We start from the raw sequence: 233,388 nt of genomic DNA, 5'->3' as shown, positions 1-233,388 counted from the left end.
TAAATTTTTAGACTATAATGCTAGGTCAACTTATCACTGTCCTCAAATTCTAGGTTTGCCAACCCAGCCTCTCCTAACGCAGTGTGCTCTTGAGCCCCTCCCACCAGGTTTCCAGTTGCTAAACATTTTATGTTTGCTTTTGAGTATCATCAGTATGAGTTACACTATTTATCTTTCTTTCCTTGACCACTTGTTCTAGACTAGAGTCGGGGGTGGAGGTATGTACAGTGATAGGAAAGATCGAGATAGTGGGAAATGCAGTCCTCTGTGGGAAGCCAGATTGTACAATTAATGTGGATTTTCCAGTTCCTTCAAGTAATTAAATTCTGAAGCATAATTTACCTTTTCTGAAATTTATAACTGTTGTAGTTGGCTTCACATATTTCACTATTAAATATTCTCTTCCTGTGGTGTTAATGACTTATTTGCTTAAAGCAGATGTTCTTAACCTTTTTTATGCCATAGATTTTTTTGGCAAATTGGTGAAGCCCCTATGGACCCCTTCTCAGAATAATGTTCTCAGATGCATAAAACTAAATGTGAAGGATTGCCAAAAAAAAAAAACTAATATACTAAAATATTTTCAAAATTTTGTGGTACAGGTATATATGTACTTCTATTAACACACAAAATAAGATTAAGTGCTGGTTCTAAAACTTATAATTTCAAATTATTATTTTGAAATATATGCAATAACTAATATATCTAAATGTGATTTCTATGAGTGATAAAATGACAGATACTGCTAATACTACTGTCAATTGTTTCCTATGTTCATAATTGAAGGAAATGCTACATTTCAGTTGGAAGTTAGTAAAAATAAAGACTTAATTTTTTTTTCCCATCTCTGAATCCCTGGTTTAGAGATTGTTTGATTTTATTTTGCCATTTTAAGAGTGAAATATTTTTGTTTGTTCAATTCTAAATTATTTGGGCTTATTTTACTGCCTCTTGTGTGCTTTTTATATTTGAATTGTTCCGCAACATTGAAATAGTAATCATTAATGGTTTGGATGGAAAGAAGTCAGCATCTGATTAGAAATGAAAGGTTTCAACAAAAACTCTTGATAATGTGTTAGCTCAAGATACACCACCATGCAGTCACCCACGTCTGTTAATTTTATAATGCTTAAGTAGGTAAACTTCAACAAAATTTGGATCATCTGCATTAAACAATATTATAGTGCTATCTTATAAATGTGTCTACATAGATATGTCACTAGGGCATTTGTCTACTTTTGCAAAGCTCTTTATAGCACTGTCACTTTCACCTTAAATGGATCCTCGCAACATCCCTCTAAGAGAGCAAGATGGGTTCTAACATCTCAATTTTAGAGTTGAGGAAACAGTCTCAGGAGAGGAGGCCAGCCAGGGCTCCCAGAGTTGTGTAAGGTACAGGGAAGGAGTGATAAACGCTGAGGCAGGGACTGTGCCTCGCTCCTAGGCAAGTCTGGAAGAAGATCTCTCAGGTCCTTGAGTCAATCAAATAGTGGTGCCCACTTAGTATTCTCCACCCCAGAGATGAGCCCTAGACTTAGAAGAGTCCCAGCCCTCAATCAGATCTCTCTGTAACTGTAAACAGGCCAAGGCATCTAGGACACGTTCTGCACCTCAAAGGGTGAACGTGTTCACATATGTGCACTCATGTCATCTTTACCACAATTCTCTGAGGTAAGTTTTCTTATCCCCATTCTTCAGTTGAGGAAACTGAAACTTAGAAAGGCTACAACTGGTCACTTAAATTAGATAAGCATTAATTTGGGAGAGTCAGAATGAAAACCCAGGTCTGTCTGGCTCAAGCTGAGGTTTGCTGATCTCATGTCCAGAGTTTTTCCCCTAGCCACAGCCACACTAAGATTGAGCCCTAGTCCACAGGAAATATGGGGAAGGGTAAATCTAGGGGAACAGTGGGAATCAAAAATGTGAAATGAGAATTATACCTGGTTCTGGGCAAAAAAAAATGAATTTAGAAAGGTAGAGGGAGCCCGCGGAAGTCACTCCGAGCAAGTGACAATCTATATAGAAGGAGAGAGACGTAGAACCCATGTAACGAATTATTCAAATTTAGCATAAAGAAACCCATAAATCAATAAGGAAAAGAAACCACGCATAGAAAATGGGAGATAGGAAAAAGCAATTCACCAGGGAGGAAATCTATATGACCAATATATTTTTAAAAGGCAGCCTAAAAGCATGGGGTAGAGCAGGGCTTTTCAAATTGTGCACTCAAATCTGGGGATCTTATTAAATGCAAGTTCTGATTTGGTAGGTCTGGGGTGAGACCCACCTCTAAGCAGCTCCCAGTTGATGTGATGCTTCTGCTCTGAAGACCACATTTTTGAGTAGTGAGGGCGTGGGAAGAGGTAAAGGTGTGATCTTTTTAGCCAGTCAGGCCTGTGTCCTGGCTCTGCCACTTTTCAGTTGTGAACCTTGGACAAGTAACTTAATATCTCTGTGCCTCAGTTTCCTCATCTGTAAAATGGAGACGATAATAATACCCATCTGTGGCTGGGAGGACTAAATGAGTTAATATAATGTAAAGCATGTAGTACAGCATGTGGCAAAGGTAAATGCTCAATAAGTGTTAGTGATTGGTGGTAGCAGTAGGAATTATTAGAGAAATGCAGATTAGCCACACTGAAACACCATTTTATACCTACCAGACTGGCAGATGTCAGAAAGTCTGACAATTTTCAAGGCTGGAGAGATAGAAACTCTCACAAACTGCTAATGGGCGTGCACATTGGTACAGTCACCTGGAAGAGCCTTTTGGCGATATCTGGTAAAGTTAAGGGCCCATAGAGTGTGATTCTGTGTGTGCGTGTATGTCTAGAAAGAGCAGCTGTGTGTAAAAAAATTACTGAGAGCATACACGGTGCATTCAGGAAATTGGTTGACTCTGGGAAGGGAGGAAAGGGAATACAATTGTGAGAAGACACCTTCAATTTTTCTATACTTAGTAGAAAAAAATCTGAAGCAAAAAAACCCCCTAAATTTTAACATTCATTAGCTCTGGATGGTGGATACATGATTTTTGTTACATTATTCTTCCTGCTTTTCTGTATTTTAAATTTCAAACTTATTTTTCCAGGGGAGGAAAATGGGGAAGAAGAGAAAGGTTGAAGTGAGAGAGCAGGCCTGGCAGGGTGTTAGATGTTTGGCATTGAGTGGGGAGGACAGAAAAGTCCAACTACTGGGGTACTGCCTTTCTTCAGGAATGAGTAGAAAACCGAAAGCTTAGAGAGGTTAAATAACCTATCAGGAGGTCATACAACTAGTGATGGGACTGTTTGGACTATCAGCTCCAAAGTTCCTGCTCTTTCTAGAGGTTTGCCCAGGTAAGGGTTAAGTAGGCCCCAGACAAGGCCAAGGGAGCCCAGCAGGATAGAGGTGGAGATTGTACAAGGCAGCGCAAGCCCTTTCTTCTCCAACGTATATCCTGGCTGTGACATCAGGAAGTTCAGGCCCTGAGGCACCAGGGCCTTTTCTCCATCTTGCCAGGACCCCCTGCTGCCCTTCACTCAAGGGTTCTCAGTGACAGCCTGAGCCCTGGAAAGATGCAGTGCTTCCAGCATAGTTGGATGTGGCTTTGGACCAAGAAGTCAGAGGAAGGGATATTTCACATCCGTGGAGAGTCTTTTCATAAAGAAACACTAAGAATCACAGGGGCAAGGAAGGCCAGAGATGAAGGGCACAAGTTGATCAGGAAATGGCAAATGGTTATCCGGTATGACACCGCTCTTCACTCTTACACCTATGGCAGACATCACTAGTCAATTACAAAACCTGAGTCCTGACCTCAGAATAACTTCTGAACCCCCTGTTCCAGACAACCCCTGCAATCAAATGCAAGGTGAAATCTAGTTAGCGTCTTTAGCAGATCCCATGGATGCTGTGTCCATTTCCCTCAGCCGTTTCCATTTCAGGACACATCGGCAGGGCTTGCAAGTGCCAACGATGGCATCAGTTGCCTAAGGTAGGCCAGTGGAATTAAAACTCTCTGGCAGTTCTCAGCCAATGACTGGCAAGAGCTGGCAAATAAATACTCCAATTCCCTAACCCTTGGGAATTGATTATGGGGATCCCCAAACTGAGACCCCTCCTTCATCTAGTCTAATTTTTTCATTCCCTGGACAAGGGAACTGAGGCTCAGAGAAGGGGAGTGACTTGCCCAAGCCAGAGCCAGTGGCAGGGCCCTCATGAAGACCCCATTCTCATGACCTAGGGTTTAGCCCTTGCCAGTGCTGCTGCCCCTGAGAGCCGCCCCTGCCATTCTATCCTCTCCCACCCCCTCAGACCCTCATGGACTCAGCAGTTTATATCCCAACAAAAAAGAAAAGGCTGATCACAGGTTAGACAACCCATGAGCATCAGAGATAGGCTGCAGAAGGACCCTCCCTGGAACCCCCAAGCTCATTTCCGGAGGTAGATACCTCTCCTCCTTTGGTCTGGGGCCTCCAACCAGTCCCTTAAGCTCCCAGGACCTTGGTTTCCTCAGCAGAGGGAGTAGGCTGCAGGAGAACACATAACCGGTGGGATGGGTAGAAGGGGTTAATCAGGTAAGCAACCTGCCCCACCCCTCTCCTGTCACAGGCACCATCTCTCAAAAAATTTAAATACACATGGCCATTTTTTTAAAGAAAATAATTTAAGATTATATCTGCTTTATAATTTCAGTGGAAAATGTGTGTTTACACTCTATGGACACCTCAACTTTACCAGATATTGCCAATGAGAAAGGTAGAGGGAGCCACTGCTGCTTTTCAGCCACTGGAATGTTAATTCTGGGTATTTCTGCCTGGATCTTTATGCAGATAGGCAGCCTGAGATCCTCTAGTCTCATCATTGATGTGGAGGAAAAAACATGTCTTGAAAAGCTTTTAGGTTCTAACCTCTTCCTCTCTCCTACTGTGTGACTTGAGGGACTTTTCTCACTCTGAACCTCAGGCTCTTTTTCTGTCAAGTGGGATGAGAATTCCCCCTTGGTATTCAGTTGCCTGTCAGACTGCAGAGTGGGAAAGGGCTGGGAATGAGCAGGGCCCTCCTGCCCTTTCCTCTACGTGGGCAGCCTGGGAGGGGACTGTCCACAGGGAGGGTGTGGCCAGGCAGGGCCTTCTATTCTCCCTCCTCCTGGATGCCCCTGGTGACAAAGCAGGGAAACTACCCTGCACTGGCCCCAGTGCTAGGAGACCAGCTGGTCACCGGGAGCCTGAGACATGAACAAGATCTTCCCCCAGGTAAGAGCTGCCCTGACATAGCTCCTCACCTGGAGCCAACCATGGCTCAGCAATCCTCCCACCCAGCTTGTATGGGGACCCAACAGGTGAACCAGCTACCCAGTTCAGGTGGTGGGCTCTGGGAGGGAAGCAGGAGGCCAGGGGAAGGAGCCATCGGCATGATGGGAGGGGGCGTCAGGGATAGTCTCCCTAGGTAGAAGCTGCCTGAGCTAGTTTGAAGGATAAATGTTTGCCAAGTGGGCAGTGGAGGCAAAGGCATTTCGGGTAGAGGGCAGAGTACAGGCAAAGACATGAAAATGTGAAGCAGGTGTAATGAGTTTGGGGAATTCAGCAAGCTGGAGAGTGAGGAGCGAGGGGTTCCACCTAAGACTCTTTGTGACCTTTGTGAAAAACTCTTCTGTATGGCTCCCTGAAGCTGGACCTCACCTCACCGAGGCCCACCCCTCACTGTTTTCTTGGGCAGGAGAATGTCAACGGCAATGCTGTCGCTGGGACCAAAGCCCTCCCTGGAAGGGAAGGTAAAGGATGGAGGGCCTGGGACTCGTGCTCTGTGAGCCCCCTCCTAAGGTGGGGTTCCCTGTAGCCGGGCCTTTGCTACAGAGGCACAAAGAGTGCTCCCTAAGGCTCCCACTGTCCCTCAGACGTCTGCCCCCTTTATTGATATCATTTACTCCCAACTTCCAGGCTGGCTATGCTGACAGCCATCTGGTTAAGAGGGCTGTTCATTATCTCCATGCACAAGCATTTGTATGCTGTCTACCCCATAGGCTCTGCACCACATACAGTCCATACAGGTGTCCACCTGTAACCTATAGAGGAAAGAGATCTGGAGTCAAATACCTGACCCAGTGGGTGACCTGGGCAATTCTCTTTGCCTGTAAAGGGTGAAGTAGGTGAGATCACACACTTATTTAGCACCTACTATGTGCCACTTACCATGTGACCAGGACGGTCTGAAGGAAGGAACACACATTTATTGAGCATCTACTAGGTGCCCTATCTTGGCCCACATTTGATTAATGAGGAAACAGACCCAGAGAGGTAGATACTGATAATAGCCATAAAGGATCAAGGCCCTCTTATGTTCTTGGCACTGTATGGTCTCTTTTAATCCTCAGGACAGCTCTGAGAGGGAGGTCCTGTTATGGGGCAATGACAGATGAGGCAGATGAGTTTGGGATCCCAGATCAGTAGGAGGTGGGAGAGACAAGGTTTGAATTCAAATTGGGATCCCTCTGCAAAACCCCGGTGACTTTGTTGCTCCACACTGGCGTTTGATTATTTCCAAGTTCTGGCTCATCGTGGGCATGGTTATAGAACAAATGGCCGCATTTTCCCCCATCTCCCTATGGGGCTGGGGAGAGAATTGGCACCTATGTTCTTTCTGGCTTTGAAGTACAATGTCTTCACCTGGCCGTGGGCCTCGGTTCTGGCAATTCTGTCTCCAATCTCTCTTGTGGCCCCATCTTGCCCCCACAGCCTGTGCTGCACAAATATTTGAGGAGCAATGCTTGGCTGACCAGGAGGCATTTCTTGCCTAGCCTCACGCTGTCTCCCTGGTTACCTGAGTTTACGCTATGTTTAGCGGACAACAAGGGAACCATTGACTGGGCCGTGGGGATCATCGGTTTTAGATTTATGTTGTATCTCCTACTATATCCCCTTTCCCAATGCACACCCATCCTGGGCTCCAGCCACACCAGGCCATTTGCTGTCCCCCACAGATCATCCACCAGGCCTTTACTTCTCCTATGCTGTCTACCTAGAATGCCCTCTCCTTGCACCCTCCCCTCACCTGCCTGTAGAAATCCCACCTTCCTTCAAGCACCCATGGTACCTTGCTCATGCTTTCTTAATCACACTTACTACCTGGCTCTCTGAGCTACACAGGGACAGGTCTGATTGGTAGGCAAGCAGAGTAGGCAGCTCCACAAATGTGGTTAGATTGGATGGAAATGACCCGAACTGACCTGAATAGGGGCCCTGCCCTTGTCTCCCGGATCTCTGAGTCAGTGTTCACAAAGCACCTACTGTGCCTCTCTCTGGGTTGGCCCTGGGGACACAGATTCATCAGACCTGCTCCTACCTCTTTCTCTGAGATAACTGGGGCTCAGAGGACTGGGGCTCAGCTGCGCTCACACTCTTCTTTTAACCTGTCCATACCTTGTCTTCTAAGTGCAACTGCAAACTTGCAGAAGGCAACCTGAGCTGTCACTGCTTTTGTGTCCTCTACAGAGCAAGACGCCTAGTAGGTCCTCAATAAAGCTTTCTTTTATCATTTCACAAGCAAGCCAAATTAAAGGAGCAAAGTAAGTTTAAGAAGCAGGATGTCTCCTATTATTGTTATTTCCACAGTGTTTAGGATATAGCTTGGCACCTATTAGGTTCTCAATAAACACTAACAATATCTTAAACTTTTATAGCACTTACTATGTGCCAAGCACTGTTCTAATATATTAACTGGCTTAATTGTCTCAACAACCCTAATGTAGATATTATAACCCCCATTTTCCACATGAGGAAACAGGCACAGAGAAGTAAAGTGACCTCTCACTGGGGCCCAGTCGGGAAGGGTTGGAGCTGGGATTCCAATCAGCCTCCTGAAGGGCTGCAGAATACACAATCAGTTGACAGCATGGAAAGGGCCCCAGTTTTGGTGGCAAGCAGGTGGAGATTCACATACCAGCTCTGCAAGAGGTGATCTGGACCTCGTCTTCTCTGAGCCTCAGTTTTCTCATCTATAAAGTAAAAGTTATTTTGAAAAATAAAAATAATGGCCATGAAGGGTCTGCTATAGTAATTTATCCTGTCGTAGGGGCTTAATAGTCAGTTGTCCATCTCTGCCTGCCTCCTGAGGAGACAGCCTCTTGGAAGGACAGGAAGGTGAGGGTGGTGGAGTAGAGACCTGAGACCCTCAACCCAACTGCCACTCACCAGCTACTGGACCTGGTCCAGTGATGGGCTCTTGGTGGAGTTGGGCCCACAGGTAGAACCGAGAGCATCGTGGTGGGCTTGGGAGCCCCCTCCTCCAGGGAAGCCCTTCCTGTCTCTAGACCCCCAGGTGGGGAAAGGCTTCTTGGAGGAGGAGCCAGAGGAGCAGGATCCCTGGGCCCCAGCACTGGCTACTCCATCACTGATTTCCTGATCCACACAGCAGGCTGCAGCCCACTCTGCTACTCACGCCAAGGGGCCTGCCTCTCAGCCTCCGTGCTGCTTCTGCTGATAACTCTTGCAGCCCTGATCACGCTGATCATCATCGCTGGACCCCCACCACATATGCCAGGTCAGGGTGGTCAAGAGAGGGTGGGTCAGACTTGCTGGGAGCAGGTGGGAGGAACAGAGAGATGGGGGAAACCTGATTCTGCCTGGCTTCTCCATGAAATGACTTTTGGACAGTTCCTTAGGGTATGTAAATAGATGTGAGCACACACACTGACATATACATGTCTCTGAGCCTCCATCTGCACATCTGTAGTATGAGCTATTGAGAGGACCTAGCTCTGATGACCCATCTCCTCTAGGAAGCCTCCCCTTTTCCTCAGGTTGGTTAAAAGCCTGGTCTCAGCCCTACAACCACACATTCCCTATTTCCCTAGCCTGGCTGTCCTGGGTGGTGCCATCCATCTCTGCGTCTGTCTCCACCATAAAGGACAGGAGTATGTCTGATACATCCTTTCTGACCTGGCTTCAGTAGTGAGTCCCAACACGGTCTGTCCTTGCCTTCACAGAGCTAACAGTTTGGAGAGTGACATGAACATTAAATAAGCACATTAAGGCGAGGGTAATGGGGCTCTGAGAGTCTGGAACAGGGGCTCTGACCCAGTCTAGGGGTCAGGGTGGGTACCTTGAGAAGTGAAAGGGAGTTGAGGTATGAAGCTAAGTGGGAATTGGTTAGTGGAGAGGGTGGCAGGAAAAGCATCCCAAGCACAGGGCACACCATGTGTAGAGTCCCTGGACGGGAGGAACATGAAGGGAAAGAGAAACTGCAAGAAGGCGAGGGGACATGATGGACTAGAGCAGTGGGTGGGGACAGGTGTCCAGGGCCGCAAAGGCTGCGCTGGGAAGGGAGATGACCATCCAGAGAGCCATGGGAAGGGAGTTGAGCTGGGGGTGGGGTGTCACCAATCTACCTTCCTGACAGATGGCTCTGTAGCCAGGCATGTGTTGGGGGCAAGGTGGAAGAGGGAGTAAAATCTACAGTTGTCTACGTGCCTGTGCAGGAACACAGGCACTGAAGGCGTGTGCACTGATGTGTGTACGTGTGGGTATGTGACAACATGAGTGTCTCTGAGAGTCAGTTCCCCCGACACACACGAGCCAAGGCAGTTCCTGGAGCTCAGACCTGGTTCACATATGCCCAAACACACAAGTGCAAACCCACTCCCATTTCCAACCTGTGTGCATGTGTATACATGTGCATGGCCGGTGGAGCCAGGTGACCTCCCAGCTCGCTCTGCCAATTTCTCTTTAATTGTTTGGGGCATCCCTCAGTGGGACGGAAAGGAAGACTCTCAGAAGGACATACATTTTTAGATGTCTGCCCATAATTCCTGGACTCTGGGAAGGCAGCCCCAGCCTTGGGAAAAACCCAAGTCAGCAGGCCTGGGTTATTAGCTGTGTGACTGGACCCATTCCACCTCTCTGAGAACTTCCTTTTCTCATCTATAAAATGGGGCTAATGATGATACTTCACAGGGGCTTGAGGAAACGGTAGAATAAAAATGTGAAAATGCTTTACAGACCTGAAAGTTATACCTAGATGTAAGAAATTATGGCATAACAGTCCCCAGCCAGCCCCATTATATTGCTTCTGACAACCTGTTCTGGCACTAGGCGCTCCACCAGCAAAATCCCTTCACTGACTGAGCCGTGTTCTCTGGAGCCTGCCATGAGACCGTCAATAACCTCTCTGTAAAGGAGAGAACCAAGACTTACTCTGCACATTCTATGTCCTGGGGTTATGTAAAATTTCCCAATGGTCCTATGGGGTATGTGCTACGATCCCCATTTTGCAAACAAGAAACCTGAGGTTCAGAGAGGCTGAGTCATCTGCCAAGGTCACTCAGCTGGCAAGCAGTAGAACTGGGACTTTGGCCCCCAACACCCAGCCCAGGGTTCTCCCCACTGCTCAGCCCCTCAGGCCAACTAAGGGTGGGGCTCAGGGGCAGGGACCTGGTGATGCCTTGTGAGTACCGCCCTCGACCCTCTGGGGCCTTCCCCTGCCCACTCAGGGGCCCAGGCCTGCGTGACGCTGACGAACAGGACAGGCTTTCTGTGTCATGACCGGAGGAACTGCATCTCAGCCAGCGGAGTCTGTGACGGTGTCCGCACCTGTCCCCACGGCGAGGATGAGGATGAAGCCTTGTGCCGTGAGTATCTGCTCAGTCCTGCCCCTGCCCCAAAAGGGCCTTCCAGGGCCCCCTGGTTGTTGCCTCCTGACTCCAGCTATCCCTGCGGCCAAATCGAAGCTCAACCACCCCTGAAATTACCAGGTACTTTCATGTCCTCAGGCCTTTGTTTATATGGTGCCCTCATCTAGGAATGCCTGCCCCCACCCACACACATACATACATACGTGCCCACACTAGGGAATGCCTTCACTCTGTGCATTCCGTGCCCAGAGAACCTGTATTCAAATTTCGTGGCAGAGTTACCAGGGAGCTTTCCCTGACTCCCAAACGAGGTTAAGATCTCTCCTTTGGGCTGCCACAGCCCCGGTACTTCCCTGTGTCCCAGCCCTAGTCATCTTGGTTGTCACTCTTGACTGGCACATTTGCCATGGCCATCAGGCTGTGAATTCCTCTGGGGCAGGCCTGGTCTATTTGATCTTGGGGCCACAGTGACTGGCACAGGGCATAACACACAGGGATATTTGGAATGATTTGCTGAATTAATGGTGGAATGAGTGAATGAATGAATGGGAAGATCTGATCCCAGACCTGAAAGACCTGACAGTTCTTAGGAGAGAAAAACCAGGGAACTTTCCATGTAGGAGGGAGAGAGCCTGGTGAGTTAGAGTGGGTGGGGTGGGGGAGATTTGGGGGGAATCGTGGACCCTCAAGATTAGAAAAGATCTTAAAAGTCATCTAGTCCAGGTCCAAGCTCATGCCCAAACCCCTCTATAACAAAGCCAATAGAGGCCACCCAGCCTCTACTTGCATACTCCTGAGATAAGGAGCTTGCTACAAATGATGGGAGGCAGCTGCACCCATCATTGCAAGGGTTTTTCCATAGGATTGTCTCCCTTGTTCTGAGTTTAAAGCTGCCTCCCAGTAGCATCCTTGAGTTGTTCCGGCTCTGCCCTCTCATCAACTCCATGAACCACATTTTAATCTATCTCCCATGACAGTGGACTGCACGGATTTGGAGATTGCTTTCTTGCCCCCCTTGAGTGTCCCCTTCCCCGGGCCACACTCTGAAATCCCATAGTCATCCCCCTTGTGATAGGCCTTCCTCACTCCCAGCACTTCACAGAGCACATACCAACTGCCCATGTCCCTCTCCCTGGACAGGCCCCAAAACCATTCATGACACTTCCGATCAGCTCTGGCTAGTCCAAGAAACAAAGGCTTTTCCCCTCCCAGGTGTGAGTTATACCTCTAGTGATGTGGCCCGAGTTCGTGTTAACTTTTGGTAGCCCTGTCACACTGCTGCTTAACACAGAGCCCATTTTCAAGAAAGGTGTTCTGATTCCCTCTCATAAGGTATGTGAACCCATATACTCTGAGTTCTGAGTTCTGGGACCCAAGTGCAAGACTTCACATTTATTCTTGTTATGTTCCAGTTGGTGGAGGCTTCCTGGAGGTGAAGAAACTTGAACCTGAACTTGAAGTGGATAGGTGTGGAGGAGGATATTTCTGGAGGGAGTGTTAGTTCAGGCAATGCTGTGTGGTGGGGATGAGGAAGAGCTGAATAGGGAAGGAGGAAGGGAGAGGCAACCTCTCTGGGCATCTTGCTGGAAAGGGAAAGAACACTCCTCTTTCCTTGACCCATCCTCCTCCCCAGGAAACCTTCTCCTGTGCCCTTCCTGAGATGGATGCATGGTGACCTCACGTTTGGCAACTGCTAGGGTGGCCAGGACAGTCCACCTCCAGATAACCCTGACACAGCTGTGGCCAGATGTGGACTTCCTCTTGCCTCATCTGTCCCTCTGTAGGAGATGTGCCCCAGAGCCTCCCCACTTTCCTCGTGGTCCGCTGTGGAAACCCGGGTTCCTGGATCTACTCGGACCAAAAGTGCGATGGGACCAACAACTGCGGGGACTGCTCAGATGAACTGAGTCCAGGTGGGGGTCTGGACACAGGCTGGGCTGGGGCAGGTGGCCTGGCAGTGGTCAGAGGGCAGAGGTTGACCAGGGAAGCTCCAAAGTTGCCTCACTACATCCCCTCTTTGCATCCTAGGAGGAAGTGTTCCACCCCTGCCTGGATGCCTCCAGTGGTAGGGTGCTCACTAGCACACACTATGGCTTCTTCTGGAGATTTATACTTCTGTGGTGGGGAACTTGCTTTCAAGGACACAGATGAGGAAACTGAGACTCAGAGGGTGATCATGCAAGGAATATGTACATGGCCCAAGTGGGATTTGAACTTGGGTTTCTCTCATCTCCTCTGCACCTCCCAATAACCCTGTGAAGAAAGCAGGAATCACTGGCTTCAGTTTATATGTAGGTAAACTGAGGCCAGAGAAGAGAAAGGATTTAATACAATGAATGATAAGAGAGGAGCTTGGGCGTATGCCTAGGCCTCCTTGCTCCAAGACTGGCATCCTTTCACTGCCCTGGTTTCCTTTCAATCTCTTCCCCCTATGTTTAATCAACAAACATTGTCTGAGCACTGTTAGGGGCTGGGCCTTTGCCAGGTTCTGCTAGGAGACAATCCGAAGTCAAATATATGTCCCACCCCTAGGACTCACATCATACTAATGCCAAAAGGAAGTGCTGAGGACCTGGGAAGGGTTTTGTTTTTGTTTTTGTTTTTTGTTTTGTGGGGGGAGGGGGTAAGAATCAAGGGAGACTTCCCTTGGTGTTCAAGCAGGCCTCAGAGAATGGACAAGGTTTCAATAGGCAGAGGCTGGATGTGTAGGGAAGAATGCTGGAGGTCAAAGTTACAGGGCGAAGGAGGGAAGTCTGCGAGACATCCTCAGGGAGTCCTAAGTGGGCTGGTGTGGCTGAGTCAGGGTGATGGAGGGAGGGAGGGCTGGGGAGACAATATGCATTAATATTTGAACACTGACCATGTGCCTGGCACTCTTGCTTAATAACAACCTTGAGCGGATGAGGAAATTGAGGTTCAGATGGGGTCAGAGACTTGCTTGAGGTCACACAGCCTATGAGTTGGGGTCTAGATTCTCTCTCCCACAGGGAAATAAGGAATACAGTCAACCTATGCCAGGTGGCATGGAGCTTTAGGGAGCCATGGCAGGTGTTAGAACTAGGGAGTGTCCTGGTATTTGGCACACTCCAGGACGCTGCAGCTTCTACTCCATTGGCTCTTGTCCCCCTAGTGACTGTGTGCCCACCCTGTGGCCCTGGTTGGTGGCGCTGCCCTTCAACTGTCTTCAAGTATTGTGGCTGTATCCCAAGGAGCCTCTGCCGGGACCACGTGCAACACTGCTCCGACTGGTCCGATGAGTACTCCTGTCCTGGACTCTGAGTGGGCACCCAGGCCAGAGCGAGAAGTTGGTTGGAATGGCACTGATAACCCTTCACATGAGAGTCAAATCCAAGAACATGAAGACAGGAAGGAACCTTCAAGATCATCTAGTGAGATCTATGCACTGTTGCCTCTGAATAAGAATCGCCTTTACTACTTTAAAAATGTTCGGTTTCTCCTTGAATACCTCCAGTGACAGGGAGCTCACTATCATGTTAGGCAGCTCCCAACAAGGATGAGGGAAATTGCTTCCACAATTTTAGGCCTGCCTCTGGGGCCCCACAGAGGAAAACAGCTTGTCTGCTCCATTACAGACTTACAGATCCTGACCTTATCACCCCTTGGAGAAAAGATAAGTCTGGAGCTCAAACACCAAGCCAAGGAGGTTAGCCTTTATGGATGGCACATATGTGAAGTACATGCCACTTCCTGTCCTTTTAGTACCTAAAGCAGATATTTCTGGGCTTGGCTGCAGCTTTATTATTTTTCTTATCTCAGTAATCCTAGCAGGCCCTACTGACTGATCACAGGAGATTGCACTTGATATACAGCATTCGTCATCCTGTGAGTAGGAAGCCATCTAGGAGCTGTGGATTAGAAGATTTGCAGAAAGAGTAGCCCTTCTGTTCATCCCATTCTCTACCCTACCACTTTCTGCCCTCCACCGTATCACCAGTGCCTAGCCAAACAGCCCAGGTTTCTTGTAGTAGGGATTGTATTTTGGTCCCAGAGCCTGAGTATGGATGAGCTGTTTCTCTCCATACCTTTCCAGTTTCAAAACACCCAGAGAGCCAAGGATGGATATCCCCATTAAACAAATAAGGAAATTGAGGCCCAGAGGGAGAAATGACCTGTCTAGGATCATACAGCAAAGTCACTGTTAGAAATGGGACTCCAACACAGTCTATGGTGTCCCAACCCTGAAGCCTTTCCTGCCGCCAATGTGATTATATCTTGGCTGGGGGAAGAGGGGTATGCAGAGTCCCTGTGGGGTATTTTTAAAAATAGCTTGAGGGTCAGAAAGTGTCCCACCCTTGTTCTGAGAGACTTGGAATCTGGCCCCAAAAAGGTTCCTGTTGAGGAAGATGGACATATCCCCATTGGAAATGAATAAGTCAGTTTTATATATCAGTCTCATGTGAATTTTAAACTGAAAATGGGCAACTGAGAGACAGGTGAGCTCTGGTTCATTCATCACTCACTAAACAGTCTCTTTGCACCTGCTCTGGGTCAACCTGGTGCCGGGCACCCAGGAGTGAAAAGACCTGGATCCCAGCATATGAGGAGCACAGGGTTTCACAAAGGAGGCGTCTCACACCATGGACAGATAGGTGGGACAGCAGGAATTGCTAGACTGAGGGCACCAAGGAGGGGCCTGCGAGAGCCAGGGCGCAATCATGTTTCTGAGCCGGATGACGTAAGGACCAGCCCCTGGAACAGGGTGCTTCAGCGAACCTGCCTGAGGGTTGGTCAGCCCTGGGCACTGGCAACTTCGGCTGTTTCTCTCTGACTGCAGCACAAGTGAGGAGCTGCTTGCATGCTCAGGGCATCCTGGGTTCTCATGACCAATCCAGAAGGGCCTCCTTCCCAGAGGAGGGGCACTCGGGCTGGCTCTGGAGGCCCAGGAGAAGGTCCAGTGGTACAGGTAGAGGAGAAGGGCATTCCCATCTGAGAGGCCTTGTGAACGAAGGCAAGGGGGTGTGACAGGGTACAGCTCAACCAGTCCATGCCAGTGTGATTCAAGGAGGCCAAAGCATTGGTAGGAGAAGACAGTAGGAGGTGAGTGGTGACTCACCTGGAAAGCATAGTGTGTCACACTTCATCTGAAGGACAGTGGGTGTCATCAAGGCGTGATAAGCAAGAACACTATCTGGAGATACAATGACCTTTAATTATAACACTCCAAGAAAAAGATGCCAGGGCTTGGACCAATCGGGCAGAGAAGAGGGGATGGTTAAGGGCTACTTACTGGTGGAACACCTGGGCCTTAGGGGGAGGGGTCAGGGAGGTGAAGAGGAAGGCAAAGGAGTCTGGGGGCCTGAGAAGGAGCACCTGGCCTCCTGCCCTGGGCCATACCTTCTCTAACAGGATGTCAGTCTCTGGGAGAAGAAAAGGTTGAGTTGGTTCCTGAGGAACAAGAAAAACTCCCAGAAGTTCATTTCGACATTCAAATGCCAACATGTTCCTGACGCTCAGAGCATTGGTCGTTGAAAACAAGGTCACTAGGGAGAGGCCAAAGGAACATGAGCCTGTGTTTGCCTTGGTGGATCAGGCCTTGGTGGGTCAGGCAGCAGGAGAACACCCAGTTCCCAGCAGGGGCTGGTGGTGCTGTGGTTGGGCCCTGCAGGAGAGAGGCAGGTGAACCTTGGTGGTCATTCAATCCTGGTGTTCCTCAGTGGCCTAGAGCTCTTCTCAGAAAAATGCCCAAAGACATTAGCACCACCGATTGCACCTCGTTTTACCCTGTCTTCCCAACCAAGCCCTTCCACAGGCTCTTGGGGGTACAAATGCTTCATTGCATGGGATGGAGAAACCAAGGCTGAGACCAACTTATCCAAGTCCACTGGGCATGTCAGTAGCAGGGTGAGGACTAAAAGCCAGGTTTCTTTTCTTTTTTTTAAATTTAGTTAAATGTATGGGGGTGACATTGGTTAATAATATTATTTAAGTTTCAGGTGTACAATTCTATCATATAACATCTGTATATTGCGTTGTGTGCTCAGCACCCAGTCTAGTCTCCTTCCATCACCATATATTTGAATCCCTTTACCCTCCTTATTCTCCCCCGACCCCCTTCCCTTCTGGTAACTACCATACTGTTATCTGTGTCTATGAGTTTATTTTATTTACTGCTTTTTGTTTTATATCCCGAAAATCATATGGTTCTTGTCCTTTCCGTCTCACTTATTTCACTTAGCATGATACTCTCAAGATTTATTCAGATGTCACAAGCATAAAAGCCAGGTGTTTAGGTGCACACATTAGCACTTGGTGAGCACTTACTAAGAACAAGGCTCTGTGCTAAGAGCTCCTTCTATCTACAATGCTCAGAGGAAGGTACTGCTTTTACATGAGGCTTAGACAGGTCAGGCAGCTTGCAGGGCACATGACCAATGGGATGCAGAGCCAGATGTCTGGACACTTAGTCAGGGTAGTTTGCTGTTTTATGCTATGTCTCGTGAAGTCTGGAAGCCTGATGATGCCTGAGCAGGGGTGATGAAGCCAAGTGAGAAGCACGGACAGGGCAGTCCTGGATGAGGAATGTGAAGCAGTTCCCCGTGACTGCAGTGTGAGGAAGAGCCTCAGATTCTGGGCTGCAGGAATTGAACTTAAGTCCAGGCTGCAGAGTGCTGGCAGAGGATTTGAGCAGGAGGGGCACATTGGATTACTCCTCTGAGGAGGGGCTGCAGGGAAGGTTCACCATCTCTGTACATCAGGAATAAGGACATCATGGCCAGACTATCTTGCAGGCTTATGAAGAGGAAAAAGTGAGAACAGAATGTGAATGTCACTGGGAAACAGTAAAGCTTCAAGCAGAAGAAAAGAGAGTGCCACGTGCTGTGCTAGGGGATTGAATGAATATTTAGTGAGCATTCAGTACATGCCAAGCACCATTGCAAACTTTTGTATGTCTTGTCTTTTGTAGCTCATTTTCTCTAATCCTCACAGCCTTTCTAGGAACCTGATTTGGTTATATGTGCTTTACAGAGGCATGAAGTTGCTTCCCTAAGATCACACATCTTCTAAAAGACAGAGGAGCAAACCTTGATAGGAACAAATCCAGAGCCCACCATATCTCCTCCTTAATGTATCACTCTTTCTTATCCAGGGCTCCCCAGAAAGAGCAAGTTGGAGCCCAGGCCAGGGAGTACAGCCTGTAAATAGGAGGTGGCTGATGCTGGCAGAACAGTGTTTGTTCTTTTCTTATTTATTGGTTCTTCCTTTTATAAAGAAGCAGATGCCGTAGCATTCCAAAAAGCACTCCATAAGCCAGGTCCAGAAAGACACCAGAGCCCAGGGGGACCAGCCAGGGCCCTCCGCTGGTTCACATCAGCAGAGCAAGGGACTTAATGCCACAGCCTGCAGGGAGAACTCTGGCAGCCTGTGTCAATATTTGCCATCTTCCAGCCTCCCTGGCCCCAGCTCCAAGATCAGTACTTTGATTACAACAGGTTCTTTGCTGTGCAAACACGCAAGGATAGATGGATGGAATTTAAAGTGGCTTAGCCTTTGCCCCAGGGTTTGGACTGGAAATCTGGTCTGGTTTAACCCTCTGCCATCACTGTTTGCCTGGGATTCTCTGTTCATCCTTAGACTAACCAAACTACAGACATTAGAGCTGGTGAGGCACTCAGATCCCAGCCAGGCTTTTGACAAGAGGACATAGCTTCCCAGAAAAAAGGGGACCAACCCAAAGTGGCACTGCCTGGTGGCTGTCAATGGCATTCTGAGGGCCAGCCAGCAACTCCAGGTCAAAGTAGAGCAATTTTAAATAACTTTTTAATTGAGATGTAATTTACATATAATGAAATGCATAGATCTTAAGTATACAGTTCAATGAGTTTTTAAAACAGCTTCGTTGAAATATAATTGACATACAATAAGCTACACATATTTAAAATGTATACTTTCATAAATTTTGACATATGTATATAAGCATGAAGCTATCAATCACAGTTAAGATAATGAATATATCTATCAGTCTCAAGGGTCCTATGCCCTTTATAATCCTTTGCTCTCACCCCTCCTCACTCCCATACACAGGCAACCACCAATTTATTTTCTATCACGTTAGCTCATACTTTTCTAGAATGTTATAGAAATGGAATCATGCAGTATATACTCTTTTTATTTTTTTGTCTGCCTGGCTTCTTTCACTCAGAATGATTATTATAAGATTTATCCATGTTGTAGCATGCCTAATAGTCATTCTTTTTATTGTTGAGTAGTATTCTGTTGGAGGAATATACAATAATTTGTGCATTTCGGGCTGAAGAGATGCACTCTTCACTCATCCATTTGTTAATATATTTGGGGTTATTCTCAGTTTTGGCTGTTATAAATAAAGCTGCTATAAACATTTATGTATAAATCTTTATATAGATGCATGCTTTCTTTTATTTTGGGGGAGTGGAATGGCTGGATGTGGTACGTATATATTTAACTTTTTATGAAACCCCGTTTTCCAAAGTGACTGTATCATTTTACATTCCTGCCATTAGAATATGAGACTTCCGGTGGCTCTATATGCTTGGCAACACTTGGTATGGTCAGCCTTTTTAGTTTTAGCTATTCTAACAGGTGTTGGTAGCATCTCATTGTGATTTTACTTTGCATTTACCTAATGACTAATGATGTCGAGCATCTTTTCATGTGCTTTTTTACCAACCATATATCTTCTTTAGTGAAGGGTTTGTTCAAATCTCTTGCTCATTTTATTAGATTGCTTGTTTTTCATTATGGGGTTTTGAGAGTTCTTTATATATTATGAATACATGTCTTTTATCTAATATATGATTTGTAAATATTTCTCCCAGTCTGTGGCTTATGTTTTCATTCCTTTAAGTGCCTTACAAAGAGCAGAAGTTTTTGATTTTGATGAAGTCCAATTTATCAAATTTTTTCTTTTATGAATCATGTTTTTGTATTTAAGAAATCATCGCCTAACCCAAGGTTGCAAAGATTTCATCCTATGTGTTCTTCTAGAAGGTTTATAGTTTTATAATTAGGTCTACGATTCATTTTGAGTTAATTTTTGTATTTAGTACAAGGAATTAATCAAAATTCTTTTTTGTCGTTTCTGTACATGGAATTCAATTATTTCAGGACCATTTGTTGAAAAGACAATCCTTTCTCTATTGAATTGCCTTTGCATCTTTGTTTAAAAACATCAGATATTCATTTATTTGTGGTTTATTTGTTCCATTGATTTATTTGTCTATGTTGATGTCAATACCACACAGTCTTCATTCCTGTCTCTTTATAATAAGTCTTGAAATCAGGTAATGTTAGTCCTCTTACTTTGCTCTTTTTCAAAGCTGTTTTGGCTATTCTAGGTCCTTTGTATTTACATATGAATTTTAGACTCAGTCTTCTAATTTCTGTAGAAAAGTTCTGCTGGAATTCTCATTGGGATTGCACTGAAACTACAGATCAGATTTAGGGAGAATTGCCATCTTTCCCCCATCTTTATTGAAATATAATAGACAATTGTCTTGTATTTACATTGTACAATTCAATGAGGTTTTTTTTCAATTCTAGTTGGCATACAATAATATACCAGTTTCAGTTGTACAGCATAGTGATTAGAGATCCACATAACTCACATGATCACCCCACTAAATCTAGTATATGTTTATTACATTATTAACCATCTTCCCCATGCTACTCTCTACATCTCCATGTCTATTCTGCAGCTATCCATTTGCATCTCTTAATCTCTTTGCCTTTTTTGTGCCCCCAAACCCCCTTCCATCTAGTATCTCTAAATATTCTGTTATCTATGAGTTTATTTCCACTTTTGGTGTTGTTGTTGTTGATTTTATTCATTAGATTTCACATGTATGTGAAATCAGGCAATATTTGTCTTTCTCTATCTGACCCATTTCATTCAGTGCAATACCCTCTAGGTCTATCAAGGCAATATCTTTTTTCATCCCCTTCCTTTTAGTCTATGTGTGTCTTTTAATCTGAAATGAGTCTCAGACATATATATGAGAGGTCAGCATATGTAGGGGTCTTGTTTTCAGCCACTCTATCTTTTTGTTGGAGCACTTAATTCTTTTCCATTTGAGGTACTTGTAAATAGGAATGTAGTTATTATCATTCTTTATTCCTGTTTTTGATACATGGTTTTTCTTCTTAAAGAAGTCCTTCCATCATTTCCTGTAATACTGGCTTGGTGGTGATAAATTTCTTTAGCTTACTTTTGTCTGGGAAGTTCTTTATCTGTCCCTCAACTTTAAATGATAGCTTTGCTGGATAAAGTATTCTTGGTTGTAGATCCTGTGTTTTCATCACATCGAATATTTTGTGCTAAGCTCTTCTGTCCTGCATAGTTTCTTTTGAGAAATTAGCTGCCAGTCTTGTGGGTGCTCCCTTGTAGGTAACTAACTGCTTTTCTTTTGCTGCTTTTAAGATTCTCTCTTTGTATTTAATCTTTGACATTTTAATTATGATGTGTCTTAGTGTGGGCCTCTTTGGGTTCCTGGTTTTTGGGACTCTCTGAGCTTCCTTGGGTTTTATGTCAATTTCCTTCACCAGATTAGGGAAGTTTTCCATTATTATTTCTTCAAATAGCTCTTCAACATCTTGTTTTCCTTCCCTATGACACGGATATTTTTACCTTTAAAAATGTCTCATAAGCTCCTTAAATAATTATTATAGTCTTGGCCTCTTTTTTCTTGCCATTCTGCTTGAGTGTCCTTGGCTTTCCCATCCCATATATGTCATTTGATTCTCCTCTTTATTCATTTTATTTATTCCATTTAATATACTTCTCATCTCAAATAATGTGTTCTTCATTTCTGACTGGTTCCCTTTTATAATTTCCATTTCCATTTATATGTTTTTTTAATCTCTTTGTTAAAGTTCTCACTGAATTCATCTATACGTCCCATAAGTTCATTGAGTATCTTTATAACCAGTGTTTTGAACTCTGCATCTGTTAGATTGCTTGACTCCATTATTTTTGGATCTCTGTTTTGTTCTCTCATTTCTGCTTCTTTGTCTTCCCATTTGGCTGCCTTTCTGTGTTTGTTTCTATGTACTAAGCAAAACTCTTAAAGCTCCCAGTCTTATTAGTGCAGCTTTGTGTAGTAGGTGTCCAGTGGCACAGTCCTGAGAAAGTTCAGCTGCAGGCCAGTTTTAGCCCCAGCCTGTGCCCCTCTGGGCCACCTGTTAAGATTCAGCAAGCAATCCACAGATGCTGTGCATATAGTTACCCCAAAAGGCCACATCAGAAACTGACGCCAGCTGCCCCCAGTATGAGTCTAGGCGCTGCTCAGCAAGAGGCACTGGACTAAGAGAGGACACACCTGTATGTGGCTTGGGTGGGGCCATGAGTTGGGGGAGGTGGAGTTTCAGGAAATCCTCTAGGTGTAGTGACTTCTGTTATCTAGTTTGATGACATCTCCGCTACGGCGGAGCTGTGTCCACACGCTGGGAGCGGGGAGGGCTCAACAGAGGAACAATGATGCTCCAGCACTTCTGTACAGAGCGAGTCTCGCCTCAGCCCTCACTCTAACAACTCAGTGTCCCCTTGTAAATTCCTGGTGCTCCCTGCACAGCCGAACCGGCACTGAAGCTCAGAGTGGCAGGTCTGTCACTGAGAAAGTCCACTTGCGGACATGACCCCTTTAAGAGGCGTCTGCAACTGCCGCTCCACAGCCTCTGTCCCCTCAGCTGCTCAGAACCAGGCAGCCTCACGTCCTTGCCCCGTCCCACCTTCTGCCGTTGCAGGGTGATTTCTTAGATTTCTCCCTCATTGTATGGTTTGTTCATCTAGATAGCAGGTGATTTTCCTTGCTATTTGCTCCTTTTTTTCTGTCACAACTTTGATTTGGTCACCAGAGGGATGAACAGAGCCTCTACCATCTAGACCTTTTTTTTTTCTGATCAGAACTGCCCTCTTAATGTAATCATGGGTGAGTTTTCTCACCCATGATTACATTATATCTCTCTCTTTATTTTTTTCTCTACTTTTGCTCAGTAATGTTTTGTAATTTTTGGTGTATAGGCTTGTACCTCCTTTGTCTGATTTACCCCTAAGTACTTCATATTTTTTAATAGTAACTTATATTTTTTAATTTTAATTTCTAGTGTATAAAAGTAGTTGGTTTTTATGCATCAATTATGTATCATACAACTTTGTGAAACTCATATATTAATTCTAGTAGGTTTTTAATAGATTCCATCAGATTTGCTATATAATCATTACAGTCTATGAATAAAGACAGTTTTATTTCTTTGTTTCCAATCTGGATGTCTTTTATTTCTTCTCTTGTCTTATTTCAATGGCTATTTACAATGTCGAATGGGAGTAGTGACAGTAGACACTTGCCTTACTGGCCTCATGCATTCCTGATCTGGAGGAGAAAGCAGTCTGTCTTTCATCATGAGTATGTTGTTAGCTGTAGGTTTTTTATAGATGATGTTTTATCAGGTTGGGGAAGTTTCCTTCTATTGCTAGTTTGCTGAAAGTTTATATCAGGGATGGATGTTGAATTTTGTTGTGTTTTTTTTTTTTTCAGCTATTGAGATGATCTATTTTATTTATTAATGTGGTAATTTACATGAATTGCTTTCCAAATGTTAAACTAATCTTGCTTCCCTGAGATAAATACTATTTGATCATAATGTATTATCCTTTGTATATACATTGTTAAATTTTATTTGCTAAAATTTCATTGAGAATTTTTATCTCTGTTCATGAGGGACGTTTGCCTGCACTTTTCTTTATAAAGTGATGTCTTTATGTCAAGACATCACTTTATAAAGAAAAGTGCAGGCAAATGGTGTCAGAGTAATGCAAGCCTCATGGGTTTTCCCTCCTCTTTAGTTTTCAGTAATAGTTTGTATAGAATTGGTATTATTTCTTCTTAAAATATTTGATAAAATTCATTAGTGGAGCCATCTATTCTTGGAATTTTCTTTGTGGAAATGTTTTAAACTAAAAATTCAACTTCTAGAATAGATACGAGAATATGAAAATTATGTATTTCTTTTTGAGTGAATTTTGGTAGTATCTTTTAAGAAATGTATCCATTTCTTCAAAGTTATTGCATTTATTGGCATTAAGTTATTTGTAATATTCTATTATCCTTTTAACATCTATAGAATCTTATAGATGTTATAGAGGTGATGCCACCTCTCTTACTCCTGATATTTGTAATTTGTGTCTCCACTCTTTTTTTCCTGATCAGTTTAGCTAGCTGTTTATCAATTTCACTGATGTCTTCTCTTTTTGCTCTTCGTTGATCTTGCTAGAAATATACCAGTCTGTGTGCACTTGAGAAGAATGTACTTTCTGCTGTTGTGGGATTCTATAAATCAGATCTAGTTTGTTTATAGTGTCCTTATCCTGCTGATTTTCTATCTGTTCTATGACTTATTGAGAGGGGGTATTAAAATCTCCAACTAGAATTGTGAATTTGTCTATTTTTCTTTTCAGATTTATCAGTTTTTGATTCATATATTTTGAAACTCTGCTATTAGGTGGATACATATTTAGGATTGTTATATCTTATTGATGAAGTGACCCATTTATCATTAGGAATTGATCTTTATCTCTGGTATAGTTTTTGTCTTGGAATCTGTTTAGCCACACCAGATTTTCCCATCTCTGTATGGCCATCAACTGGGTGGTTCTTCCCCTATCCTGGGGTAGTTTCCTCATCTGCATGTGCTCATCAGAACTCTGCTAAATACTTGAGGGACACTCTGTGCATCTCTGGAGCTTTTTGTGTCTACAGTTTTGTCTGCTCTACTACTCTGTCCTGTGACCTCTAGCTGTCTTGCTTTTCCAAACTCTACACTCCATTACCTCAATTTGTGGATTTTGTTAGGCTCTGTCTGTCTGGATTTCCTTCTCTGTGCTGCAGCCTAGAAACTCTCTCCAGGCAGCAAGGTGGAGCAATCGTAGGGCTCACCTTATTTGCTTCCTGTCTCTCAAGGATCACTGTCCTTCATTGCCTGATGTCCAGCATTTTAAAACTGTTGTTTGAGATGTCCTTCATATGCTTTTTGGTTACTCTAGGCAGGAAGGTGAAGATGGTCCTGTTACTCCATCTACTGCTTTCTGAATCCTTTGAGCAAAGCAGAGGGAGATACCTTCTGAGAAGTCTTCCAGCCCCATCCAGGCCTGAAGGTTTTATTTATACTTGGAGATTTGTTCTACCTCATTCTTCTATAAGGCAAGGCCCAACCATCATTATTTCATTTTATAGGCTGGGAGACTCGAGCCTCCTATTTTCTCCAGATGGGAGTGGTGGAAGTAAATGAGATTAAGGCCAGAAAAATTCTCCATCTAGCCTGCTCAATGCCATAGGCAAATACTGGACCTGAACGTCAGTCTGAGATTTACGCCCTGGCTTTCTCAGCAAGCCACACACACTGCCAAACCTAGTGTCTCATGCACTTTACTTGGAAGGTCGTTGTCATCCTCATTCTATCATCTTCATCCAGTTTCTCAGAGAGGAGTCATGGGATCTGCCACGTCAGATTCTTGGAGGTGGTGGGTGGGGTGGGGTGGGATAGAAGAGTATTGCTTGATTAAAATGCAGGTTCCTGGGGCCAACCAGCTCTCCAGAATCAGAACAGAGAGATGGGGGTTATCAGCACTTTTATTACAGACTCCCTGAGTGACCCTTGGGAACTTTTGAGAACTACTGATCCAAACCCTAAGCCAGTGATTTCCTTCCAAGAGCCACAATACTTGCTAGGCGTGCTATCCTGTTAAACTATACTATTCCTTTCTACTTCCGACCTTGTAAAAATTATATGGCATAATTAAAAAATAAAATAAAATGCATCAAAATAGTCTTTGTGACCATTTCACAAAACGCTTTGAGATGACCAGGTAAGCCTGATGGGTTAGAAATTCCCAAGCCTGGAAGGGCTTTTAAAGGGCATCTAATCCAGCCCCGACCTTATATTCGGATTATCTATGTACCAGCCTTGCCAAACAATTTTCAAGCTTCTGTGTGCACACTTCTGAAGACAAGGAGCTGAGTTTAGAAATTGCTTTTTGCTACCAAATCAAATATATTTATCTTTAATTCGTTCCGCATCCAGAAAACATATCTGTTCCCTCTGCCCCGGGAAAGCCCTTCCTCTGAAAACAGTTAACCATCTCTCCCTAAGGCCTCTCAAGCTGCACAAACCCAGATCACTGGCTATTTCTCCTGGGATCAAGGAGTTCAGTCTCTTGAACCAGCCTATATGCAGAGCTGCACAGGGCTGCCTTAGTTCATCTGTCACTAGGCTTCCTTTTGCTCCGCATGAGCCACTGTTGTGCTGGCATGGCCACTGCTTTCCTGAAGGGTAAGGACAGATGCACCTGGAGCCCTGATAACCAGAGACTACTCCCCTTCTCTACTAGTTTATTCTGGGTAGCATATAAACATTTCTAACATTAAAATAGCCTTCTATATCGGCTTCTCCTCTGGCTGCTTTCTCAACTCCAAATCAAATTGCTTGTATCTGTCTATGTCTCCCCTGCCCTCTTTGCACCAGGAGGTATGGCCGAGCACCTCCACAGTCTTAGATACTCCCCTCTCTTGGCTTCTGTAATAGTGCACTTCCTGGTTTCCTCCTTCTGCAACCATTTCTTCTCAGTTGCCTTTTCCTCTGCTTCCATTTAGATATTGTTATTCCCTAGGACTCCATCTTCAGCCATCTGCTCACCCTATTTTATCTCAGTGGTTCATAGTTGGGGGCCCGTATTTTATCCCCTTTGAGAATGTGTTGACAGCTGTGGATCCACTCCACAGGGTTTGGGGGGAACCCACATTTATTCAAACACATTTTACATACTATTCCAGGTTCTTATCCTGAAGCCCGTTCCTCCTGCCTGACTTCATTCTCATCCCCAGCTTCCTCCCAGTCTTTCTCCCAGGCCCATAGCTTTCTTGCCCCTCAGTCTACCAGATCAATAGTCTCCTGGACAGTGTCACCGGGTCGTCCCTCAGACACCACTCTACAAAGCTCAAACTGAACTCATCTGACCCCTGACCTTGTTCCTTCTCTGGCTCTCCCATCTCCATGGTAACTTCTTTCAAGCTAGAAGCCAAGCTAGAAGCCATGAAGTCATCTCTGACCACTCCTTCTCCTGCAGGGTGACACCAACTCCTTTCAGTTCCACTACTAAGCAGCAGAGCAGCAGTGTCTGTGTTCTGTGTTGTTCACTATGGATCGCAGCATCGAGCAGAGTGCCTGGCTCAGAACAGATGCTCAACAAATACATATGGAGTGACTGATGACATCTCACTGCTATCCCTCTGCTGCATCCCCATGGCCTCCCACCGGACTTCCCCTCCTGGCCACTGTCCACCTAACAGCCAGAAGTATCTTTCTAAAATACAGATTTTTCTTACCCTTGCTTTAATGTCTTGCATAGCTCCCTATGATTTTCAAGATAAGGGCCTTCCCCTAAAGCGACCCCTGCTGACTTGACTGCTCTAGCTTTATCATTCAACTCTCTAACTCCTATCAGCTCCAGCCGCTCAGAACTCCTGAGAGTGTCACATGTAGAAATGCTGCCACTCGTTTCTACACTCCTTGGAACCTGAAATGCCTAGCCCCTCTCTTTGATTTGCTAACCCATCTTCACCCTTCATTCAAGCATCATTACCTTTTACAAAGCATCTCCTGCCTCATAGCTCTTGGTTACCCATTTAGCATTCCTTCACTACGATCCCAGAGCCCCCAAAACATATCTAAGTCACACTATTGATCACACAAAGTCGTACTTGAGAATTCACTCGTCTGTTCCTTCCTTGAGGGCAGGGACTCTGTCTTATTCGCTTTACTAGAGCCTACAGTTGGTGCCCAATAATTGTTTGCCACATGAATGAAAGGATGGATAAATTAATGAGAGAGAGAGAGAGAGAGAGAGAGAGAGAGAGAGAGAGAGAGAGAGAGAGAAGAGAGAAAGGCAAGGAGAGAGAGTTATTGATTTTTATTCTAGGGATCTGTCTTTTCTTTTAGGCCTACCACTGATGGGATGAAGCTCACCCACAATTTGATGAGTACTCTGTTTTACTCAAAACTTACTGGTTTAAATGTTAATCACATCTATAAAATACTTTCACAGTAACACCTAGACTGGTGTTTGACCAAACAACTGGACACCATAGCCTAGCCAACTGGACTTCTAAAATTCACTGTAATAATAAATAAACTTATTTCCTCTGAGCCTCAGCTTCTCCATCTGTAAAATGAAGAGCTGTGATAATGTTATGATTCTATAAGAAGAACTTGACCTTCCAGAAACATTAACATACTCCTTTCTTGTCAAAACATTTTCACTTCTAGGCTTATATTATACACTCTTCTGGTTTTATCATCAACATCCACTTCCCTTTCGCTTGATCTTAAGTATGAAAAGGACCTAAGTGCAATCTCAGGCCCCTTGTCTTTTCTATCTACACTCTCCCTAGTTGATGTCATGCAGTCATAGGGACCAGATATCAGCTCTACATTGTTGAACTCCAACTTTATATCTTTAATCCTGACCACTCCCTCGAGCTCCAGACTGCTAAGTCTAATTGCCTACTTATACATCCCATCAGGCATCTCAAATTTTACTCAAAACTTACTGGTCTAAAAAGAACCCTTGATTTCTCCACCCACCCCAAACCTCTTCTCCTGCACTTTCCCATGTTAGTAAATGACACCATTAACCACTCAGCTGCTCAGAGAAAACCTTAGGAAGCAGTCATCTTGGATTTTACTCCTGTTCCTTAACTCTCTGACACCAAATGCATCAACATGACCTATCAGCTCTACCTCCAAAACAGCCCCTGAATCCAACCTCTCCTCATTGTCACTACCACTCCTCTAATGCTAGCTGCCATCATCTCTCACCTGGACTTCTTTAGTGGTTCTAATTGTGCTCCCTGCTCCACTGTTGCCCCCACTATGATGCATGTTCCACACACACACATGGGGCTCATCAAGCAGCAAGGTTTCACTGTAAAATATAAATCAGATCACATGTGATTTTTATGCTTGTTCAGGGGCTTTCTGTTACACTAAAGTAAATTTCAAATCCATGACTCACAAGACCTAGAAGAGCTGACACTTACCTCTCTTAAACCTATCTTTTACCACTTATTCACTATGTACTAGCTACCTGGCCTTCACTTTTCTTCTGTCCCTAGAACATGCCAAGTGTTTGTTGTCTCAGGTTGTTCTTTCCTTCCCAGAGACCTTCTTCATCCAGATGTTTATATGATTAGCTCCTTATCATACTTCTCAACTCAAACATCACTTCCTCAGAGATGTCTCTGTAATCCCCTAAATTAATTCTCCCTATCCCCAAATATCCCATTATTCTGTTGCACTTTCTTTAAAGTACTTAATCACTACATGAACTTAGTTTGTTCACTTACTGTCCTATTTACTTACTTGCCTGTCTCAACACCACCCTCACCCCCAAAGTAAGCTCCTTGAAGGCAAACACTATCTTTTGTCTTGTTCACTGCTGAATCCCTAGCACCTGGCATATGTTAAATGTTTAATAGGTACTTTTTCAAACTTATAGCTCACTATTCTTTGAATGAATGTATACGAAAACTTGGCCTAATGTTAGAATCTCATGTAATTCTAACAAATGAAAAAGATGCTGATTTCATAAAAATGGGTAGGGTCCAGAAATTTTCAATTTAACAAATACCCCAGGAGACTCTGGGGCAGAGGTCCACAGACCATACTTTTGAGAAACACTGACTTATTTATTCTTGAAAGCATTATGTAGGTAGGTGGCATAGTTTTAAAGAGGTAAATTGAGGTTTAATAGAATTGAGTCATGCGCCCAAAGTTCTTAAGTCAGCAAGTGAATTCTAAGAATAAGAAATGGTAATTTAAAAATAGCTAATACTCGCATGTAAGTTAAACATGCACAAATCACTTTACCTATTTTACGCCAGTCATAAATTCCTGACCTTCATCTCGCTCATTAAAACAAAGCCTAGACTTTCATAACTCCATTTGAATGACTACAATGAATCGTTCAGATCAAACAAGAAATATTTGTTTAAGGGAATCACTAGCAAAGGAAAATGAGATCCTTAAAAGAAAAAGATTAAAGAAAATGAAATCTTAAGCCTTAAAAGTAAATTGTGTTTATAAAAGAAGTAATCAGAAGTTGCTTTGAAGGAAGATTTGCCTTCCAAAATGATCAGAACAGGTGGGATGTTTGAAAAGTAATTCCAGATGCCACTTTCGGACACAGCACTGCAACACCACAGCAATGGGGGAGAGGGGTGGTGGTGGGGAGTGATCAAATTAGACTGAAGTCTGACTAACGATACATGCCAAGTTTGACAAGTAAGGCTGTTTACTTGCACTAGGAATATGGCAAGATGTTCACCCAAATGACATTTTAAAACTCAACTTTACTTCTACAAAGAAATCAATCTACATTGAATCTGCCTTTTTCATTTTATAAATTTCAGAAATCAGAGCTTTTGATGATACTGGGCAACAGGGCACCTGGCTTAGCTCTAAATAGCAAATACCAATCCAAGATCCCGCTTATTAAAATCCTGATGAAAAGCCAGAGCATTTCCAAATGTCAAACCTGTCACATCAATGTTCTTAATTTCTTAAAGTAGTCTTTCCCTTTTACTTGCCAGTAAGTTTTGCTTTAAGCTTCTTTTTAAGGACAGAATATGGTCTAGAGCAGCAGTGTCCAGAAGAAATAAAATGCAGATTACAAATGCAAGCCATGTAAGTTTTTTAGTAGCCACATTAGAAAAATAAAAACATGTGAAATTAAAATTAACCCCCCAATTACCATTTTAATGTGTAAATCAATACTTAAAAATGCAGATATCTTTCATTCATACTTTTGTACTTCGATGCCTGATATCCGGTGTGTTTTACAGCACATCTCAATTTAGCCACCTTTCAAATGTTCAATGGCTATATGTGACTAGGGGCTACATCCTGGACAGCCTTGCTACTCAAAGTGAAATCCACAAATTAGAAGCACTAGCATCATCTGGAAACTTGTTAGAAATGCTGAATCTCAACTTTTCAGACCAACTAAATCAGAATCTGTATTTTAACAAGATTTCCAGGTGGTTTTCATCCGCAATAGAGCTTGAGAAGCACTGGTCCAAGGCAAGTCATTGGTCACAGGTTCCTCATCTGTCAAATGGAAGATGATAAGCCTTACTTTTAGGACTATTGTGAAGATTCCTGGTGCTTTACTTCACATATGTAATAGCTGAGATTTTAACAAATAGTTAACTATTATTTAAAAGGCAATGTAAGAGTGTGGGCTTTAGAGGTGGACAGAAAGGAGTATAAATTCTGGTTCTGTCACTTATAAGCTTGGTGACCTTGAACAACTCACCTAACTTAGGTTAAGTGAGTTTTCTTAACTTTAAATTGGGGCTAATCCCTACCTTCCATGGTTCTTGTGAGGGCAAGGCATGGCAAATATGATGCATTCTATAATGATAACCATATACATATATATACATATATATGCGTATATACACACACACATATATATACATATGTATATATCCCATTGGTTGGGCCAAATTGGGGTAGTAGCAAATCATGCTAAGCTGCCTTGTTAGTTCGCATGGTCTTTCATTCCAAATCAAAGTGTTATTTCCTGTAGCTTCCGTCTATATTTCAAAAGCAGAACTCAAGGACAGCAAAAACGTTTATTTGAAAAAATTACTATGTATTGAAAATATACATTAGAAATTATTACATACTTCCATAGCATTCCCCTTCCCCACCACAAAAGTAGAAATATCTGCTTGCTATGCTAATGCCATAGGTAAAGTCAAACAAAAAGGAAAACATTATCAGCTGCCTTTCCTCATACGTTAGAGCTGGGGGGAAGAAAGGTCATCTTCTATCTGTCAATCAATAGGAATTTAACAAGTCCCAGTCTTCCACAGCAAGACACACATATTTCTGCTTTGAAGACTGTGAAGAGTTACCCTGTTCCTTTTCTGGTTCTTCAAAAGCTCTCTTGCTCTTCTTTGACTCCTGGCTTGAGACAGCTTCACGTTTCAACAGTGGCCCATGGCAGTCTGGGACTTGCTCTTTATAGAACTGGAGTTTCTCAGAGGAGTTCATGTGAGTGTCTGCCAGGGGGCACTTCACTGGGGTTTCTGTTCGAGTCCTTTTCCCATCTATTATGAGAGTGACAGAAGAGAAGGGTAATGAGTTTACTACACTGACATGTTAATGCCTGCCTAAGTCTAGAAAGCTGATCCAAGGGAAACGACCAAGGCCCAAACAGGGTGATGTCCGCATTAATTTTATTCCCTTCTGAGTGCCCTAGAAGGTAACGGTGGCATATGCACTAGCACAGGCTGAAGGCCTGTACTCTGCCACCTCCTGGATAAGTGACCTTGAGCAAGTGACTTGTCTTGAGGTTTGGTTTTCTCATTTTTGTAAGTATATAAACCTATTTCATAAGGGTGATATGAAGATAAATAATGTACATAAAGTGCTCAGCACAATGCTTAGCACATAGTAAAAGCTAAAAAAAATGTCATTACTATTCAAATTCTGGACTTGACTGTTTCTATGAGCCAAATTTATGGCACAACTCTCAAATGATACAAACTTATTATATATTTTTTGGTGCGCCCTGGCTTTTTATTTTGTTACCTTTATTTCTCCTTCACTTCAATTTCATCACTTAACTCCTTTGTAAAACATTGTTAAAATATACATAACATAAATTTCCCATTTTAACCCTTTTTTAGTGTATAGTTCTGTGGCACTGTTGTGCAAACATCACCATGCATCCATTTCCAGATCGTTTACATCTTGTTAAACTGAAACCCTGTACTTATTAAACAATAACTTCCTATTACCCCTTGCCAGTCCCTGGCAACCACTATGTCTTCTTAGCATAATGTCTTCAAGTTTCATCCATGTGATAGCATGTGTCAAAATTTCCTTCCCTTTTAAGGCTGAATACTACTCCATTGTATGTAGATAGTATATTTTGTTTATCTATTCATCTGCTGATGGACACTTGGGTTGCTTCTACCTTTTAGCTAAATTTAATTCCTTTTTAAACATCTGTACTGTATTCTGTGCCACTGCAAATCTCTTTTCGAACAAGATAGGACATACGGATATACATACATGCATACATACAAACAATAAGCTATTTTCTTGGTGCTGGTGCTCAAAGCTAAGAGTGAACTCACATTGTAAGCTATGTTGAGAGAACACAAGTCTTTGTGATCTAATTAAGTCAATACCATCACAATTAATTTGCCCACTGAATGAAGACAGGATTACTGCTTTAAGGGTGGAAACAACCTAAGGGCAAAAACTCCAAAGGAAAGGGAATTTCTCACAGAAGTGCTGAGCTGCCTTTCGAGGTTCCGAGGGTTCTCGTGGCTTCACAGCTTCCGAAGTCACACGCTCCCACTGCAGAACAATCTAAAACGTATTTGGAAAGATTTGAATCTGAACAAAATCTCAATCTTTTAATCTCAAATCTTCCTTATTCCCCCTATTCTCTTTCCATAAACATGAACCCCTGTGATAATCTTACTTCAGATGATTGTTGATAAGAGTACGAACCAAGTCAACCCTGGATTTTCTGTTTTACTGTAGGAGTTGGTTAAAATGCAAACATGTTGGACGTATGTATTTGCATGACTCAGGACAAATCTGTAAAGCTGACTCCCTATTTTCATGTCTATTCCAAACTAGAAATAAACTGCATATCCTTAAACTAAATACTAAAATTTAAAACCTTAGTCAAATTACTTTTACACATTCCTTGACTCACTCATGTCTTAAAATATACCAACTATAACTCAAATTCTGTGTGTATATAAAATGCCCACATTTCCATATTCTCAAGATACTTCATGATCAGCTTCCATTTTTTAAAACTGTTACAAATGTATTTTTATTATAAGCTACAACAAATTAATTTGGAAGTTTGGCTGGCTATAAACTATACATAAATAAAACAAATGGTTATTTCACACATACCATGAGTAACAAGAATTAAATTTAATATTTCTCATTATGGTACACAATTAAATGATTATCAAGAAAAACATTTTCAGGACACAGAGGCAATACAACACAGAGTTTAAGAATACAGTTCCAGAGTTAGCTCTACCACTTACTAGCCAGGGGACCCTTGGCAAGTCATTTAATTTCTGAGTCTCAATTTCTTCATTTGTAAAATGAGATAACATACGTGTAGGGTGTAGCACAGTGTCTGGCATACAGAAAGCACTCCATAAATAACAGTTGTCATCCCTTCTATGATACTTTCCTGATTATGGAAAACGGGGACACATCTGAGAGAATGCCGAGATGGATTAGCTGAATTTGGAGATGTTTGGAGATGAGGAAGAAGAAAATGAGTTAGGCTCTGGACACGTTGAATTTGAGATGCCAGGTGGAGATGTATGGACGATATTTAGGAATGGGTCTACCATGTGCGAGAAGGTGGAACCATCCCAGCAGGGACAGTTAAGGCTCTGAGTACAGTTAAGATCACCTGGAGAGTGAGTGGAGGGTCGGAGGAGAGGAGGAAATGAGGAATTAGCAAGAGCTAAAGGGAGAAGTGAGAAAGTTAGGGGAGAGCCAGGACAAAGGCCGACAGAGAAAAAGCATGAGGCAGACATGTTTTGCAGCAATGCTGCAGAAAACCCAAGGCAGGTGAAGAATGAGATTATGTGCCACCTTTAAGAGAACACCTGCAGGAGAGCAGTAGTGGCTAAAACTAGATGACAAGGGACTAAGAACTAAATAGGCAATGAGGGGTGGGAGAGATAAGAATAGAAAACAATTCAGTTGTGTTGGGAGATGAGGACATGTTAGAATAAAAGGAGCTTGAGTATGTTTATACACAGAAAGAAAAGAGCCAAGAGAGGGTGAGGCTGAAGATGTGAGTGGTGGGGCAGTTGAGAGAACTGATTAGTGAACTATCACAGAGGTAGCTGCTGATCTTAGGGAACAGAGCTGAAAAACAGCGCACCCCTCTCAAAAAAACTCGAAAGGGCTAATCACTGGAATAAAGTGGCACACCTGTTCCCCTTACATAGGAGGGAAGTAGACTATGGTTGAAGAAATGAAGAAGTCTTGAGACAGAAATGGGGAAGTAAGGAGACTCTGTTAGATGGCCTCATTTTTATGTGTCATATTCTACTTCCCTCCTATCTAAGGGGAACAGTATGTCGCCTGCTGAGAATGAGGCAGGAAGAGCATGGAGGCAGCCTGCAACAGTTTCAACAAGGAATCAACAAGATAGATAAAGCTATGCAGCCAAGTGCCATGGCCAGACTGAGGTTGCATGGTGTAAGCAGCACAGAGCCCAATCCACTTACTTTCAGGCTAGGCTGTTTGGTATTTCACCTATACCAAGCTTTGCAAGAGAGATCCTGGTTTCCATGTTTTACAGATGAAGAAACAGAGACTTAAAGTTGCCTTAAGTCATATAGCTATTGAGTTGTCAAGCCAGAATCCCAAACCTAGGTCTCTTTGACTCCATTGCCTATGGTCTTTCCACCATGACATCTGCTACCAAACTATATCAAGCCTTTGTATGACCATCCCAACCTGGCCCAAATCCACTGGCTATGTCTAGGATTCATCCAGGCTACAAACTGTGTCTGGCAATATACTATGATAATTACTTCAGTATGTGTTTTCTGGACTAACTTCAAAGTCCTTCTGTAACACTGACTCACCAGTCCCCCCACCTTCCTGTTTACTTATAGGAAGGTGATGCTATAATCAGGCATCTGGACAGGTCCACCATCATATGCATCACAGCTTAAGCCAATCAAGTGGTAATGAGGTCCTCTGACCTCAAACCCTGCTCCTTCTATTCTTTCGACACTACAACATCCTGCCATACATCCAATGGATGCTCAGTTAAATTAAATGATCCCTTTCCCCAAGAAGAGATCTAAAACAAGAGTTTGGGGAATTCTCTATGCCTCCACCAAGAAACATTGGTTTTAAGTGTTTGAAAGAGAAAGGCACCAGCTACACGCAAGCTAGCATCTACTGGTGCTGTACACTTGGTTACCTTCTGATTTCCTACTTAAGTGTGTACTTTACCAACTTAAAGGAGACCAAAAAGACAAGACATAGTCAAAGCAAAGTTCAGTCACGAAGTTGAAAATGGGAAGGCTCAGTGAGAAAAAGAGAAAAAAGATTTCTCTTTATTAAGGCTCTGACAGGTAAGAAATTTGCCCCCCAAAAGGGGAAGAGTCAGATTTGAACCCTTATCAGTGTGACTTACTTTCTCTCTAGTATACACACACTGCTAAGAAAATCTGTCCTTCTGAAACTGGGTCATGCTGCTTTTTTCACAGTAAGCCAGAATTCATTATTTTTCTGAGTCATTTCTAGGATGACATTTTCTTCTAGGTCCAATAAAGATGAGGCATGATCTAGTGACCAGAGCATGATATTTAAGGACCAGCATCTAACACCTTTTCTTAAGTAGTTGGGTCAGTTATAGACCATCAGTGTTTCTGATTTAACATGACGATGACAATTCAGCCAAGGAATACCAAGAAAATTAATGTTTGTTCTAAGTATTGAATAAGACATTTGGAATTAAAATGAAAAACCATATTAACTATAGGGGAGAAAAATCTGCAGTACCTGGTCAGCCCAGCCCTCTGTCTTGCAGTTACTGTGATCAAATTCCTTCAAAGGCACTTTGGAGTGCACAAGGCCTATGTGGGTCTGGAGCTTGTGCTTGATGGCTTTGATGTCCTAGTGAGGGAAAGACAGAAAAGGAATGCCCACACATCTGGTCAATTCGGACTTGCTTTTGGTAGGAAATAAACACCCTCATAAATAACAGCCCTTTCTCAACACCAACTAGCAGAAGAAATACATTTAATTGCGAGTGTGCAAAAATAAAAGAGCAAAAGTCTTACCTTGAGCCCTGTCCCAGAGATATCTAAGCAGTTTAGTTTTCTAAAAGAAAAGAGGTATCCGATTCCTGCATCTGTGATCTCAGGGTTACCTTGATGTCAAAAACATAGGTAGTATTCTGTTATAAAAGAACTGTTGCTAAAATGTCAACAATAAGGTCAGAAAAAAGGACAAATAATGATAAAATATAAAATACTGAGTGAGCAAACTGTTCAGAGTAAATTAGATATAGGGATCTTATCTTTATACATCTCTAATATGAAGGAGCCACGCTAGATAATCCTTAAGATCCTTTATAGCGCTAACTGTCTAGGAGTTGGGGGTTGGCAGAAAAATAAATGGACCAGGTTGTTAATTCAAAGGGTTTAATTTGCAACCATATGAAAACAGCATATAAAATCATGTATTAAAATGGTTCATCAGATTTTGTTCATAGCCATTTCACCTCCAAAGTAAAAAGATTTTAAAAATTTCAAAGGTATTTAGACACAGAAACTATTACTACTCTTACTAACCTTCATAATTTTCAGAATCCTTTCTTACATATTATCTTCTCACAACAGAGAGTACTACTACATTTAGCAGAGTCCTCAAGGCCATGAGCACAGTGCCTAGCACACTGTAGATACTCAAAAAATATTTGTTGAATGAATACACACTTCCCTGGGAGGAAGGTAAGATATTCGTTATTATCTTCATTGTACAGAAGCCAAAACCAAGGCTCTGAGAGTTTAAATAACTTGCCCAAGTTATTTAGGGTAGCTAAGTAAGAGTAGCAGAACAAAAAGTGTCCTCTGATCTCAAACCCTTCTCCTTTCATTCTTTTGACACCATACCATCCTGTCATACATTCAGTGGATGCTCAGTTAAATCATAAATGACCTCTATAAACTTTCTACCATTGGAGTCAATATCTGGTTAATCCTGAGTAAGTTATCATAATTGTTAATTCATCTGGATTTTCACCAAGCAAATGTTGATTAAAAAAGACCTAGCTCACAGACAACATGGATCAGCAACTCAAAGAATGTAAAGATGAACCAAATGTGCTTTATATATGCTATGAATATGATGAAAGGCTGCCCTGTCTGCACAGTAAGTGACAGGGATGAATCTGTATGGGTTTTTCCTACCCTAAAGAGGTGGCAGCATGCCAGAAGAGGTATCTGGCCAGGAGTCAAGAGCCTCTGGCTTTAGTCCTGCTCTCCCACTTACTTGCTGTGGCACCTAGGAAAGTACCCTCAATTTATCACCTTTAAAATGAAAGGAAGAACTAGATGATTTCTAAGGTCATTCTTCCAACATTAATAATCTATAATTTCTAATAAAACTTACAAGATAAGTCTAATAATGTTAGATTTTCAAGGCCTCTTTTCATCACTCGAACTGGTGCTGTCATTTTCCGCACCCCAGCATCAGATAAACAATTATCCTTCAGGTGGAGTTGAGTTACACTAGGGAAACAAAGTCCATAAATAAATTAAAGAGTTTGAGAAAGTCTAGGTATGAGAACATGCTTTCATAAATTTCATTAAAAAATATAAAATATCCTCTACCCCCTATTTCACACCCAATGCATTTAACAGTTAAAGATCTTTTAGTGCTATTTCAGTTACTAAGTGAAGGTTAACTTAGGGATCAGTGTTATGTAGTACTAACCTCAGAGGGCAGAGGGCACTAAAGGTATATGGTGGAATGGGGTAAATGAATTTTATTAAGGAGATAAATATATCTTGTTTAATATAAAAGCTGAATTCCTGACAAATGCAGTGTGAACACCAAAAACACTCTAAGTATATCGGGAAAGTCTGTTACAGAATTCCTATGAGAATTCTTTCAGCAAAGCAAACAATCCTCTAAGTTTAACCAACTTTATAAACCTAGATTTTCAGACTGAGTTCTAAGGTACAGTCATTAAGCTTATCCATTCAGCTAACCTCACAGAAGTGTATTAATATGTTCCACTGTTGCACACTGAACAAGAAATTTGAACTTTACTAACCTCACACAAAAGTACCTTTGCATGGGGCAGTATATAGGTGTTGCTATCCTAGACAGGCCTCAAGAAGTAGGTTAGACTCAGGTTTGTAATTTTGTTGTCCTTCTGGGTGTTTATGAAACCACAAAGGAATCCATCTGGCCTCCTCTCTGCCCACCAGTCTGAGATCAGTTGGACTATTTGTGAATGGCATAAACTGGGCGATTTCTTTAAATTATGGTTCTTGAAAAGATGTATTTGGCTGTCTTTAATAGTTCACTTTTTAAATAATTTAAAGTTCATTAATAGTTAAAACAGAAAATAATTACTCCAGAAAATTGGGTAACTTCTCATCTCTTGCTAGAATAAACTAGGACTAGACACATAAAGGGCAAAATCATTTTTCAACTCAGGTAGCTTCAAGCACTATATGTTGAAATAAAGGTTATTTAGAAAAATGAACTGACTTTCATAAGAGTTATCCAATCTACATTGCTTCTACCAAGTAAATGGAGATTAAAAATATTTTAGGAAAAAAACTAGCAAACATAGAATTGGGAAGTAATTGGTATTCTTCAAGATGATCCTGTTGGATCACCCTTTAAAAAAATGATAAAACAATTCATCTGCAACAGTGGCAGGTCAATACCTAGACAGGGCCTCATTGGTGAGATGTTCTAGAAGTTCATGCTCATCTCCAAGCTTGCAACAGGAAAGATCCAGGCAGGTCAGCTCCCGGAAAGACTTAATCTCCTCAAGTTTTTCTGAGATCACCAGATATCTGTGGGGCGTGGAGAGCAATCAACAGCTTTTCTTTTCCTTCTTTGGAACAGTACCATTTGTGGCTTTCTGCTGCAGTCCACATTCCATCAGGACAAACTACTATGGAATAAGCATACCTCACTGATTACTACATGGGCACAGGTTAAATTGTTTCATTAGTTAATGCCTTGAAAGTCATTTTACATGACAGTGGAATAAAAACTAAATAAATAAAGTATATGAGCAAAGACAAGTCACAAAGAGAAAACATCTGCTTTGTTAGCAGAAAGACTTTGGTGTTGGTGCTGGGATCTTATCACAGAATTTCCAAACTTTAGGATATTCAAAATTTTAATTAATAATTCCTTGAAGGTTGCTTTTTCTCTAATGCTCAGTATCTAGTGGTTTGAAAACTGGAAGAGGTCCAAGAACTCTAGGTTCTAATCTTCACATCCAATGACCTACCAAGAGATATTTAGCATATTTCATTTTATCTTTTCTACTCAAACCCAAGTTTGAGTGTCTGCCCACTACACTGTTACTCTGTTACCCTGCTAACTTTACTCCAAAAGTATGTGCAGTATGATTATTACGAGGACCCACTCAAATCTAGATGGTCATTAAGACAAACCTGTGAGGACCACCAATTTAATTACACAGGAACTGTTACCAGGAAGTATCAGGGAGGCCTCTGGAGAGGAAAAGGAGATCATAAAGGCATTCCACAGCCCAGGCTGTGGTTTCCACCCTGCTTTCTAGTCGTTTATCTGTTTTAGATGAGGTCAGTGAGAAAAAATGAAAAGGGGTTAGGTCTGACAGGAAACAGAGAGAAGAAGATCCTAAAAGAACAGGGAAACTGACTTGTGGCAAGCGCACACCTCTCTCATTCATTTCCTCATGGATGTCTAGAAGTTTCCACGGAGAGATGGCATTCTAGGACCAATGGGGTGAAACTTAAAAGTGTTCACATCTCTCTTCTGTCAGCAGGATCATAATTACCAAAAAAGGATGAAATAATCAGAAGGTAAGAGGAAAGTCAGATCGCTTTTCTTCCAATTTCCAAGAAAAATAAGATGTACTGAAGCTGTGGCTGGCCTGATGGCTAGGTACAGATGGCCTGGGGCACTGATACCCACTCTAAGCCGCCTGGTAACTGAGCTCAGCTGGGTACACAAATGAGCCTTATTTACTCAGATGTATTTTAATTGCACTGTAAATAAAGCTGCCGGTTTTCAATTTTACAATCAGAGTTGAAGTGGGTTAACAGGGATTTGGGGGAATTACTGGCAATCAGAGAAAGGAAAGCATACATCCTTTGATCAATTAACCAAAAGATTTTTAGTAATTCTGAAACAAGAGTTATCTGTGAAGGGCATAACAATGTATAACATGATTAACAAACATTACAAAAATCAAAGCTGAAAAAACAAAATGCAAAGCCACAGACATTACTAGATGCTTACCTAGAACATAATCAAAGTTCTAGGGTCTTGCTCAAAACTAGTCTTCCAATTTGTCCCTTAAAGAGTTCAGAATTGTATAGTGGAGAAGCAACAGAAAGATCACAGGCATATTTTACTGTCAGACCTGAGCTTGAATTCTAACAATCCTAATTACTTGTGTGATTGTGAGAAAGTTACTTAACCTCTCAGCCTCAATTTCTCCAGCTAGAAATTGGAGCTGATGATTATTTCTTTTCAGGATTATAAAGAAAATTAGAAATAATATTCTAAAATACATGGATTCCTATAGGCCCTCATTAAAAGGTAGCTATTATAATTACTTCAGTTACACAGGGTGATATTTTAAGGAAAACGTACTTGCCTCCCTGCAATCACCAGTGGGATTAAAAATCACTGGGGTTTCAACACAGGGAATACAGTTTCGTAGTGTTGGAACCCAACTGCAAAGACACTGGCTTTTCCTTCTGGCAGGCAGCTTTGACCCAACCCCAAGATAGCAAGTCTCTGAACCTAACCAATTATCTCATTTTCAATTATTTTCTCAAGTGCTTTCCTTTTGACCTGAACCCTTTTGTGCTGGAAAAACCTTTGCTGGTAAAATCTTAGCTGCTGCAGCTTCAGCCCTGGATTGCAAATGCAAACCCAAAATATCTTGCCCTCTTCCTTTTTTCCCTTGGAGATTCAAAAGAAAGGACTTTTTTTTTTTTTTTAAATCACAACTGAAAAATCTCACTCTTGTATCTGAATAAGACAGCAAAGTTTGGAATCGTTGCAATAAAACATGAGCCAAAAAAAAGTTTAAAATGCTTCTAATATTTTTTAATAAAAATAATACATCCTCCTTAGAGAAAAAAATTAAGAAAATATAAAAAATTATTTTAAAAATAAAACTTAAAAAATTAAAATTAATTTCAATCCCACTATCTAGATTACAATTCAATGAGTTTCTTTTTTTCTATATATGCAATACATAGAAAAATTTCTATTTTTTAAAAACTGGGATCATATAGTATATGTAAATTTAATTCTTATATTTTCATTTGGTATATAATGAACATTTCACCCCATCACTTTAAATGCTCTTTGGATATTATATAGTCAGCTTTCAGGTTTTCACTATTACAACTAGTACTATAATGAGCACCCTTATGTAAAAATATAATTTTTATGTTAGAAATTAGAATAGATTCCTAATAAATTGAATTAAAGGGCAAACAAATGGTATAGATGTTTTAAAGGCTCTTGATACATATTGCCAAGCTGCTTTCCAGAAATGCTTAGTTATGTGTGCATCAAACATGAATAAAAGTGCTATTTTCATCCAATTTCACCACTAGAACAGTATGCAGATACCACACATGTGTAAAAAGCATTTTCACTATCATGAGAAATATTTAAGCTGTAATAGTAGGTGGAAGAAAAAGAAAACAGAACACCAATTGTAGATTAGGGTATATTTCCAAATGTATAAAGAAATTATATTAAATTTATTAAGAAATATTAAATTAAATTACTATAAATGGTGGGACTATTAATTTTTTAACGTTATAGTTTTTTGTATTTCTCAAATAGTATGTATTGCCTTTAGGAAATAATTTTAAAACAAGATATTCCTTCTAATTCTATTTTTCATTGTTCTAATTTTTCTACAAAACAAATTAGAATAAAAAATAAAGGAGTAATGTATATTCCAAATGTGTGAGCTACAATGAAATATTGCTTGACTTTTTCTTTTAGGCAAGGTAAGTTTTTCTTTTCCATTGGCAGCAGTGCCAGGCCCAGCCGTGACTGAGGCTGCAGCACAAAGACAGAGCTTTCATAAGGTGTCTGCACAGTTCATGAGTCCATGGTTCTGTTTTTGTCTGCATCTGTTCATGCCTTTTCTTTTTAAAGTATAATATTTGGCCTCGGGAAGAATATTAATTCTATGAGCCGATTAAATAAAAATTGCTTCTTTATTTTTTTAAGTATATGAGCTTAGCTTATGTTTTCTAGAATAATTTCTCTTCTTTCATTACATGCTTTCTGTTTAGCCTTTTAAAAAAAATTTAATTTTTAAAATTAAGTTTATTACGGTAACATTGATTAATACAACTATATAATTTTCAGGTATACATTATAATTTGACATCTATATATTCTATTGTGTGACTACCACCCAAAGTCCAGTTTCTTTCAACTACCATATATTTGATCCCTTTTACCCACTTCACCCTACCTCTACCCACCTATATTTGACTCCCTTTACCCAGTCTACCTCTCTCCTCCTCCACCACCCCCTACTCTCTGGTAACCACTAGAGTTTAGCCTTGTTTTAATGATCATATTGATTGTGCATCGTAATTGTAAGCTGCCTTTCACATTTTCTAATTACAAAAAAGTTCATATAGTGGTATACTATACATATATTTAAAGAATCTACAAGCATTGATGCTAAATGATTTTCAAAATAAATGAAGCAAGCAAGGTGCTCATCAGGGTAAGCAGTGTGCTGCCATTTGTATGACAAAGGGGAAACCTATACATGCATGTATATGTACAGAATACCTCTGGAATGTTATAAAAGAAATTGATAACAGCAGTTGCCTCTAGGGAGAAGAAATAGGAGAGTAATGAGAGGGAGGCTTATGCCTTGCTTTATACTTTGTTGTGTTTGTTTTAAATTCTTTTCCATGTATATTTTTTAAGTTTTTCTTTTTAATTAGTAGATGCTTTGAAAATCATCTTCCATGATGGTGGGAAAAAATTTTAAATAGATCAATAAAAGTATATGCGTAAAGTCACAAGAAAATACATCTGCTCAGTTAGAAAACAGACCTTGGTGTTGGGACCTTATTTGAAAATTTCCAAAATTTAGGATACTTGAAATTTTAAGCACTCATTCTTTCAAGTTTCTTATTATCTAATGCTCAATATCTTACCTTGCCTAAATGAAAAAGTCTGAAAACTAGAATAGGGCTGAGAACTCTGGTTACTAGTTTTCACATCCCAAGAGCATACGAGAGCTCTCTGGCATGAAGAATCACAACTCGTCTTTTCTATTTTCTCTTACTAGAAAAGTTGGTAGAAGAGTATTTTCTACATAATAAAAGAGCTGTGGGAAGCAACTAATCTTGGTAAAGTAGTTTTAAAATAAAGCTAAGTGCTGTCTGGAAAAGGGAGAGGGCAAAAAGAGTGATTTTTCTTAAAATGGCCCATCACTTTATGTCTGGAAGTTCTAAATTGAAGAGCTAGTTAATGGGAGAAGGCCCCAAGCCCACTAAGCCCCAGAGCTTGACACAATTAGCACACCCAATAAAAAACTCAATATTCTAATCAGAACACTCACCTGTTTCGCAGACACAGGGAGCAAAGCACCAGACTTCCATAGGCCTCAGTGAATTTCTGTAAAGCCCTTAGCCCTGTACCTGGTTCTGTGAATTTCTGTCTGGCTTCAGCAGCAGAGAACAGCTTTTCAGCAATCTGCTCAGGAAAGCCAATAAGGGAATCAATGTGATCAACATTGTCGGAGATGAAGCCCAGGACCAGGCTGAAGAGGGATTTGGCAGAGTACCGAAGATTTCCCTCCCGGGTGTATGTGAAGATGAAGTGATCTGTCTTCTCTTTCTGTGTGGTATCATCTTCCCGGTTCATGCAAAGCTCTACAGAAAACCCTTTGGGAAACAGTCTGAAAGGCCTTGGCTTCTGCAGGCTATTCCTGACGCCATCCAAGGCCAGATTGACCATGTGCAGCTGCCCATTTTCTCGCACGTAGATGGGCCCTGGGTCTAGGTGGTTTTCTGAGTTGAGGTAGTAAGACATTGCCTTTGTTGTAACTGTAAAAACAAGGCACAAGGGAAGCAAATCCAATTAAAATGCCATTTGTAACATGTAACTTCATCTTGCTTTGCCCAGAGCTTTATGAGCCTACCAGGAAGGCCCTGTGGCTGGTTTGGGGAAATGAAGCTTACCAGTTGCTTGTGAATTTGGGCACTGGTAGTTGCCTCTATTGCCTTTACCTGGAATTCCCTTTTCTACCCTCCCCCTTTTCTCGTCTGTCTGGTGATCTCCTATTCATCTTTCAAAAACCAGCTCAAATCTCATTTCTAAAATTCACCTGGAGGAAGTTATCACAGAATGGGCAGAGTCATTTACAAGGAAAGGAAAGACATGGCAACACAGTTGATGTTAGTAAAGCAACTGGAAACAACCTAAGTGTCCAAAAACAGGGGTGTTACTAAATAAATTATGATATATCCATACCATGAAATGTTACAGAGCCATTAAAATTATAAAATGTTTATTGATTTGCAAGTTATAAATGAGTACGTATGAAATTTATTAGTTTTTAAAACCATGTTTATGCACAGAACAAAGACTAGAAATGAGTAACTCCCTTGTTATCTTGGCCCATTTTACACACTTTTTGGTTGCACTTGGCCCACCATTCTGCTACTGATTTGTTTCCTGGCCTGTGTTCTGCTGGTTTGAGCTCCTTGAGAAGGGACCATATTTAATTCATCCAGACTCCCTAACAAAATGCTCTGGTATGTAATAGTCCCTGAGCAGATACTTACTTGCAGGACTAAAGTTTACTCATTTCCTAAACCTTACATAGACCGCAAGCAACAGGATTTTAAAAAATCTATATCACAAGAGCTAAATAAAAGCTATTATAGCCCCTGGAAGCTTCACATCTATTAAGGTTCGATTAGGGCACTTTTAAGATAAGGCAAAGCATCAAAAACAGTTGGGTATTTATGTGATAATTTGGATGACATTTTGTGCACAAGCACTAACTGGGATAAATGTTTTCCTGAGAAACTGTGAGATTTCAAAATACACAAGAAATTGCTATGTTAAATAAAGTGAAAATATTTGATGATCATTTCTACAACAATTTAAAGGGAGGAGAGGTAAAATTTAATATAATATAGGTAAAAAAGCTGCTGTTATCTCTCAAAGACTCTGATTGACTTTTAGAGTGAACCAATTCAGCTTTTTCTGCATCAATAGAGGGCTAGGATGCAGCTCTGATGCCACTTAAAAGAGTCAGCAATCAAGTCAGTGATCAAAAATGCTGAGTCCCTGGAGATCAAACAGTTGATCCTGTTTGTGGGCATCAGTGTTTTTACACATATAACAATCCATGTTTCTCCTGAGGATAATTATGTGTGTAAAAACACATCAGAAAAGAGGGACCTGCCTAGTCTGGGAGCCTCGACCTTTTCTGCTCATTTCCTTATGCCCTACTCTAGCCATGCCATATGACCCAGGTAAGCTGGCTGTGTTCTCTTGTCCCAATGGCCTTTGCCCATTCTGCTCCTTTTGGCTGGAACACCCTCTTCTGCTTCCCTAACCTCTGCACCAGTGCATGCCTGTCTGGTTTTTCCCAGAGCACCACTGGCTCCTTCTACATAGCACTTAGCACCGTGCATTATGTCTTTCTCTCACTAATGTCCCCAGAGTTGTGAGCTCTTTGAAGGCAAGGCGCTTATTTGATTTATCTCTCTTTCCTAGACCCAACATAGTGCCTAGTACTGAGTAAGCCCTTGACAGATTATTTGCTGAATTGACTGGGACGAAGGGTGAGACCTCAAAGGGACAGACTTAGTGCTCTGAGCTTCAGGGCCTGCTGATACTGTTGCTAGGAGCCAGCGCCTCTTCCAGGCAACAGCTGCAGCACCTCCCCCACTTGCCAGATCCTTCTGCAGGTGGTAGAAGAAAAGCAGATGATGGGAGTATACTGCTACTGGTACTACCATGGGGGAAAAAAATCTACAAACCAGAAAAAAACCTCCTGCCACAGTGACAGCTCTTATAACTGATACTCTTGCCAGTATTAAGTGCCTGCTGCTCAGAAGATACCTCATTTATTCTAAGATCTTCTTCCAGTAGAAGTAAGCATCTGGTGCCTTCAACCTCACAGACTTTAATCTTGACCAGGAGATAAAGCAGATCCCCTTTGGTCTTTATCTCTATGATTGGATATTCAGAGCCCTATTCTATCTGTATATCAGAAAGTAGACATCAGGCATGGACCTAAAAAGGAATGACTTGATTTTAAAAGAAAGGTAAATTCAATGGAAGGTAACATATTACAATAGATCAGTATATTATAAACTCCCTGACAAAGAAATAGGGTCTGCCCATCTGTATTATCCCTAAACCTCACCTCCAATACTGCCTTCAACAAATTTTGGAGTAAAATGGACAAATGGATGAACGGATGACTACTTTGGGTGAAAAGCAGAAAAGTCTGATTCCACCCAGCAGAGGGCACAGCAGCTTGGGACAAGAGTAAGGACGTTAACCCAGGCTGCCCCCAATCCTGGCAGCTTCTGCTTCCAGGGATCATTTTCAAAAAAAGGCACAGTTCTGGCTATAGTTTACCTTTAAATTACTCAGCAAATGCTAATTTCCTTTCTACATGATGAAAAGAAATCCAGTATTTCCTAAAGAGTAAACCTACATCATCTGTCCAGAAGCCTCCAGGCCTCTCTACTCTTCAACTATGGCATTTGCGAAACCCACCTTGGTTCAGGGTATCCTGGTGACCTTTGATTTCTACTACTAAATATGTGCATCTTGCACTCTCTCAATAAGGAGTATCCTGAAAATTTGTAAGGTACCATAAAATGATCTAAGAATTATATTAGTGTTTAAACCTTTCAAGGTTCAGAACCGTAAAGCAAGTGAATTCCACACAAAGCTTCTGTACTTGGCTTTTGCTTGTGCCTGGCTGTTGCACATGGTGGTCTATTATAAATGGGCGCCCTCAGGAGACATACCATGGCAAAAACCTTCTGCAAACGGAAAAATTAAAATCATCAGCATCTGTAAGAATAACAATGTTCAGTGTAGATCTGCATTAGCTATATTTTATATTAGGTCAACAGAGTAACAGGCATTTTAATAGTCTTCCAGCTTCCTACAAAGAGGCAGTTTTGTAACCCATACAACATCACAAAAAATATCACAATAGTGCATGTTCTAGTATTTGGCCACCATGAATGGGCCAAAGTTACCACAAAGCATGTCATTTCATCAAATGAAGAACATATACTACATTAAAAGTTCTCTATAGCCTTTTGAATAAGAGGCAAGATAAAGAAATTGATAAACACTACAGCTTTTTATATCTTGAAGCCAGTTTACCAAACAAGAAACAGGACTATCCCAGTCAAATGGGGGGAGGGGAGGTTGGCAACAGGATTAAAATTGTGAACTGAGTCTACAGCTATCTAATTTGAAGAGAAAGAGAGGAAAACACCTAACTTTGGTAGGTAAATTAACAATCCTCTAAGAAAAATAATGATTATTCTTAATTATAGTAATGATTAGGATGATAGTGATAGTGGGTATGATAGCAACCATTTACTAAGCACCTACCAGTTGCCAAGGACTGTGTTAGGTACTGTATTAAATGATTTCATGTAATCCTCAACAATCCTATGAGGTCAGGATTGCTGTTGAACAGATGAAGAGGCTCAGAGAAGCAAAGTAACTTACTTATGGAACAGAGCTAGTAAGTGGCAGAGCCAGAATTCAATCTCAAGGCTGTATTACTCCAAAGTTCAAGCTCTTTCCACTGCATGATGTTGTCTCTTAAGAATAAAAATATGACATCAGCCTTAAGGATAAAAAAAAGATGTTAAAAATTAATCTCATCCACCTGTTTGATCCCTCTGGTATTTACTGACTCAATCCAGGGGAGACAGGAAGGAGATAAACACACACACACACCCCCCACCTCACCCCCCCACCCCCACAAAAAACAGTGAACATCTGAGGAAAGAGTTGGTGGGAACAGAGCCAGGACAGAGCTACATTGAGGCCTCACTTCTTCCCTCTGCCAGGGCAGAAATTACCCACATCCACACACCAGAAAAACTGTCAATCCACGGCCTTCATCCCAAAGCTGCAGACATCCTTGGTTTATCGGGAAATGCAAAATTCTTGAGAAAATTTCTAACATAAAAACCTGAACAGAAACTAGTTCCAAACCACCAACAATCAACTAACAATCTTACCTTCATTGTTCTGTCAACTACCATTATTTGATTTTCAACTTCTCACCATTTCTTTTTTCCTGTAACTTTCATTTCCTACCTGCCTTCTTACCCATACCCTTTTCTCTCCCAAGCTCCAGAGAGTCACACCACATCCAGCTCCCTATTTCCCCCATGAACATACCAATCTCTTCCACATCTTGACACTCATAGTTTTTCTCCCTGCTAACTCGAGAGCCGCTCACACAAAATCCAATCTCCACACCCAAAATCCTAACTCCTTCCTTCACCCACTTCCAGCTCCTATGCCCTTACCTCTCTTATGCCCTTCTAATACTTCCATGGCCCTTCTGAAATCTGGCTCCCTGTCCCCCAGACCCAATCTCACCACCATCTGCCTCCCCCTCCTTCCCCACACCATTCCACGTCCACCCACTCTAACCAGCAGGCACTCTTTCTCTGTCCTTTACCATCTATACCCTTCCTTTCACTCTGGGATTCCATCTCCTAGGACCCCAATCTCTCCATCTCTTTCCTTGTCTTCTTGTCCTCAACCTTCAAAATCCTCTTCCTTCGGGCCTTACTATGCCTAATTTCACAATCCACAGCCCCAACTTCTTTCTTCCCTACCTCCAAGACCCCACCCTTTCTCCTATTCTAATCCTAGATCCTTTCCTCCTTGTACTCCTCAAAGCCCCTTACCCAGCAGGGCAATTCTTCATCTCTCTAAATTCTCACGCATGCCCCTCCCCGAGTATACCCAAGCTAATCCTCCTCCCTTCTCCTATCCTACCCCGAACCCCAATTCCTACGTCCCCATGACCTACCCCAGCACCACGAACCTCACCCATAAACCCATCTCCCACACGCCTATATCCTCATCCTCACACCTTTCACCCAACCACACACCGCAACCCCATTCCTCCTGGTCCTCCCCTCCCCCACTCCGCCCCTCCGTCACACACTGCCCCCGCCCCCACTCGCCGCCCGGGGCTCCGTGAGCCGTCCAGCCCGCGGCCGCCACCTACCTGTGCCCCTGCCTGGGGCAGAGAGCTGCACTCCTCGGTGGCAGCTCCCTCCTTCCACGGCGCGGCTGAGGAGAGGTGAAAAACGGCTCAGCGCCCGAGGCACAAAGCTAAGGAGCGTGGGACAGAGAGAGGATGGGAGGAGGGAGGGGGGGGGCTGGAGGCGACTTACCGCCTTGGGACCGCGGGGCTGACAGGCAGGGGGGAAGGCTGGGCAAGGGAGACGCGCGTGCGCGGGACCCGGCATGAGGGGCGGGGCCGAGCCTAGAGGCGGGGCCCGGCCCTGGGCAGGCGACCTGAGGGCCAAGAGCTCGGAGCCCGGAGAGGTGGGCACTGCGCGTGCGTGTTCGCTCGGAGGTGGGTACGTGGGTCTAGCAGGCCCCAGTGATCAAGCTGCGGGAGAGTAGGCAGTGCTCTTGCCTGGGGTTAAGGCCCTTGGGCAGGCACAGCAGGGCCAAGCAAAGAGCCGGGGCGGCCTGGGGTGGGCCTCATGGGGCATGAGAACCGGAGTAGGGATGCGCGCCTGGAATCTGAGTGTCAGGGCCGGAAGGTGAGGCGGCGGCAGGGTCGGGCCAGCAGATTATGGGTGGGGCCTGGGTGCAGGAGCTGGAAGAGTCCGAAGTAGGGGTGCGCCTGGAAACTGTGGAGGCCGGGATGAGGATGAGGAGGAGAAGGGGGGGGCGGGCTGAGGGCGGCGGAAAGGAGTTTCGTCTCACTGTCCGTGTCTTTTCAACTGAGGCCCAGAGCGGCTGACGGGCGGGTTACTACGGGGGAGGGACTCATTGACTGAGGCCGGACGGAGAGGGATGGCGTGGTGAAGCGAGCGAGAGGGGGAGGGTTATGAGGGGACGTGCAACGCGGAGGCGGGAGGCGGAAAGGCGCTGAGGGGCGGCCGGTGAGCGGACCCAGATAGGGGGAAGTCTGACGCAGGTCTGTTCCCTTAGCCCTAGAGACACTAGTGCCAGCCCACAAACTTTTTTGAGTTCTGAAATAATGTTTTGACTCCCAAAAGGGAAAAACAATTGCAAACCTAAATAAATCTACGAAAGGTAACCTAACACCACAACGTAACCCATATAGTTATGCATTATATTTAATGTAGAATGTGGGTTCATTTAATATATTTTATATATTTTGAGCCGGGGTATTTAAAAAAGTATGAGTGCTTAGGATCCTTGTAGGTTTTAAGTTGGCCTTGGGCTAAGGAGAAGGGTTTTGGATGGAGGGGAAAAGGCGGTGTCAGAACTGGTTTGCCTTTTGAATGATACCAAGCATAGACCGTGGCACCGGGAGACAGGTTAGCTGTTTTCTAATTTACACGGAAGTTCCCAATGGATCTTATGGGAAAAGGTCTAAAAGTTAGCTGTTTTCTAATTTACACGGAAGTTCCCAATGGATCTTATGGGAAAAGGTCTAAAAGTACCAGAACCAAGGAGCTGCTCAGGGAGAAAGTGAACTGAGGACTAATCTGGAGAAATTTTCGGAAAGGGCCAGAAAGGCCATGTGGGAAGTGAATGGATGGCTAAGTGGCCCTGGATTTAGAGGACAGGTGAAGGCATTCCAGAGAAGTTCAGGGTCAGGGGGTGTTTAGAAATGCAAAGAATAGCACGCTAGAGTCCACCACCTTTGATAAACTGAGGCCCTGAGGAAATACATGTGTTAAAAGTAGGTCATCCCAGGATGAGAGATTATACTACATCCCAAACTCTGCATTTTGGAGTTGTGGAAGCAACATATATGCTAAGTAGTTGTTCCATGGGTTTCTTTGGGGTTAGTTTGCCTCTTTCTCATTAATTACAATAAAGGAACCTTAAAGAGCACCCAATTTCTGCCATTTCTTATCTGTTATTTAAATAATTCTACCCAACAAAGGAAATAGGAAGGATATTGATGGATATAGGAGGTATGAAATGAGTTTTATATTAAAGAATGTGTCTGCTTCTCTCAGACAACTTAAATTTGATAACATGTAAGAAAACAATATTTGAGGAATACATTCTCTTCATTATCATATGTTACAAGTCAATGGTAGATACTTTTCCCTAAAATATAACTCTTTTTTAAAGCAAACCCTCTCCCAAAGTCTCTAACCCCTACGTTACCACCCCAAAAGTAGATTACTGCATAGTTTTTCCACCTCTGCACCATTCACATTTTATGTCAGATAATTATTTGTTGAGGGGACTGTCCTGTGCATGATAGAATATTTAGCAGCATCACGAAATGCCCACTAGATGCCAATAGAATCACCCTCCTTTCCAACTTGTGACAGTCAAACTGTTTCCAGACATTGTCAGATGTCCCCTGCATGGCAAAATCACCCCTAGTCCGGTTGAGAACCACGGGACTACAAGATAAAGCATTGTCTTTAACTTGGCTTTTAAAATTCTTCATTATCTGTTTATAATATACCTTTCCTAGAATATGATTCAATCTAAACCACCAATACAGTAATCCTTTAGTTTCATTCATAGATATCACCTAGTCTTCTTGAACACTTTCAGGAATGGAAAAGATTTAAAATTTTTACTTTGCCAGAAAGTTTTTATATCTATGATGTCTTCCTGCTTAAAATGTGTATTTGTTGAGTCTAGTTCTCCCACTTACAGTTGTAAAAAAAAAAAATTCTAATTCTTTTTCCATTTGTGAACACTTGTGATATTAAAAATTGTGGTCATGTATCTCTTACCTCTCTTGAGACATTTCAGCCCCTATTCTTTCAACTTTCTCTATGTAACAGTATATAGATTATCACAAACTTTTTGCTCTCCTTTAAATAATACCAAGACTGGTAATGTCTTCCTTAAAATATACTGTTCAGAACTGAATACAGTATTCTGGATGTAGGTCACACTATTAGCACATAATGTTAGTTTCATGCTTTTCCATCCTCCTTGACTCTGAGCTTAAAAGCAAGAACCAAGTCTTAGTCACTGCCTTTATCTTAGTTTGTGGTCATGTTTGCATCACTAGCATAGTACCTGGTGCTTAGTTGGAGTTCAAAATTTCTAACTGAATGTAGTTCCTCCTTAACTCTGTTAATATCTAAGATCCATTCGTTTACCTTTGAGGTCAGATACAGTGCACTCCTGCCTTATAGTGACTTTGTAATGAACCAAACCTATACTTTTTATATATGTAGATCAATGATCAGCAAACTTTCTCTTTAAAGGTCCTGGTAATAATATTTAGGCTTTACGAGCCTTATACTCTTTGTCATAGCTACTCACTTCTGTCTATAGACAAAGGTAGCCATGGACAATGTATAAATGAATGAATGTTGGCCATATTCCAATAAAACTTCAGGGAGACTGAAGTGTGAATTGCACGTAATTTCATATAATTTTCATGTGTCACAAAATATTTTACTTTTAAAAGTATTTTAAAATAAAAGGCATTCTTAGCACATTGACTATACAAAAACAGGTGGCTGGCTAGATTTGGCTCACAGGCAGTAGTTTGCCAATCCTGATCTAGACCAATCCTAGTGTGATTGATTTTTTTATGTTTGAGGATACGCCTTGACTGTTATCTTTACTAAATATCTTATTCATTGCAGCCCATATTTCTAGCTTGCTTACGTCTTTTTGGATGCTGATTCTGTTATCTAGCATATTAGCTGACATCCCAGATTTGTGTCATCTGCAAAATTGATAAGCATACTTTTTCTATCCTTAATAAAAAAGTTGAATGAGATAAAGATATCCTTAATTAATAATAAGGTTGAGATTAAGGATAAAGGTCTTATGTAGTTAATTTTTTCCATTATCATTCTTTTAGTATAGCCATTCAGAGAGTTATAAATATCTACCTAAAGTACTGCCTGTCAGTCAACCCACATGTCTCCATCTAGTCCACAGGGTATATTGAGAAACTTTGAAGTTTTGTTGAAATATTCAGAACATGTAGTAAGTCTATCAAACAAACAAAAATGTATAGGTATGGTATAACGTTTGTGAACTTATGTAACTACTGCTTTCTGTTTTACTGTCTCATTTACCTTTTCAAGGCCTTCATTTTAGTGATGGAATTTAATAATTTTAGAAATTTGTTGAGAATTAACATCCAAGTTCATCAATGTATTTCTAGGAATTCATGATCTTTCTTCTCTTCAAACTAGGGGTTAACAATGTTCCTCCCACACCTTTATCTGGAACCAGTCCTCTGGTTCCAGTAGTATTAAAAGCAAGAAAAAAAGGCACAAATAAAAATATTAGAATATATGCCTTTTTTTTGACCAATCTTACCACAGCTTTTAACACTATCAGATTTTAAAATTACGACAAAAGTGAACTTTATGCCAATAAATATAAAAAGAAGAAATGGATAATTCTCTACAAAATATTAATTTCAAAATTGTCTCAAGAAGGTGTAGAAAACTATTGATCTTGAAATAGTAAAAAAAAAAAAAATCTATGTACAAACACTATATCAGGTTTACAGGATCATGTAACCCCTATCTTATAAAACTTGTCCCAACAGCTGGAAAAGCGGGGGAGCTCTCCAACTTCTTTATGTTGGGAGTATATATTTATTCCAAAACTAGACATGGACTGAATAACAAAGGAAATTTATTGGCCAATCTCACTTAGAAATATATTTGCAAAAATTACAAATAAAATATTAGCAAACTGAATACAACTATGGATAAAAATAATATACGTAAGTCATCATAAATAGACTTTAGGCTATAAACTGGGGATGTTGTAACATTAGAAATCTTGATTTAATTGATCACATTTTCAACCTGTAGAGAAAGGTATTCGATCATCTTAGTAAATGTTAGATGAGCATTTGATAAAACTCAATGCTTATTGTGGTTAAAAGAAAAATAGCAAACTAGAAGGGAATTTCTGTAACCCAATGAACAGTGTCTAACAGAACCTTCAGTGAACATTACATTTAAAGGTGAAATGTTAGAAATATTTCTTGTGTGATAAAGAATAAGATTTTTAAAAAGTAATGTTTTTAAAAGAGCCCCTGTACAATAGTGATAGAAACCATAAGGCATCTAAGAATAAATCTAACAAAAGAGGTGAAGATATGTTTGGAGAAAACTATAAAACAATTTAGGGACTTAAAAGAAGTCTTAAATGAAGAGATAATCCCAACCATGAATTTTATTGTTATAAATATGATATTCTCTCTAGATTAATCTATAAATGGAATTGAATTGCAATCAACATTTCAAAAAATGTTTTTTTTTCTGTAACTTAACTGTTTCTAATAAGGTACAAAGCATAGAAGTAAACAAATTTTAAAATTAAGTAGAGGAATTTACCTTACCAGATATTAATACTTATTATTCCTATCTTTTCATTTTCAGTCTATTCATATATTTAGAATGTGTCTCTTGAAAAGTGTATCTAGTTGGGTTTTTAAATTCAGTCTGATAATGTAGTGTTCAGTTTATCAACATTTAATGGAACAATTGATGTATTTGTGCTTAAAACAATCTGGTCATTTATTTTATATTTGTCTTTATTCTTTTGTTCTCTTTTTTGGCCTTCTTTCAGATTAATCAGGTATTTTTATGGTATCCCATTTTTTCTTCTCTGTTGCTGTCTTCCTATAACTCTTTGTTTTATGGTTTTTAGTAATGACTTTTTTCTAATCCTAGGATTACAACATGCAGCCTTAACATCCTTGTCTACTTTGAATTAATATATATCACTTCATGTTCAATGTAAGAACTTTACAAAAGTACTTTATAGAAAGTCTCATTTAACTTCTCGCCTTCTGTATTATTCTTGTATTTATTACTTCTACATCCATTAAATCCCTATCATTCATTGCTATTTTTTTCTTTAGTCAATAGTCTTATAATTTTTTAAAAATATTCTTTTATGTTAGCAATATATTTACTCTTTCCTGTGCTCTTCATTCTGATACAGTCAGGATTCAACCTGGAATCATTACCCTTCAGCCTACAGAACTTCCTTTAATATTTTTTTGTAGTGTGGATCTACTGGTAACAAATACTTTCAGCTTTTGTTTGCCTGAAAATATCTTTATTTTGCTTTCACTTTTGAAGGATGTTTTTGCTGGATATAGAATTCTATTTTTTATCTTTTAGCACTTTAGAGATGTCATTCCATTGTCTTTTGGCTTCCATTGTTTCTGATGAGAAGTCAATTCTGATTCTTATTGTTTGCCTTGATATTATGTGTTTTTTATTTTGACTGCCTTTCCCCCCTTCCTCTTTTCTTTAAATTGCAGCAATTCACTAAGGTGAGACTAGGTGGGATCCTCTTTGTATTTATCCAACTAAGGGTTGATGAACTTCTTGGATCTGTGAGTTTATGTCTTTTATATATTTTAGAAAAATTTCAGCCATATCTCTTTATAGTTTTCTTCTACACTATATTCTCTTTCTCCTCTCCTTCTGGGACTCCAATTACATGTATCAGAATAGTTTGATTATGTTTCACATGTATCTGATGCTCTGTTCTGTTATTTTCATTTTTTTCTCTGTGTTTCACTTTGGATCATTTTTATTGGACTATCTTTAAGTTCAATGACTCTTTCATATGCTGGTTCTAGTATGACATTAGGCCCATCTATTGAAATCTTTATTTCAGGTATGACATTTTTCAGTTCTAGATTTTCCATTTTGTGTTTCAGAGTTTCCACTTCTCTGCTAAACTTCCTTTTCTGTTCACCCATCTGTGCATCTTTTTACTAAATTCTCTAACAAATTTATAGTATTTATCTTTATCTCTGTCTGCTAATTCCAGAACCTGAGTCAACTATAGATCTGCTTCAGACGACTGTATGCTGGACATTACGTTTAAAAGAACAGACACAAAAGTATATAGTGATTTTTCCCCAGAGAGAACACACAATTTTCTTTGTTTAGGAGCTGGGATAAGGGGCAGAACACTTCAGTCCGGCTCCGAATTGTACTGGAATTGGACTGAGTTGTAGTTTTATTTAAATAGTTTCAGTTTACCTCTGATTTCTGATATTCAGGAGTGAGATCAGTTCCCTCTTTCATGAGGTCTTTGGGATGTAAGTACCTGAGGTCACAAAAATCTTTCTTTGCTTTAGTTTATACCCAGTTTGCCTGTGAAGCTCCACTTAGGGGCTGATTTTTTTTTTTTTTAAATCAGGAATGAAGCTGGATGAGGGCTAAGATGTAGCTCTACTTAGTCACACACAACAACGTGGATGCATTTCAAAAATATAATAATGAGTGAAGCCAGATACCAATGAGTATAAACTGTATGATTACATGTATATGAAGTTCAGGCAAAATGAATCTATAGTGTTAGAAATAAGGACCATGCTTACCTTTGGGAAAGAAGGTGGGGTCATGATTGAAAAGGGGCTTAAGGAGGACTTCTCAATTGCTGATAATGTTCTATTTCTTTACCTGGATAGTGGTTATCTGGATATGTCTACTTTGTGAAAATTTATTGTGCTATATACTTGTGATTTGTGTTCTTTTCTGGATGAGTGTTATAGTTCATTAACAAAGGGAGTGTGTGTGGGGGGGTAACTTTTACACATCAAAACAAAACAAAACAAAAAAAGCAAAGTTAAAAAAAAAAATCAAGCCACAGAGTAGAAGATATTTACAAAACAATATAACAAAGGATTTATATACAGAATATTCTGTTTTAAAAATACCTATAAATCAAAAACAAATGGACAAATTTTTTTTGAAAGAATAATCCAATAGAAAAATGAGCAAAGGATAAGAAAAAGCAAATAACAGAAGAAGAGGCCTGAATGGCCCATAAACATAAGAAACAGTATTCAATCTCAGTTATTATCTTGGCAATACAAATAGAAATCTTATCGAGATACCATTTCACACCAATGAGATACCAAGTAGGTGATTGTTAGAATATGAGGAAACAGAGACTCTCATACACTGCTCATGGTACTATAAATTGTTATAATTTAGAGATCAAATTGATCAATTATTGACTTGAAGATATATTGATTCTAAGTTTCTGCAATTTTTCTTCTATAAAGAAATTCTTTTATCAGAAAGACTTTCTCCCACATGTGCCTAAGATGTGCATTGCAAATCTGTTTATAATAGCAAAATTGGAAACCGACCTAAATATCCATCATTAGAGCAATGGAGAAATACCTTACAGCAGTCAAAATGAAAAAAGCAAGTAGCAAAAGGATATATACATTGCAAAAACACCTAAGTTTTCAAAGAACAGTACCTATTTTTTGGAGATATATATATGATACTTATGCATTAAATATATGATAATGGTATAAAAATATAGTCAGGAAGGATATTCATTAAGGAAGGGAATAGGGCCAGGTAAGGGCTACATATTTCTCAAAAAATTTTTTCAAATAGATATGGCAAAAATGTTAACATTTTAAAAATCTAAGCAGTGATACATAGTTGTTTAATATGTGTAATATTCTTTGTACTTTGTCATTTGTTTATTTGAAATAGTTTTTTTTTTTTTTGAAAAGTTAGACTGGGGTCAGGGTAAGAAGGGTATTGGAAGCTTTTCTCACTTTTCTGAATGTTCTTTTGATTCTTTGTAGATACAGCTTTTCCAGTCACTTTGTACCTATATATTGATTTGTGCCCACCAGATCAAGGAGGAGGGTGAGTGAGATCAGATAGAATCTTCTCTGTCTTCTTTCTGTCTTACTCACCAAGGTTCATAGTCGAACTCAATAATATCCTTTCAGAATATTACCATTAAACTTAAAATATTACCATACAACAGAAGTGTCCTTTAAGATGTAAATAATATTTGTTTGTTACTTCATTGATAAATGTATAAATAGTCACAAAGAATCTGTTTTTATGCTCCAAGTATTTTTTTAATTTCATAAATATAACTTTAAAAAATTTACCCACTAATTTATATCACCTTAACTTGTTAACTTTCTGCATAATTATTGAGAGTTTTTAATTTTAGAAGCAAAAAATGATTTCAGAGTAGTCAAGAACTTGTTTTATGGAGTAGAGTATTAGAAATACTCATATCTTACAGATTATTCCTGTGAGAGGTCAGAAGTCTACTTATGTAAATAAACATGTTAGAATCCCTCCCACTTGTTGAATAGCTTGGTTGTTAAGCTGTGTGCTAGGCAACAGGCTTTCTTCCTTTTCTCAGTTAAAGTGCAGAGAATTAATAAGTTGCTTTTGTTGTTACTGTTTTATTTGCAGGTTAAACACTTCAAGATGAGAAAAGTTGATCTCTGTTTGAGCTCTGAGGGGGCTGAAGTGATTTTAGCTACATCAAGTGATGAAAAACACCCCCCTGAAAATATGATTGATGGGTAAGAGTTATTATTCTTTCTTCTTTAACGTCTTGATATTAGGTCAGTGAACTCCTTGAGTACTGGGACTGTGTTTTATAACAATTAGCACTGTTAAACATAGTTTAATAAACATTTGGTGACATAGATAGTACCTGACAATATCCACCTTTGGCACCATTTCTGAAACTAATTCAGTTGTATATATTTAGGTTTTTGATGCTTTTCTTGATAATGCCTAAACTGACCTTTTTATACAGACAGTTTTTTTAAAAAGTGGTTTAACAGGGCAAAACTTCAAACAATAACGATGTCATTTTGTACAAGTGCACACTTTAATATCTGGTTATGGTTTTATTCCAAATTTTTCTTAGTAAATAGGAATATAAACATTGTAATTTCCTATGTATTGCCTATTTCCTTATTAATCGAAGCAATATCTTTTCTAAACCAAATGTTTCATTTCTTGTTATCCACCTGCATAGTTTGCTTCTCAGCTTCTTGATATTATTCCAGTTTCTACTCTTCACTGTGCTAGAGCTTATTCTGGATAGAGATAAATATCATTCTCAGACTTTTAAATTCCAAGAAAAAGTAATTAACGGGAGAACTCTGGCTATTTTATTACTCTCTCGAGTTCTCTTTCTTGGTATTTGTATAGTGACTAGAGTTTGACTCATAGAACCTTATAATTTTAGAGCTGGAAGGACTTAGGAGTTCATCTTATCTAAACCTTTCATTTTAGACATGTGAGAGAGGTCAAGTATTAGTTTTAACTATTGAAGGCAGAGCCAGTTGTAACAGAGATCTTGTTCTTTGTGTTCTATTGTGAAGCCCATGTATCTGGATAAATGTTAACAACTCAAACTCTTCCTTTAAACCTAATTGTTATTTCCTCTTTGATATCTGTCTCTTTTCCTCAAGTAGAATGAGTTTACCTTTTTTGTTGGAACTTCAGTAGAATTCAGTATATACCTCTATTACCTTATTTATCTCTTTATTATATAATTACTCCTCTTTAATGTTTGTCTCTTAACTGCAAATTCCTAGAAGTCAGCAACTGTGACTTATTCATCTTTAACTCCACAGTGTCTTAAAATATTTGTTGAGTAGGTCGAGATAGACCATCAAATATTAAACTCAGCTAATACTGGAGAGTAGCTGAGTATTTACACATACACATACATATATGCATAAGTTACTTTACATTTGCATAGGACTTTATAGTTTCCTAAATGTTTTGTTATTTGACCCACATTGTAAGCTTAGGGAATAAAGGCAAAAAAAAAAAAAAAAAAAGGATTTTCAACCTCAGAGGTAAAATGACTTGCTCGAAATCACACAGATAACCAATTAGCAGAATCAAAATTAACACCCATATCTTCTTACTCCTAGTTTGGGGTTCTTTGTACTACACAATGATAACTCAAACTTAAAGTTTGCATCAAAAACTTACTATCTGGTTTTTTTTTTGGTTTTTTGCCTGTTCTTAATCCTTCTTAATGTTTTACTTTCTGAAATTCAGGTAATAGTTATTTATCCCACTCTGCCTGGGAGTATTAATGTGGGAACTGGTGTGAGAATACATATACCTATAAAGATTTGTCTCAAGTTGTTTGTCAGAAATATAGATCTTTCCACATATCAGTGCATATTAATGAATGGTTAAGGATGTAATATTTTTTAGGTTAGACAAAACCCTTAATACAGAAAACCTTATGAAATAAAAGTAGTTATCTCATAACTGAATAGAGCACATCAGAGACTTTTAATTCATATACATTTCCAACAAATAGAATTAGACTTTATATGGTAGATATAAAAATTATTCTCTGCTCATACATTGGTTAATCTAAATGGAAGTAACCATAGAATTATTTAGAGAAAACAGTGCTATAAATTTGCCCCTACAGGACAGTGCTTCCAACTTTCTATTTCCCAGAAATGAGAATTAAAGAAAGTGATGATATTTTTATTTGCCCTTGACTCTACTTTTGCCATCTGGCAATTTATACATCAGTGAAAAAGGAGAAAAGAAGCTCTGCATTAGAAAAAAACAAATTAACAGAAAAATTAGAGAATTAGTCCTTTTGGGATAATGTAGAAGAATACTAGATTTACAGTTAAAATTCCTGAATAAGTGAACTATATATGTTATCTTGGGCTAAAAGTATATGCATTACTCTTTGAGCCTCAGTTTTCAGGTCTGAAAAATGGGATTAACATTACCTTCCCTGATTATCTCAGAGTTATGAAAAAATCATATGAGGTAATAGATATTAAACAGTCATTAGCTGTAAAGCCTCATTTAAAGAAAACTACTATTTTCATGACTTTATTATACCTAATAATGAGGATTGTTATATGTCATTTTTAAATCCATATGTCACTGCATACTATTTGATGTTATTATATTGGTTTTGTTCATTAAAAGCACCCGAGAAAAAACATAGGGCAATCAAAAGCCATTAAATTTATTTAAATAATATTTAAAACCATAAAAATGTAAATTTTAAAATTATGAAATATTAAGCATAGTATTAAAAACCCAGAATTGTGAGTTAGGAAACCTGCTTCTTTTTTTTTCTTTTTCTTAACATCTTTATTAACATATTATTCACATACCATACAATTCACCTATTTAAAGTGTACAATTCATTGGCTTCCAGTATATTCACAAGAATTATACAACCATCTGCACAATCAATTTTAGAACATTTGATCACCCTAAAAAGAAATTTCAGAACCTATTGAAATTACCCTGTCTCCTCCCTATCCCCACCAATCTACTTTCTGTGTCTATAGATTTGCCTATTCAGACATTTCATATACATGAAATCATACATATGTGGTCTTTTGTGACTGGCTTCTTTCACTTACATGTTTTCAAGTTTATTCATATTATAGCACATATCAGTGCTTCATTTCTTTTTATTGCCAAATAATAGTCTATTGTATGTATATAGCACATTTTATTTATCCATTTATCAGCTGATGGATATCTGGGTTATTTCTACTTTTTGGCCAGATTTCCCCAATCTTATTAAAAAATGCCAACTTACAAATCCAAGAAACTCAGCAAACCTCAACCAGGGTAAATACAAAGAGACTATATCTGCTAAAAAATAAAAATAAAGAAAAAATTTTTAAACAGCTAGAGAAAAAAATACATTAAATACAGGAGAACAGTAGTACCTGTTACAGCTGACTTTGTATCACAAACAGTGGAGTCCAGATAACAATGCAACAATATTTTTTAATGCTGGAAAAGAGAGACCCACCCCCCCAAAACCCCTGTCAGACCAGAATTCTATATCTAGCTAAAATATCCTTCAAAAATTAGGATAGAATAAAGACATTTTATTCATCACAAGTAGACCAACATCACAGGAAATGCTAAAGGAAGTACTGTAGTTGAAGTGATTATAATACTAAATGAAAATTCAAATCTACAGGAAGAAAGTTGATACATTGGAAATGGTAAATATTTGGGTAAATATAAATAAAACCTTTTTTTCTTTTAATTTTTTGGAAGACACTGCTTAATGGGAAAAAAATACATTATACAGTGGAATTTATTACATATGTAATAAGGCACAGGAGCATGAGCCTGCATGACTTGTTTGCAGAATTTTATCTGGCTCGCTATGACTACAGTGATGGGAGATGATATCGTGATGGGAGAGGAGATAGTACTTTAATGATGGGACCAGGTCATAAAATGCCATACTAATACATTTACATTTATAGGCAATAAGGGGCCACTGAAGGCTTTTCGATAAGAATGACATAAATTCTGTTTCTGTGTTTTTAGGAAATATATCTGGTAGTAGTAAAGAAGAACTATTAAAGTTGGGGAAATATTAGAGGCAGAATGAACAGTTAGAAAAGGATTGCAAGAATCCAAGGGTCATTTATTTTTTTAAATACTTATTCACTAGAATTTTGTGAATGTATAATTTTTATTTGGCTATTCCTTTCTCTTTTTCTTTAAAATTAACAATAGGAATTTAGAAACATTTTGGACCACCACAGGAATGTTCCCCCAAGAGTTCATTGTTTGTTTTCACAAACATGTGAGGATTGAAAGGCTTGTAATCCAAAGTTACTTTGGTAAGCAAATCATACATTAATTTTTATCATCTTTTAATTTCTCTATAGGCAGAGGGCACATATGTAAACTTGTGGCAAAACACTAATTTTCTTTGCATCATGGAATCCAGTTTTATTGCAGTGGGAGAGTGGAAAGTATGGGTTAACTGCCTTAAGCACAGTTAGACTCTCTGAAACTCCAAATTTGAAACCCTTCCAAAGCACATAATAATTTCCATGCAATTTACTATGTGAAAGTCTTTGGCAAAAGACCCTATTATGAACATAAAAAGCCAGCTTGCCAGAATGCCAGGTTCCTTGATATATTTATTACAGATTTATTTGGCTTGGAGTTCTCTGTCAAATTCTTTCTGAAAATATGATAACCCTGATTATTTATATTGGATAATTTTGATTTTTCTATTAATAATGAGATTTTCTGAGGGATTAGGAGGAGAGTCTCCCATTGTAACATCATTCTAATCCTGCCTTATGTTTATTTAAGGATAAAGTATATCTGACAGAATCATGGTAGGAAACAGAAAACATTTCAGATGGTTCAAATGAAGAGACTTGATTGATGGGATTACCTACAAAATTATGTTCTGGCTTAAGGGAATAAACCAAGGATGGTGAGACACCCAGAAACTGGCTACAGCAGGAAACCATTTCCACCCCTGGGCCAAGGGTAGGAAGTAGTGTTACTGGAGTTCAGCGAGAGCCAGAGCCTGTAAATAACAGCCCTGCCTGTCAGGAGCTTTAATTATGAAGGGACATAACCACTTTCAAAGACATGGCACTGAAGCAGGAAGGGAGTAGAGAAAAAACAACCTGCTCTACTTCCCCACTGCCCTCCAATTTCCTCCCAGTGTCTCCAATTGGCTAGATCAAACCAGTAGCCATTGGACAAGTGAGTCCACGTGGTGCAGTCCACAGGGGTCCTCATCCCGCCTCCACCGATCACAGAACAGAGAAGGGGATAAATCGGTCTGGTGTAGTGGGGGCTGGGTTAGGGTAATGGAGAAAAATCATTGCAGAAGGAAGATGACTGCTGTCTTGTTAAGTTTCACTTGTCATCAATTGTAGAGGCTCTGGTGTCAGACAGACCTAAAATTTAAAGTTCAGTTCTGGCACTTGCTACCTCTATATTTTTTAACACTTTACCTGACTTCTCTAAGTTGCCTGATTTCTCTAAGCCTGTTTCCTCATCAGTAAAGTAGGTTAGTAATACTATTCTCATAAGATTGTAGTCAAGAGTAAATGAATAAATATGCCTGACTCACACATAGTAGATTCTCTGTAAAGATTTATGACCAAGACTACTACTGTTATTATTATTATCTGTATAGAAAAAAAATCTTGGTGATACCAAATTCAGAAAGGCTCCACTAGCTCTATGTTGTATGCTCGCAAACACTTGTAAGATTACAGTGACACAAGACTGTATTTTACTATGGGGACTTATAGAAAAACAGAGTAAGTGAATTATTTTCAGAACATGTGTTCCTGATCCCAGTTCTTTGTGTAGTCCCACCAATGCCTGACAGTCTCAGACACAGGAAAAAAGGAATAGAGGGACAGAACATAGAATCATGTAGATACTACTTTACTTATTTTGTTTATTTACAATGTCAGTGCGAACCTTGAGGATTGAAAAGAGTACCTCTACAGAGCCAGTTGACTTTGAGCAGTGGATTGAAAGAGGTATGTGCTTGTTTCACCAGCATTTTTCTGAGCATGAGGGAGTAGAGAATTGTTCTTTAACTCTGTTTCCAATCAGTCTGCATTTTGGTGAAAACAGATGACCTGAATGATTGTTGTGACATATTTAGAGCCTAGAAAAACCCAGGTTTGCCACAAGACTGCTTCTTCACTTAGTAGTTATATAACTGTTAACATGTTACTTAATGTTTCTGAGTTTCTGAATCCTTATCTGAAAAATGGAGATGATACCTACCTTTTAAGTTTTTTGTGATCATGAAGTCTGGTGTATGGTAGACAAACAATAAATATTAGTTTCTTGTCTTTCCTTCCTGATTAATGGTACTGTTTAAGTATCAGCAGAATTAGTAGCCTCTAGTTAAACATATATTGCTTTCATGTAGCTATCTTCTTTCCTTCCCACAATGCCATGAAAATAATAGTAAAGGAATAAAAAGAAGCATAAACCTACAAGGACAAAAAAAACCCACAAGAAACCAGGAGATCAAAGCAGATGTGAGAGGTATATATTGTGGAAGAGAAAACGCAGATGGAGAAGTGATTTCTGTAGCTGAATGGAGTAGGTTATAACTTAAGTGCCGGCCAAGGAGTAAATCACTGAGAAGCAAGCCAGTTTTCCCAACAGAACCCTGGAAAAGTCTAGAATTTGAAGCAGATGGTACCATGAGAAATGTGAGTGAGACGCTGGCCAGAAGAAAAGGGTCATTAGTTGAATATCTATATACAGAGTATTTGAACCCTAGGTATCTTCTAACCCACAAAGCTAGGTGACCACTCCATTCCCCCATAAACCACTCCAAGGAATGACTTGAAACATTGAATATTGAGGCTCTTTTTACCAGGCATAATAGAGAGAGTGATTGAGACATGGAGGGAAACAGGGATTTAGGTGGAAGCTTGTGTATTGAATAGTGGGAACTCCTCCTGTGCTCTGCTGTTTATGACAGCAACCAAGATTATAGCCCCAGGTAGGAGACAGGAGGATTCATCTTTGGGGAAACTGAATGGCGCCAGAAAAAAAAAATCTATAGATGCTGACAAAGGCTAGTTCATTCCTGGTCACACTATCAAAGTCCACTGGTCAATGAGCCTGGCTCATGCATGCAGTTTTCAAATGATTTATTCATAAGTAGCAAAAGACAAAGATCATCAGACTTTTGATGAAGGCCTCAAACCCTGAATATAATCAAGTCCTTAGCTCTAATTTCCAAGCTATAGGAAATAATGGAGGATAAAAGAACAAATTAAATGAAACCATGAGGACACAAAATGACAAAATGTGGGACATTCTACAGCAGGGGTCCCCAACCCCCGGGTAGCGGATCTGTACCAGTCTGTGGCCTGTTAGGAACTGGGCCTCATAGCAGTAGGTGAGCGTTGGCGCGAGTGAGCAAAGCTTCATCTGTATTTGCAACCACTCCCCAGTGCTAGCATCACCACCTCAGACCCACTTCAGATAATCAGGTATTAGATTCTCATAGGAGCACTGGTCCCTGGTGCCAAAAATGTTGGAGACCGCTGTATCGACAGGACAACTGACCTGGTCTCTTTAATAAGTCAGTGGCATGGGGAAAAATATGTGTGTGGGAGAGAAAGCAGTTCAAGATTAAAAGAGACAAGTCTGATTTGAATAAATCAACTATGAAAATATTTTGGGGATAGTGGGAAAATTTGAGTATAGACTGGGTATTATATGATATTAAAGCATTATTTTTAATGTTAATATGATAATGGTATGATTATGTAAAAAATATACATTTCTTATTATTTAGAGATGGATAATCGAATATTTAGAGGTGAAATATCATGATGTCTTAGACTTGCTTTAAAGTACTGTAGCAAAAAAAATTAGATAAATCAAGTATGGTGAAATGTTAGTAATTATAAAATCTAGATGATGGGTATATATATGTAGGAGTTAGTTATGATCTGTCTTCTTTTATGATGTTTGAAATTTTCCAGTTTTTCATAATTAAAAACTAAGCAAATGAAATGAGTTTATTATTAACTCCTGGTGGGGGAAGAGTTGAATAAGAAAATGTAATCATAATTCATTACATATTTCAGCAGCAAATAAAATTTATATAGACAATAATGTAACCAAATAATTGATTTCAACATTGAGAGGATGGCAGGAGGGAAAAGTTGCAGGAGGAAGAGGAAGAGGATATTAGTTTAAGAGATCTAAGTTTTCATCTGCTATAATATAAAATCAGTAAAAAATTTGACAAATCAAGAAAAGGAATATAAATATAGTATAATTCCCGGAAAAACAGCTTAAAGATTTGAAAATGATATGTACTTCTAGGAAGCAGGACTGGAGGAGAAAGGAGAGATCAAGCAGAGGATTACTATTTTTCGTTACCTCAGAGAAAGGTTAGGAAACAAAGTCATACATAATCTTCCCAGAGACTTCTCTTTTTTTACTATGTGCCTTTTAAAATTATGTACACTGACTATTTTAATACAAAATAAAATTAATTTCTAAATGTCAGTATTTTTTATTACATCAATTAAATTTTTTGTGTTTCCAAAAAAATGTTTGGTATGATTAACTCATGACCAAATAAATTAATCTGTCCTAAAATAATATGAGTAAAGATTTTCTAAAGTTGGATACCAGTAAAGATCAAAGCAGGGCAACAGAATTCTGCATCATAGTAAAAATTTACTCTGAGAAACAGCTTTAGTCATTACTCAAGGAAACAGTAAGATGGCTCCTTTTAGGCCTGCAATTGCTGTTAGTAGCTTGATCCTTAAAAGGGATTTTCACATTTTATCAAGTCCTTCCTTTATATTCCTTTACTAAAATTTACATTTACATTTCCTTATGTTTATACTCACAAGAGATATTTTATAACTCATAGTTTATCTTTTGTACTTTTTTTATCAAGTATCTCTATTTTTGTATTAAATTTAAATGCCAAAACACAGGTAAATTTGGTGTAATTTTAGATTACCAGATAGCGTATTTTGCTGAACATAAATTTCAGTAGTTATCCCTCATGTACTTTGATTCCTAACTCATTTCTGTTAAATTTGTATTTTAGATCTAGTACACACAGAGGGGCAGCTTCAAAATGAAGAAATTATGGTAAGTAAATACACTTTGTAGAGATAAACATTATCTTTAGCCAGCACAATATATTTAAATTTTAAACCTGTCTCCATAGTCATAAAGTTAATACTCTCATGATATGATAGGTTCTGTACTTAGTCAACCAATAGAGAAGGTTATTTGCAATAATGTTATAATCTAAATGTAGCGTTTATAAATTAGGCTTTTATCTAACTGACAGAATGACAGGCAAGGATAAAACAATTCACTTATTTGTTTTTATTTTAATTATTTCATTCATTTATTTGGAAGTACTTTCTTTGCTTTCTTTCATTTGATTCTGTAGGCCTTTTAGAATAGTAATCAAAAAAGGTTGAGATGCCAAAATCGGATGTTAATTTAAGCATGAAAGGACAAGAGAGATTCAGATAAGGGGAACTGGAGCATAGGATCAGCAACAAATAAGCCAAAGAGAGATGAGGTGAAAAGAGAACAAGCATTTTTCGACAACATTCCATTGGGCTTTGCTTGTCAAGTGGAATGAATGCCCGTTGATGAGGAAGCTGCTGCCTCATCAGGAGTTTTTCTCTTCCTGCTAGTTTGTCAGGCTCTGGTTTTAGACAAACACAAAAACATGAAAAAAGTGAGTGTGTGTGTTTTTAGGTGGTAATATTTAATTAAAGCCTCTTGAAATGAAGGTTAAAGTGGTACTTTGTTCGTTAAATTTCATTTTTCACAACTTTCTGGGAGCTGCTATGAAATCAGTGTTTCAAAAGAGTCTGTAGGAAGTTTTTGAACCCTTTTCATTCTCTTTTCTACCAGCCAAATGTGCCCAGTGACTGGGGAGGCCAATGAGGGGGACAGAAAATAATTAGACTGAATTTTATCTTCCTACTTTTCTCCATCTTTACCAATTGGTTATGATTAGTACGTCTCTGCTGAGTATTTTGTTTCAGGACTTACTGTGGATCAGGGAGGCTCCCAGCATTATAGAACATTTAGAAAATAGTAAGAGGGAATGGGAGGCTGAAAATTCCCTATATTTTTATCATCCTGTCACAACAGCTTTTACTATACCTACTTTTTTCCAGTTGTCAACCATATATATCACATATAGTTATAATGGTAATATGTCAATAATTTTGTATCATTTTTAAACAATTATAATTATAATTTTAAGTTTAAATGTATGCAAATAGGCAAATGCTAACTAATTTCCTTTTTCCTCCCTTTGTCATTATACTACAAGGGACATCTTTACCTTTTTAATTATTTAATAAGATTAAATTTCAAGGAATGGAATTACTAGGTTCAAGGGTATAAACATATTTATAGCTTTTAAAATATATTGCCAAATTGCCTTACAGAAAAATTATATAAATCTAAAAGTGTAGTAATGTTTCAGGGTATATTCTGAGGCATCATTAACCAAAGGAAATCTCTTATTATGAAAAATACTTTAAAAAGACACTTTGAAAAAATTGGTCACAAATGTCATTTTTAGCTCCACATGCAATTTTTCATCAAAGCATGGCTGATATTCAGCTGATACACACTAGAACAACTATACTGTTATATGTAGCTGGCTTCTCTTCTGAATATGATCTTATATATTGTTATAATTAGAATTTTACTTTTGCATCATTGAACCCTTTCTTTTGCTAACTGCTTGTTTAACAGTTAATTAGAATTGCTAAGAGCGTCCATATTGATTTTCCCCTACAGGCACAGGATGATGGCCATGCCACTTACTTGAGATTCATTATTACATCAGCCTTTGATCATTTTGCATCTGTTTATAGCATTTCTGCAGAGGGAATAGCAGTCTCACATCATTCTTAATGATTATAACAAAATGCTCTTGCATGATTTTTAATAATATATTTATTTAAAAATGAAATTGTCATTGACATACTTTATTAAAGGGATTTATATCAATCTGTTTCAGTTTTTATTATTTTTTGTTAACATTTTGTGCAAAAGAGTTTGGTATTATCAGTCAGCAGTGATGGCTATCATGAAGAATATAAAAAAGTTCTTGCTTCAGTATATATCTTAATCAAAGAGGTTACTGTACGTGAAAACTTAACTGATAACGCATTGTGTTCTCATAGCATCTAACATGGTGCCCTTCAGATCTCAGTGCATTAATTTTTTAACTTATTTATTGATCGATGCAAAGGGCTAAGTGAGCAGTATAGATAGTAAACAATGTACAAGTTCAGAAAAGAGAAAGTACTTATGGGGAGGTTTCACCAAGATCATGGAACTTGAGCTGGCCCTGTGGGACAAATCATTATATGTATGTGTGTGTGTATGTATTTATCATGTTATTTTGTCTTGATTTGAAAACCGCAAAGAAGAGTTAGGAAACACAATTCTACTGTCCAGAGACAACCATTTGATATTTGATTTTTAAAAATATTTTGGGGAGGTAAAGAACAGGATGGAAGGATTGAGGGGAAGTAAGACTTCCCTAAATATACTTTATTATATAGCTTGACTTTGTAAACATAAATAACTAATATAGCCAAAAATTAAAAAAGCAATTCAAAAATTTGAAAACAAATAGACGTGCATAAACCTAACTTTATCACAAGTTGATGAAAGCACAAGAAAGAATTGACATCAGAACATAATATTTTGTCTGTTGCCTATACTAGTTTCTCAGGGTTGCTGTAATAAAGTACCACAAACTTGGTGGCTTAAGCAGTAGAAATTTATTCTCACAGTTCTAGAGGCTAGAAATCAGAAATCAAGATATTGGCAGGATTTGTTCCTACTGGAAACTCTGAGGGAGAATCTGTTCCATGTCTTTCTCTTAGCTTTTGGTATTGCTAGCAATCTTTGGCATTCCTTGGCTATGGCACCATAGATCCAATCTCTGCTTCTGTCATCACATTGCATTCACATCCTTTCCTCTATGCATATCTCTTTCTGTATGTCTTTTTATATGCTTATAAGGATATCAATTATATTGAATTAAGAGCCTACCTGACTCCAGAATGACTCATGTTAACTAATTACAACTGCAATGACCCTATTTCTAAGTAAGGTCACGTTCATAGGTACTGGGAGTTAGGACCTAAACCTATCTTTTTGAAGACACAATTCGACCCACAACACATTCTTACTGAAATATATTTGCGATAGTTAATTTTATATATCATATCAAGTAGGCCACAGCGCCCAGATGTTTGCATAAACATTCTGGATGTTTCTCTGCAGGTATTTTTGGATGAGATTAACACTTAAATGGGAGGACTTTGAGTAAAGCAGATTGTTTTCCATAAGGTGGTGGGCCTCACCTAACCAAGTTGAAAACCTTAATGGAACAAAGACTGATCTTCCCTGGGCAACAAGGAATTCTGCCACCAGCTGGCTTTTGGACTTGCAACATTGGCTCATCCTTGGGTCTCCAAGTCAGTGGCATGGAAAATGTTAATTAAGGAAGGGGGCCTGCTCTAGATCCAAAGAGATATGAGTCCCAATAACCACATGCCATGTGTGGATTGTATATGGTTGCTGATTTGGGAAAACGAACTGAAAAGAGACTTTTTTCCTTCTATTTATTTATTTATTTGCTTAAAATTTTTTTCCAGTTACGGTTAACATACAATATTCAATTAGTTTCAGGTGTAAAACAGTGAGTAGACATGTATGTAACTTATGATCACCCCAATAAGTCTAGTACCCATCTGACACCATACATGGTTATTACAGTATTATTGACTATATTCCTTATGCTGTACTTTACATCCCCATGACTGTTTTTATAACTGGCAATTTGTAAGTCTTAATCCCCTTTTTTCGCCCTTTTGCCAAACCCCCTCCCATTTGGGAACCATCAGTTTGTTCTCTGTATCTATGAGTTTGTTTCTGTTTTGTTTATTTTGTTTTTTAGATTTCACGTATAAGTGAAATAATGTGGTATTTGCCTTTCTCTGTCTGACTTACGTCACTTAGCATAATACCTCTGAGTCCAGCCATGTTGTCACATGTAGCAAGATGTCATTCTTTTTTATGGCTGATTAATATTCCATTGTATGTAAATACCACCTCTTCTTTATCCATTCATCTATCAATAGACGCTTAGGTTGTTTCCATATCTTGGCTATTGTAAATAATGCTTCAGTGAACATAGCGATCATATGTCTTTCTGAATTAGTGTTTTGGATTTCTTCAGATAAATATCCAGAAGTAGAATTGCTGGATCATGTGGTAATTCTAATTTTAATTTTTTGGGGAAACTTTATATTGTTTTCCATAGTGGTTGCAGCAGTTTACACTCCCACCAATCTTCACCAACACATGTTGTTTGTTGATTTATTGATGATAGCTATTCTGACAGGAGCGAGGTGATATCTCATTGTATTTTAATTTGTATTTGTCTGATGATTAGTGATATTGAGCACCTTTTATATGTCCATTGGCTATCTGTATGTCCTCTTTGGAGAAATCTATTTAGTTCCTCTGCCCATCATTTAATTGGATTTTTTTTTTTTTGGTGTTGTGTGAGTTCCTTATATATTTCGGATATTAACCCCTTATTGGATGTATCATTGGTATATCTTCTCCCATTCAGCAGGTTATCTTCTCGTTTTTGATGGTTTCCTTTGCTGTGGAAAAACTCTTTAGTTTGGTATAGACCCATTTGTTTATTTTTTCTTTTGTTTCCCTTGCCCGAGGAAACATATCCAAAACTATATGAAGGGCGAAGAGATTTCCAGAAGGGAATTACTCCAAGTTAGGAGCAGTTTTAAGGTTCTTGATACTTCCTGATAAATTGCTCATTAAGATTTGTTGCTCAAATTTACTCTTAGAAAGATAGCTCTTAGATAACTAGAGAGTAGGAAAGGTATTCTAGGAGCAGCATTGGTGTGATCAGATGTGAAGGTGAGTACTCTTTCATAAAACATATTTGGGGAATAATGAATATATAAGTCAGACTAGAGCAAAGAATAGACTAAAACCATACATTATAGCCAGATCACAGATAGCCTTTAATGCTTTCAGCTATTTTCCCATAACACTGAAGCCATTTAAGGTTTTCGAGAAGGAAAGTGACTTAGAGCAATTGAGTTCATGTTCAATACAATGAAATACTGATGATTTTCTTTGGCCAACTTCCTAAACTGAAATGTCAATAATTCTTTGCCTAAGAAACACTGCGTTGAGGCTTACAGATTGCTGGAAGGGATCTCCAGAGGTCATCTGATTGATCTCTTTGGCACAGGCCTAGTAAATTATCTGCAAATCTTTTTCTGTGGATGCAGAGAACAAGTTCGTATAGTACTTGTAATACCACTTTATGATACTTGAAAACAGCATCCTTTAACCTTCATTTTCCTAGTCCTTAAAAACTCACTTTGCCTTATAAAACTACTCCAAGTTTCAAGCAATAGATATAATAATAATATGTGGTTTTATCCTTTGTTTTTTCACTGCTCAACCCCATCATATTTTTTAAGTCTTATTTGTCCCCAATCCTCTATCCCCCATTTGGCCTTTTCTCCACTCTTCACTAACTCCTGACTGCCATGGTGCTGTGTATGCTATGTGATTTAGACCTTTGGGTTTCTCGTTTCCTCTTCTAGGAGGGCTCTTTCTCTAGGTATATTCCTGTACAGCTAGCTGCTTCTTTTACTTCAGATCCTTACTCAAAATCCCCTTCTCGGCGAGACCTTGCATGGCCTCTGTATCTAAAATTATAATCTCTCTCTTCCCTCTCCACCGGCCCCCCACCTCAACCCCTCCTAGCCCTGCCCACGGGATCAGGCAACAAGGTAGCCACTCATGCCCTATGTTTCAGGGTTCTTGTACCTTACTCCTCTTTTCCCAGTACCATTAAAATAAAATTTAGATTTTTTTCCTTTAATGATATCCTGAGTGCGCTAAGAAAGATGAGGGCAGTGCAGCCTCCTTTCAAGGGTGAATATCTTGAGTAGGGGGCTCAATTGATTGAATTGCCTCCACTCCCATACCCTTTTAGGGATATCCCTGCTTCTCACTATCTATTTGTTTCTTATTTATTGTGTAGATCATGTTTATTGTCTCTCTCCCTCACTAGAATGTAAGTTCCACAGGGCAGGGAGTTTTGCTGCTTTTGCTTCTGACTGTATTCTCAGGGCTTAGAACAATGCCTGGCACATAGTAGATTTTCAATAAATATTTGTTGACTGAATAAGTGAATATTTTGTCGAAGGAAAAAAGTGTTAGTTGAAGCAAATATGGCAATTCATTTATTTGCCTGTCTGTGTCTCTTTATACTTGAGGAGTTTTTAATAAAGCTAGCTAATAATGTGTGTATTTTTGTATCACTTACTGTGGGCCAGTGCCTATCACAGCGCCTTGCATAAAGTTAAACAACTAATCAGTATTTATTTAGAGAGGTGGATTAAAAAAGTAAAAATCTAATAACTTTTTAACTATGTACTCAAGCAAAGCAAAGAAATATACAAATAAAAATCATTATGTCTATCATCATTAGTACAGAATTTTAAGAAAAAGATTACGATTGTGAATCCTTTCTCAAGAATGTCCCGTTGTGCAGGGCATCCTTTGGGGACTTCACTTTCTAGGCGATGATCCAACAGCTCTTTGTTGCTTGACCCTGATAGCATGTCTTCTAAAAAATAGCATGTGGTAAAATATATCAAAGTTTTAAACAGGCGTATATGCCTTTGACACAGATATTTTGTTTCTAGGAATCTTGTCTAATGAAATAATCAGATAAGTGCAAATGGACAAAGATTTATAGCAATGCTGTTTATAAGACGGGAAACTGGAAACGATTATACATCCATACATTAGGAAGTATGATATATACAGTCATCATATATCATACTTTATAATGGTATACAAAACATAAATATAGATGAATACTTCTGGTTAAAGATAATGGAGTAAAGGGATTTTTACTCCGTCTTCTTTCTCAAAAGTCATTATTCACACAAAACTATAAAAAGAAAAAAACTTTTTCAAGGAAATAGTTATAGTCTCTAACTGGGAAGCCTCCTTGCTAAGTACTGTGAAATGAGGATTTGGTGGAGGAGGAAGCTGAGAACCGATTCACTTTCTCAGAGCTAGAGACTTTCTTAAAACATGTCACAGTTATGAAAGGCTTATCAAACAATCTCTTGCTTAGATTGAAGTGATCTCTGTCTGCAGGTGGCTTCAAGAGATTGGCGCATGCTCCCATAGGGCTCAGGTTAGTAACAAAATTGCGGAGGAGATGGAGCTGGAAAAACCAGGGTAGACACACCAGAGGAGACTGCTGGAGGTTAAACATAGTGAAAGAAAGTATCTTAGATAGCTTGGGCTGCCATAACAAAAGACCATAGGCTGAGTGGCTTAAACAACAGATATTTATTTTTTCATAGATCTCGAAGCTGACAGTCCAAGATCAGAATGCCAGCAGGATTGGTTTCTGGTGAGACCTGTCTTCCTGGCTCGTAAGTAGCCACTCAGCATGTGCTCACATGACCTCTTATTTGTGCATATGGGAAGGGAAAAAGCATGTGCACTCTGGTGTCTCTTCTTAAAAGGACACTGATCCAGTTGTATCAGGGCCCTAGCCTTATGACCTCCTTGAACTTTAATTATGTCCTAAGCACATCAGGGCTTAGGGCTTCCATATATGAATTTGGAGGGGGTTGGGTACAATTCATTTCATAGCAGGTGGTGAGAAGGCAGCCAAAGCAGAAAGAGTGAGATTGAAGGGGATTTCTAGGAACCCCATTGCAAAGGAAGTAATAAACTTAATAAGAGGGCATTCAAAACAACTAACCTAAATGAAAGTCTCAGATTGCCCCAGCTTACTTCTCATCCTTCTATAGTATGTTTCAGGAAATAACAAGCCCCATTAAAAAAAGAATAATCAGAAAAGATACAGAAAGGGACTGCTTAAGTCAAGTTCTCTAGAAACAGCCTGACACAGAAATTCTTGTAGGAGTGATTTTATTGAGGGAGTGCTCTCAGGAAGCAGGATAGGGCAGGGGAGAAGGTAAGTTAAAGATATGGCTTCAGCTGAAGTTTAGTCTCAGCCTGACCTCACAGAGAATTCTAGAGCATGAGTGTTACCAGAGAGGAATATTCCCTGACCTTGAGGCAAGGACCAAGCCTCTGTACTCCCCAAATCCATCATTTGTTGGCTGTGGGTCACGCTCACGGGAACATAAACTCTCAGGCATTTCTGGGTAAGGTAGCTCCTGTCATTTAGGGCAATTTTCAGAGAAGGGGATTCTGTGAGCTATTAGCAGTCAACATAGCAGCTGGCAAATGGATACATTGACTTGGTAAAGGGGGTCTGGACAGAGCACCAACAGCAGTGATTCTCAAAGTATGGTCTCTGGAATAGCAGTATCAGCCTCATCTGAGAACTTGTTACAAATGCAAATTCCCTAGCCCAACCCCAGGTCTGTTGAATCAGAAACTCTGGGAATAGGACCCATGAATCTTTGTTTTAATAAGCCCTCTGGGTGATTTTGATGCATGCCAAAGTTTGAGAACCACTACACTATAGAGAATTATGACTAGGAATTACAATAAGGATGCGGGGAGAAAATAAAAACAAGGCAGGTACAGAACATTTGTTGTAAGAGAAATTACACAAAGAATACATCGAGAATTGAGACACCCGTATTAATTGCTCAAAAAGGCAGAGCTCGAAAGAGAGATACAAGGATTTAAAGAAAAAATTATAAGACACAGAAGATGAAAAGTTAGCTGGCAGAACTAAGAAAATAAACGGAAGAGAAAAGTGAAACTTTCAGAGGTAAAAGTACATAAGAACCAAGAGGATGATGATGGGAATTGTAGTCAGTGTTCATTTAGGAAAACTGTAATCAATTTAGATATATATTCAAAGCAGTGAGAGAAATAATGCAAGGAATTTGTTACAAAGCGTTGAAAAGGCTGGGAAAACAAACAGGAGATGGGAATGTAACCCAGAGCTAGAGCCCATGATCCACACTCAGCATTGACCCTTGGAGGCACCATTGCTGCCTCTGAACAGAAGCTACCCCATCACCATGGCTAATGATACCAAAGCTGCTACAGTGCACAGTCACCTGTGATCGCTACAGCCAGTACTGGAAAAAATAGCTTTTCCCTTCCATCCACTTTGTAATCTCCCACTGTGCTTCCCATTGGTGGAACCTAACAAGAAAGCGCTGACAGAAGATTCTGGAAAATTCAGTTTTCAGGCTTCCAGCTGCCTGAAATCCAGAGGAGAGTATGGAAGAGTGGGAATAGGTGAGAACCAACAAACTATATCGGGTACAATAATAAACCCAATTTAAGGAGAATCAGGATCAGAGGAGAAACCTTGAGAAAAATCACAAAATGGAATAGAAACAAAGATTAAAAATAGTTATAGAGAAGATAATAGTTATGGAATTAAAAAGGATTCAACATACCCATAATTATTGTTCCCAAGTAAGAAAATAGGACAAAATACAACAGAAAAGATATTCGAGGCAACAGAAGAAAATGTCCCTGAAATTAAAAACAAAATCTAAATCTTAGGATCAAAAGAGGATATTAGTATTTGCCTTAATCCATTTGGGCTACTGTAGACTGGGTGACTTATAGACAACAGAAATTTATTTCTTACAGTTCTGAAGGCTGGAAGTCCAAGATCAGGGTGCCAGCAAGGTCAAGGGAGGGCCTTCTTCTGGGCTGCAGACGTCTATCCTCACGTGGTGGAAGGGGGCATGCTAGCTCTCTGGGTCCTCTTTTATAAGAGCATTAATTGTGCTCATTAGGACTGTGCCCTCATGACCTAATCTCTTGCCAAAGGCCCCACTTCCTAATACTATCATGGTGAGCTTTAGGATTTAGCATATGAATTTGGGGGGTGGGGGAACACAAGCATTCAGACCATAGCATTAGTCCAGGAAATTTTTATATAAAACACTGGAATGTGTCTTGGTGAAGTTACTGAACTTCAAGTATAAAGAAAGAATCTGATAGATTTCGAGGCAGAATAAATGCAAGTGCCAGGAGAAATAAATTAAGCCGGCCTCAGACTTCTCTCTTTACTGCTAGATAACAGTGGAGCAGTGTCCACAAATCTCTGAGGTAAAGAGATTGAAAGATAATAATCTGAAGCCCAGGCAAGTGTCCTGCAGGGGTAAAGACTACAGATTGGCATTAGTAAGCATGTGAGACTTCATGGAACACAGGATCCATGTGCCCTTCTTGAAAAACTACTTGAGACTTGTAATGATGTAATCTATATGACTTGTTAGGTATCCTGGAATCCTTCCTCAAGCAAACACCCAACAACACTGGATAAAATACTTTAATACACCTTTTTAAATTAATGGCTGAGCTTGCCAGAAATGAAATATGTCGCCTATGGCCAGGAACAAATTGAGAGCCTGACTCGAGGGAGGCGAATAGCATTAAAAGCAGATCATTTCTGGGGGCATCTGCTAATTCCTGATAGTTGGAGCTTTGGTTTCCTAGGCCTCCTGCCAGGCACACAAGGCAATGTCTTTCATCTGCCAGAATGGGTTGTAGGCTCCTTGCCCCACATAAAGCTAGGTACTGCAAGGGGCATCACCCTCAAAGAACAAGTGAACTGGGGGAAAAAACCTCTCATCTAAAGCAGACAGACATGTTGTGATGAAATATTTCTTTCAAATTGATGTTGACTGCAAACTGTACTCAGAGCTGGACAGGACATATTAACAAGCTTCTTTCACTTACCAATAGTTTATAATGTTAGCTAAGCAGAATGGGTTCATTCTTGCTATCCAGACCCAGAAAGGTCACCTTCAAAGAGAAAAGTCTTTCTCCATCATGAATTAGAATTGAGCCCCAACTTCCTGCAGTCCCTTGCACATGTTCTTTTTTCCACCTTTGCCAATGTAGTTTTCTCCACTTAAATTCCCTTCTCCCTCCCCATGTTCTCCATGTTCTCATCCCAAATTATGGAATTTCTGGGCATCCTTGAAGAGCAAGCCCAAAGGCCACCACCTCCATAAAGCTTTCCCAGATCCACCCAGCTCAGAGGGATTGCTCTTTCCTCTGTAGTCACTGAACATTTAGTCTCTCCCTCAGCTCTAACCCATCATATTCCCATTTGAATTATGGTCATCGCAGCGTACATTTGGGCTCCCACGAGGTTAAACTGCTGAAGGACAATAGCTGGACCTTGTCCATCTTTGCATCACTCAGCACCCAGAAAAGAATCTGCTTAATTAAAGCCTGATGCATTAAATTGAAGAGAATTGAACTGGAACACTTGAGGTCTATTTTATTCTGAAAACACAGTTCCACCTGCTATTATTTGTTAGAAACTGGGAGGTTTCTGTGCATTTATAGACATCAATTGGAGGAGTCAGAAGTGATTCAGATGAGCGTGGTCTTATAAGCTCTCTCCTTTTGTGGAACTTTGGCAGGACAGTGCTCAACTGTGTTTTAGTTCCATCATTTTCACAACTGTTCATTCTCAGTATACCTTCGCAGACTCATGCTGGTATTGGTCAGTTTCTTTGGCAGGATAAAGAATTTTTATTGTGTCCCTACTGTCTTGTCTTCTTTCCATCTCCCACCCCCTAAAAAGGGAGCCCAAAGAGGTAGTTGGGGAACAATAATAATAATACTAATAATTGTCAATACTTCCATGGTATTTTTTCTAAGCCAGGCACAGTTTCTGAGTGCTTTACTCATGAATCCTCTTGATGGGGTTGGCACTATTGATACCCCTACTTTATAGTTCATGATATCAAAGCAGCTTAACCAAAGTCACATAGCTGGCAAGTAGAGCCAGGACTCTAGCCTTAAAGTTAGAGATGGGGTTTGAATCTCAGCTTGTTACTTATTAATTCTGAGACCCTCCAGAAGTTAGTTAATGCTGAGTCTTGATTTCCTCGTCTGTAAAATGGGGATAATAATCTCTTCTTTGAGATGTATAGAGTTTAAATGAGATAACCCATCTGAAAGTGCCTGTGTCTGATAGATGACTAATGGTAGCTATTTTTAAAAAAGGATAAAATAGCATAGTAATAATAACATTGTAGCAACTATGGCAAAGCCCAGGAGAATGTTTTCATGTAGAAAAGTGCTTCCCAAGTCCATTCTTTTATGTCATACAGTGAAGGTACTTTGATTCCAATGTGAAAAATTCTCTAGCAGGAGTTCATGTATTTGACATGTAACACTTAGAGACTGAGTGTTCTTTCCATCAAATGAAGCCCTTCCAGCATATGGTAATTTTGCTGATCAGATTACTGTACATTGGGGTGTAATAAAAGATAGAACAGGCTGATGCAGATTGGAAAAGAAAATGTAAAGATCACACTGAAGCCATCCCTAATAGGCTGATATATTTTAATCATTCTGTATTAACTTGCTGCATCTTAAAATATATTTTTTTTCAAATCAAGTCACAGCTGTGTGTACTTTAAGCTGTGGCCGTCATAAACAAATATGAAAAGAAACAGAGTTAAAACAGATGAATAGCAATGATATCCATTAGGCTGATATAACTAAATACAAATGACCATTAGGAGACTTGCAAAAAAGTCAGAGAAACAATTTCAGATATGAGCTCTTATATAACTGATGACAGCTTTGCTTGTGCCTGTTGTCTAGTTTGATCAAGGATATAAAGTATTTGGGAAGCCAATCCTCCAAGTGACTCTGTTGATAAGTAAAGAAAGTGGAAGATTCCAGGGTACAGAGAGCTAGATTTCTATGAAATATATTTAATGATCGTGAAGTGAGTCTCCTCCTTTTCTACGGTAGAAGTGGAGGTGTTACCATGGAAACTCACCCCTCATTACCATCACCACTGACTGGTTTCAGTCTTTTGTCAAGGAAAGGATTACCATCTTTACTGTCTCCTCCCATCCCTACTCTCTCCTTTTCCATTTCCTCCTTCCTCTCTAAACATCTGGAGTTCTCCCTATGCTCCTTCCTCTCTAAACATCTGGAGTTCTCCCTATGCTATTGGTTCTAAAAACCAATTTAGTATCTTAAATCATCAATTCCATAAATGGAAAATTTGGTAAAATGCTTTAACCTGATATGAAGGATGCCATATCTCACCACTTGGTATTAGAGTGACAGGAGAAGTACGCCTGTGGAATGCGACTGCTCTCACACTCTGAGACATCGCGCAGGGTAAGTGCACGAGGCCTCCACAGCGGAGGCAGTGTGGAGTTGTCCATTCTTTAACACTCAGCTCACTTGCTGCTTCATTTTCTGATTATAACAATTATTTGCTTAGATCGGAAAAAGCTGAGCTAGTGATTCGACTGTGGACACAGATCAAGAAGTAAAAGCCAGCTAGGTTGTGGGGAGAGCCAGGCCTTGAGAAGTCTTCCTGTTGGTCACCTAGAACTGGGAGATCTGTCCAGATTAACTGTGGAGCTTTTCCAGAACAGCATGAACTTCCTCTGGATGATAGTTCCAAGGGCCAGGTTTACCCTGCAAAAGAAACGAATCAGCATTCCCAGATTTCTGACTTGCAGGAGACCTGGCCTAGTGATATCTCTGTGGGAGTGATCAGGGTGGTATAGTCAGTGGTAGATGCAACCATGAGGTAGGTGAGATCACCCAGGGACAGTGTATGGGATGGCACCAACATTTAGTGGGAAGACTGGACAGAGAAGTAGGAAAACCAGAGGGGGTAAAGTTAAGAGAGTTCAAAAAGAGAAAGGGGTCTATACAAATAAGCTTTCTTTCCATAATCAGAACTTCAAACTGGCCTTATCTTCGCCCCTCGCATCAAGTACTTTCCATTCCACATCAGAACCACCTCTGCCTCTCTGTTGACACTGCCCTAGTTCAGCTATCTTTATCTCCTACTTGGGCAGCTACTGCGCCTCCCGACAATCCCCAGTCCTCTGCTCCCTTGCTTCCTCCAGTCCATTCTTCACCCAGTAGCCAGTGATCTTTCCAAAATAAGGATCTGATCGTGCGTCTACCCTGCTCAAAACTCTACAACGGCTCTCCTTTGCCCGAAGATGAAGGCCAGATCCTTGTAGCCCAATGCCCGCAATTGTCCATTCACGCCCTGCCCTCGCTTGCCTCAGTGCCTTTGCCCACCCTCTTCCCAATATTTGCGATAATTTTCACTCACCATGCAAGCAATTGTCACTTCCTCTGAAAAGCCTACCTTCCTCCAGGGGTTGGAAAACTAACAGTCTGAAAGCTAAATCTGTTCTGATGCCTCCATACCATTTTGTTTACCTATTTTTTTTAGGGGGGGTGGTCCACAAATTCGAAAATATTTACTTCCGGGCCCTTTACAGGAAAGGTTTTCTGACCCCTGCTCTGAAGTCTCATAGCACTTGGGTCCTAGACTGTGAAGTAAAATTTGGACCATTGTTAATTCATTTTTTGGGTTTCTAGTACTTGCACAGGGCCTAACCCAGGGTAGGGACTCAGTGCCCAGTTTGCCTCACTCATGCCATCTTGTCATCTTAGAGCCATTTCTCAGAGGATGGGAAAGGAATGACCTGAATCCTTGCACGGTGACTCTTGGTACCCTGGGGATTCATCTGCATGTTGTTGCTTATTTCCCCGGCATACATAGGGCTAGCTTAATGTGTGGGCAAAGGAGCATCCACATAAATGGACATCGTGTACTCTCCAAGACTGGAAATCCCTTCATCATCTATAAAACTTAGTTTCTGCCTTCTTGGGGAGCCAATAGTGTCAAAGGGGTCAGAGGTTGTGATTATGTCCCTCGTGCTGGCCAGGCTGGAAGCCATGAGAGGAAGGCTGGACTCAATTCCTGCCTTGAATTCCTGTTTCAGCATTTCCAGCTCTGAACTGCAAGGTTTGTTCTCTTCTGGCCTCCTGCAACCCCTCCAGGTTCAGGCCTGCTTCAGACATTAGCTGCTTTAGACCCTCCCACTCCTGATTCATCCCATCCAGAGGATTTAGAATCAAAATCGGAACCTTGTTCAGTGTGACCTTGGGCAAAGTCAATTGCCCTCTCTGAGCATTATTTATAAAATAGGAACAACATTCTTCAATGCTCAGCTTTAAACTAAACCAGGGCTGGGCCAGTCTTCTGGGTTCAGAAAGCAGCCAGGAGGCTGCAGCTCCAGTCTAAATGTTAGGGACATTTCCTGTACATTATTTCGTCCCCTATGACATGGGGGTCAACATCTCCATTTTGCAGAAGAAGAAACTGAAGCTCCAAGAGAGGAAGACTTGCTCATGGTCATATGGCTGGTAAATGGCTAGGCAATGATTTGAATCCAGACCAGCCTGATACAAAGCCCTCTCTTCGCCCTTTGCCCTCTCTGGAACCCTGGCCCATAGGGAGGCTGGTTACCACCTTGTAGAGGATCCTGCCCTCCTGGAGCACATAGAGCCTCTCAGGCAGTGCCGCGTAGAGGTGGCTGCTCTGGTTCTTCATTGTGTCCACCACCACAGGGCACTGGGGGCTTCTGTCCAGCAGCATACGGGCTGCCTGCAGGCGTTCCTGGAGGTTCCGGTGGTTCCTGATTTTCACGTTGTTCTTAAAAGCCCAGCCATCTGCAAGAGGAAGGCCAGGCACTGGACTTTGAAACCATGGCATATACTTCCTACAGACTAAATACCACCTCCCCCTCCTTTTAACTGTAGGCCCCAGATAGAGGAGCCCTTGGTCATAATTTGGCCCAGTTTCCTACTATGGGTAAATGCATGAGATTACGTAGGAATTAGTGGTTAATCCAGAACTGAAGCCTGCAGCTCCTGACTCCTAGACCTTGGCTCTTCAGTGTAAGACAGACCAAAAAACCAGTGCTCCTCAAACTGTAATGGGCAAATGAATCACTCAGGGGCCTCGTTAAAGGAAGATTCTGATTCAGTCTGTCTAGGGTGGCACTGAGTCTAGCTAGTTCTCAGGATGCCAAGGCTGCTGGTGCCTGGACCACACTTAGGCAAGGGTCTCGAGAAATAGTTCTCGTAAGTGTGTGCTGCCCAGACCAGCAGTGTCAGCATCACCTGAGAGTTTGTTAATAATGCAAATTCTCAGGCCCCACCATAGACTGACCAGGAATGGGGCCCACCAATCTATTTGAACAGCCTTCTAGATGATTCTAACACATACCGACATTTAAGAACTTCTGCTCGAGTCTAAACAATTTCCCTCTTCTAATTATTTTCCACCAGAGTGTTCTTTCCAAAATGCAAATCTGACCATGTCACTCTCCTGTTTAGATATTTCAATGGCTCCCTATTATCCTCAGGATAAATCCCAAGCTCCTCAGTGTGGCCTACCAGGTCCTTAGTAAACTGGCCCATCTCTCCAGCCTTCCTCCAGATTTTTGCTCCAGATAGGTGGGTGTAATACTTGAGGTTCTTTGACCCACTCACCCTCAAGCTGTCTCTCACTTCTGCCCTTTTCATCACAGCTCCTGCCTTTAGCTGCAGTGTGAATAGAGCAGGACCTTCTCTTTCCTTGTTTGGATACTATGACTTCCGCTGCTGCAGCTGACGTATTAGCTGTACTGGCAGGCTCATGGTCAGGCACTCAGAGTGAACTTAGAGCTGAGTACAACTGCTAGCCTGGCAATCACTCTTATTTTCATCCCCTCCTAAGTAGTCCTCCTGCCACCTAATCTTACTACTGTCTAACTCATCATCCAGAAATCTCTGAGAATGATTCCTAACGTAAAATTTGATGATATTTTTTCTCTGCTTAAAAACCACAGGACCAGCTCCTTAGCACAGCATTTAATGATACCTGTCATCTCTCCTGACCTACCTTTCCAGTCACGGCTGCCAGTCTTTCCACATTAGCCAAAGTGGACTCCTCCTCAAAAGACTCTGATACCTCTCTGCTCCTTCTCATCATCTCTTCCACGTGTGAAATCCAACCTGTCCTTTTAAGGCTCAACTCTAATGCAAGGCTTCTTAATGTTAGTACTATTGACATTTCGGGCCAGATAATTCTTTGTTGTGGTGGGCTATCCTGTGTGTTATAGGATGTTGAGCTGCATCTCTAGCCTGTACTCACTATATGTCAGAAGCATCCCCTCTTTCAGTTTGTGACAACTAAAAATGTTTCCAGACATTGCTAAACATCCCCTGGAGCGGCAGTCCCCAACCTTTTGGCACCAAGGACCAGTGCTCCTATGAGAATCTAATGCCTGATGATATGAGGTGGAGCTGAGGCAGTGATGCTAGGGAAGGGGCTGCAAATACAGGTGAAGCTTCACTTGCTCGCCCACTGCTCACCTCCTGCTGCGTGGCCTAGTTTCGAACAGACCACGGACTGTACTAGTCCGCAGTCTGGCAGTTGGGGACCCCTGCCCTGGAGGACAAACCACCTCAGTTGAAAACCACTGCTCTAAGACCATTTCTTCCAGGAAGCCTTCCCTGACCCACTCAGCTGTGCCCTATTGGGCAAGCATTTCATATCTCTTTAAATTCTCAGTTTACCCATCTGTTAAATGGGGTTAATAGAACCTATATTGCTGAGGCTTAAATGAGTCAACTTGGAATTCCCTATGCTCTGCTTGGTTAATAGAAGCTGCTAAAAAAATATTGGTTTATTTTGCCTGACTTCTCTAAAATAATAGACATAAGGGAAAGAACCCAGTTTTTATTCTGCACCACAGGTTTTTTTTCCTACTTTGCTCTAGAGATCCCCACCACCCCCACCACCTCTGTGCCAAAAACTAAAAACAAAACAAAAACAAAAAAACCCAAAAAAACTCTGTTCAAGGCTGCTTAACTTTAAATGGAAGGGGATTTTCCACTGGCCCCATTTGCCAAGGTGCCCTTCTGCCTACTTACAGGAGGTGGCACTCATTAGCTAATGGGCCAACAGGTTGAGAAAAATAACCATAAAAACCATAAGACCCCCAAAGGAGCCTAAATCTCAGGCCCATTTGTAGCCCTACTGGCTTTGCCCTTCTACTTGCCCTATTTCTGGGGAGCCTGGAACCCAGATAATGTGGTCACGGGTTCCTTTGGAAGGTAAATGGCCTGTGTTTATTGCCTCCCATGGTAATATAAGTTGCTTAAGTCCATCAGCAGAATTGGCTCCACATCCACAGTACTTCAGAGTCCTCTGCTCAGTAGTTGCTCTTCCCCCAAGAAAAAACACTTAAGTATTTATTACCTGCCCGAAGACTTCAAAACTTTGTAAATGACAGTAACATCAGCTTATATTTATATCATGGTTAGGCAGTCAGTCTTGTCCACCCACTAACTCACTGGAGCTTCACAGCAGCCTCCTATTGGAGACTGGGCAGAGGCTCTCATCCCCATCCTGCAGCTGAGAATGTGGAGGCCCAGAGAGGAGTTGCGTCCCAACATCAACTGTGAGTTCCTTAGAGGCAGGAACTATGTGTATTTTTCATCTCTATATCACCAGGCACAGCATAGGACTAGACACATAGCAGGTACTCATTAAATATTGCAGAATGAGCAATTCTGTGAGGTCAGTGTTGTCATCCCATTTTAGTGGCGCAGAAGTAGGTATGGAAGGTAAGTTGCCCCAGGTTGTGTGGCCAGCATGTGATGGAGCTGGGACTCACACTCAGGTCTGAAACTCCAGAGTCTGTTCCTCCCACCACAACTCATGGTTCCCCGTAAATTATCTCAGCAAACGTGGTGTGTGAGAAGAAGGAAGCCAACTGATTTGGGCCATAGATTTTAGACCTCCTTGGATTGGTAGACACTGGCTCTGTGCACTTTAATTCTGGGATTCAGGCCATACCCACTTTTGTCTGATTGACAGAAATGAGTACCCTGGGGAAGGAGGTGGAGAGGAGAAAGAAATGCCTGAACTAGGAGTGGCAAAGCACGGAGGCAAGAAATTAGTCTGTCAGGACAGACAGGAAGCCTTTCCTCAGTGGATGAGGTGGACAGCCCTGGGTTGTGGAAAGGATTAAACCTGCTGATTCCAGGAGAAATGGGTCAGGACCAGAAACAATTTCTATGATAATCTGATCCCTCTTGTCACAGTTTATAACTTATTCTTTTGGAGATTAAAGCTGGATCTTCTAGGACCTTGTTGCTCCAAGTGTGGTCCCTGAATCAGCAGTCTCAGCATCACCTGGGGAGCTGGTTAGACATGCAGAATCTCAGGCCCCTTTGCAGCCCTACTGAGCCATAATCTGCATCTTAGTAAGATCCCAAGGTGTCTTGAGCACACAGTAAAATTTGAGAAATGCTGTTCCAGGACAGTTCAACGAGCTTTGGCCGAGCTTCAGTTGTCAGCTCTAATGACATCAAGGTATCGTCTCTTCTTAGCCATGGAGACCACAGACACTTGTAGATACCCAAGTTATCTCTTTAACTGATGGCTCTGCCCTCCCAAAGGAGTATTTGATGAAGAAGTACATCATGCTTGCCTTTGCTCTCCTGTTACCTATGCTGTTTAAATGTTATTATGGAAATTTTTAAATATACATAAAAGGAGAGAGAACAGTATAATGAACCTCTGTGTACCTTTACCCCATGCTAATATTTTAAGTTGCCCCAAATTCTTAATGAGGCCAGAAGGTGCCAATTAAATCAAGACAGTATTAGTTGAAAGCAGTTCTCAAACCTTTGGGTGGATATAAATCAAAATGGAATAGCCTGGTGTGGGGCCCTGGAAGATGCATTTTCAACAAGCAGCCTAGGTGGCTCTGACATCAGGGGTCCAGGGACCATACTGCAGCAAGTTTGCTGGCCAACTTTGCTGATAATTATTTAATAGCAATCTACACTTACAACACGAGGATAAGCCAGCAAAGCTATAAAATATTGGCCTAAACCACTTATTCATCCAACTTTTACTGAGCCCTGAGTCTGTGACATGAACTCTGCCAGGCGCTAGGTGACAAAGACGAGTCTTGTAGGGACATGGGTGAGTAAACAACACTCATTCTACTTGGCCACCCGAACTTCTTCCCTTCTTCAATCTCTGGGTTTGAGAGTTGAACCAAATTCATGGATTCGATCCTCATGAAAACTGGGTATATAGAAGTATATCTGACTATTTGTAAAGTTCATGGGGCTTAGACCAAGCTGAGAAGTTTTAGGGAGAGATATGTCTGCCCATTGCAAGAAAGGGCTTTCTCATTAACAGAACTGTCCAGCAAAGGAACAGCGAAGGAAACAAGATTTCCCATGAAGTAATAAAGATGGGTGACCACCTGTTAGGGGCTAAAGAAGGATTCCTGCCCCAGATAAATGCTGGCCTGGAGAAGTGGTTCTCCAAGTGTGGTCCTCAGACCAGCAACTTCAGCATCACCCAGAGCTTGTTAAAAATGCAAATTCTCAGGCTCCACTCCAAATCTCTAGGGTGGGGTTCAGCAGTCTGTTTTGAACAAGTGCTTTCAGGTGCTTTCAATGCTCACTAACACTCAGGAACCACTGACTGAGATGAACCACAATGTACCCTTGAGCTTGGAGGGTCTTAGGATAGATTTTACAAGTAGCTATATAGCAGTCATTTCACTTGGGTCATTTCAGGTCTCAGTTTCTTGTAATTGTGTTCATAGTAGCTCCTCTCCCATGCTTTCTCTATTTATCCATTCAGAATGTTCAATGATTTCCCAGCTAGACCCCATCACTCCAGGTTTTCTGCTTTGTGTGCCTGGTTGAAAGCACAGACTGAAGTTAGTGAGTGGTAGGTAAACCTAGCAGGAACTGAGAGGTGGTGGGAACTTAGTGAATAGTGGCTCCTTCTCTCTCTCTTCATATACCTCTCCCTACCCCCAACCTTGAGAGAAAAGAGAGGGCAGGAGGAGGTAGAGGCAGGGAATCTTTCTGTACCTGATGCATGTGCTTCTTCAATGTAAATGACAAGAAAATCTGCTATGGAACTAAAGTCTTCAATAAGTTTCTTGAATTGATCAAATTTCAAAAGAAATGAAGGTCAGGTACAACTTCCAAAATTCAGCACCAATGGTCTTTTGCCTGAAACAGAAATGGAACCATCAATAACCAATACTCTACACACAGCATTTCTTCTGCAAGCACCATCTGCATTCCTGCATTTAATTCTTTCTCTTTATTTCCCCTCTAAGATGGATCCAGCGCCTGACTTAGCAGAGGCTAGAGCCACTTTATTCCTCTCTAAAATGAGCAATTTTATCAGTTCTCAGTGGACCACTGGGTGGGAATCAAAAGAATAAGAAGAGTCTCTTTCATGCATTTTATAATGCAGGCACACATCCATTCTCTCATGTGATTTGGTTATTATCCTGTAAGGTAGATAATTTTTTCCCCATTTTATAGGCAAACGGGTTTATAGGCTTGCTCTAGGTCACACAGCAGGTCAATGGTGGAGTTAAAATTAACACTCTGGCTCCTAGACTCTCGATTCAATGCTCTTTCAATTCCAAGCACTCCAGTTTCCTTATCCACAAATGGACATGGTAACAATACTTACTTTATAGGATTGTAATGAGAATTACAATCTGCATTAAATAACTTAATACAGATAAGGGCTTAAAACGGTGCCTGGCCCACAGTAGGTACTCAATGACTGTAAGCTGCTGTTATTAGCTATTATTTATTTCCTGAACCATGAAGTGGGGGAGGCAGTAGAGGGGACTCCACAAAGGGGAGTGAAGGGGGGAGTAGGGCCAGCTACATAATTACTGGGCCCAGTACAAAATGAAAATGTAGGGCCTCTTGTTCAAAAAGTGGAGAAAAAAAAAATACCATTAAGTATGTTAAAATACAAAGATTTTTCTTATCTTCTTATCTTCTCTCTCTTGCCCGGGCATGGTGCTTTTAGTTGCTATTTAATGTTGTACTCCCCTGGGCACAAGGATATTCATAGGTGAATGCAGACCCTCACAGTGCCCCAGGAGCCCCATAACTCAATGTGCATGTCCATGTATGTTTGTGGCCACTGGCTACTGGCATTCCTCTCCCTCTAGCCCACCAGATCAACATACCATGCCCCAGCCAGGAGTACAGAAATTGAGCCAGACATTTCTCCCTCCCACCTGCCCACCACTCCAACTCACAGGATATTACAAACTGCAGGGACATGCTAGGTACCTTGATAGGGGAGGGAGGTGGGCAAAAGACTCCTCTTGCCAAGTCACCCCTAGTGACTTGCCAAATTGCATCATGACACTGTCATCCCAGGATGGGGATGGCTGATCTCACACTCTGCTAGGAGTTGCTGCGAGATGCTCACACCTGACCTTGACCTTTCCCATGCTCATATCCAGGCCCTATCTGGGACCAGAAGGTGGCAGCAGTCAGTGGGTGGGAGCAGGAAGGAGGCTGAATGGGCTAGGGTGCCTGGGAATGGAAGAGTGGGCTTTGAAGAACATGTCCCAGAGAGAAGCAGGGAGGCTGTGGAAGGTGGAATCCTGTAGGAGCCAAGTCTCTAAGTCCCTGGGGCATGTTCTATTGTCCCATGAGGCTTCACTTACTAAATGCAAATTCAAAGATAAAACTATTAAGAATTTCAGTACAGCTTCTACAGAGCATTAAGCCCCAAGCACAGGCCCTTCCCAACGTGGGATTCTGTGTGATTCACTGGTCCCATGCCCATGAAGCCAGCCCTGGATGGGAGCCTTTTCAAACTCTCCCAGTCTAGACTGGGGGGAACTCTAGGGAGCTGCCAGCAACCTGTGGCTACTTATGGCCAGAGCAGACATTGTTGAACCCTTACCATACATCTGTCAGAGCATGGCACATCCTGCACTGTGACATGGCTACTCATTGAGGGCAAGGCTTGTTCTTCATTCATCCTCACACCCCTGACATTGAACACAGGCTCATTCCATCTACAAGCATTTATTCAGCACTTAGAATGTACAAGGCTCTCTGCGACACATTGGGGATTCAATAGAGAGCAAGACCAGCAGATCTCTGCTTGCATGCAATTTGAGGTCTGTTTAATGGGGAAACAGGCAAAAAACAAGTAAACATAAATGAAGTAATTTCAAGTTGTGATAAGGGTTACGAAAGAAACTATAAAGGAATGACCTACTTTAGACAGGTAAGTCAAGGAAGGCCTCTGGGGAGATGCCATTTAACCTGAGAAATGAAGACTAGGAATGAGCCAGCTGGGGCAAAGAAGAAGAGAAAGGGACTCCATTCTGTGTACAGAGGCCCTGAGGAGGGACAGAGCTTGGTGTATTCACATACCTGCAAGGTCATTATGACCAGGCTGGAGGTCAATGAGAGTGGTGGTTGGAGAGGTATATATGAGCCAGAGCAGGCAGGCTCTCTTATATCATAAAGAATCTGAATTTTATTCTAGGTACAACAGGACATCATGGGGATACAAAGCAAGGATGGTGAATATTTGTTATAATTTTGGATGTCCAGCTCCTAACTCTTCTTCCTACTTGGAATTCCCTATTTTATGTACTACTGATGAGAGAGTGTGCTCAGCCTCACTCTTTGGAAGATAGAGCCAGTTCTGTTCTCTGCGTACAGCAGCCAAGGCACAGACAATGATTAAGGCTGGGCTCATTAGACTGTCCCACATAGATCTTTGATTCTGGAGTCATGGAGATGGTAGAATTAATCTACAGCTCAGTCGGGGAAGGTGGAGTCCTACAGTGGTGATGGGTTCCCATGGCAACCAAAGTAACAGCAGTATCCAAGCCTGACCGTTGATGCTAAAAGACAGTCCAGGCCCAATGCTCCAGCTGTGGTTGATACTTGGGACCCTGCGACACCTTTCTAATATGTTCCTTTGTATATGTATATATATGTGAGTAAGAAAACCAGAGTGAGTTTGTGTTGCTTGTAAGCCAGCACCCTGACTGCTACAGTAGAGCTGTATATTGAAAAATGGTCAGATTTATACAGAAGATCACTCCGGCTGCTCTGTAGTGAAAAGACTGAGCATGAGAACGGAAGTGGGGGAGAAGCAGTTGGGGACATGGGAGAAATCCACATGAGAGATACTGGGAACATGGACTAGTATATGGGCAGTGGAGAAGGGAAAAGCTGGAATTGACTGGACTTACTGATGAATAGGGAGTAGAGGGCATCTTAACTTGCTTGTGGTTTATTTGGTTAGTTATTTCTTCATCTATTTCTGTAGAAGATTTGAAGCAGCTTACACATATAATATTAAATAGATATTTAATAAAAGTCATGTCCCTTTGGGAGGCATAGAAGAGGAGGGAAATGTGGAACAGAAAAAGGCCTTAAGGTCCCTGCATTTGTTATAACTGAGGTATATTTGATTCTGAGTTTCCTGGTGGCCAAGTAAAAGGAGAAGCAATTGGTTATATATTCTTCATTTTTCAGACATGAAGAGAAAGCAGGCCAGTTGCTCTGGAGAGACAAAGTTCCTGTTGTCCTTGGCTCACAGATTTTCTTATAGGAGGCCCTAGAGGGCATTGAGTGGGCCTCAGTCGCTGTTGGTTGATTATACAACAAGTCTTCACCCATGTGACAAGGTTGCCCAGGCCTCAGCAAGGGAGGCTTAGAGGCTAGTCATGGCCAAGTGGCCGGCCACTGCACTGGCTTCCAATGACCCCAGGGAGTCACCTTTCAGATAAGAAGTCAAAAGACTTAAGGTCAGGACCATTGTTAAATATTTGCTGTCTGGAATTTGTTCTTAATTGGAAGAAAAGATTCAATACCCACCAATTAGGACCTTAGAAGAGACAGAGCCATTTGTTTATTTATGGTGTGGTCTGGTACTGAGTTTAAACTTTGTCCTTCAGTATTAAGGACAAAGTTTAAACTCAGTTTTCTACTTTCTTAGTAGCAGAGAGAGGAAGGATGGGTGCAAGAGGGTGGCAGTGTTGAGGGCTGACACCTTGCCCAGGTCCATGGTGCAGAGAACATAATTTCAAGTATATCGGGCAAGGAATGTCAAGTCCATCTCATCTATATAAATGGAAAAACAGCTCTGTATTAGTGCTGGACTCGAACCCACCATCACAACCCCTAGACCAGTAAATTAACCCGCATACCAGGCTCTCTCAGCAGAGAAAGCCTATTTATAGTTACTAGGTGACATCTCCTAAGTATGCTTGGAGAGTTTTTAGAAGATATTAAAAAAGGGCTGAAATAAATTTGGTTTCAGATTAACTTCTAGTCACCTAGAAAATAAAGCATTAGACTTGCTTTCTACCACAATACACCAGGTAATCAATATTTTGCTGTGTGTGTGTCTAAGAGCATGTGTATGTAATATGCGTGCACATGCGTGCAGAGGATAGGAGGTGGCTGAGTATTTCTCTGAGCCTCTGATGCCTTACCCAATAGCGGAAAGTGCATTGACTGAGAGTCAGAAGGCATAAATTCTAGGTCTGGCTCTATAAGAACTCACTGTGTAACTCTGAACAAGTAATTTACCTATCTGGGTCTTTGCATCTAAAAAATGCAAGAGTTGCTTTAGGGTATCCATAAAGATGACTCTTTCAGACCTTCCAGTCTGTGGCTCTAAAATTAGTTCAGATTTATACCCAAACCATACAACACAGCTTTCTAGTGGCCAAATGGGTTTCCAAAGCAGTTACAGGATGTCATTCTAATAAGCAGACTAGATGTTAACTCCTTGCTTGAAAATGTTCTTAGAACTCACCAATACCCTCAGATAAAATCTACTCTTTGGTAAGACACATAAGGCTCTGGTTCCTGATGGTGTCTCCAGCCTCATCCTTCACCTCTTCATGCTTCCCACACCCCAATTCTGCCAAACTGACCGACGCTCCCCATCTTGGACCTCTGCTGCTCTTCCCTCTGTCCTGCTCTGCTTTCACTTCCCTTTCCTCACCCACCCCAAGGCTTCACTGTCCCTAGACAATTAGCTACCATCTTTTTCTCTTGGAGGCCTTCCTCTGACCACCTCCCTACCCTACTCCACTTCTTCCAGAATCCTCTGGCTCCCTCTGTCACTACACCATCTCCCTCTCTGGGTTGGGAGATCTTCCAGGGTTGAGACCAGTCATGTTGATTTCTGTACTACAAACACCTATTATTTCAGAGGACTCTGGGTCAGTGTGATGAAGACCAACTCTATTTCACAAATAGTTTTCTTTTGTCTCTCAGCTTCCTTCTCTCTTCCTTCTTTAGTTTCAGGTGCAACAGTAGGGAACAGAGACAAAAGAACAGTCTTTAAAATGTAAACTGTCCCACTGACAATGAACAATTAAAAGAACCAAGTAAATTCAGTAAATTGACCATGAGACAGTTGGCTTTCATGGAACTGATAGCTAGATGATTGATATTCAGCAAGTCAGCCTGGTTCTATCACAGGGTTGACACATATTAGATGCACAATAAAAGTTCTATGTTATTCTCATTGCTCTTATTATCAGTGGTCACTTGGTGAATTTTGTCGAATAGAGATCATTGTGCACCCTGGTTTAAAATTATGCCTTTCAAAACACTCTTGTCTTTCCTTTTGCTTGAAACACTTTTTCCTTTTCCTTTCTCGAGGTACAAAAATCTTACTCATTCTTCAAGACCTAGTTCCAAAACTACCTCCTCCAGGAAATCTTCTAAGCCCTGCAGGCAAAATTCATACCTCTACAGCCTCCCCATCTCATGGAACTATAATAATTTGTTTATTACATCCATCTGTTCTGTGGAACCATAAACTCCTTGAGTAAAGGAGCAAGCTCTTACCTAATTCTGAGGGCCTGGCACATAGGAGGCACTCATGAATGTTTGTTGAGGTGCATTGAAAAAACAAGATGAAGAAGCCCTGATTCTGGGTCTGACTCAGTCAGTCACTGGTTCTGTTACCTTTTCCTCTTAGTTGTCTCCATTTCCCTTCAAAATGAGAGGATTGGATTAGGGCAACATTAGGGTGCTCTTTGGGACCAATATGGTGGAAAGTGGGCAGGTTGTGTGTGTGTGTGTGTGTGTGTGTGTGTGTGTGTGTGTGTGTGTGTGTGTGTGTTAGGAAAATTAGTCAGTGCTTTGTTAAAGTTTTTCCACATTTTATCTGTTTGATTTCAAGCTTCAGGTCTTCTCAGAGCTTTTTATATGTTAATGTGCATGATGAAGGAGGAGAGTATAGGGTGAGGGTTTCTCAAACTACTCTGACTGAGGGACTCTATGTAATAAAGCATATCTATGGGATGTAGGTTCCAAAGAACACACTTTGAAAAGCACCAGATTAGCCAGCTGCCTCTGGGACCTTCTCTACACCTGCTGTGTCCAGGCCCTAGGAATTCAGAAATGAATCAGACAGCCCTGTCGCAAGGCTTCTCATCGAGCAGGAAGAAAACACTTGCACATAGGCAGCCAGAGTCTTGGTAGGAAGAATCAGTGTCCGAGTTAAAGTGCAGATGGAGATCCATGAGTCCAGAAGAGAGAAAGTACCTGTCCAGCTATAGGGATCTGAGATGGCTTCACAAAGGGAGAAGCAAGAGAGCAGGACCTTGATGATGAGGGGGATTTGTACTGTTGGAGATGGAGGGGAAGAGCCAACAACTTTAGCAGAGGCAGAAAAGGAAAAGCTCAAGAGACATACAAGGCTGAACAGTTGGTCTGCAGGCAAGGACCGTGAGGGGAGGCATGCAGGTGAAATTGGGAAGAAAAGCTGGAGTCAGCCCAGGACCTTGAGCACAAAGCACAGCCCAGGGAGACCCTGAGCATTTGTCCTGAATGCAGAGGGGAACTGCCGAAGCTTGGTAAGCTGGGATGTAGATTGATCAGGGATATGCTTATGAAAGGATAATCTGGCAGCCATTCACAAACTGGGTAGGAAAAGAGGGCACAAGAGAGAGGAGGAAGTCCTGGCAGGAAGAGCAGCTGTGAGGACAAAAAAGAGAAAACTGATCCACCAGGTCTTTAAGAACTCAAATAGAGCTGGTTTCCCTGGAAGAGAGAGAGTGTGCCTGGGACATCTTCAACAAATATTTACTGAGCAACTACTATGAGTCAGCAGCGGCCATGGGAACATGATAGTGGGTTCGAGTGACAATCTCCACCTTCACAGAACTTGCAGGCTAGTGAGGGCCACAGACATTAATCAAATACGCACAAATAATTACAAACCAGGACAGGTGTAATAATAAAAGTTTCGGATGTTATGCCTACAAGAAGGGGTAACCTAGTCTGGAGGAGTTGGGGTTGGCTTGTCGCAGAAGTATCACTGAGCAGAAGTCTGAGGGATGAACCAGACTTGACCAGGTAGAGAGAGGGGTAAAGTGCATCAGGCAGAGCAACTGCGTGGTAATAGCCGTGCTGGAGTAGTTAAAGGCTAACGTGGCTGGTTTGTGGTTTGATTGCCTGTGAAGGTGCTGATGCCACTCAGAAAGACAGAATCCAGGAGAAGTCCTGGTTTCAGGAAGTGGGAAGAAGACAAGAAGCCAAAAAAGAACAGCTGGAGTAGTAGAAGAATTCAGGACTTTTCAACCCCCCTCCTCACTCCCTTCAAGCACTTCTCAAGCTATATCAGCCTCCTGACCTTGCATGAAGTCCCAAATGTTGCACCTCTGTCCTGAGAGGCAGACCACAGGGCAGTTTGGGGCCAGACCTCCTTCCTTAGTTGTGTCCTCCAGTTGCTGCCAACGGACCTTCAGGACGAACCAAAAATACTGGGTGCTGAAGAGGGTTGGGAGCCAGTTGTCAAAGGAAAAATGAGGGTTCTTCCGGTTCATGGCCACGATGTTCTGCTTGACTCTCCTGGGAAATAGGGTCAGTTGGACTTTGCCTACAGCCACATGTAGGGCCACCTGCAAGAGTACCCAGAGCCTCTTCAGCCACCGCCTTGGCCAGGGCAGCTCCATCTCAGCACAGCCAGAGCTGGCTCTGAGGCCAACGGGCAGCGAGGCCGCAGCTGGGCCACACTGGGTGGAGCTGAACAAAGGTTCAGGGTCAGAGTGACAAACCTGTGACAGGAGGAAGGTACCAGGAAAAGAGGTATTTGCCTTCCCATCAGTGAAATGGAAAATTCCAAACTAGGTGCTCAAAGATATGATCTAATTGTTATCACTTCTGATTCTTTGCCTTAACCTTTGAGAGATTCTTGGATTGGAAAACGTCAACCTTAAATTCTCTTCTGACGATTTTTAAGAACAAATACTTTTAAGAGATCACCCTTAAAGGAACTCTGTGGTCCTTTAGAAAGGCTCTGTTGCAAGTAAGTCAATTCTAATGTTAATTATTCTTTTAATAAAGTATTTTACTAAAGAAAGATGTTTTTCCCACTTACAGCTTCTAGCTGGTGGTTGAGAGTTTCTGGAGGCATTGCCCTCCCCAGAGGATTTGAGTCTGGAAATTCCCTAGGCAGAGCCAGAGCTAGAGCCATCCTTGAGGAAAACTGAGCCTGTGACTTCCCTTGGCTCTGGGAGCATGGTGTAAATACAACTTTCTCTGCTCTCAATGGGGTGGCAGTCTAGAGTGGGGAAGAAACAGGTAAACAAAAAATTACCACTCACTTTTCAAAGACTTTGAAGTCTACTGTTTGTCTTTTAAAATGTATGTAATTACTTACAAATTTTTATAATCAAATTTTGGCGGGAGCTGGGGTGGGGAATACATATATGAATTTTGTGTCCTGTTTGTCGCAGGATGGCTCTGGCCGACACAGGCAATGTGCCAGCAGCCCTTTCCAGTTCTCTCTTTACCACATGTGGCTCCAAACAATCTAAGCCCTTAACACATAGAAAAAAGGAAAAGAGGCCTTTTGAGACTCCCAAAGAAAAAAGATTAAAGTGATACCAACTGCCCATTCCTTATTTTGGACCCCTGGAGCCAGGGTGAGATGCTTCCTCAGTGCTGGCAGCCTTCTTGGAATGGATATTGCTCATGGGGTGTTGGAGACATTTTCTGGAGCATGGCTCCACTGTGTGGTTGCCAGCTTTCCTCTTCACAGAATGCCAGGGGACTCAGTCAGGATCACATGCAGCATCTAACCAAGGCTCATACCAAGGCTCCACCCCACCCCATACCTGTCCATGAGAGCAAGACTTGCTCATCGGCTTCCTTCCCCTGCTTCATTCTTCTCGCATGCTAAGTGAAGGTGGATAGGTTCTATCTTTCAGTGGTTCATTTCCCCCTCAGAGCAGTAGAGATCTGATTAGTATCATCAGATGGGCTCACTTGTTTTACCATACTTGGACAGACAAGTTAAGGAAATCTGAACACTTGAGCTCAGAGTTTTTCAACCCTGACACCATTGATATTTTAGACTAAATAATTCTTTGTTATGAGGGGATATCCTGTGCACTGTAGGATGTCTAGAAGCACCCTGGCCAGTAGCACCTCATAAGTCATGACAATCAAAAATGTCTTCAGACATTGCCAAATATCCTCTGGAAGCAAAATAGTGCCCAGTTGAGGATTGCTGTTTTAGTTAAACCAGTACAGTTATCTTTGATTCTTGTCTCATTTTGAGCCAAAAATTAATGTCATTATAACTAATATATCAATATAATGTTTGCTTCTGTTTCCAAGAGAAGAAACATATAATCTAGGTGTTATCACCTCCCCATATCACATACACACTTATCACCAGCAATGGAGTTGTTGTTGCCATCCACTGGTGAGCAGTCCAGTTCCAAAATACCACCCTGAGGGCGTTTTCTGGGGCCACTCTTGGTACCAACATGCCTTAGTGTGGGTTCCTCATATGAGTACTTTATTGGCAATTATGAATCCAAGAACTAGGAGATCAAGACAAAGATTGTAAGGCAGGTGAGGAAGGAGAGCCATTCAAGGACCCATTATCAAATTGGCCACTTCCAAAGGCATTTGGTTACTTGATCCTGCAAGATAGTTTAAAAGCTGCATGAGTATGTCTGAGGGGAAAAAAGAAGAAGCATCAATTTATCAGGTATTGACACCAATGGTCAAAGATTTGGCCCTGAAGGCATTAACCACTCCCCACACCTGCACCTCTGGGTTGTGCCTGTCTGGGTACAGAATGGTTTCAGCAGTCCTATTATCCCCATAGTACCAAGACTCAAGCAGAAGGCAAAAAAGCCTGAGGTGTGGGCTTTTTTATGAGCTTGAGGTGGAGCTCACTTAGGTTATATCTGCTGAAGCTATGGAATAAGATCAGTGTGGTGAAATAAGCAGCAGGTGAGGCCAAGAGGATCTGAAATGGGACATAAGAGGTGTTTGATACACTTTCACACCTGAATTTGTGTATCGAGATTCGTTCCTGGTACATAGTCAACCAAAGTACCCTGCACTTACCCTAAGCCTCGGCTCTCTCTTTATAAAATGAGGATAATCACCTCAAGCTTGCAGGATTATTCTGAGAATTAGAGATCCTGCATATATAAAGCCTGATAATGATGTCAGTTCAATAAATACAGTGAGTGTGTGTATAATTATAGTTAGATATAAAGTCTTTCCAGTTGACCACAAGGGCCCATTGTGCTGAGGCCAAAGTTAACGGGTTCCACTTAGTGTGAACTGTGACTTTGGCTTATGTGGCTCAAATGGCCAGAACTTGGTCATTCTACAGTTAGCCTTCACTGAGCAACTGTTATGTGCGGGACCCTAGACTGGGCGCTGGGGACCCAGAGACCAGAATCATTCCTGATCCTTGCCCTCAGACCACTCACAGGCAAAGATGGGCGAACAATAACAATTGTGGTGGGAGAGGCGAGCCCAGGGTAGTAAGGGAGAAAAGAAGTCCTGGGAGGTGAAGGCTGGCTTCTCCTAGTAGGAGGAAATGGTAACAAAATCTGGAAGGCTGTGTAGGCATTAACCGGGCAAAGACAGGAGGCTAAGCAAAACGTTTCTCGCCAGGTACACTCAGTGCCAACTCTACCATCGTCGTTTACTGGGCCCCTGCTATATTAGAACTAGCAGTCAGATGCCTGTTAAGGGGACTCTGGGGGTGAGTGAGCCAATCCTTACTGCCGTCCCCAACCAAGCCTCCTGCCCCCATCTCTCCGGCATAAGGCAAACTGCCACGGAAATGAGTGAAGGAACCAATTACCAAACTTACTGAGGTGCCTATCTTAACAGACATCATCCTGCCCTCCATCACTCATTCACAAACTCAGAGTAATTGCTTCATTCACTTCCTCACCGGTTAATTAAATTTTTAGGGCCCAAAAGAATTGTGGAGGTGGGATTGCTGACTTTTTTTCACAATCGTCCTTCGTTACGCTATTTTATATTCAATAACAAAAAAAGAGGTATAAACACGGGGGCGGGGGGGAAAACCCCACACCCTAAAGAATTCTATGCACCTGGTCGTAGCGAGGCGAGTGGAGGGGAACCCTCTCAGTGCTCCCACTTCGCCGTCAGTCTCTTTGAGAAGCTGATCTTCGCACTCTAGAGGGGATGACGGAAGGAGCAGGCTCTGGATGCCACCGCCCGCTGCGGTCTCCGGAAAGCACCGTCGCCTGGTGCCGCTGTCTTTTTAAGGAGGCGGAGCTCTGCCCGGAGGAGGTGGAGAAGTTCCGCCTCCCGGATCTCCGGCTTCCGGCAACTCGGAGGGACCAGAATCTGTGCGGAGCATCTGAGGCCCGAGCCATCCTGGGACGGGCTGGACGCCGAGACCCCAGAGGTGAGGCAGCCGGGTGTGCGGGGCTGGCCCGGAACAAAGCGGGCCTGGGATCTCCCGCCCACCAGGTCGCCGCGGCCCAGCTCCTCTACTTAAAACACTGCCTCTACTTTGTGGGCAGCTCTTTTCCCAGACTTGCCTGGTGGGCTCAGGGTGCCCCACGCTGTAGGGTCGCCATCACTCCAGCGCCTACTAATTGCTTAGCTGTGCACTAAGCTCCTTACTGTCTCATTTAATGGCCCCCAACACCGTATGAGTAGGTACCATTACGAACCCATTTTACAGATGAAGAAACTGAAGCCCCGAGGAACCCACAGTCACACAGCGAGAAGCAGCAGCATTCATTTCAGGAATGAAGCCCAGGTCTGTCTGACCCCAGAGCCTGTGACCTTAACCGCCGGCTCAGCTGAAAGGCCTTTGCTTTTTATTGTCCTCACAGCCACCTTTCTGAACCCCTAGCCTCCTTTTTCTCATCCTTTCATCTCTGGGTTGCACCTGATCCCTAACACACAGTGAGTGAGATTGGATAGAAACTTTGGACCCTGCTCCCCGCCCCCAAATTAGTTTCTTTATAAGTTTTAATATTATCTGATGCTAAATGGCTCTCTTTATGTAAACCTAGCAAACCCTACTAAAAAGGGATGCAAATACCATTTTGAACGCTGAAATAAGATTTATTCGCAGATATTTTATTTTGGCATATTTTATTAAGTTTATTCATTTTTCCCTTTTAGACCTTTGCAAATTTGATTCCTTATAATTTGGAGAAGACCCACTGGCTGAATGGCAGCTGTAGATGACTTGCAGTTTGAAGGTACATTAGTTAAGTGCCCACCTTTATCTCTATGATCAATATTTCTGCAGTCACAGCAACAGATTTTCATTGCTATACTGGAATACACATTAAAGAAGGTTATTTCAAACGTCTTGGTTAAAGAACGTTGGTCACACTCAGGTGTCTCTGTTTGTCCATACCAGCTATTCTTTTTTACCAAATAGCCCTTCAGATGGTAACATAAATTTAGTACAGCGATTACAGAAATGTTTGTAGAGTTCCTGCTTTAGTTCAACAAACATTTATTGAACATCTACTTTGTGCTTAGAACTGTACTAGATACAAGAGAAATTTTTTATACTGCTAACATAGATAAAAGTATAAAAAGATGATTGTGATGAAATATGATCAGGTTGTTTATTCACTGAATCAGTAAGTATCTCATGAGTGTGACCATGAACCAGAAGTTGTTCTATGTTATCAGTGATAGAAGAGTGAACAAACAGCCAGCTTCTTCCCTTAGGAAGCTCTCAGCCTAGTGAGGGAGATGTTTGTTAAACGGTTATGTAAATATCTTATTTAAATATTAAATAATCCACAAACGATGAAAGTGCCATAGGAAAAGTTCATAGACTTGGGATTGATGAATACTTATTTGTCTTGTAAACACTTGTGTAGCTCCTAGTATATGGCAGGCACTGTTCTAAATGCTTTACAAATATTAACTCATTTAATCCTTATGTCACCTTTATGAATTAGTTATTTTATTCTCCCTGTTTTACCAATGAGGAAACTGAGGAACAGAAAAATTAAGTAATTTGCCTTAAGATCACATAGTTATTAAGTGGGAAAGCAGAGTTTGAACCCAGGCAGCCTACTCTCACACCTGTGCTATCTCACTACTATCTGAGGAAGAGATATGAGAAATCCATTTCATCAACAAATACTGTCAGTTCCATCTTCAAACTACATCTAGTCTCTGACCACTTCTCACCACCTCTACTACTCTCCCACCATGCTCAAGGTCACAACCACGTCTTGTCTGGGTTACAGCCCTTAACCTTCCTTCTAGTCTTCCTGCTTCTTCTCTTGACTTGCTACAGTAGGTATTTTGCAGCTAGAGTTTTCCTTTAAAACCTTCCAGTGGTATCTATCTCACTTGGAGTGAAAGCCAGAGCCTGTTCTGCGCTTCAGAGGCTCTATGTGATCCAGCCCTCCACTGCCTCTGATTTAATCTCCTGCTACTCCTGCCCTTTCTGTCTCTTCTCTACCCATGCAGGCTTTGTCACTGTTCCTCCTAGACACCAAGTACCCTCACAGCTTAGGGCTTTTGTGCTATCTTCCTGCTGGGGCATTGTTACTCCAGATAGCCCTGTGGCTTGTTCTCTCACTCTGTTCAATTCTCACTTCATTAGAGAGGCCTTCCTTGGCCATCTTAGCTAGGAGTACAGTATGAGAAAGTTCAAGCATAGAGAAAAGTATATACGAAGTACCTGTGGAGGGAGAAAGTCTGCTTAATTTCTTTTTTCCTAAGTAATTGAAAGAAAGCCAACGCGCCAGAGCATAGATGGTGGGAGAGGCTATCACAAGGTGAGGTTTGAGAAGGAACAGGAGTTTAATCTCGCAGGACTTTATAAACTATGTTAATGACTCTGCTCTTTAAAAAAGAACATAGGATGCTGCGGGGTCATGGAAGGCTTTTCTTGAGAAGAGTAGTAGTATTAGATGAACAAGTGGAGTTTAGGACCCCTCAGGTGGAAGATATTGTGTCAGAAAAGGAACAGAGGCAAAACATAGCATGGGATATGCCAGGATGTAGAAGCAGAGAATATTGGTGGTAGAAATAAGAAACATACCAATCTCTCCCTCAAGGAGCAGAGATGGACAAGAATAATTAATAGAGAGCAGAATATGTGAATAGTCATCATGTGAGAGGTATACACATCCTGTGTTCCAATCAAACTATGCCATCTGCTATTTCTCAAACACAGGACACATTTAGGGTCTTTGTCATTGCATTTCTTTTGCATGAAATGCTATCCCCATCACTCTGACCATCGTTATAGCAGCTTCTCCAAGAAGCCTTTTCTAAGCCCATCAATTAGATGACTTATTGCCCTCCTTTGAATCTCTTTGTTCTTTTTACTTAAAACATGACACTCTCTGTTCTTCCTTCTGGCATGCCGTTGCCCCTGGTAAGCTATTGCTTTTTAAATGTCAATGCCCTGTCCAATCAATAAATGATAGCTATAATAATACTTATTATCTCATATCATTCTCCAAATCTCTATGTAAGATAGATATTATCTACCTTTTATATTTGAACAGGCGGAGATTCAGAGATATGGAATAATTTGCCTAAGGTCATGGAGTGTGAGAGTCTTAACTTGAAAGGACTACCTCACTGCTGAGCCTCATGCTGCTTCAACAGACAAAACACTGGAGACTGAACTTAAGTAATTGTAACATATGAGCCATCTAATTAATTTCAGTCACTTTAGTTCTCTCCATAAAACTATTTGCATAGCTGGAAGGCAGTAAGAGTGGACTCAGTTATCGAAGAGCCCCATCCTACTGCCAATTATAGGATTCATGCCATGCTTGTAATGTTATAACGGTGCCCTGCTGATACCCTGTCTTAGTCCTGCCAAGTTCTAGAGCTGCCCTGAATTGTATTCAGGAGCAACTGAATAAAGTTTGTTAGGATACCCAGAGACAGGAAGGTTCAGTCATTACTTGTGGACATGAATAGCAGAGGTTCTTTTGGAAAGTAGTTTAACAATATTGCTCAAGAGCCTTAAAAATGGTTTTCACCCTTTAACCTAGTGATTGCACTGAGAGGTCTTCATCCTAAGTCAATAACCCAAAAAGCTTTCTCTACATAGAGACTCCTCACAGTATTATTGGTACTAATGAAGAGTTGGAAACACCCCAGGCATTCAATAACAGTGGAATAATTGCGTTAACTTATGGTGTCTCTCTCCTACTCTTCCACCCTAGCTGATGGAATATTATGTAGCCACATAAATTATCATTGTAAAGACTCATATAATATGAAAATATCATTTTTATGTAATCCTAAATAGAACCGGATACAAAATTGTTTACATAGTAATATCACATCCTAAATTAGAACTTGGACATTGTAGGCATGTAGTGAATAAATGATCGTCACTGGTATGAATCTTAGAGAAAAGAGAAATATACCAAAAATTAATAGTGGTTACCCCAAGAGTGATTTTTATTCTGCGGCTCCTACTTTCATATTTGTCCCCATATTTTCTACAGTGATTACATAGGGCTTATTGGAAAAAATAACTTCCATTAAAATTGTTTGTACTTGAATCAAAGAAGAGAGATTTAGATTGGGTATTTGCTGCGGGCCAGACACTCTGCTAAGAACTTTACTTAGGTAACATTCCTAACTTTCCCAACATTCTTTTAAGTATTATTCTCCCCATTGTGTAGATGAGACCACTGCAGCTTACAGAGGTGAAGTTACTTACTCACATTCATGTAGTTAGTAAGTAGCTGAGCCAGGACTAAAATCTAGGTCTGACTCCAAATTCTGTTGTCTTCATAATCATTTTTCTATGTCAGTTTGACTTCTAGTTGAGATTTTCTTTTCAGAGCCTTTTGTGATTGGTATCAGACAGAGTCTATAGCAAAGACAAGGTTGTAACAGCTTGTCTTTAAAAGTATAGCATTTCAGTGTGGGTAAGGTCTCTGATGCCCTTATGTTCTAATTGATTTCAGAGTTTGGTGATGTAGTCACTTCTCTAGCAGCAAACCCAGATGCCACCACAATAAGCATCGAGGATCCTGGTGAAATCCCCAAACATCAGCCGGGCTCCTCAAGAGGCTCAGGGAGAGAAGAGGATGATGAATTACTGGGAAATGATGACTCTGACAAAACCGAGGTTCAAATTTGTCTTTGCAATTGCTTTTTTCTTTTAATTTTGAAAAATATGTTTATGCTTTTATTCATTGTCTCCTGTGTGCCAAATAGAGTGCCAGGCAATGGAAACAAAAAGTGGCCTCTTCCTTGCGGGGATAAACAGATAAGCAAACAGACCATTGTTATACATGGGAAGCACACTGGTGGAGGGGAGCACCAGAGTAGTGGGAACAGAGAGAAGGGGGTTACAGAAAGCTTCTTGGAGTTAGTGAACTTAAACCGAGTCTTGATGAAAGAGTAGGAGGTAGCCAGGGAAGGAAGGCGGGGAAGGGTGATTCAGGCAAAGGGACCAATTTGGTGAAGTCACAGAGGCATGAAGGAACACGGTATAGACAGCGCATCTCCCATCTTCACATACATTGGAAACAAAAGATAGGTGAGGTTAGGAGATGAGGCTACACAGGTAGGCAGGACTCGATGCAATGAATATGAATTATATTCTGGAAACTATGGGGAGCTATTGAAAGATTTTAAACAACATAGTCAGATACGTTTAAAGATATTTAAGATACGGTGATCATGTGGAGTATGAATTAGAGGCCAGAAGACCCAGTAGAAAACTGTTGAAGTGGTCTAGGCTAGAGGCAATGAAGCCTGAACTCCAGTTGGACACAGATGTATAGAGGGCGAGCTCAGTAGGACTTCGTGGCAAAGGGTGAGAGAGGGAGGGGGAAGATTCTATGGAGATTTCAGGGTTTCTGCATATGGCTGTATGGCGATTCTTGGGCGGCTTTTTTGATCATAAAGATTTATTTCTGTGTGCACTGTTGTGTTCCAGAAAAATCATATTTCCAGTAATATTTTGTAAATGGACTCATGACTATAATACACTAGAGAGCTCCCAGTTTATAGCAGTGGGTTCTCGGGCTTGTTAAAATATTGGCGCTCTTGGGTGTCAGGTGCTCCTTGTGGATATCCATGAAATATCAAAGTAAGTACTAAATGAAATACAGGAAACTGAAGGTATTAAGTACCAAAGTTTATGCTAAATTAAATACCATTATATGCTAGATATTGTGACAGGAGTTCAGACTTAGAAGCCTAACTTTGAATCCTGGTCTGGCCAGTAGTAATAGCTATGTGTCTTGGGTAAGGTACTTTAACTTCCTTAAGCCTAGGTTTTTTTCATCTGAAATACAAGAATAGTATGTTGACTATTATCATTGTCATTACAATAGTTAATATTTATTCAGAATTTAATAGCTGCCAGGCATCATTTAAAGTTCCTTACTTGGATCATCTCATTTAATCTTCAAAACAACCCTGTATGCCAGGAACTATTTCTATCCTCACTTTACAAATGGGAAACCTGAGGCACAGAGTTTAAGTAACTTGCCCCAGTATACACACCTGGCAGGTGGTAGATGGAATTTTAAACCAAGGCAGTCTGAGTCTGAGTCTGTGTTCTTCCTCTCTATGTTAGAGTTAGTGTATGTTAAGTACTTATTAAAATCACTCCCTAAGGAGACAGGAGTGATTTTTAGTATAGATGAATGTATTAGCCAGAGTTCTCCAGAGAATTAGAACCAATAAGTGTATATATAAAGAAAGAGATTTATTTTAAATGGTTCACATATTTGTGGATGCTTGCTTGGCAAGTCCAAAATCTGAATAGAGTAGGCTCATAGGCTGGAGACTCAGGAAAAGTTGGAGTTTAAGTCCAAAGGCATTCTGCTGTAGAACCAGGAAGGCCAATGTTGCAGATGAAGTCTGAAGGCAATCTGCTGGAGAATTCCCTCATGGCTCAGGAGGTCAGCCTTTTCTATTCAGGCCTTCATCTGATTGGCTGAGGTCTGCCCACATTTTGGAAGGCAGTCTGCTTTACTCACAAAGTCCACTGATTTAAATATAAATCTCATCCAAGACACCCTCATATCTGGCTCAGACACACTGATACATAAAATTAACCATCACACTGAGCAATAGCAGGCTTCAAAATTTTAAGAATGGTATAGGGGGAAAAATTTTTTCATTGAAAACGTGCTGTCCATTATCTTAATTTTGTCTGAATAGGGGAGAGGTTACCAGTATTCCTTGGCCTAGCTTATGGAACATGGGTCTATGGTATTCAATATCTTATAATATTAGGGTTGGGAAGAACCTTCGGTTTCCTCAATTTCAGCTTTCCTTCCAAGATATTGATGTTGTCTGTGGTACGTCAGAAAGATAACTTGAATACTTCCAGAAGCTGTTCATTACCGTGTAAAGCAGCTGTGGCCACTGTTTGGACACTTTAGTTGTGAAATAGTTTTCTTTTATAATGAACAAAAGTTATCTACCTATAGTACTACCTTCCCTTGTCCTACAAAGCTTCCAATTCCATCAGAACCTTTTGCTCGACGAATCCTCTTTAAGTATTCGAAGATGGCAGTCATGAATACTGGCATGGGGCCTATATTCTGCCATCAAACAGCTATGCTGTTGGGACAGGTGTGACCCACCTTGTGTCCCTCTTCTAAATTAGAATTTTGTTTTTTGTGAGAGCTGTATATTTTAAGTTTTCAGTACTTTCGAGTGAATTAATATATCACATTTTTGAGAATTCAGGTGGTGATAATAAGGTTTTGAGGGGGTGAGGTAGGAAAATATTTATCTTGACTGCTTTCTGTATGTGTATGTTCGTGTGTGTGTATATATAAAAAGAACGAAGACTGAGACTGAGACAAGTCTAGTGATTTGACCGAGCACCCTCCTAGTGGAGGGACCAGGATTTGAAGCCTTCTGGTGTGACTTCAAAACCCAAGCTTGTTTTTCATCAGGCTGAGAGTTAGGCATGATTACTGCAAAATTGACTAATGAATGCAGAAGAGCTTAGTCTTTTGTACAACTTGATTTTCCATTAGATCAGCTTCCTTTCTGTTGGTGTAGCTGGAGTAAGAAAATTACTTCTGTGTTCATTATGTTTTATTTTACCTCTGACAGTTACTTGCTGGACAGAAGAAAAGCTCCCCCTTCTGGACGTTTGAATACTATCAAACATTCTTTGATGTAGACACTTACCAGGTTTGTAAAGCAGTTTCACCTGGAGACTTGTTTCTTCTACAGTTAAACAATCAAATAATGTTAAAGCTTTTGTTACTGGTTATAGTCTAACAGAAGTAAAGGTTTGCTAGCATTTGAAAATACTATCATAAGAGCTCTAATAACTGAGTTTCAATTTTGCAGTAGTTGAATTTATTTAAAGAAAAATCTTCAGTAGACTTACTGCTATGTTGTTTTGCAGGTCTTTGACAGAATAAAAGGTTCTCTTTTGCCAATACCAGGAAAAAACTTTGTGAGGTTATATATCCGCAGCAATCCAGATCTCTACGGTATGTGTAGTACCGTTTTGATTCTTTTCCATGTGCCAGTTGAACTGAGGTGAGTATGAGAGTTGCCTGAAAAGGTGGAGCAGTGCACTGTTGGCAAGGCATGCAGCATTTTATTTGACGCTTCTGAGCTTCAATAGCAACCCTTGCAAAGAATTTTGGAGAAAATGCAATTATCTGCTATATTAATGCCATAATTACAAGTAAGAGTATGTTCTTTGAAAGTCTTCAAATGACATTACAAACAAGGCAAATTAAGTTACTTTGTCTAAGAGGAGATGTTGATTTTAATTTTAGAGGATTGGAGCAGGCTCCTGAGTGTGGAGAAGATACTCATACTTTTTTATTGATGTGCTGAGTCCCAGCTCTGCCCACAGACAGGCTGGCTCCCCTTGGGACTCAGGCAGCAGCACTGGAAGTCTGTAAGAGGGCTGGGCCAAGGGATGACTGTCACCCCCAACCTCCCTGTTGTCTGAGGAAGGTCAGAGGTCCACCCAGTGCTTTGCAGGAAAGGGCTCCAACATCAGTGGGCTTCTGTATTTGAGGGGAGAAGAGAGCCAATGGCTCTGAGTGATGTATGTTATTTGTATAAACGTATACACACATATACACACAAATATGCATTTACTTATATGTATATGGAAATTTCTGGCAGGATTCACTAGAAACTGGTTGTAATGGTGAACTCTGGGGAGGGGAAATACATAGCTAGAAGACAGAGAAAGAAGAAAATTTACTTACTTACTTAAATAATTTTACTATTTTTGTATTTATGTATGTATTTATTTATTTTATTATTGTTATTTTTTTTAGGCGAGGCAACCCTTGGTTGACCTCACAAATTTCAAGGACCTTGTCAGTTTACAATCCTTTATTTTTTATTTTTTACACCTACAGCACCTGGTCTTCCTAGGTGGTCTCCCATCTAAGTACTAACCAAGCCCGACCCTGTTTATCTTCCAAGATCAGATGGGATTGGGCTTGTTCAGGGTAGTATGGCCTAGACATCCTGTACTTTTTAAACACAACTATGTGCATGTATTACTTTTTCAATTAAAAAAAGAAAAAAAAGAAAGCCATAAATACCCCCACACATACACATACGCGCACATGCACATACCCCCATGGTGAACTGGTAGATTAAATTAACTCTTCCCTGAAGCATTCTTCTTGTCCTACTCTTGCATTTAGACTGTAGAAGGATCTGTATGAGTGAAGCTTTTTTTCTCTGGCATTAACATTTGGCACTTGGATAAGGGAAATAACTTTTGCTTCCTGTATCCTGATGGTGAGGGTTTAACAAAATGTCCCTGAATTATTTTTTGGTGATCCTCCAATAAAAGAAGCTATAAACAAATCAGTGCCTTTATTCACCTAATTGTGGGAGGTGTTTTGGCCTTTACATTTCAATCCCCCCTGTCTTTAAGGCAGCTAATTACTGAGTTGTATGTTCGACCTTTCAAAAAAAGAAAATTTGCATTGAGTATTGAATGCATCAAAAATTCCTTTTCCCTTGCTTACATGAATAGGGCAAGGGACATAGGGAAGTATTCTGTAAGAGTTTGAAGACTGGTGCTTCATTTTCTTATCTCTGAGTTTTCTGGTCTCCTTTGCAGGCCCCTTTTGGATATGCGCCACATTGGTCTTTGCCATAGCAATTAGTGGGAATCTTTCCAACTTCTTAATCCATCTGGGAGAGAAGACATACCATTATGTACCCGAATTCCGAAAAGGTTGGTGAACAGCTTGACTCATTTAGAATGCTGTCAGTTTGTAACCATGAGTTCTTTTTACCTACTGAGTTTTTGGATCCCTATGTGTAGGTGTTGCAGCCCCTGCTTTCTGTATTTCATGGTTCAAACATATCTAGTGTCTCAGAATTTACCACCCATCTATATACATATAATCTTTTTTTTAAATTGTGGTAAGATATACATAACAAAATTTACCACATCAGCATTTTTAATTGTACAATTCAGTGGGATTAAGTACAGTCACAATGTTGTGAATCCACTCTTCTGGAAAACTATAAGAGAATGCCCAATAGCAGTTGGAATTTATCCAAAGAAAAATATACAAAATATGTAAAAAGCAGTATGCATGAAAGTCTCCATTGTAGCATTAGTTGTGTTGTCCAAATGTTGGAAACAATAGGGGCATTGTTATTTAAGTCATGATAACTCAACTAGCTAGGTTTGTAGCCACTAATTATGAAGCTCTAGAGCAAGATAGGAGACTGATAATCCAAATTTATGTCTGTGCTATTAGCAACTTTGTTAAAGAGGAGTCTACAAATGGTCAGGACCTAGAAGGGAAAATGCAGACATGAGTGTGTCCTAGTGTTGGGCTTATAGATGACATTCTTGTTTTAAAACTTCCTTTCCTGTGGTAATATTGGATAATTTAAAAAAAGAAAACAAAAAACAAAATAGCTTTTAGGGACTTGCAGATGATGACCACCCCAAAATGAGGAGGTTTGATTAGGAGATTGATCAGTGCCACTTTCTCAGTTCTATCCTTCGCTGCCCGCCTGCTCTCCTATTGAGAGGCTGTGCGTAGACTGTATAAGAGCATGGTCTCAGGAACCATGTCACTGGCTTCAAGTTCCAGCCCCACCACTCATTAACTTCTATGTTGTCAGACAGGCTATTTCATCTCTCTTGGTTTCTGATTTCTTATTAGTGAAATAGGAATAATAATATCTATATTATAGGGCAATTGTAAGAATGAAGAGTCGAAATATGCAAAGTAATAGTTAACATTTATATATACACAAACATACATATGTATGTGTATATATATACATGTATAGAGATATGTATTACCTGTGTGTGTCTGTGTGCCTCTGTGTATCCTTCCTTACTTTTTTCCCCTGTACCCTCCATGCCCATTTCCCCTTATTCTCCTCTTTCCTTCCCCATATTGAGTCAGACCTGAATTAAATCTCAGCTGCATTTGTCAAATGGCATTTGAGTTTAACTCCATAAATGTTATACATGACATATAGACTCTAACTTCAAATGGCTCATTGGTTAAGCAAAGAAAGACAGGTAAATGAATATTGCTATAAATGGTATGTGTTAATTTCTATATCTGAGGTATGTATAGATACATTGACCAAAAAAAGGAGTGACTTACCCTGCCTGAGGGTTTGGAAGCTCAGGACAGGTCTTTATCTGTTCTTATCCTCTTTGGCTGGGCATCTCAGTATCAGAGAGTCATGGGATGCATGTACCAGTAAGATAGTCATTGCCTCTTATCAATGAACAGTTTTCCATTTTATGTAAAAGATATAAGTCACACATCCAAGGTCAGATCTTGCTTCTACTGCTTGTTAATTATTTGACCTCGACCAAACCACTTAGCTTCTCTGATCCTATTTCTTCATCTCTAAAGTGGAGATATAGAATATATGAAATAATGTGTTTACATGTCAGTTAACAATATAAAAAGCTAATTATTGAGCATTTATTATTTCTCAGTGTTCTCAGTATACCTGTTTTTACTCATTTAACACTAATAATCTTATAAGGTACTATACTGTTATTATTCCCATTTTACAGATGAGGAAACTGAGGCAGGAAGGTTAAGTAACTCACCACCTGGGGTTACTTAGCTATAAGTGGCAGAACTAGTATTCTGCATCCAGAGCCTGTGCCCTTGACTGTTATACAATGTTGCCTCTCAATAAAGCACTCAGTGTAATGCCTGGCACTCAGTGGCTAGCTGTAGCCATAGTAGTAATTCCTCTTCCCTTCTTTTAGTTATCCAAGAAAAAAGCAGTAGGTCAGCAAAATTACATTTGGTTTAATCGAGGAGTTCTCAACATGAAAAAACTGCTCTGGGAGCTAACAATGTTTCGGACAATGGCATGTCTTAACCAGAGTCTGACCATAATTGCTAGGGGTAGCTTTGTTCTTACCAAGAGCTTTAAATTAATTACCTGCTGATTTTCATGTAGGAAGGGCTGGTGCTGTGGGCTTAGCCACGCATTATGATCCTCCCTTCCAGAAGAGGGAGAACGAATCCTCTAGGGCGTGCTGTTGCTGCTGGAGGAGGAGGAGGGAGGTTCAGTAATATACTGAACATTGCCGTTCTGAGGAGCCGTTAAATAGCTTTTCCACCACAGAGAGAATTATTTAAAGAAGAAAGTGAAACTGGAGAATATTTTAAGCAATTCATCAGTGAGCTGGAACTCCCTATTTCAGAGACAGAAAGAACTCTAAATAGCATACAGAGCAAGTTAATCTCTACCCAGGGCATTTTAATAAATTTGCTAAAGAAATCAGTGTCAGCTCTTGTTACACTAGGAAAGAGGACGTGTTCTTCCAAGGGGATAGTTAGTTGGCTTTTATTTGATTGAAATGCTCAGTATACTTAAACACTTGTAGTGTGGCCCTCTGAAGTATTTCAGTTACATAATTTAGTTTAATAGTAAAAATAATTAATAGTATTAGTTGTTAGTTATTAAACAAATTTTAAAAACCATATAAGAGACTGCTGGTCAGCACCACAAAGACAAATGCTAAAGATTCAGCACGTTTATAGAGCACCTACTTCTGTGTCAGGTACTGTGCCAGGCTCAGGGACTATGCACACCAGTAAGGCACGATCCCATGGTCCAGTGAAGTAGCCGGATGTGTTAGGAAGTAGGTCCAGTAAGGTCCTGGAAGTGCTCTGATAGTGCACGAAAGGCTTCATGGGGATTAAAATTTGTGTCCTGTCATCCTCAGTGTCCATAGCAGCCACAGTCATCTATGCCTATGCCTGGTTGGTTCCTCTTGCACTGTGGGGTTTCCTCCTGTGGAGAAACAGCAAAGTTATGAACATCGTTTCCTACTCGTTTTTGGAGATTGTGTGTGTCTATGGATATTCACTCTTCATTTATATCCCCACAGCAGTAAGTACCATATTTATTCTGGGTAATGCCCTGTCCTTGGTTGGAAATTCAACCTACATCATTATTTCTAGCCTAACGCCTGAAAAATACCCTTTGAATTTAGAAATTCAACAGGAATGGGGGGGCTGGGGAGCCAAGTGCCTTCACTGGATCTAAAGCCCTTCCTTATGAAAGCATTCTCCTCAGTCTGCATGCTGGTGGTGTTTCTTCAGGCTCTGCTGAGAAACTAGAGGGGCAATGGGAGCCCAGTGTTGATTGGCTTATGGGCCTTTATCAACATGTGCCTGGAATGAACAAATGCCTCTCTGAAATGCCTCCCCAAACTCCTCCCCTTCCTCTCTTCTTTCAGATACTGTGGATTATCCCCCAGAAAGCCGTTCGTTGGATTCTAGTCATGATGGCCCTGGGCATCTCAGGCTCGGTCTTGGCAATGACATTTTGGCCAGCTGTTCGTGAGGATAATCGGCGCATTGCACTGGCCACAATTGTGACAATTGTGTTGCTTCATATGCTGCTTTCTGTGGGCTGCTTGGTATGGTCTCATTCCTGTGTTATTCTGGTGTGCGTTAGATGCAAATACTTTCTGAAAGACCTCAAACTGTTACAAGTGATGGTTCTTTAAAAACTGGCTCCAAGAAATAAATATTATTTTAGATAGACTATCCTGGATGAGGAGTGGTAAAGTCATGAGAATTCGATTGTCACCTCCCGCTTCACCTAATTTCTGAAGTTTGGTTAAGATTTGGTGTATGGCCAGAAGAAGTCGGGGTGGATGAGTGTCTATAAATAGGATTGGGCAGTGAGATGGGGAGAATTCTGCTTTTGGATGCCTTTGCTTGTTTTCTGCACATACTGGGAAGAGTTTTGAAGTTTAAAGCCTCATAGGTAGAAAGCTTGAGAATGAATTCAAATATAGGAAAGGGGAGTTATTTTTCAGGTGAGGAACATTTAAAAGAATTTTTGAGTTTGTGTGTTTAAGTGTCATTTCAGGGAGAGCATGTACTTTTGAGTCAGACGGGTCCAGATTGAAGACCAGCTCTGTCACTCACTGTTTATGTGAGCTCGGTACCAAACTTCTCTGAATTTGAATATAATGGGTCCTGCCACAGAGGGTTGTTGTAACATGGATATAATGGGTCCTGCCACAGAGGGTTGTTCTGAGGATAATATAAAATGATACATATAAAGCACATAACATAAAACTTGTCCCATAAATGCCTATAAGTTAGATCCCTTTTTTTTGATTCTAATGAGACATGGTTTTGTATCTTCTATATATGTGGTGCACAGAAATTGCTATCCATGCCATTAATAAAGCCTGGCACAGGGTTTGAAAAAAATGAGTCCAAGAACGTTAAGGTCAGTGATGAAGTAAAGGACATGCCCATGGGAAGATGCCCACGTAACCCACGTCTAGACCCTTGGACAGGTTTTGCAGTTGTGGGAGGAAATATTTCTTTAGTACCATTTGATCATTAACATTTTTGTGTAGACAACCATGGTCTCGTTAAGTGCATTAATAAGATCCCAATACTTTATTCTTGAACAAGTCTTATAAAAAGTGCCAAGTTCTGAAACACAGACCTGATTTACATGTGCTTTACATGTGCCTAAGCTTTAGATCCTTAAGACAAAGACTGTTGGTTTGACTCACGGCAGAGTGACACTGTTAATTTCTGGCAGTTTAATCTCTGGCTGATCCCTTGAAATGTTGCTGTGACCCTTCTGTCTGCGGAATAAGAATGTCCTTTTCATTGTAACTGACTCACTGTAATGCCTCTCACTGGCGTCTTCCCTTCTCTCTTCTGAATTTTTTCCCCTTTATAGACCTGATTGAGAAGTTGGTGGAGAGAAGGAGGCAGGAGAAAAGGAATTGCCTTATTCAGTTCTAAAAAGAGGAGTAAGGCAGATTGGACAATGGGGCAGGTGTAGTTGTGGTTGTTATTATTATCCCATTTCACCTGGTACCTGTGGCCGGGATCGTTTACTTCCTATGCCTATTACTCCCTTTTGGGGTAAATGACACTGAAGTTAGGATTTACTTTCCCATCTTGCTAACTCAGGAACTTTCTAAAAGAGAGCACAAAATGAAGTGGAAAGAGCACTGGACTGAGAGCTGCTTAACACTGTGAGCCCAGGCAAGTGACTTAACTCAGAACCTTGGTTTCCTCATCTGTCAGGGAGGTTCATCTTTTTGTGGGCTTTTGTGAGACTCAGTTAAATGGCTTTGAAAGCCCTTCATATAGTATGACAGTTTCTTCAGATATAAAGAAATTATTAAAAGAGCCCTGTGTCATCCAGAAGCTGCCAGGGCCACTCTGCAGCTTTTTCTTCCTGAGTGTCCCAGTGAGAGCTATCCAGGGTCACACAACTCTAAAGACTGTGCCCTTTCATCGGTGCCTCTCACTGACGTCCTCCTGCCTCTCTCCTGTACTTCTTACCCATTATATACCTCGTTGAGAAGTTGGAGGAGAGAGGCCATTGCCCTGTTCAGTCTAAGGGACTCAGAGGAACTGGGCAGATTGGACAGTGATGCCAGGAAGTAATTGCAGACATAGGACCTCATCTTAGAAAGAAGCACAGTTTTCTCCTCCTCAGGGAAGGGAGTCATCCTCGATTAGATGTATAGCCAGGCGCCTACTGTGCCTGGGGTTTTGTTCTCCACACTGGAAATTTCCTTCTCCTTTCTCTTTTGGAGAAGGTGTGCAGTTCCAGAGGGCTGAAGTAGAAATAGGAGATGGGTCTTAGTCTTAGTTCTATCACTCCCTGCTTTGGGTATTTCCCTTCTCTGGACCCCTACCTCTTCACTTAGAAAAAGGAGCTGTAGAAACATCTTTATTGTAAGGATTGAATGGTATGTGCAACATGAAAAATACGACGAACCATACAAAGAAAGACATTATTATTGGAAGGGCCGGCCAGGAGGGGAATTGGCAGGGGAGTTATTTGAGCCGAGGGGAACTGGCTGAACCAGACAGCTTGGCCTTCTCACTCTTCCCTGGAGAGCACAGATTGGTGTTTTTGCCTTTGTGCAATGAAGCACAAAGACAGTCCTACACCTGCTGAGGTCCCCTCGGTGCCGCACTTGTATATGATCTCTAAGTTTGTACTGGCACATACCTGGCAGGGATGACTAAGGAAGCAGCAGAGGGTACATCCTTGGCTGGTATGACTGGACATGTATGAGCCTATGTTTGATAGCAGAGGTTCCTATGCCTTAGTATTTGTGGAAATCATGCATCATAGAATTATAATTTGCCCTTAGAGATAATTTTTTCCAATCATTTTGTTTTACAAATAAGAAAACTGAGGCCCACAGAGGTAGAGCGACTTGTCTAAGTCACAATGCAAGTTACTAGCAGAGCCAGGCTTAGAACCTGGGCCTTTGGCTCATCCCACATAATGACGGCTTCTTCCAGTAGAGTGGAAGAAAGGCATTAATCCTGCATCATGGCTTTGCGGCTCAGTGCACCTGCCAGATAATTGGAGGGGCCCCAACAACAGCAGCATGGCCTCTGTCCCCCTGCCCCCAACTCTTGAAGTTAGGGACTGTTTTTGCCCTGCCTTAGAAAACAGCTTCTGGAAGGGGGAGAAACAGCTTTTGTAAGGGGGTCTGGGGGAGAAAGACTTTTGAAACTAATAGAATTACCCTGGGGATGTGATAAAATAGGGAGTCTACAGCTAGAAACTTTTTGAAATGGACTATTGAGGAGTTAACCAGGGAATTTGGGAAAGATCCAGCATGTTGCGTTGGTGCCCCCTTCTGGTTAATAGAAAGCAGTACTGGTGAAATGGTTCCCAACTCAGCTGCTTTTTATCTTTTTACTTTCCTAACGCCCTGACTCCAAGGGGGAGTCATGACCGAGCAGTGGTCCTTGATTTATTAACGATTCACCCTTCCTTTGAACAACCAGTGTTCAAGGCTAGTGAGATTGGTATTTTCCTGGGCTAAAGTTAGGATTCTCAGACCTTGAAACAGGTGGGAAGATCCCCTTCAATGTTCTCTCTTCCACCTCCTCCTGATTTTTGACAGTTAAATTGTAGATGTGAGTAAAAGCACTTAACTAAACCTTTCATTTCCATGCTGAAGAATTACGAGGTACGGTCTGCCTAGTACTTTCTTTTAGAGGTCTGTACAGAGAGCCACCTGGTTTAGCAGCAATCTATCGTAGTTCAGTTCATTAAGTATTGATTGTTTACGTGGTGTGCCGGGCCCTATGTGAGGGGCTGGTGACACAAAGACAGGAAGGATACATACAGCCTTTGGAGGAGAGACCGTATAATATAGAGATTAAGAGCTTGAGCTTTGGAGTTAGAAAGACCCAGCTTCGAGTCCTGGCTCCATTACTCATTAGCCAATCATGTGCACCTGATTGAATGACAGCCTCTCTAAGCCTCAGTTTGTTCATCTGTCAAATGAGGATAATAATAACAACCTGACTGGGTTGTTATGAAGATTATTGCTCAATATTGCCATTGCTCAATAAATGGTAGCAAAATTTAAAAAGGCACTCACAGTTGAGTGAGCGAGACAGACAAAAACAGTAATGTTTGTAGTTCAGTGACAACCAGTGTGGCAGGGGGAACATAGGGGCCACAGGAACCCAGAAGGACTGTTCGCATGGAGTCTAGAACACACTTTTTTAACTCCTGTTATGGGTCTCCTTTTTCGGCAGGCATACTTTTTTGATGCACCAGAGATGGACCATCTACCAATAACTACAGTTGTTCCAAACCAAACAGTCGCAGTAGCCACGTCCAGCTAAAGAGGAAAGTAAGAGATTATATATTTTTTTATCTTCTTGCTGTGTGGTACAGTGAAAAATAGGCAGGTGCATCAATTCTGTTGCAGTTAACATAAGAACACAGAGGGCCAGTGCCTTTAATCTTTTTGCATAATTCAGTGTGGTGTGTGTGCACATGCCTGTATATATGTGTCTCTCTTGCTGAAGTCTTCAACTGTGAAATCCATATGATCTGGCTTTATAGCTTTGAGAAGTATGAGCTCTTAGATTCTTCTGTAAGAAAAGCTCCTATCTTTGGGTCCCAGCATCCCCTCTCGTCTAATCATTGTCCTCTTCCCAGTAGTACAGCATGGGTTTACTATCCTGGCAGGTTTTTCTAGTTTCCCTGTGACTTCTCAGCTTGGCTTCAGACTCTGTGTGTGACCTCTCTTGAATTACTCATGGCTTCTACAAAGCTTACGAATTCTCATGCCTGGTTTGCTCTATGGGCCTCTGATGATTCCTCTGTCAATGGTTGGCTTAGTGGGTCAGAGTACAGGAAAAAATGTTAATTCCTCCATGGGCTGTTCCTTGTCTTCCTGTTCTACCTCCTCAGTATATAGAGGCTGCAGCCATGCCAAACTCCTTACCATTGCCAGAATACATCAGGCCTTTGCATCTGCTATTCCAGATGTCTGACATGTTCCTTCCCTTCCAATGGTCATCACTTACCTTGTTATCCCCTTATACGTTGTATTGTACATCACCGAGGGGGTCTTGTTTAAATTGGGTGCTGAAGGTTGAGCAGAAGCAATCAGTTACCCATTGTTCTGAAAAGAGTAGTTAGCTGCCCGTGGCTTTCGGGAAGGTGAAGGCATAGGCTGTTCATTGGGGCACAGTGATACCACATCACTGAGAACAAGAAATCAAAGCCGAGATAGAGAGGGACAGAGGTAGGGACAAGGGTGACAGTTGCTTGGGTCCTTGCAATTTTGGCTCAGAATGCCTGACATCAGCCTAGTGAGGCCCTAATGAGGAGCTGGCTCTCTTGCCTGCTCTTAAGCTGAGACTTCAACTCCTTTCTTACATTTTGGTTAGGAAGGCTCCAGACCAAGTGTCCCTGGTCCTTTAAACCTTAAAAGTCAGAAGCTAGCATCTGAGAACAGCCCAGCCATCAGGGCCCTTGCAGACCTCCCATCCTGATTTACACAGATTTGATACCTCTGGGCTTTGCTCAGATCTATAAACTTGGGTGTCAGTGCCTCCATTTGGGTGTCAAGTCTCCAAATGAGATAGTGATGAACAGTTTCTTTGGAGCCTCCTTGGCAGAAGCATCAATCGCTTTGCCAATGTGAGGGGCTGTCTAGAGCTCCAGGCACTGCAGATTTATGAGCTGGCTGTGCCCTCTACTGTAATCTCTGGACTCCCAGCTTTCACTGAAAAAGTATGGCTTCTAATCTTGCAGATAACCTTCATGTAAATCTGTGCATTGGAGGGCTTAGCCTGGAATGGATTACTGAGAGAGCATTAACCCTTTCTCTCCCTGAAACCTCAAAATCATAGGGGAGCCTCCAATTACTTTTCATCAGGGAAGTTACCCCTACATAAGTCATTGCGATGTTATAAAGAATATCTGGCTTCCTTCTTTGCTGCCTTCCTTTTTAAAAATTAACTCATCATCTGAGGGCCTTTGCCATTTCTCCTCTGAGCCAAAACCCTGGTAAACTCTGGAAACTGTACCTAGGAAGTCTTACTTTGGCTGAGGGATGAAGTATCTGAAGGGCCACATCCAGATTGGGGCTGCCTTTCCAGGGGTGGTGACAAATGAGTCTGTCCAGAGGAGCATGGCCAGCAGATATTTATACTGCAGTGTGAGAAGGCTTTAATGAGAGATGAGCAAAGGGTTTCAAGAGACTCCTTTATAATTAAAACCCTCCTGATTTGATACACAGGGTTTATGTGTAATTATCCTTTCACTCACTCATGTCAAGAGTGTTCATTTTATAAGCCAAAGCCATGAACTTTTTTACTAGGTTTATACACATCAATTCTTTTATTCTGAAGTCAGCTTTAACTCAATGCTATAATCCCCTTTAACACAGCATCCAAACTGCGTGACTTCACACCATGGCTAACACTATTTTCTACCAGCTCCTTATTCTTTTCCACACCATGTCTGAAATGTCCCTGCCGACAGAATCCATGGGCTATTTCTTTCTCAATGTTCTTCTTTGTTCCCTTTCTTTGAGGTAAATTGGGAGAACCTGGAGTGGCAAGTGGGTCCACATAATAACTTTTTATTCTTTCTTTAAACTTATTTGTGGAAAATTTTAAACATAGACAAAAAGTAGAGTGGATAGTATAATGAATCCCCATGTACCCATCAGCTGCTTTCAACAGTCGTCAACTCTTGTGTCATCCATACCCCCACCTTTTCCCTCTATTATTATTTTGAAGCAAATCTAAGACATCCTATTATTTCCTCTGTAATATTTAAATTCTATATCTGTAAAGAATACTCTTTAAAACATAACCATAATACCACATATACTTAGTGTTTGAATTTCACATTGCAGTTGGGCGATGTATCTCTTAAATCTTTTAAATTATTGAATCCTACTCCGTCTCCCTCTTTTTCCCTTTGCCATTTATTTGTTGAAGAATTATTTATCCTGTAGTTTTTCACTATCTAGATTTTGCTGATTATATTTCCATGGTGTCTTTATATATGTTGCTCTGTCCTCTTTTTTTTCTGCAAATTGGTGGTTGTATCTGAAGGTTTGATCAGATTCAGGTGTTATTTTTTTTTTTTGGCGGGGGATTGGGCAAGATTAGTTGACATGTGCTGTTAAATTCTTCCATCCATAAACTCATAATGTCTAATTATCTTTTTCTCTTTTGATATTAGTATCCATTAATAGGCAATGGCTAGATTTGTTAATTCACTAGGAGTCAAAATAGCGATATTTCTCTTTCCTCCTTTGTTTATTAGCTAGAATACTTTTTTAATAAAACTTTCCTTCATCTACTATTTGGTTATTCAGTGATATAGTTTATATAAGAAGAGCAGTCTGGTGGCAGCAGACTGCTCTGGTGTTCAAGTTGTACCTTTAAACATAAATAAATGTGCTTAGCACAATTTAGCTCTTTCCTGTAGCGGGGAATCCTTATCTTGAAAGTTACTCTTCTTTGTTTTTCAGTCCTCTTTTATGTCTTTTGGAATGTGATTCTTTTGGACACCAAAGCCAGCAGGAAAACCGATGGAATGGCACCAGCCCCTAATATCTGGATGGTGCCACACTGAAGCTTCATCACCTATTTAACAAACAAAAATTAAATGTTGTCCCCCACATGTGTCTTTCAGCTCTTTTTTCTCTCCTGTCGATGATCGTTGTGACTATGTGCTGATATGGAATGAAACACTAGAGAGTGGGTTAGGCGGGCTCACCTCCATTCCTATTTGTCTCTCATGGTCATGTGATGTGCTTCACATTAGGTGTGCCCTGAATACCTGAAATGGATCTATCCTAACTTCTGATGTCTTTTCTCTGAATTGTGTACAGATTTCCTAGGTGATCCTCTTCTCTCCAAATGCTTGCCATCCTAGAGTGGCCAAACAGTGTGACCTTTGGTTGGGATTCACTGGGAGCCTGAAAATTTGTTTTTGGTGACCTGATACTAGGCAATTGAACCCAATGGTTGCAAAATAAATACCTCATGTGACGTCTGTGTCTGCACTTCATGACTCTGATCTCAAGTTCTTCCTTGATGGCTTCAGCATGCTGGAGGCTGCTGAGAATTTAATGTGCTAGCTGCTGTGGTGTGGAGGTTAAATTGAACATCTGCATTTTTCTTCCTAAAAGTATGGAACAGTGGATTTAAGGAACATGCTCACTTATAACCTACTTTGACAATGATTTTAGAAAATTCTTATAGGGAACTTTGAGGGCCTCTTCAGGGTGGCATGACTTCCTGGCTAGCGTGCATTCAAGGGAGAAACCATTAACACCTCAGAGGTACTTATTTATACTTTATATTAAAAATACACACCATCCGGGGGAGGCTGAGCTTCTGCCAGGTCAGGATTGTTGATTCCCTACTGTTTCTGTTGTCCTCTTCAGGACAGGAGCTCCCTCTGTATTTCTGAATAGACTACAAAGACACATTTGGACTTAAAGGTTGACCACGCAGATGAAGGAAGATGCACACAAGTTTAGGCAACAGCGCACTTAAGGTCACTTGGCAAACTTCCCATCAAGTGCTGAGTATCCCCCCATTAATTCACTCGACAGATATATATTGTACATCTACTGTGTGCTGATCACCATTCTAGGTATTAGGGCTAGAGCAGTGAACAAAACCGACAGGGTCCCTGTTCTCATAGATCTTACAGTCCAGTGATCGCTGCTAAGTGGTTGCCAGCCTCAGGCTCTTTAAGGCAGCCATTTCCTCCTTTGAACAACTCTTCTGCTCCTGTCCCTGGTTGATCCTAGCTTTGCCCCTGGGCCTCTCAGAACAAGTCTGAGCCTTTTTCCCTTTGTTAACTTCAAATGTTTGAAGATAGCTATTCTGTGCCCCCTGAGTCTTTTCCAGCTAAATATTTCTTTTCTCTTCAAGCAGTCTTTAGAGAACTTGGTGTCCACACCTCCCAGTCACCCTTTGAACTGGTACCCTGGCTCATTCTTTCTTTAATATTTAATTCCTGCTGCCCAAGGCACTGATTCTTATACATGTGGATCCTGTGAATTCCCCTGTACCAGCCCCTTCCTATTGCTTACCAAAAGTGACAGGACCTTTCTCCTATTGAAGAAAGGAGCATCTTGTAAAAAAATAATAAATATCTATATTGGTCTCTGTCGAGATCTTAACACAGAATCCCTAAAACCTTGTAAATAAGAGTATTAGGAGAATCTTTGGTTCTAATATTTGGTCTTTGACCCTAGTTCCTAACACAGAGCTTTTTACTCCCTTGGAATTTCCTGGGTGATGGAGCATCTTTTGTAATGAGGTGACTTTCGGGGGCCTCCTGGATGGGACTGGTCATCAGAAAGGCTGAAAGCTTGGAACTTTCAGCCCCACGTCCCATTCTCCAGAGAGAGGAGAAGGTGGAAAATGGAGTTAATAATCGATCATGCTTATGTGAGGAAGCCTCCATAAAAATCCCAAAAGAATGGGTTTGGAGAGGTTTTAGGTTGGTGAGCACATTCATGTGCTAAAGTGTACCCCAGCTCTGAGAGAGACAGAAGCTCCTGTGCCCTGGACCCTTCCAGACTTCGCTCTATATATCTCTTCATCTGGCTATTCATTTGTGTTCTTTAAAATATCCTATGGAATAAATCAACAATAGTGAGTAAACTTTTCCTGGGTTCTCTGAGCTGCTCTAGCAAATTATCAGACCTGAGGAGGGGGTTGTGGGAAATCTAATTTGTAGCCAAGTTGGACAGAAGTTGTGGGTGACTGGGAGACTCACTATGTGCAATTGGCACCTGAAGTGGAAGGCCGTCTTGTGGGACTGAGCCCTTAACCTGTGAGGTCTGCACTAACTCCAGGCACTTAGTGTCAGAATTGCTTGCTGTGGCAAGCCCAGACAACTGGTCACAGCAGTGTAATAAGTATTAGAGTAAAGGAGAACTGAGTTTTCCCCAGGAATGTATAAATATCCACAGTTGAGGGAGGTTTAGTTACTACGAAGTACTTTTAAGTGATATGACTGGTAAATTTTTCCAAAATATTTTAAGTAAGGATTTTAGATATAACCAGCATCATAAATTAGCACCATCTGCTTATAAAAGAGAGGACATGATAACATCAACTAATTTAGAAGGGCATAATCTCGGTACTAAAAACTTGAATCAATTTAATATTATGAAAAACTGACTAAATTTTTCATTTTTTCTTACCTACCAAGGACCAGTGAAAATCTCATGAACCTGCCGGCACCACCATTTGGGAGCCATGCTCCTGGGACCTCCATGTAGCACTTATGAATTGCATTTAGCTGTAATCAAGCTTGAAAAGCAGTGGCTTTAACAAATTGGCAGTTTTCTTTTTTTTTTCAAATGTAAATAGAAGCTTAGAGATAGCCCCAGGTTAATATGACTGTTCCATGATGCTGTCAGAGATTCTTTTTATTTTTCTTCTGCTCAGCAGTCCTTAGCATGAATTTGGTCATCATTGGATCCCGAGGTGTCTACTCCAGCAACATGTAGGCATTTCTTTTTTTTAAGTTTCTCTTAATCTTTTTATAAGATGAGAAGTCTAGGTCCTGGGCAAAAACTATGTGAGATCTTTTGGGCCTGACCAAAGGCTGTTACAAAGCTTTACCTGACAGGCCTTGGGGGAAAGCTGCTCACCTCACACCAGACTAGGTGAACAGCCAGCGCACTGTGCTCTCTGAGGTGAGTTGCAGTCAAGGACTCTGGCCCCACCCTGGCCCATCACCCAGCCATGCTCTTATGCATATCTACATCCCCAGTCCAGGAGGCCTCCTTATGAAGGGAAGGGGTGGGAGCCCTAGCCATGACGTCTTTCAGGTGTCTCTGCTGAGACCACCTTGTTAGGGGCCAGAAGCGGGGCGGTGCCTTGATATTTCTCTGTACCCTCAGTATTCAGTACATTTTACTCCTAGCCCTTCCCTCTTTCCCTCCTTTTAGCCTCCTGGGTCTATAAAATGACAGGAGCCTTTTGTTTAGGGATCCGTTGGCAGTGAGACAGTCCCCACATCTGCACTAGTCTACCTGACCCCCCTCCTCACTTGGCACTGATTTATTTTTTTTTAAGTTTCTCTTAATCTTTTTATAAGATGAAGAGTGAAAGTACAGAAACCTTTTCCCATCTTCTTACATAATGACTTACAGTAATCCCCAAATATTAAGTCTATAAATACTTAACATTGAAAGAGACAAATTTGGGGTTGTCATTTCTCTGTGGCTTTAGTCTCTAAGTCCACAATTCTAATAAAACTAGCAAGAAGAGAAACTTCGAAGCTGTGGGTGAAATTGGTAGATGATGGTTCAATACAGTCAACAAAGCCACTCAGAGCAATTCATTTGTGCTCATGATGAGAGTGATTCGCGATAGCCATGATCTTCCCTTAATTCCCAGCCAACTTTTGTTTAAGCAGACCACTGGAGAGGAGGAAAACAGTCCAGTCACTCAAATTCCACGATGGAATGCCTTCTAGTACATTTGGATATGGGCGTATTTGAGAAAAATGGAACATTAGAGGAGCCAGCACTTTCTCTTAGACTATTGTTTATACTATCACAGTGAATGATTAAAGTCTTGACCGTTACTTTTCATTTTCACTACTCTACTCAGACACCTGGCAACTCAACTCTCTCCAGCTCAGCTCTCGACATGTAGGAATAATGGAAAGGGTGAAAGGGGTTGGTCATTGAGATGACCTGCCTTTTAATGATCTTTCTCCAATGCCACTCTCAATGGGGCTTATATGTTATTGGTCAGAACTGTATCTCAGGGTCACCCCTCACTGCAAAGTAGGCTGAGAAATACTCTAGCTGGGCACACTCTCACCCTCAATGAAACCAGAATGGGTTTTAGAGAGACAACTATTATACTTAGAGACCCTACTTTTAGAAAAGTTAATGGATGGTGGTTTGTGCATTGTCAGTTTGATTTCACTGGTTGGCATCATATAAAGAATTGAGAACAAAGAATTCTGGCAAAAAAAAAAAGAAGATGGCAGTGGCAGTAACATAGTTTTTGAATCTCCCTGAATTCCCCCATAAAAATAGAGCAACTGGGTAGTAAAACCAAAAACTTAGGGACAACATCCACAACAAAACTGGGTGACAATGTATCACCCCAAATCCCAGAATTCGAGTAACCGGAAACTACTGGCAGCTTGAAGATTTGAAAGGTATCAGCATTTTTGTATAAGGAACAGAGGGAAGCAACAGGGCCTCTGAGAAATCTAAAAATAAGAGAACCCCAAAATAGCCAGCAGGAACTCCCTGGACAGTACAGAGGAGAACAGCAGCTGGTACTGTAGGGTGTGTGTGTGTGCGGAGAAAGTTTTTTATAACCCAGTTTGCAGCTGATAAGTGCAGAGGATCTAAAATAAAGCCTGAAGAAGCTGGAGCAGTCCAGGTGCTGTGACCTCTCAAAACGAGACACAGTATCTTGCCAGAACACCAGAGCAAAAAATGCAGGGAAGAGAATATAAATAGGGTAGGCCAGCGACATTTGGGGCAAAGGAAAGGGAAGTCCAGATGAGAATGGGGATGGGGAACAGAGCCAGGAAATTGTAGAACATCTGAAGCCATATTTTTGAACACTTCATAAAAACATAGAAAAGGAAGCTGTAGAGCCTTGAATTTAGCAGAGCTATCCTGACTTACCCCTTCTTCCTAAATGTGTAGGAAAATTATTTTCCTGCTACCCAAAGGACTGCAGCCAAATCTCATAATGAAGTTATTATTAAAATAAATGAGAAGGAACATAATGAATGAAAGCATTCCAGAAAGACATGTCCACAAACCAGATAAAAACTATAACATTTCAAAATGAGCTAAAGTAAATTAAGGAAATAGTACAAGGAATGAAAGAAAATCACAAATCAGAATTAGAAAACAGAAATTAGGTAATAAAACTCAGGAAAGAATTGGAAAGAAAAAGGAAAACTCATTTCATAAATGAAGATTGAACTAGATGGAATATCAGAGTAACATAGTTTTTGCACAACAGATAAAGCCTTAAGGGACTATAAAGTGAAAAGAAGGAAAAAATTTTAATTCCAGAATGAATAAAGAGAAATCAAAGAAGTCAAGAGAAAATGACAAATATAGAAGACAGGCGAGAAATATCTAAAGGTATATTATTCATATTCCTGACGAAGGAAAAAAGTTAGGCAATGGAGGAGAATAAATGCAAATAACTATAATTAAAAAAAAAAAAAAACTTTCCTGAAAAAATAAAAAGGTTTGAGACTGTTAATGGAGTACACCTCAAACCTGGGGTAGTCACCCCAGAAGATCAACACCGAGACATATTCTAGTAAAATTAGTGAATTTTAAAGAAAAAATGTTTGAGGCGTCCAGGCTAAAAGACAAATTCACTTATAAGACAAAGAAAGTCAGATTGTCATCAGACTTTTTGACAACAGCACTTTCTGCCAGAAGATTAGAGTAACAACATACCTAAGATACCTAAGGAAAGGAAATGTTAGCTAAGGATTTTACCAGCCAAACTGATTTTCAAGTATAAAGACCACAGACAAAATGTTATCAACATGGAAGAACACAGGGAATATTCTCATGAGAATATTCTGAGGCATCTGCTAGGGAGCATACTTCAGACAACCCAACATGGAAGGTGAGACACTGACATGAAAGGTGGTAAGCACTAAGTACATATTTACTTTTAGAACTAAGACTAAATGATGGTTATAAGGAGAGAATATAGTTTATAATGGTTATGTGCCTTTAAAATAAATATACAGTATAACGATGGAAGGGGAATGGGGGAATAATTATAAGGCTGAATAAACTTGATTGCCTTATAGTTATTAACTGAGAGTGAAAGAATATTGCTTCAAATCAGATGCTGGAGAGGAAAGGGAGGAGGAAGTTATCAGATAAAGTCAATGTCGTTCATTGAAAGGACAATCAACAATAATTGCCCTTCCAAAATAGAGGGGATTAAAGGCATTACATAAAAGAAATAATTTTTTAAAAATACAAATCTTTTTAAATATTAAAAAAAGGAGAGAGCAAACAAATATATAGACCACACAGTGAAAAACTATGTAAAAGAGTTGAAATGTTCAGATAGATGTGGGTGTGAATCCCTGCTACACTTTACTTCTCTCTCTGCTTGACTTGCTCTGTAAAAGATTATGTATATAATAAATCTTGAAGGGCAAGTGTGAGAATCAAATTTTTATGATATGATTTCTAATATCCAGGATATAATAAGTGTTCAACGAAAGAAAGATTTCTAGCCTCAGCTAGGGAGGGGCAACGCTAGGACTTGAACACAGGATCATCTGGTTCCAAAGTTTGTTCTTTCTCTACTGTGCTACTCAAGGCAGGATGTAGCCACTGAATAGTGGAATTATATGAATTAGGAGAGATCCACAGGAAAGGCTTCATGGAAGACATGGCATTTGAAGATGCAGAGAATCCAGCTTAAGCAGAGGCATGAAAAAGCAAGATGTGTTGGTGAGGAGGTGAGCGGTATGTAAGCAGATCAGTTCTTGCTTCTTGTACCTGAAGTCATTGTTTTCCCATGAACAACTTAAAAAACTAGAAATTGACAACTAGTTCTACTAGATGAATTAGTTGAGAGTATGGTTTAGGAGAGAGAATATCTAAAGATAGGGCCTGTGTGCCAGGCAGGAAGGTCCTGACGCCAAGGGCTCTGCTCTGATGTATACTCAGAGCCTGGTCCATATTCATTGCTGAGTAAATGCTTGTGGCAGGTGAATTAATAAGATAATAAATAAGACAAAGTTTTTCAAGGGCCTTTCAAGCCCTCTTCAGGTAACTGCATTTATCGATTTACTATTTTTATCATTCAGGATAGGTTAGGTTATTCTCCAATAACAAACAACCCCCCAATATCAGCAGTTCAAAGCAATATTTTATTTCTTGCTTGTGTTACAAGTCTGTCACAGATTGGCAGAGAAACTCTGTTCACTCCAGTCACTCACGTTCCTGGGGTCAGTGGAGCCAACCACCAACTCAAATATTATTGGTCATGGTGCCAGACGGTAGGTGAGCTCTGGTGGGTATCACAATGGTAATTAAATCTTTCACCTGTAAGTGAAAATTCATTGGCCAAAATGGTCACATGGCAATACCTAACTTTAAAGAAGGCCATGAAGTGCAATCCTATAACATGCCTAGAAAGTAGAAAGCTGAACAGTATTAATGGCTATGATGTTATGTTATATGAAAGGTAGGTAATGGGACTCAATTTAGATAGGAGACAGAAAGAACAATGTACACTATTATTCCCCCTAACAGTTGAGGAAACCCATGCACTAAGAGGCTGAGTTACTTGCTCACACTAACCTTCTATTAAGCAGGGAGCTAGCATTCAAATCTACATTTGTCTGACTCCAAAGCCTTTACCTATTGATCCCCAGGCACTGAAGTATGCATATGAAAAACCTTAGATCCTGCCTCTTCCTCATATACTTGGAGATGAGGCACCAAGTAGTGTCACCTTTATAGATTTCATTTTACTGTCTCTGTGTCACAGGCAGAAAGTTAAATCAGACTTTATAAACAACCTAAGTTTATAATGGCTATGATGTTATATGAAATATTGTTTTATAAACAACCTAGGTTGTTTATAAAAAGGAGAAAAAGCCATCTCTGAAGCCTGGGTTACATATGCTTTTACTATGTGGATTTTCCCTCAAGGATCTCCCTCTATCATCATTGCGCTTTCCTTTGAAATCTGACTCCCAAGAAACAAGCAGCAGAGGACAGCCCTTCCCAACAGCCAACAAGAGGTTTAGCCTAGGTTCAAGGAGGGTACATCGAAAAAGGGAGGAGCCTTATTTTCAGTTGCTGAACCACTCAAACTGATTTTGTTTAAAAAAAAAAAAAAAAAGACTTAGGTTTATCCTGGGGAGTATGTGTTCTCCATGCCCTTTTAGGAAATACCCAGCAGAGCTGCAACTAGAAACCAGGTTTTATGAAACTAAATGCTCCTCTAGTGTAAGAGAATTTTTCCATTTCAGTAAAATTAGTACCTATGTGGAGAAGGCCACAATATCCTTTGATTTCACTTTCAGACGGTCAAAGTAAGATCCAGAGAAATGAGGGCAAATCATTTTGCCAGATCTTCCTAACTGTAGAATCCCGATCCTTCAACACTGTATAGACCATTTAGGTAGTACAGGCCTTATAACAGACTACGATTCCCAGCATGCCACAAGGTAAAACTTCGACACCCAGCATGCTGTACTTTGGAACTTCGAATCCCAGAATGCAACACTCCTTGCTTCCGGTGGGGGGGCGGAGATGGGGCGCGAGACTACAGTTCCCGGCATGCAGCAGCGCCGTCCCCCGTTTCTGGTGCCGCGCTGGACCCTGCTTCGGAGAGACCTTTTCGATTCCAGGGGGCGTGTTCTGGAGCCCCGGGACACTTATGGGGGCGTATCTGCGGGGAAGTTCTGGCCCGTTGGACCTGTCCAGACGAAACTTCGAAGGGATGGGTTAGGGCCTGGGCCGGACCTCGCTCAGGCGGCGTTTGAGGCAGCCCCGAAGGGGTCCTCTTGGGGCCTTCCTCCCTTTGAACTGCGGTGGCGGGCGGGCTCACAGTCTCCTGCACCTCTCAGAGTAGGGGCCGCCATCACCATGGCCACGGCTGCGAATCGGCTCTGTGCCGACGGTTCGCGGGATATCTTGTGGCGCGTGAGTGTTGCGCTCGCGGCGGCGTGCGCCTGGCTGCTCCTGGGGTCGGGCTGGTCTGGCTGACCGCGCGTGCGCTCTGGCCTGGCTGGAGTGTAGCGTGGGAAGCGCGTGGGGAGGGGACCACCTAAGGGACTGATTACGGGGTTGCGTGGGGCGTCCTGAGTGGAAGCTGTTTACAAGGTGGGAGGGGTGTGTTAGGGAAAGCCGGTTACAGGGTGTATGGATGCGGGACATCCTGAGTGCAAGCTTATTACAGGGTGGGAGAGGAGTCCTGAGTGGAAATTGGCCAGAGCGGGAGGGTTGGCCTGCATAGGAATTGGGGCAGAGAATAGGGGAAGAGTCTATGCAGGGATGGTGTACCTAGTAGGTGCAAAATAAATAACTTGATTACTTGGGATAAGAAGTGTGAAGGAATGTCCAGAATTGGAAGGAATATGAATACATGGCTTTAGCAGAGGCTGGAGTTGGGAGTAGGTAAGCAGGAGAGGTATTCTTTGTTAAGTTAGGAATGTATGCACTGTGGGACCAGATGAGGAGGTACTTCCTCAATGAAGTTGAAGTTACAGTTTTGCATCCATTCTGTGGAAGACAAATAGGATTAGTATCCCTTTTAGAATAGTGCTTCTACCCCAATAGCACAGCCGTCTACCCGATATCCCAAGCTGAAAACTTGTGTCTTTAAGTCTTACTTATTCTTTACCACCTACATTATCAATCACCGATTCCCTGTAGATTGTATTTCACAAACAAATGTGGCTGCAGTTTTGTTTTGTTTTGTTTTTCCTTTTCTATTGCAACTGCCTGCCTTCAGACACTGACTGTAATCTTTGGCTGGGGCAATTGTGGTGGACTGCCTCCTGTCTCCTGTCTGGGTCTTGTCCCTCTGATCTATTTCATCAAGCCACCTTACAAACACAAGGGTGTTTTACTTTCCAAAATATAAATTCGAGTGTCACTTTCATGCTTAAAACCCCTCAGTATTCATTCTCTTATTCACTTATTCAGCAGTAAATCTTGTGCCTCTTACGTGGTGAGCATTGGTGATTCAGATGTGAATATGATGCATTGGTCACCCAATAAGGAGTGTATATCTAGTAATTGTAAACAAGTTACAATATACAGATGGCTCTCATAAAATGTATGCAGCTTTTAGATATTGCTATATCTATCAATTAAACCTAGAGAGACAAGTATAAGTTGCTGTAAAATACAGTCGTGAAACTAAGTAAGATGCCCTCCCTGCCTCCCCCACTGCTGTGATATTTAATGTGGCACCTGACTCTGGATTAATACAAACATTAATTCACTGATGTTACAAGATTCTGTAGTGGTATGTGAAGTTATTAAGAGTAACATTGAAGTTTATATCGCTGCCTGGACTGTGATCTGGGTATAAATATTAGTGATATATATCCTGTATGAAAAGATAGGATTTGCATAACTGAAATAGTTTAACTGACTTCATGATTGAGTGAATTTGTTTGTTATAGGTTTTGGGCTGGAGGATAGTTGCAAGTATTGTCTGGTCAGTGCTACTTCTACCCATCTGTACCACAGTATTTATAGTCTTCAGCAGCATTGATTTATTTCATCCTATACAGTGGCTGTCTGGTAAGTGATATTCAATTTGGAGAAAACAGATTTACAGGACCTACTTCTCAACATAAAAATTGCATTATGTTTCAAAAATTTTTTAAATTACTGCCTATATTGACATGGCCAAACATTCACTTTGAGGTAATCTTAAGGCATTCCCTTCTTAACATAAACCACTTTTTCATTATATAATAATATTAGTAAATCTGTTAGACTGTGTATTATCGCATGAACAAAAAAACCATTAGAAGATCATGTAAATTAAAACTCAATTTTTGTCTCTTCTTTTTGACAACTTTATGAGATTGTCTTCTTAAGGAAGAGTACTGTTCCTTTTATCTAGTTAAAAATTATGGATAGAAAATATGACATCTCTTTGAAAAAGCCCATCTAAAATTAAGAATATTTTATTTCTATATTGTAGCTAATAATAAAGCAAGCTGAGAGAGAAAAGAAGGAAAGAATTAAAGACAAGGAACTTAGAGTTAAACACAAAGATTGATGAGGATCTGTCAGTTATTGCTATCTACTGTGTGCTAGGCACCATGCTAAGCACCTTAAGTATATTACCTCTTATTCCTACAACTACAACCCCGTGTAGTAGAGAGGTATTATCTCTACTTTATAAATGAGGAAACTGAGACTCAGGTTAAAGTCTTCAGAGACACACAGCTCAGTAACTGAACTAGGATTAGAATGTTGGTCTCTAACTTCTAAGCTTGTGTTTTTCCACTATGCCACACTAGAATTAAAAAAATAAAGAGAAATGTTGCCAGAATAGGTTTCGAAGTCTTTAAAGTCTTGCCTAAGCCTCGGAAGCACAAATATTCTTGAAATTCTTTTTATTTCCTCTCAACAACTATAACAGTAAATTTCTTTTGCTTTGGAAAGTGGGAAGTGTGTTAATTTAATTTTTCAGAAGAAAATGCCAAGCTTTGCTCTGTGGCCTTTGGAGAGATTGCTGCTAAAGAATTAAAGTCATGTTAAGTTTTTGTTGAGACGTATCAATCATTTCTTGGATGAGTCCTACAGATCAGATGAAATTAAGCCATAAACCAGTGCAGGGATGGCAAGTATTTCTGTATCCACTTTGCTGGAATCTGCATCACCCATCGATCTTTTGATCTTGGCTGTTTCTTCACAATCTCAGAGCATTAAATCTAGAGCCGTTACCAATCTTTCTGAATTGGCAATTTAGATAAAAACTTATGGCCATTTTATGTCTGTTTATTTGGCCAAGCATTCTTTAATCCTAATAATACTTTCTCTCCAGTCTCATAAATTGGATTTGATTCGTGCCATTTTCTACATCAAATGTTACTTGTCCTCTTCAATTTTTGCTTCACCTAGTGTTTTCGGAGAAGTTACACTCTTTCCTTACTTATTTCCAGTCACATGGATCAGTTCTTTGTTTTAGCTCAGTACAATGTTTAGATTTAATTGTGGATGCTTAATAAATTTTATTAATTTTAGTTAATGAATTATACTTTTAAAAATAATTAGTTTCATTACTAAGTGTTCATCTGTTCAGCAGACATGTCCTTGTTTTTTTCTTGTTCATGATTTTAGGCATAATACATACATATTTTAAACTTTTGCCATAGTTTTGAAATGGAATATTGATTGTGGAACGACTCTAAAACATGAATGAATTAGTGTTTCACAGAGATATCATGATTTTTTTGTTTTTTCATTCAGCTAATTTAGATGATTTATGGATTATGCTATTTACAGAAATGTTACTTTTTTTAGCTATAGGAGCTAATTGGATTTATTAAGAGGAGATCTCAAAAATATTATTTACATTTTAAGAGGAGCTCTGAAAAATATTATTTACATTTTAAAAAGAAACTTCGTTGGTACATTACCAAATATGTACTTCTCTATTTCACATAATGAGATATGTTTTCACATGGTAGTATTTTGTCTGATGTTAACATCTGGATTATCTAAAAGAAATTCTAGTATAATTTAAGGGACCAGAGCTTGGTCCGAATAACTCACATTGTAGTTCTTAAGTGGATGTCCTATAAGACATGTCAGCAATATCTGAATAAATTCTTAAGGAAAAGAAGCTTTTAAAATTAAAATTAGAGTAGTGGTTCAAACCCTTTGTCTATGGCAGTATACTGAATATGATTACCCGACTGAATGAACTTTACTGATTCTTCTCTCTTGTGTTTTAGATTCTTTCAATGATCTATGTAGTTCCAGTGTAATCTTTTACCTCCTGCTGCTGTCAGTGGTAATAGTAATAATAAGTATTTTCAATGCGGAGTTCTATGCAGGTGAGTTTTCAAAAGTTAATCATCTTAAAATATCTGAATTTATTAAGTCAATAATAATGCATTTTGTGTATGAGTGTGTATAACAGAGGCTGTGTTTTGTGTCAAAGTTTTAAGTTTTACAGATGTATACAGAATTATATGCTTTGAATGTCTTAAAATTTGAGTACTAGTTTCTCTGTTTTAAAAAATATTTAGACCTTTTAGGACAAATATATGATTCCACTTATGAGGTACCTAGAATAGTCAAACTCATAGAGACAAAAAGTAGAATGACAGTTGCCAGGGGCTCTGGGCAGGAGGGGATGAGGAATTATTTAATGGGTGTGAAGTTTCAGCTGGGGAAGATGGGAAAGTCTGAAGATGGGTGGTGGTGATGGTTGTACAATATTGTGAATGTACTTTTGCTGCAGAACTGTACACTTCAAAATGGTTAAAATGAATAAACTTTGTTAATGTATATTTTACACACAAAAAAATTTAGATCTTTTAATGGTTCACAGCTTGTGTTAAAGTTGTGATTCAGCAGCTGTATTATAAAAATAATGCCTTTATGGGGTAGGAGATTAGGACCAGGTGATTTCTTAGGTCTTTCTCAAATATAAAAGTCTGTAATTCTAAGATTTTCTCAAAAACTTAAAAATATTTGTTTTCCCCTGGGAGAATCACCTGCTAGATTCCAGAGCTTTTTTACCCTCCTCAGTTTCTTTCCTCATTCTTCTTGCTTTTCAGATTCCTTGAGTCTGTCCTTAAGATACATACAATAAGAAGCATTTTCTGACAGTACTTGTTTTGCCTATAATATCATTCCTCATTTTAGCTCTTCAGTAGTTTCTTATTAGATACGGTAAAAAATTTCAAATCTTCCAGATGTTATAATACATATATTCTTTCCCTTTGCTTTCCTAATCCCTCACTACTGGCTGATGGATCTTTTTCTGTTCAAACCTTCAAACCATGTTCAGAACTCCTTGGCTTACTGCGTGTGCTCTCACACTGCCCCTTCTGGCATTTCTGGTGGAGAGGGAAAGGTGATAGCAGCCTCTTCCCCAAAGTGTGAAGCACCTAAGTCCTCTCCCTTCACACTTAATTTTCTACCTCCCCAGTCTCTTCATTTTGAATATATTAGAAGAAAAATGCCTACATAGATAGGTTAGGGAACCCTGTGCTAGTTGTTTCAAAGGTCAGCATTCCTCACCTCACCCATACTCACCTCCCCAGCTCACTTCCAGAAAACGTCTTTGGATTACCATAGAGATATTAGAAATTCCCATACGAGCATTTATTTTTGTATTCAGTGTTGTCAATATTTACCTAGTTTGTGGTTATTTTTCACAGATGTTCTGTATAGTACCAATTTTGAAATGCTGAAATAAAGATAACTTGCTGGATGGCAAGCACTATCTTCTTAAAAATATTATTAATTTTTTTATGGCACTTAGGATAGTGCCATGGTAGGCCCTATTGGAGCTATCAGGAAATTTTAAAATGAAATGAAAAATGTTACTCTTACTGTACAAGATGACTTGTATAGTTTAATAGTTTAGACTTCTACAGAAGGTGCTTTTTTTTACATACATCAAATATTTTTGATATTTTATGTTTGTTGAATTCAACAATTAAAAAAAAACATTCTATACATGGTGCTATACTAGGTTTCATCTCTAGATTTTTCAGTTTTTCTTTTTTTACATGCATCTCTTTGTATTTAATTTTTTTCAAATTATTTTAACTTAAAATTTTTACTAGGAATTTTTCTGCACTGTGTTTTACATTGACTCTCGGTTTCTTCCTGCCTTTTGGAGTATTTGTGCAAGGATGAGAGGGAATGGTGTAGGTCCTCCAAATTCATATGCTGCAGATTATAAAGCCACATTAATGTGTTTTGTTTGCAGTTGTGCCTTCTATTCCCTGCTCCAGACTGGCACTGATAGGGAAGATCATTCATCCTCAGCAGCTCATGCACTCTTTTATTCATGCTGCAATGGGAATGATGGTGGCTTGGTGTGCTGCAGTGATAACCAAGGGCCGATACAGTTTTCTTGTGGTTCCCTGCACCGATACTAAGAGGTAATATTAAATACATTTTTCTTCTAAGGAATCTTGTTTAGTTACTAAGCCAAAGATGACTTGTTAGTTTAATAGTTTATGGAAATCGTTTGCTTTCTAGACTTCTACAGAAGGTGCTTTCTTTTTTTACATACATCATGTGTTTTTTATATTTTATGTTTGTTGAATTCAACAATTAAAAAAAACATTCTATACATCGTGCTATACTAGATGCTGTTGGATTTGTAAGAGTGATTCACACTTAGGCTATAAGCTCCTTAAGAGTTGAGGACAACAGGGGAAATAAACCATGGATACAAATAGATGTAATAGAGAAATAGGAATGTATGAGAAATAGGTTGTAATAGGAAAAAAGTGAGCTGTGCAGATAAAACCTTTGGGAATTCAGAAAGCAGGGAGGATTCACACGTAGTTCCTTGGAGAAAGTAGCATTTTTTTTTTCTTACGGATTTGTTTTTATTGGAGTATAAGAGATGGGTTGGGATGGGAAATACCCCATATTCTAATCTTCCTGGTTTAGTTTTTTTGGAACTTTTTCTTGGCACTGCTGCTTTGCTTGCCAGCAACTTCTTTAGGTCCACTGTCGACTAGCTTCTCCTTGGAGGAGAAATTCTTTTTCTTGGGAACACTTCTGTTTCCTTCCTCTTCAGGATCACTAACTGTTTCCTCCTTGGGGAAAGATTTCTTCCCCTTGGGAAGGCTTCCACTGCCAGCTGTTTCTTCAAGAACACTACTAACCAGCTCCTCCTTGGAAAAAGATTTCTTTTTCTTGGGTTTGGAGAAAGCAGAAACATATAGGTCTTTCTTTCCATTCTCCTGAGGAGCCAAGGAGGTGGCATTTAGGTTGGAGTTTGAAGGAAGACAGTATGGGAAGAATGAAGAAAGATAATTTAAATAATTATCACTACCCTCTTCAGTAGAGTACTGTCATAATTTTGAAACTAATGCAGTTCTTGTACACATGACATTGATAAAAATTGCAAGTTGATTGTGACTTTAAAAATCAGAAATGATTACTAAGTAATCTTAAGTTCCTGTTCTCCACTGACTTTAAAACAGTGTTCATGAATACTACTGAATACTTGATTTTCTTTTGTACCCTAGCTATTATCATATAAGGCAATTTTTTTTTCCCTAATGGTGACACATTTTATTCAGTGAAAATGGTCCCCATGTGGGATTGCCCAGTTATCAGAGACAACACAGAGAGAAGCCCAAAGTTGTAGGCACCTCTATCAGGTATATGTAGTTTGTTTATAGTTCCAAGTGCAGTTTGCCAGCTTGTAAGCAGTTACTTAACTACCACAGGGGACATTCTTACTCTTACCAGCTTTCCAGAGAACAGAGCTAGAGAGTTAAATAAGGGACAGAGTCTCGTATGTCAGGGAAAAAGAGTTTCAGTAATCTTTTGCCCACACTTAACCTAAAACAAACCATTTCGTTAGAATTTTGGGCATTTCTTTAGTGATTAAGTCAAAGCTTTGCCTTTAGTAAATATGGAGCCTAAAACAGTGATGCGTCCCTGACTGTTGAATTAATAACCTGACTTTTTCCCTTCAGCTTCGATAGCCCTGTTGGACAAACCTGCTTAAATGAGTATCACCTTTTTTTCCTACTGGCTGGAGCATTTGTGGGCTATTGCTATAGCCTCCGGTATTTTATTAACAACATGAACTATCTTCCATTTCCCATCATACAGGTAAGCTGTCATTTGAGAATTACCTTATGTTAGAATTTGGCAGAATTAAAATTGCCTTGGCGTTTGTATGTATAACTGGCCTCACCTAATTAAAAATAGATTGTAGGACTGAGATTCTCAAAATGCCATTTGGAGAGGAGAGAGTTATTTCATGAGACTTGAGCATATATGTTTGAGAGCTGTAGCTGCCTTTCCTGCTCCCTCTCAGAATACTGCTTTGCTCCGTTCTTTCCCTCCCTGCTAGGTAGTGGCAGTTGCTGTGACCTAGCAGGGCTGGGGGAGAATGAGGATGACATTCATGCAAAGTACCTCTGTGCAACTGCCACCTTCTTTTTGAACCTAAGAACTTCATGAACTTGAGGATATGCAAGTAAGTATAGAATATATCAGTAACCGTCTCAAATCCTTTTTAGAACAAGGTATGATATGTATAAATAAAAATTTCAGCTGGCTTGATTGGAACAGTTTAAACTATCTTTTAGTAGATTTTTAAAAATCTGCTAACCAGGTAGGAGCTGTCTCTGGAACTCAGAACCACCTTCTCTGGCAAGAGAGAAAGAAATCATTTGAGATTCTTACTGCAGGATCAAGGCTCTCCCCAGGCTGTTCCCACTACTTCCTGACTGTGCTATTATTTGCTTCATTCCCACTGTGCAGGCTGAGGACTGGGCTTTGGAGCAAAAATATTAGAACCAGCCCCTTCCCACTAGAACCCAGTCTAGTGGAGAGAGAGGGATGTATAAACAAATCGTGTCATGAGGGTGTAAAGTTTGAGAGTGTGGTAGTTTAGAGTTCTCTTGGTGTAACTAAACATTTAACACGCTTGTTGCATTCATGAGAACAGTCTGATGAAAATACACATATAACAAGGAGGTAGTGCTCACAGAAAAGGGTCTGGCCCTTATCTCCCTGCAGTCTGTAAGAGTATGAAGAAAAAGTCTGTTTTAGAAATTCTTTGTATCTTGTGAAGATGAATTAAAAGTAGAGTGGTAGCTTTGCCACCTCAAAGTTTCACAAGGAGAAAAACTCCAAAATTTTGTATGGGAAATCATGTTTGGTCCAAATATAATTAAGAATATAGAGAATTAAGAAAAGAAAATATTCAAGAAAAATAAGATACCCCCAAATCTGTTGCTCCTCTGTGGACCTCAGTTGAAAGTGACCATTTATTTAACATCACAGATGTACAATAATGTGAACATAGGAGCAGTCTAATAATTGACAGTGCTAATAAATTATTGTTTTCTACCACATATTGTCAAATTTGTAAAATTTGACTCCTCAAATTTTTTGTGATTTCTTTTGTTAAAATTTTAGATTTCTTTTTATACCCTAGAAGTTTATTGTATTATGGTACTATTCAGCTTTGGCTTCAGGTTCAACTTTGGCAGAATGTTGAATTTTAACATTTGGCTATTTGGTATTCGGCCAAAACATATTTTGAGGGCATCTCTTGTAACCATGAGTGTACAGTGGTGTTTGGTCTACACAGTTGGGTGTTGTTATCCAGACTGGGGTTGTTGGTGCAGGAATTTTGCTGGATGGGTGCAGTGGAGTATGGAGGTAAGGATTTTGGCAAGAATAGTTGAAATGATGGCTTTTTGTGCTTTGGACCATAGTTTCTCATCCATCAGGTTCATAACTGTCTGTGTTTGCCTTGCTGGATACACTCACTTTCCCAGAAGCCTGAGGGGGAAGAAAGACACTATACCTTAGCTTGCTTTCTTTAGTCCTAAGAGCATGGTGCACAGTGTATAGTCTTCTCTTGTGTGCTTTAAGTTGCTAAGGGAAGCAGGATTGATGGTCAGGAAATTACAAGTTTGATGTGAGAAATCAGGCCCATTCCTTCTGAACCTGTATAAATTGATGTGATGGTTTAGCCTTTTATTATTTTTTTTAACAGCCATGCCGACCAGAGATTGTTAGATCTTAAAAAATTTTTTTACAGCAATGGCAAGTATTATTATTATCATTTTATTATCATCAACCTTATTTTTTGGTGCTGCCTGTCAGCCATCTTCCCAAGAGTATAATAGTATAATTTTTTACTATAAAATATTCAAATACTATAGGGAAAGTAAAAGTTCCCTTTGGCTACTCTGGTCAGTCTCCATCTTTGCCTTAGAGATAGTGACTGGTTTAGTATATATTCCAAACCCTCCACTGTACATTTACATATGTATGTATCTGTGACACCATATATTTTGTGGGGTGGGTTTTTCATAAATTGTTTTACACTGTACATATTCAGTAACTGCTTTTTCATGTAAAAATATGAAAAATTAGATCTTTTAAAAGATATATTAGATTTTTTTTTTTTTAAACTTGCTACACAACTAAAACCAGCTCCATTGCCCTTATCAAATTCTTAATGACAGGGAAAATCAGGATGTTAGCGTGAAATAGGGAATGAAGAAATGGATGTGCACCAAGACAGGTGCTCTAGGCCAACAAGACTTTGAAAGTATTAAATAAGGTTGATAGATCCTGGCACATGGTAAACATTCAGGAAAGGGTAGCTCAGAGCCAAACCACAGAAGAAACCCAATAGGGAATTGAAAAACACTTGAATTTCAGAGCAAGATGAGTGCATATAGCTATTCTCTGCATATCTGCTGAAATGTCTGTACACTTGTGAGTAATGGTTAAAGCGAGAGCTGCAGTGGGAATAGTACAGAGACTTTGCCCTTTTTATTGGGGTGGATTGAAGGGAAAAGGTGTTAACATCCAGGGACTGCATAAAATAATGCAGTTCCACATCTTGCACTTTGAAAATATTTGAATAAGCCAGTATATTTGAAGTTGTACAGTTAGCGACTGAGTATTCATATAGGCTGCATTTTGCGAGATACTGTAGGAATCTGCATACATGGTATGAAGATGTAACTTCTACCTAAGTACTATAGTTTTTTGCTGTTCTTTAACTTCTGAAATTTCATAAAGAAGGATGTCCTAAATTATAACAAGCACAAAAGAATACATATATTCTTACATATACATAAATGTAGTAATACAATTACAAAAGAATTTGGAAAGTTCATCTTTTGTTAATTAGGTTTTCTTAGATTTCTAATAATTAAAAAAAAATTTTTTCCGTTGGCATTTTTTGAGCAGGAATGGGAGAGGGGTAAACTCTTGTTTCGCAAAAGCGTAGTTTTTTTTCAGAAAAAAGTTTTATATTTTTTCTTGTTTCTTTTGCCTTAGATTGATAGAACTGGGAAGTTCCCATTAAGAAACTATTTAGTTGGTTCAGCCTTATCTCACAGATACTAGATAGGAGATATGACTTGCTCAGAGTTGTACAGAAAGAAAAGCACTAGAACTCAGGTCTCTTGATCACTAGCCTAGTGTCATCTTCACTGCCTCCTATTTTTCTGCAAATAGCATTTAAAAAAATTTAATGTAGAGGCAATATATATTACCATTAAGATTGCAAACTCTGAAGATAGCCTATCCGGATTAAAATCTCAGATTTTCCTTTTGCTAGTTGGAAACATTGGTTAAGTTACTTAATCTCTCTGTGCCTCCTTGTTTTTCTCATGTGTAGGTTGGGGATAATAATAGAATCTCCTTCATAGGGTTCTTATGAGGTTTAAATGGATTAATGTATGTAAAGTGCTTACTTAGAACAGTACCTGGTCCACAGTAAGCACCCAAAGAATGTTAGCTGCTATTGTTACTGTGATTTTTGTACTTCACCTCCATAGTCTTTACTATAAGTATAGATTGATATTGTTAATCTTTTCATTTCTGATCTCATATCAGTAAGATAATATATTAAACATTTAAAATCAGAAATAGTTCATGTTTTGCTTCTAGAATAAACTTTGTCTTTTTATGCAATGATTATGTTTTATATGTGGACCGTTACAGTTATATGCTTGCTTTAGAATGAAGTAGGACCCCTGTTTGGGAATGTTACTTGATTCTGTTTTTCTTTTCCCACAGCAATACAAGTTCTTGCGCTTTAGGAGATCCCTGCCCTTATTGGTTAAACACAGTTGTATGGAATCACTGTTCCTGATTAGAAATTTCTGCATCGTGTATTATTTTCTTGGTAAGAATTTCTGCTTTTTGATAGTGTATTTGTTAGGTGATAGCTCAGAAAATGTCAGTTGCAAAGTCATCGTTGTTTTTGTATGTTTCCTCTACTTGTAGGTGTGTGATTAGCCTAACTGATTTATCATTTAGATTGTCAAAAGTATTTCATTAAGGGAAAATCTTGTTAAAGAAAGTGTAGTATATACATATAATGGAATATTATTCAATCTTAAAAAAAGAAGGAAATCCCATCATGTACTACAACATGGATGAACTTTGAGGACATTATCCTAAGTGAAGTAAGCTAGTCACAAAAAGACAAATACTGTATGATGGTACCTAGAATAGTCAGACTCTTAGAAACTGAAAGTAGAATGCTGATTGTCAGGGACTGCTAGGAGGGAGAAAAGGGGAGTTGTTCAATGGGTACAGAGTTTCAATTTTGCAAGAGGAAAAAGCTCTGGAGATCTGTTGCACAAGGCACATATCCCACTTAATGGTTAAAATAATAAATTTTATGTGTTTTTTGCCCACTTAATGGTTAAGATGATAAATTTTGTGTGTTTTATAACAACAATAAAATGTATTCTTTAAAAAAAGGAAAATATTTTATGGCATTTGATCATTACTCTGGAAATAGCATACTCCTTTTTATAAGTTTATAACTTAGTACTAATACAATAAAAATAGCCTATTGCTAAGGGAACCTTGCAGAATTTATTAACATGAATATAAGTACAAAAATACAGCTTTTTAAATATAATGCACAGTACAAGTTGGATTGAAAACATTAATTTCAGTAGCAACACATAATAATATAAATAAAATCCAAAACTCTAACATATTGTTTTCAGACCATAACTTTTTCTGATCCAAATTTTTCCTATGAATGTAATTTTACAAAATTGTTCTCACTGTGTATAAGCCATTTTGTTGTCTACTTTTTTCAGTTGTAGTTTATATTATCCATATTTTTTAAAATAGCAATTTTTTAAAATTGTCATTCTAATGTTAACGTTTTGTTCTGTTAACCTACTACAATTAGCCTGGCTGTTCCCCCATGTAGGCATGCCTCATTTTACCATGCTTCATTGCACTTCACAGATGTTGCGTTTTTTGCAAATTAAAGGCAAGACCTTCCACCAGCAAAATGATTACCACTCTGTTGCAGTACTCTATTGTGTTACTCTGGAACCAAACTATAATATCTCAGAGGTGTGCCTGTAGTCAGTCGTACATTGGGCTGACATAGCAGCCATGTCAACATTTCCATGGGCAGCTGTTTCTTCAATGACTCCGTTTATGTTCCATTCAAATTTTATTTCATGTGCTATCACTTTTCTTTGTAGCACTTTGGTTTTTTTTGGCTAGTTTCCTCTTTTAAGTTATTCATTTTTATAAAATGTCATGTGGGTTTATCATGGCAGGCAAGGAAGCAACACAACTACATGCTTTGTTGTCTGTGCTGAACTGAATAACTGATGTGAGTGACCATTCACCAAGAGACTTTTTTTCTTTCTTTTTTCATATTAATTTATTTTCCAATTATAGTTGATATACAGTATTATATTAGTCTTAAGTGTACAGCATAGTGATTAGACATTTATATACCTTACGAAGTGGTCACCTATATAAGTCTATTACCTACCTGATGTCATCCATAGTTATTACAGTGTTATTGATTATATTTCCTATGCTGTACTTTACATCCCTGTGACTGTTTTTATAACTGGCAATTTGTACCTCTTAATCCCTTTCACTTTTTTCACCCATCCCGCTAACCCCCATCCCATCTGGCAACCATCAGTTTGTTCTCTGTATCTATGAGTTTGTTTTGTTTGTTTGTTTATTTTTTAGAGTCCATATATAAGTGAAATCATGGTATTTGTCTTTCTCCACTTTGCATAATACCCTCTAGGTCCATCCATGTTGTCACAAATGGCAAGATTTCATTCATTCTTTTTATGGCTGAGTAATGTTCCATTATATATATATTTGTCTTTATTTGTCTATTGATAGACACTTAGGTTTCTTCCATATATTGGCAATTGTAAATAATGCTACAATGAGTATAGGAGTGTGCATGTCTTTTTGAATTAATGTTTTGGATTTCTTCAGATAAATACCCAGACGTAGAATTGCTGGGTCCTATGGTAGTTCTAGTCATAATTTTTTAAGGAACCTCTATACCGTTTTCCATAGTAGCTGCACCAGTTTACAGTGCACAAGGGTTCTCTTTTCTTCACATCCTCACCAACACTTATTGTTTGTTGATTTATTGATGATAGCCATTTGACAGGTGTGAGATAATATCTCATTATGGTTTTAATTTGTATTTGTCTGATGATTGTGATGTTGAACACCTTTTCATATGCCTGTTGGCCATCCCTATGTCCTCTTTGGAGAAATGTTTGTTCAGGAACTCTGCCTATTTTTTAATTAGATTTTTTGTTTTTTTGGTGTTATGAGTTCCTTATATATTTTGGATGTTAACCCCTTATCAGATGTATCATTGGCAAATATCTTCTCCCATTCAGTAGGTTGTCTTGTTGGTTTCTTTTGCTGTGCAAAAACTTTCTAGTTTGACATAGTCCCATTTGTTTATTTTTTCTTTTGTCTCCCTTGCCCAAGGAGACGGTTCTAAAAAATATTGCTAAGAGCAGTGTAAAATCTACTACTTATGTTTTCTCCTAGGAGTTTTATGGTTCATGTCTGACTTTTAAGTCTTTAATCCATTTTTTACTTTCAATTTTAATTTGAAAAAATTCGAAAAACATTTATTTATTTTTGGCTTTTAGGCATTTTAATTTTTCAGTTACAGTTGACATTCAATATTATATTAGTTTCAGGTGTATAGCATAGTGGTTAGACAGTTATGTAAATTACAAAGTGATTCTCCCCCCATAAGTCCAGTAAACACTCGTTTCCATGCATAGTTACTATAATATTGACTATTCCCTATACTGTACTTTATATTTTATATCCCTGTGACTCTTTAATACATTTTGAGTTTATTTTTGTAAATGGTGTGAGAAAGTGGTCTGGTTTCATTTTTTTTGCATGTATCTGCCCGGTTTTCCCCATACCATTTATTGAAGAGACTGTCTTCACCCCATTGAATATTTTTGTCTCCTTTGTCATAGATTAATTGGCCACATAGGCGTGGGTTTATTTCTGGGCTCTGTTCTGTTCCATTGACCTGTGTGTCTGTTTTTATGCCAGTACCATGCTGTTTTACTATTTGTCCTTGTAGTATAGTTTGATATTAGGTATTGTCATACCTCTAACTTTGTTCTTCTTTCCTAAGATTGCCTATTTGGGGTTTTTTGTGGTTCCATATAAATTTTAGAATTATTTGTTCTAGCTCTGTAAAAAATGCCGTTGGAATTTTGAATAAAATAGCATTAATCTGTACATTGCTTTGGGTTGTATGGACATTTTAACATGTTAATTCTTCCTTATCCATGAGCACGGTATGTACTTCCATTTATTTGTATCTTTATTTTCTTTCTTCGATGTCTTATAGTTTTCTGAGTACAGGTCTTTTACCAGCTTAGTTAAGTTTATTCCTAGGTATTTTATTCTTTTTGATTCAATTATAAATGGGATTGTATTCTCCATTTCTCTTTCTGATAGTTTGTTATTTGTGTATAAAAATGCAACCGATTTTTGAATATTAATTTTGTATCCTGCTACTTTACTGAATTTATTTATTAGTTCTAACAGTGTTTTGGTGGAATCTTTAGGGTTCTCTCTATATAGTATCTTATCGTCTACAATAGTGACAGTTTTACTTTTTCCTTTCCATTTGGATGTTTTTGATTTCTTTTCTTTGTTTGACTTTTTGTGGCTAGGTCTTCCAATACTATGTTGAATAAAAGTGGTGAAAGTAGACATCCTTGTCTTATTCCTGATCTTAAAAAAAAGTTTTTTAGCTTTTCACCGTTGAGTATGTTAGCTGTGGGTTTGTCATATATGGCCTTTATTACGTTGAGATATGTTCTCTCTATTCCCACTTTGCTGAGAGTTTTTATTATAAACGGATTTGGATTTTGTCAAATGCCTTTTCTGCATCTATTGATAAGATCATATCATTTTACCTTTCATTTTGTTTATGTACTATATCATGCTAATTGATTTGCTGATATTGAACCAACTTTGTATGCCAGGAATAAATCCCACTAGATCATGTGTATGATCTTTTTAATGTGTCGCTGAATTTAATTTGCTGATATTTTGTTGAGAATTTTTGCATTTTTGTTCATTAGGGATGTTGGCTTATAATTTTCTTTTTTTGTAGTGTTTTTGTCTGGTTTTGGTATCAGGGTAATGCTGGCCTCGTAAAATGAGTTTAGGAGCCTTCCCTCCTCTTCATTTTTTTGGAATAGTTTGCAGAGGATAGGTATTAATTCTTTTTTGAATGTGTGGTAAAATTCAGCTGTGAAGACATCTGGTCTAAGACTTTTGTTTGTTGGGAGTTTTTTGATTCCTGATTTGATTTGTTAGTAGTTATCCATCTGCTCAGATTTTCTGTTTCTTCTCGATTCAGTCTTGGAAGAGTGTATATTTCTAGGAATTTATCCATTTCTTCCAGGTTGTCTAATTTGTTGGCATATAATTGTTCATAGTATTTTCTTGTAATCCTTCAATCACCAATGGACTTTGAAAAAAGATATGTGATTGGTCACAGATCATGGTGTGCATCTATTATCTACATACTGATTTGTGTACTAAAAATCTAGAATACTGTATTCAGTTGCTCACAGTTACTGTGCTGTGGTAACTAAAATTTCAATTGTGTTGTTGGGGATTGGTTTAGTAACCAAACCATGATAACTGAAATATCTAGTTATCAGAACTACAAAGCAAGGACCTCTTGTATTTAGAAATTATTCTCTTTACTTGCCCATTCCTAATCAGTCTAGCATTTTGACTGAGGTCTTGGTGTCTACTTGGCTGTCTCATCAATCTCATATTCCAAAGCATGATTAAGGTTTGCTTTATTAATTTTTTATGTTCATAATGTTGTATTCTTCCCTCTCAGGTTATATTCCTAAAGCTTGGATTAGTACTGCTATGGACCTTCAGATAGATGAGTAAGTGCGCTATGAAAAGTCTAATTTTAACTTTTAGATGTTTTCATCCTTTTAGATGTTTGTTTCTTTCCAGATGTTTTGTTTGATTTAGCCTTTAAGATCTTTAAAAACTGTATTCATTTTTGAATATACATAATTCACATAACTTAAAATTCCAGTGGTATATAAAAGGGTATATTTTGCCTCTGTCTCCACTTGTTACTCTCCTAGAAATAAACAATGATAATTCATATTTTGTTAGATATAGCTTTTATATTATGTAAAAGGGTATACTTTAGTTGCATGGACATGCCTTTCATTTTTCTTCTCAATAATCATTCTGTGCTATGTTGGGCTAGACAACTATAGTGCTATAGCATTATTCTTACTTTTGCCTATGAGGAAACCAAAATTAAGCAGGTTCATGTGACCAATAGAAGATCATAAGTGTCAATCAGATGGCAGCACTGGGGTGTATTCTAGTTATTCCCCATGTACTTTGCACATAGATAAAGCCTTAATCTTTATTTGGCAGATAAATCTAAATTTCTGTTAGTGTTTGTTCTTTTAATTATTAGTTATTCCACTGTGAGACTTTTTGTATCATACATGGACTTCACTAATACCAGTTTTGGGGAGTGGGAATATTGGCATATATAGGTGTCTCTGAGATGTTAGTTTCTACAGTGTGTATTTCTAACTTTTAAAAGTTCCTAGGTAAATCTTAGTTTTATCTTCTGCTTAATTACTAGATATGAAACCAAATGCATGGGTCATTTATTATGTTAGCCCAGATTTTAAACTGGATCAAATGGAAAGAGAAAAATACTAATGATATTTGATAGACATTTAATATGCCTTTTTTTTTTTTTCTCCAAAAAAAATGTTTTGTTTGTATGGCAAAGTGCCTGATTTTCTGTCCTTAATGTATGCCAGAACATCAGTAAATGTTTACTTAAAAGCTGAAAATAACTTTATTTATTGCACCCCTACTCCACAAATAAATGTCAAGTACTATGCTGGGCACTCCTAACATAAAGTGTTTTAAATCTCATAATAGCCCTAAGAGGTAGAATATATGGATGAGGAAACTGAGAATGAGATAGGCCAAGAGATTTATGTAATCATGACACATCACTGGCAGAGTCAGAGGTTCAAATTCTGTTTTTACCATTGCTCCTTGTGTGATTGTAGTTATGATGGCTTTGCTGATTGACTTAATCAAGGTTTTGGTAAGCTAGCATTTATTTTATTTATCATTCTAACAGTTTCTTAAGTTATTTTAAAAGTAAAGATTGTTATTTTTAGGTAGAACTATGTGCTTTTAACTACTGTGAAACTGTTTATAGGATATACAGATACAGGTGAAATCTGGTTCAAGAGAGGTGCTAGTCATGTTGAATGAGTTTTAAATATCAAACTATAAAGCAACAATAATAAAATTTTACCTAGCCTGTAGGGGTATACTTGTAGGTGTGGCTCATTCTTGGAACATGAGAAACCAAGTCCAGTTTAGGTCTACTGTTCCCTGTGGGCCCCCTTATGTACTTCATTAGAAAGTATTACTGAAAGTATTCTAGGGTACAAAATGAGAGGAGTCTGTCACCATTATTATTTACAAATAGGGTTTATTTTTTTTCTCAGTGTTGAGTCTCAACTCTGTTAAATGCTTAGAATGTATTTTTCTCTTAGGATTAAATAGTAATTTCTGCTTTCACAGGCAATTTCATAGGCCTCTTGACACTATGAGTGGCCTCTTGAATCTCTCATTACTCTATCATGTCTGGTTATGTGGTGTCTTTCTCCTGATGACTTGGTACATCTCATGGATACTCTTTAAAATCTATGCCACAGAGGTGAGTGTTGAGTTTTTTGTTAATACTTTTGTGCTTTGGAGTGTACAGGTTTACTTTTAGTAGAGCACTGATCAACATGATATTATACACAAAACTATTTTGGTAAAATGAGTTTTAGTCTCTTCTGAGACTTCATTAGAGATGTATCATTTGTAACCATCATTTACTTTTTTTTTTATGAGGAACGGTGTTGGTATTCTTAATTGTTGGCAACTAAACTGAATGGACTGCTAGTGGTACTAACTATGCTTTATCTATAGGCTAATTCTCTAAAGTTTTCCATTTCTCTATTGACTACATAGTAGGTGGGCTTGAATTTAAAAATTATTTTTATTTGCTTTATATTTAAAATAATAAGGCAATACAATATTATTTGAATGAAATTTTAAAAATTTATATTGAAGAAATATTTTTAAATGAATAGGGATCGATTACACTGTCTTTATCATCCAAGTGTTTATCTTGGGCAGTGAGTGTTTCTGTTTCATTTTACCATTTCTGCAGGTTTGTATCCTTCAAAGGTCTTTGTTTCTAAAATTTATTTCAAAAAAGTAATTAATTAAATAAAATAAAATGTTTCTATTGGATCCAGAGATGTAATAAAATAGGGAGAGTAACATTTTAGAAAGTAGTATGTTTGAATATGTATAACTTTAAAATAACCTATTTTTGCAATGAACACGAAAGATGTTAGTTTGGTAGTATTGTCTCCCTTTATAATAAATTCAGTTAGCACTTACCGAATGTAATCAAGTCATGAAAATAATCGTTTTTATAGTCTTTGTATTTAATTATATTTGATAGGCTCATCTGTTCCCTGTTCAGCCACCATTTGCAGAAGAGTCAGATGAATGCCTCCCAAAAGTTTTAAATAGCAATCCTCCCCTCATCATAAAGGTACCAGAACTGTTTATTTTATATCTTTACATAGTCTTCTCTGACTTATCTTATGGAGAAACTTAATATCTAGCATATTTAGGTATTTAGATAAAATTTTCAAGGGCTTAGAATAATACTGGTATTATAAAAATTACCTACCATGCTACATTGAATGCTATTTACTTTTTCAGTTTTTTTCCAAGTGACTAAAATACAAGTATTTATTGCAATGTATATATACAAGCCAAGCTAATTCTATATTTAGAAGAGATAAAAAAATATTTCCAAGCATGAAATATGCTGATATCCAGCTATATGCATTAGCTTTTCATAAACTCCTCATGGTAGCTAAATGAGCAATATTGGTTTTTATATTTTTATCACTGGATCAAGACGTATCTGTACTCATGTAGTATTGTTGGCTATTCTGATCAGAGGTAATGTTTGGTAGTGTGTAGAGACATTCAGTGAACTCTCTTAAAATGTGAATAACGATAATGATCCTAAAACAGATTTTAATAAAAAGAATTTAAAGAAGTTGCAATATATTTAAAAATCAAACTAAGTGAGAATAAATTGTTTTGACTTAAATTGTATTTTGAAATTTTGGAGTAGATCTACAATATATGTGATCTTATTAAGAGGTCATCATAATACTTAAAGAACCAAAATAGTTAGAACCCATAGTTTCAATTATACTCTGGAAAAGTTATAAACTAATAAGAATATGAATCATTGAGGCTCTGATTACCTTTTTAAATGTCGATTATGACTAATTTAATAGATAAACAAAACATCAGTAATTCACTTGGTTATTTCACAGATCTTTATTTACTGGACATTATACTTAGGGTATAATGATGAATAAGATGTAGCACAGGCATATATACAAAATAATGCAAATTTATTATGTTAAGTACAGTGGGGACTACTTATTCTACTTGAGACCAATATAAGAAAGGTTCACAGAGAGGTCGATGTCTTGGATGATGAGTAAAGAGGTTTTCCAGGAAACAAAATGAAGATTTTTCAGTAAAAAAGTATAGTAGACACTATGTGTCTACTGTATGGCTAGGCATTGCATTTGAATGTGGTAGCAAGACTTTGTTCCTGCCTTATAGATTGGTGGGTGGAACCAGATGAGACAAGTAAACAGGCAATTATAATAAATTATGTTAAGGGTCACATTTGAGAACTGTGTGAGTATATGTTAGTGCAGGAGAGGCCAGGAAAGTAGCAGGAGGAAGTGATGTTTAAGTTTCCCACTACAGAGGAGGGAAAGAAATCGGAGAGTTCTGTAGTTTCTCGTAGCTGGAGCCTGTTAGCGGGTTAGCCTTTACTGGGTATAGGCAGGAAAGATCTGGAAGTCTAAAAAGGAAGGTTAAAAGTTATTTTCTTCATGGAAAGTTTCAACTAATTTCCCCTTAGATATATAATGCTGAGCCCAGTTAAGAAATAGGGTTTTATATAAAGATTTAAAAAAATTAAATAAAATTTTTTTTCTTTCAGTATTTGGCCTTGCAGGACCTGATGTTACTTTCTCAATATTCTCCCTCACGAAGACAGGAAGTTTTTAGCCTTAGCCAACCAGGTATTGCTAAAGTAATAGACCTAATTAGACATGTGTGTGGATAATGTGTTCTACCTAAGTTTATGTGAGATAGGTATAATTAATAAAATATTGCATATGAATGAGTCCATTAAATGAAGTTTTGATTTAAATCTTATAAAACTAAGTGTTTATATTGTTGTGGTTAGATGTTATGTCATCTGGAAGAGTATTTTAAATTTTTTATATTATTTCCTTTAGCCCTCTGGTTCCTTTAACCTGAATAAATTATGAGGTAGATTGACAATTTTAGAGCAGGAAAGCACAGTTTAAGAATCCTAAAAGTTTTAATGTTACAAGAGGTCTTAAAAATTAGGTATTATAATCTCTAGATGGGGACCTAAGTCTCAGAGAGATTAAGTGGCTTAAATAAAAATATCAGAGTTCGAATAAATTCTGTCATTTAACTCCAAGTGCAGACCTCTGTCCTCCTGCCATGCTACCCTGCCTCCCTTAAAAAAATAGTAGATAGAAACTAGATTTGATGGTGACTCAAGGATACTCTTGACAACTCTGAAACATTTCTTCACTGTTACTTGCCAAACTCTTCAAGACTGTAATTGTGCCAGTGCTCTGCTGTATTCCTAGAGGGAAAGCATCCCAGCCCTAGGCACCAGTGGGGAACAGAGAACTGGAATAGCTTTTCATCTACTCTCTACTCAGCTCTTCAGTATTTGCTAAACTTGCCAATTCCCAGATTATAAAATAAACCTTCTGTAGTTAAATGTTGCATGGAAATGAAATCCAGTTATATAATAATATAAATAATTGGAGCCACTCCCTTTTTAGTAGCATGGAAAATCCAGAGCTAATGCTCTAGAGAATAACTGTAGCAATACTTTTCTATCAGACTTAGGTTCCTTAGGAATTTTCTATACATTAAATATTTTCACCAGATAGTCAAGTAAACTATAAAAGGGTGGTATGTTCCCAGCCAATGAACTTGCATTCAGGGGCATATTAAAATTAACAGGACCATTCTTTAATTCCCTAATGGTACAGAGTCATAGCAGTACAGAACATCTTGGGGCCTACTGATGAAGTGTTCTGTTTATTTGCAATTTAAGTGGTATTCCTCTTGAGTTGTAAATGGAGGAAATGTTTAATGAGGGATCTAAGTAAAGAGAGAATGATTATTTGGCACCCAGGATGGGGAAACCAGTTTCAGTGGACTCCTTTGCTATTTTCAACACATAGTGAAACATGGTTGATTTTTACATAACAGCTCTAGGAGATAAAAGTCTTAGAAAATCCAAAAATTATGAGAAGTGAGGGAATAAGAGTGTGGATCACAGTAGTTTAAAAAATCAGATATGTAAAGTCTCCAGGTATAAAGTATGATCATTACCAAATAATGTGTGACTCCTACAGATGTAATAGCAAATAGGGACTATTATACAAATAAAAATGTAAGAGCACAGTGGATTAGACACAACAGTTTAGAGGTCATCGGGGACCATGGAGTGCATCTCATTAGACATGCTAGTGTTCATTGTCTTAGTCTTCAGTCTGTTTAATACTGAGGTAATAAAGTAACCTTGGGCTTTTTATTCAAGCTGTGCTCAAGTGTTTGGCTTTATTTTAGGGATTAGTTAGGGAGGCTTTTTATGGTAAAATAGCAACTTTTTGCTTGTAGACTTTTGGGAAAATTATTTCATCCAAATATTTATTGAACTCCTGCTGTGTATTAGATGGCGTGAGTATAAATCCTCATCCTGAACTGAGAAAAGTGGGCCCTGATGCAAAGTGTAATGCAGCATTTCTTTTGATTTTTCTCCCCATTTTGAGAGGAGACTGTATGATGATCTACATTTAAAAACCTGGTGTTTGTACCTCCTTAGGCGGACATCCCCACAATTGGACAGCCATTTCAAAGGAGTGTTTGAATCTTTTAAATGATATGACTCAGAAACTGGTTCTCTACCAAGAAGCTGCTGCTACAAACGGGAGGGTAATGTCTTCATCATACTCAATGGAACCTAAGAAATTGAATTCTCCAGGTAACTCCTTGTACTACTAAGAGTGGGGAAAGCAATTGCATTTTACTTCTTGAGTAAGGTGACAGTAGTTAATGTAAAGAAATGTATATGAATGTGAGGTATATAATTTTGGGGAAAATCCAATATATGGGCTATTGTATTGAACCAAGAAAAAGACCTGGGTATCATTGTAGATTGAAAAATATTAACTCCAGGGTGGTGGTGGTGGTAAAAAGGCTAACAAAATGTTGGTCACCAAATAGAAGACTTTAGCTTACTCTAAATACAAAGCCTGGTGAATCTTTACAGGTAATATTGGATGCTGTTCTTATTGCTGTGTCTCAGAGATGAAAAGTTGCTAGACAATGTCCAGAGAAGAGCAACTAAAATAACTGAGTGATTTGGGGGTGGGAGCATCACATTCATTGTTAGAAGATTGCCTAATATAATGTTAGTACTCCTTCAGTTTGAAAGATGAAAATCGACAGCAAGAAGTACAATGGAGGAACTTACGCTATTTCACCAAATCACTTAAGTAGAAAATGCTTATGAATGAAAGACTGATAAAGCACTTAATGTTTAGATGCCTTTAGGAGCCAGGCCTTTCATGAAAATGGGCAAAACTGGCTAGGTGAGGATGGTAGCAAGCCAGAGAGCACAGGTTTCATCTAAAGGGGGAAGCTATGGGTTAGCTTTAGTCTGTTCCCATGAGGGAATTTGGACCCAGTATCTGAACTTGTGGTCTTTTTTTTTTCTTTCTTTCTTACTTTTTTTTTTTTTTAAAAGAGAGAAGCCTGAAATCTAAAAAAACTTTTATGTGAAATCTTCCATTTTTTCAATGTCAGCAACTAATCTTGGTATTTAAAAAATCCCTATATGGGCCAAAGCAAACACTTCTGTGTTTTTGCCTTCATTATTCTGGAGTGACCACATACTAAAAACAAATATTATAATTGAAAATGATCGAAATAAGTCCACGAATGTCAGGTTTTAAAAGATTCTAGAGCGTTTCAGATGTTATCAACTTTCAGATTAGCATTTATTTATTGAACAAACAGTTACTGAATGCCTCTTACATACCAAGCGATGTGCTGGAATCAAGGGAATCAAAGATTAGGAAAATGTTCTTAGAACTAACCTTTTAGTGGGAGACACACAAATGATGACAGTGTAACTGCTAAAAGTAAATCTGTCAAAAAGGAGCCTGAATGGATAAGATTATGTTTGATAATAAAAGAAGGACTTTTATGATCTAAAAAGGAGTTTAGATTTTATCCCATAGGGATATAGAACCATTAGAGAATTTTGAATAGGTTAATTTTATCAAATTAGCACATTACAAAGTTCATTGTAATCTTAGGTTGGAGGGATCATGGGTCTGACCAAATGAGTTTTTCATTATTTTAAATTGTCATATCCTATCACACAGACAAAATTTGCCTTTAATTTTGAGGACTTACTGCAAAACTTAAAAACCTCAGTCTTAATTTTTAAATTGATTATTCAGAGATTTGTAATTGCCACTAACTCTTAAAATGTCATATAATGAAGATATGGTACTTTAAATGTATAATGTCTTATGGTGGTTTTATTAAGAATATAGAATATTAGTGTGATTTATTTGTCTTTGTGCCTTGTACTGGAGTGGCAGGAAAAATGTTCCTTTGTTTTTGAACAATAGGCTCTAAGTAAATTGATAGTTATAATTTGTGAAGAAGCTGTTTACAGATCAGATTTGTAGGGTCAGTTGTGTAGATATTCTGGGCAAATTAGTCTTTGGTATGATTTCTGATAACTTGAAAGAACCCTGGGGAAAATGGGATAAGGTTAGCACTCTCTGTTTGTCCATTTTCACAGTACGAACTTGGTTATGTTTAGCCAAGTAATAGTTACAGTAGGAGCATGTGATAACACTAGAAAGATTCTAATGCAATAATTAAAGTTGTTGCCATATAAAAATAAAATATAAATTGATGAGTTTATTCAGAACAACTTAGAGTTAGAGAAACTGACCTTGAAGATGAGGAAATTTGTGGAGGGGAAAGATGTTTAAAGCTCTGTGAATGGTCACTGAGTTGCAGCAGTAAAAGCTGGCTCTTGAAATATAAACCTAAATGGAAACAACCTACTGAGCCTTGGGTAAATGCATTAAACAAAAAATTGAGATGTATAAAATTTGAGAACACCCCATGCTGGCCTGTTTGGATCAGATTGTCCTTTCAGCTCTGAATCTGTTCTTTTGCAGAAGAAACTACTTTTCATACACCCAAATCTAGCCAGATGCCTCAGCCTTCAGTGCCACCTTTAGTTAAGACATCACTGTTTTCCTCAAAATTATGTACACCTGATGTTGCAAGTCCCCTTGGAACCCCATTTGGCTCTAGTGTAATGAATCGGATGGCTGGAATTTTTGATATAAACACCTGCTATGGGTCACCTCAAAGTCCTCAGCTAATAAGAAGAGGGCCAAGATTATGGACTTCGGCTTCTGGTGAGGACTGTTTATTTTCTAAAATTTGAAAGTCATAGTTGCAGAGAATCAGCTTGCCTGTTTTCACCTTGTTTTTTTTTGTTGTTGTTGTTTGTTTTTTTTTTATAGATCAGCAAATAACTGAATTTTCTAATCCTCTATCTACCACTATTAGTGCTGAGGGTAAGGCAGTGAGACAGCCCAGTGTGATTTATTCATGGATTCAGAATAAACGTGAACAGGTAGGATGGTATGGTTTTAGGATCTATATTTGCATGTAATATTGAGAGCATCAAGGATTTCACACGAGTAAGCCATCAGGAATAAATAGGTCTTTTTCTGATGCTTCATGTATTCAGTTGACCCATATGAAATTGTCAGTATTTGACTGATTTTGAGCTATGTGTGGTTTGTGTGAGGAGCATGTGAGGACACTAGTGTGGCTATAGCAAAGTGAGGGGAAAGTGGTAGGTGGGTGATGAGGTCAGAGGGGTAACAGGCACCCAGAGCTCATTGGGCCCATTAGTGTTGTAAAGACTGACATTTCCTCTGAGTGAGATGGAAAGTCACTGTGTGGTTTTGCCCATAAGAATGGATGATATAACCTTATATTTTGAAAGTGCTGCTTTCTCTATCTGCTCTTTCTCTCAGAGAGCAGGAATAGAAACAGAGACAGTAGTAAAGCTGTTGAAGTAATCTAGTGTGAGATGGTGCTATCTAAATGACCAGAGTGGTTGTGGAAACCATAAGATGCAATCACGGTCTGGATATGTTTTGAAGATAGTTGTAATAGGATTTGCTTATGGTTTGGTTGTCATGTGAAACAGAGAGTCATTGTTGACTAAAGTTTTTGGCCTAAGGATCCAAAATAATATAGTTGTGATCAAGGACAGGGCAAATTTCCCCGAGTGTGGAGGAGACCAGGCCTTCTACTGAGAGAAGAAGACAGTCCTTGGTGGAGAGTGTAGAAAGAATTCAACACACAAGCCAGAGTTAGAGTCAAAAGGAAAGTTTTAGAATAGAGATAACACTCCATAGACAGAGTGTAGTCTCCTCTCAGAAGCAGAGAGTGAGAGGGACTAAGAGAGATGAGGACAGTGAGAGACAGAGTACCAAGAGAGAGTTGAGAGAGAGACCCTGAGTGCTTGGGGAATTCAGTTTATATATCATTATTTCCTGTGAGTTATAGTTTAAAAGACTTTGTTAACCCATTTCCTTTGATACGGACGTACAGTGAGGAAGGGGAAGAGTATATAGGGTGAAAAGGTAAGAATATGTAGAGCAAAAGGCCTGTTGGTAGTTCCCAGCCTTTAATCCATAGGTTCTCCATGGTTTTAGCGACAGAGAATGATTTTATTTTGTGTCGGGTGCCACTTAATGTCTCTCTTGTTCCTGTTTGCCCTTCACATGTGTTAGCAATCCCAGTAGAAATCTTCCTTTGTTCTGCAAGTGTCCTCCTGGCCTGGCTGCAGGGCTGATCAACCTATTGCAGTCTCTGAAAGTAGCTTGATTTAACATTTTTAATTCTTTTGCCTCCTCCCTACATTAGTTGCAGTTTATTGAGCTGCAATTTGCTGATGATTCTGGAAGAAGGGATTTGATAGAGAAGAGGTAGGGAAATCTAGAATTTGATTTTAAAAATGTCAATTTTGAGATACTTATTAGACAACTTGAAAATACTGAATAAGAAATTAGACGTATATCTGGAGTATAGGGAAAAATTCTGGGTTAGAAATGTAAATTTGGAAGTCATCAGAGTGTAGACAGTATTTAAAATTATGAGACTCCATGAAAACTCTTGGGGAGTGTAGTTACATAAGAAAAGAGATGCAAGAAATGGGGCCTTCCAATGACTAGAGATCTGAGAGCTGAGGAGGAATAGCAGAGGAGACCATCGAGGTGAGAAGAGAGTCAAGAAAAAAAAAGTATTTCAAGGAGATGTGAATGTCAGATGCTCCTGCTAAGTAGCATGAGATTCAAACTGAGAACGAACTGTTACACTAGAAATGTGAAGGACATGGACCCCTTGTCAAGAGCTTTTGGATAGATAGAGTAGTGGCAATGAATTCCTGACTGGCATCGGGTCAGGAGAGATTGAGAGAGGAATTGGAGACTGCAAGAAAAGTCAGATCTTTACAGTTTTGCTATTGGAGGAGCAGGAAAATGGGTTAATAGCTTGGGGGAATTGAGAGGTCAGGAATAGTTTTAATTTTTAAGATGAAAGAAATAACTTGTTTACTGATAGAATGATCACTTAATAGAGGGGAGAACTGAAGGCATTTTACAAACTTCAGGATCCCATGTGGCTCTATAAGTACTGCTGTGTCATGAATTTACTTTCAAGTTGGTTGGGATGTGTAGCTTTCAGCTTATAATTGCTTTCTCTATAAATGTCAGCTCATTAGAAAACCATTTCACAGCTTAAGATTTTTTTTTTGGTAGGGGAAACATGCTCTTTTTTGGTATTAAGTGGTTAAAGGGCAAGACAGCTGTGGAGACTTGAGAAAGACTATGGTCTTAGAAAATATCACCAAACTATGTAGACTTTTTTGTATTATGACATATCTCTAATTTGGGAGTTAGATATGTGTACATGGTAATAATGCAAGTTAGGTTAGATAGTCCATCTTGGTAATCCAGTTTCCAGTACAAAGGTATTTACTTGTGTGGTTTATTGTAAATGTTGTTCTTTCTCTGTAAGATGTGGAATGTTTTATTTAAGTTAGTGTCAGGAAGAACCTAGAAATGCGAAGTATTATATTTGAATAGAATTGAAAACTGTCGATGTGTTAATTCTTTTTTTTTCCAACTCAGATTAAGAATTTCTTGTCAAAACGAGTGCTGATAATGTATTTTTTCAGTAAGGTAAGAATATGTCATAATAGCATTGGAAATGGGGGGAGAGGAAATGTAGAACTAAAGTAGCAGGATTTGACTTCTAAATATTTAGCTTGATCCTAGCAAGCTAAACGGCTTTGCATAGTGCTTCACTAAACCTGCATTTTAACAATAGCTGTTCTATACTTACCTCACATCTCTCCTCAGTGACTTCCTGAAGCTTAACTCTAGTTGGCCTCCTGAGTCTCTTGGCTGCAGGCAGCTTTGTGCTGATAAGCAACCTCTTCCTGCAAAATGAGCAAATACATGGCGATTCTTCATGGCTCATTGTCGGGCTAACATCTTTGTGGCCAATTTGGTGTTCAGATAAGAGATGACTGGTTTAGATTGCAGATGTTAAACTTGTGTTGGATAAAAACTGTAATTCTGGCCACAAACTAAATAACTTTCCAACTTGTCTCTCAGCTGTTGCAGCCGCCACAGAAGAGTAAATCTCAATTGCAGAAGCTAAAGATTCATTTCTGTTTTCACTGGCTACAGCTGTTGTGTGTTAACTAATCCTTTGATGAGTAAAACCTTTGCCCGTATGTAGGAGAAAGAATTTTAGTTTTTAGTTTTTTAAATCTAGCTTCTCTCTTTCTGCAGATATTGCAGTATTAGCTAATATTGCACTCGGTTGTGCCTTCAAGTGAAAGTTTGCATTGGCATACATTATTCATTTTTATTCTTCGGGAGTCATACTGTGATGGGGGAGAGATCTGAGTAACTCCGAGAGAATATAGATGCACATAACAAAGGATCATTTCAAATTCTTGAAACTTTTTTTCCACTACGGTGGCAGAGAAGATCCACCCAGCTGTAGCAATTACCTTTACCAAAAATAATCTACCTTAGGCTGTCCAATAGAGCTTTGGGGAAACTGAGACACTTGAGGAAGGTATCTTCCACCAAGAGAAAGAGGGATTGTCTGAAGTTTTACTTCAGTGCTTTGTTTCAGAAGAATGGAGAGAACTCACCCTTGTGTATCCTATGCTCTTTTCACCTAAGCATCCCTCATTTAATTCTAACAGCATTTCTGTGGGGGGTTTTTTGTCCTCATTTTACAGGTAAGGAAACCTGAGGCTCAGAGGGTTCAAGTAGCTAGCCTAAGGCTAAATAGCCAGTAAGTGGCAGAGCAGATGCCGAATAAGAGCTTTTTCCTTGGAAGTAAACAGCTACTTTCGATTCTAATTTTGCACGGGGATCTGTTGTATAACAAGGAGTTGTAGACACTGCTATTTGATGTTGAGAAGTGTAATATGCTGTTGTGCTTATTAATAAGTTTCATTAGGTGCATTACCAAAGCCAGCATTAATTTAAATGGGTCCGTTGTTGCTTCACACTATTCAGCCATGTTGCATTAAAGAAAGTTGGGTAGTTTTTCTTTGACATGAGGTTGAGGGTAAACAATTTAAGAGCGATATTATGTTTTTAGGCAGTTTTTTTTTGTTTGTTTAAAAAAAGCTTTCATAACCATTCTCTTAAGTGATCTCTATACTAATCCTCTAAGGTAGGTTGAATGTGTGTAACTTATTTAAAATGAGGAACTGAGGCACATAGAGATTTATAGACTTGACAAGGGTCACGTAAATTGGTGGCAGAATGCTTTATTGCAATTAGATCATATTGTATAAGAATTTTGGATTTTCATTCTTGATGCAGCTGTGAATTTTTTATTGTTACAGTCTACATAGCTGATTAGATGAAATAATAAGAGTTTTTGCCCAGGGGAACTTACTTAAATATTTCTGTTGTATTTGTAGCACCCAGAGGCCTCTATTCAGGCTGTGTTTTCAGATGCCCAAATGCATATTTGGGCATTAGAAGGTAAGTAATTTCAGTGAACTGCAACTATGTCTTTAATTATCAATTAAATACTGAAGAATAATCCAAGAAAGGTCTGTTCTGTACTTTGACCCTGATGCAGGACAGAGCAAATTCCCCTGAGTGGAGCAGGGAGCTCAAGCCCTGCACTGAGACAGTTGGGGGTGGGGAGAGGGAGTTCCTGAGTGAGCACAGGAAAGAATTCAAGCACAAGCCAGAGTTACAATCAGAAAGAGAGTTTATTAGAGAAGGGGTAATGCTCCATAAACAGAGCGTGGTCTCCTCCCAGAGACAGAGAGAGAGCTGAGAGGGACAGAGACTGAGAGAAAAGACAATGAGAAGGACATAGAAAAAGACCAAGATAGAAAAATCAAAGGAAAAAAGCCCTGGGTGTTCAGGGAATTCAGTTTATATATCATTCTTAGTTTCTGTGAATTACAGTTTAAAGACTTTACCTATTTTTCTTTAATGCAATGGATCTGCCGTATGAAAGATAAGAGTATCTAGTGTGAAAGAAATGGGCATGTGGCGAGAAAGCCTGCCAGCAATTCCCAGCAATTCCCAGCTGTTCTTCCATAGAGTCCTCATGGTTTCAGCCCTAGGGAGTTACTTTGTGCAGGATGCGACTTAAAGACTCTGTTTTCCCCTTTTCCCTTCAGGGTATGGATAGATGGTTTGTTGGTAACCCCAGCAGGAATCCTGGATTCTGCAGGTTTCCCTAGGTCTGGCAGCAACACAGTGCAGACTCTGGATATAGCTTGATTTAACATTTAGATCTTTTGCCTCCTCCCTACGTTAATCTCTATTTTGACTTTTCAGATACATTATTATATCTTTGTTTTATATAGGTCATTTTTCGTAGGTATTTAGGTGTACTTTAATTTGGGCAGAAATTTTCCTTGTATACAAGTAGAGAAACTGAGCCTGGGATTCTTGCATATCTTTCTCTACTTCAAAAAAATTGTACTTATAGTTTGTAACTGTTGACTTTTGTCGACATAACTTATTTAACACATTTAATATATTTTAACATATTTAACAGGTTAAATATGAAAACTTAGTTGTTAAAAAACTTATATATTTCTTATATATTCTGCCTTCTCAAAACTTAAATGATAACTTCTTCAGAGAGGCCTTTCCTGACACCTAATGAAAAGTATCCTCATAACCTTCACTGTATTCCCTTACCATGCTTTGTTTTCCTTCCTAGCACTTACCACTACCAAATACAATATTATTTAAAAAATTTTTTTGCTACTAGAATATAAAGCAGACTGTCATCTTATTCTTGACTCCTGCAGTCGAGCACCTTTCCAGTGCCTCTTCGAGTCTTATGCCCTTTTTCTATTGTGTTATCCTCTTTTATTTAGAAGTTCTTTATTATTCAGAATATTAATCCTTTCTCATATAGATGTATTGCAAGTAGATTTGCCTAATTTGATTCACTTTTAACTTTTTTCTTCTTTTCCCCTTGAGGTCTGTCTCACTTAGTAGCAGCATCATTTACAGAAGATAGATTTGGAGTTGTCCAGACAACACTACCAGCTATTCTTAATACTTTGTTGACGCTGCAAGAGGTAGGCAATATGTGGGTTGGGTGGAGGTAGAGGTCCTTTTCCTCCTCCCGCCCCAGCCCCAGTTTTTCATTTTGTTTTTTATATGTTGTATTTATTGAGTAACAAAGTATATGTTGGAATTAATGTAATGGTACTATTCTCACCTTCAGGAAATTATAATCTAGGACAGACTAGGAAGAGAAATTTTTAATTCATTTATAAGTAATAATTTTGCAGTAATAGTAAAAGGCTATAGGCTATACCTCTGATATTAATTATATTATTTAAGGTGTTCCAACTCTTTTCAATGATATAAGTTTGGATCCTTACATAATTTGTAGCTACCAAAAGTGACCTGTAGTTGTATTACCCATGCAGATGATAAGTTACTTATTGGCCAGAGGCTCAAAATGATAAGAGCTGATGGGTGTGTAGTTTTAACTAACAGGCCTTTTTAGTCCTATGTTAAAAGCAGAAAAATAAAATGTGTAGGCTGCCTTTCCTAATTTAATGTTGGGTAATATGTTTTACACCACCTTGTAATATTAGTTGTATGTCAGATGAGAGGTATAAACACTGGGTGCTAGAGACATAGAGTTAAGGGCTGGTATACACAGTAGGTTTTCTGGAGGAGGTGATATCGAACTGGGCTTGAAGTATAACATTTGATGCCTGTTTTGGTCTTGGGAACCACTTTAAAATATGACGAGAAAACATGTTTCACTTTCTTCATCTCAGTTCATTTTATCTCTTAGAAAGTCTTACCCATCAAAACCAGTGATTTTTTTTTTTTTTGCTTTGAATCTCGTGTGTGTTACTTGAGACATGTATATGCATATGGGTAGTTTCATTATTTGCACTCTTATCCCAATTACCTTTTTCTAAAGAAATAATTTTCCTAGTATTTCCCTGCTACTTCTAATATTTGGCTTGTCTAATCACCCGATAGGGCAACCATGATTTGGACATATTTTCATTACTCATATAGCATAGTTTGTTTTCATCACTCTGGCTATACAGTTTAAAATAAAATAACAATAACAGTACGCTGCTTTATAGTCTACAGAGCAATTTCATATCTTTTTTTTTTTTTATTCTCATAACTATCCTGTGAAATAATTAAGATGGAAGTATTTTAGCCCTGTTTTACAAATGAGGGAGGCTTGGTAGTACAGCAACTTTCTCACATACAAGTCTTGTAGGTGGCAGAGCTGAGACTTGAACCTGAGCTGATTGTAGGGTATTAACAGTGTAGTAGACCCCAGAGAAAGCTGTAGGTCACATCTCTTATTTTTCGTCTTGTGCTTTTTATTTTCACGTGGGGTTCTCTTCAGAGAGAATAATAGTTCTTTCCTTGGAACAATGATTTTCAAACTTTTTGAACCATGACTGCAGTACATTTACATTAGACTGTGTGTAACAGGAACAAAAGATTCTTAGAACAGTACTTAACTTTTACTATGTGCATGGATTCTAATGTTTTCCATTTTATTTCATTTAGAAAAATGCTGGTTGAAAAATGAATTGATTTCATAAGGATCACACTGCCCTAGAAATACTCTGTATCCCAATTAATTTCTTTTCACCTCCCTGCCATCAAAATTCCTAATTCTTTGTAGTTGGTTATGGATAGGTATGACAAGGAAAGTCTGTTTATTTGATTATAGTTATTTATATCTTTGGTTAGGAAGGTAAAAATTACAGATTTGTCAAAATGTCAGGCCCTGTTTACTTTGAAACAGAGGCTTTGGAAAGGAGTATATTTTTGAGAAGCAGAGCAGAAGGAGGCAGAGGCATATTTTTGAGAGCTGGAAGAGGTAAAAGGAACAAAGAACAGGACCAGTGACTTCGTTCTTAGCTTCAGAGTATAAAAACCCCTCCTTGTGTGAGGTTTGTGGTGTCTCTTCTCCCCTCGGCCACATCACAGTCAGTCTTTTCGTCGTACTTAGCAGTTATCCGATTTTGAAAACTACAGTCTTTCCTTTTCTACCCTATATCCTGAGATTGAGTGTAATGAGTAATCCAGTGTCCATATGGATGAATATTTTTCCTACACCTTGGTGGCACAGTTCTTGACTTCCTCTTCTACTTGTATATATACCCTTCAGTCTCATCCTACAGATATTACCTGGGCCTTATTACTCCCTGAATTCTCCACTTCCAAAGCTTAAAAATCTGGGATTCTATTTGCTAAGCCAGAATCCTTAAACGTTTTTGTGCCAAAGATCTCCGGTAGTCTAATGAGCCCATGGACTTTTTCCTCAGAATAATGTTCTTAAATGCATAAAGTAAAGTACTTAAGATTAGAGAGGAAATCAATTATTGTGATATAATTAATGAAAGTATTAAATTTGCGATATAGTAATTTATGCCTTTTAATTAATGCATTAAATAACAGGACCTATCAGTGAGTCTAATAACTGTCTTCATTTTGAAGTAGTGATAAGATGAATGTTATTTCAAGATAACTGTAATAGTAATGTGATATCAAGATATTGTTGAGTTCTGTTGGTGACTGTCACAGGAACTGCTAATGCTATTGTGATTTATTGCTTACATTTATCATTGAAAAAAATGCAAAATTTTAATTAGAGTTTATTGGTGAAGATAAATATGTACTTTTTATCCTAAAGTTTATGCCTCCTGAATTTTACCCATGTATCTGTGGGCCCATGTAAGAGCCCTTCCTCCACGCAAAGCCCTCTCATGCCCTTGCTTCTGTACACTGTGTCCTTATCAATATTTTCACTTTCTTTGTTTTTCAGCTCCCTCTTGGCTACATATATATCTTTCCTATCCAGTTTAGATTTTGTTGTCTGTCACTTCAACCATTTTATTTCTAATTCCTTCAATTCCTTGTCCCCACGTGTTTCAGTTTTACCAGTGTGGCAAAACTCCAAGGGATCAATCAGTCCTGTATCCAACCACTCATCCATTCTCTTTTGCCCCTCCCTCGTGCTTTGGCCTTACTTCAGGCCCTTGGCATTCCTGACCTGAATTATTACTGTGGCCTCTTGCCCCTACTAACTCTTAATAGAGATTCTTCATTCTGACTCTAGCCACTTACTCTCCTGTTTTTCCCATGAGTCCTCTGATCTAATAACCACCATGGACTGACCATTCAGTTTTCCCCTCAAATATGTTTTATTTTGTTAACCTAACTCTAACACTATACGTGATATCTTTTCTTTCCTTCTTTGCCTAGAGCATATTCTTCTTTTGTCTAGTTCTGCCCCATAACGCCCATCTCAACACTTTATTGCACTATATTTTTATTTTCCATTTACTTTTATTGTCTATTAGTTGGAGTAGAGGCAGGGACCTTGTCTCATCTCTGTATCCCTAGCATCTGATATGGTATCTGGCCATCATCATCTAATATTATTATTCTATAGCAGTGGTTCTCAAGCAGGGGTGATTTTACTCCTTAGGAGATGTTTGGCAATGTCTAGAGACATTTTGATGGTCATGACTATGGAAGTGCTACTGGCATCTATTGTGTTGAGGCCAGGGATGCTGCTAAACAGCCTATAATGCACAGAAACAGCCCTCACAAAAATCTAGTCCAAAATATCAATAGTACTGAGGTTGAAAAACTGCTCTATAGTCATCATTTCCAACAACAAAATCTGTTCTTAGCATTTGTTTGGGGCTCCGGCTTTAGTGGCATAAACTTGTTTTAACTAGGTTTTAAGTAAGAGCCTTGAGACAGACCAGGGACTTTCAAGGCTCTGCACAATGAACATTTGTTAATGGCCCTGATAGGTAAATATTCAGGATAGAACACCTGGAATTTTCTCTTTATTTGGCTTCTATGCATATACTATTGCATATAAATATAAATGGGCAAAGAGCATCTGTTTTTATAGTACAACCCTTCTTTAGGCTTCTGTTGAGTCTAAAGGAAAGGCCTTTATGGAATTCTTAATTTTTCCTGAAGAGTATATAGTTCAGTGGTATATTATACTCACCACTTACTCTTCTCATTATTTGGGATAATTCTTAACTAAATATTTGAGTTCCATTTGTGTGATCTGAAGCTTCAGAGCATGAAGCATATGTAATGCATAAAATGAGTGCTCAGTAGATACTTGTTTAATCTCTACTGATTAAGTACTTCAGTTCTAACCATGAGGTGTATCATTAAATATTATAAACCAGTGTTTCCTAGATTTGTTATTCACAAACTATCTTCACAGTTTTTGCTACAACTTTTTATTTCAACATTCTATTGTTATAATTTTAGTCATTTATATAGCACCCAAAGTATTTAGTATTTTAAGTCATTCATTTTTAATTTAAATTTATTTAAAAGGAAACTTTATATCACTGTTGTAAAAGGAAAACTAGTTTGACTTGCTACAAATAGAATACAGGTTTAAGGTCCCTTCTCTCAAACTCTAGAATAGATTTCGAAATTCAGGTTTTTTGAATTTTAAAACGTAACATGTGGTATACATATCATACATTATATAACACTCCTATTGGTATCTGAAGTAGAATTCGCTTAATCGGTTATGTTAATACCCATCTCCAATGAAATATCTGAATATTTATATTAAGTGGAATAAAAACTATAAATAGCCTGTCAGCTCAAGTAAGGTTTCACTGCCAGATGAGGTCAGGTCAGGTCAGCTTTTGCCACGAATAGAGTTACAAAAGTTTGTTTTCAGGGCTTTTTGGCCTTCAGTATTGAGGATTAAAGTGAGAAAAGAAAATAATTTTAAGCTCTAGCTAGATACAGTTGTTTGCTGAAGTCCCTGAACCTGTAGTCTGATTATTCTTTATTATAAAAGGAAATTAGGATTAAAGATTTGTTAAGAACACGAGTATGGCCATACCACCCTGAACAAGCCCGATCCCGTCTGATCTCGGAAGCTAAGCAGGGTCGGGCCTGGTTAGTACTTGGATGGGAGACCACCTAGGAAGACCAGGTGCTGTAGGTGTAAAAAATAAAAAATAAGGGATCGTAAGCTGACAAGGTCTTTGCAATCTGTGAGGTCAGCCAAGGTTTGCCTCGCCTAAAAAACAAACAAATAAACAAAAGAACACATTAGCTTCAAACTGAGACTCTACTCCCTGATTTAACCATTAGGCTCTGTTGGACCTAATTTATTTTTTGCATTTCTATTTTATGCTGTTCCAAGTGTTTGTAAAATTTGATATTTTATTACTTTTATTCTTTCTTAGAGGTCCTTCAAGGAACAGAGAAAACAATTCAACAAAACTTATGCTTTTGCAATTTACCCTTTAGACCCTTTTAAAATTTTAGTGATTTACATTTCCAATATTTTGAACCAATTTACTATTTGATCATCTTAGGAATTATTTCATTATTAATCATCAGTTATTTCCAACTGTGGTAAAAAGAAGAATGATGAAATCATGTAGTGTATTGCATCATCTTTCAAGAAAAGGTATATAAGTCTGGACGCACATCCTTATAGTCTTTTTTTAAAGGTTTCATTGAATATGGTTGCTAATTCAGAATTTAAAAATTTTCACCCACAATGGTAAAGGGAAGAAAATTTCCATTATGTTAAATTGTTATTTAGATAAATCAGAAGATGAATGCAAAGAGACAGATAAGGATACTCTAAACTACCTCTGTTTAATAGAAAAATAATGCAATCCACATATATAACTTTACATTTTCTGGTAGTTACATTTAAAAAATACAGGTGATGTTTGTTTTAATAATATATTTTATTTAGCTCTGTATATCTAAAATACTATCATTATATAAGCAATACAAAATTATTAATGAGACTTTTTTTTTGTAGTAAGTCTTCAAAATCTGTTATATATTTTATACTTACAGTATATCTCAATTCAGACCAGCCACGTTTCAAGTGCTCAGTAGCTACATGTGTCTTAGTGGTTACCATGTTGGACAGCACAGTTATGTTCTTTAATGGTGATGGTGAACTTGATCATAGAAGAGGAATTTCAGACTAACTTTTCAGATGATAATCTAGATATATTTGCTCAGACTCAGCAATTGTTGACAGAACATTATATTTTTAAAGAGAAAAAGGAAATACACATGATATTCTCACCTAGTAAGTCATTCATTCAACAGGAAGGACTTTGTTCCACAATATAAGTAAGAACCTGAATCATCTCATTTTGCTGAAAGTACACATGACCATATTCTTTCATCTTCTATGAAATTTGTGCACCAAAATTTACTTCATACAGTTGATAAGTGGATAAATGCTGAAAGTATACAAGGTGATTAGAAGGCATAGATGATATCAAAATGAAAAAAATCACTGGATTAATCTTTGAATTTTTCTTTATAAATCTAAGAATGAAAATGTTTTGCAATCATGGTGCAAAAGAAATGGTTGAGCTCTCCAATAAAATTATAAGCTGTCAAAAGGTTTTTTTTAATATTGCAATTTGATATTACAAATGAAAGAAAAAGAACCAGAAATAATGATAAACTAGAACCTGTTAGAGATATATTTTCAATTTGAAATCAATATTATGAAGCGGATATGTTCCAGGTTGATGCATGATAGCTGATGAGCAGCTACTTGCATTCAAAGGACATTGCCCATTTCAGATGTATATAGCTTCAGAACATGGAAAATATATTTATATTCTTATTTAAATTTCTATGAAATTATTTTACATTATCTTGTCATTCTTGTATTTTTATAAAATGACTTTAAACTATAAAAAGGTTCCATCAGACCAAGGTGGTAAATGATGATGACTATTTTTCCTGACATACTGAGAGTTAATCAGGTTTCTAAGAAAATCGAGAAGGAAGTAACTTTTCCATTGTGATTCAGTGTTATTTAATGTTGCTTAAATATGTCACTGAATACCACCTCTCATACTGCCTAAAATTATCTCAAGTGTGTCCGATTCTTGGGAAACACTCTTATAAGTTACTTTTGAAAGAATACACAATTGGACTTGAAGTTATCATGGCATACTGAACACATATCGAATCTTGTTTCCTTAAACTCTACCAAACTACAGTAAAAGGACTTTTAAAAAGACATAAATCTACAAACAGAAGAGACAGCAGCAACAAAATTTTCAAAGCTGGAGAGCAGATGGTTGAGATAAAAGACTTAGCAGATTCCCAAAAGCAAATCTGAAATTGTTAGTGGAACAAGCACCAGTATCTCTGGAACCAAGGATAAAGAGACAGGTACCAAAATAAAGAAGTTTAGGTGAAAGCTGTTTCAAAACCAGTTAGATCCATAGATCCTCTTTGCCGGTGGTGCTCCTCCCTCATTCCAGCAGCAGTCAGTTGCTCCTGTGAGACATTTTGGTCTGTACTTGAGGTGTCAGACATGGTGTAGTACCTGGTAAGCAGGGATGCTCCATTGTCTCCCATTTGGTTGCTGCTGGAGGCCAGGCCTCACAGAGGAGGCTACACAGGAAAGCTCTACTCTCTGAACTAGCAATCCAAGAGAAAAGGCTTGAGAGATTGCAGGGAATTGCCCACTACAGAAATCCACACAGAATCACCTCTTGCTTGAGAGCTGTTCCGTAATCTTTCAACCTTGTATACTCAGTGACTTTTTGGTCTACTGGGAAGTCCCATGCGGTAATCAAGCCAAGAAAGGTCATTATAAACTCTGAGGAAAGTCTCTAGCTGAAAGATAAAACCAAATGTGGGAAAAATAACAGAAAGTGTAAGCAAAACCAAAAAACCGACTAAATGCACCATCAGTCCTTAGCGGTAAGAATATTATATGACGATAGGATCCTCTTTCTGGCGATAAAAGGATGCGCCAGGATGAGATAAATGGAAAGTAAAATGTCGATTGAAATCATTTTTAACTTGTTTATTGACAGTTAATATCCATTACTATAAATAATAAACTTTAGACGACCTTGTTGATGGAACAATAACCCTTTCTTTATGCCAACTTCTCATCTTTAACATAGATTCTTAAAATGATATTGTGACCTTAAGATATGCCTTAAATACTCTTGTCCTATCGCTCTAAGTAAATCGTTTCATTTCTCCCGCTATTGTTGCTCATAAATTGAAAAGGAAATGAATGTTTAGTAATAAACTTGATAAATGTTTATAAAATGAGTTTGGACTTTATGGAGGCTGTTTTTTATAATAAGTATACTCTTTATACATGCGTGGCATGAGTGGGATATCTATTGTTTTGCTTTGGCTTTGCATGCTAGGAAAGTGGCAACTGCTGGGGAAGGTCTGGACTTGTTTCTGGTAACTTCTGAAGTGGCTGAACCTCTACTGCATTGTTTTTCAAACCATTTGTGATCCAAAATAAATATTTTGTAGTATGTCTGTGTATGTGTCTGTCTGTCTATCTGAAATAAAATCTCCTTAATCCTTTGGCCTAAGTCGGCTTTCTTGGTAGTCTGAACTAATGTATTTTTTTTCATTCTTGATCTAGGCAGTTGACAAGTACTTCAAGCTTCCTCATGCTTCCAGTAAATCACCTCGGATTTCAGGAAGCCTTGTGGACACTTCTTATAAAACATTAAGATTTGCATTTAGAGCCTCACTAAAAACTGCCATCTATCGAATAACTACTACATTTGGTGAACATCTGAAGTAAGTTTACCTGTTTTGGTCTCTGGTGATAATTCACTTTCAGGAGTTCCCCTGAGAAATAGGTATGTTCGTTTGCGACATTCATGATTCCTACTGAGAATGAACAGCTTAAATTTAGACTTAATATTTATATTTTAAAATTTGGCCTGTCATATAAGCTTTGGGGCCTTCTTTCAAATGAAGAAAAATAGAGGATAGAAAGTTATAAAAGCATCAAATGTAATACTGTTTCTTTAAATCACCAAAACATCCTTAAGGGAAAAAAAAGGGCAAAAAAATTCTGTTATTACATCTAGGTCAGAAAACTAAGACTCGAGGTGAGCCGAGTATTCCATAAATGAGTCCTTGGTGCTTTGTGAATCATGCTAGAAAAACAGTGACAGATCACAACACCTTCAGACATGGAGCCAGAAAGAAAACCACAAATGCCAAACCTGTTTATATTTAGTTTCATTGATGTTTACTACTTTCTTCTCATGAAATAACCTAGCTAGTCAGGATAAGAGATACTAGTTTATTAACTAAACTGAGTTTACCATAATTTTAAATGAACTTTAGAAGACATGGGAGATTGCTCTGCTCTTTCTGTATGTAATCAATAAATAATTTAGAACTTCCTCATATACCTGCTTTTAGACACAGTAGTATATTTTCTTTTACTTCCATAATACTAGGCAGCAGCAGTGGCAAGTTTTATGGCACACTTTGGTTCTGCGTAGGGATACAAAAGAGCTGTAGATAGCCCTCTGTCTTTAAGAGATTTAATATATATGCTGCCAAAGTGAGTGCTATCCTTTAGGGGCTTATTCACTTGCTTAAAAATAAAATCTATTATCGAGTGTCTTCTACATCTGTACTCTCCAATGTGATAACCAAGTATGGCTATTTAAATTAATTAAAGTTAAATTAAAAATCAAGTTAGTCATCCACACTGGNTTTTTACTGAGCTTTATTTTATAATAAAAGTACTCTTACCTTTATACATCGTAAGCAGAGTAGGATATCTGTGTTTTGCTACCCAGCTTTGCATCTTCAAGGCCGTTGTGAAGTATAGCTTCTTTTTAGAGGAAGGTCTGGACTTGTTTCTGGTAACTTCTGAAGTGGCTGAACCTCTACTGCATTGTTTTTCAAACCATTTGTGATCCAAAATAAATATTTTGTAGTATGTCTGTGTATGTGTCTGTCTGTCTATCTGAAATAAAATCTCCTTAATCCTTTGGCCTAAGTCGGCTTTCTTGGTAGTCTGAACTAATGTATTTTTTTTCATTCTTGATCTAGGCAGTTGACAAGTACTTCAAGCTTCCTCATGCTTCCAGTAAATCACCTCGGATTTCAGGAAGCCTTGTGGACACTTCTTATAAAACATTAAGATTTGCATTTAGAGCCTCACTAAAAACTGCCATCTATCGAATAACTACTACATTTGGTGAACATCTGAAGTAAGTTTACCTGTTTTGGTCTCTGGTGATAATTCACTTTCAGGAGTTCCCCTGAGAAATAGGTATGTTCTTTTGCGACATTCATGATTCCTACTGAGAATGAACAGCTTAAATTTAGACTTAATATTTATATTTTAAAATTTGGCCTGTCATATAAGCTTTGGGGCCTTCTTTCAAATGAAGAAAAATAGAGGATAGAAAGTTATAAAAGCATCAAATGTAATACTGTTTCTTTAAATCACCAAAACATCCTTAAGGGAAAAAAAAGGGCAAAAAAATTCTGTTATTACATCTAGGTCAGAAAACTAAGACTCGAGGTGAGCCGAGTATTCCATAAATGAGTCCTTGGTGCTTTGTGAATCATGCTAGAAAAACAGTGACAGATCACAACACCTTCAGACATGGAGCCAGAAAGAAAACCACAAATGCCAAACCTGTTTATATTTAGTTTCATTGATGTTTACTACTTTCTTCTCATGAAATAACCTAGCTAGTCAGGATAAGAGATACTAGTTTATTAACTAAACTGAGTTTACCATAATTTTAAATGAACTTTAGAAGACATGGGAGATTGCTCTGCTCTTTCTGTATGTAATCAATAAATAATTTAGAACTTCCTCATATACCTGCTTTTAGACACAGTAGTATATTTTCTTTTACTTCCATAATACTAGGCAGCAGCAGTGGCAAGTTTTATGGCACACTTTGGTTCTGCGTAGGGATACAAAAGAGCTGTAGATAGCCCTCTGTCTTTAAGAGATTTAATATATATGCTGCCAAAGTGAGTGCTATCCTTTAGGGGCTTATTCACTTGCTTAAAAATAAAATCTATTATCGAGTGTCTTCTACATCTGTACTCTCCAATGTGATAACCAAGTATGGCTATTTAAATTAATTAAAGTTAAATTAAAAATCAAGTTAGTCATCCACACTGGTCTCATTTCAAGTCCTCAATAACTACATATGGCTAGTGGTTACTGTATTGGACAGCTTAGATACAAAACATTTTCATCACTGCAGAAAGTTCTCTTGGACAGTGCTGTTCCAGACAATACACTCAGCACTTTATATGTTTATGTTTTTTTCATATGCTCTTCTCAAAGAGTCTGTGAGGTGTAGAGATTATCATAATTGTACAGATATGGAAACCGAGGCCTAAAGAGGTTAAGAACTTGCTTAATAGCACAATCCAGTGAGTGTTAGAACATGAACCCAAAATCAGGTCTTTCTTGCTTTTAAAATTCCACTTCTTTCCCTGTATACAACCAGACTGCCTCTGAGCTATAAACCGCTATGCAGGATACTCAGAAAACACTCGGTGAATTTAGAGAATGAAATAGATACATGATGTATATTGATTATAGAACAAAAATGGGGAAAATAGAGATTTCTTAGATAAGAAAAGGAGATAGATGACTGATAAAAAATTATAAGAATGAAACTCTGCCTTTGTTTCTCTGAGAAGAGCCATATTTTATATATGCACTAAAATTGATGAGGTCAGTAGATACTTTTTTGTACAAATATAGGACAGAATGGTATGGTGGAAAAATATACTAGATTTGGGGTTAAAACATTTGGATATGTTTGGTTACATTATTGATTATCTGTGGTTATAGGTAAATTACCTAATGATTTAAGCAACTTGCCCAAGATTATGCAAGTAGTCAGTTGCCAAGCCAGAATTCAGACTCAGATCTTTCTTACTCCTTACTGTCTACATTCCTAACTAGCAGGCTGTGTTGTGTCTCTTAAACTTTGAACCTTTCTGCTACTGTTTAACCCTCCCACAAAAAAGGGTATGTTATTTATCCCACTTTGTTCCATTTGCTGTCCTTAGAGATAAAATACATATATAAAGCCCACCTGGTACATTTTGTATTATTGGGACAACAACTATTATTACTGTATAATACCTAATTTATTCATTATCCAAAACTCCACCTCTGAGAACCAGATATAAATAAACTCTTGAAGTGTGAAAATTAACACAGGCTAATTACTCGTTGGAGACACTCATTTAATACCTATTTACTCTTTGTTTTTTTTAAATTTATTTTTCAATTACAATTGACATACAGTATTATATATTTACTCTTAATTTAGGCAAATTTGATTTACTGGTTTTCCAGCCTATAACATATTAAAATTTGAGGGGAAAAGACAGCTGTTAGAGTCAGGAGTACTAACAGTAGTAAGGTATAGTGCAGTACCTGCTAGCAGAGGCGAGAATCATAAGAAAAGCTGTAGACTTGGTGTTTGAGAGAGCTCAGAGCCATTTAGTTAGAGATGACAACCTCACTAACACCTAGAGGAGATTGAATCTACACAGTAAAATACTTGAAATGGTTCAATTAGAGGCAGCTATATGGTTTAAGAAAGCAGAGATGTGTACGTACAAGGACTTTTAGAATGATTTGTAGCAAAATTATTATAATAAGACTCTGACATTTTAAAAAGCAGTGACATTCAGTTCCTGGAATTTTATCATTCAATGATAATATATTACTATTCAACAACTAGAAGATTAAAATTTTTCATTGTATTCACTTTTTGCCCAGAAGTTTAAAAGGAAGTTTTATACTAGTTTCATTATATATTTGCCCTGATTTTGTCAAGGTAATGTTTTTTTGTGGGGGTGAGAGTGGGGAGAGAACTCAATTTCCCCCCCCAAGACATAATTTATTTTCAAAGGGAAAAGTAAATCTAAACCACCAAGCTGTTACTTTTGAAAACGATTAGTGGAGTCTATTATGTTTAACCAAACATTTTAGTTTAAAGGATTTTATATTAAAGGCAATTCAAATACTCCACAACTCAAAGATAATGTTGGAATCTGGTTTAAATAAAATAATAAAACCCAGAAAATCTACTGCAAAGCCTGGAACTCTGCACAGCAGGTTCCACAGCAGAGCAGGTTAAAATCGATGCCTTCACTTGTCAGTCTTAATTTGCTTTGGTCTTTTAGAAGGTGAAAGCATGCCGTTTCTGAATGCAGGCCCTCTTCTTCATTAGATTAAGGAGGGTTTTCATCCAACTTTTTCAGAAGTACTAAATAAGTGAAGATTTCTACTCATTTTTAATTGTTTTGAAAAATATTGACTCTGTGCTCTGTGGTTCACTTAATATGCTTAATGTAAAATAAAGCTTATGCTTTGAATTTATGTTTCATTTAGTGCTGTGCAAGCATCTGCAGAACATCAGAAAAGACTTCAACAGTTCTTGGAGTTCAAAGAATAGTTAAGTAATATAAACTGTGTTCATTACACTGCTGATACAACTACAGATGGGACAGTAAATGTTCAGCATTCTTGGATCAGAAGAAAATGGACTAATTAGATGCTTCCTTTGTCGTAGTGGTTGCTTTGAAAGCTATACTTTAATGGGAGAAATCATGGAAAGAAATTCTCAGCAGAATAACTGAAAACGGCCTTTTCTGTACCAGTTGCTTTTTTTGTGTGTGGTATAATAAAATCTTTATTCAACTTTGCAGAAGCATCTATGGTAGTAGAAACGTCTCTAACTTACATAGCTTAATCATAATAACAAGAAAATTTTTAGAATTTACCTTTAGGAGGAGTGGAGCCAGTTCAGAAGGCAAAAATAGGCTGACTTGATCTAGTCTTCTTAGTCAATCTGAGAGTTTAGCTCTCTAAACTTGAAATACATAAACTTTTTTAGAGTAGTTTCTATTTACTAAAGGATAAAAATGGTAACACTGGAGAAAAGTTCACAGAAAAAATATTGTCTGAAAGACATATTTTGTTAATCTGTTAGGTTGTGTTTTTGTTTCCAGGGACAAATTAAATTTGCATGATTGTCCAAAAAAGGTCTCAATTTACAGATGCTAACTCTATATAAAGGAATGTGGAAAAATTCAGTTCTTAAGTTACAAGATTAAACATTCACATTTGGTTTTTGAAAGGCAATCGACCGACATCTATGAATTTATTTTGTATCATGTTAGTAAACAATAAGTGTATGGGTATTTTCCCAACTAGTTTTGCTTTCTTTTTCTGGAATAAAACTTTAAGTGATTGCAGAGTTTTTCAAGAAAGAGAAAAAATTTTGCAAGAAAACCCAGGAAGCTTTCCCTTTTTTCCCATCCTTCATCTTCATTAGATCAAATTATTTTGTGAAGCTTTTTTGGCCTCACAGAGGGAGCAGTCTTTGCCGTGTTAACTGGCTAATTAAAATATATTAGGAAAATCTTTACAGCCAGAAACAACTTAGTCACCAAATTGCAAGTGAGACCAAGACGTCAGCGGGATTACTTGGGAGCATGTTGGATGTTGCAAAAGTGAGCGAGGTAATTTTATAATTTATTCGCTCAAATTCTTTGGAGATGAAAGATTAGAAATCCTACTGATAGATATTCACTGGACTAGCTTTGGACTGAAATGCTCCCTTGTAATTTTTTTCCTATTTTTCCCCTCTGAGTGTCCCCCGATTTTTTCTTTAGTCAGCACAGTATTATATATGAATCTTTAATGTGGTATGTAGTCTACAATTTGTCTGATTACTTGATGTGTTATGTCTTTATTCTTTTTATTTGTAGCCTTTTCAGGCAGCACATGCCAAATTATAAATGAATCCTGTTGACCTTTAAAGTGTCTTTGAGCCAGTTCCCCAGTCGTCAGGAGTTTGGAAGATTTAGGCTATTGCCATTTTTTTTCCTTCTTTTTTTTTTCATACAGGCGGAGTTGATCTATTTTTGAATTTTAAATGAACTAGTTACTTAGATGACCAGAAAGTGGTGGCTAAGTTGACTTGAGAACTATTGAGTTCCATGTTTTAAAGCCACTGAGCTTTTTATGTTCCATTCTCTGCGCTGCCCCTGGCTGAGGCATTTTGGGAGAAAAGAAGTCTTTCTGCTTCCATTAAAGATTGTGGTATTTAACCTACTGGATTCTTGAGACTGATGATGGGATGATTCCGTTAAACTTTGACTTAGGTAAAATGTCCAGCTAAGTTTAGGTTTTTGCTATTTCCCAAATACTGTGGTCAAAGGTACGTTCGATGAGCAATGTGTAAATTTTGGAAGTATTTATCCCTATTTTCTCTTCAGAGAATGCGCTTTGTACAAAATATGGGTCATATAAAGTCTGCCTGGTGGGATTTGGAAACTGCGGTCCCAAATCAGGATTGTATTTAGTCGGTAAGGCTGTCAGTTCCTTTTCTTCATTGTGTATAGATAATCTCCACACTGTCTGTTGGGTAGGGTGTGGCTCAGTCACCTGTTATTGAAAAGAGCTCCTTCTCCCTAGTTTGAGGAGGAGGATCTTAGGAAAGCCAACGGGAGAGAAACATTTGCTTTGATGAAGTCACATTTTGCCTATGAGTTCGCTGATGCTCTAACATTGGCCTGAAAATTAGTGTTCTTTAAAAGCTTTTTTTTCTGTCAGTGTAAAACATGATTCTATCTGCTCTTGTAATGTTTGCTTGACCCTCATGGAAGGTATAAATCCGTGTAACTTCTTTCACGGAGAACTGGGAAACTGTCCTAGAATAAACCTTGTACAGTTGAGTGGACATGGATAAGCAACAATTTGTTACTTTGCCAGATTTGTTTCTTAGTAATTGTTTTTTATGTCTTCCTGCAAATATGGTAATCTGTTTATATCCTTTTGTATATCACTGACACTGAATTGGGTATAAAAATAAATTGACATTTTTGAAAAAAATGGGACTATTAAAATATGTATATCTACAATGTCAGTAACTTAATTTCTGGTGTGTGTGTTTCCTTAGCCATTTCAATTCCATCTCCACTTTGGTGCTTATAAAACCTGAAAAAGTTTAACTTCTTGAGAAATCAGATTTTGCTCTTAACTAGACAAATTTGGTGGGTGATCACTGTTTAGGAGCCTGAATTTTCAAAGTCTCTTCATTGTACTGGCTGCCTTTCTTCCAAAACTAAACAAAGGAGGCAAGTACTGAAAGCCATCTTTTAAAAGAAGTTTCCTTTCTTGCCAGAATAGCATTTCTAAATGAATCATATTCCCTCAGGCTAACAGTTATGTCTGTCAACTTTACTTAAATTAGTATGAACTACATCTCTTAATCGAGTCATCTTTCTTTAAAATCGAATAGCTTAATAACAAAAATAGCTTTATCAGTTAACAATCCAGCTATTCTTAGCAACCTACAGACTACCATTTTTAAATAAGTAAAATCTATTATTTCAAGGAGTAAGAAGTGGAATAGACAAGCACATAACCTCTGTAGTTCTCTGTCGTGGTCCTAAGCAGCCTTGGCAGTTGCCATGGCGATGCAGAGCTAGCTAGTCATAAACATTCACTGAATCTCTATAATGACCCTGCAATTAGAAACAAATTGAACTATGAACAAGACAGTCCTTGCCCTCAAGGAGTTTATAATCTAATGCAGTGGCATTTGAAACTTGGAATCAGAAACATTGCAGTCACAGGAGTGCATAGTAGAAGGAGGTTCAGGGTCTGGACTCCACTGCACTGCAGGTTCTGCTTCAGGAGGTCTGGACTGATTCCCAAGAGCTGTAGTTTATAATGAATTCTCAGCAGTGGTCTGAAAATCACACTGTGAGAAGAGTTTGTTATAGATCAGGAGTTATCAAACTTAGCATGCATCAAATCACTTGGAATGCTTGTTAAAACACATTACTGGGGTCCCACCTTCAGAGTTTCTGATTAAGACTGGGGTGGGGCCCAAGAATTTGTTTTTCTAACAAGTGTTCAGGTGATGCGGCTAGTTAGAAGACCACACTGAGAATCACTGCTCTATTGGATTTTCTCATATGTGGTGTTCTCAGATAAGTGAGGCATATGAACTATAATTTGCTATAAGGTAGATTTCTTCCATCAGATTTATTGGAAAGCTGGAAGAATATGGTTAGATCCCATAGGTAAGGCTGAGAAATACTGAGACGTTCATATGCTTGCCTTGAATTGTAGCAGTTGCTACGACCTGAGTTCTTTCACACTGTTATGTGCTTGTGCCTATGTTGTTCCCTTTGCCTGATTTTCTGTCTTGGCAAACTTCTCATTTTTCATGATGAGCTTAGCCATCCCACATACTCCCAGAGATTTCAATGTGTTTTTTTTAATGTTGTCATTTCTTCTTTTTTGGACCTCGTCATATTGAATTGTAACTTAAGATTACACATCTGCCCCCGTCCTTCCAGGATTCCAGTTATACTTTCTCAGTATATCATCTGTATCTTAACCTGTCTACATTTTAATATTTCTGACTTTTCCATCAATGAAGTCCATGTAGACTATGAGCTCTACTAACAGTAGTAGTTTCCCAAAAAGTAAGTGAAAATTAGCAGACCTTTATTTATAATTCTGAGATCCAGAGCGTTTGTTTTTTTTCTTTGTAAGTTTGGTGACAAAATTTACTTGGCAGCTAAACCTGACCTTAACTGACTGATAGGAGGCTGTTTGCAGACTTAATTTATTCCATGTAGTATAACTATGCTTATATTTGTTGTAGGATGTTTGATTATGAGGTGCTGTCGCAGACCCCATGGGAGTGGTATATAATATGCATCACTATTACCTTTTTGAAAAATTCTTTATTCTGAAACATCTGGCCTCAGGAGTTTTAAGACAAGGTATTGTAGACTTGCTTTTGTAGAATACTGTTAATTCTTCCATTTACTCAGCATTCACTCACTGCCAAGCTCTGTGACAGGCACTGATGGTACAGAGTCACAGACCTCGCCCTCAGAGAGCTTACCACTTGTGTGTGAGAAGTAAGTGGAGGCAACCCTTGTTTTCACAGACCCTTTTTCTTACTTATTTGCAAAAGTGATGTGTCTTGCTATTGCTGTCTTGTTTTGATTGAGCATCTATTCTGTTCCTAGTCTGCACTAAATGCATCTCCTTAGGTGTCCTGGTGCGAGCCCACTTTGTCACTTGCATTACTTGGCAGGAGGTATGTGGCTCTACCATGCCCTCAAATGCTCATGTTCTCCCTGCACACACATATATTACCAGATACCGTTGAGTGTGTCCTACAAGTGATCCTGGTGCTAAAGTAATTCTCTGCCTCTGGCAGAGAAACACTGGAAGGTGACCTCTAAATCACAGATCTTTACTTTGATAGTTTTTTTGAAGATACCCTTTTTATCTCTCACTTTATTAGTAACAGTCTACAGTCTTGAAAAAATATCAAACAATAGTCCCTCCCTAATTATATTATGGCCCTTAGTTGCAAGGACACAATCTCCACCTCAGTTTAGCTTAAGCATAAAAAATGGGAGTTGAACCTAAAGGGCACGGAAAAGCCTTGGTTAGCACAAGTATAGACCTGCTCTGGGTCCCCTGAAGAATCTAGAAAGCTCTCAGGATTTCTAAATGATTCTTTGTGCATAAATTCTTTCTTTTCTTTCCCTGCCTGCTGGCTTTCTACTATTTCCATCTGCCCTCTAGCTCCTGAGTTTACATACGCTAAAGACTGACCAACTGTTCCTGCATGCCAACCGAATTGACCAACTGTTCCTGCATGCCAACCGAATTCTTGACTGAAAGAAATTAGTCCAAATGGATCAGTGTCCAAGGGTCTAATTAGGCTTCAGGAACAAGGTCATGCAGTGCCATTGTGGCTTCTGAGAGCTTACCTTTGTTGATTAGGATAGAGTGGAGGGTAGGGGCAATTTCAAGAGCCTCTTAAGACAGGGGACAACATTTGGGGTTCAGGGGCTGGCAAACCCCCTAGTTTTGAGCTGGAGCTTAGCAGGAAGGGCTACACTTTAGTAGGAAGGGTGACGAGAAAGTAGATTCCATAAATTGTGGTTGAGTTAAGACTTCTCATTCAATTGTGGTAATCTCTGTTTGCCAGTGTTTCTAGATCCTGGGAGAAGGTATCATATCCTCTCCAGAGGAAAACAGCACCCTGGGCCTCAATTATTTCTACAAGTTTTCAAATGCAATGTCTGTACACAAAAATAACCAGGCATGGGAAGAAACAAGACAACATGAATGAGAGCAACAAAAGCAACAGACAAGAGACCCATAGGGATTCCAGATATTAGAGTTATCAGATTTTACAATAATTGTGATTACTATGTTCAATAAGATTTAAAATTGAAATTTTTATTAGAGAAGTAGAAATTACATATATGTGTAGTAGAAACCACACACATAAACTACATATGTATGTATATAAAATTGAAAAGAAATTCTAAGAAAAATAGAATAACTAAAATTAAGTCAGTGGATAAGTTTCTGCAGATTAGACATAGCTTAAGAAAAATGACTTGGAAGATAGGGCAGAAGAAATTATCCAGAATAAAGCATGGAAAGTCAAAAATATCAAAATACTGAAGACAGGTTAAGACACAGATGATACAATGAGAAAGTTTATGAGTGTAATTAATTGGACTCCTGGAAGGAGGTAGAGATTTAATGGAACAGAAGCAATTTTGAAGATTTAAAAGCAAATAACTTTATGGAGTCAATGAGACATCAAGCAAGCGGCAGGTTGGAAAATCTCTGTGAACCCTAAACATAAATAAAAATGCGCATTAAGGTACAGCATAGTAAAAGTGCTAAAAACCAAAGACAGTGTCTTCAAAGTAGAGAGAAGAAAGACCATTTTTAAATGAGCAACAACTAAAAAGCTAACTTCTCAACAAGAACAATCGAAGGCGATAGAATGGAAATTTTAAAGTGCAGAAAGAAATTTTCTAGCCTAGAATTCCATACCCAGCATTAACCTACAAAAATAACAAATAAACATTTTCAGGCAAACAAAAGAGAAATTTCATCAACAGGTCACATTAAAAAGAACTTAATTTATAAAGATAGTTTGTTCAGAGAGAAGAAGGACAGAGAAACAGGAAGAAATTAACAAAAAAAGGTAAATAGACTTATGAAACAATGTCTGATGAGGTTTTAAATATATGGAGAATTAAAGTACACAACACAATAACATATATAAGTCAGAGTATTTGGGAGTTAAAATATCCTAAGGTCTTAACATTGGGAAGAGAGTAAAAGTGTCAGCAGTAGATTTTGATATAATAAAGATGCGTATAACTTAAGGATAACTAAGAAGATCGTAAAAGTTTCAAGCTGAGACAGAGAAAGAATGGAATAACAAAAAAGAATCTAAAAGGAAGGAAGGAAAACTAAATCTGTAATAGGCAGGATAAAGAAAATGCTCATAGTAAGACGTAGATTTAAACCCAAGTATATCCAGTAATTACATTAAATATAAATGGACTAAATGTTCTGATCAAAAAGCAAAAAACTAAAAACAAAATCCAACTGCTGTTAACGAGCCACATCTAAAACAAGGATAGATATATTGAAAATAAAAGGATAGGAAAGATAGGCAAACACTAAAAAGCTGGTATAGTTGTATTAATTTTTTGACAAAGTATCATTTAAGGCAAAAGCCTTACTAGGGATAAAGAGGGGCACTTCAAAATAGTAAAAGATTCAATTCGTGAGAAAAATAAAGTTCTAAAGGTTAATGCGCCTAGTAGCATAGCCTCAAAGTATGTTAAAATGGTATGGGCAAAAGATGAACAGGCGCTTCAAAAAGGAGAGTATTCAAATGGCTTATGAGAGAAGGTAGGTATTCAGCACCATTAGTTACTAGGGAAATGCAAATTTATACGAAGATACCACTACACACCTATCAGAAGGGCTGAAAATAAAGACTGACAATGACAGGTGTTGATGAGGATGTAGAGCAACTAAAACTCTCATGTAATTCCCAGAAGGAGTAAACAAATGGGCAATATCTACTGAAGCTAAACAAGCCTATCTTAGAATCTATTAAATTCCACTAGCTGGTATATGCCCAAGAGGAATGAGTGCATATGCCCACTGAAAGTCATGTTTACAAGTATGCTTATAGCAAGATTTTCCATAATAGCTCTCAAATTGGAGATAATTCAAATGTTTATCGACAGAATGGATAAATATATTGTGCCAAACATTTACAATATAATTTTAAGTAGCTATCAAAAGAATGAACTACTGCTATGTGAAACAATATGAATGAAGCTCATAGACATAATATTAAACAAAAGCCAGACACAAAGGAATATATACACTGTACGATTGCATTTATATGCATTTCAGGAACAAGGAACAGGTAAAACTTAATGTTATCACCCTCAGTCAGAATAATGGTAATGGAGAGAGGAGTAACCTATTATTGACTTAGAAGGGCATGAGGAAACCTGGGGTGCTGGAAATGGTCTATGTCTTGATTTGAATTATGTGGGTATATACTTATAAAAATGCATTGAACTGTATATGTGAGATGTTTGTACTTTCTGAATGTTATACCTTAATAAAATACATAAAAGCAAAAATGGGCAGAACCCCTTAGAAGGAGAAACAGACAGGTCCACAATTATAATAAGATATTTTTTATACCTTACTCAATAACTGATAGAACAAGTAGATTTTAGAAATCGGTAAGGATGAAGAGTATTTGAATGACGTAATCAGCAAACATGATCTAAATGGACATATATGGAACATTGCACCTGACAACTGAAGAACATGTGTTCTCTTCAAGCTCATGTTGAGCATTTACAAATCTGGCCATATGTTGGTCCATAAAGCAAGTCTCAACAAATTTCAAAGCATTAAGATCATTTAGAGTATGTTTGTAAGTCAATTAAGGTAAAGATCAATTTTAAATGATAATTAGAACATTCTGTAAGTTTGGAAATTAAATATGTTCTAAAACTGCCCACAGGTCAAAGAAAAAATCACACAGGTAGGAATTAGAAAAATGATTTTAAAGGAGTGATAATAAAAATACATGTGGAAGCTCGTGAGGTATAGCTAATCCTGAGCTTAGAGGGAAATTTATACCCTTAAATGCATATATACATATTAGAAAAAAATAAAGGCTGAACATCGGTGAACTGGGTACCATCTCAAAAAGCTAGAAAGTGAATTTAATCACTTTAGTCTTTACCACTTCTATAACTTTTCGATGCACATGTCGTAATGTATTTTAATTACCAGTTTACTTGCTCTCACTGGAAAAAGTGATCCATGAGTTCTTTGGGTTCAGGGATCATGTTTTATTCTTTATATCCCCAGTGCCTATTAAAGTATCTTGCACACGGTTGATAGTTGTTTGAACTGAATACAGTTCAGTGCCTTAGGATTGTTAGAAACTCAGGGTCTCAAACTCAAGTGTTTACAAAAGCCAGGCAGGTGATATGATGAGTGAGCCTGCTATATGGGGAATGGAGAACATGGCAAACTGGAGGGCACGTGCTGCTTCTAAAGGGACAACTGCTGCAGCTGCCGGACCCTAGTTGATTGTTGCAGTGGGAGAATGCTTGCCTGCTATGTCTAGATCTCCAATTTGTTTATTAGAAGGCAGAAATTCAGATTTTGATATGAAATCTCCATTTTTAAAGTGTTGGAAACTAATTAATTAAAAAAAAAAAATACAGCGAGTGCCAAACCAAACTACACAGCCCTATGGCTGCTGTTTTGCAACCTCTGTTTTATTTCACACCTTTAAAAGGTGGGAACATGTTTCATGTCTATATACCCTAGCCAATAGACTGTTGAGCTGCCTTTTCCATCAAGCGTATTTCTGCCTGAAGAAAGGGGTCGTACTGCTTCCTAATTGGATTTCTGGGTCATATCTGTAAGAGGTTTGCAGGATTTTTTAAAGCCTTCTTTGTAGTTGGCTGTTTACCCCAGCTGAATCGGACATGTGTTCCCAAAGATTTTTTTCCTCTTTTTGTTGTAATATTCTTAATGATGCATTCTGACTTTTTCACTCTGTTTTCTACACATTTGTCACCACTTCTGCTTTTGGATCTTCATGCTGGAAAATCTGAGGCTTACATGGAAGATTGATTTTTAATGCCCCTTGTGTTGTTTTTCGGCTGTAACATTTGCATGCAATTATGACATTTTAAAAATAGGAGACCATGGGGTTTGAAAAAAAGAATCTTCTGGGCGGATGAGCAAATGGAAAGGCTGGCCTTTAATTTTGTTAACATCCCAATTACATCGTGGTAACCCTCGTGACGATTTCTGTCCCTTGTAATGCAACACCTGGTTTTTGTTCCAGGGACAGGGACCAAGCCTGGCTGACTCAACCCTTGCTCAATCATGAAAGCTTTGGTGGGAAAGCTCGTGTTTTCCACAGGCCAGCAGAGGTCACTATTTCAAAGTTGTTAGAGGGAAAATTGTCCACACAGTCCATACCACTTCTCTTTTATTTGGGGGAGGTTTTATTCATAATACTGATGGGAGATTTTTTAATTCACACTTTCAGTATTTTCAAACGTTCTTTAAAAATCAATTGTTTTTGTATATTGTGTTTAAAAGTGCTGGTGGCTTGAGTGGGCTTCTGCAGATCATTGTTTATGGGACTAATAACAGCTACCATTTATTGAGCATCTACTAGGTGCTGGATCCTGTGCTCTGCACTCTACACACATTATCTTTAATAGCCATTTGCCTGCTAGGGTCGTTGTGAAATTTATCTCAGTTTTCCAGAAAAAGAGACTGAGGCAGGAAAAGTGAGATGATTTGCCCAAGAACACACGGCAAAGTGGAGATGGGATTCAGATTCAGGGAGATCTGTTTTCAGAGCCAAGCTCTTAATTTTCTTGGGAGCTGCACTTTTTTCCCAAGAAGAAATATGTTAACAGCTCGAAGCAACAATCACCGAGAAAGTGTGAAGGGAGTATGTATTTTTGAAGCAAAACTTTAGAAATAACTTGCTGTTTTCTCTTTGCAAATTTCATCCTATTTTCTTGAAGGAGCTAGACTTTATTTCTTAGTCTCCTTTGAAAATAAGAACTGTGATGACCTGTCGGGCTTTGCTTCTTCTCCACATGAAAACAAATATTAGTAATACATTGTCTCCAAAAATGTCTCACTCAATCAACCATTTAGTGAGTAAAGTTTACTAAAAAGATTCTTATTTCATTTTACAAGTCCAACGGAAAACTTTTTAACTTTGAAAAGAAATAGACTGTGAATGAAAAGATAATCTGTTTTAGTGGGCTTTTATTTATTCATGTTTGAAAACATGAATAAATCACTAGTATTTTCCATAAAGCTGGAGAGTTATTAGAGGACAGCTGTGTTCATCACCAGATAATGAGTGGTCAATTTGACCCCCATGTTCTCACTGAAGGGGTCATGTGAGAACAGTAAGAAAAGGCTTTGTATCTTTTGGGCTGCTATAAAAGGACATTTGGTTCTGAAGTCAGTCTTACAAATTGGCCTGGTGTACTGCTGTCTATTATTCTTATTTCGAAATTTTTAATGTTTTGTGGTTGCTATTAACTATAATTATTATTAGAACAGAAAACCACATTACCCTTTTAGATCTTCTTAATTAACTAATAAGATGGAGCTGACTTATTTTTGTTGTCAGCAAATATTTAACAAGCTTTCATGGGGATAGCAAGTAGCTCAGAGTAACAAAACAAAGGCTCTAGTAGGGGGAGATAGACAATGAATATAAACAAACATCATGCGGTGGTGAATACTCTGAAGAACAAGTAGAAAGTAGGATGGGATTCTATTTTAGATATGTGGTCAGAGAAGGCCTTCCTGATAAAGTGATATTTGGCCAGATGCCTGAATGAGGTAAGAGAGAGCGTAAGTGGATATCTGGGGGGAGAGTTCCAAAAAGCAGAAGGATGCCGAGGCCAACAGCATGCCTGGTAAGTTCAAGGGATAGCCAAGAGGGCAGAGTGCTGGGCACAGAGGGTGAGGGGAAGAGTGGTGGGTGGGGTCAGAGACATAGGATGGGGACCAGGTCATGTCAGGCCTGGTTGGCTACAATAGGGACTTTGCCCTTACTCTGAGTCAGAAGCAGACTTGGAAAGTTTTGAGTAAAGGAGTAACATGGGCCCACTTATGTTTTAAAAAAGTTCATTTGGCTGTTCTGTGGAAAATAGACTGGAGAGAGGTGGGGGCAGGTAGAAATGAAAGCAGGGAGGCTAGTGAGGAGGCTATTGCTGTAAACTAAGTGAAAGGGGATAGTGGCTGGGACCTGAGAGATGGCAGTGGAAGTGATGAGAAACAGGTCTGGGTCCGTGATGAAGACAGAGTTGACAAGAGCCTACTTCTGGATCTTCTTTTATGTGAAAAATAAATAAGTTTCTATGTTATTTAAGCCCCCATTATTTTGAGTTTTTCAGTTATATGCAGCCAAACCCATCTTACCTGCCCCGCAAGGAAACCCATTCCTTTCCCAACTCAGTAAATGGCAATTTCATTCTACCAGCTGCTCAGACCAAAATCTTGGAGTCCATATTAATGATTTGTTTTCTTTCATACCCCATAACCATTCTCCCGCCAATTTTTAGGAAGGTTATCAGGAATTCAGGTTCATTCTAACTCTGTACTTAGCTAGCCCCAAGGTATAGCCCTCATCCTCATGGTCCCATATGGCTGCTGGAACTAGAGCTATTATATCTGCATTCCAGGAAATGAGAAGGGACAAGAAAAGGGAGAATGGTATACACCTTCTCTTTTGTGGAGACTTCCTAAAAGGCCTCATACTTACCCTTGCATCTCATTGGCTGAAGTGTAGTCACATGACCACATCTGGCTGCAAGGGAGGCTGGAAAATGTCTTTTAGAGGTTATGTGTGACCCCCAAATAAAACTGGGGTACTATTACTGAGACTCTGAGTGAATGTTAAGTTAGGCTGCCAGTAGTCTCTTCAGCGTTTGGAGTTTGACTTTGGAAGAAATGAGTTCTAGTCTTATCTCTGGCACTATTTAGCTATGTGATTTTGAGCTAAGATTACATCACTAAACCTCTATTTCACCTGCAAAATAAAAGAATTGGACTGAGTGATTTTTAAGTTCCCTTCTAACTGTAACATTGCATGAGTCTTTGAATTTGTCATTTAATAAGGTAAGTATAGTTTTAAAAAGAGATAAAAAGTCTTGAAAAGATTATGCAAGATGTCTATCAAATGTCTTAAGATTGATCTTTTGTAATCGAAAGATTCATTTCAAAGTTATTCATGAATACAATTCCATGCTTTTTTCATAATGCTTTCTTCTTATAGGTATAGATAATTTTAACATATGATTGAAAAGAAGCATATAAATTACATAATCTTAGTGCATACTGGAAAACTTGATATTTATTTTATAATAAAAAGTTTTAATAAAAATATGAATAATCAACTATCCCATTCCTTACTCCATATATACATTTGTAGCCTTATTTACGAACTTTTGACCTGTTTAAAAAATTTAGTACGTGTGTTCAAATCCATACACTACTGCTTATTCTCATATACATTAAAGTCTGTGTCTTCAAGAGTTCTGCAGTTTATTATTGGGAATACAATAATACACAAATAGGTATATAATAAGGCAGAAAATAAGTGCTCTGAGAGGGGCTTTGTGTGTTTGGTGTTTGGTGTTTGGTTAGGAGGGGAAGCAGGCTGTATGGAGAAGGGGCCAATTGAGGTAAGCCTTGCAGATATGGATGGGGCTGGGTGGGAGTGGTCAGCCACAAAAGCATTCTGGATGGAAGAGGAGAGGTCAGGTTACAGAGAATGTTCCAGTTCAGTTGTGGATGAGGTAGGGTGGCACAATGGAAAGATCAAAGATCATGGTATTTAAGGTCTAGTAAACCTAGTGCTAAAACCTGAAAATGCTACTTGCTGGCTGAGACCTTGCGCAAGTCAATAACCTATTTGGGTCTCATTTTCCTCATCTGTGTCCTCACAGGAGATAATACTACTCTCTACATAGGGTTGTTGTTTGTACTGAATATAAATATGTCCTGTCACCTGCAGTAATTTATATAAGAGAAACTTCCACAGGGCATGGTACTATGTGCTTCCATAAGTAACAGGCCCCTTCTCCTATATGGAAAATTAATATTAGTCCTCATAATTTTTTAAGCTCTCAAATCTAGTTGTCCTCATTATCAGTATTCGATGTGCATTTTATATTAAGTCTGATTTTGTTTCCCTACAAATACAGTGATGTGCTGAAAACCAACTAAACTTTTTATGAAAAGCGGTTGCATAGTAATGAGAACATGGAAGAGGTATGACTTAGTGGCCTGGTAATTGTGGCATCTTTGCTTCCAGAAACCACCCCTAAAGATGAAGAATGCCTTGGGCCACCCAGGGGAGGTTCCAAACTCAAAAATTGCTCTTCTGCTAGACACCCGGCTTCTTCTTTTTCCTCACTCTCCTTCGCTCCCATCACTCAGGCTTGTCAAGTTTACTGAGTTCCAGACACTCCTCTCCACCTTCACCAACCCCTGGCGGCCGAGGCCCAGCTCTTTGGCATTTCTCTCTGGGACATCTCCTGACTGTTCTTTCAGCATCCACATTTGCCCCTTTCTCAGTCCATTTTCCACACAACAGCTAGAGTATTTTCAGAACAGATCTGATCATGTCGGTTTCCAACCTACAATCCCTTCGCTAATTTTGTATCCAGCCGTTTTCCTTCCCCAGTCTCCTCTGGTGCCTTCCCTCCCTTCACTTGGTGGCTCCAATCACACTGCCCTTCTTTTGCTGCCTGGAAGGAATCTTAGTTCCTGTCATTTCAGGACTTTGGCACATACTCCTTCATCTGCTAGAATGCTCTTCCTCAACTCTACCACCAGTGACATCTTATCCTCTTAGATTCTATTTAATCATGATCTCCTCTGAGAAGCCTTCCTTGACCCTTTAGAGTCCATCAAGCCTCTGACCCACCTCCTCACTTCATGTCTTCTCATAGCATGGACCATTACTCCCCCAGGACCTTTTCTTTGTTTCTAAGTATGTATGTATTTGTATGATTAGTTGAATACTTTTGTCCACCATCAGTCAGAAGCTCCATAAATCTCTGGCATCTAGGACAGTACCTGGGACATGGTAGGTGTTCAATAGATATCATTAGATCAGGATGGAGGAGCTCTGGGATAGAGACCTTGGTGCTTCCTACTGCCACTCTTAGCCGTTGTCTTTTGACCTCTCTGAAAGAATTTCTAGAGGGCCTGCGCATCCTTTAACATATCCTTCATCCACTTTATTAACTTATGCATTTATTCAACTGAGTATGTATGGACATCAGGCACTGTGCTTGGTACTAGGGCTACAATGACAAATAAAACAATTTCTGTCTCCGAAAAGCCAGGAGAACTCAGAAGGCTTTAAGTTAGGAGAGCAATGTGGTTGGATCAGTGATTTAAAAAGATCCTTTTGGCTTCAGGGAGGAGGATGGATTGGAGGGGCCAGGCTAGAGGCAGGAGGACCAAGGTGAGAAGCCTATTTAGTGACTCAAGCTAGAGATGATGAGGACTGACGAGGACCACACCTGTGGAGATGGAGAGAAGGAGCACTTACAGAAGGCACACAGGCAGGAATCACAGGCCGGAGAGTCCGAATGTGGATGGAGGGAGAGAAAGGGGCCTAGAATAACCCCTAGGATTCCAGCTTGGTGGTGTCATTGGTCAGGTAAGAGAAAACACAAGATGAGGAAAGAAGAAAGGAGGAGAGCTGGAAGAAATGAGTTTAGTAGAACTTGGCTTCCCAAGCCCTCAACAGTTTCTATTTCTAGAGTGTGTCTGATTCACTGGAAACTTCATTCAGAAGAGTCTCTAATGTTAAAAATAATCACCTTGACTCTTTTGTTTGTTTTAAATTTACATACAGTAAAAATCCACAGTGTACTGAACTACGAGTTTTGGAAAATAGAATTGTGTAAACACCACTACGATCAAGATATAGAACAGTTCAGTCATTGAGCCTTCCTCCCCTAAATTCCTTCGTTCCTTTGCAGTCAAATCTTTTCCAATCCTTAACTTCTGGCAACCATTGACCTGTTCTCTATAATTTTGCCTTTTTCAGAATTTCACATCAATAGAATCATACAGTATGTAGTCCTTTGAGTCTGGTTCCTTTTATTTACAATAATTCATTTGATTCACTGATGTTGTTATGTGTATCAATAGTTAAGTCAATATTCTTACTGAGTAGTATTTCATTCTGTGGTTTTACCACAGTTTATCTGTTCTCCAGTTGAGGGATATTTGGTTTCCAATTTTTGAAGATGATGAAGTTCCTAAAAACCTTCATGTACAGGTTTGTGTGCAAACATAAGTTTTCATTTCACTTGGGTAAATATTGCCGGTTTGAATGGGTTGCATGGTAAGCATTGTGTTTAACTTCATAAGAACATATCAAACTTTTCCAAAGTGGTTATTATCTTTTTGCATTTCTACCAGCAATGTTTGAGAATTCTAGTTGATCTATATACCCTTGCCAGCATTTAGTATTGTTATTTTATTTTATTTTTAAATTTTAATCATTCTAATAGGTGTGTAGTGGTATCTCAATGTGCTTTAAGATTGCATTCCCTGATGACTAATGATGCTGAGCATCTTTTCAGGTGCTTATTTTCCATCTGCATATTTTCTTTGGTGAAGTATCTGTTCAAATCTTTTGCCCATTTAAAAACTTTGGTTGTTTTTATTAAGTTGTAAGGATTCTTTAAATTTTCTGAATACAAGTCACTTGTTAAGCATATGATTTGCAAACATTTTCTCCAAGTTTTTTTTTTTCCATTCTCTTAACAGTGTATTTTGCAGGGCAAAATTTTAAGATTTTTGATGAAGTTTAATTTAACATTTTTTTCTTTTATGGGTTGTGCTTTGGGCATCATATATAATTTCTCTTTATTTAACCCAAAGTCAAAGAGATTTTCTTTTAGGCTTTTTTCCCTAGATATTGTAACTTTGCATTTGAGCCATTTTGAGTTAATTTTTGTGTAGTGTGTGAAGTATAATCAAAGCATTTTTTTTTTTGAGTATGTATGTGCAGCTGTTCCAGTACTGTTTGTTAAAAGACTATCTTTTCCCCACTAAATTGCTTTTGTACCTTTGACAAAATCCATTGGCCATATGTGGGTTTCTATAGAATATGGAATATTCTGTTTCATTGATCTATGTGTATATGCCTTTGCCATTATCACACTGTCTTGATTACTGTGGCTTTACATTGAGTTTTAAAATCTTTTTCTTTTCAAAATTGTTTTGGTTATTCTAGTTCCTTTGCCTTTTCAAATACAATTTAGAATCACCTTGTTGGTTTCTATTGGAAAAATCTTGCTGGGATTTTGATTGAAGTCACATTGAATTTATAGATTAATTTGAGGGGAATTGATAATTTAACAATATTAAATCTTATAAACGTGATACGCCTATTCATTTATTTAGATCTGTTTTGATTTCTCTCATCAGAGGTTTGTGGTTTTCAACATATACCTTCTGCACATATTTGTTAGATTTATATCTGACTATATCATTTTTAAGTGCTATTATAAATGGTACTTAAAAATTTTTTAATTTCTAATGGTTTACCGCTAGTGTATATAAATACAATGGATTTTTAAAATGTTAATTTTGTATCCCGCGACCTTGATAAATTTATTTATTAGTTCTAGGAGCTTTTTGGGGGGTAGGGGAGAGATTCCATGGCATTTTCCACATAGATGGTCATGTTTTATTTTCTCTTTTCCAACCTGTATGTCTTTTTTCCCCCTTGCCTTACTGCACTTGCTCAGACTTCCAGTGTGATGTTGAATAGGAATGTGAAAGCAGATGTTCTAACCTTGTTCTTGATCTTAGTGGGAGAGTGTTCTGTTTTTACCATTAAGTGTAGTACGAGTGTGCGTTGTTAGCTGTAGGCTTTTGTTTTTGTAGATGTACTTATCTAGTTAAGAAAGTCCCTTTCTATTCCTAGTTAGAGTTGGTTCTTATTCTCTAACCACATATGAAATTTCATCTAAAACATCTTTATTGGCCTTTCGTGACTGTATTCTATATTGAGATTCTTCAGGTTTGTTTTGTTTTGTTTTTAAAAGAGCATTTTATACTTGAAAACTCTATAATTTTATTAAACAATGTCACCCCAATAAATTCAATAAAAAATAAAAATAAATAAATAAAAGAGCATCTTTGAGTTCTAAGATGCACTGTAGAAATGGTGGGAGAAGTTAATTGGGTGTTTCATTAATCATCATCATCACCTCTCATTTTCTACTTTCTCACTGAGTCTTCATGGAAGTCCTGATGGGTCAGGTACTATCATCTTTATTTGGCAGGTGCCGTATCGGAGAACCAGGGTTGGTGACTTGCTCATGTCTCTTAGCTTGATAGCACCAGAGTCACAAACATTATAGAAGCCATGCTATGGACTGCCCTCAATGAAAGCCTTGAAGTGCAGTGAAGGAAGCCCAGGCTTTGAACTGGCAGACAATCTCTTTAATTTTAATTAAATTAAAAATTTTTTGTGTTGAACTGAAATTCACATAATATAAAATTAATCATTTAGAGTGAATAATCCAGTGGTATTTAGTGCATTCACAATGGTGTGCAACTGCCACCTCTATCTAACTTCCCCAAATTTTCATTACAGGAATTTTATAATTCCTGTAGGAAATCTATACCCATTGGGTAGATACTACTGCCCATTCGTCCCTCCCTCTAGCCCCTGGCAACCGCCAGTCTGCCTTCTGTCTCTGTGGACTTACCTATTAAGGATATTTTATATAAGTGGAATCATACAACACATGACCTTTTGTGTCTAGCTTTTTCACCTAGCATGTTTTTGAGGTTCATCCATATTGTAGCATGTATCAGTACTTCATATCTATATCTATATATCTATATCTATCTATCTATCTATCTATATATATATATATCACAATTTGCTTATCCATTCAATCTTTGATGAACATTTGGATTGTTTACACAACAATATTCTTTGGGTATATACCTAGGAGAAGAATTGCTGGGTCATATGGTAATTCCATGTTTAACTTTTTGAGGAACCATCAAAATGTTTTCCACAGTGGCTATACCATTTTACATTCCCAGCAGCAATGTTTCACTAAATTCTTGCCAACATTTGTTACTTTCTGTTTTTTTTTTCTTTTAATTTTTTAAATTTTAATTATAGCCCTTCTAGTTGGTGTGCACTAATACTTCATTGCAGTTTTGATTTGTATTTCCCTATTGGCCAATAATGTTGAACATCTTTTCATGTACTTATTGGCCTTTTGTATATCTTCTTTGGAGAAATGTCTGTTCAAGCCCTTTGCCTGTTTTTTGATTGGGTTGTTTGTCTTTTCATTGTTGAGTCCTAAGAGCTCTTAATATATTCTGGATACTAGACCCCTATCAGATGTATGATTTGGAAATATTTTCTCCCATTTGTAGGTTGTCTTTTTACTATCTTCATAATGTCCTTTGATGCACAAAAGTTTTTTCAAGTACTTTATGATTTTTAGCTCTTACATACTTTTTGTATATGGTATGAGGTAGGAATCCAACTTAATTCTTTTGTATGTGGATATTTAGTTGTCCTAGCATTATTTGTTGAAGAGAATATTCTTTCCTCAATGAGTAGTCTTGGCATCCTTATCAAAATTCAGTTGGCCATAGATGTATGGGAAGCAGCACTCTTGATTGAGAACTTTGGCAAATTGCTTAATTTTGAACTTTTATTTTCTCACCTATAGGAGGGGCGATAACCTCTTTCTCTCAGAGTTGTCAGGATTAAACAAGAACACATATGTAGAGTGTCAGCCATACTAACTGGTACATAATAGGTTCCCCAACCAATGTTAATTCTTCCATTAACTGCAAGAAATAGAGGCAGGGTAAGCAGTATAACATCCACCACGTCTCTCCTTCTTTTTCCTCATGCCTCCAGATTGCAGGAGTTCCTGGGCACACAGAAATATCTATTTTTGCCTTAACCATTTGCTGAATGTATGCTTACACCCCTAGACAAAGATAGTGAGGGGGGTGGGTCATAATAGGATGAAGAAGTACTTAGCTAAAAATGAAATACTGGTCAGTCTTTAATAATTCGATCAGTATTCAATAAACATTTACCAAGTGCTGATGCTGTGCCAGTATCTGTTCTAGGATCTAGAGTTACAAAGGCAAAAGGCTGCACCTGCTCTCAGGGAGCTCTTAGTCTAGAGGGAGAGACAGGCTGTTAAAAAAAAAAAAAGTAGTTACAAACCAGCATCATAAGTTCTGAGATAGAATGAAGCAGAGATTGCTGTGGGAGTGTTCAAGAAAGAAAATAATTCTAGCTAGGAGATTCAGGGAAGGCTCTGGGAAAAGCGACATATGAGCTAAGTATTAAATGATTCATAGAAATGAGTTAGAAGATGGACAAGAGGGAAAAGTGTTAGTATAGGAAACACCATCTGTAAAGCTAAGAAGGCATGAATATATGTTCTGGATTCTAGGAGATGAAAAATATCCTAGGGTGTTTGGAACATAGAATAGGGCTAAGTAGTAGGGTGAGAAAATGCTTTGACTCTTTAGATGGCTATTGAGATCTGTTAATGATTATTGGCTTAAACAGGGAAATGACATGGTTAAGTCTATGTTTCAGAGATTGATAGGGAGACTAGTATGGAAAATGGATGATAGGAAGGATGATGAGGCGGGAGGCAGGAAGAAGAGTTGGGAAGAAATGTAGTAGAGACAATAAGAGGAGAGGGATTGATAGGTAGATTTATGGCCAATCAGATATGGGAGTGTGGGCGAAGAGGGGCCTTGGATGATTCTCAGAGTTCTGACTTGGGAGACGTGGCCATGGGACCATTCACCCAGGTAGGGACATCAGAATGAAGAGTGAGGTCAGAGAAGAAAGCATGATGTTTGCTTTTGCAGATGGATCCAGATAGAGATATCCAGTAGACAGACAGTATGTGGGACCAGAGAGCAGAAGAGAGTTTGACTGGAACATGGATTAGTGTTAAAAAGCACACATTATTTGTCTGGTCTGCTAAAGGGAGAAATAGGTTTTATTTGTTTTGCTTTGTTTTGTTCTTGACAATTAACATATTTGTGACTTTTAATACAAAAAGTATAAAGACAAAAAATTATAGCCCATAACCTACTACTTAAATAACCCCTGTTGAACGAGAAGGAGGATAATATATGTTGTTAGAAAATATGAACAGTTCAGAAAAGTGTGAAATGAAACATACAGGCCTCCCTCCAGTCCTCTGTTCCCTTAACCACTGTTAACACTTTCTTGTGTTTTCTTCTAGGAAAACAAAATGCATATCTCTGTATCCCCAAAAGTGTCCTGCCACATACAGTGTTTAAGAAGTCCATTTTATTGAGAAGGTTAACCTTCTCATTGCTTCTCCAGGCTTCACAAACCCATCTGTCCTGGTGGGGGGGAGCTGTGCACTCAGTGGGAGAAGACAGGATCTCCAAATCCCTAGCTCAGGTAGGGGGGCTGGCTCAGGGAGGTACTCAGTAAAGAATAACTGAATGAGCAATTGCTGCATCTTGGAAATTTAGAGGCCTTTGCCTGCAGTTCCAGTTGGTTAAGTGACTTATTCAGCAAATGTTTTCAGAGTCTCAACTAAGTATGCAGTGCTGTGTGTGTACAAATGTGGTGAAGGAGGAAAGACAGAGGACCTGGCTCCTGGACTTACTGAAGAGTAGAACTTGAAAGGCCAGCAATCTTCCACCTTCTCGCTTTTTAAGAGGGAAAAATGAGGTTCAGGGTGAGGTTATGATTTGCTTAAAGTCGTAAGGACTTAAACAATTCATAGGAAGGCAAATGAAGGCGGACAAGGGGAAAAGTGTTAGCACAGGAAATGTCATATACAAAGCTATGAAGTATATGAGCCAGCACTGGAACTTCAGAAACGTGTGTGTGTTTGGGGGGTGAGGTGGGGCGAGGAGGAGCACCTGGTGGCAAGTTTGAAGGATTGGTGAGCTACTTTTGCTTCTTTTCTGCCCCTTCCCTTCCTGCCATAAAAGTAGCAATAACCTCCCAACTCTAAATCCCCAGACAGAGGCAAGACCTTTGAGACCTATGCATCCCTTGGGTAATGGTGTGTGTGTAATGGATGGGTTTGGTGGACATCTTGTATCTATTAGAGGCAGCGTGGCTGGTATAGGAGGAAGAGCACTGGACTGAGAGTCAGGAATCCTGGATTCTAGTGTCAGCTCTGCCACACCGACCATACTGCTGTGAGCCAGTCACATACTCTCTCCTCTGTATGTGGGGTGAGTCTAACTCAATCTCCGAGGTCCTCCGTGCTGTTACTGCTCTCTAAATGTAAGATGCCATATTTAATCAATTATAGGAAATCAGACTTTAGGATTCTGTGGTTCTAAAATCCTGGTTTTCAAAGATTCTGGGATTGCTGCTTAAGATCTATTACTCTGCAGAATCCTGTGTTTTGAGATCTGACCTGTTGTGTAGTAGGGAGTGGCTCCATATACATTTTTCAGTTTGAAACCAAGGCCAAAGTGATCTCTCTCTTCAAAAAGTGCAAAGCCAAACGGGACCCTTGGAACCCACCCAGATCACCAACAAACAGTGCAGAGGAGGCAGGCTGAGATGAAATACGGGGACCATCTTAGAGACATGATTGGATCCTCCAGTAGCCCTGGCAAATAGTCTGAGCCCGGGTGAACAATCTAGTTTTGCACAAGAAGAAACTGACACTCAGAGAAGAGAACTGAGCCCCTGCTTCCAGTCACCCCAAAGTCTTGTTCTCTGTCCAGTGTTCTTTCTACACATTAGGCAGGGATCCTTGAGACACTGCTGTCTGTGAGGGGAGCCCAGAATGCAGGGAAACCATGTTCCAGGCCCTGGAGGAACTTTACTTGGAAGACTGAATCTCAACACCCAGGGCTGTAAGATTCTCCTGGAGCTGCCTACCCCCAGGCAGATTCATAGATGCAATTGGAATATCTTCTAGTTGAGATCTGGGATTCTGTTTTTGTTTGTTTGTCTTTTATCCTTTGAGTTTGAGGCCCTCTAGCCAGGGCTTTTTCCGATGAAAAGCACAACAAAAACAGAAAGGTAAAAAAAGTGGTCTGAGAGCTCTGGATTCGGGTCTCAACTTCGAAGCTGACTCGCTAAGAAATCTGTGCGAGCTCCCAAGTGAGCAAGTTGGGTTCCGCAAGAAAACTTTTAAGGCACTTTCACATCTATTACCTTCCCATCTGAGAAGAAAACTGACTAGAGACAGGGGAAGGGTCTTGCTCCAGCCACTGGGAGAGACAGACAGAGCCAGGTTGAACCCGCTCTCCTGACGCTCAATGAGCTCCGCCGCCCAGGCCAGCCCGGCCCCAACGACAGAGCCCAGCCTCTGTGACCCGTGGCACCGCCCCACCGGCCTGGCCCCGCTTGTTGGCGGGAGGACGACGGACAGCGCAGAGCTCCTGCCGCCACGGCCTGTCAAACCCTCCGCCCAGCCGCGCGCCCAGCCCCGCCCAGCCCCCCAGGCGAGGAGGTCCCGCCCTCGCGCCGCGATTGGCCTCAACAGGGCGGCCTCAGCTAGCCAGTGGCCAAAGTCTCTGTCGGGCAGGCCTTGGCCCCGCCCCCACCTCAGGGTGCCGCCCCGCAGGACGCCGCGGCTGCAGCCGCGGCTGCGGGGGCTGCGGCGCCAGTGGAGGCGCCGCGAACAGTGCGCCTCAGGAGCTGCTGCAGCTGTGGCAAGGTGAGAGGGGGCGCGGCCGGTGGCCGGAAGAAGGGTGGGCGCCCGGGCCCGAAATCTGGGGCTAGAGTCCCAGCGATGCTCGAACCCGGGGAGCTTTGGAATGGCGCGGGGAGCGCCAAAGGAAAAGGAGAATTGGGGGTGCCAGGGCCCTCTTTACAGGAGGGATGATGGAAGGGCCGAGTCTCTATGGAGGGGGGCCCAGGACGGATGAATGAGAGAGTATAGTATATGTAGTACGTCGTGTCTCTGAGTGTGCATTAGCGGGGGTGTGTGGTGTGCGTGGGAGTGGGGATGCATTGGCATTACTGAGTTTGTGCGAGTTTGAGCGCGTGATCGGTTCAATTTCTCTGCTGCGCGTAGGAGTGTGCGTGTCTCGATGTGCGCGTGATGGGTTCGCCTCACGGGAGTGAGCGCTCTTCCTCGGACTCCTATTAAGACTCCCATTTTTCGCAGCTTAGGTGGTTGTGGGTGAATCTCGGAGAGTCTGTGCTTGGGATCCGTGGGTGCGCAGTCCGTTGTCCTTGCGCGCAGCCTTGTCCCCCCAGGCGCAGCCTGCGACCCTCCTGGAGCAGTCCCCGCGGCTTCGCCAGAGCCCTGCCCCGGGAATCCTTGTTGCCGCCCACTCCCGGTCTCACTGGTGACGCCGCACAGGCGCTCTCCCCTTTCCAGGCCTCAGTTTCCCCATTCGTCCAAAGAGGGCCGGTATCGGCGGAGGTGGTGGAGGCGCATTTGATTGGGAGAGTGTAGGAACCTAAGGGTATGCGCTGCGGTGGCCGGCAGCTGGGATCCTCGATTCGCTAGGGAAGGAAGTGCGATGCTCTCCTGCCCTCAGGGAGGGGCTTTTACAGGGGGTGAGGTGGGTTTGTCAGGTTAGGGTGTTTGGTGGCACTAGTCTTTTAGAGTGAGGAATAAAGCAGGGATTCGTGATCTGTATAAACTCCAGCCCCGGGACAAGAAGAGAGCCGCTCCCCTCGTACCGACGCTCGTGTGCTGTCTCCCATCCTCAGGAGCCCTGCGCGACCCCCAGCAGTGCGCCCCACTCCGGCGCGATGCACTGCGAGGTGGCGGAGGCGCACTCAGACAAGAGGCCGAAGGAGGCTCCCGACGCTCCCGGTCCCGGCCGTGGGCCTGCAGGCCTCGGTGCGCACATGGCATTCAGGGTCACCGTGAGCGGTGGCGGCTGCGGGGATGGGGACCCTCGTGACCTGCTATCCCGGCCGCCTGTGCCACCGCCGCGTGCCCACGACCTCCTCCGGTCCCGGAGCCCCCGAAACTATGGTCCGTCCAAGGTCGCCGCCGCCGGGAAGGGTAAGTCTGGCCCTGCCAACACGCCGGGCCAGGGGTGTGGAGGGGTGTTGAGAGATTCGGGCTGCCTGACGTCTCCACCGCACGCATTTGTAGGAATCCTCGGGAGAACTTGGTGTTCGGAACTTTCTCCTGAGGTTGTCAGTTTCTCTCTAGTTGTTTGGGACTAGCTTGTCATTCTAAAGTGATGCCTGTTTAGAAACCATCTAATTTAAGCGCAATAAGTCTATTTTGGGAAATGTGTGTCTAGAAAGGTTAGATTACATAATTTTGCTCTTGTATGTTTCCGATAAAAGCTGTGTGAAAAGCGTCAAAACCTTATTATAAATTAGGATGAGTAGCCACTTGAGTATTTTCTCTGAGCCAACTAAAGGCATATTTTGAGGTATTCCAATCTCCCTCATTAACAAAAACCAAGGGCCTTCAACAAGACCCTTCCCCTCTTGGTACCTCAGTTTCCCCATCTGTCAAGTAAGGAATTAATTTATGCGGGATGATTTCTGGATTCCTGATGAAAAATTTTATTAATCTATGAGCCAGACTGAGTCAAGTTCTGACTTGAAAAATGGCTTTTCTGTACTCAATACTTTAGAAGCATAGTCTTTGGTTAAAAGTTAGTTCGCAGTACTCTTCCTCTACCCAGTAAGGTGAAGGCCCCAGCACAGTTTGTGGGCTCAAAGTCAGCGACGATGCTAGGATTCTCATGAGCCTGTTCTTCTCATCACAGTTAATGATTATTGAGACATCATTTGTTAGTTTCATACTGACAGATAATTAACCAGAAATTGGGGAAATTGTTAAGGCAATGTATCCCCCCATCTTCCACCTTTTTTTTCCCCTTGGGAGAAACCAAGGCTTTGGGGTTTCATTATTTCCGTGTTTGGGACCGCTTACTTCTATTTCCAAGTGATTCTCAAGGAAGACAAAAACCAGTTTCTTTTATGGCTCTGTAAGCATCACTCCTTTAGCATGAGCTCCAGCAACTTAGAAAAGGTAGGGTGGCTTACTTTTAGAGATGAGAGCTCGTTCTGGGTAAAAAATATCCAACTTCCCTCTTCAGGGACTGACAAAATGAAATAAATTCAAACAGTTTTTTTTCTTTTTAATGAAAACACACAACTTTGTAGGAGAGTGCTGTTTCTCGTCTTGTTGTTTTAAATGTCAGCCTCTTCTCCCAGAAATAGAGATCATATTTTAGAGGAAAGATATAGAAAAAATGCCTTTAGAATATTATTGCTGGAATACACATATGAGGTTCTCTTTAAGGAGAGAGGAGCGCCACACAGCAAGACGTAATATTTGCTGCTCTGAGCTCCCTGGCTTCACCCCCTACATACGTAATCCTCCCCTAAACAGATACCCTCTTGCAACATTTTGCGTTTGGAAAAATCGTAGCTGTCATCTGAAGATCGCTGTCTCTGCAGACCTACTGAATGGCTTTCCCAAACAGCCTTTGTTCCAAGCCGTGGTTAGAGACTTTTCATCTGGATGCTCTGTGTACGATCTTCCTACTTCTATTGCCTCAAACCCCAATTATTTTTATTTATAGTCCCCTCCCCCCAGTGTCTACAATATGAGATCTTTAAGTCAAGATTTTATTTGGAATGGTCATTCTGGTTAAGCATTTTGTAAGAGGCCTCTAAACTGTTTTCTTCACAGCCTCCAGAGGCTGGTGGGGTAGGATTTATCACACCCATTTGAAAGATGAGGAAACTGAGGCCTGAGAGTGAGAGAAGTGTATTGTGTGTAAAAGGCTGATTGGAGGTCTGATTGGGGGTCGGAGGTCTCTGGCCAACCCATTGCTCATGGACTTGGGCTTGAAGAGATTTCAAGAGGTTTCAGATCTGGCTCTGTCCCTCTGTCCCTCCCTTCTTCACAGTCAAGTCGCCCTGTGGCCTGAGACAAAACCAGAGCTATGGCGACCTTTTAAAAAGTGCCTTAAGGAAACAGCACCTTATTCCCTATTCCCACCAAAATATTCCCCAGACCACATAACCCTTTGAATGTTTGGTGTTTAGCTCCAAGTCTGAGACTTATTGGAAACAGACAGATAGAAATACCAATTGAAAAATATTTATTGACTGTGGTGGAAATTATAAGACCCCGCCAGTGATGATCTGTGGGACCTTGGGGAGAAGTTATTTCATTCTCTGAGCCTTAGTTTCTTCATTTATAAATCTACTGGGAGACTTACTTTGAAAGACTGAGGAGAGCATTAGTGATAGAGTGTGAAAGGGCCGCTTCAGTGCCTGATTATTTTGTGTTTTGTGATGTGTTTAACGTTCTCAACCTCTGATTTTTTATTTGCGCTAGAATAATGCTTATCTCCCAGGGTAAATGAAACAATGGTTGTAAGAGTGCTTTATAAAAAAAGTAGAAGGGGTTTCTTTTATTAATTCATGCAGGGCACTATGCTACAGTCAGTGATCTTTGAGATAAAGAGAATAGTGCAAGAGGGGAGAAAAGTTTGATTTTTAAAATATTGAATGTGTGAAGATCACTAACTGGTGCACTAAGCGGGGGAAGCTGAGAGGAACCAAGCTTCAGGTCTTTTGTGGCTACCGCTGCCCAGTGACAGATACTGGAATCAGGTTTCAGATGATCTGCCTTCTGCCTTGAACAGACCCTAAGCTGAGGAAGGGAGCGAGCTCTTGAATCCGGCAGCTTATTCGTAAATGTCGGGGTCCTCTGTGTTTCCAGATCTGGAGTCAGGAGGCACTGGGAATGGTGCGACATCATGGACTAACATTATCATCATTTACAATAAGAATCATGATCTGTTTATGGCAGAGTCCCGTTTATCCAGATTCCAAACAGCTGGAAAGGCCAATTTACCAGATGCTGCATTTTTCTTTCTTATTTTTAAACACCCGACTCTCTGCTTTTGGAAATCCTAACAAGGAAAGAAGGTAGGGTAAACATCTGGGCTTTATGGGGTGGTCAGCTTTGTGACGATGATCTGATGAAGCTCATTCCCGTGCGCAGTGCTTCACAGTTTTCAGCTTAGGTTCCCACACATTCTCTCATCTGCCCTTATACCAGCTGTGTTCTGCCTATCTTGTGGGCTGTTTCAAGGGAACAGATGTAGAAACGCTTTGCAGTGTATAGAGTGCTGGGCGGATACTGGCTCCTATTACTCTGATTCTCATTTTATAGATGAAGACATTAAGATTCAAGGACGTGCTCAAAGCAAGAGACAGTTAATGGCAGTTTTCAAGGTTTCCTGTTCCAAATATTTGACTCTGGTGCTACAACTTGTACCTTCTACATGTGTGTGTTGGTGGCCGACAGCAGGCATTCACCATGGCCTCCTTAACATTCTCAGAGAAATTAAAATATTTTTTGCCTTTGGTATTTTTTCTGTCTTGAATCTTTGGAAATAGATAACTAATATCTATGCCATTGTTAGAAAACACCTTAGTTTACCAGATGATTCCATTTGTCTAGAATTGCTGTTCCCAGACCAAACCAGACAATAAGCTCGCTTTTTAATTCCCAGAGACTCACTGAGCCCTTTTCACTGTGCGCTGAAACTAGACATGTCCTAGCAATAAAAGGGGACCGATGATCATGACAAATGTGGACTCTGCCATTAGTAAACAGGCATCATAACATGGCTGTAACTTCCAAAAAGTAGTCAATCTTGTAACTTAAAAACAAAGGCTAGCATATATATATATATATACATATACATATGTATATGTATATATATATAAATAAAAATATATTTATATATATATACATATATATATGGAAAACAAAAAAGGAACGCAATTGTAGGTTGTGTGTATGGATGTTAGGGGCGGCTGGTGCTGGAGAGTAAACGTGATGGGTTTGGTGGTGTTACATGGTAGAGTTTCTTCGTCTGAATCAGAAGCCACCATGATATTCTGGGGAGACCTTGCAGGGGCTAGCGCATCCGTAATAGAAAGGTATGAGTTATTTTGAAAGCATTTACCCCCTCTGGGTCTGGTGGGCAATTTGCTTGCATTTCATCCATTTTAAAGTGCTGGTCCTGTGATCCGGAAATAATCAGATCCAAATTTTTTCGGTGCTTGAGGTTTCAAACAAGGGGGAGAAAAACCTGCTGGCCAAATGTCAGGCTCAGTGAGACAAAGAGAAACATGTATGTGTGTGGGTACACAAATAAGATAGGAACATGTTGCGTCTACAGTCCTTAGAGTTACGTATTCGACAAATCTTTTATAGACGTGTAGTGGAAATATAATTCCCAAAGGTTCCCCGAGAGTCTTGTACGGCTAGAATTTCTCTTCTCTTCTTGCATCCCAAGCTCTCTAGAAGCTGCTAAGACTTGGCGTGCAAAATGGAAAGAGGACCATCATATGGGATTGTAACTTAATTTAGGCTTAGTTTTTGAGTAGTTTACCTTCAGTGCTTAGCTGGGCCGAGGTCTCAGGACCCTCTTAGCTGTGGAATCATATTGATAGGCTGTGTTGCTCTCTGTGATTAAAAAACATGTTTCTTTATATGCTGCGGTTTTCCCTCACACTTCTCCTTCTGAAAAAAACCCAAAACCCACCCCATCTTTGAGTTATTCATCTCCCTGCGTTACATTTGCGTGAGAAGCTAAGTGAACCATCGCACTTATTTTTACAGTGCGTTAAAACCCCATTACAGGCATAAGTGCACAATGAATCATTTAAAAAAATATATTCTTATGTTCTTTGTTCCGAACGTTGCATAATTATCATCATTTTCTTCGGTTTTATTTTGTGGAGTTTGGCCAGCATTCTAGAAAAGGAAAGAAACTAAAGTTTGGAATAGGATTTGCAATCCTTTTTTGGATAGGATTAGGAAAAAAAAAAACAACAAACAAATACCAACTTTATTTGTAAGTTGACCAGTGACTCTCACTAACTATGGCTTTTGGGTAGAGAGAGTAATTTTCCTTCCTTCTCTCAACTTTCTTGGAAAAGAAGTCTGTTTCAACGATCTCACCTTATATCTATGGTTATATTCAAAGTTAAATTATGTGTGGTTTGCTAATTATTTTTCCTAATACGAATTTTAGTTGCAATTAGCTTGGACCTGGAGAGTTGTGTTGTTTCTTTTGGTAGGGAGTAGTTTATTTTTGTCTTTAAAGAAACAAAGACACTTAGTGCAAGGGGGAGAAGAAATGAAACAAACGTTGCAGTGGGCTTTGAAAAATTCAACTGCATTATGCAAAGATCATAGCTGTAATACCAGGGCCAGGAAAAAAGAGCACACTCTGAAATATTTGTGCTGCTTGCTTTCACTGTGCTAATGATTCTAGCAGTTTAAAAACAAACTTCTTGTTTATCAACAGCCGCTGCCCGAATTAATAGTTTACAATGAAAAAAAAAAAAAAAAGTTTTCGGCATTAGAAGCAAAGTCCAGGATTGATAGCTGAGTTACTGAGTAAGGAAAGGAGAAAAAAAAAGGGGGGCGGGATGTTTAGTGGTTGCTTTGGTCTCCCAAAGCCTTATTTATAAGAAACTGAAAGAAAACAGGCTTGGATGGGGTGGGGGTCGAGAGAATACAGCCCTAACCCAATGGTCTTATAGTTTAAAGTCAATCAAAGCATCTGTTCCCCCCACCACAATTCTTTCCCTAAACTCCGAAGGGTTATTCCTTTAGAAGATTTCCGACCGGTCAAGGCAGATTGTGTTAGCATTACGAGCTGTGTTTTTAAAGTCAGCATTTGAGTCAGATGCACTGAGAGACCTTCAGTCCGCTAACTGAATAATGCATTTCCTGTATGGCCTGAATTTATTTGGTGGTTATGGTTTGGCCTGTCTGGAGCAAACACATGCACCATTGTATAGCCTCCATGCATGTGGACCTCGCCCTTCACTTTGAGCCTTGGTTTCCCCATCTGTAAAATGGGAAGCAGTTCTATAGGATGATCCATAGTCCCTTTCTGCTTTTATGCTCTGGAATTCCACGTAAACTGGGCAGGGAAGGTTGGAAAGAATCTAGTGTATATAAAGAGGTACCGTCTTTGTCTCAGGCCAGGTTATAGACTTGACCTCTCATCGGAACTCTGACTCCTGAAGCTAACCTCAGAAGGAACCGGAAGAACAAGATCTACTAACCTTTATTGAGTATCTACTCTGTTCTAGGCCAGGAACTTTATAGCTGTGACTACATTTAATAATGCCCAATAACCCTGTGAGGACAGGAGGCCTTATTCTGATTTTACAGATGGGGGAACTGAGGCTTGGAAAGATGATCGATTTGTTTTAATAATAAGCTCACTATTTAATTCATAGCGACTCGCTGTACAGATAGTCAGTAGTAGAGCCTAGGGTTTAAACCCAGCTTTGTCTGACAGCAAGTCCGGTACTTTCCCACCAAAGCATAGTGCTCTCAAGGACAGCCTTTAAAACCCAAGCAGCGGCAAGAAGTCGCTGTGGCTGTAGAGTGTGCACGGAAGCTGGGGGAAAGGCAGCAGAAGGCTACACAGGCTGGTCCAGACAGCCATTCTCCAGAGCAGCACTTACTGAGTCTCAGCTAACAGGCCCAAATATGACTTTGAGGGGAGACTCTATCTCCATTAGGACTGCTGCAGAAATGGGGGAATGATAGCGGTTCCCAGTTGTGCCATGGGGTCCTCAGGCAAGGACTCTCTGAGGCTATGGAGGTGCCCCCTATCAGCACCCATTCTCAGAAGCAGCGGCACACATGCACACCTCATTGGTTGAGGTGGATTCTAGTCCCCATTTGAGCCTTTCGCACAGTTTGGAGAGGTTCCTGGCCCAGGCCCTGGTTGCGGTTTCCCTTCTACTGCTTCTGAAGACATCTGTTTGAAGACAATTCCTCATGATTCCCACCATGCCTGGTGGGTAAGAATGCATGCTTCACTGGGCCATGGTGTCTTGAGAGCTATTAAATAATTATTTCTTATTATATATTTGGTTGGGTGAAGAAGAGCTTGGGAGAACGGGCCAGGGATCAGAGTGAACTTGAGAGTTTGTTTGTGGGAAATGGGTATTGTGTGTCAGATGATGAATGAACCAAATGACCCCCTATAGAAGGAAAAGGTCCCCCTGCTGGTTTGTGTTTGTGGTCTTGCATAAGGGCAAATGCATGCATGAGAATGTATGTGTGGACATTTTCAAGGAATTATACTCATTCTGAAGGTGAAATTGCAGGAGTCTTTATTGCCCAAGGCTTCTCTGCCTTGGAGACTGGATCTGCAATGGAGAGTGGGAAGAAGTACCAGCATGGCCCTGGTTATGAGGCAGCCCAGCCTCTGCCTGTTTGTGTCCTTTTAGCAACAAGATTAGTCTTTTAGATATTGTTGCTTTTGTTTTTAAATAACAGGTTTGATGAAAAATAAGGCTTTAGCAAAAAACCAGGAATATTATAAACCTGACTTAAAAAACACAGATCCCATTTGCTGTTTTAAGCTCTCTAGAGGGCCGGAGATTGGGTTTATTTTGGAACATTACTGGACTATATGAATTACTTCTCTGAGGCTTGGGTATTTAATACCTAGTAGAAGTTTGTGTAAGAGTTGATGATGTATTTTGCCGACTTTCCAACCCTGTAAATAAATTACACGTGCCGGCAGAGGCTGCCAGGATCCACTGTCTCAAATGAAGCTTAATTTTTATCCCAAACCACTTAATACTTTTGTCCTAGCGTGTAGAGAAAGTTACGGGGTTCTGCCCAGCAGCGGGCCCATTCCAAGACGTAGACTGCTTCACAAGCCTGTGAACAGGCCTCTGTGGATTCACCGATCTTGACATAGTTTTCGGTGGTTAAGTGGCTTCAGCCCTCTCAAGTCCAACCCTCGAGGCAGAGAATGATAATATAATTTTAAGGGTATCGTAAAAATGAAACTCAATCGCTTCCACTCCCCAAACCTGTCTCACTCCCCTTCTCTCTGGAGAAATCGACCGTAATTGTGTGTTTAATCTCAAGACCGCCTGTGCATTTTATCCTGTTTGAGTGCAAAGCCCAGGTAATAACGTTGGCATTTCCAGCGCGAAACAAAATAGGGTTTCTAATTTGGAGAACACTATTAAATATTTCATGCTTCAACCAAACTCAATTCTTTTTCCCTATAATAAGTTTAAATATTAATTCTCTGGAATGTCAGATGCCTAAAGCTAGGCATTTAGTGATCTGCAGTTTCAAGTATCTCGAAGGTTTATGAAACAGGATATTTCTCTGGGAGGGATGAGTAGTGTGTTTCAGTGATACCTGAATTCAAGGCAGCGTCTTCTGATTTACTTTTTAAAGGGAAAAGGTCATAAATTAGTTGCTTTATGTGCTGAAGGATTAAGTGGCTTAGGCTGAAATAACAGCAGAGACTTTACTGTTTTTCCCCCGTTATATTTTAACAATGCTTTTTGGGGGAGGGAGTGGGTCATTTTCCCGCCTGGTTGTCTCCTCCCCCCCAGCCAGATGGCTTTAATTCTAACCAAATCCCATGCTGAGGCCAAATGATTGATCAAACAGTCATTTGTACTTACGTAGCGCTCTTTCTGAGAATATCTCAGCATTGGAGCTTCTTGCTGGGATAGGCTCATCTTTGGGCCTTCAGATGGTTGATTTCCAGCAGATCGAGGGGCTTGGAGAGGTGGGGTTGTAGGGACGGGTAGATTGCAAATATCCCAGACCTTGAATCCTAGGAACTCCTTGCTTAAAACTTTTCTGTTACTTCCCATCCCTGCCAGCAGTGATGTTCAAGTTTTCTAAATGCAAGGACAATTTTTTTTTCCTGTTCACATGATAGCAGTTATATTTTTAGTGTCTGTTGATGGAAAAAATATCTAATGAGATTACTAGTTTTAAGAGCTCTTTTAAACAGATTTGTAATTTATCAACTACTCACACATCTGTAGAGATAACGATTTGTTCTATAGTCTTGGTAGATGCTTTAATGAGCTCTCCTGAACTACGACTTGCTTGTAGAATGGAAACCAGTTGGCCAATGGGAAAAATCCAAGCCCTTTGATCTGGCGGTCAAGGCCTTCCCTCCCATCTCCAGCTCCAGCCCCATCTCTCGTTAAAGCCTGCTTGGCCTGTTCTTGAGCATCATTAGACTTTTTCTTAAGCAGCTCAAGACCTGAATTTTCTCTTTACTTGTCCTGTCCTTATACACTGTGAGCTTCTTTTAATTCATCTTTGTACCTCCTTAAATCATTTTCAGGACAAGTTAGAAAATAAATAGTTATTATTCAAATATTCATCTTTGTACCCAGTACAGTAGAAAGTACACATCTGAGAAGTATATAGGGTGCTCATCGAGGCTGTGGGTGTGGAACTAGGCCAGTAGGTTCAAATTCTGGCTCCAGATACTAACTGGGAGATCTTGGGCAAGTTATTGAGCTCTCTGGGCCTCAATGTCCTTATCGTAAAATGGGCGTAATAATAGTAATGGTCTCAAAAGCCTGTTACGAGGATGAAATGAATCAATACATGTGTATCTAAGTGCTTAAATACCAAGATTGGCACATGGTAAATTACTCGGTGTTGGGATTATTATTATTATTGTTATTGCTATCATGTAAATGTTTGGTAAACAAAACCCTTGGAAGAGCCTTTCTTCCCTTCCTATCCCCCAGATTGACACTTGCTTATTCTTTAAGACCCTACTCAGTGCCACCTATTCCCAGAAGCCTTTCCTTTCTTCCTAGGCTGGGTTATGTTAGAGCTCTGGCACCCACAACCCTTGTACTTCCTTTTGCTGTAGCACTGGTAACTCTCTGTGGTGAATTTCTATTTACTTAAGTATCTTTGAGGACAGGAGCTGAGTCTCATTATCCCTGCACCCCATGTGCCCATCATGGGATCTGGCTCAGAGTGGGTGTCTGGGAAGGTTGGAAATGGAGTCCAACCTCATCCCTGCCCTCAAGGAACTTGTAGCCTATAAAGGAGGAGCTGAGCTTTATATTCTTTTTCCTACAGAGTTGAACACACTGTAAGCTCTCAGTATATTTGCGACTCCAATAAACACGATGAGTTCTCACATGCAGACACACTCATATTCTCTTTCCAGCACCATCTTGGGGGCTCTTCATAATGAGGTCTGACTCTCGCTTACTCTCGCAAGGTGACCTTGAGAAAGTCTTCTCACCTCTCTGGGTCTCCTTTTCCTCTCTTTTCTCCTCCCCTCCCCTCTCCTCCCCTTCCCTCCCCTTTCTTCTCCTCGAAGAGTTGGCTTCACTGATCACAGACCCTTCTTGGTTGCAAGCCTCAGAACTTCCAGGCCAAGTGGTGGGGCAAGGGGCCTCCTGGCTGTCTTGGTGTGATTGGCCCGGGTTTGTAGACACTCTTTGCTGCATACCTACCCTCCCTTCTAGGCAGAGTCCTAGGTACTGTGAAATGTGTCTTGTCTTGTGGTTTAAAGAGCAGATATTGGTGACTGTAACACATCTGACCCAGATTTCTCTAAGATGATGAAGAACCTTGAACTAAGTATTGGAATTGGGAGACAGGAGCCAGCTCTCAGCAGCCCTCCTGGGGTGGAGATTGAGATACACACCCCAGATACCCACTCCAGGGCAGACTCATACAGGACCCTGGGGGCACTGATTTCCTCGCTTCTCTCCAGGCACTAGTGTGGTTTGACCTTTATAAATTGTAAAGCTCCACCCAAATTATTATTATTTGTTCAATTCTCCTTTGAACAGATGGGAAGACTAAGGTTCAGAGAGGCCATGTTGCTTGTGCAAAGGTGGCCACATGGCTTATGGAGTCAGAACTGGTTTCAGATTCTGACTAGACCATTCGCTGGACTGTGGGTGAGTTAATTGGACTCCGAGCCCCAGTTTTCTTCCTTGGAGGAAATTCATAAAATGAGGTAATTCTTGTCTCATCGGGTCGATGTGTGGATCAAGATGAGAAGTATGTAGAGCACCTAGCTAGGGGCTAGCATATGGTTGGTGTGTAACAAAGCTGAGCTCTTGTTATTGTTCTCACTGAGTGCAGAGCTGAGACTGTGTCCCCAGGCCTGACTTTGTCTGATGCCATTTCTCTTCTACACCGCAGTACTCTACCCCCTTACTCTGATTTATATATTTCTTTTTTGGTATAATTAAAAGGGTAAGGACTTTGGAGTCAGAGAGACTGAGGTTTTAATCCCACTGCTCGAAGACACTGATCGGGTTGGTGGGCATCTTGGCTTCACTTAGGGCTAGGGGAAGATTAGGAGCTATGTCCTTTGCAGAGATGTGCATCTGCCCAGCTCTCTGACAGGTCCCGGCCTTGGGGTCAGTCTAAGGCACTCACTCAGCCTGTGGTGGCTCTGATGTCCAGCAGGATGGGATGTTTGTGGGGTAGGTCAGGAGGCTCAGATCTCCTACCATTCCTGTTTTTTTGGGTTGAGAGTTGCCTTCCAACTCTAGTATTCAGCTGAATTATTTTGATTGTACCTCCCAAATGTATGATGCCATTACTGTTTTGCTCCCATTTCCCCATGCTGGTGGTTCTCTGTAGTACAACAGTGGCTTGCATTTGTAGAACCCTGCTGTGAACAGATACCTCAAGAAGCCATTTAATTCTTCCTATACTTACTCCTTGTGAGGGGAGTATTATCACCTTCATTTTACAGAAGAGGAAAACAGAATCCCAAAGAGGCTGAATGACTTGACCTGTCTGACTTCAAGACCCCACCCTTTCTCACCTCCTCTCTGTGTCTTCTCTCAGGTCCTCTGGAGGTCTGCTGCCTTGGATCTAATCTTACCTATTCATCACAGTCAAGAGACTGCCTCCTCTGGCCAGAATGACCAAAGCTGAGCTCTTATTACTGGTCTTACTGAGTGCAGAGCTGGCACTGCGTTCCCAGGCCCGACTTTTTCTGATGCCATTTCTCCTCTACCTCACAGTACTCTACCCCTTTACTCTGATTTATACATTTCTTTCCCTCCTTCATCTTCTGACTGCCCTTTGTCACTTTTCTCTCACTGAACAATCAGGTATTAGAGATACTTGGCTCCAGGTTTTCCTTCCTGAGGAGCCTGTGGGCTCCTTGGAGCAGGGTCTGTAATGAATGCATCTCTGACTTGCAGAGGGAGTGTGGACCAGAGAACAGAATGGATGCAGGACCCCAGCACAATTAACCTGTCCCTCTCCAGTAAGGTGTGGTTTCCTGGGATGTTCCCCAAGCAGATTCTCAGGGAAGCAACCCAGAGCGGCCCTCTATTTCTGAGCCTCAGTTTCCCATTTGTAAAGTGGTGAGAGTGATCCTTACTCAGTCAATTGTTAAGAACATATGGGACAAAGAGAGTGTAAGTATCCTGAGAATGAGAGGGGCTGCACCTAGGTGTGGTTGTCGCTTGGTTGTTCATCAGTGTATATTAAATGGCTCCTGTGCCCCAGGTATTGGACTGGGCCCTGGGACACCAAGACAGAACCCTTGCCTGCACCAAGCTTGCAGTCTGGAGGGCAGATGGACAGTGGGCGAATGCTCACAGCCTGGCTGGGTTTCCAGCTGTCCTCTGTGAAGCTTCATCACCTTATCACCTGGCTCACTGTCCTAAACTGACTCCTGGGCTCCAGTGAGTTTAAGCCTTGTCACCTCGGGCAATCTCACTGAGCATTGGTTTGCTGGCTTATAAAATGGAAATATTTACTAGCTAGCTCCCCTTTCAAGGCTAGTGAGAGAATCGGTGAGGTCATGGTGGGAAGGAGCTGACTGCTGTGTCTCTGGGGACAGCAGGAATGCAGGTATGTAGAACAGTCCTCTGCAGGACACTGGTGGAGGAGTGCACAGGTTAGTCAGCCCTTTTCTTGTACCTGTTGCTAGTTACTGTTTACTTAAGTTTTCCTCTTGGAGGGAATGTCCTCTCTTCTTGTCTTTGGCAATTTAGGCCGGGAGATTGATTTCTGCATACTCTTCGGTCTCTCCTGTCTCAGCCTCATACCCCTCCCTCTCCTTCCCAGTTTTTCATTCTCTCAATGGCTCAGGCTGCTTATGCACTCAGAATACAGCAGAGCTATTTGCTAGAGAGATGAGAGCACAAGTAAATTCCCATCGTGTGATATTGCCCAAGTTGGTGGGGGCTTTGGGTTGTTAGGGGGCCCTTGTCCTCATCGTCATTTTCAGTATTTTGCTGTGATCATCTGTTGAGGACTGCAAGACACTGGGTCATTTTTTTTTTTTTTATTGATCTTATATAATCTTATAACTACCCCGTGATGTACATGTTCTTACAGGAGAACTTATGACTATTTAAATTTAATTTAATTACAATTAATTTATTCACAATACAATTAATTAATTAAAGATTCAGTCCCTCAGTCATACTAGCCACATTTCAAGTGCTCAGTAGACACATATGGTCAATGGCTACCATATTAGACAGAGCAAATATAGAACGTTTTCATCACCACAGAAAGTTCACTAGTCTAGAATATCATTCTTTAATTTATCCATTTGTTCAGCAAACATTTCCTGGAGCCCTATCATATGCTAGGCTCTATAGCGGAGAAGTAAGTGTAACCCAGGCCTGGCCTCTGCCTTGGGAGAGCATCTAGTTAAGAGGGTCGGCAGATGGACATACCAGCTTGGAGATGGGGCTAGCATGCTGGTTACCAGGCCTGGCTCCTGTTAGGGATGCAGACGTGAGTCCTAGGATCTGTCCTGCTGTCAAAGAGCTCACAGGCCAGCACTGGTGAGAGGTATCAGAGTGGGCTTCCTTGAGAGGGGACATTTAAGTGGTTGGCTCTGGTGGGTGGGTTCTGTCGGTTCCCTAGGGCATCAGCCCTGAGAAGGCATATGGTTCATACAAGTGCATCTCTGAAACTGGCATCACGCACAGGAATCCCAAAGGCACACTACACAGCCACTTAGATAGGAACAGGTTCCTGACTTCCAATAAAGTTCTCGGTCTCACTCCTAATCCTTCTTTGCTAGGTAGCTGACCTTTGCAAGATAATTTAATTTAATAATCTTTCCCACTTATGTCAGCAGTACTTACTTTTTGTTGAAAATTTGGAAACTACAGAAACATATAAAGATGGAAATAATATTTGCATGTAATTTCACCCCCAGTAGTGATAACCAGTTACATTTGGTATATTTTATTTCAGCCTTTTCACTATGCTTATCTATACTATATTAAATTTTTTATATCATTGAAATCATGCTGAATATAAAGTCTTGTGTATTTATTTTTAAACTTAATATTCTAACATAATAAACCCTTTCCATGTTATTAAAATTCTTTGTAAACATTCAAAAATGTATCTCATGTTATTAAATTTGTTAAATTATTTTGAAAAAGCAGTGCATTAAAATGGTTCAAAATTCAGAAGACTCAAGACGGATTCTTAAGAAAAGCCTTCTTCTCTTCCCGCTGTCCCCAGTACACATCGCTGGAGGCAACTAGTAAAGTCTGTGTTTATGCACACACTAACAAATATGCATGTATATTACTTGTATGTGCATAATGCTTAGGTTCAGTTTTCTCCCTAGTAAAGATTATGCTGCAGTGAATATCTTTATGCAGTAATCTTTATTTACATCTCTGATTATTTTCTTAGGATGGATTCCCAGAAGTGAAAATTACCAGGCTAACATTTGACACATATTACCAAATAGCTCTTTAGAAGGCTGCACAAATTTTACAACTGCAGTCAGTATCTTAGAGCATTTACTTCCCTGCATCTTCACCGGTGTTTCTAAAAGAATTTCCTTATTTGAAGGTGGAACAGACATTTAGTTATTATTTCATTTGACATTTGATTGTTAGTGTAGTCGAACATATATTGTGGTTGATTTGCAGTTCATAACTTCTCTTTTGCAAGTTGGTGTTCATGCTAGGGTCTGAATATTTTACTTATAAAATTAAAAATTTACATATTTTAAAGTTCTCAATTAAGAATATTAATGCTCTGTGCATAGTGTTTGTTGCTAATATTTTTACAAATGTGCTGTTTAAACAAGTTTTTTTCATGATTTTGAAACAAAAATGTGAAATTAAAAAAAATTTTTATTATGATGACATTGGTTAACAAAATCCAGTAAGTTTCAGGTGTACTATTTAACAGTAAGGCATATATATATTGCATAGTGTAAAAATTTTTATATAGTCACATTTCCAAGATTTTCCTTTGTTATTTCTCCATCGCTTTCCTTTTGGCATTCACCAAGTCCTCTTGTTTGCTGTTGCTACTATTTGGGGGAGCTTGTTTTATTAACACTCTAAAAATAAATTTTTATTTTTAGCAAAATAATGCTAAACTTAGTTTTTAAATCACCTTATACCGTATGACTTTAAGGAGAGTCCGTTGTTCCCCTTTCCTTCATCGTCATGCTCCTGAGAGCTAGCTGCCTTGGACCAGGGCTGGTGGGGTGCCCACCTCCAGGGGGCACCCCTTATGCCCCATCCACGTGGACGGTGTTCTTTGGACTTGTACAAAATGGTGGCCCTGCCTTCACCTCATTTAGTTTGTCTTTTTCTAATATTTTCTTCCCTACGTCTCAGTTACAAAAATAAAAACAGTGATAGCTAAACATGGTGCTTACCATGGTCCAGTCATGCTCTAAGCACATTATAAACATCATTCCTTTAATTCTCCACACAAGCCTATGAAAGCGTTCCTGTTATTATCCCTGATTTGCAGATGAAGAAACAGACCCAGAGGAGAAAAGCGACTGGTCCCAGGTTTCCCAGCTGGTTGGATGGTGAAGCCTTCACCACTGTGCTGTGCCACCTCTAAGACTGCTACTGGTTCTGGATTACTTGTGCTCATTGTCTGCTGGCTTCTCTTTAGGATAGATGAGGATTTAGTTCTCTTACACCTCATCTGCACCCCAGTTCTTATCCCACTTGCACTGCCCCTACCCCTCCTGCTCTGGTTGTAGCCCAGTTCTTCGGTTAAGCCAGTACACAGGTGGGACTGTGTGTAACAGGATGCCACTGTGAGGATTTTGCTCGTTTGGTTCTGGCTGAGCCCCGAGACAGTGGGTATTGACACTAGGTATTGAATGTTACCTTCTAAAGTGGAACTTCACTACCTTCTACGGCGGGACCTTAGGTGCCTAAACCAAACTCTGGTTTTGAGACCCTTACCTGGCACACACTTCGAAGGTGTTAAAGGGTTGAGGTGGAAGATACCAAAGAGAGGATTTCCTTGGAGAGAGCTGTGAGAAAGCTGTGGTTTTTTTCTTCCCCTGTGCCAGGCAGGCGGGGAGGGGATTGCTTTCTCCTCACCATGACTCCGGTGAGAGGGGGCTCTGAGAGGCCCACTCAGAGAACTGGGCGCAGCCTCTGATGCTGTAGGATGACCATATTTATCCATGCCTGAAGGTGTCAAACAAAGGTGGAAGATGTGGCTGGAGCCCCAGCCCTGGGGAAGAGTGAAGAGAGACAGCTGCACTGTTGTGTTGTGACAAGGCAGAGGGTTGTGTTCCAAGGTATCTGCCTGGAGGTTATTTTTCAGACTGACTCACCTGCCCAAGAGGGCTTCCTGCCAGGCAGAGGTGAAAGAAACTGGAGGTATCCTATGGGATGCAGTGGGGTGGGGGGCATCTGTCAACCAGGGGAGCTCTCCCAGGAAACCACAGAAGTGGGAACTGTACATCCGAATCCCGAGATCTTCCACGGTAACTGGCAAGTGAGCCGCGTCCTGCCACTCCAGTAGACAGAGTAAGGGGACTGGAGACATTGCCCCTCCACCCAACCCAGGGTCTCCAGCCTGAGGCAGGCCTGAGCTCTGGGGGAGGGAAGGAACTTGACTGCAAAAGAAGCTCGGAGTGGAGATTATTAATCTGGACGGGACATCTTAATTACTAAACTGAGACTATTCTTGGGACTAAAACTGTCTGGAAGATGTTTTATGACCTGAGAGTGAGCCAGAGAGTTAAGGGAACTGCCATAGACTTCACAGGATGGGGAACAAGTTTGCAGACTGTGTTTTAAAAGAGACAGCGGTGGTAGTGGGGTAATGATAAATTGTTTCTATAGCACCCTCTGGAGTTCACTTTTTCAACATAGTGATTACATTTGGAACAGGACGTTGTTGAATCGAGTCATGCACTATGGGAATTTTTCTTTGAGTACAATCTTTTGTTTTTCTGGGGTTAAATATAACCTCTTTTTTTTTCTTTGCGTAGTTTTATTTGTGTGTATTTATTATAGTTTTCCCTAAATAGCCCATCGGTTTTGTCAAATGCCTGTCTTCGTAATTTTCTAAATGCTCAAATGCATTGGGTTATCTTAGTTTCATGTCCCGCTCATCCCAAAGAAGTAGGAGGTACTTTTACTGCCCATCAAACCTCTGGAGGCTCCCTCCAAAGCTCTCCTGTGTAGGATTCCCCGTGTCCTGGCTCACGCATGTATCACACACTCTGGCTGATTTAAGTGGAAAAGAGATTTTTATTATAAGGATGCTGGGTGATTCTCAGAATTTCCTGCTTAGGCTAGAGAATCAGGCTTGGAAACTACATAGCCAAGAACCTTACCTCAAATCTTGCCACAGGATTGTGAAGTGAAAACACACAGTGAAAGTGGGTGCCTGATGTTGACAGCAGAGCCACCATCACTGGTCACTGGCTGTTGCTGACTTCTCTGTGATTACCTGTGTAGGTGGATTTGAGTCATCTCCCGAGAGTCATGTTCTGAAGTGGATGCTTCTAACTGGCAGAGCCGTGGCCATGTGGCCATGTGCCCATGGCTTGGCTGCAAGGGAGGCTGGGAAAGCATATATTTTTTTTTATTCAACAAATTTTTATTGAACATCTGCTATGAGCTAGACACTCTTCTAGGGGCTGGGAAAATAAGCAAATAGGCAAAAATTTCTGCCTTCGCAAAGCTTACATTCTAGAGGGGGAAGATACAATTATCAAATAAATTAGTTTACCAAATAATGGCGCATACTATGGAAAAAAAACAAGATTGGGGGACTGCTGTTTTACAGTGTGGTCATGATAGGGTGACATTGGGCAAAGACAAAAAATGTGAGGGGTCTGACATTTTCCATTTCTCTGTGTATTTTCAGCTGTGTGCGTGTGTACGTGTGTTGGATTGGAATCGGGGGTGCCTTATAAGGAAAATAATTTTACTAGTAGAAAGAAGGTGTTCAAATGCTGGGCATTCAAAAAGAAAGGCACATGTCCTTTGCATTATATTTTTCTTTTTCTTGATTTAACCTTATAATTTGTTGGAGCACATCCGGCCATGACTTTGTAAGAAAGGTAAGAAGGGATGTTTGTCTGAAAAATGCTTCATTCCTGGGGAATGATAAAAACTAACCCGTAAGTGTTTACTAGGTGCCAGGCACAGTTCTAAGTGCTTTACATGGATTCACCTCACAGCAATCCATTGAAGTAGGCGGTAGGGACTATTAGTATGTTCATTTTGTAGATGAGGAAACTGAGACCCAGTGAGGTTAAGTAGTTTGGCCATGGTCACACAGCTAGTAAGGGGCAGGGTCAGGAGTTGAACTCAGGGTTTCTGGCTGATCTTTAGAGCTGATCTTGTTAATAATTTTGAGGATAGTGTCCCATTGTCTCACAGCTTCCCTCAGCTGTTGAGAAGCCTAAAGCCATGCTGATTCCTGAAACTTTGCATAGATTTTTTGGCCCTCCTCCCTTTATTTTCTAGAAGTTTTATGAATATTCTCTCCATCTCTGGTGTTCTGAAAATTCCCCAATGATGTGCCTTGATGAGGATTTTTTTCCATTAATTGGACTGGCTGCTTGGTGGGCCCTTTGTTTCTGAAGATTCATGACCTTCAGTTCTAGACATTTTTGTGTATTCTTGGAAATATTTTTCCATACCATTTCTCTATTGTCTTTTTCTAGAAGTCACACTAGTTGCATGTTTTGCTTTCTGTATTCATTCTCTAATTTTCTTATTGTCTTTTTCTTTTTGATCTGCTTTCTGAGAATTTCCTTGACTTTATCTCCCATTTTATTTTTTATTTTAGTTATTTTTAGTTTGCAGAAGCACTTTCTCGGTCTCTAATGGTTCCTTTTCATGCATTCTATCTCTTTATGGATGCAAAATCTTATCACACCTCTCGGAGGAGATTTTAGGATTTGAAAGCATCGTTTCTCCTATTCTCTGTGTTCCTGTTTCCCATTTGTTTTGCTGATTGTTCCATTTACCGATTGGTTTCATTCTATCAGGTTGAGGGCTTTCCTCACGTGCTGGTGACAGTGATCTGACTTTATGAAGACATCACAGCTTCAAACCTACCACTTTTTGCTGCCCCATCACCTCTTGTGTCCTCTCTGCCTCCTTACCCAGCTCAGAGTCCATCATTATGATCAGTCCTTTCCAAAAAGCCTCTCTTCTCACGTCCGGCCCCCACCCTGGTTAAGACCCATGCTCCTGTGCCTACCTATTGAGTGGTGCTGGAAGAGGTACACAACAGTGCTGGAGGAGCTGGGTCTGCATTGTCGACTCAGAGCTCCCCCGGGTGTCCCTCTCCTCACTGTGTGCTCGTAGTGCCCCGGCTTTCGTGAAAGGCCACATGGTCCTTAGCATCCCATCCTTTCCCTCAAAGGCTTTGCCTTTGCAATTACCTCTCCTGCAGCATGAATCTCGCCCTCTCTAGGGATCATTCCTATCGGCATCCACACATGCTCCAAAAACAACGAGCCAGCATTCCTTCCTTGGGCTCACACTCCCTCCTGCTCATTTCCCTGCTTCTGCTGAGGGTGAGGGCAATACTTCAAGAAGCTGCCTTGGTTTGCAGTCTTTCTTCCCTCACTTCCCAGTCTCTGTCCTCCCCTGTTCACAGATTGCTCTTGTCAAGGTCCCCTTGGCCTCCGCGTGGCTAGATCTAGCCATCGCGTCCATCTCCATCTCAGTGCCCTTGCAGCGGCATTCAGCACAGTGACCAATCCTGCTTCTCTGGGGCCACCTCTCTGCACTGGCTGTCCCTCTCATTGCCCTGGTTGGCTTCTCCACCTGCAGTACCCATGTTCCAGTGTCACTGGGCTCCGGGCTCAGTCCTGTGTCTCCACCAACACCACCTAGTCTGTGCCTCCTTGACACCTCTTTCCTGGTAGCTACACAGGAGTTGCCGCATTGGTTTCCCCGTTGCCATCCTTGCCTTTCCGTAGTTCATTCTGTACCTAACAGCTGGTGTAAATAACGATTCAAAATTAAGTCATATCATGATGCTTCTCTGCTTAAAGTCTTCTGTCACTTTTCTATTCTCTTGCCCCATCCTGAGGCTGATGTGATGTCCATCCTCATCTCTGCCTCCCTTACCATGCTTCGGCCATGTTGACATTTCTGTCCTGTGAACACGATAAGCTTGTCCTCTTGTTAGGGCCTTTGCATGGCCTATTTCCTCTGCCTGGTGTGCTTTTCCAGCTCACCTTTGCATGGCAGACCCAGGTGTCTGCTCAAGCGTCACCTCCCAGAGCGGCCTTCCCTGGCCACCCAGTTCCTTTGCGTTATTTTATTCTGTCGCATTTTTATTTGAGTACTCGTCATTACTCAATATTTTCTTGTTCACAGTCATCCTTTCTTCTCAAGAATGAGAAGAAACCCTGTGAGAAGCAGGGATTTTGCCAGGGCCTAGAACAGTGCTTGCAAAGAGTGGCCTCTGACCCCAGGTGGGTGGAATGCCCTCCCGCTGCTCCCATTCATCTCAGCAGCCGTCATACTACCTCGTCCATCTCCCCAGGGAGGCAGGGCCATGCTTCATCCACCTTTTTGGTCATCTCTACACAGGGCCTGGCACAGCTTCCACAGAGGCTTGGTTACTTCTTGTAAGAAAAAATGCATTCTTGTTAATATTGTCCTTAGTTTTGATGCTGCCTATATCTGGTATAGAAAAAGTGGGAGGCCACAGTAGACCTGAATTTCCATACTGTCTTTAGCACCGGGGCCGCCGTGTAAAATTTCTCAGTTTTTTTCTTCTGTAAAATGGAGTGATAATCTGTGCCCGGGCTCCTGTAGTCTTAGGGAAGATACAGGGTAGGAAAGGACTTTAAAAAAAAAAAACAAAACTAAACTAAAAGAGAAGGTGTTTGTGTAACCTATTTTGCAGTTCAAATGAAGCATCTACTATGTGCTAGAACAAGGTACTGTTCTCATGTTTGCATAACTCATTTAATCTTTTCAATACTCTTGTGAGGCTCCTGGTGATTTTGTACCCGAAGGAGCTGAGACTTGGAGATGAAAGACGTGCTGGTAATTCGTGGAGCTTGTGATGCTTCTGTTTACTTAGGCTCAGCTCAGTCTCCTGTGAGTTTTGGACCTTATTTGTCTTTAGACAGAAAAAGAAAAAAAATCCAAATAGCTGTTTGCAGTTTCTTTCTTATTCTTCTTTATTTAGTAACTTTATGGAGGAGGAGGAGGAGGATTGGGGAAGAGAGAGGAAAGTGGGGGAAAAAAATAAAAACCTTAGGACTTTCCCTAGCCAGCTACATACCCCAAAGCCAGGGGTGGAGGCGTGAGGCATGACATGAAGAGGCCGAAGTACTCAGGGTACCAGCGTGACATTTTGTGGGGAAGCTGTCATATACCCTGTGGATAAATGCCTTTCAGGATGAGTTAGCTGCAATCTTAGGGGCTGCCCCCTCCCTATTTTTTATTTCCTCTCCCATCTCTCTTCTTTCCTTCTTTCTTGTTCTCTAGCATGTGCTCCCTTTTTATACCTGGTAACTTCTGTTTCCCTCCTTTTGGTGTCTCTCTCTATATTGTTTTTATTTCTCATTTTCTCTTTTTTTTTTTTCCCTCCTCTGAGGCTTTTCGTGTTTTGCTATCTAGGCTTCTCTCTGCTTCATATTTCCTCTGTGTTTTTTCCTTCTTTCTCTCTGTTTCTGCCTTTCTGAGTTCACCTTCACGTTTAGGCCCCTGATACCTGCTATTTCTGGCAAGTGCCACTTTCGTGATTGTGTTATAGAAGATAGTAGCCCATGGGCCATGGCAGCTCTTTGCTGCATCTGAACTACCTAGAAACAGAGCCCTGGTAGAACCAGGTAAAGCCTCGCATAGTCCAGTGAGTCCTGGGGGCAAGGTGGTTTGAGAACAACCTCGTTGCCTGTGACCTTATTCAGTTAGGGGACACGCATTGACCCTCCCTTATGCAAGTCCTGTGCTGGGCACGAGGACATCGCCTCACCCTTAGGGTCTATTGCTAAGGGCATGGAAACTGCTGAGTAGAAGCACTGGGTAGGTGATTATCAGTTGTACACATGGGAGACCGGCAGGGGCTTTATGAATTCTGTTGCGGGTGCTGACTTCTAGCAGAGAACTTGCCTGAGCTAGGCTTTGAAGGATGAGACGAGGAGACCTTTTACTATGGGAAAAGGGAGAAGACATTCTAGGTCCTTACTTTCCACAAAGTGAGGTCTGCAGACCAGCAGCGTGGGCACCACCTGGGGGCTTGTTAAACATGCAGAATCTCAGCCCAACCTGGACCTACTGTATCATATTCTGCTTCTTAACAAGATTCCCAGGTAATTCTTATGCACACCAAAGCTGGAGAAGAACTGCTCTAGGCAGAGACTGTGCAAAGGCCTGGTGCAGAAAGAGCCTATGTCATGTGTTGGACAGTGGGGAGGAATTTGGTGTGGCTCAAAGTGGCCAGAAATGAGGCTGGAAGGGAAGATTGGACTCAAACTTTGCTGAGTCTTGAATGACCCACTGAAGATGAGAACGGAGAGAGGATCATGCCTGCTACTTCTCAGCACCTGCCAGGCCCACAGACCATAGGCTGCCATATCAGTAAAGAACTTTTGGGATCATCAGGCCTGTCTTCTCATGAGTTGAATGGAGAAACTGAAGCCCAGAGACCCCAAGTAACTTGCTTAAGGTCACACAGTGAATAAGAGGAGGAGCGGGACTAAGAAACAACCCTCTGACCCCACAGTTAGTGCTTCTTTAGGAATGTGTTTGTTCTGCTGCTTATTAAGGTCACACTACAGACCACGCATGGAACCAAATGCTTCCCATTGAGCTAACGAAATAGGTCATTTTCCTATTGTGATCCTCCTTTAACAGACAGGAAACTAAGGCTCTGAGAGGTAAAGTCATTTGCCTAAGATCAAGTGACTTGAGAACAGAGCTGGGCTCTGAACTTACTTTTGACTGACTCCAGAGCTGCTGTGCTTATCCACCTGAGAGACAGGCAGAGAAACACTAGTTTTATTCTGGAGGTGCTGGAAAGCCACAGGAGGCTTTTGAGCCAGGGGAAGGACCTGGTGAGACCCCGGCTTTTGGGAAGATCACCCGGTATGGTGATCATTAAGTTCTTTGGGTGGCCTTGGGTGAGCAGATTCCTTCCTCTTAGTTTTCTCACCTGTCAGGTTTCCACAGCAGTTCTAGTAGAGGGTCCTGGTCCATTCTGAGTCTGGCTTTGTGTATGTCATGCTATGATGACAGAGCTGCTGGTGGGTAGCTTGGCCCTGGTCTCACAAGTGTTTTCCTTTTGGCTTATAATGGGGTGTGTGTAGCGTCAGTCCTGGGGTGGGAGGTAGGGTGTGTGTGTAGTCCGAAAGACGTGGCTTAAGGAAGGCAGAATGGGTGGCAGTTGTGTTAGGGGAGGAGACTGACCAGCCCCCTCCAACTCGGCCACCATTGCCGACTCCATCCCACATGTGATTCTGATTAGGGGGCCTGTGTCAAAGTTACCTAAACACCACTCTAATTACTCTGTTTAGGAACATTCACATGCGTGGGAGGGTGCCTGGCACTGGCTTCCCACATGTGCTGGGGGTCTGTGGGGAGGCACCACGTTTGCACGAGCGTGACCAGCACCATGTCGGAGCTCCTCAGCCACCCGGGAATGGGAGATCCTGCAGGACAAGCTCAGGGAGTTCTTCCCAGAGGCCCGGCAGGCAGATGGGTTGGAGTGAGTATTCTAGGCAAGTGCTTGTAGAGGAGAGCTTGTTTAGAGCTTGTTTAGAGCTTGTTTAGAGCTTGTTCACTCTCCCTGTGAAGTAGGTGGTCTCGTCCCCATGAGGAATAATGCAGAGCCTCAAAGGAATATACCAGCAACAGAGCAGCGGTTCAGAGTCAGCCAGACTGGTCCTTTCACTGTATGACCTTGGGCAAGTTGCCTTACCTCTTGGAGCCTTGGTTTCTTCATCCATATAAGACCGCCTGCCTTACGGGCTTGCCGTGAAGACGAAATGAGATAAAGCATTGCGTGAGGACTGCAGATGTTGGATAATCGTGTCGGCCCTTTTTGCACAGCTCCACTTGCAGTGTGAATGCACAGGCTCTGTGCCACACACAGCTCCTACGTGTGAAGTGTGAAAGGCTTTGGACTGTTTATTTTATGTACAGTCTAGTGAGGGAGTTGCCCTCAGGCTGGGTATGATTCGGAGTGCCGCCTGGAGATGGAGAGGGATGGCATTTGGGGGCCCAGCTGAGAATGGGACAGCTCCCAGGACTCTTTGGAACTTCGGGAGGAAGGAGCCTTTGTCTGAGGTGGTGGCAGTCCCAGTGGGGGCTTGCAGCTGGTAGCCTATCAGTGTCTCCCCACTTCTTTAGGCTCGAATGAAGGGGTGTGTCGTTCTCAGGAAAATTGTGACATAGATAAACGTCTCTTCTGCCTTGTGCCTCCCCACCCAGCCTCCCTGTTCTTCTCCATGGACTCCTCTCCCGTCCTCTGTACCTCTGTGGTACTCCCCTGTGCCTCTGCAACTGGCTTCACAGCATCCCCCTGACAACAAGGCTTTCACCCATCCAGCTATCCACTGTTCTTTCGCCCACCCAGCCCCACACCCATCTTTATGCCTGTTTGCATGAACACCCATTGGTATTTTCATACATCCACCCAGTCACCCATCAGCCCCATCATATTCCCTGTGCCTGCTCTGCACTAGATTACACTGAGATGAATCGAGGTGCCTCTTTGTGAGGGTTCATTGGAGATGGGTATGGCTTTCTGTCTCTGACATCAAGGAGAGCCATAAACTCTAACTCTGTTTTGAAGATAAATCAGATCAGAGGGTAAATCTGAATGAGTCTTTCCTTTCCCTCCACCTACTTGTCCATTTACCCATTCACCTATTTATTCATTCATGTGTCCATCCAACTGTCTATTCACCCACCCACCTACCCACCCACCCATCTATATAACCAACCATGAAGCCATCTAACTGCCAAGAACCACCCAACTACCCTACTACCCATTCGGCCACCCAACTACCTACCAGTTCATTCACTTTCACACCATCAACAAATACTGTATATTTTTAAGATCCCAGTATGTATGAGGCATGTATTAGATTCTGGAATACTAGCCTAATAGATGACCTGGGGCAATTGAATTACTGGGACTTGATATTAACTCTCTGACATTCTGTAATACATTGAAGGATAAGACTGGGATCCTACTTTCATTTCAACAGATCTATATACCCAAAAGTTACTGAGTGCCTATTGTGTACCTGACACTTTTCTAGACCCTTGGGATACTGTGGTGAACAAAACAACAATCTTCGGCCTTGTGGAGTTTACATTCTAGTGAGGGAGACAGATAGCAACTAGTAAACAAATAAAGATTGTAGTATATGTCTCTGTGTGCCGGGTATGGACTACGTTCCCTCAGGGAGCTTCCAGTCTAGTTAGAGGCGAGACAGATCTGGGTGAAGGGAACACTCCAGGCTTCGTGCATGTGTGTGCTGTGTTCCAAACTGCAGTGCACTCACACAGCAAGTACTGCAGAGGGTCAGAGGGACAGCCAAAGAGGACTTCCTGGGGAAGGGAATCCAGAGTGCAGCCTATAGGAGGTTATAGTACCAGGCGACCTGCTGACATGTGCAGACAAAATGCCATCTGACCCCGAGTGCTACCTCAATACCCGAGATCCGGTGTTGGCCTTGCTGCCAACTCGCAGGGTGAAGCCAGTCCCTTGTCCACTCTGATCTTTCATCCCAGAGCCACAAAATGAAGCAGTTGGATTATGTGGGCTGTAAAGTCTCCTGGACTATGACTCTGAGAACTGCGAATTTAATTAAAAGGGTGTATATGTGGGGAGACATATTTATATCATGTTTTACAGTGGATTTCTTGAATGCACATTTTGGATAGTAATCCTTGTAACAATCCCGTGAGGGACGAGGTGCTCTCCCCATTTTGCAGATGAGAAAACTGAGTCTTCCCACTTCGTCAAGCTGCCTTCAGTCTTTCCTTTCAAAGCTCTGGGGAAAGCTTCACTGGGTGTGGATGGAGATGTGTGTTTGAAAGCACCGGCCCTGAGCAGGGTACACATCAGGGGGACGTGATCCCCATTTTTGTCCATCTAAGATGGCAAACACTCGTTTTCATTCCTTTTTGAGGAAAAACTCAGTAAATGGTTTTGATGTTTTTAATAGCAGGAACACTGAAACAGAATATGTTGTAATTAACTGCTTTCCTATTAGATGAGGGTCCCACAAGTGGCAGCAACCATTTGGTCCTAAATGGCAGAGCTGGGACTCGAACTTGTCTGTTTCAGGGCTCTGTAAACAGCTTGGGGGAGTGCAGGGAAGAAGGGGACTGAAAGGGAAGAGGGCAGGTTTTTTTATTATACCCTTCTCTTCTGCATCCTCCATATGAGGAAAATGGGAGAAATGCCCCCTCTTTTAAAAAAGAAGTTTTAGGGCTCACTGAGTCTTTTTGCCATGGAGAGAGCATGTTTTTGGTCCGGTGAGGCATGCTCTGTGATTTAACAGGTGCTGCAGAGGCAGGCTCTTTTGTTGAAGGGCTCTGCATGCACTCGCAGTATGCAAACGGGACTGGCTCCAGCCTCCCTATTAATTATGAACATTTAGAAATGTTCCTGACTATACCCAGCGTTCCTGCTCATGAAACTCCCCAGGTCAGAGGCCACACATGTTTTGATTTTCTTATTTGAGGTATTATGTGTTCAAGGTAGATTTATGCTGCAACCTTTGTTTATTGACTTGTACTTTTCCCTGTGAACCTAATGGAACATGACAGACGATATTTACAAGGCACGTGTTTCTGATTAAATCATGTGAGACATTAAAGCTCGATAAATGAAAGGCCCTTTGAAAGGCCAGGTTCAGAGAGAAGGAGGCAGTCCCTGATGGGGCCTCGATGGTGGAGTCACCCCAAGCTGGCTGCAGGAAATGCAGAAGGTGACAGGCAGTCTCTTTGCTTGGATGGCACCCATTGGTCACTACTTTCTAGATAGGGACCTAGGCTGCATAGAGGTGTGAAAAAATGGACACGAAGAGTGCTCTTACTCTCATCAGCCTGAGGAAGAGGGAGGGGAAAGAACGCTCCTTTTTAGAGCACCTACTATGTGCCAGGCTCTGTCACATAAGTGGCTTTCCTACAGAATCTAGCTACAGAACCTTACAACAATCTGAGGATGTTATCTTCTTGAAGGAGAATCAGAATGGCATGGAGTTAGAATGTTGACTCAGCCCACAGGAAGACTTTCAGGTCCTGGCTGGCCTTGCCATTCACTGTCTGACTCTGGGCAAGTTACTTAACCTCACTGTCTTGGTCCCTTCACCTGTAAAGTAGGGATAATATCTGTTGTTATCTGTGCTCCATAGTACATTAGCCCACATTATTATCATCATGAAACGGAGGCATGAAGAGGTTCAATGATTTGGCAAGGTCACTGCCTGTAGTGGGTTACAGTCAGAACCCAGGTGTTCGGTTTCCAAAGCCTTTCCCGATGCTGCTCAGCCTGCTCTGGTGGGGATGTACTAGGCAGCAGACAGCCGGTGAGGGCGGACTGCCGACTTTGGCACCAGGATGTGGGATATTCCCTCGGCCTTTCTCAGGCTTCCCGGGAGCATTAATGGGAAAGCTCGGTAGGCAGGATTAGCCTAATCGGGAGTCTTTCCATGGAGGTCAATTAAAGGATTTGGGTAAATACAAAAAGTGGAAACAGCTTGGAAGTTTTCACCTACCCTCACCTCCTTCCCTCTCCCTCCTACTTTTGCTCCTTGTTGTCTCACAAGGGATCCTGGGGCTACTGATGATGACCCATGGGGTTGAGCACAGCCAGAAGATCCACATTTTTTTTTCCTTCTTCTTCCTTTTCTGGACACGTGGTGGCAAGTGACCTGAGAACTAATGAGAAGAGATTGGATTTTTTTTCTTTATGTTTAAAATTTCTTTTTAGGACCTCTGTCTAGCTCAGCTGCTTTATAGGAGCAGAGACTGACAAAGAAGAGCAGGAAAGATGTGTCCCTGTTTCGCCTCCCAGAATGGAAAAGCTTGCTTTTGGAAACACTGACTTCCTCTCTAAGAGCCTTTATGACCATCATCAGCCATTTCTCTGGAGATGGGACATCTGATTTCCACTGAGTGGCAGCGGTAAGGCAGGACTCTGTGGGGTTGTGGGGAAGCTGGCTTTGGAGTCAGCCATCTTGGACTCACCCTCTGGCTCTGCCACTTGCCAGCTGGGTGGATACCTTGGGCAGGTCACTCCCTGCTGAGCCTCGGTGTCTTCATATGATAAATAGTTGCTTTGGGAATCAGATGCTGTAGCAGATTTGAAGGTTCAGGACTGGGGCCAACACCAAGTTAAAATCTGCCAGATCTTCCCAGGAGGCAGCATGGGCCTAGGAAAAGCCCTAAGAACCAAAAGCCTTCCTTCATTCATTGTCTGGTGTCCTGTTAGGTGTGTGCTGGGGGCGAGTTTGAGTTCAAGCTGCCCCTGCTTATTTCCTCTCCCCTGGCCTTCCTTCACTCATCTGCAAAATGGGGAAGAGAATCCCTTTTCTGCTTCCCATGAGATAGTGCATGTGAAACCACCTGGAAAATGCAGACCATGCAAATCACAGTAATGATAGCAATGATCATGCTTCATGTGAAAGGTTACAAAGAACATCGTCTCCTTTTAACTTCACAGCACTTATCTAAGGTGGCTGTCATCTTTCTCACTATGAGGCAGTGCTGGGAGGGGAGGTGACTTGCTTGATTTGGGGCTACTAGGTCCCACAGAGCCAGGAGCTAAACTGAGGTCTAACTCCAGGTCAGGACTGCTCTGTCCTAGCCCTGATGTCCCACTCTTAGAGAGACCTTGGACTCCTGGACTCGGAATGGCTCATGAAGCAGGATGCTCTTCTAGCTCCTTCTGTTCTAAATGAGCTCTTCCTTTTTCCTCCCTCTTCTTCACCACAGCTCATCTATTCACTTGGGCTTAGGATGGTATGGCGGAGTGGTGCAAGATGGGGAATGCACTAAATTAAAAGCTCCGTGGAAGAAAAATGAATGACCCTGCCACCAACGCTGTGTGTCCTTGGGAAAGTGACTTTGCTCCAGTAAGACAAGATTGATATCACCTGCTTTATTCTTGCCACAAATTTGTTCCAGGGGTTAAAAATAGTGTTGACAGTGAGCAGGTAGGACCCAGTTAAAAGTGCTGTCAGGCAAGGTGCTGTTATGAGCATGGTAGTCCTGGGAGAAGGTCCCACGTTCTGTAGCCTTGGCTGTGAGAAAACGTTTCTTCCAAGTGCAGAGAAAAGGATTTTTCAAGGCCACATGCAGTCTTAAATGCGCAAGTGGTACTGAGGGAGAGGGTTTTGTTTCTTTAGTAGGTAACATTGATTCTCAGACCGAGCTAAACAAATCCCCCTTATTAAAGAATGTTGCTTGGGGCTAGGCTTGATTAAAATCGGAAAATCTAAGAGGCTTAAATGTGTGCGGTTTGAGTTGTGGAGGGATCTGGAGTGCTTTGCCGTGCCCTGCATCTCCCAGGCTGTGGTTATAGAATTGTGAGGCCACAGAGGGTCTGTGGCAGTGACCGGCCCATCCAGCACCTCGTTTTACCGTGTGGAGCTGGAAAGCCATCTCATCCTGGGCACACAGAATCCAGAGCACCTCCCCTGGCTCTGACTGCCTTGGGTTGAGAAGTTTGTGTCAAGGGCTGCGTGGGGATCAGTTTTCTCCATGGATTCTTTGGGACATGACTGTCCTGTTATTCTCAGAGACCATAAGCCCTACCTTCATCTACTCAGGGGATGGAGGACTCATACTTTTGAGCATCTCTGGGCCAGGTGCCCTGCGTAGATGTCTCCTGTACACCTGTCTGTCTTGTTTCCTCCTCTGTAACATGGGGATAATAACAGTGCTTGTTTCATAGGGCAGGGGTGACCATAAAGTGAGTTAATATATAGAAGGAGCCTAGAATAGTGTGAGGAACAGGGTAAAACACAGTCAGTGTCAGCTCTCATAAGGCCCCTAGCAGGAAGGGATGGAATTACATTTTATATTGAATGTGGCTGAGGCTTATGGGTACAGTCATTTGCATGCATTCATGAGCGGCATAGCAGGAGTTTGAGTCTGGCCGGGCTGACTTTAAAGCCAGAGAAAGTCTGTGCTGTGATGCCTTTCAGGCAGCAGGAGCACCCCCACAAGGTCTCCCAGGCCACTTTCCGCATCAGCCCTGTGGACAGGTCAGGCTTCTGAGGATAGGATCCCGAGGCCTGTGGGAGAGTTTAGCAGACTGGCCAGGGCTGGTTCTTGACTTAGAGTTCTATGGCCATGCAGAGAACGTGGCTAGAATCTTCTGTGGCAGATGTCCCGAGGTAGACAGTCCCTTGCTAATATAATTGTTTCTCATTAATGGGCTGGGTTGAGTTTCGGGGCGGACTGCCTAGTGGCAGTAACCCCTGCCTTGGAGAGCAGCCCCCTACCCTCGCACCCCTGCTACCTGAGGTTGCTATCAGGGGTGCTCCAGGCCTGGGCTGTGAGTGAGACTTGGGGATAAGAAGAAAGCTTAGGTCCACAGGTGGGTGGCTCAGGGTCAGCCATCTTTCCCCTGTTCCTACCCCAGCCAGGAAGCCCTGCTACCTCATGCCATAGGCCATAGATCTGTGCTTCCTCATGTTTTGGCAAGGGGGAAGATGCAAGGGGAAGGCCCCTTCATGGGAGCCAATGTACTGTACACTTGTCTTGCGCCTGGAACTCCTCTAAACTCTTTCTTCGTATCAACTCACTTAATCTTCACCTTAACCCTATGAAGTAGGTACTGTTATTATCCCCGTTTTACAGGTGAGAAAAGCCTTGGTGTCCTCTGGGAGGGGAAGCCTGGTGACAGGGAGGATAATGACCTTGGAGCTAGGACTGGAGTTCCAGCCCCAACTGGACCCCGTAGTACCTTGCTGCCCTTGATGGAAGGAAGGAGGTAGAAAGGGGTGTGAAGTAAAAGTCGCCTATGTGAGCAAACACATAGAAGGAGAACTGCGTGAAGCCTGCCTCTCGTAAACATTTATTAAATGCCTGCTGTTTCCTGGGCATTGTGCCAGGGGGTGGGGCTCTGGGCTGACCGCAGAGGAAACTGGCACTTCTGATAGTAGTAATAGCTAATGGTAGTGCAGTCTTTTAGTTTTCAAACAAAGTATGTTCCCAGCATTGTCTTTTTTGACTCAGGAGGTAGAAGTTCCTGGTGGTTAAGAGCCAGAGCTCTGGAGCCACACTCCATGGTTAGCACCCCGCCTGATTCCACTGCTTACGAGCTTGGAGCAGTCACTTCTTTCTGTGCCTTTGTTTCTGCATCAGTAAATGAGGACAATCATAGGGCTTAGAATAGTACCTGGCACATGATGAGCACTCTCAGTAAATATTCCTTTTGGTAGGAGAGGAAGGAGGGTATGGGACAGGAGAGACAGGAGGTGGAGCCAATTCTGGAGACTCTGGATCCCAAAGTTCTTCTTTATGAGAGAAGAAGACTGTCCCTGAGTCAAGATTTCAAAACCCTGCCAAAACCACAGTGAGATGCCATGGCACATCCACTAGGCTGGCTATAATAAGAAAGATAGACAATAACAAGTGTCGGCGAGGATATGGAGAAACTGGAATCCTCATACACTGTCGGTGGGAGTGTAAAATGGTGCAGCTTCTGTGAAAAACAGTCTGGCAAGTCCTTAAAAGTTTATACAAATAGTTACCATGTGACCGGCAATTCTACTCCTAGGTTTATACCTGAGAATTGAAAACATACATCTATATAAAACTTGTACATAATGTTAATAGTAATATTATTCATCATAGCCAAAAAGTGGAAACAACCCTAAATATCTGTCAGTTCATGAGTGGATAAACAAGATGTAGTCTATACATATAATGGAATATTATTCATCCATGAAGAGGAGCAAAAATACCGATACATGTTAAAACATAGATGAACCTCGAAAACACTATGCTAAATGAAAGCCAGACACAAAAGGCCACAGATTACTTAATTCCATTTATATTAAATGCCCAGAATAGGCAACTCTGCAGAGATAGAAAGTAAGTTAGTGGCTGCCAGAGGCTGGCTGGGAAGGGGAATAGAGAGTGATTGCTAACAGATATGGCGCTGATAAAAACGTTCTGGATTTAGGTAGTGGTGATGGGTATGCAACTCTGTGAATATGCTAAAAACCACTAACTAATACAATTTAAAAGGGCAAGTCTCATGGAATATCAATTATATCTCAGTTCTCCAGGCGATAACACCTGGGGCAGCCAGGCCTTTGCTCATGGGCTTCTCCATTCTGTTCCTTGTAGGCAGGCTGTCTTGGGCCAAGAATCGACACTTCATAGATGATATGTCAGAAAGAAACTGTAGCTTTGGAGGCACTGAGCCTTACATTCTCCCATTCACACCCCTTCTTCTGGGTCTTAGTTTCCTTCCCTGAAAACTTGGTATAGAACTATAGTGAGGGAGAATGAGGGCAGGCGGGTGCCTGGGATGGGTATCAAGAGTAGAGACATCTGAGTTCTTCATCATGCGTTACTTTCTCCAGGCTGAGCGCCTTGTGCACTATAGGTGTTCCAGAATTCTTGAGGGTGGTGTAGGACAGTGGTAGGGTCTAGAACCTGGCTGAGCACATAGTTGGGCTCTGCCGTCACCCGGTAGAGGCAGCCCAGCTCAGAGTCCTGGTTATGAGTCAGGGAGACCTGGATTTGAATCCCAGCTCTTCTCCTTCTAGCTGAGTGACCTTTGTAGATCACTCAACCTTTGTGCTTCCGTGTCATCTTTAGTAGACACGAGTTGTGGTAGGAATGCTGAATTGTGTAGATACTGAATTGTGTCTCCGTGTAATTCATATGTTGAAGCTCTACTCTCAGTGTGATGGTATTTGGTTGGAGATGGGGCCTTCGGGAGGTAATTAGGTTTAGATGAGGTCATGAGGGTCAGGCCCTCATGATGGGATTAGTGCCCTTATGAGAAGAGACACCAGAGAGCTCTCTCTTTCTCCCTCTCTCTGCTCTGTGAGGACATATTGAGAGGTGGCTGTCTACCTCATCAGAGGAAGAGAGCCCTCATCAGAAACCACATGTCACCCTGATCTCAGACTTTCAGCCTTCAGAACTGTGATAAATAAATGTCTGTTGGTTTATCCCCTGAGTCTGTGGCAGCCCAGATTAAGACAAGGCTTTAAAAACAATAATGAATGTAAAACTTGGAGCGCAGTGCTTGGCCTGTGGTAAGCATACCTGCTATTTACTATTAGTTGGCTCTTTTTATGACTGTGATGGTCATTAGTAGTTGTGGGACCTTGGGTGAGTCACTTTATTCTATGAGCTTTTATCTCCTCTGTAGAATGAGGTCAAGATGCCACCCACACAGGGCTGCGGCAAGGGTCAGATGAGATAATCTAGGTCGAGGG

The 233,388-nt window shown here is 40.2% G+C and overlaps 7 protein-coding genes, 1 non-coding gene and 1 pseudogene across 32 annotated transcripts in view; 6 read left to right on the top strand and 3 right to left on the bottom strand.

Moving 5' to 3' along the window:
* Positions 1-5,069: 5,069 nt before the first annotated feature.
* LDLRAD1 (low density lipoprotein receptor class A domain containing 1) lies at positions 5,070-15,019 on the top strand. 5 transcript variants are annotated; one of them, XM_039886858.1, is made up of 6 exons: positions 5,114-5,237; positions 5,701-5,755; positions 8,392-8,520; positions 10,469-10,606; positions 12,394-12,522; positions 13,740-15,019. In XM_039886858.1, the coding sequence occupies exons 1-6, from the start codon at positions 5,217-5,219 to the stop codon at positions 13,886-13,888; spliced, it is 621 nt and encodes a 206-aa protein (XP_039742792.1). In that variant the 5' UTR covers positions 5,114-5,216; the 3' UTR covers positions 13,889-15,019. The 5 variants fall into 5 exon arrangements, with proteins under 5 accessions (XP_039742818.1, XP_039742783.1, XP_039742807.1 ...); XM_039886864.1 differs by having other exon boundaries at positions 5,143-5,237; positions 8,395-8,520; XM_039886849.1 differs by lacking the exon at positions 5,701-5,755 and having other exon boundaries at positions 5,080-5,237.
* A 16,255-nt stretch (positions 15,020-31,274) lies between these two features.
* On the bottom strand, positions 31,275-50,050 carry LRRC42 (leucine rich repeat containing 42). Of its 6 annotated transcripts, none has more exons than XM_039886664.1 (9): positions 49,920-50,003; positions 49,751-49,815; positions 44,060-44,546; positions 39,157-39,288; positions 37,865-37,983; positions 36,532-36,620; positions 36,251-36,364; positions 32,962-33,046; positions 31,275-31,773 (listed from the first exon to the last, which is right to left on the bottom strand). In XM_039886664.1, exons 3-9 carry the CDS (start codon positions 44,530-44,532, stop codon positions 31,502-31,504), a joined length of 1,284 nt encoding a protein of 427 aa, XP_039742598.1. In that variant the 5' UTR covers positions 44,533-44,546; positions 49,751-49,815; positions 49,920-50,003; the 3' UTR covers positions 31,275-31,501. The 6 variants fall into 6 exon arrangements, with proteins under 6 accessions (XP_039742598.1, XP_039742580.1, XP_039742560.1 ...); XM_039886646.1 differs by lacking the exon at positions 49,751-49,815 and adding an exon at positions 48,223-48,343 and having other exon boundaries at positions 49,920-49,969; XM_039886626.1 differs by adding an exon at positions 48,223-48,343 and having other exon boundaries at positions 49,751-49,943.
* On the top strand, positions 50,000-96,917 carry IFT25 (intraflagellar transport 25). Of its 4 annotated transcripts, none has more exons than XM_039886826.1 (8): positions 50,000-50,104; positions 58,274-58,337; positions 58,908-59,020; positions 63,006-63,112; positions 64,727-64,795; positions 67,864-67,907; positions 75,254-75,303; positions 96,023-96,917. In XM_039886826.1, the coding sequence occupies exons 3-8, from the start codon at positions 58,923-58,925 to the stop codon at positions 96,027-96,029; spliced, it is 375 nt and encodes a 124-aa protein (XP_039742760.1). In that variant the 5' UTR covers positions 50,000-50,104; positions 58,274-58,337; positions 58,908-58,922; the 3' UTR covers positions 96,030-96,917. The 4 variants fall into 4 exon arrangements, with proteins under 4 accessions (XP_039742760.1, XP_039742769.1, XP_039742746.1 ...); XM_039886835.1 differs by having other exon boundaries at positions 75,254-75,325; XM_039886812.1 differs by lacking the exons at positions 75,254-75,303; positions 96,023-96,917 and adding an exon at positions 69,597-69,809.
* On the bottom strand, positions 80,197-100,075 carry DIO1 (iodothyronine deiodinase 1). 5 transcript variants are annotated; one of them, XM_039886774.1, is made up of 5 exons: positions 99,938-100,075; positions 96,193-96,410; positions 88,605-88,748; positions 83,179-83,378; positions 80,197-81,314 (listed from the first exon to the last, which is right to left on the bottom strand). In XM_039886774.1, the coding sequence occupies exons 2-5, from the start codon at positions 96,383-96,385 to the stop codon at positions 81,246-81,248; spliced, it is 606 nt and encodes a 201-aa protein (XP_039742708.1). In that variant the 5' UTR covers positions 96,386-96,410; positions 99,938-100,075; the 3' UTR covers positions 80,197-81,245. The 5 variants fall into 5 exon arrangements, 4 of the variants coding, with proteins under 4 accessions (XP_039742708.1, XP_039742699.1, XP_039742717.1 ...); XM_039886765.1 differs by lacking the exon at positions 99,938-100,075 and having other exon boundaries at positions 96,193-96,552; XM_039886783.1 differs by lacking the exons at positions 83,179-83,378; positions 99,938-100,075 and having other exon boundaries at positions 96,193-96,552.
* Positions 100,076-100,124: 49 nt separating this feature from the next.
* YIPF1 (Yip1 domain family member 1) lies at positions 100,125-124,091 on the top strand. 8 transcript variants are annotated; one of them, XM_039886738.1, is made up of 11 exons: positions 100,125-100,257; positions 100,540-100,617; positions 100,989-101,068; positions 104,786-104,949; positions 107,910-107,990; positions 108,211-108,298; positions 109,912-110,028; positions 113,029-113,195; positions 113,545-113,727; positions 117,872-117,969; positions 121,120-121,656. In XM_039886738.1, exons 3-10 carry the CDS (start codon positions 101,038-101,040, stop codon positions 117,959-117,961), a joined length of 921 nt encoding a protein of 306 aa, XP_039742672.1. In that variant the 5' UTR covers positions 100,125-100,257; positions 100,540-100,617; positions 100,989-101,037; the 3' UTR covers positions 117,962-117,969; positions 121,120-121,656. The 8 variants fall into 8 exon arrangements, with proteins under 8 accessions (XP_039742672.1, XP_039742632.1, XP_039742653.1 ...); XM_039886698.1 differs by having other exon boundaries at positions 113,545-113,754; XM_039886719.1 differs by lacking the exons at positions 100,540-100,617; positions 121,120-121,656 and adding an exon at positions 123,828-124,091 and having other exon boundaries at positions 100,136-100,257; positions 113,545-113,754.
* Positions 109,184-109,301, bottom strand: LOC120623081 (uncharacterized; annotated as a pseudogene).
* Positions 124,092-130,005: 5,914 nt separating the features above from the next.
* On the top strand, positions 130,006-177,829 carry NDC1 (NDC1 transmembrane nucleoporin). The gene is made up of 18 exons (XM_039886610.1): positions 130,006-130,311; positions 131,802-131,922; positions 134,094-134,195; positions 136,088-136,262; positions 137,823-137,961; positions 141,910-142,018; positions 147,047-147,098; positions 148,798-148,933; positions 149,738-149,830; positions 151,322-151,403; positions 153,263-153,421; positions 155,646-155,891; positions 156,000-156,112; positions 158,685-158,735; positions 160,511-160,574; positions 162,048-162,148; positions 170,530-170,690; positions 175,306-177,829. Exons 1-18 carry the CDS (start codon positions 130,255-130,257, stop codon positions 175,367-175,369), a joined length of 2,025 nt encoding a protein of 674 aa, XP_039742544.1. The 5' UTR covers positions 130,006-130,254; the 3' UTR covers positions 175,370-177,829.
* On the top strand, positions 166,955-167,073 carry LOC120581573 (5S ribosomal RNA). The gene has a single exon (XR_005647325.1). It is a non-coding gene; the product is annotated as a 5S ribosomal RNA (ribosomal RNA).
* A 20,581-nt stretch (positions 177,830-198,410) lies between the features above and the next one.
* GLIS1 (GLIS family zinc finger 1) overlaps positions 198,411-233,388 on the top strand; it is a 213,711-nt gene continuing 178,733 nt past the window's right edge. Inside the window, exons 1-2 of one of the 2 annotated variants that reach the window (XM_039886593.1) lie at positions 198,411-198,599; positions 199,607-199,907. In XM_039886593.1, the coding sequence (XP_039742527.1) occupies positions 199,649-199,907 (259 nt within the window). In that variant the 5' untranslated portion in view covers positions 198,411-198,599; positions 199,607-199,648. The remainder of the gene's footprint in view (positions 198,600-199,606; positions 199,908-233,388) is intronic. The other variant, XM_039886600.1, reaches the window with a different exon arrangement.

The sequence above is a fragment of the Pteropus medius genome, unplaced genomic scaffold, assembly GCF_902729225.1.
Source record: "Pteropus medius unplaced genomic scaffold, Ma_sr-lr_union100, whole genome shotgun sequence".
Lineage (NCBI taxonomy): Eukaryota > Metazoa > Chordata > Mammalia > Chiroptera > Pteropodidae > Pteropus > Pteropus medius.
Note: the sequence above shows the minus strand (reverse complement) of the source record. Positions and strands in the feature narration are given on the sequence as shown.

What these genes read in the sequence shown, in the direction of transcription:
- LDLRAD1 (XM_039886849.1), top strand. Translation starts at nt 5,135, where the DNA reads ATGCCCCTGGTGACAAAGCAGGGAAACTACCCTGCACTGGCCCCAGTG. An exon ending in ACCCCCACCACATATGCCAG is followed by an intron (nt 8,521 to 10,468) that starts GTCAGGGTGGTC and finishes CTGCCCACTCAG; the next exon opens with GGGCCCAGGCCTGCGTGACG. An exon ending in TGAGGATGAAGCCTTGTGCC is followed by an intron (nt 10,607 to 12,393) that starts GTGAGTATCTGC and finishes GTCCCTCTGTAG; the next exon opens with GAGATGTGCCCCAGAGCCTC.
- LRRC42 (XM_039886674.1), bottom strand. Translation starts at nt 44,532, where the DNA reads ATGTCTTACTACCTCAACTCAGAAAACCACCTAGACCCAGGGCCCATC. An exon ending in TCCCTGTGTCTGCGAAACAG is followed by an intron (nt 39,289 to 44,059) that starts GTGAGTGTTCTG and finishes CACGCCCCACAG; the next exon opens with ATATCTGGTGATCTCAGAAA. An exon ending in CAGAGGGCTGGGCTGACCAG is followed by an intron (nt 33,047 to 36,250) that starts GTACTGCAGATT and finishes AATACGTTTTAG; the next exon opens with ATTGTTCTGCAGTGGGAGCG.
- IFT25 (XM_039886812.1), top strand. Translation starts at nt 58,923, where the DNA reads ATGAGAAAAGTTGATCTCTGTTTGAGCTCTGAGGGGGCTGAAGTGATT. An exon ending in CCTGAAAATATGATTGATGG is followed by an intron (nt 59,021 to 63,005) that starts GTAAGAGTTATT and finishes AATTAACAATAG; the next exon opens with GAATTTAGAAACATTTTGGA. An exon ending in TGAGCAGTGGATTGAAAGAG is followed by an intron (nt 64,796 to 67,863) that starts GTATGTGCTTGT and finishes TTTGTATTTTAG; the next exon opens with ATCTAGTACACACAGAGGGG.
- DIO1 (XM_039886797.1), bottom strand. Translation starts at nt 96,514, where the DNA reads ATGGAGCTGCCCTGGCCAAGGCGGTGGCTGAAGAGGCTCTGGGTACTC. An exon ending in CATTTGGGACTTCATGCAAG is followed by an intron (nt 92,655 to 96,192) that starts GTCAGGAGGCTG and finishes CCATTTATATAG; the next exon opens with ATGAGATGGACTTGACATTC.
- YIPF1 (XM_039886719.1), top strand. Translation starts at nt 101,038, where the DNA reads ATGGCAGCTGTAGATGACTTGCAGTTTGAAG. An exon ending in CAGCAATCCAGATCTCTACG is followed by an intron (nt 108,299 to 109,911) that starts GTATGTGTAGTA and finishes TCTCCTTTGCAG; the next exon opens with GCCCCTTTTGGATATGCGCC. An exon ending in CTCATTCCTGTGTTATTCTG is followed by an intron (nt 113,755 to 117,871) that starts GTGTGCGTTAGA and finishes CTTTTTCGGCAG; the next exon opens with GCATACTTTTTTGATGCACC.
- NDC1 (XM_039886610.1), top strand. Translation starts at nt 130,255, where the DNA reads ATGGCCACGGCTGCGAATCGGCTCTGTGCCGACGGTTCGCGGGATATC. An exon ending in CATCGTGTATTATTTTCTTG is followed by an intron (nt 142,019 to 147,046) that starts GTAAGAATTTCT and finishes CTTCCCTCTCAG; the next exon opens with GTTATATTCCTAAAGCTTGG. An exon ending in TTAAAATCTATGCCACAGAG is followed by an intron (nt 148,934 to 149,737) that starts GTGAGTGTTGAG and finishes TATATTTGATAG; the next exon opens with GCTCATCTGTTCCCTGTTCA.